This window comes from Hippopotamus amphibius, chromosome 11 (genome assembly GCF_030028045.1).
Source record: "Hippopotamus amphibius kiboko isolate mHipAmp2 chromosome 11, mHipAmp2.hap2, whole genome shotgun sequence".
Lineage (NCBI taxonomy): Eukaryota > Metazoa > Chordata > Mammalia > Artiodactyla > Hippopotamidae > Hippopotamus > Hippopotamus amphibius.
Genome location: NC_080196.1, coordinates 7732975 through 8014891, shown reverse-complemented (window position 1 = coordinate 8014891; position 281917 = coordinate 7732975). Strand labels below are relative to the sequence as shown.

General features: G+C 41.5%; 5 protein-coding genes across 13 annotated transcripts; 3 read left to right on the top strand and 2 right to left on the bottom strand.

Annotated features, from left to right (window-relative positions):
• Positions 1-30107: 30107 nt before the first annotated feature.
• SMIM13 (small integral membrane protein 13) lies at positions 30108-48700 on the bottom strand. The gene is made up of 2 exons (XM_057699386.1): positions 48394-48700; positions 30108-34377 (listed from the first exon to the last, which is right to left on the bottom strand). The coding sequence occupies exons 1-2, from the start codon at positions 48467-48469 to the stop codon at positions 34190-34192; spliced, it is 264 nt and encodes an 87-aa protein (XP_057555369.1). The 5' UTR covers positions 48470-48700; the 3' UTR covers positions 30108-34189.
• A 23957-nt stretch (positions 48701-72657) lies between these two features.
• Positions 72658-146327, top strand: ELOVL2 (ELOVL fatty acid elongase 2). Of its 4 annotated transcripts, none has more exons than XM_057699167.1 (9): positions 72658-72934; positions 109532-109595; positions 113996-114183; positions 118872-118949; positions 122948-123119; positions 125623-125747; positions 126147-126281; positions 128208-128340; positions 146229-146327. In XM_057699167.1, the coding sequence occupies exons 1-8, from the start codon at positions 72932-72934 to the stop codon at positions 128331-128333; spliced, it is 891 nt and encodes a 296-aa protein (XP_057555150.1). In that variant the 5' UTR covers positions 72658-72931; the 3' UTR covers positions 128334-128340; positions 146229-146327. The 4 variants fall into 4 exon arrangements, with proteins under 4 accessions (XP_057555150.1, XP_057555149.1, XP_057555148.1 ...); XM_057699166.1 differs by lacking the exon at positions 146229-146327 and adding an exon at positions 138798-139006; XM_057699165.1 differs by lacking the exon at positions 146229-146327 and adding an exon at positions 128806-128935.
• Positions 133295-185815, bottom strand: SYCP2L (synaptonemal complex protein 2 like). 4 transcript variants are annotated; one of them, XM_057699164.1, is made up of 29 exons: positions 185337-185399; positions 184872-184896; positions 183398-183474; positions 180098-180183; positions 179899-179987; positions 178147-178181; positions 176884-177026; positions 174835-174887; positions 174158-174203; positions 172108-172200; positions 171956-172016; positions 168217-168258; positions 167327-167469; positions 165842-165935; positions 165246-165343; positions 164331-164388; positions 164154-164235; positions 159562-159607; positions 158456-158609; positions 157833-157882; positions 155303-155432; positions 153844-153917; positions 153586-153655; positions 143156-143257; positions 142000-142103; positions 141024-141115; positions 140711-140810; positions 140547-140605; positions 133631-135929 (listed from the first exon to the last, which is right to left on the bottom strand). In XM_057699164.1, the coding sequence occupies exons 4-29, from the start codon at positions 180170-180172 to the stop codon at positions 135875-135877; spliced, it is 2148 nt and encodes a 715-aa protein (XP_057555147.1). In that variant the 5' UTR covers positions 180173-180183; positions 183398-183474; positions 184872-184896; positions 185337-185399; the 3' UTR covers positions 133631-135874. The 4 variants fall into 4 exon arrangements, 2 of the variants coding, with proteins under 2 accessions (XP_057555147.1, XP_057555144.1); XR_009048022.1 differs by lacking the exons at positions 168217-168258; positions 183398-183474 and adding an exon at positions 133295-133383 and having other exon boundaries at positions 134316-135929; positions 185337-185815; XR_009048023.1 differs by lacking the exons at positions 168217-168258; positions 183398-183474 and adding an exon at positions 133311-133383 and having other exon boundaries at positions 135780-135929; positions 185337-185815.
• Positions 185816-195905: 10090 nt separating this feature from the next.
• On the top strand, positions 195906-202670 carry GCM2 (glial cells missing transcription factor 2). The gene is made up of 5 exons (XM_057699711.1): positions 195906-195989; positions 199370-199622; positions 199833-199945; positions 200345-200470; positions 201732-202670. The coding sequence occupies exons 1-5, from the start codon at positions 195906-195908 to the stop codon at positions 202668-202670; spliced, it is 1515 nt and encodes a 504-aa protein (XP_057555694.1).
• Positions 202671-226611: 23941 nt separating this feature from the next.
• On the top strand, positions 226612-270566 carry MAK (male germ cell associated kinase). Of its 3 annotated transcripts, none has more exons than XM_057700369.1 (14): positions 226612-226768; positions 232188-232517; positions 239049-239103; positions 239849-239970; positions 241856-241935; positions 244883-245015; positions 248497-248668; positions 249653-249820; positions 251724-252035; positions 255718-255890; positions 257881-258029; positions 261699-261830; positions 266321-266440; positions 270156-270566. In XM_057700369.1, exons 2-14 carry the CDS (start codon positions 232417-232419, stop codon positions 270308-270310), a joined length of 1872 nt encoding a protein of 623 aa, XP_057556352.1. In that variant the 5' UTR covers positions 226612-226768; positions 232188-232416; the 3' UTR covers positions 270311-270566. The 3 variants fall into 3 exon arrangements, with proteins under 3 accessions (XP_057556352.1, XP_057556351.1, XP_057556353.1); XM_057700368.1 differs by lacking the exon at positions 226612-226768 and adding an exon at positions 263686-263760 and having other exon boundaries at positions 232417-232517; positions 270156-270310; XM_057700370.1 differs by lacking the exons at positions 226612-226768; positions 266321-266440 and having other exon boundaries at positions 232417-232517; positions 270156-270310.
• Positions 270567-281917: the final 11351 nt, after the last annotated feature.

The following is a 281917-nucleotide window of genomic DNA, read 5'->3' as shown; positions in this document are numbered from 1 at the left end:
TTTCATCATATGGATGTTACTACTCATGTGGTTTTAGAATCAAAGGGAATTGCTCCGTTCACTCTGGAATGGACATCCAGAAATATTTAAAAGAAAACTATATTTTATGAAAATAAGATTCTTAACCACATAAATTATTTTTAATGCTTGGCCCACTCTTTCAGTCTGGTGTCCTACTGAGAACTACAGATAAAGTATCTGGATATACCTTGAATATACCTTTTCCCCACACCTATAAATGTTTTCAAGGAAAGTGTCAAGGCACTTCTTGGGAAATGGAAAGTCTTTTGAAAAACTGGAGCTAGAACAACTAGATCTCTCCGTGGAAAAAAATGAGTATTTACCTTACAACCTACAGAAAAATTAATGCACGTGGATCATAGCCCTAAGTGTGAAACTGAAAACTCTCAAACTTCTAGAAGAAAACACAGGAGAAAAATCTTCGTCATCTTAGGCAAACAAGGGTTCGTTTGGTAGAACAAAAAAACATAAATCATAAAAAATTGATAAATTGGACTTTATCAAAATTTAAAACTTTTCTAAGAAGACCATTAAGAAAATAAGGAATTAACCAACAAACCAGGAGAAAATATTTCTACTACATACATCAGCCCAGGACATGTATCAGAATAAGGAGACAAATAACTAAATTTTTTACTGGGTAAAAATGTTGAACAGAAACCTCACAAAACAAGATGTGTGACTAGACGGTAAGTAAATGAAATACAAGCCACCAAATAGAATCATTAAACATAAGCCATACCAGTTGTTGATAAGAGGCGCAAACAGAGCTCTCATACACTGCTGGGCAGAAGGCAAAATAGTACAAGCACTTTGAAAATCAGGTTGGCAGTTTTTTTTAAAAATTATTAAATGTATGCCTACCATAGGACCTAGCAAATTCATCTCCTGCGTATTTACCCAAGAGAAATAAAAGCATATGTCCATACAAAGACTTGTATAGGAATGTTTATAGCAGCTCTATTTGTAATAGCCAAAAGCTAGAAACAACCCAAATGTCTGTCTATGTGAATGAATAACCATTGTTAACAAAAAGGAATAAAAAAGTGAAACAAAAAACATGAATGAACTTCAAAATCATGATGCGTACAAGAAGCTAGACGAAAAAGAGTGCATATAGTATGTTCCATTTATACAGAATTCTAGAAAATGCAAACTACAGTGACAAAAAGAAGACCAGCGGTTGCCAGGGAACAGGAGTGGGAGGAGGAGAGGGTTACCAAGGAGCTCAGGAAAACTGGGGGGGATGATGAAAATGCCCATTTTCTTGATTGTGGTGATGGCCTCACGGGTACATGCGTGTCAAAACTCACCAAAATGTACACTTGAAACGTGCACAGTTTATTCTGTATCAGTTATTATTTTCTTACCTAAATGGTCTAAACACATCAATCAAAAGTCAGAGGTTCTCAGATTGGATTTTTTTTTAAAAAGCAAAACTAAATTATATGCTATTTAAAATGTGCCCAATTTAAGTAAAAATACACAGATAAGTTAAAAGCAAAGAGAGAGAAATATACCATGCACATTCTAATTTTTAAACAGGAGGGACTTCCCTGGTGGCGCAGTGGTTAAGAATCTGCCTGCCAATGCAGAGGACACGGGTTCAAGCCCTGGTCTGGGAAGATCCCACATGCCGAGGAGCAACTAAAGCAACTAAGCCCACGCGCCACACACCTAGAGCCTGTGCTCCGCAACGAGAAGCCACCGCTCGCCACAGCTAGTGAAAGCCCATGCACAGGAATGAAGACCCAACACAGCCATAAATAAATAAATAAATAAATAATTTTTTTTTTTAAAAAGGAACTTTGGAGAGGCTACATCAGCAAACAAAGTAGAATTCAGTACTTGGGCAAAGAGGGACATGTCATCATGATAGGACCATTTCATAAAGAAGACAAGACATTCCTAAAGGCGAAGGTACCTAGTCACAAAGTTTCAAAATATAACAAAGCAAAAACTGATAGAACTGAAAGGAGAAACCAAAAATCTGTAATTACAGGTGGAGATTTAGTATGTACTAGAACAAGTAAACAAAAAGTGGTAATAATTGGTAATAATTGGAGTTCTCTGGGACTCCCCTACATTGCTGGTAGGAATGTAAAACGGCACAACCATTTTGGAAGAGTTTGGCAATCTCTTATAAAGTTAAGTATACACTTACCATCTAACCCAGCACTTCGAAAGGTATCTAGGCAAGAAAAATGAAAATATATGTCCATTAGCAACAAGGACCTACTGTAGAGCACAGGGAACTATATTCAATACCTTATAATAACCTGAACATAATCTGAAAAAGAATATATGTGCATACAAAGATATATATTTAAAACTGAATCACTTTGCTGGACACCTGAAACTAACACAACATTGTAAATCAACTATACTTTAATTAAAAAAAATTTTTTTAATAAAATATATGTCTACAAAACTAACTGATCTATTTAGTATAGTCCCAGAATGGAAACAATCCAAATGGCATTAACAGGTGAGGATAAAGAAATTGTGGTCTCTTCATACGGTGGAATCCTGCTCAGGATTAAAAAGGAGGGAACTAATCACATGTGTAACAGCATTACTGGATCAACCTTACATTATGCCGAGAAAAGGCCAGGTAAGTAAAGAGTACGTGTATAGGAAGCTCTAGAAAACACAACTCTAATGTGTAGTAACAAATCAAATCAATAGGACTTCCCTGCTGGTGCAGCGGTTTAGAATCCACCTGGCAATGCAGGGGACCTGAGTTCGATCCCTGGTTTGGGAAGATCCCACAGGCTGCGGAGCAACTAAGCCTGTGAGCCACAACTACTGAGCCCGATGCCACAACTACTGAAGCCCACGAATGTAGAGCCCAAGCTCTGCAACAAGAGAAGCCACCGCACTGAGAAGCCTGCTCATGGCAACAAAAGAATAACCCCTGCTCTCTGCAACTAGAGAAAGCCCACGTGCAGCAACAAAGACCCAACGCAGCCAAAAATAAATAAATTAAATAAATAAATTTAAAAATATCAAATCAGTGATTTCCTGAAGTCAGGGTTGGAAGTTGGGAATTATCTGGAAAAGAGCACAAAGGAACTTTTTGGTGTGATGAATATGTTTTATCTCAGTGCCGTGTGTGTGTGTGTGTGTGTGTGTGTGTGTGTGTGTGTGTGTTTGTAATTTTCACTGTCCAATACAGTATACAATCATCACATGTGGCTATTAAGCTTTTGAAATGTGATGAGTACAACTGAGGAACTGTTTTTAATTTTAGTTAATTTTAATTTAAGTAGCCACAAGTGGAGAGCAACCACTGTTTTTGGAGAGTACTGTATATCTTGATTCCTACGGTAATTATGTGAATGCAAATATTTGCATGATATACACTTAAAGTGGGAGCATTTTACTGTATGTGAGTCATACCTCAATAAAGTTGATCTTTAGAAGAGGTAAAAATATTTCCCAAATAACGCTAATGTTCCATTGTTTTCAAATCAATATTAATACCAATATTAATATTGATATTATTTCAAATCAATATTATCATCCACCAACTCATAGAAACCCTGGAAGGCCCAAAGAAAAAGGTCCAGTCAGAAAGTTCAGCTTTTTCTAAAGCATCCATCCTGGGCTAGTTCATGACCACCCGAGAGACAAACGTGGTTTCCTCCTTCCCTAGTCAGTAAACGTCGGTCTGGGTTTCAGATGCTTCCCCATAAACCACAGCTACGTTCTTCACAGTGTTCGAGGAATTATGACAAAAGAAACGTTGCCATTCATCAGAGGACATGAAAAACAAGGATTCGTTTATTCGTTGACGGTTTCCTGCCTGGCCGAACAGAGCCCTGTCCCTCACTAAGCAGCAGCTGTCCCAGCCCGAGCAGCCACCCAGCCTCACAGCCTGCGCCTCTGCTCAGCTCGCGCTGTGCCCCAAAGGGGCAGGAAAGAAGGGGAAGCCCTGCTCTCTGCTTTTCTTTGTTTGCGACCAAAAGTAAACATGCCTCTTAAACAGCTCAAGGCAGGTGATGGACGAATGCCCAACTGAAAGCTTCAGGCAAAGACTTAGGAGTACAGAGAGAGAGAAAATCCAAGGGATCTAGGATGGGTAGGAACCACACACCAAGGATAGGGGTGGGGCTGAAAAGACTGACGGCAAAGGAAGGACTGACTGGAGGATGGAGGGCGGAGGGAGCCTGGCAAAGGCTGGCAGTCGGGAAGGAGCAGGGCAGAGGTGGGTGGGGAGCGTGGGGGCCGGCTAGGGCTCCACACACAGCGACGGGGGGCTCTGCGCTGGGCACCTGCAGAGCACTGCTGAGCCCGGAATAGGCAGACACCACATCTACTCACACAAGAGAAAGGAGAACAAGCAGGAGAGGGGTCAAGAGGAGATAAAAGAGATGAGAAAGACCATTGAAGACTATGAAAGGATGGAAGGAGGAGGATGGAGACAGGAGGGGAGATGGGGGGCAGTAAGAAGGGAGGGGAGAGGTGAAGAATTGAGAAAGACTCTTCTCAACATTCTGTAATAACCTATATGGGAAAAGAATCTGAAAAAGCGTGGATACATGTACATGTATAAGTGAATCACTTTGCTGTACACCCGAAACTAACACAACATTGTAAACCAACCATATGCTCCCATATGAAATAAAAATTAAATTTAAAAAAAGGGTCAGCAGAACAAATATCAACTTCAAGAGATGGATATTCTGAAGTGAGATTTTAGGCTCTTCAATATTCTAGGTTCTCAAGGTATTTCGAGAAATATATTGTTAGTTGGAGGTGCTGTTGTCATGTTGGAAAATATCACAGAGAACGTGGTGATACACAGGAGCAGAGTAAAGGCTCGACGGAGTCTTGCATAGACAAACCCATCTTGTCGACTGTTTCCCCAAACTTTTTTGACCCTAAGATCTGTTTTCTCTCTTAACACTCACGAAAACCTGGTCGAGGATATTCAGCTAGTTCGTCTTTGTTTTCCTCCCCTCTCAAAAGGCGGAGGCCTGCTAATGAGACTCACAGAATCTCTGTTGGTCTCACCCCTACTTATCAAAGTCAAGACCTCTCCCGATGACAGCTCTTTAGAACCAGCAGGCTTAGAGGCAGCATCTTGACCTCTGGGACCCATACTCCAGAATCTACACAAGGCACCTACAGAAACACACAGACACACTTCAGTGCTTCCTCAATCCACTTCTCATCATCTGAATGTCCTAGAGTAAAGATGGGGAAAGCAAACCAATGATTCATTTGGATGAACTTCCCCCAGATAACCAACTCCTTTGGACACTTGTTTTCTTTGTGGGTTTTTGTTTTTGTTTTTTTGGTAGAAATGCTTTGGGAAGGTCAATCTCATATGAGGAATTTTTAAACAATGTAAAAATACTTTTCAGATGGGAAACGAAAAAAGGGAAAGGAAAATAAAATACGTATAGGTGGGAAGAGAAATCCAGACAGAGACAGAATAAGAGGTGCTTAATACGTGGGAAGGGTTCTTGAAAAGTGGCCAATAATGACACAGACGAACACATACTTTGTTCTGAAAACGGCACCCCAAAGCGTGGGAAGTGAGGAGGGGCCTTATGGAGCCTAACAGCTCAGTTTGGAAGCTCTTTTGTCAGTTCTGGGAGAAAGGGCAAAGGTAGCCTGGATTAAAGAGGAGGAGCGGAGGTAGAAGTGGATAAATCTAGGTACACAGGAAGGGAGTCAACAGGACCGGTGAAGAACTGCACGTGGTGTCTGATGGAGAGGGAGCCAGGCTTGAGGGTCCCTGGTGTGGGCACCTGGGTGGATGTGGATCCGTTCTGACCCCAAGGGAACACCCGGATCTCGACGTCTCTATGGACCCAGCCTGTGTGAACCCACGCTCACTGCACCATCCCCACCAGGCACTGAACGCGGCGCTGCTTAAAGAACCAGAGCAAGAGAGCAACGCCAGCCAAGACAGCCCAAACTGCCAAAAGGTACCGGGAGGAGCCACGTTAGCCCACCTGACTTCTCCCTAGGTCCCAGGCAAGTAAGCACAGGTTTATTTTGTGCTGAAAAAGGAAAGGAAAGGAACGGAACGGAACGGAACGGAACGGAACGGAAAGGAAAGGAAAGGAAAGGAAAGGAAAAACGAAACGAAAGGGATGGAAAAACGAAACGAAAAGAAAAAAAAAGAAAAGAAAAAGAAAAACAACTTTGAAAGGGTTTTCATGAGCAGAGGCCAACATGCAGGGGAGAAGCCTCTAAGAGGGGCAACTGAGAACCCTGGGCACTGACTGTTATCTCCGGGTTGACTGTTACAGGCCTCTCAAAGAGATTCCTCATACAGATTCTCAAACAGTGGGGGCGGAGGAGGGGCAGGGGCAGGGGCAAGAACCTGCACCTCCCACAACAGGAGCTCAGGCATCCCCCAGCAACTCTAATTAAGAAAACTGAGTCAACAGAAAGGGTACCTAACGTTGCCTCCTCACGGACAATTTTCCAGGGAGACGAGTCAGTGAGAAACAATGTTAAATGAAAACATACCCGTAATTTTCCCTGGCCCGCCCGGCAGTCAGGATACCATCAGACACCAGACACCACCCAGCACCCCCCCACACACACACAGCGTTTCATCCAAAAGCCCTTTACGAGTTTCCTTTACGACCCAAGGAGAAAAACGGGGTTTTTTTCAGAACTGCTTGGGCCCTTTGTGACCTAAATCCCTATTAAAGAAGCTGAATGCTCTAAGGCGGATGGTTGTAAATGGGACATTTTAAACATCGGTAAGAGAAGCTGTATGTTCCTGGGTCTTGCCCAAGGTCGCAACACCGAGACAAAGGACGATGCAGGTGTATTTTTAGGAGGACCTAAAAATGTAAATGGACAAGGTAGCTAAGGTTGTCCTCGCCCTTGGGCAATTATTCCCACCTATCTGTCTAGACATCCAACAAACCCTAGAAAAGGCCTAAGTTTTGACAAAAGAAGGCTTTCATTGAATAATGGGTACCACTATCCTGTTTGCAAAAGGAAAATCAATAAGCAAGGAAACAAAAGGAGTGCAAGGAGCGTTAAGAAGAGGGCCTGTCAGGGCCTGCTGTGCGGAGGAAAGTTTTCTAGAGAAAAGTTACCCAAAAGGAGTGGACGCGTAAGCATCCCAGGCCGCGGCCCTTGCTGGAAGGGGCCCCCCAAGAGTCCTTTATTTCCCCACCAGGGCAAATGGCCAGCAGGCTCTCGCTCCAGGTAACAATGTCCTCACCTGGGCATCCCCTAGGATGATTTTGAAGCTGTCAGTGTCCAGCAGTTTGTGGATCTAAAGCAGATTTCACTTGGGACCTCTCGGGGTGGCCTCACACAGCACCCCCCTTGTGGTCTGGTGGGGAAACAAAAGGTCTAGGAGGACAGTTAGGTTTTTCTGCCAGATTCCGCCAGCAACCTGCCTGTGAAATGGGGATACTAAGCAGACGTTGCTCAACGCTGTGAACGTAAGCTTTTAAAATAATTCCTACGTGCTCTACAAACACGTAGCTGTACTATGGTTTCCTTGCATATCTCCCCGTTCTGTTGTATATTTCAGACCTTAGGGCATCTTGAGTTCATCTTCTCCATCTCATGGCCTGGCTCACACAAGGAGCTCAATGCATGTTTGTTGACTGATGAACCCACCAAATAAATGAATCCACCCTCCAAATACCACCCCCTAATCCCACAGTGGAGTAGCCCTTTGAAACAAAAGGACTTTGCAGGATCCTTAAAGATAATAAACACTGAAATCTCTCCAAAGGGCAGGATTGGGAGTGTCTATAAGTTCCTGTTGTATTGTTTTGCATTATGTAAGTAATTTCCCATCATTTACTTTAGTGCCTTTTTTGCTACTGTTGGATGTCTGTGACGTCTCTGTTTCAAGTTCCTGCCGTTGGAATCTGTGTTTCACAGCTCCCTGTGGGCCCAGCTCTGCTGCACTCCCTTGCAAAGTTGGTGTCACCAGACCAAACCCTCAGCCCCTGAATTCAGAACCCATGCTTTTGGATAACTGTGATGTTACATCACCCTACGTGCTCTCTCAAAACGACTCAACATTTTTGTTACTTCCCCATCCTGATACCCAGATCTTTAGCACATCCCAGCATTTACGGACCTTTCAACCATGGCACCTATGGGTAAAAATCAATTACAGAGAAAACTGACAAAAGGCTAAATGGAAGAAGGGCTTTTATTACCAGTAAGCAAATTACAGGCAGGTGTATTCACATTTAAGCATTGGGAATGTTTTGTTTCTCCTGAGTAACAGACAAGCTTTTTCTCATGGAAATGAGGTTTTTGTTACTCAGTAATGTTTTTCTTTTTGCCTTTACTACCAAGAAGGTCAAAGACAAATGCAATACCCAGTGTCAGTACCTCTTTAGTAACCTAAGGCTTGAGTATCTGGGTATCTAACTTTTGTATCTAATTTGAATATCTAACTTTTCATTTAATCCTTTCTACCTAAATTATTCCCCATCCTCTCTTTTTACCCACTATCTCTAATATTACATATGTTCATGGGAAATATTTTGAGCGTATAAGAGCTTGGATGCTTATGGGGTGTGTACAAAAGCATAGATCCTGCTTCTCCTTCTGTGCGGTCAAGATGCTCCCCGCTAGGATGGACAGGGACAGTCCTACTGGGCTCGCAGCCAGTTCTCTCCTTTAGAAGGCTGCTGCTGGAGGCTGGGCTGGACAAGTTCTTCTATTGGCTATTTCTCACACCCCAAATCAATCTTTCATTGCAACTTCTCCCAGGCTTGGGCATGAAACCAGTCCAGATGTCCATTTCTCCTACTGTCAGTCTCCCCTCAGGGAACTAAAGCCCTTTCCTGAAATCTGGTCTTGGACAGTTATTAATGTATTTGACCCTTAAATGTCACATTAAGGGTTAGAATCCATTCATGCTTCTTTCAGGAGGCACTCCAGCCACTTTATCATTGCGTAGATGCAAGTCAAGTCATCAGTGCCTGGAAACATCCAAGCCCCCGTGCTCTACCTGAGAGCCTCAGCCCCAACGGATCACCTGTGATACCTACAGGCCTCACAGCTCCGAGGCGGGCAGAGTTTCCAGTTACAGGTGGACGGAGTGCAAATCCACGCTCCTCACACTCCCGCGGGAGGGAAGAACGTCCTTCCACCCTGTGACCAGTGCTTCCCAGAGGCAGAGAAGCATCCTTGAGCCTCCTCACAGACTGCACATTAGTTGCAAGGGAAAAATAAGTAATTCTATGGTGGAGAAATCAGACAACCCCTTGACGGGGTGGGGTAATCAGAAGCAACACCACTGGTGAGGAGCAGACGGATGGGGTGCCTCCAGCAGGGGGACCCCGAGCCGGTCGCCACGTCACCGAGGTAACGCTGACATCCCTCACGTGACCAGGACAAAGCATCAGCGAGCACAAAATGGAGACCGCTTGTCCCAGTTTTTAAAGGCAGGCGAAACCTATTCTGCAAAAGTGTCAGTGTTACACGAGACAAAAGACGGCTATGAAATGTTTTCAAGATTACAGGAGGCAAGAGAGACCCAACAGTTGATGGAATATTAGGCACTATTGGCCTGGACCCAATCCTGGAGGAAAGAATCAAGGATGTTATTGTTGGGTTAATTTTCGACATTGAAATACAGACAGTACTTTAAAGAGAAGTACCCAATCCATGCTAAACTGACCAAGGTTGATCCGTACTCTAGTTCTGTAAGAGAATATTCTCATTCTTAGCAAATACACACTGGAGTATTCTAGGCTAAAGGACCACAGTGTAGGCATTGTGTTTCAGAAAAAGAATTTTAAACATCTTAATAGCAAGTGAATCTCTGTAAAACGTGCCATCCTCATTCTTATAACTTTTCTGTAAATTCGGAATTATTTTCAAATAAAAAGTTTTTAAAACAACAACAACACTTCAATCTTACCTCTAAGAGCTTGGCCTCAGTTATTACTGAGGTAACCTGTGTTTAAATATCATCTCTGCCTCTTAGCTGTATGGTCTTGAGCTATTACTCTCTGCAAGCCTTGATTTCCCCATCAGTAAAATGGGTCTAATAGTAGCAGCTGTGTCACAGGCTCGTCACTAGGCTTAATATCACACATAAATGTTTGTGAAGCACTTAGAACACATCCCGGCCCAAAGTCGGCACCATACGACTGCTGGATAAATAAACTGCTGCAATTCCAAAATTAAAAACACAACAAACACACAAAACAACTTTCTCCAAAGCTAAAACTTCCTTCTTGGGATCCAAGGACTGACTCAATTAATGTGTCAACACTTCCATAGATTTAGCATGAACTGTGTTCATTGTTGGGCTACCAATCAGACGAGTATCCTTCATGGAGCAGGGTTAGAAACGTGGGGAGGCTTAAGCAACTTGTGTAACTGCTTTGGTAAAAGCAGCGGAATATACTACAAATCAGATGTTGACTGAAAACAGGAAATAAGAACTCATCACTCGTTTGAACACATCTCTGAATATTACATTGCATTTCTAAGAAATAATGGGGGACATATGCTAATTCCCTGAGTTGCCCAGCCTTGCTTTAGGACGCAACGGCATTAGGAAATCAGAAACCGTCTTCTCACAGCCGTGACTTGGTCACGCTTCACAGGAGAAAGCCTTATTACACACCAAAACCCCAATGAAAACAAGGTAAATTTGTCCCATTTGGAGCCACTGCTGTAATTTCTCCTGGAAGAGAGCAGAGTTGGGGCAACTCAGAGACTTATTTGTAAAGATCCTGAAGACCCTTGCCACGAAGGCCCTCCTGTCCGCAGGGCCCGAGGGAGTGCTGTCTCCAATCGTCCCAGGGCTGCAGGCTCCTCAGTGGGCCACCAGGTTGGTCCCCCAGGTGCCAGGAAAATGATCATCTATGGCATCCAGGGGGTGGCAGTGCCTCTGACCCAGCAGGTCAAGGTGACTGTAGCCAGGGGCAGTGATGAATATTCACTCTGGTGAAGTAACGCATGTTCACCTTGGGTTACCCCAGCGACACCTCCAACTGTGCTAAACGATATCCCCAACAAGTCAGTCCACATGCTCCTAGAACACACAGGCCCCTCTTATCTCACAGAACTACTGTTAGCCTCTGACTTGATATTGCAGTCCGGCCCTGATGGTCATGCTATGAGAAACAGCCTCGCTGCTCTGTTGAAGCAGTGATGGACTTTTTTATACTATTCTTTTAAAGAAGAAGTTCATTTAAATAACAAGACATTTGACTTGAAAGGAAATCTGCTTAGAATTCATTTCCTTTAGAGAAGTTTATCCTGATTTAAAAACAGATTGCCCTACAGGCAATGAGGATGATACAAAAAAATTATAAAATTTTGAAATTGCCCTTGGTTTTACAATGATAGATGAAATATACTGAAATTCTCCAATCAAATAAAGTAGGTGAAGGATTTTGTTCTGTTATTGTTTGTCAGGCAATGAGAGCAAAATAACAATGACATAGACAAATAAAAGTTGAATTGCTAGTGGGTCTTCTTACAGAAACAGTTTTTTCTCCACTCTGTTTCCTTTCGATGTCAATAGAACATATCACTGATCATTTAGTAAAAAGTAATAGTAATAGTATAATAAATAACATATAACACACACCAGTTACTTTATGTACAACAAAAGAAAGAGAAAGGGAAGTGACAGAGCAGAGAAAAACGGTAAATACAAGTCAGGATGTGCAGAATCAAACTGCACTTTTCTTAGCATATTTTCTTGCCTGTGAGTTCTGGGGTGAAGTAGCACATCCTTCACTTCCAACTGTGCAAGTGCATCTATTTTGTGGATTATCTGCCCATCACACTGGTATTTGATCTGCCTCAGTGACAAACCCTGTCATTCACACTCAGTTTTTATTTATTCACGGGTGCTGGATTCCTCTTCATCTTCAACAGAACGACCCACCCGACCTCCTTCAAGTTAATTTGCTCCCTGTCCCTGTTTTGACCCTTCCTTGGGTTCTGCATCAGCCACACGAGTACTGGAGACCCCTCAGCTGCCGCATCACTAAAGAGGGGCCAGGTCTGCACTAACAGACACCCCAGCTGCACAGGAGGGCAGGAGGCGGCAGGATGGTGGTGATGCTCTGGGGGAGTATTCTAAGGTCCACGAGGGTCCCTTCCTGAAGACCCCCTGAGGATGTCTCTGCGTCTCAGATCTAGAAAAGCTGAGCATTTCTGAATGGCTATTCTGGTTGTTGAGGGACCCGGGGCTTGGTCCCTGCCCCCTTCTCTTCTCACCAGGGGGTCTCACCAGGTCCCTTCAACCTCATCCAAGCTACAGTCGCCTCTCTCTGGACTGGCTCCCTGTTTCCACACCGGCTCATCTACCGTGCAGCGACCACACAGACAACCACCTTTTAAAAGCATGAATCACATCCCGGTACCCGCCCGCCCAGCGCCCTCCAGCCCTGCTCTCTGCTCCTTGACTTGCAAAGCCCGTAGTGATCACTGCTGACCTCTGACCTCAGCTCAGACCGTGCTTGCCCTGACCCTCCACGTTCCAACCACAGAGGCCTCTCTATTTTGTTTCTCAGATAAGCCGAAGTCATTCCTTTGCACCAGCTGCCCCCTGCCCTGAGGCTCCCGTCCCAGATGGTCAAGATCAGGCTCTCCATTGTCACCCAGACCTCAGAGCCTTAACCTCCCAATCTAAGGTCACCTCCCAGCCACCTCCTAGCACATTCACTTCTCTTAATCCTCTTAGGACCCTGATTATTAGCTCTTACACTTTCTGCCTTTTTTATTCTGTCTACTTCCACCTAAACTGTGATCCTGTGTGAGAAATCCTTTCTGTCTCATCCACTGTTGAGATCACAGAGGCAAAAACAGTGCCTGGAATAGCTATAAGCCACCAAGTATTTACTGAATGGGTCTTAAGAACTTCATAGAAGGACCTCCCTGGCGGTCCAGTGGTTAAGGCTTCACCTTCCAATGCATGGGGTGCAGGTTCGGTCCCTGGTTGGGGAAATAAGATCCCACGTGCCTCGCAGCCAAAAAACCAAAACACAAAATAGAAGCAATGTTGTAACAAGTTCAATAAAGACTTTAAAAATGGTCCACATCAAAAAAATCTTAAAAAAAAAACAAAAAACTTCGTAGACTTTGCAACCATGAGTGTTTCTCTCACTGCTGTGATCCCAGGACTTTCAGGGTCAAAGGTGAGACTCACTTCTACTCCCACCAGACCTCACAGCATGCATTTCAGGGAAGAATCCTTTACACTGGCCTTTCTTATGTTTCTCTCCTAATTTTCCTCTTCCACTGACTTGCTCATGTACATATATATCATAACTATTGACATATATATATCAACAGTTGAGATATAGATATAGATAAGTACATCAATAGTTATAAAGGGCTGAATGGACCACTAAGCTTTCCTCAACCCTTAATAACGTGGTGGTGTGTAAGTAAATTGTACAGGTGGCCTTTTGCTAAGTATTATGAGCTAGAGTTCTACAGGTAATGAGGAATCAGCCCCCTGTGTGAGTTACCAACCAGAGGTTGGTGAGAGCAAAACCCAAAGCCCTCCCCATGAGTCAGTGCTGAGGGGCGGGGGGGGCAACAGGAAAAATCAAACCCTCACATCACAGCCAATGTCAGTTACTGGGCGTCCGGAGAGCAGAGACCAGGCTGAGGGCCCCGGGACCAGCGAAGGAGAGCAAGGCAAGACGAAAGTGTGGGACAAGCTGGCTCAGCTGCACCAAATGGGACACCTTTTTGTAAACTTGTAAATCAAACTGAACATCTTATTGCGTATAGGATGTCTTTCTTTTTAACTGTGGTTTAAAGAAAACACACACAACATACAATTTACCATCTTGACCATTTTTAAGCGTTCAGTTCCGCAGTGTTAAGTATATTCTCATTGTTGTGTGACGGCTCTCCAGAACCTCCTCACCTCCCCTTACTGAGATTCTACACCCATTAAACAACGGCCCCATGGCCCCCACCCTGCCCTCGCAGCCCCCGGCCACCCCTGCTCTACTTCCTGTGTCTATTTGTTTGACCCCTTTAGATGCCTCATATAAATGGAATCACACCGTGCTTGTCCTTTTGTGACCGGCTTTTTTTCACTTAGCATAATGTCCCCAAGGTTCCTCCTGGTTGTCACACATGACAGGATGTGTTTCTTTTTAAAGGCTGAATAATATTCCGCTGTATGCATATACCGTGTGTTGTTTATGCACTCGTCCGCCGCTGGACCACTGTGTTACTTCCTCCTCTTGGCTATCGTCGGATGGAGCACTTTGCATCTATGTGCAGCTGCTCGGATGGAAGCGACAGCTGGCAAGCCCGGGCATCAGTCAGCATCGTCTCTCTTACAAGCGTCGTAAACACGTGAAAAATTAGAGTAAGAGCCTGTCAGAAATCCACATAGATTATTGAATCCTGACCCACATGTAACCAGGTGTTTTCACCTTGTTGATAATAAATTCTCTTGTTTACTGAAAAAAAAAAATCACTCAACCATGGAGAGTGTCCATTTGTGGTCCCCACCTTCAGTTGGATGCAAACACTGCTTAACAAGCCTCTGGTCAGCTGTCGCTCTTTTTCCATGTGGCTCTCAGGTGTCTCGCCTTTCCTCACACCTTCCAGAATGCATAAGCGCTCTGCTCGCATTTTGCAGACGACCTCGGAAGACGCGGTCTGTCTCAGCGAATGGTGTTACCAGCCACCTAGCTGATGAAGCCAGGTATGAAGAGTCATTCTATTCCTTCAGGCCCCATATTCAACCACTGAATGAGAGGCATAGAATTTCGCCTCTCATACCACCAATCTGTCCACTTTTCATTGCTCCCGTGGCTGGTCCCTTAACGCCAGTTACCATAGTGTCAGTGAGACCACTGCAAGGCCTCCTAATCGCTCCCCTGGCTCTTTCCCACCCATTTTCCATCCAACTCCCGTGTGACTGTGCCACTCCGGGGGCACTCCAGTGCCCTCCTGGGTGGCATTCAAGGCCGTCCTTGACGGGGAGCCTCACCCCCTGCATCCTGCCCACACCTGCTTCAGCCCTTGGTCTTCACCAAGCCCTTCTGCACACAGCAGCCACCTGGCACCCTCCCAGCTTTCTCACGCTGCCTTTCCTGCTGGCACACAATCACCATGTTTCTTCACTGGCCTAAGTCTTCGTCCTCACCCAGGAATCACCTCAAGCCTCTGTGCAATCCCTAAACCCAGGCTCTGTCCTCCCGCACATCCTCCCAGTACTGGAGCCCCCACCTCACACTCTTCACTCAGCGTCTGGAGGAATCATTCCCTTCCCCAGATTCTCACGGGTGTTCTGGGTTCCTCGGTCATGTTCTCAGGGCATCAGGTCATACTCTCCATCCCCTCACCGCCTCCTCTTCCATGCTAAGTAGACATTTCACAGTGAAATAGTACATAGGAACTTCTCAAAGCCCCAGTGTTAAGCCTGAGTAACATAATAAACAAATGCACTTAGAGGGATGTTTAAATTATGAATTATAGGTACAAAAGAAACTATAAACAATTTAAACTGGTGAAGAATTGCCCTGCTGTGTGCCTCTGTTTTATACAAGGATTCATGCATGAGGGCTGAGTCACAGAACAATAAAGAATGGCCGTTCAGTGCCGTGGCAGGAACCACAACGCTAAGGTCACAGACAGACATCCATTCTGTATCCCATTTGCAGTAGTTATGAAAAATTACCCTTTCTGTCTGAGGCTTTCTTTGTGTAAGCTCAAATTTCATTTCGGAAATTCTAAACAGGCGCTCTTCAATTAAAATGAATCACTTTTCCACATTATAAAAAATTTTAAATGTTTCTGAACAAAGTTGGTTGAACTTGGAGAACTGGTTGGTCAAAAAGGAATGAGACCTGTCCAATAATATTAACCATAAAGATTTTTGGTAAGTAGGGTGACATTTTTAAAGGAAAGATGTTTTCTTGTTCAAAAAGGAACAACAATTGTGTTCCTTTTTTGAATAGCAGCTTTAGGAAATGGGAATTTGGATAACCCTTGGCTCAAGTAGGAATATAAGAAGAGAAACATGGTCATTCACATTCCTTAATGTTCTCATAGAGAGACATCTTTTTAATTTACAAGACTAACTGTAATCTTCTCTTCTTTCTTGTATACCTTTGTATTTTCATGTGAAATCTCTGAGATCGATTCCTTAAACAAGAGATCACAATTCATTCAGTACCATAGAATTTGGAAATAATTTTTTCAGTTCTCTTGAGAAGGCATCTATCTTCAAATTCACATTTAAATAAAGAACAAGAAAATTGGAAATTAAGGAACTAAACTAAAAAAACTAATTTTCACTCAAAAATTAAAAATCAATCAATCAATCAAAATGAAGCAGGAAAAAGGCTCAGTAGAGATAAAAGCAAAAAGTAATAAACTGGAAAACAAACAAAAAGTAGAATTAATCAGTAAAATCAAGATTTTTGCTTCTAAAAGCCCAACAAAAAAGACAAATCCCTGGCAACTGTGTGCAGGAAAGAAAAGAAAAAACACTGAATCTTTAACGTGAGAAATGGAAAGAGAAATGATCACAGTGTAGAGAAAAGACTACTATATACAGTTCTGTTAATGTGTTTGAAAACCTGGATGAGGAAGACAGTTCCTAGAAAATTTAAATCATCACAGTAACATTAGGAAGAGGTAGAAACCTCCACGGGAAATAACCCTCAGGGGCGAAAACTGAAAAAGTTACAAAGAACTACCCTCAAAATATGACATGAGATTCAGATGAATTTTAAAGAGTCCTATCATGAAAGATATAAATAATCCTTATGTGAATTAAACTATTCTGGAATATAGAGAAACACGAAGAGTTTCTAATTCATCTTGCATACTCTTCACACCAAAACAAAAGAAAAAAAAAGACATATAGTCTAAACTAATGAAACAGATGCAAAGATTCTAAACAGGATATTAATAAATTAAAAGAATAACATACCTCAGTGCATTAAGAAAATTTACCACAATCATGACGCAAAACATGAAAACTCCATTTAATATTTCTTCTAATCTAAGTCTACTTGCAACATATGCGATCTATGGCCTCAGGCTTGTTTGTTTGTTTGTTTGTTTCCTGGAAATATCTTTATTTTGCCTCCACTTTAGAAGGCTATTTTCACTGGGTATAGAATTTTAAACTGTCTGTTATCTCCCTTCAGTCTTTGAAAGCTGTCATTTCATCACCTGGTTTCCATCATTTCTGCTGAGAAGTTAGCTTTTAGTCTTATTATTGCTCCTTTGAAAGTAATGCATCTTTTTTCTCTACTTGCTGTTATGATTTTCTCTCTTCATTTGATGATGATGTACCAAAGTGTACTGTTTGTTGCTTTTATCCTGCTTGGAGTTCTTAGTAATTTTTGATTCTGTGACTCAAAGTTCTTTATCTCTTTTGGAAAATCCTTGGTTATTATCTCTGGAAATATTGCTTCTGCGACATTCTCTCTCTTTCCTTCCTGGACCCCAATTACATTTGCTAGCATGTCTCATGTGACAGGCCATGTCACATGTCTCTGACACTTTTCTGTATTTTCCATTCTTTTTGTTCTTTGTACTTCAGTCAGGATATTTTCTACTGCTCCCTCTCCAGCACATCAGTGCTCTCTTCAGCTGTGTTCAACCTGCTGTTAAACCACATATTTGAGTTCAAATTTTGATTACTATATATTCTTCAGTACTAGAATTTCTCTTTGCTTTTCTTGAAAATATTGATTCCAGTTCTCTAGTAAAAGTCTTCATTTTTTTCATTTATTTTCTTGATCACATTAATTACAATTATTTTTAAATCTGCTAACTGCAATAATCTGGGACACCTGTGAGTATATTTCTATTCTGCTTTTTCCTCTCGGCTCTCTTTCTTGGATCCTAGTAATTCTGGATGGAATGCTCACCCCTGTGCCTGAAAGAGGGATTTGGATGAAGTTATTTTCCTCTGGAGAAGGTTCACTCTGTGGTCCGGCAGGCGGCTAGAGTAGCAACAGTTTGTCTCAATCCAATCAGGGATGCAGGTGACTCAAGGTTGAGCTGTAGTGAGGCTTGATCCACCCTGATGCCTGCCCCCCCCCCCCCCCCCCCCCCCCCCCCGCTTAAGGATCCCAACTGAAAGCCTACAGCATTTACGGAGGGCAGCCTCCTGGTCAGTTCCTGATTTCAACGTTTATCTCCACAACAACATAAGACTTGCAAAAATTGTGCTCTGTTTTCCAGCTGCTTTTCTTGGCTTCTTAGCCTTTCACTTTATGTGACTAAGCTTCACCAAGTACTTCAAAGAGAAAACCATCAAATGTCAGGCTCACTTCTCCGTACCTCCCTTTTCTTCTGGAGCCTTGGCTTCTGGAATCCTGGCTGATCTGGGAGTCCCACACTTCAAGTTTTATTTCCTCAGACCTATAAGGCTGCCGAGAGCTGGGATGCATTTCTGCTTCTATGAGTGTCTCAGCCTCTTTGTCAATGCCAAGAGTGACCAGATGCCAAGAGGAGAAAAGCAGCTTTCAGAATGTCAGGCTCACTTCAGTGAGATTCCCTTCTCTCTGGCTCCACCATGCAGCATGCGGGATCATAGTTCCCCCACCGGATATCAAACCCGTGCCCCCTGCAGTAGAAGCTCGGAGCCCTAACCACTGGACCACCAGGGAAGTCCTCGCTCTGGTATCTTGACCTTCAGCTCAGGCTGTTGCAATGGCTCTCTGAAAACTTCAACCAGATCAATTTTCATTGTATCCATTTTCAGTTGTTCACAGTGGAAGCAGCAGTTTTCTACTAAATACTCCATCATAGGACTTCCCTGGTGGCACAGTGGTTACAAATCCGCCTGCCAATGCAGGGGACACGGGTTCAAGCCCTGGTCCAGGAAGATCCCACATGCCACGGAGCAACTAAGCCTATGCGCCACAACTACTGAGCCCACGTGAGTGCCACAACTATTGAAGCCCGTGCACCTAGAGCCCGTGCTCCACAACAAGAAAAGCCACTGCAATGAGAAGCCCACGCACCACAACAAAAGAGTAGCCCCTGCTTGCCACAACTAGAGGAAGCCTGTGCGCAGCAACAAAGACCCAACGCAGCCAAAAATAAATAAATAAATAGAAAAATAAATAAATACATTTATTAAAAAAAAAAACTCCATCATAGGAAGTGGAAGTTGTCTCTTTGTTTCTTTTTACAACTTCATAGTACTTCACTTCCTAGATGTACTATAGCTTATTTAACTGACTCCCTACTGAGAAACATTTGGGTTGTTCCAGCCTGTTGCTACATATAACAAATTAGGTCATAGTGAATAGCCTTCCGCACATGTCTTCATATATTTGCAGTTGAATATGTGAGATAGAATCCTAGAAGTGTGATTGCTGGATCAAAGAGTGAATGTGTATGCAATTTTGCTAGCTATTGCCAATTTCACTTCATAGAAATTGTACCATTTTGGGCCCCCTGCAGTGTATAAAAGTGCCTATTTTCACATAGCCTTGCCAAAATTTAACTGTCAAACTTGGGCGTTTTTCGTTTTTCAGTCTCATTGATGAGGGACTGAGTCTCAGTAGCTTTGACATGCGTTGCTCTTACTGTGAGTGAGGGTTATTAGTGCACCTTTTCTGTGAACTATTCATACCTTTGCTTATTTTTAAAAAAATCAGGTTGTGGATCTTTTTCGATTTTTAGGAAATCCGTTTTACATTATGTGAGTACTTTGTGATATGTTGCAAAATTTTTCCCAATTTGTAATTATCCTGTGACTTTATTTTGTTGTTTGCAATGTTGTCAAATTTCTTTTATTGTCCAGATTTTTTTAGTTAGAAATTTCCACTTCGGGGTTATAAAAATAAGGTTTACCCATGTTTTCTTCTAGTATTGGTATGTTTTTCTGTTTTTGTTTAATTTTCATTTAGATCTCTAACACATTTATAATTTCTCCCGGAATACACTGTGAAAAAAAAGATCCAATTTTTTCTTTTTTCTTCACAGCTATCCATTTGGCCCTATTTAAAGTTAATTTGCCCCTCTGACTTCAATGCCTCTTTTGTCATATACTAAATATTCCTTATGTATATTTCTGGACCTTCTATTCTGATCCATTAGTTTTTAAGTCTTTTCCTGAGCCAATACTTCACTGCTTTAATTTAGAGGATGTTAAATGTTTTACTAACTCTGATAGGATTATCCATGCATTCAATATTCTTTCCAAATATTTCCTGGCTATTCTTGCTTGTTTATTCTTCCATATAAACTTTATAATCAACTTGTCTAGTTTCAGAAAAATACCTGAGGAAATTTTTATTGAGATTGCATTAAATTTATAAAACTAATTTATGGAGAAATAACATCTTTATGATGTTAAGTTTTCCTATTGAAGATTATGGTGGGTTTTTTTTTTTCAGTTTGTTCAAAGCTGTTTTTATATCTTTCTTGAGTGTTTTGCAGTTTTCCTATTATTTTTGCATAATTCTTACTACATTTCTGTCTAGGTATTTAAAATTTTGTTATTGTGTTCAGGGTCTTCTCTTCCATTATACCTTCAAATGACTTACAGCTTATATTTGCAAAGGCTAGTAATTTTACCATGCTGATTTTATGTCCTGCTACTTTATTAGCTTATGGTTTGTAGTACTTTTCCATTGATTCTTCTGGTTTTTCCAGATATGCAATTATATTGTAAACAAAGAATTTGCCACTTCCTTTCTAATTCTTACAAGTCTAATTGCTTTCTCTTGCTTAATTGCATTAGCTAACATTCCACTGCAATGTAAAATCATTGTAGAGGTAGCAGGCATCCTTGTCTTCCTCCTGACCTCACTCCTTAAAGGTGTTTGACATTTGACAGTCAAATAAGAAGCTGGCTTTTGGACAAATACACACATACACACACACTTTATTAGGTTTTATTACACACACACACTTTATTAGCATGTTTCCATGCTGTTTTTTTTGTGTATGCTAGACTTTTTTTTTTTTTTTTTAATTTTTTGGCTGCACCGTGTGGATTGCAGGATCCTAGTTCCCCAACCAGGGATTGAACCCAGGTCCCCTGTAGTGGAAGCGCAGAGTTCTAACCACTGGACCTCCAGGAATTCCCTAGACTTCCGTATTTGAAAATTTATTTGTAGAAATAGTTTGATGATATATCTTGCTCTGGGCCAAGAGCTGTCCCCAGTGCTAGGCTTACTCTCTTGATTTCTGTCTTCTTCCAGATCTTGGGCAGTAATTTCTTCTACCTTGTTAATTCTTTGATGATTTTAAAACTGCACTGTATATTTTTTCTAGCTTTACTTCACCTTCATGTTTAGCAAAAGGGTTGGTCTGAATCCCCTCATCCTCTGTTACCAAAAGCAGCACTCCTATTTGATGCCAACAAATTAAAAATAAATTTTAAAAGCAACAAAAAGGACGGACTTCCCTAGTGGTCCAGTGGGTAAGACTCCCAGCTCCCAGTGCAGGGGCCCAGGTTCCATCCCTGGTCAGAGAATTAGATCCCACATGCCACAGCTAAGACCCAGCACAGCCAAAATAAATAAATAAATACTAAAAAAAAAAAAAAAAAAAAAAAAAAAAAGCAATAAAGAGGAAAAAGAGAGGAAGCAGACTTTTTTTTTTTTTTACTTTTTTAAATTTTATTTATTTATTTATTATTTTTGGGGGGTACACCAAGTTCAATCTGCTGTTTTTATACACATATCCCCGTATTCCCTCCCTTCCTTGACTCGAAGCAGACTTTTTGAAATCACATTTTTCAATGTGTGAAAGATTTCCAGATGTGTCTGAACTACCATTTAGAAACAGATGCTTCTCCACAAAGAGATAAGGGGGCTTCCCTGGTGGTGCAGTGGTTAAGAATCCGTCTGCCAATGCAGGGGACACAGGTTCAATCCCTGGTCCAGGAAGATCCCACATGCCATGGAGCAACTAAACCTGTGTGCCACAACTACTGAAGCCCCACGTGCCTAGAGCCTGTGCTCCGCAACAGGAAAAGCCACCGCAATGAGGAGCCCTTGAACCGCAAGGAAGAGTAGCCCCTGCTCTCTGCAACTAGAGAAAGCCCACAAGCAGCAACGAAGACCCTATGCAGTCAAAAATAATTTTTAAAAAATGTAAAGAGATAAGAGCATAAACTTTTTATGACTAAAATGTAATAAAAATAATAAAATGTATTTCCATAACATCCCCGCCAAGTAGCATAACTTTATAGTCACGCCTTACATTTTACCCAATTTATGTCATCTAAGCTCTCCTAGGCTTGCCTTATGGTACAGGAGATGTTATTCTCTTCTGAGAAAACGCTAAGCTATTCCTTGATACTTATCTGCTGCCTACCCACATTTTTTCAGGGAAATCACTCTTCTTACCTATACAAGCAAAAAGATAAACAAGAGAAATACCCCCCCAAAAAAAAGAAAAAAAAAAAGCGTAAAGCATGAGGTGCTTCTACCTTTCATACAGGAAATGCTTGGTGCTCCGTCAAACAAAACATGATATGAGATCTCTTCACAGAACCATGCATTTTTTGGGACTCTGTCCCCAGCTTTCTCAATCTAATTTCTTGCATGCACATCCAGGCCATTCGAAAGCAGGCCTCATGGGTTTAACAACAATACTTAAGAATTTGAGCCAACTACTTTTGTTACAGCTTAAAAAGCAACTACCCAGATTTTGAGTACCTGGGCAGGAGGTTGGCTAACATGTTTGGAACAGGATCTGACCTTGCACGGGAATTGGCAGGGCTAAAGCAGCACCTGAAGGTGTCAACTGCAGGGGACTTCGGGAGTGATGGAGAGATGGACCCGTTTCATGCTGGGCCCAAAGTGCCCAGTATATGTGGTTCCCAATATTCACAAATACATACTGCTTAGGAGAAATCTCTTCCAGAAACACAACAGACTAAGATGATGCACACAGGCCTTCCTGTCTACTGCAAACACACAGAAGAGTTGGATGTGATAGTTTTTTTTTAATGCAGTATTTCATAATCCAACTGAAAAAGAAAACATAAGAGATGACCAGGGGCCAAGAACAAAGATAGAAATCAAAACTGAGCAGTAAGAGAGCTGAGGCAGCACCAGGTATGGTGGCCCACTAAGGATGGGGCCCTGACAAGGACCTAGTGCCTGGAGTTGGAACGTCCCACACGCACAGGAGATGTGGCCTCCCAACTCCAGGGGGCAGAGGAACTGGGGCCAAGCCCAGGCAAGAACCATTGAGCCGTGTTTACGAAACGGGGACTAGAAATTTCTGCACATCAGCACAAGAAAGAATCAAGGAATTTGGTCATCAATGCATCCACTGGACTGCTAAAAAAAATGTACACATGTGCACTGTAACAGGAAAATAATTTGAATGGGAAGTATAACTCCGGTAGAGAAAAAGGAGGAAATAAAAATAGCTTAAGACAATAGAAGGTAGACAAAAAGGGGAGGGGGGTATTTGTTTCCTCCGGCTGCAGGAACAAGGTTCCACAAACTCAGAGGCTGAAAACAGCAGAAACATAGTTATTCTCTCATGGTCTGGAGGCTAGAAGACGGAGGTCAAGGTGTCGGCTGGCCTGACTCCTTATTGGAGGCTCTGAGTGAGAATCGGTCTCTCTCCTGGCTCCTGGCAGTGGCTGGCAGTCCTTGGCGGTCCTCGGCCTGTAGACGCATCCCTCCAAACTCTGCCTCCACCTCCCTGGCCCTGCCTCTGTGTCTCCGTGAGTTTGAATCTCCCTCTTCTTACAAGGACACCAGCCACGGGATTAGGGACCAACCTAATCCAGATTGACCTCGCTTTAACCTGCAAGGATCCTATTTCCAAAGAAGGCTTTATTTACAGGTTCCAGGCAGACTTGAGTTTTGGAGGGACACTATTCAACCCAGTACTGGGGGTTTAAAAAAAAAAAAAAGGATTGTAATCACCTGGGGGAACATGTTAAAAACACAGATTCTTAGTTCTGACCAGCCTGAGATTCTGAGTCAAGTCGACCGAAATAAGGAAGGGCCCAAAATCCACATTTGGCACCCGGTGACTGCGTACATTGAGTTAGCAGGACAGATAACCGGAAGCGCTCTGCTGATGGGGGGTGGGGGGCTCTTGAGGGGGATTAAAGGTGAAAGGAGGTGACCAGGCAAGGTGCTCAGAGTTTGCAGCAGCACAGAGCCCGGAGCTCAGCTACACTGAAGGACCCAAGATGCAAGATGGGGAGGAAGATGGCGAGAAGGGCCAGGGCCTTGGGTTTCTTCCTGTGTTCCTGTTTTTGGTCTGGAGAGGAGCTCTAAGAGCTTGTTTTTACATGTGATCATTAGCGAGTGTGGATTAACTTGATAACATTCGGTGCAAGACTTGTTACGTGTTTTATTTTGCACTGTTTTGTCTAAACCAAATAAGCTGTGACTCTGAGCCTCCCCACCATGAGACACTCAGTCTTAGTCATTACAGGCCAACCCACCTCTCTGAGTGCCCGAAGGGTCCTACACAATCCAGGAACTTCAGCAAAAGCCTCTGCACTTCAGTCCATCAGGACTGCCTTTGAGATGCTCACCATTGAGCCCAGTAAGATCCACTCCCAGCATCACTCCCATTGTGGTCACAGAAAACCCGGCTGCACTTTCCAAAGCCAGAGATTAGCCTTCAGATCCCCAGGACCCACAGGTCACCCCCTTAAGAGGCCCGCCACCTTCTAGGGCTGCGTGAGAACAGGACGCATGGTTCTGCTTTCCGTCCTTGGGAATCCAACCGCATGCCCCACAGGCCACTGGGTCACTTTCCCCAAAAGTCCCTTCTCTCTCAATCGGTTGCAAGTCCTCCTCCCTGTTGGACAATCAGAACCCCAGGGAGCCCAACCTGCTGAGCCCTTCCTGGGGTGAGGAAGGGCCAGAGCTACAGGACACAGAGGCCGGCTGCTGTCAGGGGAGTGCAGAGGAAACAGAAGGAAAGAAACACCGTGACTTTCTCCATCAGTTTATGCTGCCATGTGTGCTCATATGAGTTTGGCACTAAAATGTCCATGGGCAAGTTGGGGTTTTTGTTTGTTTGTTATTTTTTGTTTCTGCTTGTTTGGGTTTGTTTTTTCATTTTTTGTTTGTTTTTGGCATTGCTGCGGGGCATGGCATGTGGGACCTCAGTTCCCCAACCAGGGATGGAACCTGTGCTCCCTGCAGTGGAAGCACGGAGTCCTAATCACTGAACCACCAGGCAATTCCCTGGCCAAGCTGCCTTACCCGCTTGAACCTCAATTTCTTTACCTGTAAAGGAAGGATAACATTTTCCTTGCCCTCCTCAGTCTCACAAAGCTTAGGAAGATAATATATGAAAAAGGGCTTTGCAAATCAAAGGCACTGTTTATCAACACAGAGCCGTAGGGTTCCACGCCATCCCACCCAAGGTAGGGATCCTGCCCCCACAAGTAAACACGCGGGCCCCTTTGGACCAACCATTCCTTCATCCCGCCGCTCCTGAAACTGACTAGTTCCTGGAGTCAAACACTGGGAGGTGGAGTTCAGAAGCTGTTTGTGAGCGCTCCTGCTTCTCTGACTTCAAGCCCTCATCGAAGGGACTGCAAATATTGTCGTCCAGCTTTCCTCAGCTTTAGACAGAGTGGAAAGACGTCCCTGGGTGGCCAGAACAGCCCTGCTTTATATCTGTCCTGGCCCAGTGATGAATAATCCCCCTCCCCTTCCAGTCTGATCAGCCATTTATACACTCACTTAACTGCTTTAGATAAAGAGGATTAGGCTAAAGATCTATGATGCAAAACAGGGTACCATATAATTACCAAACCCGTCAACATCCTTTAAAGGAACACACTCCTGACAGGAAGAGCAAGGAGACTCACTGGCTAATTCTTGAAATCTGTCGCCATCTTCTGGTCAAACGCTGCCATTCTGGCAGTTTTGACAGGCTCTTTGGACCTTTTCAGAAGAGATGGGAGAGTAATCGACACAGAATATACAGAAAGAATCAGGGGCTTGGGAAATAAGCATCTCATCTCTTTTGCGTTTGTTAATTAAAGAAAATGGTAATCGTTTTCAGGAGGTGCTGATAAAGCAGGAATTAAGCCTCTTAGATTACTCTCAGATTCCGACTAAAAGTGTGACTACGCAGCTTGCGGGTTGCCATGTTATCTTGATGTAAGTTCTACTTTATCCTGATATACTGATTAATCAGCAGAGGAGATGATGGCACTTAATCAAATAAATCCATCAGGAAGTGTTTAACTCTTGTCTGTGGGGGGAGGAGGATAATTCTTTATAACAAAGGAACTGCCTGGAAAGGGGTCAGGTGGTGTTCTAAGGCGCTTCCCTGAGAAAGAGATTTTGAGCTGAAATCTGACCCATGACTAGGCGATAAAGGGAGGGGAGGCGAGTGTCACGTCAGGGGAAGAGCCAGTGCAGGGATCCAGGGACAGGGGTGCAGGTGACCACCGCGTATCTGTGTAGCTGAGAGGAGGCTCACATGGCTGGAAGTGTGGGGGCGGGAGGGGGGTGCGGCGGTGCTAGATGCTTGAGAAGCTGGTAAACGAATCCTGCAGCGTGTCCCTGGGCGTGTTAAGGATTTTCCACCTTTTCTCTAGGAGTATGGGAAGCCATTCACACGGTATAAGCAAGTAGCTGACAGGGCCATACTGGAGTTTCAAAAAGATCTCTGGTGACAAGGAGGAGAGAAGGGTGGAGGGGGCCGTCACGGGTTTGAGACAGCCACTATCGCAGGGTCCAGGTGGACATCAGAGTGGTGGAACTCCTCTATATACTGGGCACTATTCTAAACACTGTGCACGTTCACTCATTCAGTCCTTACAGAAACCCTATGAGATAGGTACTGCTATTGCACCCATTTTGCAGATGAAAAGTGAGGCAGGTAGAGGCCTAATTCCAGAGGCCACCCTCATGACTACTACACTTCGTTGCCTACAGATGGTAATAAGAAAATGGAGAAAAGTAGAGAAGGTTTCAAAAAGCTACTTCAGAAGTAAAACCAACCAGACTTGGTGTTGAATGAGGGACCCGAATCACGGGTCAAGAGTGACACCTAGTTTGTTGACTTTACAACCCTTGCAGAGGCTGGGTGTGACCGGTGTTTAAGACAACCCAGAGGAGATACTGAGACGGTCACTGGCTCAAGAGACAGGAATGTGGCTCTACCGGTGAAGAGGTGGCCGCCGAAGTCACACAGGACGCCCGAGGAGACAGGAAGGAAAAGGGGGGGAGAACCCATCCCCGAGGAACTCGGACACTTCACTGCAGGATAAGCTGCAAATGCGAGGAAGGATTAAAACCAGTAAGGCCAGAACTGAGTATCATTAAAGCCAAAGGAGAAGAAGGTGTCAAGGCACAAGGAAAGGATGAACAGCCACAGGAGTGCTGTCGCGAAGTCAGGCAAAGCTGCGGGCTGGGAAATTTTTTGCCAGAGCCACGGAGACACCTACTTAGGGAAGTCTGGTGTGATGTGGCAAGAGAGGAGCCGCTGGCAGCTGAGGGGACAGATAGGTGGGGCCTCTCCTTCCTTTCAAGATAGAACGTGTATTGGATGCGTTTGGATGTTGGAGAGAATGATCCAGGTGACAGAGAGCGATTGAGTGTATAAAATAACTGACAGCGTTAATTTGATGAAAAGGTAGAACAGGATCCAAAGGGGGAGAAATTCATTTCAGACAGCGGAGGGGTGTGTCCTCTAATGTAGGAGGGAAGGAGGGCGTCGGAAGAGACAGACGTGAAGGCTCCGTGGAAGGGTAAGGAGATTGCAGGCTCCGTGGAAGGGTAAGGAGATTGCAGGCTGAGGCTTCGATTTGCTGTGACATGAGATGCATGGTCCCTGCCTGAGTGGGCACATGATTAAGAATAGAGGATTAGTATCTTGCATGCTCACATATTTTTCTCTCATCAGATGGCTTCTCTCTAACTCAAAGTGTTCCCAAACCTGCTTACTTCAATTGCCTCTGATATTGTAATTATGTAATTAAATATTACAACAAAATATGAGTGTGAGAAAAGGGTTGCTGTTTGTATGAAAACGTAGTTGAGTATTTTGGAAAAATTTGATAAAGACAAGATGCAAACAATCCTGTCCATCTAGGGACAAGCGAGGCAACTGTGAAAGACAGAAAAACACTATAGTAAAAATCTTTGCTCTACTAGGTTCTGTTCTTCTTCCAATGTTAAGAGAACAAAACTGGAGATCGCCAAATTATAAGTCTGGCTATTGCAAGAAAATGAGATTGAATGCTAATGGATCTATATTCAGTGAAAAAAGCCTTGGCCTTACCTCAAAACACTACAGGATGAATGTATGTGTTTTTGTTGACTCCCCATTTCAACTTTTTCCGGTGAACTGACAAACTCCTGGACCAAGCTGTCATTAGAAGTCTTCCTCAGTTACAAAGGTAAGAAGTAAGGAAAGAAGAGAGGGGCATGAAGTTACGGGTTGCTTACTGTATATCGAAGAGTGTGCTTAACAGGTATTTTTTAAAATTTACTCCTTACAACAACCCTACACATTCTCATTCTCATTCAGCAGACCAGGCAACAGAGAGGTTACATAAATTGCCAACTATCAAGTTATAGCATTCGGGTAGGAACTCAGTCCTGACCTGTATCCTCAGGGTGGCCATTTTCATTGGTCTTCCACACACCTGGACTTATCCCCTCAAACATGCTCCACCCATGTCCTGCATCAGCCCTCCACCAATGACTCAACCTTGCTCTTCACCTCACATGTCTAATCTATCACCAAACCCTGTCCAGTTGATTCCTCCCGTCAATATCTATTCCATTTGTCACTCTGTCACCTTGTAGAGATTCGCGTCTTCTTTTGCGCAGACTTCAGCAAGAATAAGGTTGCAACGATTTCTTAATAGATCTGAGCAGCACCATTCTTCAATATGTATCAGTTGCACCCCATAATCACTCTCCCTTTCGGGAATAATCAACTACAGTTCTCCAAACAAGGCATCATCCCTAACTCTGACTTTGCACCTGCCCTTTCTCCTGTCCAGAACCCTGGGAAACTCCTTTTCCTCCCCTAAGATTCTTAAGAAGCTTTTATTGTCCTCCCCTCCTATCTCCTCCCCCATCCCCAACAAAGTTCTCCATAAACAGCATCATTTTTATAACCAAAGTACTTAATCGTACGTAACAATCATGTCCTGGCTTGGAGAGCTGCTGGCACTTGGGGCGGGGAGTGGGGGGAGGTAGAAGGGTGAAGAGAAAGCATTCTCGCAGCTCCCCAAGAACATTCCTCTTTCACTTGCAGGAAACTCCTTCCTCCTTTTCAGGGCCACCTGACATCCCAGACCTTAAGATCAGTTTTCCAAGTCCCTGACCTGGTCCCCAGGGCACAGTCACCTCCTCCATCCCAAATCCAGTCATGATGCAGAACTGTTCAGTGGCCACGCTGACAGCCCACACGTCACAGTTCTGACTGCCCTTTTCTATGGTTGCTTCACCTCTAAAATCCTAGTCTCCACCCCAAACTTCCCATTCTATCCACTATCCACATACGTCACACATTTTATCATCTTCAGTCCTATCCATTCCCCTTCGCTGCATTTATCGGTGCCTTACTGATCTGACATCTCTCACGACCCAGCCCAAACCCCATGGGCAGTCTTCAGCAATCTCAAGTGACCATGCCCTTTAGACACTCCTACCTGACAAAGCCTGACCCGGGTATGTCCACTTTCTCCATTCTCGGTGGCTGAGCACTCTGGAGGAAAAATCAAACCCTGGCACCCAGCCACTGCAATTCATGGTTTCTTATCTCAAATGGATTTCAAAGGCATCCCTCCAACTTTGCACTCAGCTTTGGTCAAGCTCCCTCACTCAGTCTTCCTGGTGGCCAATACTAACAAAACGTGAGACATGATCTATGGTAACCAGATTTTCAAAACAACCTTGAGGGTTCTGGATAAAGCATGAGAAGAAAAAAGGCTAAACATGAAGTGTGAACTAGCTCTAACGCTTCATGTCCTCAGGTTCCAAGTCAACTACTTTCATAGCACTAGGAATACTACTATGTTGTCTTCACGCTTATGGATGTTTAGAGCTTGACAAATGAGGTGAAGGTGAACCACTGGTAAAAATGGCTGGTTTCAAATCCCTCACCGTCGAAGGTACCCATCACACTTCTTATACTTCTATCAATGAAACAAACACAACTTTTGTTTTCATTTTAATTTATTCTGTGCCATTTAAAGTGAAACATCATACAGACAAACCACAGAAGCTTTAGATATAGTGTTGACCAGTTTTAAAACAGTGAATAATCATTTACAGACTCCTCATCTCTAATTTTACATCTCGTTATACAAAGGTACTATTAACACACACAGTTCTAATTCCTTATAAGCCTATCTGTCAAGCAGCAAGGTGACAATACACCACAGCATAGCACAGAATGTTTCCTTTAAGAAACCGGAGCAGCAGCATTTGGTGAACGGTTCTGCATAGAACTGACTTAGAGGGTAAACACTGGTCATAAAACAGGCAACGCATCTGTATTAACAAATGGAAAATGTAACTTTTTAATTAATATAAGATAAAATGTTACTCTTTATGCTTTAAGTTAAAAACTATAGAATATTTTAAAAGCAGACAATACAAGGTGCTTTAATTCTAGACTCCATAACAAAATACTATTCCATTAATTGCTTAAGAATCCATAACCTTTGAGTACTGCTCATTGGCTTTTTAAAGTCAACCTGAAATATAAAAGCACTTGAAGTTTACCAGTCAAAAGCTGAAGTTACATTGGTTACATGTTACATTAAAACATACCTTTTAAGAAAAACTTTAAAAAATACTGCATTGTTGACTTAAAATAATTTCAAAAAATGTTGCTCAAGCATAAAAAAGCACAACTTTCAAATCTTTCAACAGAATTTGGTTTAAAATGCCCTATTTTGTGAAACTTACTTAATATATTCCCAACTTTCAGCAAAATAACAGTTTGAAGTTGTTTTTAAATCTGATAACATCTAAAGAAATGGGTCTGCATGTCTGTAAATTGGCTATCTACCACAAAATGACATGTTTATGTTTCCACCATGAAAACATCACTACAAAAATCCAATGGATGAATTCCATTTTTAGCTTTATGTAAATATTAAAAACCTTATTTAACAATGTCACACAAATACTTAGCGTTTTTTGGCCTTGAAATCAAAGCAATGCTACCAATAAATTTGATTACAGGCAATGTTCACAGAAGTATCAGAAGCAAAAGAAGAAAAAAATTTGGAAACGGTTGGTTGGGAAGGAAATGCACCCACCAGAGTCCTCGTCTTAGAATCAATCCTGGAATGATGGCATCCTTGTTCACCATCACTGTTTGCGAGGATCCAAACAAGACTAATATTTGTATTTTTAACGCTCAGGACCCTCTAAATTTTAAAGTTTACCACACGCTACTCCATCTCCTACTAAGAAACGGAAAATGCACTTATGAGTTAAGTTCAGCTACAAAAGCTCTAAAACAGGAAAAAGAACAAAATCACTCTATCACACAAATAATTCTGTTAACCACTATTTCCCTTGCCTCTCTTAGTGGCCTTAGAAAGATGTACTATGGTGAGTGTACTGGGGAAGAGGGGTGCAGGGAGAAAAACGTTTTAAATACAGGAATTAGCTTGTAGAATTTTCATACTGGCAGCAGTGATTTCTTTTTACTTTCTTAAAAGTTAAAACATGGTAGAGTGTGAGCTATTAATACGCTTTGGGTATATTTCCCAAGCAAGTTAAGCAGAACATTTCTTACAATTCTATTTAAAAAAAAAAAAAAAGACATCCATAATAGCATAAATATTAATAAATAATACCAACATGTACAACTTTCATGGATTAATTTGTGGATGACCCTGCAGATTTTAGGGGTTATGTCGGCCATCATTCTTAATACTGACACAATAGAAAGCTTACTAGCTACTTAAAGTTTGCCAGCAGCTGTTAACTAAACCTAAGATATCCACTACGAAGTGGAATCCACAGCTCCAAATACAGAAGATCTAATTCAAATACCCTCCCAGCACCAAGAAGCATGAAATTTTTTTCTAACTGATGAGCATTTTCATGTGATATTTAGCTAGCATGAAGCATTAACATTAATGCCTGAAACCTGTATCACTGTTTTGTTCATCAATATAGTCACATAAAAACAGAACTCTAATTGCATCCAATAAGGAAATAAAGACAAAGACTGTGCCCCACGCTCAGCTGCTGGGGACCTCCCCTTAGCAGACACTGAAAAGTGAAGTTATACTCTGTAAGTGCCCTTTCAGGACATCCAAAAGGCTACGACGACCGCAGAGGTGTGCATCAACCAACCTGGGGCAGAGCAGATGAACTGTTAATAAGCAAACCCATCAGCGTGGAGTGTGAGGTATCAAACAAAATTACACACCATCGTAAAATAGAGGTGACATACTCTGCAATAACTAGTTCTTGAGAAACAAAGGTTTAAAACGTAAAAAGACCTTGGATTAATGAAATAAGTTGGCTTTGCAGTTCATTCTTGTATAAAGCAGGCAACACTCAACGGGAAGGGTCTTTAAGTCATACCTCTCTTCCCCAGGAAACACGGAGTCCAAAGTTCAGTGAAGACAAACATGCAAACCTGGCAGGAATCATTTTACAGTAAAGCAGGCATTTTCATCCACTCTATTTTTCCTCAATACCCAGTTGCTCTGAGGTCTCGTCACTGAATTGCTGTTTGTGAAGAAGTACGTTCTCCACAACACATGCCTTGAATATGAAGTCCCCACACACAAAAGGAGTAACTAATCCTACACTTCCTAAGCTAGAGGATCGGGCCTGGATTCCCAAATTACTACTCTAAACTCTTGAATAGGGTACCCCAAATGCATCTCATAGAGGATAACTATTTTAACAACATAATAAGAGTCAGAATTAAGTTCCCCAATAAATAACTGCTATCCCAGAAAGAAAAATAAATTTACAGACTATTTTTTTCCTAACCTAAGACACCATCAATTGTAAGATGCACCGTATGTATCACTAAGAAAAAATATAGGCAATTAAACTATGACACAATGCTTTTGTATCCTGTAGAATGTCTACTTTTTTAATTTACTCAGAGCTTTTAGAGTTAAACAGATATTCACTGCATCAATCCTGTGCATACGTAAAGAAAGTGTATGATGAAATAAGTTGGTTAAGTTATAACTATGACTTCATAGCCTAACTCTTCTGAATCACTCAGATCACAGCCATTGGTGTCTGCGCTCTTCCAGACCTCAGCACCCTTGGCATCAACAAGAGCGCCGGCGATACAGCATCTCTTAAAACAGCGCTCCAGCACGGCCTGCTGTTTTCTGGCAGCAGGAAGCTTTGGACAACACGATGTTTGACGCCTTAACGCCAGTCCTGCTCGACGCGTGAATCGATCGCACCTGCCTCTTGTTGCTCTGAATTCTGTTTCATCTATTCCGAGGGTTTTGGCAATTTCTCCTGCCTTCAACTGCATTGCTTGGCGTGTGAGAGGCAGCCCTTTTGCATGTGTCTCACCGACAAAATGCAGTACAGCTTCGTCTACTTGTGGGTATCTTCCTTTCTTAGGGCCCGTAAAGCATTTTGTTGTTGCTTTACAAGAAAATATGGAATTTCAGTCATTCCTCCAGCAACGGGATCTTTGCTTCACTAATATCGAACGTACGCTCTGCTGCTCTGTTTCCATGCTTTTCTGCATACACGATCACTTCTCGTTTTAATGCTGAATCATAGTGTAATCTTTTTGAAGACATTTTTAAAAGCCAATTAAACCTGACACATTTGATACCAACAATACGTAATGATGCTGTGACGAGCCGCAAGTCCACACACGCACGGGCGAGGTTACACCATGCCTATTGCCTGGTCGACAGTGATCGTGAGGTGCATCCCAATTTCACACAGGGTATAATGTGAAAAAAAAAAAGTACAGCATAGAACTAATATTAATAAAATATGATTTTCAAGCCTGTAATATTTACTAGATTAATACCAGTGCAAGAAAATAAGCCCAAGAGTCAAAGAGTAAGTATATACGTATAAACAGAAATTATCTTTACGATGAAATCTGCAATGGTCCGATTTGGTTGTAATTTTCATATGGCTTACGTGTAAATCTTTTTTTGAATTGGACTTAAGATCCAGGAATGAGGGTTCTTCGATCTCTTAGCAAACTGCAAAGCCAAGTCATTACAGAGAGAGGCTCCCAGTGCCCTCCGTCACTCGCTCGCACAGGAGCACGGCCGCGGTCAGTGGCCTTCATCAGCAGCTGCCCTCCTCTGGCGAGCAGCTCTGATCCTGTGTGGGGATGCTGACGCGTCTTCTTCTGTTTCAGACCCTGAGGGTTCATGATCTCCCTCCTGGGATCCTGTGTCTCCCACCAGTTCCCGAAGGAACTTGAATTTTGACAAAAAAAGATGCCAAACAAAATACCAACCTAAAGAGAGATAAAAACATTACGAAAAATTATTACACACAGTATTATCAATTGAGCACATTTCAGTTAATAGTGTGTGGGAGGGGTATATAACAAAACGGTATGTATAATTTAAATATATATGTGATTACAATTTCTATTACAAACATTTATCAAGCATTTACTATGGACAAGGCAGAAAGATAAACTCTGGGATCGTACGGGATGGCAAAAACAGCTTCTGCCTTTATGGAATTTAGAATTTAAGCTTGGTCCATCCACATCAAAATTATAATGAAATTATGATACATAAGTGTTTATTATATTAAACTCAAATTTTTGAGAGCATTTTTCTGGGGAAGAAAGAATACACTTCGCTATTTACCTGGATATTTATACCTCATTGCCAGTACTTACTAAAAGCAAGTTTGCCTCCATCGGAATGCAAGACACTAAGCGGTAGGAATCAACTGCACTTTGCTAAAAACTTAAGACAAAACTATTCAATAAGTTTCTAGAAATAATAAATTTTCTTTAATTATGTGATGAAAGAAGAAAACCCAGAGCACCAGCATCTTAAATTCAAGATTTTAAAAAATACAGTATTTTCATGTCAAAGTCATTAAAAAGTCTGAATAACTCTCCTAAAAAACAAAAAAAATTACCAACCAAGTTTTGCTTGCTCTTGCAAAGAGTTTTAAGTTTTAGGCGTCTACTAATAAGGAACAGTCAATAAAGGAGTACACATGAGATAAAACTCCTGAACCCATGACTGGTTGCTCTGAAATGTTAAGAGTGTTTCATAAACAAAACTAACCACCGCTAACAGTTTTGCATGCTAGCGTGTTTTCTCTATGCCTTCTACTTTAACTCTCTGGTTTCATAGAAAAGCAATGGACCATAGCATATTCTGACAAGCAGCATTTTATGGAAAAATCCAACCAGCTCTTCTACCCCAGCATTACAAAGGCCGAGATGAACAGCCACTTAAGGAAGTTTCTAATTTTACTTGTTTCCTTCTTATAATCTCTGGGAGGAAAGATTAAGATAAACTCCTTAGGTGCCAAAAGACTAACTGGATTTAACCCATTTCTCAAGTTTTTGCCTTCCTTTAAGCTTGAATGCCGACTGCTAACTGAACCACACAACAAATATATTTTAGTCAACTGTGTGTTTGAGTAAAGCACCTGACTCCATAAAATAGTATTTTAAAGATACTCCAAATTAGCAAGCTCTCTCTTCACTCAAAATTCTTTGTAAAAATAGGCACAGCAAATTAGAGCAAAGAGCCCTGGAGAAGGAGTGGGGAGGCTCGGTCCTGATGGAAGGCTGAAGAAGCCACTGTGAGGAATAAGTAAATAAAGGGCTTGGGTGCCTGGCACCGCGTTCGCATTAGGTAAACTGCTCCATCGACAGGTGCTGCGTTGTCCCGGGGCAGTGGCATCTGAGGTGACTTCTGTTTTGTTGATTACCTATTTTTACTGAGATACAATTCACACAGCAGAAAATTCACCATTTTAAAATGTACAATTCAGTGCTTTTTAGCATATTAACAAGGTTGTGCAACCATCACCATTATCAAACTCCAAAACATCTTCATCAACCCTCAAAGAAACCCCATACCCATTAGCAGTCCCTTCCCCATGTCCTCCCTCCCCAGCCCCTGGCAACCATCAGTGTGCCCTTCCGTCTCTGGATTTGTGTACTCTGAGCACTGCACACAGACGGAGTCACAGTGTGTGGTCACATGTGTCTGGCTTCTTTCACTTTGCATATATTTTCAAGGCTCTCATCCATGTTGCCACATGTATCACATTATTCCTTTTTATTGTAGAATAATATTCCATTGTAAAGACACATCCCATTTAGCTTTAACCATTTACCAATTAACAGACACAGGTACTTTCCACGTTTTTGGCTGCAATGACCAAGTGCACACGTTTTTGCACTGACACATTTTCATTTCTCTTGGGTATACAGCCTGACCCTCGAACAAGGCAGGGGTTAGACCCTCGCCCCAGTCGAAAATCCACCTGCAACTTTACAACCTGCCCTCCGTATCCACGGTTCCACATCCAAGAATTCAACCTCAGATCACGTAGTGACTGCAGTGTGTATTTGGTGAAAGAAACCCACGTGTAAGTAGGCCTGCACAGTTCAAGCCCGTGTTGCTCAAGGGTCCACTGTATACCTAGGGGCAGAACTACCGGGTCATATGGTAACCTATGCGTAACCATCTGTGAAATTGCTGTCCAGAGCAGCTGTGCCGTTTTACACGTGCATCAACACTTTAAGAGGTTCTAAGTTTCTCTACGTTCTCACCAAGACGTTTTACTGTCCACCTTCTCATCACAGTCGTCCTAGTGGGTGTGAAGTCGTGTGTCACTGTGGCTTTTATTAGGGCATTCCTCCAATGACTAAATATGTTGAACATCATTTTCTTGTGTTTACTGGCCATTTGTAAATCTTCTTTGGAGAAATGTCTATTAAATTCCCCTGCCTACTTTTTAATCAGGTTGTCTGTCTTTTTTTTGAATTGTAAGAGTTCCTTATACATTCTTGATATCAGATGCTTACCAGATATATGATCTGCAAACATTTTTTTCCCATTCTGTGGGCTGTCTTTTCACTGTCTTGATAATGTTCTTTGAAGTATAGTAGTTTTTAATTATGATGGAGCCTAATTTATCATTTTTTCTTTGAGGAACTCCAATTTATCTTGTTTTTCTTTGGTTGCTTGTGCTTTTGGCATCATACCTAGGGAACCTCCGACTAACCCAAGGTCATGAAGGTTTATGCCCAGGCATTCTTCTGAGAGTTTTAGTTTTAGCTCTTACACTAGGTCTTTGATCAATTTTAGTTAACTTTAGTGGGAGAGAGAGATCCAAATTAATCCTTTTGCATGTGGGTACCAAGCTGTTCCAGATCTATTTGTTGAAAAGGCTGTTCTTCCCTCCATTAAATTGTCTTGGCACCTTTGTCAAAAATCAAATGATCATAAATGTTACCGTTTATTTCTATTCCATTGATCTATCCTCATGCCACACTACACCATCTTGATTACAGCAGCTTTGTATTAAGTTTTATAATCAACAGTATAAGTTCACCAACTTTGATCTTTTCAAGACTGTTTTGGCTATTCTGAGTCCCTTGCATTTCCATGTGCATTTTAGAATTATCTTGTCAGTTTCTGAAAAAAAGGGGGAAAAGGCAGCAAGAATTTTGATAGGGATTGAATTGAATCTGTAGGTCAATGTGGGGACCTACACTTTTTCATAATATTTCTCTGTATATATCAAAATTTCTCCACAGTGGACATACATGGTTTTGATAATCAGAAAAATCAGAAGAAAAGTCAGAAACTGGTAAGTAAATCATGACTACTCTGTAGACGTATATGTTTTAAATATCCCAATACCATTAATTGGCCTAAATTAATGAGACTGGTTGATTTTAAAGATACTAAGGAAAACCCCTCTTAGGTTAGTTTTGAGAATCCAACCTAAAAGTTAAAAAAACCTCTTTTTCCCAAGGTACTGTGCTAAATAGAGATTATGGATGTGAATTTACCATCAGGGAAATTATAAGTAAGCTCAATCAAAGATGATGATAGTCCTGACCTCATAAAGATCAAAGGTTCCAACAGTGGCTACTAGGTATAAAATGACTAAATTTAGAGAAGTATAGGGAGGTTACTGGAATTCTTCTGACTGAAAGGACTGTGATAAAGGTCTGTCACCACTTGGCTTCCCACCATAAAATACTCTTGCCCTGGGGATGGTGAAAAGAAAGTAAAGTCCCCCAGTACGGAAATCTACAAGAAGACTGTTTCAGCAGTCAGGTTGGGGAGATATAAACAAGAGCATTCAGTTAGATCACAAGCGCTTTCTCAATTTTAATAAAACAAATCCAAAAAAAGTTTTCCTTTGAATCACTGCCAGCAATCAAACAAGGTAGGGGACTCAATCTGAAGTCAAAATGCAGAATGTGGTGGCCAATCAGAGAAACTCCAGTCTGGAGCAGCAAGTTACAGCCATCACCTCCACGCTCACCACTGCCCTTCCCCACCACACCAGCTAAACCACTTGACTTCACACCTCTTTAATTTCTACCCCCAAATCTGCAGATAAGCAAACTTGAAAAGAAGCTTATTCTTCCCTATTCTGCCCGGGTGTAAGGTGTGTGAGGGCTGGGGGTGGAGATGCCTGTGGGTAGTGATACTGCTTCCCACAAAAAATCGTGAGCCAGAGAATTCCCCAACATACTCATAGATATGGAGCTCATCTGCTGAGCAGCCCAAAAGAAAAAACATCCGCTGTGCTGTGCTCAGTTGTTCACGATGGCTACTGTAATGACAGGGCGGGAGAGCAAAGCGAAGAGGGAAATTCTAGTGGTGATAAGAACTGCAGTCTTATTCACTAAATTCAGGGAAGTTCAGCAAGTTATTCTCCAAGTAAAATGACTAAGTTCTTACACAGCTGTAATTTGGGGGAGATGGGAGGAGGATGTGGGGGAGGGGGATTTCCATATCACAGTACTTCGAACTGGCAAGATCTCACGCTTCTTCTACAACAGACCATTCATCAAAGAGTGTTAATCGTCTGAACAAAGAATGATACTAAAAATGCCAGGCACTTGGAACAGAAAAACAACTACACACATTTATTTTGGAAAAAGAACCGTTATTAAAACCCCAATAGATGTATACCAGGAAGAGTGTGACTTAGCAAAGAAGAAACTAGGAGAGGAACTATAGTGCTGGATAAAACTGGTAATAGTCACTGGCTATATTAATCAGACATGGCAATAAAAATAGCTAACTTTTTTTTTAAATTTTGGGACAGGTACTATGAGGAAATGTTCTGCACAGATTTCATGGCCAAATTGTTATTCAACGCAAACTGTCTTTCCACATACATCTGGTTTTAATTCAAGTAACAAAAGTCCCGAGACTAAGCTTAACCAAAAGGGGGGATTTGTTATTAGTTCATAAGACTGTCTCACAGAGCCCGTGAAAGGGACTTACAGGGACTAGATGTAGGGGGAGGTGCTCACAAGCTGAGGTCAGCCTCTCAGCCTTATCTCTTCTCTCTACACCTTTGTCTCAGTCCTTCTAGGCCTCTCTTGCACGTGGCTGATTTTTTCCCAGCTTTCTATGATTTCTTGGCCATCCTCAAAAAACAGCCTAGAATCTCTCACCCAGTTTGGGTCAGCTGTCAGCCCAAGACCAGTATGCATTTCCCGAGACAGGTATTGTTAACAGGGCTGTATGGCCTACCCCTGAGAGTTCGCAGGTGCTTCTAGAGACTGGAGAGGAGTGGATAGGATAACTTGGAGAAAGAGCTCCTGTAAAGATGTCCCCTCTACATTTATTAGGCAACAGGCTCCTGGAGGACAGTCATTACTACAGAAGTCACCCTGCAAAAAAACATCCCTGAGCTGGGCAGGCACTTCTTTTGTTGGATAAAATCTAAACAAAACCTTTGATGTGCCTGGGATCTGCTTCAATTTCTTTAAAACTTCAACATAATCTGACCTCTGATGAATGTCCACAATGCAAGAGGTCTTCAACCCCTCGAGCAGAGGAAACTACTTGGGGGGCGGAGGTGTGGCAGGGAGGTAGGATCAGATTAGACTGGAAGTCACATTCTCCCTTTTAGGGAAAACAACACATGTAAACCTAAAGCTATTTCAATAGCATTTATTGTTCATTGGAATGACCCTAGTTAAAGATATGTGATCAGCACACTGCAGCCACTCACAAGACTCACTCAAACTGGCTACTCTTCACGCTCTGCTAGGGAGCTTTGAGAAGCTACAGATTCCCAACGACTCACCCCAGATACTCCAAATCAGTCTCCAGGATTGTGCTTCCTCATCTTTTTTAAGCTTCCTAGATGATGCTGATGCACATGTAGGTTTGGAAAAGAGAAGTGAAGTGAAGAAGAAACATGAGTGCTCTTGCAGAGCAACTACGGCAAGTGGCCAAGGAAAAGGAGGAAAGGGTAAGCCGTGCAGGAGCAGGGAAGAGGTGGATCAACGCCTGACCAGCGTGCCTGTCTGAGACGATCCCACTTGAGAAAAGGCAACAAAAGCTCACCAGTGTTTACTAATGGGACAAACGGAGTATGTGAGGGAGAGCTATAAAGACACTGCCCAGGCATCGCTGAGGAGGGAGCCATGCTGCAGGAGGACAACGGATGTGTGAGGAATGATGCAATGGAAGGTCAGAAGCTGGATGTAAAGAATGAGGCTATCTTTGCTCCAAGTAGTATTGAACTGTCTAGTTAACTGAATGGTTTAATATAACACGCATTCAGAGTTCATTCTCTAGTATACCATGAATGTAAGAGAAAACACATGGCAAGTTACATAATACAAAATGAAGCATCATCCTCTATCTACATGTTATTGGTTTTAAGAGAGCATCAAATAAAGAAGAGAGGAACGTGTGTAGAAGTGGGAGGGGGACAGAGGACACAAGGGAAAGAACCACCAGTTCAGATTTACAGCTGTGACTTACCCGAAGAATAGCCCAGCCTGATTTGGACTCTGGGCCCTAGTGACTAACTTCTCCCAGGTGGTGCTTGTATCTTTGGGGGAGAGCAGGATAGGAGGAAGAATAACCAATAAAACCCAGACTACCTTTTACTGAAAGGGACTTACCCCTTGTACTCTGCATGCCTACAGGACTTCTTATAAAGGTATAGCTCATACAATTCCTCCCACCCAAACCTGATATGCAGACACCAGAAACTCCTTACCTACTCTTATTCTGTGGAGCGTGGGTCTTGTACCTTGTCCTGGGATTGTAAGAGGAAAACAGGAGGGAGGGAAGGAGGGAGGGAGGGATAGCAGAAAGGGGCAGACTGGGACAGGAGGGAGAAGGACTGTCCACAATTGCATGTACTTACAGCCAAAAATTTACACTAATTGTTGAAACAAGTATTGTATTGCAGTTTTTCATAGTTTAAAAGGCAAGTCTGTGCGTCAGAAAAACTGGCTGACGACAGAGGGTGTGTATCCTGTGATAAGCAAAGAAACACTCAACTTGTGTGTGCCAGTAACTAAGCATTAGTTCACAGGATGGATGTCATGAAACACACTGTATATTGTTTTTCTATGCAAGATAAATGTGCTGGCAGCAGAAGGGTAGCAATGGCAGATGAACTTGAGTGATGAACCATCACCATCACCATGCCACAAACCCAGGGGACAGCTATAATCACAGAGTTCTCAGTTCACAAAGAGCTTTTACATTTGACATCTCATTTAATCCTCTCATTAGCCCTCTGAATTAGTGAGACTAGGAACCATTATCCCCATTTTCTAGATAAGAAAACAGAGGCTCAAAGTAACTCATCACCATTGAAGAGGGCTATATTTTCACAGTGAAAGTATGGCTAAAACACAAAACACTAATTAGGGAATAAGAACATGATTTCCTACCCAAGATCAAAAAGCCCAGGTGCAGTAGAACCAAAAATTCTTATCTCTGTGGAATCATTCTACCAATGGAGTTAACTTAATCCCACCTTCATGATGATATCTAAGTGGTTAACTGGCTAAATACCAATCTCGATTTGTATAAAGCTCTTTTCCACTTTCAATCCTATAACCTTATTTCTGTTACACAGAAGGCAGCTTAGGCTCACTTCTAAGGTAATATGTCCAAGGCCAAGACATAGGCAAAGTGAAAACAGAACCATGCTCTCCAACGCTTCCCACCAAGCCCCCTCTACCGCACATCCCCTCTGTAAAGACAAACTGGGCAGCGCCAGCAGACAAGCCCCCGAGAAACCATCACTGTCCTAACACAGCATGGAACCAATACCCCCACACCCCAAACCCTGTTATCCAGTAAATGGAAGACAGATTTAAAGTTCCCTTGAAAACCTCTCCTCTCTTTATTTTCCTTTCCAACACTCCCATAGATCCAAATATCACCCCTGTTACAGGCGATAACCAAATTTTTCACCCATACTTTCTACCTTTCTTAAACCCCAGGAAGGAATCTCTACCTCATCGGCTTGAAAACATCTTTACAAAGTATATATGTCCAACAGCTCCTCCTGATTTTCACATTTCTGTAACGGGTATTATATCCTTTCCCCATCTCAGGTGGGAAAGAGCCTATTTCAGCACACTAGCCCTCCCTACGTAACTTCAGTGCTATAGATTCTACCTTAATAAACCCTCTCCCATCTGTTTTCTTCGTTACAGTCCCAGTGCCATTCTCTATCCTACACCAAATTCTTATGATCTGTCAACTGGATTACCACCACAATTTCTTACGACTCAGAGGCATGCTGGAGCCACACTGCTTGGCCATGAATCCTAACTCAACAACTCACTTGAAATTTGGGCAAGTTAACCTCTACGTGCCTCAGTTTCCTCTCCTATAAAATGGAGACAACAGCCCCACTTTCAAAGAGTCAATGTGGTAATAAAGAGAATTAATGTGTAACATGCTAAAAAGAATACCCGTACACAATAAACATTCATTAAATGTTAGCCATTGTTAGTTTCTTAGGCTCCGGTCTCTTCTTCTCCAGGGCAAACTCCATAGACAAGAGGTTACTACCACTGCCACTGAGATTTTTAAGCATCATGAACACCTAATTTTTACATCTTTCTATTATACTATCTCTTCAATACAGTGCTCTCTGGGTGACTGCTTTAGCATTTCATGCTCACTTCCATCCTTCCTTGTGTTAATAACTGTCAGCCCCCGCAAGACACGAGTTTCTTAAGGAAAGAAAATGTATGGTTTATTGATGCTTTCCGTTATGTCCTCTATGTCTTAGAACAGTATCTGGCACAGAGTAGATACCCCAAACAAACCATTCAACTTCCATCCTCCAACCCCCACCCCCAACACACCAAAAGTACCATAAATTTAAGGGTTTAATGACTTTCACCAATTGATACATGTCAGAGCTCTTAAGATTCCTACTATGTAACAGAGTAGCTGATAAACAGAACTGCTGAACAATGTTATCAACCAAGTTGATATTGAACAATGCTATCAACCAAGTTGACCTGACATGTACAGAACATTCCACTCAATAATAGCAGAATAAACATTGTTTTCAAGTATATGTGGAACATTCACCAAAATAGACCATTATTTAGTTTCATTAAGTGTAAACCTTCTTAAATTTTATTATACAAGATAAATTTTTCTCACCATAACAAAATTAAACTAGAAAATGATAAAATGATATATGGGAGAAAAAAATGTCCTAAACAACACATGGTTCAAAGGAGAAATCACAAGTGAAACTAAAAAATATTTTGAACCAAATAAAGTTGTTGTTTTTTTTTTTTTTAAATCAGAAGTAATACTGGGAAAGAAATTTGTAACATTAAATACCTATTTTTTTTTAAATAAGAAGGGTCTAAAATCAGTAATCTAGGCTTCTACCATAAGAAACTAGACAAGTATAAATTTAAATCAAAATAAGTAGAAGAAACTAAATATATAAGCATAAATCACTGAAATAAAATATGGACAAGAAATAAAAAAAAAACAATAAAACCAAAAACCAGATTCTTTGAGATTAATAAAATTTATAAACCTCTAGCCAGACTGATCATAAACAAGAGAAAGAACACAAATAAACAATATCAAGAATGAAAAAGAAGACATCACCACAGATCCTACAGATATTAAATGATGAGAGAATATTAATTCAGATTAAATAGTCATAGTGCTTGAAAGACACAAACTACTACAAAAGCTCACTCAAGAAGGAAATGGAATAGCCCAATATTAATCCAAATGACAGATACTGAGATTGCAGTTAAAAGCTTTCCCCAAAAGTCCTGGCCTAAATTAATTCTATCAAACATTGAAGAAAGTACACTAGGGATTATGCTTTATTAATATTTGGACACTCACAACCTCCACCACAGCACCTGAGCATAAGAGTTCATTAAATGTATTTTATTGAGTAACACAAGGGTTATCCACCTGAGACAACCTTGGTTTGCACCACACTTAAGACTGTATCTGTAACAGAAATTTAATAATTTATATTGAGGAAACCTTCATTTCTTCTTCAAATATATGAGGGCCTTCTGCATGCTTCTACTCTCTAGGATCCAGGAACAGAGCAGCGAACAAGCCAAGGAAGGTCCCTGCCAGCACTGAGCTTACACTCTAATTGAGAGAAACAAACACATAAAATACAATCAACCTTCTGTACCCATGTGTTCCACATCTGCAGATTCAAACCACCACAGACAAAACTGACAAACACAGACTAAAAGTGAGGATATGGGAAAAAGGTATTCCATGCAAATGGAAATGCATAAAGATGATGAAGTATACGTATACAATGGAATATTACTCAGCCATAAAAAAGAATGAAATCTTGCCATCTGCAACAACCTGGATGGATCTAGAGGGTATTATGCTAGTGCAGGAAGTCAGACAGAGAAAGAAAAATACTCCATGATTTCATTTACATGTGAAATTTAAACAAACAAATGAACAAACATAACTAAACAGAAACAGTGTCACAGATACAGAAAACAAACAGGTGGCTGCCAGAGGAGAGGAGGTGGAAGGGGGATACGTGAGGGAGATGAAGAGGTACAAACTTCCGGTTGCAAAACAAGTCACGGGTATGAAATGCACAGTGTGGGGAATAATGTCAATAATTATGTAATACCTTCATATGGTGACAGATGTAACTAGACTTTCATGGTGATCACTTTGAACTGTATAGAAATATCAAATCACTATGTCCTGTGACAGGAACTAACAGTGTGGTAGGTCAATTATACTTAAAAACAAACAAACTCAGAAAAAGAGATCAGATTTGTGGTTGATGGAGGCGGGGTGGGATTGGATGAAGGTACAAACTTCCTTACAAGAAAAGTAAGTACTAGGGATGTAATGTACAACAAGATAAATCTAAGTAACACTGCTGTATGCTATATACGAAAGTTGTTAACCGAGTAAATCCTGAGAGTTCTCATAATTGGAAAAAAATTTTTTTTCTATTTCTTTAATTTTGTATTTATATGAGATGGATGTTCACTAAAGTTACTGTGATAATCATTTCATGATGTATGTAAATCAAATTGTTATGCTGTACACCTTAAATCTATACGGTGCTGTACGTCAATTATATCTCAAAAAAACTGGAAGAAAAGAAAGATAAAACTGACACGACTGCCAGATGGAGTTGATATTTGTAAGGAAAGAAAAGGGCAAAACCAAGGATGACACCGAAGTCCTTAGCTGCTGATAACGTGTGAGGGAGAAACAGGTGGTGGAAATCAAAAGTTCTGTTTTAGATGTGCTTAGTCTGAGGTGGTTATTAGATCTCCAAGTGCGGATATCAAGAATAAAAGTTTGATGCTTGAACCTGTGGTGCAGGAGAGGAGTGAGAGCTGGAGCTATCAATTTTAGTCATTCGTTACAGTTACTGTTTAAATCTTTAGAACTAGTTAAGATGAGGAAGAGAACAGAAGGCAGGCGAAAACAGACATACTATATATCTGTATTATAACATAAAGTATTATAAAAATACAATAGAAAATAGCATGCATCTCATGGAGTAATGGCAAGTACTGGTCTTTAAAATTTTTATTTCAGAGATGAGAGAGATGATGGGTAGACTGATGTAGATACAACTGATTCAAAGTATAGTGTACAAAAGCCAAGAGCAATGAATGTTTCATGGAAGGAATGCTCACCTGTACAGAATGAGTATGAGAGGTTAAGTACAATTAGAACTCACATGGACTTGGTAATACTGAGGCCATTTGTTACTGAAGTTGCCAAGGGCAGCTGCAGTGAATAGTGGGAGTGGAAAATATTTTTAGAATGAATGAGAGGCAAGAAAGTAGAACCAATAGAGACAGAAGGAAGACCTCCCTAAGGAACCTGAAATTTGAAAATTGGAATTCACTATGTGAAAGAGCCAGAGTTCTAAAATAAACTAGGCTATGAGTTTCCTTGGGCAGATCCGTGTCATCAATTTTTAATCCCCAATGTGACTGTATTTGGAGACAAGGCCTTTAAAAGGTTATTTAAGGTTAAATGAATTCATAAGGGTGGGGCCCTAATCCAACATGACTGGTGTTCTTATTACATAAGATTGGGACACAGACACACACAAATGAAAGTCCACGTGAAGACAGGAAGAAGACCTTCATCTATCTACAAGCCAAGGAGAAAGGCCTCAGAGGAAATCAACCCTGCTGGCACCACTATCTTGAACTTCTAGGCTCCAGACTGCAGGAAAACAAATTTCTGTTTAACGTCTGTCGTATATTGTTATGGCAGGCCCAGCAAACTAATACAACACCCTAGTTTCTCTCTCAATTCTGGTGGGATCCTTCCCTCCTCTCCCTAAGCCCCAGGCCCCTCCTAGTCAAAATAGGAAGCTACCCCATCATTCACTCTCCCAACAAAAAAGTGCTTGGATTACTTCTTAACAGCTATTAGTCTTGACCATTCCAATCAAAATAAGGCATTCTTTTACTTACCACACCTCTCATTCCATAATGTTTTCTGAAACCAAAGGCAGGGCACTTTTAGAAAAACCAGTAAAATTTAAGTCAAATAGCTATTGGGAACTGAGAGAGCAAGTCTGATGTATGTAACAATTAGATATTTTGAGGCCCCAAAGGCAAGTCTGGCAAATACGCTATCTAAGATGTTGTATGGTTTACCTGTTACATTCTCCAGGAGCTTGCATCTTCAAATTAGAAAAGAAAGCACATGCTTACCTCCTTCCCCACATCCATACAGATCACAAAGATCTGGTTTTCCTTATTTCCTCACTTCAAGGATCTTAAACATACACAATTAGCCCAAAATCCTGACATCACAAGCAGGAAATTGAGAAAGGCTTTCCAATTGTTATGTCATCAGAAAAGAAATGCTACAAATTAGAAGCTTTAATTCTAGTGCCTCAGTAAAAGCAAGAAAATTTAAAAACATATATACATGTATATAAATGCAAATATACATATACACATATATGCACATGTAAAAGCAAGAAAATTGAAAATATACATACTAGTATATAAATACAAATATATATGTGTATACATGTATATTGCACAAGTGTCTCCAAACACGGCTGATACTGAGCATTTAGTACATTAATCATGTAATGAATAAGCCCTATAGTATTTTGAATACTGACCAATTATTGCATCAACCAGAACCCATACTTCCATGCTGTAATTATGAAAAAATAAATTCACCGACATCTGGTTCTAAACACTTCCCAAATTTTCACAATTGCTCAGCTACTCTGCTAAGAGAGCTATGGTTGTCAGTTACTGTGCATTTTAAAAAAAAATCGACATCTGCCCTAATATTACTTTGAGAAAAAAGTTTCACATCCTCTCATTTCATCTAAGGGAAGAAAAAAAAAAATCACACCAAACAAAATAGCACCATTATTACAGAACTAAGAGTTAGCTCACCTGACCCTGGAAGTTTAATATAGCCGGTGTTTTTAAGTCCTGCCGCGTCTCCACATTTCTGTTTGGAATCTAGTTTAAGCCTGAACTCCAAGCAGACAAACAACCTCACGCGCGCTTCACACCCGGCTCTATCCCTGCCCCTGGTTGAACGCAAGTCATGAAACCTCGCTTTCCCAGCAGAGTCAGAACGTGTTTTAAAAAAAAAAAAGAAAGAAAAAAAAAGAGAGAAGAGAAAAAGGAGAGACCAAACACTTCACCTTCGAATACAGGCCAAGGTTAAAATCTGGGCAGTCTGGGGTGAGGATGGCAATGCAGACGCTGCCGGCGGAGCAGGATCTGGTTTAGCCCGAGTGAAGATGCCCAGCCCTGGACCCCTGCGCCTCCCTCTCCAGGACGGCAGCGGGCCAGTCGTGGGGCAGGGGCGCCTCTCTCGAGCGGTACGCGGGCGGCAGACGACGTGAAGGCACGTGCCCACCCAGACCGTCTTTTCTCCTTTCTCCTTTCCAACAGAACAGGACACAACGAGCCAGGCGGCCGGCCGGGCCGGCGTGTGACCACCCCGCGCGCCGCCCCACTCACCGCACACCATCAGCAGCAGCACGATCAGCAGCGTGGCCACGAACACCAGCAGGGTCAGCCCGACGCTGTGCCACATCTTGAGGGGCGAGGGGCGGGCGGCCGGCTCCGCGCGGCGGGCGGCGCGTCCCGGGCTTCAGCGGCCGGCGCCGGGCGCGGCAGGGCGCCGGGGCGGCATGAGCGGCGGGCGCCCCCCGGCAGCGCCCCCAGGAGGCGGGGCGGGGCGGGGCGGCGCGAGGGCGGCCCCGCGGTCGGCCGGCCGGCCGGCCCACGGTCCTTCGCGGTGCGGCCAACGGAGCGCGGGGCGCCCCTACCCCCTCGTCGCCCCGGGGAAGCGGGGACGCGGCGGCCGGAGACCCCCGGCGGCCCCCGGATGTGCTTCCATGGCGGACGCCGCGCGCTCGTGGAGGGGACAGAGGGCGAGCCCTGGAACGCGCGGCGGCCACCCGGCCCCTCTCGTCGCCCGCCCGAGGGTCCCTGGGCCCCCGTGGACCGCAGATAACGTCTCCCTACGGCGCCGGCTGCGCGTCTCCGCCCCGGGCCCCCTCCCCCTGCGGCAGCTCATCACCCAGCGCCCCCACCGCCCACCGCCTCTGCGGCGCGAGGGCTGCTGGGAGATGGAGTGCATAGCCGGGGGGAGCCTCGGGGAGGAGGCCCCGCGGGGACTACAACTCCCAGAACGCACTGCGCACTCAGCCGCTTTGCTTCCCCCTGCCTCTCGCCCCTCAGCCTTTGGTTTTTTCTCAAGCAGCCACTTCTGTCTACCGACTGAGGTTCTCGGAACCCGTGCCCTTCGCTGCCCCTCCTGCGCTGTGCCAAAGCGCCAGAGTGACTTCAAACACACAAAATCGTTTTGTCTAAAGCCGTGACCGACGAAGCATGAAAAGGGAAGAAAGGGGAGGCAGCTGCCTGGGAAACTGGTTGCCTGTGAACCCAGCTCTATTGCTGGGGGGCGAAGGCTGGATACTGGGGACTTTTGAGGAAATACCAACGCCCCTGCCAAAGAGAGGGGCCAGAGGCACGGAATCTCCCTTTTCCCCCTGTGATAGATGTTCTTCTATGTCTTCCTAGATAATTATTTTGGAAATGGCCCGCGAGAGGCTTAAGGACATCAGTTTTGCCCTTAATTCTCATGAATTGTACATTTAATTCAGCTGCTCCCTTGAGACCAAGTGACAGATGGCCCACAGGTGAAGGTGTTGTCGCACTGGCTTGAACAAACCCCTGTGAAAACAGGACGATGTAATCATCTCAAGTACTCTGAAATTAAAACTCCTCAGTTCTGCCAGATTACACTCATTCGTGAAAGAGGTGCCCCCAGAAGCAAAGAGGATAAATGTGGATCCCACTTTTAGAAGGAACCAGGTATAGCCTTCCTGTTTTCTGTGAGTCTGTTGCTCCCTGCCATACGTTTCCATTCTTCTACTGACTCCTTTCCCCCGTCCTCTGGTAAGCGGATAAGGTGGAGGGTCTTCAGAGAAAGAGAACATAAGAAGCCATTTTTGGCCTAAGCCATTTTGTGATCTAATCCGGGCCACAATGCTTGCCCTAGAACAGCAATAATCTTAAGGGAACAAAAGAACAAAAGACTGTTATCAGGCAGAAAAGTAACAATAGCAAAGATAATAAATCAGTTGTAAACTCCCAGTTTTGTTTCAATGGTAAAGATTAGCCTGAAGCACTTTCTTGAGCTGTTTTGCAGAATTTAAACCCCTCTCAGGCATTAAGGGAGGATGAGGTTGACCTTTTCTGACCCTCCTGATGTCAGTCAACTAAAGCTTGGACTCTGTTGACCTTCCACTCCCCTTCATGAATATGCATGTACCCTTAGTTTAAAACTTTCCCAATTTTGCTATTCCGGGAGACACTGTTTTGGGAAAGATCCCCAGTGTTCTTACTTGCCGCAAGTAATAAATCCTTCCTGCTTGCGTTCTTTGGCTTGACTGTGTCTTTTGGCTTTGACACCCACCAAGAGGCCAACCCAGTGTGAAATGAAATTCACAGTTTATGGCAAAACAGCAAATATTTAAACATTTTTTCTCTGCCCTTAATGCCCACTCAGCCATAAAGAACAGCATTCTCCTGCATCAGGACAATTCCTTTAAAAGATAACTTTCCTTCTTGATCTTGTTAGGAGTCAAATGACCCACCACATGCCGCTTGGAACTGGATTGTGGAAACTGTCAATAATGTCATTTAACGTACTGCCCTCTGTCTTCAAAAACAAGCAAACAAAATCTGAGCAGCAATCCTTTGGTTTAATAAATAGATCCTGGCCATACCCAGCTGTGAGCTGTATTCCCTAAGGAGCCGTATTATGGACAAATACTGTTTATCAAAATACATTAAGGGGTGATGACTTCGCAGAAGATTTAATACAGGGTTCCTATGAAGAGACAATGAATCTCGTGCTATTATAATATTTACCAAAAAATCCACTGATGCTTTTTTCAGAGATAGTTCAATTCTATTGCCTAACTAAATAAAGCACATTTTATTAAAATCCAGTTAAATAGTTCAAAAGAACACAGAACTGGAAGAATTTATTTTAAAGCTTTGTATCTTCTCTTTCATTCACATATATTGAATACCTAATAGTTGCTACGCACTGTTCTCAGTGCTGAGGATACAGCGGTGAGTAAGATGAAGGTGTTTACACTCAAGGTGTTTATGTTATAGCTGGAAGATACAGATAATAAACGTAATGGGTGTTATTTTAGATGGGGGGGGGGATCAGGAAAAGCCTACCTGAGAAAGTGACATTTAGTCTGAGACCTGAATAATGACAAGAAGTCTCCAGCCATGGAAAGATCTAGAGGAAGAGTGTACCAGGTAATGGAACAGCTAGTGCAGAAGCTGTTACCCGAACACTGGGTTCACCTTGTGGTGGGTGTCGAGCCAAAAGACACAACTGAACCAAAGGACAGGAGAAGGAAGGATTTATTAGTTGCAGCAATAAGGAGAACACTGGGGATCCTTCCCAAAGCAGTGTCTCCCGGAATAGCAAAATTGGGGAAGTTTCAAACTAAGGGTACATGAATATTCATGAAGGGGAGTTGTGGGAAGACATTCAGGAACCTTTTTGTAACCTTGAAAATGTTGAAATATGTGGGCCGAGCGATGGGATTCAGAATGTCCTGCTTGAGCAGTGGAGGAACTGAGGGTGCGGGGCTTGGAGACTAGTATCACCCTGTTTGGCCCTGGAGGATGACTGGTTAGCCAGAGACGGGTAAGATTCCTCAAGGGAGGAACAACCTAAGACAGGCACAGTCGCAGAGGGGCCAACACGGGTGGGGCACAGACCCCCAATATCTGAGAGAGGTCTCCTGCCCCCAGGGCTGTTTTGCTCTCCACCCCCAGCTCAAATCCACACCTGCTCAACTCGGACCCAGGAAGTAAACAAAGATAATTGCCTCAGTCATGTGAGGCCTTTGATTGTTTATGAGTGTAACCTGAGAATGTTAGCCCACGAACTCAATAAAAGCAGCCTGGGATGAGTCAGCGGGGCTCTTGATCCGAGAGGTCTTGAGCCCCCCGGTCCCACTTTTCTCTTCAGTCTGTGTCTGTGTCTTCTTCAAGCTTGCGGCACCCGTCACTCACCTCGAGTCGCCGAGCTGGTCTCGGCAGGGAGTGGAAGGTCAACAGAGTCCAAGCTTTAGTTGACTGACATTAGAGGGGGTCAGAAAAGGTCAACCTCATCCTCCCTTAGGTTCCAGTTGACCTGGGGTTTAAATTCTGCAAAACAGCTCAAGAAAGTGCTTCAGGCTAATCTTTACCAGTGAAACAGAACTGGGAGTTTACAACTGATTTATTATCTTTGCTATTGTTACTTTTCTGCCTGATAACAGTCGTTTGTTTCTGCATTCTTTTGTCCTTACAGAAGCCGCAAGGAGCAAACAAATTTAGCCATTCCTTTAAGACTTGGTAGTGTTTCTCAACCCTAGATGCACATTTTGAATCACCTAGTGTAAGCAGATAAAGTTGGGGATCCCTAGAGAAAGAAAACCAGGCATAGCTTTCTCGACAGAAGGGAAGCCATTTTTGGCCTAAGCCATTTGGTGATCTAAGCCTGGCCACAATGCTTGCCCTTGAACAGTTTTCAGTAATTAATGATCTTAAGGGAACAACGCAGTCAGTGAGAAGTGAAGAGATTTGGGATGTGTTTTGGAAGGCAATTCATCAGGGTGAGCCAATGGATTAGATGTGGGGACTGGTAAGGAAAAGAAATCAAAAAATGACTCCCAGGTTTGTAACCTGAGCTTGTAGGTGAGTGACAGTGCCATTTCCTGAAATGGAGAAGACTGTGTAACCAGCTCCCCAGAATGCTTTAAGAATTCCAGTCTTTATGTTGACCGAATCTGCCCGCCTTGGCCAGGCACGGTGATAACCTCCTGCCTGAGTTGTCCCACAACAGGATGTCCTGAGAAAGAATGATGTGCTGCTGCCCAAAACTAACCGAAAACAACTGGGAGAAATCGGGAGGGTCTAAGAGGAGGGAGGACACCCCAGCCCCTAGTATGTCTTGTAAAACTAACCTGGAAGGATTTGGGAGGGGCCGAAGGAGGAGGGAGGAGACATATGTCCTGCCAACCTCCCAGAAACCCTCATGATGAAACTCATCTTGGCTGAGCGATGCTCATGCCACCAAGAAGGACCCTGAGTCCAAATGATTGGCCAGAGACAACCCAGGAACTAACCCCGTTGCCATAAAACCTGAGACTGTGAGCCACATGGCAGAGCAGTTCTCCTGGGCTCCCTTACCCTGCTGCTCTCCGCCAGGGCGCCCCTTCCCAATAAAGCCTTTTGTTTTGTCAGCATGTGTGTCTCCTCGGACAATTCATTTCCAAGTGTTAGACAAGTGCCCACTCTTGGACCCTGGAAGGGCACCCCCTTCCTGCAACATCTACAAACGATCCTTAAATATCCGGGTGAAGGATGTTGTGACTGGGGCAAAGTTACACAGCCAGGAACCAACGTCTCCTAACTCAAAAGTCCAAGATCTTTTCCACTAAGCCATGCTGCGATATGTCTTGTCATTTGTTATATTAGCATAGATTGTTTTCCAGGGGTAAATTTTGTAAGGGTTTTCAAGAACAAGGTCTTGAGCCACAGTTATTTCTGGAGGCCTCTACTTACTGTTCTCCTCCCAGTACAGAGTGCTCTGCTTTTTCCTTTCTGACTACCTCAATCCTACTTACCCTGCAATGTCTGTCCAGTTTCCTCCTCAACAAGACCTCCCCCATTCCTGATCACTTGTCTAACTCCTCTAAGCCAGTGGTTCTCAGCCACACCTGCTACGAAATCACCCAGGAAGCTTTAAAATCAGATTCCTGGGTTTCCTGCCAACCATGCTGAAGGTAGGGAGCAGGTTAGAGAGGGTCTGTAATTACTCAATGTCCCTCAGGTTTTGATGAAAAATCAGACTTGAGAAACACTAGTGTAAACTACATTTAGCAAATAATTATGTATCTACTTTGTGATATTCCTTGGATTGTTTTATTATGTAGTATTTCATATACACAATACATACGGTGTATATGTACTTAGTCGATAATACTTCTGGTCTTTCAGTGCCCTTTTATCCCCTTCTGTTCCTGATCAGGGGAGGAGTGACTTTTCTAATCAGTGCTTTTAGGAAAAACAAACTGGCTTTGCTGACCCACATTCCCATGGGGTCTGAGCTGCCTTCTGCATAGGGAGGGCACTGCAATTCAGCATTGTCTCAACTTAGGGTTTAATGAACAGGCCAGACTGGCTCTCACATTATTATATGTTCTCTGACCTAGTCCTTATTATTAATAAGGGTGATATTTGGGCCTCCATATGTCTTATTTCTTTTTTCTTAATTAATTTTTATTGGCGTATAGTTGGTTTACAATGTCATGTTAGTTTTGAAACCAAGAGGGGCTCTGTGGGGCTCCTGGCAGAGAAGGCTTTGTGTCCCCCGTTTCTTGTAGGCAATACTCCAGCCTCCATGACCTTCCCTGAGTTCCAAAGGGCAGATTAGTTGCTAATCAAGAGAGGAGCAGCCAAGAAACCACCTGAGGTGAGATTAAAGGGACCAGAGAAGCTCATCAAGATTAGGAGACCACCTGAGATGAGATTAAAGGAGTGCAGGCCCTGCTTACACCCTAATCTTGTCAGCGACCCCACCCTTGACCTATTGCTATAAAACTCTTCACCAAATCCTCTGGGCTGGGACACAGCAGGCAGGAGTCTACTGTGTCCCTCTTTGCCTAGCAAAGCAATAAAGCTATTCTTTTCTACTTCACCCAAAACTCTGTCTCCGAGATTCGATTTGGCACTGGTGCACAGAGGCTGAGAGTTTGACATCGGTGTGGATTCTGACTTGACTGAATGACTTCATCTCTCTAAGAATTTAAGCCACTGTTACATTTGTTAGTGTTGTAATATTTGTAAACATTTGTAAAGCAGGCATAATAATAACATTTTGGACTCTAACTTAAGCATTTTCTTATTGATAAATATTTAGGTTGGAGTGTTTGGGGAATGTAATAAGATGCTATAAAGAGCTTACTTAGCATCCTGCCCTACACTTAGGAGGTCTTCAATAAATATTAATAATCTTAATAACCTAATATATTCTAATATATAATGGAAGGAACTGGGTAGCAGGATTGGCTTCACTCAACTCATTTTTACTTAATTTGGAAGAGCAAGGGCAAGAGCAAACTAGGACCAATGAAGACAACCATTGCCCAGAAAGACTAACTGGAACCCATGTTTGCCTTTCCCCACCTCCAGCCTCAATGCCGTATTTGTTGTGTAGGAGAAGCTGGTGCCTTTCACCACTGAGCCACACATGCACTTGGTCCAGGAGTTGGAGAAAATAGAGGAGGAGGTCTGCTAGGAGGTGGGGTGAGTTCATTTCCTGGGGCTGCCATGACAAAGCACCACAAATCAGGTGGCTCAAAACAACAGAAATGTATTCACTTGCAGTTGTGGAGGCTACAAGTCTGGCATCAAGGTGCTGGCAGGGCCACGCTTCCCCGAAGGCTCTAGGGGAGACTCCCTTCTGACTTCTGGTGGTGGCTCCAGTCCCTGCCTGTTTTCACATGACATTCTTTCTTATGTGTCTGTGCTTCTGTGTCTTCACATGATCTTCTTATAAGGACATCAGTCATTGGATTTAGCCCCGCCCCCCCACCTAGTAAGACCTCATCTTAATGTAACTAATAACATTTGCAAAGACCCTATTTCCAAATAAGGTTATATTCTGAGATTCTAGGCGGATGTGAATTGCGGGAGAAGGGAGGGGACAACACCCCAGTTACCCCCTAGTGGAGGAACGGTGGTCCAGCGCTTCCCATGACGATAGGTGGGCTCTACCTGTTACATCAGAGGCAACGAGCCTGGCATCTTCTACCAGCCATGAAAACATTAAAAAACAAACCAAAAAAATTGGCAGCTGCTTTATTTCTACCTCCCAAATAGCATCCAAAGTGTCTCTATTGGCCAGCGCTATCTCAGAACCATTCAGGAAAGGAAGTTCTGGGAAACTCCAGTCTAGCTAAGCTGACATTGAGGACTTTTTTTTTTTTTATTTTGAGCAGGGAAATGACTTGATGGAAATGTTGTTTTAAAAAATATTGATCTGAGAGCAGAGAGGAGAGACTGGGGAGGAAGGAAGATTGGAGATGTTAAGAAATCACTGGCATGGTCTAGGATAGTGGTCCCTAAACTTTCTTTGATTATTGATAGACTAGACAAATGGGGTCAACCCTCTGGCTGAATCCAACTGAAAGTCTGCATTAAAAAAAAAAATAAAATCTAAGTGTCAAAAAACTAAGAAGATAACGAGGAATCATAGCTCCAAGATAAGGGAGCAGACGGAAAAGGAAATCTAGAAATGCAGGCCAGGCATTTGAGGCTCTTTTACCTAGGTGGGGGGCAGGGTGCAGTGGCGGGGAGGCTGCAATGTCCTGAAGAGGATGCTGAGAAGAACCTTCCAAGCTCTGGGGGCTCCGGACTCAGGGCACTGGGAGACGACCGGCCATGTGGGGCTGAGACACCGAAAGTTTGCATCACAGGAGTAAGAGGGAACCTGAAATAAACCTGCAGCCTGGGTCAGCTTTGTCTGATCTGGCTGACCCAAAAACGCTCAAATCCTGAAATTGGATTAGGGGAATCCTGGATGACTTTAACCCGGAGGCCTGGCAGAAGGAAAATAAGCAGCTCGACATCCGAGGCCTGAAATCATTTCTACAACTAACTTTTCAGACTCAATTGCCAGCACACACTCAAACATTTTTTTTTAATTTGCCATTCTTATTTTTTAAAAAATCGATCACACACTGTTAATACATGTTTATTTTCTTTTTTTTTTTTTTTTTTTTTTTTTTGGCACACGGGCTTAGTTGCTCCATGGCATGTGGGATCTTCCTGGAGCAGGGATGGAACCCATGTCCTCTGCATTGGCAGGCGGATTCTTAACCACTGCGCCACCTAGGAAGCCCATGTTTATTTTCTTACAAAGATGAAAAAGTTTTAACAACACTGTTTAGTTTTTTAGGGCTGCTGTAACAAAGTACCACAAACTGGGTAGCTTGGAATGACCGAAACGTAATCTCCCACAGTTCTGGAGGTTAGAAGTGCAAAATCAAAGTGTTGGCAGGGCCATGGCCCCTCTGACGCATCAAGGGGAGGAGTCTCTTCCAGCTTTCATTTATGCAGCAGCATAAATCCTATCTCTGCCTTCTCTTCTCATAAGGATACCAGTCATTAATCTGACTAATTATATCTGCAACGACCCTATTTCCAGATGCAATTGTGTTGAGGTACTGGAGTTGAGGATTTCAGCTTTTCATGGGGCACAATTCAACCCACTGTAATTACCAAATAGTCTTCATTATTAAAAAAAAAACTTTTGAAAATGATGAATACTTTGAGAGTCAACAGCTCCAGGATCTGAATTTGGTTCATCTCAATAATTAATTTTACTTTATTTTTTTTGGCCGCGCTGCGTGGCATGCGGGATCTCAGTTCCCTGACCAGGGATTGAACCTGTGCCCCTTGCAGTGGAAGCACGGAGTCTTAACCACTGGACCGCCAGGGAAGTCCCAAGAATTAATTCTAGTGTTTGTCGTAATTGTAAAAGATGCCTCAAAAAGATCCAGAGGTCCAAATAAAAGCAGAGCATCTCCAACTGACTTCCTTAATTGTGAGGCACATTCTTTAATCCCGTCCACTTACTATACAAAGATTAGTGTTGATCTTTGTCTAACAAATTGCCATCTTTTTGATGTCAGTTTTTTTGGACACTAATTGGGAGATGTTGCATTTTTGTTATTTTTATGAATAGGTTAAAAATCCATGGGAACTCTTCGTGTGGGAAATTTTTAAACGAAGTAATTCTGGTTCCAAGTTTGTGTGCAGATAGGAGACACACTTGAGTAGTTTTGGACAATTAAGTCGTATAACAGTAGACATGTTTTCAAAATATTCTCTCTGTAGGATGTGTTTCTTTTAAAAGCAACAACTTTATTGTTTATTGTTAAGACATTTATTTTGAGGAAACAGATTAAATGTGGCTATTTTTCCAAACTGTCTGCTACGCACTATGCGACAGAGAGTCACTCCATCATTTTGCTGCCGAAAAGTCCAACAAACTTTGTATAGTTGTCCTCCAGGTGGACACTGTGGTCCACCGCCCATAAGCACCCCCCTGATGTTGGACTGTGGCTCGGCTGTAGGGAGAGCTGGTGGCACTTCAGGGATTGCTTTGCCCACGCCGCTTCCCGGGGCACCCCACATCCAGGGGACTGACCCACACAGGGATCTGGCTGTCTGAGCCCAACTCAGGACAACTCAGAAGGACTATTCCAGCCGAGGGGTCTTGGGCCTGCAATGCAGCTCAGCTTCGCCCTCTGCTCAGTCCTGCTTCCTTCTTTCCCTTCCTTCTACTCCGGTTGAAACCAACGGCTTGTGCTCCTAACCATCCCGCAGGCTGTGTCTCAGAATTTTCTTCCCAGGGATGCAAACTGCAACATCATTATTTAAGAGAAAAAAAAAAATCAATCTTTATAATCTTTGCCAAGAGAAAACCAGAAAACTCCTGCGTGGTACAAAGATTTGCCTGGCCATTGTAATGATGGCCTATCATTTTAAAGTCTTGCTTTTGCAAAATGAAGCCCATCGAGAACAACTCATAGCAAGGAAAGAGCAATGCAGAGAGACACTGGAAAACTGGGGCTTGGACTATATCCTCCAGATACTTCCTGCTATTCTATTTGATACTAGACCATGTAACAAAAGGACCAAGTGAGGGCCCCAGTGAATATTACGGAAGTTTATTCTCTTACGTTTTAATGTAAACACATACCCTTTCTCATATTGTCCTTTTATGTTCTCAATGTGTCAGATTGCACATTCTGCTCATCTGGGCCAAAAGCCACAAGAACGGAACCTAGGGTGTGACAAAGGAAGGGCAGACGGGAGAACACGATGGACACAGACCCATGAATTGTCTGTGCTGCTGAGGACCCGGAAAGAACCAGTGATAACTGCCGAGACCAGCTCGGCAACTCAAGGCAAGTGACGGGTGCCGCAAGCTTAAAGAAAACAGACACAGGTTTAAGAGAAAGATGGGACCCAGGGACTCAAGACCTCTAGGATCAAGAGCCTGGCTGATTGATCCCACGTTGCTTTTATTGCGGTCTCGGCATAGCCTAAGGGTCTAACACTCCCAGTTTCATCCCACAAACAAGGTTATCTTTGAAGTAAACAAACAAAGGCCTCACATGACTGGGGGCAATGATCTTTGTTTGCCTCCTGGGTCCGATTTGAGCAGGGTGTGGATTTGAGCAGGGTGTGGATTTGAGCTGGGTGTGGATTTGAGCTGGGGGTGGAGAGCAAAGCAGCCCTGAGGGCAGGAGACCTCTCTCAAAAGGATTAAGGGTCTGTGCCCTACCCCTGTTGGCCCCTCTCCGACTGTGCCTGTCTTAGGTTGTTCCTCCCCTGAGGAATCTTACCTGTCTCTGGCTAACCAGCCATCCTCTGGGGCCAAACAGGGTGATATGAGGTGTGCAAGTGAGAAAGGGGCTGCGCCCCCAGAGAGGGTCAATATTCTGTTTCCATGGTAGCCTATGCCCCCACGGTCTCCACGCCCAGCACCCTTAGTTCCTCCACTGCTCAAGCAGGACATTCTGCAAACAGTCGCTCGGCCCACATACTTTAATTACTTTTAGTAACATTTTCAAGGTTTCAGAAAGACTTCTGAATGTTTTCCCACAGATAACGTCCAAACGTTAGCCCCAGTGACTGAGTGAAAGTCTGGGCCCTGGACAGAAATCTTTGACTTGGGGGATAATTGAACGGCTGCCGCGCTGCTTTGGATGATGGCGGTTGGTCATCTGGATAAAGATGTCCAGCAGGAAGATTCTCAGTGGGTGTCCGGAGGTTGTTCAAGGGAGCCATCGGGACTCAAGTAGCCATCTGCAAATTTGGGAAAGTGAGAGCTAAAGGAGTGATGAATGCCTAAGAAGAAGGGATGATGAGATCAGAGAAGTATTTTTAAAAGATTGGGCTTGACCTTCAAATAATGACTCTTTATCTTCTGTTCTGATTTTGAGTGTGATACGCATTTGTTGAAAACAGTCTTCCTGACAAACTCATTCTTGAGAAGTCCATGAGTGTGCTGCTTCTGTGAAATCTTTGACTGTGCAAGGGTGATTTATCAACCTCTCTGTTATGGTGCACCTGGATCATGTATTCACATTGATTATGTATTCATCATTCGGTACTCTTGCAGTTTTTTTCTCTGTCTCCCCCACTAAATTGTGGTTTTTCACAATTTAGTGAAACTGTGAAGACAATTTCAATGTCAGGGACAAAGGCCTTGACATGTGTGTTCCCTTCATGTAGCTACTTACATGTTAGTCTCTCAGTAATTGTTTCCAGATGCATAAATTAATGAAAAAAAAAAAAAAAAGATTGGCCTTGAAAAGGAGAAAAAATTTTGGGGGGGAAGGAAAAAGGTTGGGCCTAGCAGTGGAGCTGAAGATATGTTGGAAAGACCTTAGATCTTATAGGGTTTCTGAGCACATCACCTCAAAAGATGCCACTTTGGCATATTGATAATTTGAGTTAAATGCACTTGAGAAACAGTATATGTAATAAAAAGGTCACTTAAACTTCCCTTTTCTTCCTGAAAGCAGGAGATAAAATTCTCCTGTGATAGGTGCCCTCACTGTACCAGGAGATAAAAAGCCATCTCATCACCAGAGAAGTCACGGCCGAGGGAAATCTGTGCAAACAAACCTTGTCAAAATAACCCCTATCTTCCCAGCCACTTCTCCAACGATTAACTGCCCTGGTTCAAACCCCTTTGTCTTGTTACATGTTCACAATTCACTACTCTTTGTCCAACCTAGTGTATAAGCTTGAACCCTAACTGCTTCTTTGGGTTTGTGTTCTTCTTGTGAAGGTTCCCGTGTACATGTAAAAATTACTAAATAAGATTTGTATGCTTTTCTCCTGTTCACCTGTCATACGTCTATTTAATTCTTAGGCCCAGCCAGAGACATAAGAGAGTAGAGGAGAAAAATTGCTTCACTTACAAGTCTCAAGGCGACCTAGAGGAGGCTGCAGGGATACAGATGTGGGCTAATGAAGTCCATAGGCCAGGGCACGGGGAGGGCAGATGGATGGATAGGAGAGGAGGGGTTCAAGGGATGCCACTCAGAAAGGCAAGCTTTGTGACTAACAAGAGTGAGAAATAAGGAAAGAGTTCAAATGTTCCTTTTGCAACTTATTTGGAAACATATCTTTTTTTTTTTTTTTTGCCACACCCTGCAGCATGCAGGATCTTAGCTCCCCGACCAGGGATAGAACCTGTGCCCCCTGCAGTGGAAGCTTGGAGTCTTAACCACTGGGCAGCCAGGGAAGTCCCTGGAAAAATATCTTTATTCCAAGTACACTGTCCCCTATTCTCATCCTGACCTCATGGAAATCCACATAAATATGGTGTAAGTCTTAGAAGTGGTTTAGTTAAATTATAGTTAAGCACTGAACACACACCAGTTTCCCTATGGCAACTTAAACAGCTAACTCTAGCAATATATTTTTATCCACACAGATAGTAACAGCTTGTCATGAGCAAGAAGGCACATATGGCTGATACTCATTTCCTTTCTTGGTTTAATTATTCCCATGACAGGTAGAATATTTGCTTTTAGACCATATGTATCAAAGTTTATGTTGTAGCTGTTCAGGCTAATTTGTTAGGTTTTTTTGTTTTTTTGTTTTAAAGAAAGGCTAAACAATTTGGAACAGTAAAAGACAGCAATACTATTATTTTTACAATTTAATAGGTTGAACATTTATAGTGGATGTATTCTTCATTTGTTTGGGCTGCTATGACACAAATACTGTAGACAGTGGCTTAAATGACAAGCATTTATTTCCCACAGTTCTAGAGGCTGGGAAGTCCAAGATCAAGGCACCAATAGATTCAGTGTCTGGTGAAGAAACACTTCCTGGTTCATTTCTTGCTCTGTCCTCACATAGCAGAAAAAGAAAGAGAGCTCTCTGGGGCCCCTTTTACAAGGGCACTCATCCCATTGAGGAGAGCTCTACTGTCACGACCTAGTTACCTTCCAAAGGGCCCATCTCCTAATATCATCATATTGGGAGTTAGGGCTTCAACATATGAAACGATCATTTAGTCCATAACAGATACCATGTTTCTTTCCTTTAACAGCTCAACCTATCTTTTTCTTCTTATTTTTATTTTTTTTAATTTATTTATTATTTTTTGGGGGGTACACCAAGTTCAATCATCTGTTTTTATACACATATCCCCGTATTCCCTCCCTTCCTTGACTCCCCGCCCCCTCGAGTCCCCCCCACCCTCCCCGCCCCAACCTATCTTATTTCTAAAGTACCATAACCACTTCTGCCTACCAAAAATTTGGGTAATGACAGAGAAGGGTGAAAAGGGCTCTAAGAGAAAAGAAATTCCTAAATCATGTCGTGTCTTCCTTGGTGATACACAGAATGAAGCCTACATCCTTCAGTTTGAACAATAAAGCCCTGATTCTTACATTTCCAGAGAAATGTGGTATTTTGCTGGATCTTTATTTTCTAGTGCAAAATTTTAACTTCTGTTAGAATCTTTTTTCCCCTGGTATAGTTTTCGGATGGTAATCAGTTGAATAACTAAGTTATTGCAGGTCTATCTGAATCAGGACTGGGGAAAATTGCATTGGGGGATTACTAAAAACACTTTTGTTGGACTTAATATTGGAGCTCAAGCCAGTACTTTAAAATCACTATTTTAAAAGTATTTATCAACACAGTACGTTTCTACGTTATCACGAAAATGTAAAGGTAGGCTCAAATGTCACATTGTCACTTAATTGAAGTCTGGCTAACAGTAGCTAATAACACTCCTGTTGTGTTTGCCTACTGTGTTAACTCATTTAATCTTCACCTCAATTCTATTAGCCAGGAACTATTATCATTCCCATTTTATAGATGATGAAGCTGAGGCACAAGAGGTTAGGTAACCAGACCAAAGTTACATAGCTAGTAAAGGGAGAACTAGGATGCAGACACAGTCAGCCCCAAGTCCACGCTCTCAACCACTATGCTTATTCTGCCTGCTTAAGTGAGAGTTACATGCTTACAGGGGAAAAAATACTTCCACTTGCCACCATAAAATTCCAAGAATCACTTGTGCAGTTATGCTGTAGATTAGGAGAAAAATATAGTACCTGGGACCTACAATATAAATTGCTCTGGAAGACACAGCAGGTCTTTTCTGCCATCCAGGCTACTGTGAACCTTACCTTCCAATAGTTCATCTCACACAATATGAAAGACATATGCATGCTGTAGGAGCCTAAATGCAACACAGTCTTATGACATTTGTTGATGAAGAGTGATGAAAAATAAAAAGATAGGAAAAAAGCTGAAAGGGTCCTCGAGTTCAGATTTTTCAAGCTTCAGGTCACCATGCATCATGAACTGTAAAAAGCATTATTTCCCAAATGCATTGCAAAAGAAAAAAAATATTAGAGTACATTTCCCAGAGTAAAGGTATTGTCTTATTTATAAACATTTTATTTATGGACAGGTTCATAACCTAAAATAGATTTCTCACTGTGGGTTGCAAGCAAAAAACTTTGATATCTATGGATCTAGTCTAAATCTCCCTTCCCGTGAGACTGGGACCAAGAGATCCAAATAGGATCAACCCAAAGGTGACCACACCAAGACACATTGTGATTTAAATGACAAAAATTAAATATTACAAATTTCTGATTTTCACAAAGTATCTTTTTACATTGTGAACGTGTAAATTATGCACGCATCAATCACTGCAGGTACATTTATATTTGCCCTTCTATGGGATCTGCAGGAGACAAATACCACTGGTAGCTGGATAGTTTGTCAGAGGCATTTGTTTAGAGGAGAAACTTCTTTTAGTACAGAGTATAAGTAATACACCCTCCAGAGCCTATATTTGAAAAGCACAAGTCATATATATAGCTGATTCACTTTGCTGTACAGTAGAAACTAACACAACATTGTAAAGCAACTATACTCCAATAAAAATTTTAAAAGAAAAGAAAAGCACAAGTCAAAAAGATCACATTGGCAGAAATCATCTATAGTTATCAGAGGTGCATGCAATTTCTCCAGCAGAGAGCGCTAAAATATAAATTCTGCAACAGGGAAGCTCAGCAAAAGTTTGCTTAGTGCAGTAACAGATTTGCCTATTCGGTCTTGATCGTCAGGTTCCTCGAGCAAATATATCTTAAAAGGGCTAGTCTTGTAGAATGTGGGCATAGGAAGTCTTAAGAACCAAAGTTTTTAAAATGTGAAAATTTCAATATTAAATCAAATACAAGAGTAATTTCCTCCATGTTGCCTTGTCAAAATAGAAATGAAAAACGTTGTGTTCAGCCATCCCTTTTTCTTTTTTTTTTTAAATTTTATTTATTTATTTATTATTTTTTGGGGGGTACACCAAGTTCAGTCATCTGTTTTTATACACATATCCCCGTATTCCCTCCCTCCCTTGACTCCCCCCCCACCCTCCCCCGAGGCCCCCCCACCCTCCCCGTCCCAGTCCTCTAAGGCCTCATCAAGCCAGAGACAGATTTCTCTAATAAAGACATAAAACGAAGTCGTCCTTCCAAGTCCTGGAAAGAAGAGCTTCCTTTCGTAATGGAACAGACCGAAAGGAATCTCAGGTAGACCTGCCACGAAGCACAGGGTCTGACCGCCTCCGGCAGGGATAGCTGTCATAGCTCACCAAGAACAATCCAGGGTTGTAATCAGGCTGTAATCAGAGAGGCGCAAAGCTGGTTATCTCAGGCACTGAGGCTGTCCTGCCAGCGTGCAGCTGGCAAGCTGCCTGACCTCAACAAAACCCAAGGATGCTTTGGGTCAGAGGCAGGCTGATGAAGTAAGTAAGTGGCAGCAAGGGTCACAGGGACCATGGCCACTAGTAATCCAAAGACAATCTGGGCTTCTTTAGGGGACCAGCAAAGAGAAAACATGGATGGTCGATACATCCCTACAATTGCCACCCCAATGTGGATCCTGCCTGGAGTCTGTCCCCTTCTGCCTGTGGTGCAAGGCGCTGAGTTGTGGAGAAGCTGGAGGAACGTTTTGTGTATCTCCATAAAACCAACAGGGCGGAACAGCAGCCCCGAATAAACATCATTAGAATGTGGTATTCTGCTGTACTGCTCATCATCCTCACGCCCCATGCGGCTAAACTTCATCCTAAACCTAATATCCTACTCTTCATTCAAGGGCCTTGCAGCTCCCGTGCTCTCCAAAAGCTTTTTCACATCAGAATTCTTTTTCTCTGTTCTGCATCATTTTTCATCAGTAGCTCTTTGAGAGCACACACCACAGTCCACGTTGCATTGCATCTGCTCGTGTATCTGTCTGCCTCCCATGAGAGCATTTGGAAGGCAGTGATCAAATGTTGTGTACCTGCTGACTCCACCTAGCTCCTACCCAGTTCTGTGTACACAGAAGGTGCTCAGTACATGTCTGTTGATTTAGATCAACTACATGGATACTTTTTTAAAGGTTATCTTTAAAAAATTTTTTTTTCTGTTTATTTATTTATTTATTGGCTGTATTGGATCTTCGTTGCTGTGCACGGGCTTTCTCTAGTTGCGAAGAGCAGGGGCTACTCTTCATTGCGGTGTGCAGGTTTCTCATTGCAGTGGCTTCTTTTGTTGTGGAGCACAGGCTCTAGGTGCGTGGGCTTCAGTAGTTGTGGCTCGTGGGCTCTAGAATGCAGGCTCAGTAGTTGTGGCGCACAGGCTTAGTTGCTCCACAGCATGTGGGATCTTCCCGGACCAGGGATTGAACCCGTGTCCTCTGCACTGGCAGGCGGATTGTTAACCACTGCGCCACCAGGGAAGTCCCCACTACAGGGCATTTTATGATGGTCAATTTCCTTTGTTAACCTAAGAAATCCAAGAATAATAAAGCCCACACTCAGAGTGACATTGGTTTCTCCTAATGCATTTAAAACCCCAGGCAGTATAGCCTAGAGGTTAAGAACATGGATGTAGGAATCAGAATAATGTCATTTGGGATCTCAGCTGTTTCTAATTAACTGTGTGTCCCCAGGCAAATTACTTTCTCCCTCTAATCCTCAGCTTTCCCTCTGTAAATTGGGGCAGATAATACCTAACTTGTTGGCTTGCTTTAAGGATTAAATGAGATAATACATGCAAAGCACTTGCCACAGTGCCTGGCTCAGAAAAAAGCTGTAAACAGCAGCCATTGTTGGTGTCATAAGCGTGACCACAAGCTCTTGTGACTCCAAGCATGGTAATCCTAAACGTCAAAAAGTATACTGTTTAAAAACTAATGAGGGTGAGAAAGAGAACCTATAGACCAAAGGAAGTTCAAAGGTGTATCAGTCAGTTATAACATAGGGGACCTTATATAGATTCTGATGGATGCTAATTGAACATGGCCTTTGTTGGTATTAAGGAATTACGGTTAATTTTTTAAGATGTGACAATGGTATTGCAGTTTTGGTTTTTAAAAAGAGGAGAGCTTATCTTTTAGAGATACATTCACAGATTACAGTTTACTATTTCTGGGATTTGCTAGGGTGGGATTGGGGGAAGCAAATGAGGGTTTAGATGAAATGAAATTGGCTGTTAGTTGATAATTGTTGAAGCTGGGTAGTGGGTACATGGGAGTTCCAATCATTTGAAAATTTGGAGTTTTCCATAAACATTCAGCTACCTGAATATATTTGTCATGGGTCAGATTTCCCGTGGGAAGCAGAAGATGGAGGAAATTTCCTGGGTGAGCTCTTGCGCTCAGCATCTGTGAGGGAGGGAAGGAAGCAGGGTGAGACTGCAGGGAAAGGACTCATTGGGTCCTATGGGAGCTCTGGGGGTGGGATAGCCCTTCAGAGTCATCCTGAATGAGGTCAAGGGAACTGGGCTTTTCTAGTCTCACGTGACCCGTCACTGGGCGTGGGCACAACCTGGGCAAAAGAGGGGGTGTAACTTTGAGCAAGGCAGCAAGGCTCTGCAGCCTAGAGTAAGCCCTGAAACACACTCACAGCAACTGGGGGAATAAGTGGACGTGCATAAGGATACATATTGGTCAGTAGCAAAACAAACAAAAAACCAAAACCCTTATTTATTCCATCCAAAGTACAATGACTGGGCCTTTCACAGCCTTAATCAAGATGGCCTGATAGCAGGTATTTCATTTTTGTGTGTATTTCAGGATGTCATCTTTCTCTTTGTGACTTTATCTACCAGCTATAGCTTGAGGAAGACATTTCCATTATTCTGTAGAAAGGATGCAGGAGCTTTCTCTTGAAACCTTGGGATGAAGCTAGAGAAAATAAATAGAAACAGTGAAAATTCCTAGATAGTAACATTCAAGAACACACTATCACAGCCAGTTTTGTTTTCTCCTGAGGCTGAAGGGCAGGTTTCTTTCTTTCTTTTTTTTTTTTTTTTTTGGCTGCACTGGATCTTCGTTGTGGCGTGTGGGCTTCTCCAGTTGCGGTGCTTGGGCTTCTCTAGTTGTGGTGTGCAGGCTTAATTGCCCCGCGACATGTGGGATCCTAGCTCCCCACCAGGGATTGAGCCCACACCCACTGCATTGGAAGGCGGATTCTCAACCACTGGACCACCAGAGAAGTCCCCAAAGGGCAGGTGTCTGATTCCACCTCAGGAAAGAGTCTCAGCTCACTGAGTCTAGACACAATGCTCGGGCCTCCTTGTGCACCAAGGCTTGCGGCCAAAGAGCAGGGACTCAGTTTCAACAAGGGCTAAAACAATCTTTCCTCTCTTCTGCCACAACACATTTTAACATTGGAATGAAGGAAAAAATGCAAGCTATTTTCCCCCAACTGAATAGCAGATCCTGAATATCTGAAGTCTTGGCAAGTGTAATTGAAGAGGAGGTGTAAACTATATTTAATGAAACTGCTAGTTGAATATACATAGATTACTGTTGCTGGTTCACGCAATCAGCTAGTGGACACCTAATCATCTGGAATTACCAGAAAGCAGGAGAACTAGGGCTATGCAATTTCAAGTTTTTTCACTCTTATTCAGTGGCATATCAGTGGAGGGAGAACAGTTCTATCTGGGTGCAAACAACAAGGGGGTCTATCCTCTGTTGGGAAAGTAAAAACATTTTTAAAATGGACTGAACCTCTGACTTGTTTTCACCATGCGATGGGGTTTGGCATCTGGGCAGGGATAAGGGAATTTGCTCTGTGTGGAATCAGCTGAGGTCACTCTCTCAGCGGCATTTAGCAGGTAGCTGGGCTGGGATGGAGGGTCCAGGAGGTCTTCACTTACACATCTGGCGCCTGGTGCTCCCCCGCGCGGCTTTTTCCTCTTCACATGGGGTCTCATAGTTCAGTAGTATGCTTCAGTTTCCTTATACCCAGGTGGCTGACTTCCTTAAGCAGAGGCAGAAGCTGCCAGTCCTCTTATAGGCTAGACTCAGAACGGGCACGTGATTCCTTCTGCCTTACTCACTGCTTCTGATTCCTTCATTCCGAGAGTCATAAGATGAGCCCCGGTTTAAGGCAAGTGGAATAGATTTCACCCCTTGATGTGCTTACAGGGAGAAAAAGAGATCACTAGCATTCATCTTTAGACACATATTTACCTCAGGCAAAGTATTTAAAATCTCACATACATATAAGACAAATAAAAACTGAGAGAATTTACCATCAGAAGACCTATTCCACAGAAAAGGCCAAGGAAATTCTACAGGCAGAGGGATGTGATGCTAGGCAGAAAGTAGGCTCCACACAAAGAAATGAAGCCCCCCCAGAAATGGTTAAACTGAAAGCAAGATATAAAAGACATATTTTTAAAAATTGAAATATGGTCGATGTACATTATATATGTTACAGGTGTACAATATAGCGATTCACAATTTTTAAAGGCTATACTCCACTTATAAAATATTGACCGTATTCCCCATGTTGTAAAATTTATCCTTGTAGCTTCTTTACTACATAATAGTTGGTACCTCTTAATCCCCTCCCCCATCTTGCCCCTCCCCCTTCCCTCTCCCTACTGGTAACCGCTAGTTTGTTCTCTGTATTTGTGAATGAGCTTCTTTGTTCTATTCACTAGTTTGTTGTATTTTTTAGATTCCACATATGTGATATCATACTGCATTTGTCTTTGACTTATTTCACTGAGCATAATGCCTTCCAAGTCCATTCATGTTGCTGAAAATGGCAAAATTTCATTCTTTTTTTTTAATGGCTGAGTAGCAGTCCATATTGTGTGTGTGTGTGTGTCTCTCTCTCTCTCACATATTCTTTACCCATACATCTGTTGATGGTCACTTAGGTTACTTTCATATCTTGGTAATTGTAAATAATGCTGCTCTGAACATTGGGGTGCATGTATCTTTTTGAATTAGTGTTTTTGTTTTTTTCAGATATATACCCAGGAGTGGAATTGCTGGGTCATATGGTAGTTCTAGTTTTAGCTTTTTGAGGAAGCTCCACACTGTTTTCTGCAGTAGCTGCACCAAGTTACATTCCCACCAACAGTATACAAGGGTTCCCTTTCCTCCACATCCTCACCAACGTTTGTTATTTGTGTTCTTTTTGATGATAGCCATTCTGACCAGTTTGAGGTGATATCTCATTGTGGCTTTAATTTGCATTTCTCTGATGATTAATGATACTGAACATCATTTCACATGCCTGTTGACCATCTGTATGTCTTCTTTCAAAAAATGTCTATTGAGTTCTTCTACCCATTTTTAAATGATATTGTTTTTTGATGTTGAGTTGTGTAAACTGTTTATATATGTTTGATATTAACTATCAGTCAAATCATTTGCAAATATTTTCTCCCATTCAGTTGATTGTCTTTTTGATTTTCAGTGGTTTCCTTTGCTGTGCAAAAGCTTTTAAGTTTACACAAAATAGAAGCAGACTCATAGGCATAGAAAACAAATTTATGGTTACCAGAGGGGAGAGGGAGGGACAAATTAGGAGTATGGGGTTAACAGATACAAACTACTGTACATAAAACAGGTAAGTAACAAGGATTTACTAGATAGCACAGGGACTTATATTCAATATCTTGTAATAACCTATAACGGAATATAATTTTTAAAAAAAATAACTGAATATCACTATGCTGTATACCTGAAACTAATACAGTATTGAAAATCAACTATACCTGAAAAAAAAATTAGGGAAACCTAAGTATATAAAAGATATAACTTGCCTTAGCTGACACTGGGCGAAACCAGTATTCTACCCAACAACAACAGAATGCACGTTCTTTTTAAGTACACATGGAACATTTACCAAGACAGGCCATCATCTGAGCTAAATGAATAGATGCATATTCTGAAATGCTTCCACAAATTTAAATGCACTGAAACCTTACAAAGTATGTTTTCAAACTTTAACAATTAAACTATAAATCCATAACAAAGGGATATCTGGAAAACCCCCCAAATCTTTGGAAATAAAAAATTACTAAGTAACACACGGGTAAAAGAGAAAATCACAGGGAGAGTAGAAAATATTTTGAGTTGAATATTTATTTTTCATTTCTAAATTTACAGTGTTGGGCTGCACCCCACAGGCCAGCACACCTTGTAGCTGCCCAGCCTCAAGACCAAAGAAAGAGCCCGGAAACAGCAACAGAGACATCAGTCTTATCGAATAGGGGATCTTTACAAATATGAAACAAAAGGTCCTGAAGCATGTACACCATGTATAGCAGACGGCAGGCAGGACACAGCATCAACCTTCACTACTCAGGGGAGAAAGAGGCTACCATTTAGGGGGAATTGATGTCAGATTGGCTCATCAGTTACCAGGGAAACCAGCAGCTGGGGCGGGGGCAAGCACATAGGCAGTTATTGACTGAGTTTTATAATTAAGAGGATTGGTTAGTCATGTGAGTGAAATGGGACTGGCCGAGCAGGGGAAGTACAAAAAGCAAGGGAACAGTCATCTTGAATGGCCTGACCATACACATAGGTACAGAGCTTTCTTTACACAAAGGCAGAGTATATGGCCAGGGAAAGAATGTGATTTCCAAGGCTGTTTCTATCATTAGCCTAAAAATACAAATACTCTAGAGAAAAGCAGATTACTTTAAACTCACAATAAATCATGTGAGTAATCCATACAAGAGAATAATAAAAGGAAGAAAAATCTTGTAAAAGCATATTGATGGCATATTAAGATATTTTTACTAAGTGGGAATTCATGTTATTTCTGGTCAGAATGTTAAGGTGTGATCCCAGTTCTGTGTTTATACAGGTAGAACCACTTCGTTTTTCTATTTACTGAATTAGTGGGAAAAAATACCCTCTGGCATTTGCCATCTCCTATGTTCCTTTATTGTAGCAACAAGAAAAGTCACAAAATAATATTTTAAGTAACAGATAATATATTGGTGACTTTTTGGACCTCCTTCTGGACCTGTGGGTTGATATGTTTTTGAATAATAAACATGAAATAACGATTATCAAGCTAAATGGTAGTGGGAAGTATATGAATAATTCAAAATTTAAGGGTTCCTTCCATGTGTGAACCTGGTATTCTTTGCGAGGTATAAGTGACCTCAGTGGCATAATTCCTACAAGCAAACAGCACAATGCTTAGAGGCTGGGTATCATACTTTTCCCCCTTAGTGTTGTTAGAAAAATAGACAAAAGCCTTCTCTAGATGATGGATAGACTTGTGTTCTCAAAACCTGGTCCATGGCCTACCTGCCTGCATCTGCATCACTTGTGATGCCTGTTAAAAATTTGTATTCCTGGTCTGCACCTGAGACCACCTTGATGTGTCCAAGTCGCTGTCGTTAAGTCCTCAGGTGCAATTTATAAACAATAATGTCTGAGAAGAGTTGAGAATTCACATTCTACTACATCAGATTAATGACACAGTGATTGAGATCCAGTATTTTTTCTAGTTCAATATCCAAAGAACGTGGAAGCTACTTTTGTGGATTGTAAAAATGTAAAATAATACATGTAAAAAACCTGGAAAATGAGGAGAAAATATAAAGAAAAATCATTTCCATAATACGGCTGTGGGGGAAAACACAATATCAATATTTGGTGAGTAGTTGGTGAATCTCCTTCCAGCACACATTCCTCATGCTTAAAATAGGAAAGATCGTGTAACACTCACAAGTCTACCTTTTCACATCTTTCACTCGACAACAAAATTTGTTTTTAATTAAATGCCTAGGATCTAAGATAAGATCCCTCACTTTCTGTTCACAATTAAGTGTTAAACCGACCATCAGCGGCCGCAGCCGAGAAGCGCATAGACTGAGATCATCCTCTTGGAGGCAGAGTCACGTGAGACAGGAATCGCCTGCTGAGACCGGACGCCCCCCGACCTCACGCCGAAAGGGACCGGACGGACCCCTGCATCCGAAACACCACCTCCAGCAAACCTACGTGAGCAGCAGCTGGTCTCCCTCTAACGTGTGCCTGAAAGCCACGGAGCCAAGTAAGAGAAGGAAGGCGCCCCGGCCCCCGGCAGCCCCCTCCTCCCCCAGCCCCGCGGCCTGCGCAGCTTCCGGGGGACGGCGGACAGCGGCGGCCGAGGAGCGGGGTCGTCGCCGAGGCCCCGCGAACGTTGAGCGGCCGAGCGCGGCTGGCGCCCGCCCGGCCTGCATATCGCCGCCCGCCCGGCAGGGGGCGCCGCGGCCGCGCGGGAGACGCGGGGCGCCGGGAGGGGGCGCGCGAGGCCGCCTGGGGCCGCAGCCTCGTCCGCCCGCCCGCGCGCCTCTCCCCCTCCCGCCGCCCCGCTCGCGCCGCGGCGGGCGAAGCCCCGGCGACGGGAGGGGGCGGGGAGCGGCGGGCGCCCGAAACGGCCCTGCGGCTCAGAGCGCCGCGCGGGAAGCGGCACGAGCCCGAGGGGGTGGGGAGGCGCGGGCGGGCGTGGGCGCGGCGGGAGTAAGACGAGCGGGCGCGGCGGGAGCGCGGGGCAGAGGGACGCCGGCCACCCTGGACAGCGCACCGCCGGCCGCCCGGGCCGCCGACCATGGTGAGTGGGCGCCGCCGGCCGCCCTTTCTTTCTCTCCGTCGCGGACGCGCCGGGCGGGAACGGGCCGAGGGAGCCGCGGCGCGGGAGCTGCGGGTTCGACCGCTGGAACCCGTCGCTGTCGGCGGGCCGGGCCGGGCCGCGCGGGCCTGGGGAGGGGGCGGTGAACGTCGGGGCGGGGGGCCCGCGGGTCTCGGGCGCTGGGTCCGGGCCCGCGGTCCCGCTCGGCCCCTCGAGGCGCCCGCCGCGCCCGGCCCCCGGTTGCATGCACGCGGCCGCCGGGACGCCCGCCGCACCGCCCCCTCCTCCCGCGGCCCGGTCCCCGCACTCGCGCCGGGCCGACCCCGCCGCGGGCAGCGCTGGCTGCGGGGCCCCAACGGCAGGACGCCTGCCTGCGCGGCGCCCGCGCCCCGGGGGTGTGTCTGCGCGCCGGCCCGGCCTCGCGCGGCGGGGTCGGGGCGTGGGTCTCCGTGCGCGGCCCGGGGCGGAGCGGCCTCCGCTTTCCGTGTGCTCTCCGACCGCTGCTCTCCGGCCCCACTCCCAGCGCTTTCCTGGGCATCGAGCTCCGTTCCTGAGAGAGACGGGGGCGTGCGTGTCCGTGTCCCCGCGTGTCCGTGTCCCCGCGTGTCCGTGTCCCCGCGTGTCCGTGTCCCGTGAACTGCCCGAGGGTGTTGGCGGCAGAGCGTGGTTGTGCGACTGCAGAAAAGGAAAGTGTGTGCCAAGCGCTAAGTTGGAGGCAAAATTATGTGAAGTCTGTCGTTTGTCCTCAATGGTCCCTATCCTGTCTTTGCTTCTCCCCTCCCTCCCCTATGGTCCCCTCCCCACTTCAGGGCTTGTTAAAATATGCGAATCGCCTTCCCCCCACTCCAGCTGGCACCGGTCAACCTTAGAGTGTGTCCTCTCCACCGCTTCGGGCACACGCTCTCTCCCTGATGATGGGGATGCCTTGTCTGGCCACTCTCCCTAAAATTCTAGTCTTTCCCACCCAGCCCACCGCAGTTCACATTACCCTGTCTGCTTCGTTTTTTTTTTTTTTTTTCTTTAGCATCTGTTATTTAACATACTAGCTATTTAGCCTATGGAGTGTGTTGAATATGTTCCCCGCCAGAATGTAAGTTTCAGTAGGGCAGAAATTTTTTTTGGTCCTGTCGTTCACTGCTGTATTACTAGTACCTCCAACAGTGCCTGGCACACCGCAGGTGCTCAGTAAATTAAAGCAATTAACCCAGTAAAGTGGCCTGCTGATGCTAATGTTAATGTACAAATGAGAAGCAGCAGTGCAGCTACAGGATTATCTGTCCAGTTAACAGTTGTGATGATGAGACTCACAGGTGAGGTTGAGCGGAGGGATGCTCTTGGACAAGAGGGACTCAGTTTGGTGGCCCTCAGTGATAAGAGTATAGGTGGCCTTGCTCTTGACACCTTGGTATCTGGGTGGACAAAGCATTTTTAGGGCTGTCGCCTTCAGGGCCTGAACCTTTCTTCCAAATTATTATGAGCTGTAATGAGTAAGGAAACAAGTCCAAGGGTATCTCCTTCACTGAGTGGAAGAGTCAAGGGAATTAACCTAAAAGAGCCAAAATAAAGGGCAAGCTATTACAAGCTGCTCTATACAATCATGATACTACCTTCAGAAAAGCATTTTTCAGAAACTTTGGGTCTTCAGAGGAGACTTTTTTTCTTTTCTTTTTTTTTTTTTTTTGGCACACGGGCTTAGTTGCTCCGTGGCATGTGGGATCTTCCTGGAGCAGGGATCGAACCCATGTCCTCTGCATTGGCAGGCGGATTCTTAACCACTGCGCCACCTGGGAAGCCCTTTTTTTTTTTTTCTCTTCTTTTTTTAGAGGAGAATTTTTTTTTTGAATAAATGTCCAAATCCAAGTCTTCTCACTTAAAAAAGATGCAGAGAGTGTGAAAGTTCAGGGGTTATAATCCATAAAAAAGTAGTGGTTCAGTTCAGAGACACCCCTCTGGATCCAAGTCTGATGTGAAGTCCCTCACGATGTCTCTGCTAATTAGTCTTATTCCAAAACATATTTCTCTTTCAAATTCCCTTCTGTTTTTCCACTTCCAAAGTGTAAATTTGTGGCAGTCCTTTTTTTTAAGCCTGGGGAAGTATTTTTGTAATCTGAGCCAAACTGCTTAATAAAATTTACCTGGGAAAGTTTCTGAAAATGATGTAATTATAGCCATCACTGTACAAGTTGTGCGGTTCTATGATTACTGTTTTGTCCAGGTATGTAGTAAAAATTAAAGGTAAAAAAGAAAGAAAAGTACGTTTGTCTTTGAAATTAAAAACAACTAACCAACCAAACACAAATGAAAGACACCGCATCCTTACCCAAGTTTATATTTGTGGGAGATTTTGCTGTGTTATGACTCTAGTCAGAATATCAAGTCATTTTTTTTTCTTCGAAAGCATAGCATTATCAAAGGAGTATAAAATCCATTTTTAATGTATCCACTTGGGTAAACTTGCTTTTCGGTTCTTCAACAAAAGGCTGGAACTTAATCTAGCTCCCTTCAAGACATGTTTTTTTAGTTGAGGTGTAATTGATCCCTTCAAGACATTTTAATCACGGTTGAGGTTCAGGTGCTTTCATAGTCTGAAAGAGTGTTGAAAATGTGTTAAGTGGATCACATCGTGTATCTAGTTATGTTCAGAAGGCAGGGCCTTCTGGTCAGGGCAGTGGCAAGGATCACCTCCCTTGGGCAGCCAGATGTGTACCATCCAAACCAGATGTGTCAGGTTTGGGTTTTAGGAGTAGATGTTGACCGAAGGCAAGAAGTTGCACTGGAAGCTCTTAATTAGGTTCAACCTGGCCAAAGTGTGTCAACATCAGTATGTCATAATTGTGAAGTTACAAATTTGCTCACTTGTGTTTTTTCTTAATGGAATTAGGACATTGCTGGTATTTCACGGACTCTGACAATGAACCATTATAGTAAATTGCTAGTTTAAGTATAGCCATTTAAAATTTAACAGTTTAATCATTGCAGAGTGTAAATTGTTCTGGGGCTGATGTGGCAATGTGGAGCTCGAGGTATGGAGTCAGTCTGGGTTTGAATCCTGGCACCAGAATTTACCTGTGATCTTGGGTGGATTACCTTCTTTAGGCCTCAGTTCTTCCTTCTGTGAAATGTTATTTCATAAGGTTGTTTGAGGAACAAATAAGATAATGCACTTAATGTATCTAGTGCTGCGAGTGTTCAGTAAGTATTAACTATTATAATGACGTGTTCTTCTTTCTCCCATATCTGTTTGCAGTTGAGACACCTCTAAATGATGTCTGTGAGTCTTCTCAGAGTTCTCTTCCCCATATGTGATCCTAAAACATATATAGTATCACTGTATCAGCGCTGTCCAGGAGAAATATAATGCAAGCCACATATGTAGTTTAAAATTTTCTAGTAGTCACATTAAAAAGGAAAAAGAGACAGGTGAAATTAATTTTAATGTTTTAATCCAATTCATGCAAATATTTTTCAACATGTAATAAATGTAAAAAAATTAGATATTTTATATATCTTTTCCATATGAAATCTTCAAAATCTGGTGTGTTTTATGCTTACGGCACGCTCAGTTCAAGCTAGCTGCAGTTTCTCCACAGCCACGTGTGGTTTGAGGCTACTACTGTATTAGACCAAACAGCTCTAGATGATGCACATCTTCCGAATGTACCTCTTATCTGCTAGAGCCTTTCCACTTGTGAGAACCTCACTGCCACCTTAAACCTAGCATGGCTGAAGGAAAGCTACTCACCTTTCAGGCTCGCCTCTTTTGCCTCTTGCTGTTAGTAATTCCACCAGCTCTGGAGTCTACTGTGTCAGAAATCTGATTCTTACTCTCTTTTTTCTTTATATTGTTGTCTAATATTCTCATATTTTTACTTGAAAATATCTTTCAGTCTCTTCTCTCCAGCCCCTTTTCCACTACTGCCTTTTCTACAGGTTTCCTCTTTTGTGGTCTATTTGTATTTTTACTTGAAGCTTGCTATTTCATCATTATTTTCACTTAGTAGCTTAATGCTGGGGGCTCTGGTCCTGATGTTCAGAGATCTTGTCCCCCCTCCTCCCCAGCCCTCTGTTCCCCCTTCTTCCTGCCCACCTCTCTCCTCCAAATCACCGCCCCCCACATTCTCTCCATTCTTTCAGCAGCTTTTTCATGTTAAATCGTAAATGCTTTCTATTTTATCACTTATTTCCATGTCAAACACCTTTCCTTTATCAAATGTCCAAAGAAATATACTTTCACTGATAATCTGATATTAAAATGACCCACCCAAGAAAAGCACAGGTAAAGGGAAGAGAAAAATAAACCATGGGAAGGGAAAATGAAATTATTTTTGAGCTTTATCTACCTTTCAAGAAATATCACTGGACCTGATTAGTAAGAATAACAGCAACCTCCACCACAGTGATGACACCCTGTGTTACTCTGTGCCTTGGAGGAGCAGGGCACTCTCCTCTGTGCCTGGTGAGCAAAGGCACAAAGCAGAAGGAAGGCTCTGGACCAAGAGCAAGAAGCCTGGCTTCTCGTCCTGGCTTTGTTGTGGACCAGCTCAATGCCCTTGATCAGGTCACTCTGGGGCACTGTTTACTCTTCAGCAAAATGCGTTACTCTCTCTTTCACAAAATTGTTTTGTCAGAATCAAACGGGGCCTTTACCCTGGCTGTTCCCTCTGGCTGGTTCTTTCCCCTGAGAGCTGTGTAGCTTCTTTCTAATACGTTCTTAATTAGACTTATGCTAACCTCTCTATTGAAAACTGGAACCTGCTCAGCCGTGTTCACACACATCTCCTTACGCTGCTCTGTTGTTGATTTTTCTTTTTTATGACACTGCAACCTTACAATTTCCTCGTTTACATAGTGCTCAGAACTTTCTAATAATTTACTTATTATGTTGTGTGATTTGTTGTCCTTCATACCTGAACGCAAGCTTTGTGAGGGCAGCTTTTGTTTGCGTTGCTCAGTGATGTTATCTCAGGCCCAGAGACTGGCCCCTGATGTACAGTAAGTGCTGAGCAATTGGCAGAGCGAAGGCAGTCCTGCCAGTTCCCCGTGCAGTGTACTCGTTTCTCGTCGCATCCCGTTTCCCACGTGCCAAGGATGAACTGGGAAATGAACTTTTCTGCTTTGCAGACATATCCACAGCGCAGACATATCCACAGCGCAGTCCCTTCAGCGAACAGTCTCTCTCAATGCGTTTAAAATCATTTATCACAATTCAGTTGAGGCGTGTTTCCGTCGTGTGCATGCTTCACCACTGCGCATGTGCCCGAATAACCTGTTAGTAAATGATAATGTGTGTGTATTCCTACAGCTGTATTTACACCTCACAATTGTTATATTTGTGAAAGGAGCCAGGTTAGGTCATTATTTTTAAATAACGAAATCTATGATTTCATAACTTCTTATTGAAATCAAAATGTGCATTTCTGTAATTATATTTGCATTTCATAATTTGTAGACTGGGCCAGGTTATGTTGTTTTTACATAATGAAATCTATAAAGCGTTAAGTTCTTACTGAAATTAAAAATGAATGTTTATTTAAATAATAATATAAACAAAGCTATGACTCATGAATTTACTGAGTAATTTTTACCTTACGTATGTTGCCTTTTGGCTTTGAGTTATCACTGCAGTACACTAACTATAGTAATATTTTAATCAGTAAAATGTTTTTTAATGCATTTTTACACACATTATCCCTTGAAGCCTCACAAAAGACTTTTGAGAGACAAGTCCTGTATCGCTACCAGTTTAGAGGTGAGAAAATTGAGTTTCAAAGGAGATAAATGATTTACCCAAGGTCACATACTAGGGGTAACAAAACCAGGCATAAACCTCTGACTCCAAAAATACCACCTCTTCCGCTAATCCATAAAGCCTTAACCTAGAACCAGTGCAGATATACTCTTCTCGTGCAAATATGATGAAAGAAGAGCACTTTTTCATTACTGTAGATGAGAATGGAAAAATCAGAATGACTTCCCCATGTAGTTTCTTTCCCATGAGTTATAAGAATAGGTAGATAGATGCATAGAGATGTATATATACACACATACATTTAAAAGTATTGAATACATATAAAACCTAAAGATCTGTTTCGTATACCTGGAAAATGGAGCATGTGAGGGAAAGTGGTTTTTTTTTTTTTTTTTAACATTTATTTATTTGGTTGCACCTGGTCTTTGTTGTGGCACTTGGGCTCCTTAGATGCAGCAGGCGGGCTCCTTAGTGTGGCATGCAAACTTTTAGTTGTGGCATGTAAACTCTTGGTTGCGGCATGCATGTGGGATCTAGTTCTCCGACCAGGGATGGAACCTAGGCCCCCTGCATAGGGAGCGTGGAGTCTTAACCACCAAGCCACCAGGGACGTGCCAGGAAAGTGTTATTTTAAATGGAGGTGACCATGAACAACATATGTACGTATCAGACTTAATCTCCGTACAGTGTAATAAGTAGGGAAACACCCATATAGCAGACAGTTAAGTAATTTACAAAGGAAATAGCCTGTTTTTGAGTAGAATGACTGCAGTATGAAGACATTGATCAGAGCTTTGCACGTGAATTTGTTTCATAATGAGAGTTCATCATTTGGGTTTGTTTCCAATACTTTAAAAATTTAAAGTATTGATTTTTCTGTAAGGCTAAGCAGAATTTGGTTTACTAGAATCTTTGAGGTTAACAGATACTATGGCAACCTGGGAGACCCTTAATTTTTTTTTTTTGGCAGGGTGAAAAAGTTTATTGACTAATGCACTGAAGAGTTAGATTAAAAATTAACTCAAGCCTTTAAAGAAGATATCAGAATGTGTCCATAATGCAGAAACCAGTTAGGCCATTTTCAGTTTTCCGGAGGGATCAGACCTGATCAGCTAACTCTCTCCTCTGCCTGCGGGAGGTCTGTGCAGGGTTCTCCACAGCACCGTGGGAAGAAAGAGGATGGCTGTTGTTTGACCTTCTCTGCTCCAATTCCAGAGGCTTTCCTTAAATTCTAACAGAGAAGACTCATTCTCTTGGAGCCAGCAGCTTCCTTGATTTTTGGAAATGCAGATTTCACGACTGTTTTAATGTCGGTGGTGCAGTTACACCTAAGAGGGAGGGTGCTTTGTGTTGTCGGAAAAAACCTCAGTTGTCAGAAATGCACTTGGAGGCTGTCTCACATCCCTTTTCTCCACAGGCTGGGGAGTTGTACTTTGCATTTTCAAGGAAAGCATTCTCTCACCTTTGGCCTCTTATCTATTCAGATTCCTAAAAAGAAAGGGCATGTGTCTCAAGTCCTTCTGGGATTTACTGCCTCAAGTGTGTTTCACGCGCAAACGTGGCTTCACTGTTGTGTAAGCCATGTTTCTTCTTTCAGCAATAGTGTGGTTATTACATTGACCCCTTAAAGGTCCTGCCACTACTACTAAAATGCTGCCCTGTTTTCTATTTTTTTTTTTTTTGTAAATTAGGTTTGCTATACCATAAATCTTTTTCTTTTTACAGTTTAAAAAGTAAGTGGAGGGACTTCCCTGATGGTCCAGTGGTTAAGACTTTGCCTTCCAATGCAGGAGGCGCAGGTTCGATCCCTAGTCAGGAAACTAAGATCCCATATTTGTTGGGATGTGGCCAAAAACTTAAAAAAAAAAAAAAAAAAAAGGAATTGTCCCTGGTGTAACAGATTTCTCAAAAGAACATTAATCTTTTCGGTGCTTGCTTTGTATAAAATAGAATAAGTATCTGTAGTAGTCTTAAGTCCTTGGTGCAAACTTTGGAATTGATAGTTTGCATTAATTCTTCTTTTGAAGGAAAGAGAAATGTTCTCTACATTTGAGTACCATGTTCTTTAAAATCGGTACCAAGGAGATGTGGAAATACATTGCCTCAGTAAACTTTTGATTAGGTATACCCATGGTTCGCTCATTCAGCATGTGATCAGTAACAGACAGTGTGCTCAGCACTGTCCATTTAAAGAGAAAAGACAGTTATGCTTCAAGAAGTCAGCAGTGCAGTGGGAGAATCTTTTGTGTCCTCGAGTGCAGCATATGAACAAGTCAGCTGAGGCTTCAAGTCACTCAGGCTAGTAAATGTGCTTTATGTCAATGTAACATTTTATCCATTAAGAAGACCTAGTATAATGTGACTAGTTGGTGTTGCTACCTAAAAAAATAACGTGCAGCATGGGTAACTTGCTTCTTTATCAGGCCAAGAATGTGGTCAGGACAGGTGGTGGCTGGTAATTGAGGGGCACAGTCATCAGGATAATGTTGAGATCATGGCTGACTCTTGCAACACCAGCGTTCTCGGAAGACGAGGCAATTCAGTGAGAGGAGAGAACATCAAAACAGTTGTCTGAGAGCGAGCGTGGGTAGAAGGAACATGAACTTAGGAGTCAGACGTGTATTTAAATTATATGCACACTCCCCGACTCAGTGAAGCCACACGTACTGACTCAGAATCTGAGTGAGGGCCTCTGGAATCTGCGCGCCAGGAATCGGGTGCACGCGAATTTGGAATCTAGTGCTCTAGGGACTCAAAGGAATTACGGGCCAGTTTGTAGCAAAAATGTTTAGTGTATTATCATTAAGGAGTTGGGATCAACACTGGATCCTGAATAGGTTGGATTTTGATATGTAGGAGAAAGGTAGACTCGAGCAGAACATTCCGTTTAGGGAAATAACTTGGTAAGGAACTAGAAAACAATAACAAATATATTTGAGGAAAAGCTACACTGCGAGCAGCTTATGGACAAGGCCATGTCTTCGCAGAGCCTAGCACAGAATAGGTGCTCAATAAAGTGCTGAGTTTGGGAACAGCAGGATTATGGGATGGATCAAGTCAGATTTTGAAGAGTCTTGAATCTGAGGCTAGAAAGTTTACTTCTAGGTTTTGTAAACCAGGTTTTGGAATGGGGAGTCAAGTGATGAAAGCATTATTTAGAAAGATTAATCTGATTTCCGTAATATCTGGGGCTGGAAGAGCCTGGATAAGGAAGTTATAAAGGGGCAGAACTAATATGTTCTCTTATTTTCATGTTGTCCACTTTTGAAAACTTCTCTTTCACCACATTCCTGGGTTCAGTTCTCTACTCCATTTATCTCACCTGTAAAATATGTATAATAACGCATAGTGAATATTGGGTCAAATAAGCTAATATTTAAAGCCCTTCATAATATACAAGCTAGCTGAGAGTAGATACTCAAAACTGGTGGCCATTACCCACAGAAACAATCATATTTACAAACCTAACTTTTTTCTCTGTGCCTGGGATAAGATCTTTAAAAATCTAACTTAATTGATCCACCTGTATTTACATTAAAATTTTTCCATATTCCTGAGACTTTAGTTTTAACATTCAGGACTGTTTCTGGAGAGAATAAGTGATAAAGACTTAATTCTCTGGTTTTTGGGTCCTTTCTTTAGGCTGCACGAGTTCTGTTAATTAGTGAAAAATGAAAAGCTAAACTGTGTGTTTGTTTCAGAACAGTTTCTCTTTTTGAATGGTTCTCACCTACAGATGCAGTCACAAAACAATGTATTTTGAAAATTGTTTCATGGATTTGAATCACAACTTTAGAAGATCCTAAGAGCTCCACGTAATCAGATTAAACTATAGCTGTTTGCCCAACTGCCCACATCAAATTGCCTATGTCTTGAGCTTCTTAATTGTGCTTAATCTAATGCCTTAACCCCTAAAAATGGACAAGAAAACAGATCTTCCACGGTCTGCCTTTGCCACTGGATCGTCATTACTTCGGGTACTAAAACCCTAAATATAGCAGATTTTGGATTTGTATGTTGTGTTGGAAGTAATGAGGAAAGAGTGTGTGTACACACACACACACACACACACACACTGCTTCTTTTCCTACTTTTTCCCTGTCAGTTTAGAAGTAGTGGAAATTGATTAGAAATTTAAGTGTATGTGTAAAACTGAAGTAAGTGGACAACATGGGGCTTACTCTTCATGATCTAGGAGAGGACAGTGTTAGAAGAGGCCAAGATTAGTGGGAAAAGTGGAAGATTCTTTGGCTGTGGACAGGGAGCAGAGCTGCCTGCCTGGCTGGTGTGAAGCTGTTGCTACAAGGGCTGGTCCAGGCAGAGCCAAGGGAGGGTTTTGAACCAAACGCGACAAAGTCTCCGGGTTTCTGGTCAAAGTCCACCATGCCCTCCAGCATAAAGCCCTTTCCTCCCTGGTAGAGTTATTTTGTCTTGTATGGCTTGATTCCCTATCAGTTCATTTTTCCAAAAATAGGATAATTACAGCTTCAATTTGTGCACCACTTTAGAACTTTCTAAAATGTCTCTCATGGTGATGATTATAATACCATATGTTTGCATAATGCTTTTCAATTTACAGAAGACATTCACAGCATCTTAGCTGTATGTTATTTAGTTAGTTGCTTAGTTCGTTATCTGTCTCCCTCACTGCCCTATAAGGTCTGTAAGGGCAAGAGCTTTGTACGTCATGTTTACCACTGCAATTTCCACAGGAGAGTGGGGCCAGTGTGTAATAGACACTTATCCAAAGAATACTTTTTGGATAAATGGATAGATGTGTAAAGTAGGAGGAAACGGAGGCTCAGATTGTTTTATTCAGAGTCCAGTAACTAGTAAATGGTGGATTGGGGATTCAAACCCACTTTATACCTGTTTCTCATGTCTTCTACCCCCATTCCTTGTTTCATTACACCAGTTGACTTTCCTGATACCCATGGTATTTTCAGCAAGACTGAAAAAACACAAACCATAAAAGTGACAGATTTGACCATATCAAAATGCTAAATTTTGAGATGATAGAAAATACCATAGGCAAAGATTTAAAAAACAAGCAACAGACTAGAAGGTATTTGCCATCTATATAACAATATAGATTGTTATATACACAAATGACTTTTATAAATCAATAAACAGACCATTAGCCCATTAGAAACATGGATGAGGGTTACTAAACGGAAGCTCCCTGTGAGGAAACCACGGTCAGTAAACACTGCAAGACACACCCAACAGTGGTAGTGATAAGGAGATGCAAATTAAAACCATCCTACACCCGTGAGCTTGGCAAAAACTGAAAATGCTGACAGTAGCAAGTCCTATAACTTTGCTTAGAGCAATATGGTAGCTTTTGCTAAAATTAGAAGTTGTAATAAACAACATAGCAGTTCCACAACTCGATTTATTCCCAAAGAAATTCTCACTTATGAACACAAGGAGATTTGTATAAAGCATCATTGTTTATAATAGCATAAAACTGAAGACAACCTGAAATCTCCATTAGTAATGAAATGGGTAAATAACATTGTAGAATATTCATATGATGGGTTACTATACAGCAGTTACAGTGAATGAACTAGATCGTCATGTATCAACATGAATAGATGAAGCTGCAGAAATCAAGTGTGATATAATTTACATACATTATGAAAATGTACAAAACTGCAATTTTTGTTTTACCTGTATATAAGTGTATAAAAACATGGCCAAGAAGACTTGACATGAAATTTATTGCAGTAGTTACATCTGAGGAAGGAATAAGGGACACAGGATTAGGGAGATATACAAAGGAAAGGACAGCTTTGGCAAATATATTTCTCAGTTCCCAGCACCAGCTAGGTATATTCAGTAAATATTTATTGAATTAATTTTAAAAGATTTGAAACAAATGATAGTTTTAACAAGTGATATATTTAACTTCTTTATTTTTTAATGCTTTTACATTTTTAGCTAAGTTAGTGGATTTGAATTTTGGATAGAGATCTGATATGAATAGCACATGTGGGACAGATGAGCCACAAGGAGGAGGACGGTCTGTTGTTTTCTTAGACCCTAGTCCGTCCTTCTTGGCTGACAGAACCAACTCTGAAAGGCTTGGCAGCCATGCAGTTTGAGAGAACTAAAGGACAAATTGTAGAGGGGCACGTTTGTCATTCTTGATGTTAATTAAAGGAATAAGGAGCTCTTCTCATGTGCGAAAGAGAGAGACTAGCCAAATACGGATGATAGCAACTGATCACATTTATTGAGTTCTTGATGATAGGACAGAGTTCCAGGTACTGTTACCGGAAGCTTTCCCACATCTACTCATCGTCACAGCAAGCCTGGGAGTTGGTACTGTGGTTTCCTTTTTACAGACAGGGAAACTGAGGCAGGCTGAGGAAAGAAGAGTAAGGAGCATTTTTACTCAAATTATACACGGTGATACTTGTGCGTTCTAGTAGGAGGACAGTCGTGAAGGGCTTTGAACCACTGACGTAGCATCCTCTCACTTTCCCTTCTCTAACAGCTGACTTACTGGTGTTGTCTTTGAGAATATTTATCTTGGGTCCTTTTCCAGGGTTAAAACTTAAACTGGAATTTTGTTACTCTGCTTTTTACATCACTGCATTTCCTCTTCTAATTTTTAAAAAAATTATTAAAAAAATTTTTTAAAATATCACTATTGAGACAAACCCTAATTAAAGAAGAGACATTTCTCCTTTGTGATGTCACTCCCTCTAATTATCCAAGGGTGATGGCGGTAGGATATTGAAGGATGTGACAGCATGCTGCTGAATTGGGATCTGAAAATGCAGAACAGGGAACGAATGTCTAATAAGCATCTACTTAGTGCACAGGCCCATCATAGATGCTTTTACAAATATGAAATCATCTAAGCTTCACTGTGAAGTTAGGATTACTTTTCTCATATTATAGATCACGAAGATGATACTCAGATACTACTTTGCCCAAGGTTATGCAGCTACTTAGTGTCAGAAGCAAGACTAGAAGCCTTGTAAAACTCGCATTCTTTCCAAGGAACCACCCTGAATGCCTTGCTACCTTTTTTTAACCATAACCCCACACACCAGACCCAGGATTGGCTAATATCACCACGTGAGTGAGTGGCGAGAAGACACAGCATTCCTCTGAATGGTGGCAGTTCATTGTCCACTAGCTCTGGGTAGGCAGGCTGCTTTTCCTCTCTAAGCCTCACTTTCCTGATCTGTCAGGTGAGGAGAACAAGCCTATTTTATAGAGTAGCTGAGAGAATTGAGATGATAATATGTAATATGCTCAGTAAATACAACGGCTGATACCTAATAAACATGTTCTAGTCTCATTTATTATTGCTATTATTATCACCTGTAGTTTCTATAATGAAGAAATCAGTGACATTGGGGGTAATTCTGAAATTAGGAATTTCTTGACATGTTGTTTTAAAGTGGGGGAAAAAAACCCAAAAGCATGCTTCATGACAGCTGTAGGTAACTGATGAAGGAGAGTGTAATGCTTTTCTTTATGAACCAATCAGTAAGTAAAAAAGGGAAAGAGAGCCTACGACCGTTATTACAACTTGTAGGCATTCTCTGTTGATAGAAATAGTTACTCTGGACTGAAGCCATCCAATCACAGGTCACTCTGTTCGTCCCCACCTGCTTCTAGCCAAGAATAAGATCTCTTACAAAAAGTGGCCAAACTGCAGAGTCAGGTAAGCTATTGCTTGATTTAACTTTATAGTTACCAGGGCAGCCACAACAAGGGAGGCGCACAATGTTCTAGGACAAGGACCTATTTTAATCTATTATGGAATTAAAATGCTACATCCAAATCTAAAGCAGAACCGAACTCCCAAAGAGAAAAAGACATCCTGTCAACAAAGCAACTCATGCACTCCCGTAAAGAAGCTCTCTAGCCATCATTTGGTTGATGGAAGAGAAAAATCTATGTGTCTGTAGATTCCCCCCAACAAATGTCCAAATTAGGCCCATTTGGAGGAATGATATTGGGGAAAGTTTTTAACTAGGCACAGGCAGAAGCGATTGGTTATATCAATGAAAATATGGCTTTCACAGCAAGAGAGGTAATAAGTTCTACCACATTCCAAAATTCACATCCAAAGGCTCTGTTTAAAAAAAAAAAAAGATATTGACAGTAACTGAAATAAATCCAGAAGAGAATGCTGAAGAAGGTGAGGGTCTAGATTGCAGGCCACATATGTGGGCGTGTGTGTAACACTTAGCATATTCAATTAATGCTTGTGGAAGGAGGAAGGAAGGGTCAGACGACAGAGTCAGGGAGGGAGAGGCACGTGGGAGAAGGTAAGCTTAACTGAGGCTTTTTAGGAAATATGAAGGCTCAGTGTGAAATGTCAAATATCTAAAGGGCTCTCATGCAAAACAAAAATGGCACTAGTTATATGTGATTTTAGAGGAAAGAACTAGGATTGATGGGTAACCGTTGAATGGAGAAACATTTTTAGCCCAAAATAAGGAATGATTTCCTGAAAACAAGAAACATTTAAAAAATAGTCTGTGCTACCTTGCAAAGTAGTGAAAAGTCTTTCTCTAGAGTTTTTCCAGTAAGGTGGGTGGATTTCTAACAGCATTATTGTGGAAAGCAATCATTTCCAGCTTTGGGTGGAAAGTTGAATTAGGTGTCTATGATTCTCTGATGTTATGAGAGCCAGTAAGCTGCTCCTTGATTCATCTGAGGTTTAAAGAATCATCCTGTGTGTTTCTATGTTTCTATTTATAACAAAGTCTGGACCATGCAGTGCTAATTCTTATGCCTTTGTAGTGCTATGTGGTAGGAAAGGAATCCTTATAAAGAAACACGTTAATCTTTAATATGTTCTTAAAGTTATTTTTCATAAAACACAGAAGGGTAAGCTTAAGAAATGGAGAAGTACTCACATCAAAACTTTTCAAATATTATTCTACCTAAAGATATTGCATCTCTGTATAAGGAAAGATAGTTACTCTGTAGAGTCAGATAGTTACTCTGTTAGATATAATCATGTTAATACTCCATATAGCTATATTAAAGTTCATATGAAGAAATCAGGCTACAGTTTATAAACTGGCAATAAGTCCTATTTCTGGGTTGAGTGTGGCCAGAGACAAAATTTCGTATCATTAATCCAGTGATCATATTGGACTTACTGCAAAGGTATACTTATTTTACTGATTCTAAAATGTATTTGGACATTTTAGATATATCCATGTTTCATGACTCCTTATAAAATCTTTGTTTCTAGGTAAATAATACTCAACAGCAGCTAATTCAGTCATCATAAGAAGGGAGTTTTTGTCCTGTATTATGTAACTGAGGTTCAAGGCCACAGTACTTATTGGCACCAGAGTCAAGGCAAGAACCTGAATCTCTTAATTCGTGTTCCAGTGCTTTCTGCCTCGTGATGGTGGTTATTGACTTACAGTGAAACAATAATCTTTACTAAGTGAGTTCATGTGTGGGCATCTCCTTTAAGAAATTCCATGGAATTGGGAAAGCCTGTTTTGGTTAAATAGGACCTTTAATAGGCATATAACATTGAGTTCATCCTGCATCTGACATCCTGCTAAGTGCATGCAAGTTATTACCCTTAAAAGTTTGACATGGGCTTCCTAGGTGGCACAGTGGTTAAGAATCCGCCTGCCAATGCAGAGGTCACGGGTTCAATCCCAGCTCCAGGAAGATCCCACATGCCGCGGAGCAATTAAGCCCATGTGCCAAAAAAAAAAAAAAAAAAAAAGTTTGACATGAATATCTTTTATTCTACAAGATTTTATCCTAATATAACTGTTGCTGTCATGGTATTAAATAGCCTTCTCTGTGAACATATTTGACTCTTCTATTAGGAAATTCTAGAGACTGAAGGAATAGCAGGCTAGAATGAACAATTAGGTGAAAGTTAGACTACTCCTCACTCGCGTCCTTCAAAGGGAAGAGAGAAAGTGGTGAATGTGTGTGTATGTGTATTATAAGGTTTTCCCTTTGATTGTTACCAGCGGCTACTTCATGATACATGTCTTGGTGGACTTGAGTTCTATAGCAATGAGACAATGGACATGAAGAAAATGCTAATAAGTGGCTTTCATTTCCCCACAATTTCTAGTTTGTCCAGTGAAACCAAGGAGGCTCGTTATTTAAGAATCAGCTTATTGGTGGCTGTCTCAGAGATCTGTAATATAACACTTAACCCAAGTCCAGGATTAACGTAGAAGAGTTGGCTGGTCCCTCCAGTTACAGCTGAGAAGGATCACAAAGGATTTCCTAACACGTGCTGTCCCGCTGAAGCTGGCAGCCCAGCCTGGCACTGTCTGACCTTTTTGCCTATCTTGCTGCTGGCTACGGTGGTCCTTTACACTTTCAGCCCTTGGTCTATTTAAAAGCTATGCAAATTAGTTGGCCAAACTTTCTTTTTAAAAAAACAAACTACTCGTAGTCTAACATCGCCTTCTTTAACTTTTCTAATTTATGTAAATCCAACACACATTTCACACAATCAGACCAGAGAACTTTTTTTTTTTGTCTTTAGGTCTCTAGAGACTAACTTGGGCCACAACTTGAGAAACAACTAGAACTACTAATTGAGATCACTAGTGAATGGGAGTGCTCTCATAACTGTCACACTGTCTTCTGAAAACAGGTCTGCATCAGATACCTTCTTAAATAAAACTCTGGAATGTTTCTCTCTCACCCCTTCCACTGCCCAGAGTTACTACCCATTAGTGTTGCTGAATTTATCCTTTCTGTTTTAGAGACGGGGCGGGAAAACACTAAAGATGCATTAGCTGTAGTAGTTAGCATTCACTATAATGATACTGTTCTAAAAAGCCACATATGAAAAGAAAAATCAAATAACCTTTGAGTACTGAAAGGCTAAAACTAGGTGAAGACTTCTGCCCAGAAACTTTTTTAAATCATAAGATCATGAAGATAACAATTAGTGTGCTTTGTGTGTGTTTTTTTATTTTATAGAATTCAACTAGTTTCTAACAGACAAAGGAATAGATTGACGCACACACTTTTAAAAGAAAATTTGGTAATCTCATGTGAGTTAAAATGGTTATACTTCTTTGACTCCATTTTAATTTTTATGGTACATTTATAATTGTTTCAAATAGGCATTTATTCACTTTGAAACATTTCTTCTATCCTGTTAAAAGTTACTCTGCAGGTAAGCATTCAAAAGATCTTGCTTACGTGAAGTTAAACTGAAAAATAGTTGAATGAAAATGAGTGAAGTCATGAGAAAATGCTCAACATCACTAGTCACTAGAGAAATGCAAATTAAAACCACAGTGAGGTATCACCTCATACCAGTCAGATTGGCTGTCATCAAAAAAGCTAGGAACAGTAAATGCTGGAGAGGCTGTGGAGAAAAGGGAACCCTCCTTCACTGTTGTTGGGAATGTAAATTGATACAGCCAGTATGGAAAACAGTATGGAGGTTCCTTAAAAAACTAAAAATAGAACTACCATATGACCCAGCGACCCCACTACTGGGCATATACCCAGAAAAAAACATAATTCAAAAAGATACATGTACCACAGTGTTCGTTTCATCAGTTTACAATAATCAGGTCATTGAAGCAACGTAAATGTCCATCGACAGGTGAATGGATAAAGATGTGGCACATATATACAATGGAATATCACTCAGCCATAAAAAGGAATGAAATTGAATTATTTGTAGTGAGGTGGATGGGCCTAGAGTGTCATACAGGGTGAAGTAAGTCAGAGAAGAACAAACACATATGTGTTTCGTAACACATATATATGGAATCTAAAAAAAATGGTATTGATGAACTCTGGTAGAGGAAGAATAAAGACACAGATGTAGAGAACAGACTTGAGGACATGGGGAGGTGGGGAAGGAGAAGCTGACACAAAGTGAAAGAGTAGTATTGACATATATACACGACCAAATGTAAAATAGATAGCTAATGGGAAGCAACTGCCTAACACAGGGAGATCAGCTCGATGACGGCTGATGACCTAGAGGGGTGGGATAGGGAGGGTGGGAGGGATGCTCAGGAGCGAGGCTCAAGAGGGAGGGGATATATGTACAAGTACAGCTGATTCGCTTTGTTGTACAGTGGAAACTGGCACAGTGTAAAGCTATTACACTCCAATAAAGATTGGAAAAAGAAAAAAGAGGAAAATGAGTGAAGTAACCCAGCTTACCAAATGGAAACTACTCATGGTTAATATGAAAGGCTGCAAATTTCAGTTTCACTGATTTCAGTCCCATTTGCCCAGTTCATTCCCAATTTACCTGCTGGGTTGACATACTTCAGACACTGGCACCATATATGAAGCTAAAAATATATTTAGTTATGTAATAAAGTAAATTAATATAATGTTTTATGTCTCTCTCCAGTAGTAGCTTCAAAATTCTTATATAGGCAAAGAATGGGATTATCTGATTGGAAGCAGAGATGGAAGGTGGCGACCACAGGCAAGGGCTTGAAGCATCTGTTATTTAGAAAACTGAGAAAATACGCTACAAAATGCTTTCTATTCTCCATTGACTAGGAACGATTCATCAATAAGCTTAAGGATAGTAATATTTCATAAAAGTGCTCATCTAGCAGGATTCAAAACAACAGTTCAGTAAGAACCGGGAGAGATGATTTGCGATACAGTGCTAATTAAAGAAAAAAACGGGGGTCAGAGACTTATATTTATGTAATATTCTATATTTTGACATAGGATCTTGGTAAAGGCAGTGGGCTTAGCCGCGTGTGGTGTATAATTGTAGCAGATCGTTTTGTCTTCTGCCTTATATCATCTGTCAAATAGATAATACTTGTCACCACTCTCTTCTCTCCATCCCCATCCCACCCATCGACCTGTCTGTCTTTATCAGCAGCTCAGTGTTTGGGAGACCATGTTGGGCTGATGATTGAATGTTGATCAATTAAGGTGAGACCCCAGAAGGTGCTCAAATTAACACAAGATATATAAAATTATTTTGTAAAACTCCCTAACCATCATAGATGTCAGGTGGCCATCAAAAAGGCCATTTTTTTTTTCCACACAGAGCTCAGGCTGCGTTTTGCCTTTCTATGACTTATTTTCCTCTTAGAGCCTGCTAACGATGCTCAGTTTGACTTGACATCTGGTTTAAAATGTTAAGGAAAAGGTATGATTTTCCTTTACCTCTTAGAAAAGGCTTTACACAGTGAAGTGTGGAGCAACTGTGACTATAATATTCTTCAAACAAAAAAGGATGTGGTAAGGATTTCATTCCTCAGGGGAAGAGCCTGGATTGCTCAGTAACTCCCAACTGGCTGGTTTTATAGCTTGAAAGAAGGAAAATATAATAGTCTATCCATGTGACTCACAGATTGTCTCTTAGTATTAGCAGTAAAATAACACATCTTTTGATGTTACCATGAATATACTGAAATACTGTAGATATTTTTAGAACATATAGAAATAGATTAGGATATAGGTGTATAAATAGGTGGAATAGATAGGTATGATTATTGCTTAAGAATTAGAAATAAAGGACTTCCTAGGTGGCGCAGTGGTAAAGAATCCGCCTGCCAATGCAGGGGACATGGGTTCGAGCCCTGCCCTGGGAAGATTCCACATGCCACGGAGCAACTAAGCCCGTGTGCCACAACTACTGAGCCTGTGCTCTAGAGCCCATGAGCCACAACTACTGAGCCCATGTGCTGCAACTATTGAAGCCCACGTGCCTAGAGCCCGTGCTCCACAACAAGAGAGGCCACTACAATGAGGAGCCTGCGCACCACAATGAAGTCTCCCCTGCAGAAACTAGAGAAAGCCCATGTGCAGCAACGAAGACCCAACGCAGCCAATAAATAAATAAAAATAGATTTATAAAAAAAAAAATTAGAAATAAAATCTGGCTCATGTCTTTTCCAAGAAACCATTAAAAGCTTTCCTTTGTTTTTACATTCAAAAGGACAGCACTTGTCCATGCAGAGTAGCCAACCTGCTTCCCCTCTGGTCAGTACTTGATAACCAGAGCACGTACAAACAGAATCTCCTTTCATTGCTGCTGTTAATTGTGAAAGAGCTTTATTCTTCCCCATGTCCCCAAATTCAGAAGCTGGTACAGTTCCAAGGTGTCCTGAATACAGCTATCTGGCCTTGGGTTAAATCTCCAAGGAGTTTGGTATTCACTCACAACTTCCTGGGGAAATAGAAGTTGTAATAATCATTACAGATATGTTGCGTCGCAACCTTAGCAGCTCTTTTGGTGCCTCACATATCCAGTATTGAATCACCAAATGACTTTATTTTCCATTTGTGAAATTGACTCTTTGTTTTTCTGTATAGCAGATTTCATTTTATACACTTGAAATTAAGGCAAGTTATTTAGTATCTTTTAATGAGACCAGAGTGTTACAAAAGAAATAATGTGTTTGGATTTTATTTCCATTTTCTTGGAGAGAAGGCCATGACTTGCAAAATGACTGCAGGGGGAAACTAATATACGAGGGTGAGTCAAAAATTACCCGCACGTTACAGTAAAACATATAACATTTTTCATTTATAGACCCATTACTTTCATCTGTAAACTGCTGTAATTGTACATTTATTTTCATTTTCTGCCTATACTAGCTCTTGAAATAAGCAATTCTTCAAGTTTTGAAATAAGAGCATTAAATATTAGCATTATCTTTCAGTAGTGGAATTATGGGCAATTTTATAATGTATTATATGATATTTAAAAAATAAATATGAAATGATTTTACAATCAGAAAAAAAAAAAAATTACCCGCACGCTGGCTGTAAAATTTATAGCTGTTTTAATATAACCGGAGTGCGGGTAGTTTTTTGACTCACCCTCGTAATTATATTCATTATTAAAAATTTGCATTTGTTTAGTCAAATTTCAGTTTCCTTAAACTTGGTGAATTTCTTTGTAACCAACGAATTAATTCATAAATTATTTAAGTTTTGTGAATATATTTTTAAAGTGTTTAAAATCTATTTTCGAGACTTTACAAATCCTATGTACTTACATCATATCTTTGTTAACCAGGAACCATTCTGTGCTCGAGAGATACATCTCTGAGCATAGCTCACAGTGCTTTGTGTGTATACGCTAATGTTTCACCAGGTCTTTCCCCAACTCCTCATAGTTCCCTGCACTTCGTCTGCCCTCGCCCTACACCCATAACCGAGCAGGTTTTTCCGTCTCTTCCTTTCTGTTCTGTGTGGGGGAGATCACAAAGCGTTCCTCTCTTGCAACCCCAATATTGTATGTAAATTTCAGCGCATCCTGTACTTTTTACACCACTGCATGCTTTCTCCCTGGGTCCCACAGGGCACTGAGCCGTGAAGAATCCCAAGTAACAGACTCTTCACTCACCCTTACTCCTGTCATGTCCAAAGCTTTGTTACTGAGATGCCTTGTCTATATTTGCCCACTCCCCTGATGTACCTCCTAGGGGTGAGTCCCCTCCCAGGATGGGTTGCCCAGGCTCTTGTGCAAAGAGGACTGACTGCCCCACCAGTTTGCGGAGAATTCTGAGCTGAGAGGTGAGCCAGCAGCACCACCTCACAGTGTGTCAGCATAGCAGGAGACTAAACATATACGCCCAATAGACACCAGAAAACTATCTAAAATACATTACAGGCCGACCTCAAGTTATTGCACTTCACAGGTCCTGCGTTTTTACGTATTGAGGGTTTATAGCAGCCCTGCATCAAGCAAGTCTATCTGTGCCATTTTTTCCAACAGTATTTGCTCACTTCACGTTTCTGTGTCACATTTGGCAATTCTCACAATATTTCAGACTTTTTCGTTATTTGCTATTGTGATCTGTGATCAGTGATCTTTGATATTATTGCTATGACTTGCCGAAGGCTCAGATGATGGCTAGCATTTTTTACCATAAAATATTATAATTAAGGAATATACATTATTTAGACATAATGCTGTTGCATACTTAATGTACTACAGTGAAGCATGAAGAACTTTTATATGCACTAGGAAACAAAAAAAATAGTGTGACTCCCTTTGTTGCAATACTTTTTTGTGGTGGTCTGGAACTGAACCCACAATGTCTCGGAGGTATGCCTGCATTGAAATTAGTAATTTTAAAACATTCATATTTATCTCTTAAATATTTTATTTGTTCTAGATTTTTAAGAGTCCTACTAGTTGGTTTCCACTGAGTCATGGGTCTTACAATTTTGGAATTACTGCTGTCTCGGTATCCCTCTGCTTTAAAAGACAGTGATACTTTGTGAAAGCTCTTTCGCTGTCTCTATTCTCTCTTCTCTCATCCTAATCCCCAGCACTCTTTACTTGCCATGTATATATTCACACACAATAACCCTGATAACTCTCTAAACCTGTCAAAGAAGAATGTTGTCAAAGGAAAAAGAGGTCAAAAGTAGACCCTGAGATTCCTTAAAAAACTAAAAATAGGACTACCATATGACCCAGTAATCCCACTACTGGGCATAGACCTTGAGAAAGCCATAATTTGAAAAGATACATGTACCACAATGTTCATTGTAGCACGATTTACAATAGCCAGGATATGGAAGCAACCTAAATGTCCATTGACAGAAAAATGGATAAAGATGTGGCACATATATACAATGCAATATTACTCAGCCATAAAAAGGAACGAAATTGAGTTATTTGTAGTGAGGTGGCTGGACCTAGAGTCTGTCATACAGAGTGAAGTCAGAAAAACAAATACTGTATGCTAACGCATAAATATGGAATCTGGAAAAATGGTACTGATGAACCTAGTGACAGGGCAGGAATAAAGACACAGATGTAGAGAACAGACTGGAGGACACGGGGGGAAGGGGAGGCTGGGATGTAGTGAGAGAGTAGCACTGACATATATACACTACCAAATGTAAAATAGATGGCTAGTGGGAAGCTGCTGCATAGCACAGGGAGATCAGCTTGGTGCTTTGTGATGACCTAGAGGGGAGGGTGGGAGGGAGGCTCAAGAGGGAGGGGATATGAGGATATATTTGTATACATATAGCTGATTCACTTTGTTGTACAGCAGAAACTAACACAACATTCTAAAGCAATTGTATTCCAATAAATATGTGTAAAAAATAAATGTTAAGAAAAGGGGACCCCTGAAGTTTGCAAGCCCCATTTCTACTATGATATTCATATATGTCTGTAATATATTTATATAATAAATACATTCCACAAATACTTATTGAGTGCCTAGTGTGTGCCAGTCACAGAGGACCTTGGCCAGTTTGGCAGAAGGCTAGTGGTCAGGAAAAACCCAAAGACAGGGGTCATCCAGGCAAAACAAAGAACACCTGCAGGGCGGTGGGGAGGGGGAAGGATGGATGGATAGATGTGATTGGAGGAACTTGAGATAATTAAATATGCCTGGGGCAGAGAGCGCACATGGGCATCTGGAAGGAGAGGGGGCTTAGAAAAGTGAATTTTGGTCAAGTTGGCTAAAGAACGTAATAAAAGTTATTTGATTTTTCAAAAATTCCTCAGATTTTATGGCAAACAATGCAAATTTTCCCTGCAACATCCAGTTGGATGTCAAGGAATCAAGGTTAAAATGTAGGTGTATGTGTCTCGGCTATCTTAGTGCAGGTCACTAATAGAGTGGACCTTCCTTCCCCTGAGTTCTGTACTGTGTTATTTGCACTGTATTAAAATAATGATGATAATAACATCGGTAATGATAAAAACACTGAGGTTGTCACTGGACTTGGCTTGCTTTGGGGCTTTGATGTGTGTGTGTGTGTGTGTGTAATTTTAACCTACAAGGGGTAAAATCCTGTTTTTACTTGTAACAAAATGGTAATCTGACCAGTGTTCTGAGGACAGATGGCTACAAACACATCAAAGGAAGCCCTAACAGGTTTATTTGTTTTGATTGAAGAAAAATCCTTCTCTTAATGTGGGAATTATCACTCTTGCCCTAGACACCTCTTCCTATGGTGTGTGTTAGTGGATGAAGTAGAGGGGAGTAACTGAAGAGTTGAAGGGCCGTCTTGTGCCCTTCTCTGAAGGCATCTCTGTAAGACCTATAGCGAAGTATTAAACAGCTACTGATCTTTCGAAGATAGTCGAATTTTGTTAGCCTAGAGCCTGTAATATAAGACTCGAGATTTAACCAAACACTGCCAATTACTGTTGAGAGTTGGGCTGATTACTATTTTTTCCAGCTTTATTGAGATATAATTGACATATAACATTGTGTAAGTTTAAGGTGTATAACATGATGATTTGACACATTACCAAAAAAGAAAAAAGAAAAAAAATATTATCGTAGCATTAGCTAGCTATCACTCCATCACATCACATAATTGCCATTTCTTTTTTGTAGTGAAAACATTTAAGATCCACGGTCTTAGCAGCTTTTGGTACTATATAACACAGTATTGTTAACAGTATTCACAATGCTGTGTGTTAGATCCTCAGAACTTAATCTTATAGGGGGAGGTTTGTACCCTTTGATCAATATCTCGCCAATTTCCCCCTACCTCCCAGCCCCTGGTGGCTACTACTCTACTCTGTTTCTATGATTTGGCTTTTTTATATTCAACATTTTTGTCTTTCTCTGCCTGACTTATTTCACTTAGGTTAACATCCTCAGTGTTTGTTTGAGCTGTAACAGTAGGATTTCCTTTTTTCTCATGGCTGATATTCCTGTGTGTGTGTGTGTGTGTATGTGTAATCTTCTTTATCTGGTCAGCCTTTGATAAATGCTTAGATTGTTTCCATATATTGGCCTTTGTAAATAATGCTGCAGTGAACATGGAGGCACAGATACTTCTTTGTGATCTTGTTTTCATTTTCTTTGGATATATATCCAGAAGTGCGATTATGGGATCATGTGGTAATTCTGTTTTTAATTTTTTGAGGACCTTCCATACTGTTTTCCATAGTGGCTGCAAACAATTTACATTCCCACCAACAGTGCACAGGGTTTCCTTTCTTTGTGTCCTTGCCAACACTTTCGTTAACTGTTGTGTTTTTGACAACAGCCATTCTAACAGGTGTGAGATGATAGTTCATTAGGGTTTCACATTTCTGATTTGTGATTTGCTCATCTTTTCATATACGTGTTGGCTATGTGTATGTCTTTTTTGGCAAAATGTCTGGTTCCTCTGCGCATGTTTTAATCAGGTTATTTTTTGCTTTTGAGTTGTATGAGTTCTTTATATATTTTGGATATTAACCCCTTACCAGATATATGATTTGCAAATATATTCATTTCTGTAAGCTGCCTTTTTATTTTGTTGATTTTCTTTTGCTGTGCAGAAGCTTTTTAGTTTCATGTAGTCCCACTTATTTTTGCTTTTTGCTTATGTTTTTGGTGTTACACCCAAAAAAATTATTGCTAAGGTAAATATCATGGAGTTTTTCCCCTGTGTTTTCTACCAGGAGTTTTGTGGTTTCAGGTCTTATATCTAAGTCTTTAATCCATTTTGAGTTAATTTTTGTGATTTGCATAAGACAGGGGTCCAATTTCACTCTCCAGCACCATTTATTGAAGACACTGTCTTTTCCCCATTGAGTATTCTTGGCTGCCTTGTCAGTTTTTGGTTGACTATATATATGAAGGTTTATTTCTGGGTTCTCAATTCTGTTCCATTGGTCTATGTGTCTATTTTTTTGCTGGTATCATACTGTTTTGATTACTGTAGCTTTGTAGCTATATTTTTGTTTGAAATCAGGACATGCGATGCCTCTAGTTTTCATCTTTTTCTCAGGATTGCTTTAGCCATTGAGGATCTTTTGTCATTCCATACAAATTGAAAGATTTTTTTTTTCTACTTTTGTGAAAAAAAAGTGATTGGAATTTTAATACAGATTGCATTGGATCTCTACATGGCTTTGGGGGAAGTATGGACATTTTAACAGTATTCTTGTCCATGAACATGGGGTATCTTTATTTATGTCTTCAGTTTCTTTCATCAAAGCCTTATGGTTTTCAGTATACAGATCTTTCATCTCTTTGGTCAAATTTATTCCTAAGTATGTTATTGTTTTTGATGCTATAATGAATGGGATTATTTTATTTCTTTTTCAGATGTTTAGTTATTACTGTAGAGAAAGGCAGCTATTTTCCATGTGTTGATTTTTCTATTCTTCAACTTTACTGAATTCATCGGTTAGTTCCAAGGTTTTTTGGTGGGTCTTTAGGATTTTCTGTATATAAGATCAGATCATTTGAAAACAAAGACTTCTTCCTCTTCAATTTGGCTGCCTTTTTATTTCATTTTTCTTGCCTTATTGCTCTGGCTAGGACTTACAGTACTACATTCAATAAGAGTGATGGGTGTGGGCACCCTTGTCTTGTTCCTGATTTTAGAGGAAAAACTTTTAACCCTTAACCATTGAATATGATGTTGGCTGTGAATCTGTCATATATGGCCTTTAAGTTATGTTGAGATATGTTTCTTCTATAGTCAATTTGTTGAGTGTTTTTATTATAAAAGGATGTTGTATTTTGTCAAATGCTTTTTCTGCATCGAGATTGTTTTATGGTTTTTATTGTTCATTCTAATATTAATGTGGTGTACCATGTTTATTGACTTGCATATGTTGAATCATCCTTTCATCTCAGGAATAATTCCCACTTGATCATGGTGTGTGATTATTTTAATGTGCTGTTGTATTCAGTTTGCTAACATTTTATTGAGAATTTCTACATCTATATTCATCAGGGGTATTGGTCTGTGATCTTCTTTTAGAGTCTTTATCAGGCTTTGGTATCAGGACAATGCCGGTCTCAAAATGAGTTTGGGAGTATTCTCTCCACTTTTTGGAAAAGTTTGAGAGCGATTGGCATTAATTCTTCTCTAAGTATTTGGTAGTATTCACCAGTGAAACCATCTGGTCCTGGGCTTTTCTGTATTTTGGGGATTTTGATTACTGATTCAAGCTCCTCACTCGTAACTGATCTGTTCAGATTTCTGTTATCTCATAATTCAGTATTGGTAGATTGTGTGTTTCTAGGAATGTGTCCATTTCCTTTAGGTTATTCTTGGTGTAAATTGTTCATAGGAGTTTTGCATGATCCTTTGGATTTCTGTGATAGCAGTTGTAATGTCTCCTCTTTGATTGCTGATTTTGAGTTCTCTTTTTTTTTCCTGAGTTAGTCTAGCTAAAGTCTTGCCAATTTTGTTTATCTTTGCAAAACCCATCCTTGGGCTGATTACAGTAATCACTATCTGTATCAGTACAAAATAATAAAATACATATTCGATGAAAATTAATTGTCATGTAGTTACACAAGAATTTCACAGTCACATTTTTAGTCATTTTATGTCATATCTATTTCACCTTTTATTTCAGATGAATAGGAAGAGACCCAACCGATTAAAAATTCTGATTTTTTTGTTTGTTTAGACTTATGGAGGAAATTGTACAACTTTCCTCTGTAATCATTCCATTAACGATGTTTCCCTTACTTTTTAATTGTAATATTTTAATTACACAATATATTGTTAATGATTTCTTATTAAAAACTAAGCCATACAGAGTAGAGAGTCTCTCCCCCACTTTTTCGATTACCCCTGTCGTTCTCCCTTTCCTCCCCAGAGATAATCATTCTTAAGTTTGTATGCCCTTGCAAAATTTTTCCTATATTTACCTTATATATACTTGTACCTATACATGCATAGGCAAATAGATTGAAGTTTGTTAAAGTATTTATTGAAACCAAATCAGATAATGTGAAGCTTATACTTTACATTATACTTTACTTTCAAGCCATGATTTTTTTTCCTCATAAAAAGTCATTCTTTAAGGCTTATAGAAAGGCATTCTTCAAGACTATTTTTTTTTTCTTTTACCCAGTGTCTTAGCTTAAGCTGTCATAACAAAATAGCATAGACTGGGTGGCTTCAAGAGTAGAAGTTTATTTTCTCAGTTCTGTCACCTGAAGTTGGAAGTCAGGGAGCTGGGTTCTGGTGAAGGCCCTCTTCCCGGCTTGCAGACAGCCGCCTTCTCCTTGTGCCTTCACAAGGGCTGGGGGAGAGAAAGAATAAATACTTTGGTGTCCCTTCTCCTAAGGGCACTGGTCCTATGATGAAGACCCACCCTCATGAGGTCATCAGAATCTAATTATCTCCCAGAGGCCCTGTCGACAAATATCATCACATTGGGGGTAAAGGCTTCAACATACAAACATGAGAGACACAAACATTCAGTCCATAAAACCCAGACTAGTAGTTTGAATACAGGTGCCAACATTTTAAAAATGACTAAACCAAAGGGAAAATAAATATTTATTTAGGAGCTTATATAATCTTATCAGAGTGCAAAGGTGGGGCTGAAAATGAAGATAAATTCAAAAGAGATAAAGGTCTAAAATTCCATTAAGTAAAAAAATCAGTTGTATAAGTATAGGATGGGTAAAGCTAGAATTTGACAGCAGTTAACATGAGAAGTACCTGGTGATGTTGACAATGACTAACGGACGTGATGTGTGAATGCAGTTTTCTGCTACATTAGTAGAAATGTAATATCCTGATCAAGAGTGGCCAGCAGTCTCTCTGCATTCTTCCCTCAGCAGGCCACTTTCAGAATACTGTACTCAGATATAGCAAATGTAAGGAAAAATACAACCAAACCAGTGATTTTGTTTCTGTTAGCGCAATGTGGATACTGTCTAATGGGTTTGTAGAGGCAGCTAATTACTGAAGTGCCTGCAAAATGCACAGTGACGTTACTAGTATACAGCGAGTTTGAATTTCATAGAGTAGAATAGGCAATAAAATACTTGGTAGCTTTGTAGAAAGTAAGAACTTGGTATTTTTATGATAAAGGCATATAAGAAAATTAATACCTTGATTATAATTGAAACAAATTTCAAGAGGACTTCCCTGGTGGCGCAGTGGTTAAGAATCCGCCTGCCAATGCGGGGGACACGGGTTCGATCCGTGATCTGGGAAGATTCCACATGCTGGGGAGCAACCAAGCCCGTGCACCACAACTACTGGGCCTGTGCTCTAGAGCCTGTGAGCCACAACTGCTGAAGCCCGCATGCCTAGAGCCCGTGCTCCACAGCAAAAGAAGCCACCGCAATGAGAAGTCCAGGCACCACAACGAAGAGTAGCCCCTGCTCGCCACAACTAGAGGAAGCCTGCACCGCCCAGCAATGAAGACCCAACGCAGCCCCCCCAAAAAAAAAAGAAAAAAAGAAATTTCAAGACACCGTGGTCTAAATCCTTCCAATCCAAGGATGGTCGTAGACACACCTGGGAGCTTGGGAGGAATGCAGACTCTCAGGCCCCATCCTGGGCCAACTGAGTGAAAACCGGCGCTTTCAGAAGATCTCCAGGTGATCCATGTAATCCTTAGAGCTTAAGAGCATGAAAAACTTCCAGTTATGTTCAATGAAAACTTTAAAAAGCTGTGAAGATATCTCCAAACTTTTTATACCCTCTCAAAGACTGATGCAACACTCCAGGTAGAGTGAAAGTGATGGATGATGTAATAGTGGTGGCTTATATAACTGTTGCTTTGTCCTTCTAGGCAATTCTATCATTCTTACATTTTCATATTTTTTTAGCACAGATTGAAATGATTGTATATTGGTGAGATAATTCCTAGGATGATTAGCAAATGTTTTAAGATACAGAAAAAATAAGATCACTAAGATCCCACAATGTACCTTAGATTTATGAGTACATTGAACTCGTATTTTAATTGCAAAATAGAATGAGTTTTATTTCTATTTTAAAAATAGACAATTTTTTTGTTTTTTTGGAAGAAAGAATCTTCTGGGGAAAAAAAAACTCAAAGAATAAAATTTGGTCCAGTAGACTGTGATGGTATACCAAGTGTTAAGAATCTTTCAAAATATACTGGAAACCAGAATGTATATATGAAAATATAGCTAAGAGTGTGAAGTGATGTGAAATAAGTATCAAGTGAGTACAGTGAAGGTTTAGAAGAATGAGAGCTTCGTCAACACATTCATTAAGTGCCCATGACGTGCCAGACATTGTACTTGGAATTGGGATAAAATGGTCTATTGAAGCTTATTTTGGTGCAGGACTCAGACAGTAAACAAAGTAACCAGCCAGTGAATGTTTGTATGATGCTAAGTGTTAGAAAGAAGCAATAAAGGGACTTCCCTGGTGGTCCAGCGGTTAAGATTCTGCACTCCCAGTGCAGGGGGCCCAGGTTCAATCCCTGGTCAGGGAACTAGATCCCACATGCATGCTGCAACTAAAGAGTTCACGTGCCGCAACTAAGACCCAGCACAGCCAAATAAATAAATGTATATATTTTTTTAAATGAAAGAAACAGTAGAGCTGTTGAGGGGATAGAGACAGACCAGGATTCCACAAAGCAGAGGCTCTCCTCCTCGTCAGTAATTAAGGGAACATGGGAGGAGTCGCCATTCGACCGGACACTGAATGAAAGGAGAAGGAGCCGAGTGGAGAAGTGGCACGTAAATAAAACTGCAGCAGGATTTTCTGTTCTAAAGACCATTCATCTCCTTAATTGAGTGAAACTGCCTACAGCCTCAGGGTTATTACCCAGGATGCAAACACCGTGAGGCCCTGGTTTCTTCACCAGCTTAGTGTCCAAGATGTGTCCTGGCACAGGAAGCAGCGTGAGCTCCGCAAAGAGCCTCTGCTCTGCGGTCCCAGCTCAGAAACCTTCCCCACCAGTCGTGTGAAAACACTGACCCGCTATTACCGAACTTAATTCTTAAGCACAACAGATCCACTCTTGAGCTCAGTCTGTTTCCACCTGTGTAAATTGGGGAAAATACCTAACTTGCATGGCTGTGGTGAAAATTTTAGCTCATATACATCAAATGCCTGGCATACATTAAGTGTGTGAAAAACAGGAGCTATTATTACTCACCGTTGTGGTTGTTAGTTCATTTATATCTACCTTAAGATGTAGCCAAATTACAAATGTTCCCCCAGATTCTTCATCACCTGACTTAGTTTCAGTCTCATTATTTGTCTTACAGAGTAATTTTTATAACAATTTAGAGTTCCCATAAGTGGATAAGAGTTCCCTACCTCGTGCCTCCCCTCAGCCTAATGGTAGTGGGGGTAGGTGTTGAGTGGGTGGGCCTCTCAAGAGCAGTTTGGGGTCATTGTAAAATAGGCATAAGTGACATTGTGGAACTCAGCTGCATGAAAGGCGAAAAATTTTATCATGTCTGATTTTAGCCATCCTCCAAACCTCCCAGAATCATTCACAAATGTGAACAGGTTTCCATTCTTCAAACACAGGGGTGATTGACTGGGAGCTGCAGGGGCCTGCAAGAGGGGGATCAGTGTTTGCCAGCCATCCTGAGCCCGGGAACAGCAGAGAGGCCTCACTGTGGGAGGGGGTGGTTCTCTAGCCTGTTCCTCACCCCAGAGGTTTCCAGAGTCCAGTCTGGTTAACCTGAGCTGTCAGATCCCATTTCCTGACCTGCTGTCACCGGACACTTCAGATTTAGTTTTCTCTGAAATATTTTTGAAAAAATAATGTAAAGATTAGGATACTGTATTTTCTTCCAACTTAACAGTCTGTTTCATAATCTTAATGGCTTTCACTCATTTTAAAAAGCCGTGAGGATAGATAGCTAGTGGGAAATTGCTGTATAACAAAGGGAGATCAACTTGATGATGGGTAATTCCTTAGAGGGCCAGGACGAGGGAGGGTGGGAGGGAGTCGCGGGAGGGAGGGGATATGGGGATATATGTATAAATACAGCTGATTCACTTTGGTGTACCTCAAAAGCTGGTACAAGAGTGTATAGAAATTATATTCCAATAAAGAGCTTAAAAAAAACAAAAGCAGTGAGGAAGGGGGTTGGTCATGGAAAATAATAGGTAACTATTCTGACTGAATAACTATCCTTAAAATGTCATGTAAAACTACATCAACAAAATAGGACCAACCCAAGAGCTCGGATCACTGGATCTTTATACAACATAATGCCCGTGTTGGATAAATACTGAAAACCATAAACTGCCTAAAACATAACTGAGGGAAGGAGGGAGGGAAGGGCTGGAAGCTGAGGAAGGGAATGATGAACGCAAAGGAAGAGGGAAAGGGTGGGGGTGGGGGAGGAAGAGAGAAGCCCGGCATCTGGTTTAGGGATCACTTAGAGATGAGAGCATGCACAGGCAGGGTTCTGGTGGCGGGGTTATCTCTGCTTTGCTTCCGGGCTCAGCTTCTGTAGCATGGCCCTGAATCATGGTGAGAGCGCTGCTCATCTGATTGCAAGACAGCCTTTGCTCAGGAAGGTCGGAGCCGTCAGGGGGTTCAGGGTGAGGCAGTTCCCCAGCCATCAGAGTTCACACCTTCAGGAACAGACCAGGAAGCGGCCTCCCGTTTGAGACGCCCCTGGTTCATATTGAGTCCCAGTCTTCATCGTGGTGGCCAAAAGTTCCGTGTGCCCTTCTCGGCTCGCCTGTGTCCCAGGTACTCTTAACAAATGGTAGCATGGTGATCCAGCTCACCTGCGCTGGGAGGTGCGTGTCATGTGGCTGGGAAGACCCTCTCACCTTTCCATGAGAAGTCAGCCCAGTGGATCTGCCTTGGATGGGTCCCCACTACCTCCACATGGTGGTCCTTATGGCAGTAGAACAAGGAGCGGGCGCAGGACATCACTTGTGTGATACACAACACTGCTCCTGGGGTGGGATGCGAGGGGTGTGGGAGGTAGTGATGGCAGGTGCAGTGGACGTGATGAAGTGGGTGGAGGTTAGCTTGCTCTGGGTTAGGGCTCTTTGATCAGATAGATACATTTCTGATGCTTTTTATTCTCTTCCATAAATGCTGCTTTCCATGTGGAACCACTTCCCTCTAGATTGTTCCCTAAAGAGCATATTTAGCATACCTTGTGGTGCAGCTGTGCTGGCTGCAGTCTCACTTATGTGTATATGAAAATGTCCTTATTTCACTCTTGTTTTTGAAGGATAGCCTGCTCCCCTCCCCTGCAGTCCCGCAACCACCGATTCTCTGTCACATAGATAACTTATTTTCTGGAATTTCACGTAAATGGAAACAGGCAGTGTGTATATATATATGTTTTTGGTCTAGCTTCTTTAACATAACATCATAATTTTGAGATTCATCCACGTTGTGCGTGCGTCAGTAGTTCATTCCTTTACGTTGCCGAGTAGTGTTTCATTGTATGGTTATATCACAGTTTGTTTATCCATCCACCTGCCATGAGTATTTGTGTATGAGTCTCTGCACGGATACCTGCTTTATGTTCTTTGGGGTGGCCTAGAAGTGGTATGCGGGATCATATGGTAGGTGAATATGTATGTTTTTATCGAACTGCTAAATTGTTTTCCACTGTGGTTGTACTATTTTGCATTCTCACCATCTGTGGTCGGCAGTCAGGAGGACACGTTTAAATAAGGCCCTCCTTGCTCCCACTCTTCCTGTGCTTCAGCTGTTGCTATACACAGGCACAGACTGAATTCGAAGTCATGAAACGTGGCTTTATTACGTGAGCAAGGAGAAATCACTAAAGTTGTTCTGGAAGTGAGCTCGGAGAATTGTTGTTTGGCAGAGAATTCTGTGGCCTGGCGAACTTGGAACCTAGTCAGGCGAGGGAAGCGGTGGCCATGGGCAGGCGTTTCCCTGGCCCAGAGGATTTTTTTCCCCGTGTGGAGGGCAATGGCCAAAGGATGACCAGAGTGGGGCCCTCTGACGTGGGGAGTGCAGGGCGGCCGCTGTCTTGCCCAGGTGTGAGGGCAGGACTAGTCCCCTCTCTTCTAATCCAAATTCTAACCACCTTTGAAAACTCACCTTCCGTTTTCACTCACGTGATATCTTCCATCACTGTGGCTGCTCCGTGTATCTCCTCCTCCTCCGTTGTTTGCCAGCTGCCTTTCTCTGTGTGTCTCACTTTCCCCAGTCTGTCTGTAAGCTCTTCAGGCGAGCACTCCATCCCTTTTTTCTTCCGATGTCTGACAAAATATTATGTACTTACTAGCTGTTCAGAAATATGGATTGAATGAATGAGGTGCTGCTGATGGTTGGTTTTTCTCAGCTCCTAGGGTCACCTGGGGAGTGTCCGGCACGCCTCTGTGTTTACATACGTAGGACCCAGTGCACACCTGAGAGCTCGTCCCCCACACTCTGCTCTCATTCTTGGTTGGCTAACACACCCCTGCTCTGTACTTACTCTTACCTTTTACTGACTCAGGGTGAGCTCTGATTTGTTCTTCAGATGTCCTCTCGTTGTCTCTTTAGCCTACATCCTCGCTAACTGGATGAAATAACCCGGAACCAGAGGTCATTGTTTGCAGGTTTCTGACCTTCCCAGCTTTGGCTTTGTTTCTGTCAGATGGGTCCCTAGAGACCCCGGCCATCGCATTTCCCAAGTGAGTCGTGTCTCGCTGTGCTTGCTGGTCCTCCTCCTTTCTCCACCTAGACGGTGTCCTGGGGTCTTTCAGAACTCAGCAAAGCAGCAGCTCTTCCTGGATGGCTTCTCTTTTTAAGAGATTTACATGAAATCTCCTACCTGGTTTTTCTTTTGTTTCAGGTGTACAGTATAATGACTGGGTATTTGTATGTATTGCAAACTGAGCACCACAGTAAGCCGAGTTAACACCCATCACCACACAGTTACAGTTTTTTTCTTGTGATAACTCTTTAAGATCTACTCTTAGCAACTTTCAGATATGCAGTACAGTATTATTAACCAGTCGCCATGCTGCACATTGCATCCCCCGACTTAAGTTTTTTTACAGCTGAAAGTTTGTGCCTCTTGACTCCCTTCACCCACGTCTGCTCTCCCCCAGCCCCTGTCTCTGGCAACCGCCAACCTGTTCTCTGTATCTGTGAGTCTGGGGGTTTTGTGTCTTGTTGTTTTAGATTTCTCACATACGTGAGATCATACAGGATTTGTTTTTCTGTCTGACTTATGTATTCACTTAGCGTAATGCCCTCAGGGTCCATCCATGTTGTCACAAATGGCAGGATTTCCTTGTTTTTATGGCTGAATAACATCTCCTTTTTCTTCAGTCTTACAGCATGTCCCCATAACCCCTCTCATCATGCTTAAGAAACGGGTCCGTAATGACTGATCACGTGCCTGTTATCCTGTGTGAAGATATGGGCCGTGCCCCACTGGACGTCATGTTTCAGCATCTAACGTGGTGCTGGCACGTCGTGTTGTCCAGATAATTGGTGAATGAATCAGTAGATTAACAGTGAAATGATGAAAGAATTCATTCATATTCACCTTTCATTCTCTATTTTCTCTTCATATCTTCCCCTCTTAACTTTTGTTTCTGTTTTTTTCTCCACTGTCACTAAATTTCTGCCATAGAAGTAATACGAGTGTTGTGACCTTTAGAGTTTTCTTAGATCTACAGGTGTTGGAAGATGGATTTTGAACCCTAGCAAACAAATTGGAAAAGTTTAAACGGTGTGGGCAGATGTCGCAGTGGAGATGGTTTCAGTGGTATCTGTCCCAAGGGCGGGTACCTCAGTGAGGTTAGCATTCTTGGCTCAGGAGTGAGAGGCCTCTGGACAGATCTGCCCTATTCTAACGCCATGCAAATACTATTCTGTCACACAGAGATGTTAGGTAACTGACCTTTCTCCAATCTGGAAGTCTGCCAAGGTGTCCATCGTGGAAACCAAAGATAAAAACACTGTTTAAAAACTTCCAAACTTGGTTTAGCCCTTATACTTTTCATAGAGATATTACGAAATAATAAAGATCCTAATACACTCGTCAGCAAGTCGTGGATGCTAATAAATGCTAGCCTTTCATTTTTATCCTCCTCCCCAAGCTTTCTAAGGTTCCCAGAGACCCAAGTTTCCTTGACATTTCTCTCTGAATCAGTGTCATGAATAAGGGACAGATGCAGACGGGATGTGCTGATCACCAACGTGCACATCTTCTTTTCAGATGCCAGGAACTTAATCCCCCTCTCTGGCCCTTACATGTTCATTGAGAATGAGATCTTTTGACTGCACTCCAACTGTTGATTATGGAGAATGTTCTGTACGGACTTAGGGCTGGCCAGGAAACTCACACGTAGCAGGGACCAGTCCCCTCGCCCAAAACCCTCGCCAAAGATCCCTTTCCTGAAACACTGTGCAGTGATCCATCTTTTCCTGCCTTTGCTTGAGGAGGTGCTCTAGACCTTTGTACAGAGGTAGGGAGCACCTGAGCAGGTATTTTGAGTGGTATAATGTCAGACGAGTGTGAAGAGGAGCCAAGTCAAGAGCCAGCTTATCAGCCTTAAGATTCCCAGCAGAAACTCTCCAGTCCCAACCCTAATCCCGCTAAAGTGGTAGCAGTTAATCTGGTGTATCCTAGTGACACTATCTACTGTAATATTAAATAGATGGTAATGTACTGAAAATGTTTTGAAAACAAAACATGAAGGTAATGGAAAAAAATAGCTGTAGTGCTTAATTTCCTTACTTGAAAAACTAGTCGTTTTTATGGCTTTACATTCAGCTTTGTAAAATACAGTTCAGCTGAATTTTCATCTAATAATTAAGTCCTGCAGGTGTAGACTTTCCCTATTGCTTGCACACAACCCGTTAACTGCAACAATAGAAGTTGCTTATGGAAAAGCTTATGCCTCTAAAAGCATTTTCAAGGCAAAGGGGATGGTCAGTAACCGTTCAGTGTTTAAAGGTACCAAGCCTGTCTCCAGGACTCCTCTTGCCTAAGAAAACGAAACAGGAGTTGTTTCCTTTCAAATCTTTACAAGCTTATGAAAGGTGAGGCTGCATTTACTGGTCCACTTTCCTCAAGTCTCTGCAGTCAAAAGTGCCTCAAGGCTAGGACACTTAAAGATTCGGTTAACCGCATGTTGTTGGTAGTGGTTCACTTTGAGAGATTTTTCAAAAAACACCCACTTAAATCATTTTTTCTTTGTCTTTTCAGGAGCATCTAAAGGCCTTTGATGATGAAATCAATGGATTTTTGGACAATATGTTTGGACCTCGGGGTGAGTTGCTTGAGAACTTAATGTGGAAGGAACACGGTTTAGTTAGAGAAGAGCATGGTACCCTTTCTGGTGTCTTGAAAATAGTATGTGGCATTGAGAGACTTACCCGCCCTCACCTTCGATGTCCTCCTCCCAGAACGTGCAGAGGCCCCCTGCCTCCTGCTCAGCCTCTCCTGGGATTCAGGCTCCGGGAGCAGGAGCAGAGCGCAGTGCCACCCTTGCCTCTGCTGCCTCTGGGGCCACCACGGTGGCGGTACCTTTCCTTCCAAGCCTGCTGCTTCCTGTCCTCCCCCACCCATCCCCTCCCACTTCCTCACACACACAGTCACGTGCAGTCTTTCTGCCCTTCCCTGTCCCGATAAACTCCTTGCAAAGATGTGTGGGCTTCCTCTGCCCAGGGCCACGAGGTCGGGCTCCTCAGCGCGCAGCCATTCGGAGTGTCCCGATCGCTCCTCCATCACCGGTCACTCAGAGCACAGCAGGGCCTCCTAACGCGCCTGCCCCTTCTCATCACCCATTAAGTGTCAGCTGCAGTGACCCCGTAAAAGCCGAAACCACATGATGTGGTGCTCTAGCTTGACTCACCAGCATCTTCCAGTGTCCTCAGGATGAAAACCCAGTTCCTCGTCATGGACCATGCAGCCCTGTGCTGTCCAAGCCCAGCTGCCTCTCCGATGACAGTGCTGCTCTCCCCACGCTCTAGACATCTCGTACTTCCTCAGTATGTAAAATTTGTTCATAAGCTGTTCCTCCTGCCTAGTCCTCTCCCTCCCCAGTGTAGTCAGCGTCTTATGCTGCCAGGTGTCAGCTATACGTTACCTTCTCATGTAGGCTTTCCCTGACCAGGACAGCAGAGATTTGCCCTCTAAGGCGGGCCTCTCATTATGCTGTATTTCAGCCTCTGTTTATTTCCTTCATACACTTTATTAATAGCTCTTTCTCCCAGGAGGGCAGGATCCAGGGCTGTTATCTCCAGGGTGTATTACAGTTCTAGGGACCAATTAGACACTATATTTTGCAGATATTGAATAAATGAATAAATTCTCAACAGCATGTTTTGTTTTCCTTGAGCCTTGCTGGTTTACAAAGCTGGAAAATCTACAAGTCATCTCCTCAGCATTATTGGGTGGGAGGAGGAGGGACATGAGGTTTTCCTGTTTCTCAAAATCTTTAAACAGAATCATGTAGAGATGATTTAGACCACTCTTCAGTTTGCACACAGGCTTCATAAACTATCCTTAGCAAATGACTATTTATATAGTTTTAGTGAAATAATACTGATTGTACAGAACTTTAAAATACATACATACGTATATACACACACACACACCCCTCTCTAATATGTCATCATCCGTGTGATGATCCTGTGGGGCAGTCAGGGTGGGATACTTGTAGCTTGTGACCTGCTTTACTTGACGTGTTCTCTGCCGTACGGTTGTAGTTGGCAGAGTCAAGGGCGTGATGCTCTCACAGGCATGTGGGGCTTCCGGGTGACTGGCTTTCTACATAACATTTGTACTGGAGGGTTAACCAGCAGTGTTTCTGAGCCAAGGTCACTGAACTTTGCCATTGTTAAGGTCACTGTGACCTGGAATTACGTGGATGGGGATTATTTAAGGATAGGATTACAGTTGTTTGTTTAGCTTTGGTCATTTTTGTGGGAGTTCCCTTTGTAGCAAGGAGATTGTGAGATAGACAGTTGACAACTGAATCAGGTGACCTTCATAGTGACAGGGTGTCTAGCCTCCAGGCCATCAAGCATCCTCTTCCCTTTTGAGAGGTGGCCAGAGCTGAAGTTGTCTGGCAGGCCACCTGGTAAACTTACAGGTGTCCCCAAGCCTTTTCTGACTTTACCTACGCCATGTAGGTGCCATCAGGGGAGGTTGTTCTGGACAAATACCTGACCCGGATGCAGAGCTAATGTCTCAAGTTCCAAAGATAATGTTATAAGTATTTGTTCCCATCTTTTGGTTGGAACAGTTATGATCTTCCCTAACAACTGTGGCAAACATTTACAGGACTGCGACAAAAGAAAATGATAGGCTTGGGCACTGTATTAGGTAACACGTGCTTGACCTGATCTGTCGATTGATATGCATTTAATGACTGTTTCCTTCAACTCCACACTAAGTGGCTATAAGTTATGAATGAAACAGAGTAGAAATATAAGATGTAGTCCCGTCTCACAGAGCACACACTGCGGCTGGAAGGTAAAACCAACACCTCTGAGATGGTCCGAAAGCAAGGAAATAAACCATGTGTGTTAGTTTCCTGGACTGTCATAGCAAAATCCCACAAACTGTATGGCTTAAAACAACAGTTTATTCTCCCACAGTCCTGGAAATCAAGGTGGCGGCAGGGCCTTGCTCCCTCTGCACGTCTAGAGAAATCTGTTCACGCCTTGCCTCTCACTGCTTTCTTGTCGTTGCCTTGTAGCTGCATCGCTCCATCTCTGCCCCTGTCTCCACATGGCCTTCTCCTCCTTGAGAGCCAGTCTGCCCTTCTTATAAGGACACCGGTCACTAAGCAGGGCCCACCTAATCCAGTATGACCTCATCTTAACTGGCTTATCTCTGCAAAGACCCTATTTCCAAATAAGGTTATATTCACAGATACTAGGAGTTCCAACTTGGACACATCTTTTTAGAGGACACGGTTCAACCCATAATACCATAACAAGAGGCAGGATAGCAGTTTAGTGCAAGTTGTTTAACTTTTTTTACCCAGTTTTTCTCAGTTATAAACTGCAGATAATACCACCTGTACAATGGATTTATCACCTCGACTGTGGTGGTGGCATCACAGGGGTTTGCATATGTGCAGACTCATCAAGTCATACACAGTAAATACGTGCAGGGCTTTATACATCAATCACACCTCCATAAAGCTGTTAAAAATAGTATTACCTGCATAATTAGCTTGTTTTGAGAATTTTAAGTAAGTTAATACACATAACAAGCTTCAGGACTGTGTATGGCACAAAATCAGTGCACAGTAAATGTTAACTATAACAGTATTATAGCCATGATAACATGTAAGTTGTAAAATAACTATTTTGTTATGCAGATGAGGAGCTGTAATTATGGAAGAGCAGTGGGAAACGTTTTCCTTCAGGAGCCAGGACCTTGACCTGGGGGTTGAAGGACATGTAGGCTTTAGGACACGTAGGATGTGGAGGTGGACGTTAGGACGTGGCACAGCGCACACACTTTATGACGGATAATTATGAGCCAGTTGTGCGGAAGGTAGTATCTGTTAGCCTCACGGATGCTCCTCTCTTACCTTTTTATCTCTGTCAGAACTAGGAGACATTTACAGAATAAGCAGTGGGCCAAGCTTGAGAAGCATAGAAACGGTCATCTGTAGGATGGGGGCTGTAGAGAGGCTGGAGGTGGACCGGGTGGCGGGGAGCAGAAAGGGAAACTGGGACTGCGGGGACCAGAGGGGTCAGGAAAAGGGAGAAACCAGCTCCTACAGGTCTATTTACAGACATCAAAAACAGCATGCAGTTTTCATAATTCTGGGCCAAATCATTTTCTCTATTTAAACAACAACAAAAAGGAGCAGAGAAGAAAAATCATTTCGTGTCTACAGTTATTTTCTAATGACTAGCTGTGTTATAGATCTATTATGTGTTTTATTTAGGTTTTAGAATTTTCACTTTGCAGAGTAAGGGACACCTCTGTCCAGGTTCTTGCCTCCTGGCTGTTTGTACTTTTGGTCCAAGATCAGGTTTGGGTCCTTGGTTTGATTTTCTGCTCTCGGTTCTGAATCCTCAGCTGCAAGGCTCAGCCTTTGCTGTCTCCAGCTTCTTGTGCTTGCCCTACTGTAATCCCACTCCTCCATTTGGACCAGCTGAACTCTGAACCATTCCTGGTTTATGCAGTGATCCTAAGCAAATTCCAGGGAGTGTGGGTTTTAGGAATTAGGACACAATATCAATGTGCCTTCTCTCCTGTCTACCCAAAGCTTCTCCATGGGAGGCAGCAGCAAGGCAAAATGGACTGGGAGTTGGGTGCGAGTTCACATCCTGGTCTGCCGACTGCCAGGTGGCCTTCTGCAAATGCTGACACCTTCTGAGCTGTTTTTACATCCACAAAATGGCATAATATACTTCATATTTATTGCGTTAGAGTAAATACAGTAACTGTTCCAAAGTTAGACATTCAAGAACTGTTACTTCCCACCTTTCTTACTTGTCCCTGTCACTTAGCGTTCGGCTTAAGCGCGGTTTGCTCCGTGGACCCTTCCTTAACTTTTCCAGCCCCCACTGGTTTCTTCCTCTGAACTATAACCCAAACCCAGCTGTCGTACTTGGTGTGAACAGATACAGCACATGTGCCGGTGTCTCCTGAGCATGCGGGATACCCTCGGGATTCTCACTGTGTGTTTCTTTTCAGATTCTCGAGTCAGAGGTTGGTTCATGTTGGACTCCTACCTTCCTACCTTTTCTCTCACTGTCTTATACCTCCTTTCGATATGGCTGGGCAACAAACACATGAGGAACAGACCTGCTCTTTCCCTCAGGGGCATCCTCACCTTGTATAATCTTGGAATCACACTTCTCTCCGCGTACATGCTGGCAGAGGTAAGTGTTTGCGTAGCTAAAGCCAGAGAACAGTGACCAAGTGATTTTTAGAAGCAATTATATCTGGCGTTCCAGAACTCTCCGTGGTTATCAATACTGTTCTTTAACATCTCAAGAACCTGTTCCAGCATCTGATATTACTCCTTCCAGAAGTCCTAGAAGTCTTTGTTTCTAACTTGAATTTTTCTTATCCCAGTTTAGACCTATTTCTTTAGTCCTTAGTCGTTCATTGTAGTTTAAAATCGCAATTCAGGTCTGAACGGGCCTTTAAAGATCATATGTTATAGTTTTCTCCTTTTATAGATTATGCTGAGGCTTAGAAAAGTTAACCTGATTTGCCTGAGAATAGACAGTTATTGAGTAATTGTTTTTTAAGTTAAATATCAAATACAGTTAGTTTGACTGAAATGCAGAAATACCATCCCTTAAAGCAGGGGTCCCCAACTTCTAGAATCTAATGCCTGATGATCTGAGGTGGAACTGATTAATAATAATAGAAATAAAGTGCACAATAAATGTAATGCACTTGAATCATCCTGAAACCATCCCTGCACAGCCCCCCCCCCCCCCACGCCCCGCCCTATCCTTGCAAAAATTGTCTTCCATGAAAACAGTCCCTGGTGCCGAAAAGGTTGGGGACCACTGCCTTAAAGGATACTCCTCCCATCTTTGGGTCACTGTGTGTCCTCAGGACTGACTTCTAAAGGCCTTGAGTGACATTCCAGCTTGGCTGTGGCTGCCCACATTACATCATGTCTTCCCTGCTCCTTTATAACGTGCCAAACCTAAGTAATTTCACAACAAAAGAACAAGTGGTGATTGCCCTGCCTATGCAATCAAAGGTTATTTTACTATAATACAAGAGAAAATCGAAAAGTCTTCAATAAACCTGCTTGAGAGAGAAAACTAAAACAGAGCAATCTTTTTGGGGAAAAGTTAGGATAAAGTTGTTCATATAAATTATAAATGGCTGACAGTGGCATAGGTATAGCTGCCCTCCTGGTGTCCTTGGCTTCTAAACAAAGATAAATTCTTGCGTAAACTGCAGGCCCTCTCACCCATACAGTTTACTCTGTGCATTAGGCTGACGTGCACCATCCTAATAATGCGAATAACCAGCACCTAAAACGACTGTCACAAAACTCTAATTAGGGAATTTTAGGTATCAGAGTGCAGGAGACAGAATTTGGGGTCAGGAAAGCCATGCTGACAGCTCTAAAATCAAGTCACGTAGGTGCTCCCTAATTTACCGGACTCTAAAAGGGGAATTTTTATTTTAGGTTCCCTCTGGGTAAATTTTAGTTCACTAGATGAGCTTGCAAGGTAGTGATGCATGGGGTCAGTTTCTCCCTGTGTAGCAGAGGGAAAGTTACTCTTCCTTGGGTGGTTCTCGGAAGTGGCAGCTGCATCAGGAGGGCCAGCCTGACCGTCTGTCTCCGTTGGAAGCTCTGATCCCTGGTGGAAGCATGGGTGCAGTGGAGGCAGAAGACCCAAATTCAAGTGTCAGGTCTTCACTTTCTCTGCAACTTTGGAGGAGTTACTTAGACTCTCTGAACCTCAGGCAGCTTAGCTTTAAAACGGAGATACGATGTCTGTCCCGCTTCACTTCCTTGTGAGCGTAAGGATGCATCAGCTCTGTCCAGCCTGCTTTTAGTGAGCACCTGCTCGGTGCAGCCCAGGGGCCACAAAGATGGTTAGACGTGGTTTCTGTACTCGAAGAGCTCACAGACTAGTGCAAGTACCAGTTGTCACCGTTCCAGTGAACATCAGTCACCGTCAGCGGGAGCAAGAACAGTAGTTCAGTGTCTGAACAGCCAGGTACAAGGTTTGTCCTCTTCAGGGAGAACCTCTGCACGAAGCTCATTCTCCACTATGAGCTTTAGCTCTGGCTCATCCACTGTTTCTCTTCTCACACTTTTCCATCTCTTGGTTCAGAATCACTACTTTTGGTCAATCACCTCCTACTCTCCTGACTGTAACTTCTTTCAGGGTATAAGGTCTTCTCTTAGACAGGAGTCAAGGGATAGCTTACCTTAACCATGCTAACTTGTTACACCTAGGCCAGATGTTAGCTTAGGCCAGGAAGATACACTAAAACTACTAACCTTCTTCCAACAAGTATGTTTTGAGTCCCTGCACTGTGTCAGAGTGTGTTCGAGGCTCTGGAGCACAGCCTCTGCCCTAGTGCGAGAGGGAGTGATGGGCTGGGCGGGGGTGGGGAAGCCTCTCTGAGGAGGTGATGTCTGAGCTGAGGCTGGGTGATGAGAACAGCCCAGGCGTACAAAGACCTGGGGAGGCACTGGCGCAGGAGGAGTGGCAAGTGGGGGGCCTTGAGGCCGCAGCAAGCTTGGGGTGTCCGAGGACCGTGAGAAGCATCAGTGTGATGAGGAGCTGGGACAGTGGACAGAGGCCCAATTTGAGATGAGGGGGAGGGGTGGCAGGTTACTTCGGTCTTGTCAGGAACTTGGCTGTTGTTCTAAGTATAATGCAAAGCCGTTGGAGGATTTTAATGGGGGAGTGATAGGATCTCCCTTTTTATTTATTAATTAATTTATTGGCTACATTGGGTCTTCATTGCTGCATGTGGGCTTTCTCTAGTTGTGCAAGCTACTCATCGTTGTGGTGCACGGGCATCTCACTGTGGTGGCTTCTCTTGGTGCAGAGCACGGGCTCTAGAGTGCAGGCTCAGTAGTTGGACACACGGGCTTAGTTGCTCTGCAGCATGAGGGATCTTCCCAAACCAGGGCTCGAACCCATGTGCCCTGCATTGGCAGGCGGATTCTTAACCTCTGTGCCACCAGGGAAGTCTCTCCCTTTTTAAACAGACCATTCTGTCTTCTACATGGAAAACAGACTCTGAGAGTGAGTTGGGGGAAGAAAGGAAGCAGGGGTCTGTTTAGGAGATGATTGCTGTGCTATGGTCAACAGATGCCAGTGGTATGGATTCAGGTGGTGGAGATGGGGAGTGGATTCTAGACATATTTTGGAGCGAGTTAGCCCACACCTCCTTCAGGCTAACCCTGTTTGCCAGCCTGGTTTCCATCTCTTCAACGCGTAGGTTGGGTGTTTCCTGCAAGCCAGCCCTGCTAGGGCGTTAGGAAGGGTCCAGGGGAGGCAGATAGAGCCGCTAGAGCAGAGGCTGCTGACTTCTGCTGTGTAATTTGTCAGATAGCCCTGCAGAGGTGCCGCGGGAGGGAGACAGCTTGGGTAGAGCTGACTAAAGCAGAGTATGGCCTCTCCTTTCCTGCTACTTGGTCATTCCTGCTCAAAGTAGATACTAGAGCCCCTGACTGCGGAACTACAGCCTGACCACAGAGGTTTTTAATTAATCTTTCTGGACAAAGTTAAGTAACTTTATCTTGAAAAAGGTACACAAAAAACTTACATGCACTTCTAGGTATTCCTAGATCCCCTGTGGCCTGTTACTGGTTCCCACTTGAGAACCAGCATGTAAAGCTGTGGGGGACCTGGGGAGTGACTTGCTCTCTAATAGACCCCATCAGGGAAGGTCAGTCTCCTTTACTTTCACTGGATTCACTTATCCTGATGGTCTGTACTTACCATGATGATAACTGAAAGGTGTTTTTGCTAGAAGAATAGAGAAGTAAATAAGAATAGTGGAGAGAGGACTCGCAGGCTAAAACATTCTCAATGTTCTTAGTAGTTCATCTCTTCTTAATGTTCAGTTCATTCACATCTGTCCCTCCCTGCTCTGTTTCTATATTTTAACAGTTCTGTACCTTTACATATTGCTGGTAAGCCACGGAAGATTATAGGCTTTCAGATATAATATCTTATGGAAATCAAAGCCAAAGGCCTTATATTCTAGAACTTTAAGTTTCCTAGTAATAATGGGGAAGAATGGAGAAAACTTCTTTTGTAGAATTTTCCACAAAGAAAGTTCATTTTCTTATGATGTTGTAGAAAGAATACTAGACAAGGAATTAGGAGACCAATCATTGTTCTACCACTTTCTAGCATGTGATCGTGAGCAGATAATCCACTCATCACATAGCCACTGAGCACCTTCTCCATGCCAGGCATCGGGCGAGGAACTGCAGACACAAGAGGAGCAAAGAAGGGGGCGTAGACTTGTTGGAGTGTTTGGTTTTCGAGCATAATGGGGAGAACACATGTCAATCAGCTGCAATTGCACAAATGGCTGATTACCACATAGCATAGACACAACGTAGAAAGTGATTTAAGAATGTTTCTGAGCCCTGGTTTTCACATCTGTGAAATGGTAATAAACACATAATTCATAAAATTACTGAGATGATCAAATAAGATAAATATTTACATCTAAGCCAATGTACAGTATTAACATTTTAGTGTAGTTTCTCCTTACATTTGTTTACATTTACTTCCACATTTTATTTGTAGAACATGATTAGATAAATTCCTTACATAAAATATTTTGTTACTCAAATAATAAGCTAAGTTCTGTTTTTGGTGGATACGAAGGTTAGAAGTAAATTATACTAAGGATTGTAACCACTGATGTCAGTTCAACAGCAAGAATTAGATCCTTTGATAACGTGTGTTTGGGGACAGGATCTAGTCAGACTCTTTCTGGGAAGAACTCAAATCTTGAATAGACGCCAATCAGAAATACGAATGGGAAAGTCAGTTTTCGTCCACATTCTTGCGTTGATTTTTTTCCCTTCCCTTTCATGTTCCTTTGGCAGCTTCTTCTCTCCAGCTGGGAAGGAGGCTACAATTTGCAGTGTCAGGATCTTAGCAGCGCAGGGGAAGCCGATATCCGGGTGAGTCAGCCGTCTGCACCGTTTCTCCTTCCAGACACGCGGATAGAGGCCGGGGTGGGGTAAGAAGGGGTCTCTGTCCCAACAGAATTGCTTACTTGGGGGACAGACTGAGGGAGCCACAGTGCATCCGTGCAGTGGGTCCCTTTGCAGAGTGGAACGAGGATGACTGCTGTCCTGTTGCAGGATGATCTCCAGTTGTAGCGCAGTGGAGTTACAGTGCAGGGCCTTGTGTGCAAGAAACGATAGGAACATGTGTGTATTTGCTTGTACGATGGCAGAATCAACCAGAAGCTAACAAAATGGTTTCCTTTTGGGGGAGGGAACAGGGCAGACGGGATAGGGATGGAAGCTAGACTTCTCTGAACGTACCTTGTCTTCTATTTGCTTTCAGGACCATTAGCTGTTTTACATAATTATAAAACAAATTTAAAAAGAATTCAAGGCAGGCTTTCCCCCCAAATCTTGGAAATAAACTAAAATAAATATACCCATATATTAAGTTGTTGACATAACCACCCAAAGAAGAATTATTTCAGGTGCCTTTATTTATGTTTTATTTATTTTTGGCTGTGTTGGGTCTTCGTTGCTGTGTGCAGGCTTTCTCTAGTTGTGGTGCATGGGCTTCTCAGTGCGGTGGCTTCTCTTGTTGCGGAGCATGGACTCTAGGCTCGTGGGCTCAGTAGCTGTGGCACATGGGCTTAGCTGCTCCGCAGCATGTGGGATCTTCCTGGACCAGGGATCGAAACTGTGTCCCCTGTACTGGCAGATTGTTAACCACTGCGCCACCAGGGAAGTCCCTCAAGTGCCTTTAAAACACAGTGTTTTGACTGTATATCCCGAGTGAGATGATCTTAAAAGCATTCAGTAATTTTAGGGGGCTGCTATTATTAATAAAAATATTGGTATTGCTTTTAGTGAGACTATTATAGGTATACTTAGGATAAAGTATATAATATTGTTAATATCATTACAACTAATATTTGAAACATAGGGGAAAAGAGAAACTAAAACTCAGTAATCATAGATCCAAATTGGAAATATCAAAATTAACTTTATTCTTTCTAAAAACAAATGTATTTTTTAGCTTTGTCTACAGGAAAGGCCTAGTTAGTCTCTGACAACCCAGCAATGATATCAAGATTGTGCTCTCTGAATGTAATCCCCCAGAAGGGTTTAGGGTTCCTAGAGAGTTGGCCGGTTCCTGTCTGGGTGGGAAATATATTTGAGAAGAATCCAGGACATCTTGTGACAGAGCAAGGAGGCTAGAGTCATAACAAGATGTAGAGCCAACTTGAAGGGACTCCCACAGCTAAAGGCAGGACAGTTTGAGTATCAAAAGGAATACTGACATATTAAATGTATTTTAAAAAGAGTTTAAAATGATACTTAAAAAAACCTCTGAAGGTTACTAGAACACCAAAGTCATTCTAGAAAAAAAAGTTAAAGGAAAAGAATCAAACATTTATCTTGCCTTTCATAATTAAGTTTCCAAATAGCTAAAGACTGTTGGGTGAAAGTTCAGTGGAAACTTCATAATTAGATCAGGCTGTTAACACCCAAACTCACTGTTGATTTGTTTTTTTTTTTTTTTTTTTTGGGTGGGGGGGGCGCTGCATTGGGTTTTCATTGCTGCACACAGGCTTTCTCTTGTAACAAGTGGGGGCTACTTTTCATTGTGGTGCACGGGCTTCTTATTGCGGTGGCTTCTCTCGTGGAGCACAGGCTCTAGGCATGTGAGCTTCAGTAGTTGTAGCACACAGGCTTCAGTAGTTGTGGCTCACAGGCTCTAGAGCACAGCATCAGTAGTTGTGGTGCATGGGCTCAGTAGTTGTGGCACATGGGCTTAGTTGCTCCATGGCATGTGGGATCTTCCCGGCCCAGGGATCGAACTTGTGTCCCCTGCATTGGCAGGCAGATTCTTAACTACTGCGCCACCAGGGAAGTCTCCTCACTGTTGACTTTAATATCAGTGGGATAGCCAGAAATCAGGTAGCTGTTGATGTGCTTCCATAGGAGGTGCACAGAACCACATCTGAAGTGCAGTTGACTATTGAACTACGTGGATTTGAATCATGCGGATCCACTTACATGCAGACTTTTTTCAGTACTAAATACTATACAGCCCACAGACGCAGGATCCGAGGTTTGGAGGGCTGGTGGTAAGTTATGCACAGATTTTCGACTGTGCAGAAGGTCAGTGCTCTGACCCCCGTGTTGTTCAAGGGTCAACTGTATTCTTGCCCCAAACCTTAAACTTGAATCCAGTTAAGCCTCCAACTCTTCCTGCTGTTTACAGGAAATGTGGGGGGTAGAGAAACAACCCCAGGAAGAAACAGTCCTCCAAATCCGTAGTGTTAGGAGAGTCTGTACAGCTGACCTAGTTTAAGAAATAAAAGACATGAAAGAAAACAGGGGAGCAAGGAAAGGGAACTGTCACTGATTAGAAGAAACTTAAGAGCCACGTCAAACCAGTGCAAGCTGGACCCTCTTTGGATCCTGATTTAAACAAACCAATTATAAAAAGACATTTTTGAGAAAATCAGGTGGATGTGAATGTGGACAGGGCTATTAAAGAATCATTTATTAGATATTAGATTAGATGGTATCTCGGTGGTCATGTTACAGTCTCCTTATCTACTAGATGTTCTTATAGATAAGATGACACTTTGTATTTGCTTATGTTACTCTCGTCCACCACCCCAAAAAAGTGGTGGGAAATAGAATTGATTCCACAAATTGGAATCATACTGAAAATTTCAGTTCAGTGACAGATACCAGAGGGTTTGTATTACTTACTCTTCCTGAATTTGTGAATATTTGAAAATTTCCATAATGAAAAACATGGGTTATTAATAAGAGGTGGTAGAAACCTTTTAATTAAAGTTTTAAGGTGTGCATTTTTAAATGTTTAAAGCTGTAATACAAAAAAGTAAGGTATATAGATCTCTCTACACCTATTTCCTTTTTTAATGTACCATCACAGACTAGTACACTTTGGGATACCATACAGTTCTCTGAAAGCCATTGTTGTATGTGTTTATTTATGGTTTAATATTTTTGAAGGTTCATGATTCCCTCAAACATTAAGATGGGTACCAGCACACCTTATGATTTTCTTGGGAAGTAAATAGTAGCACACTAAATTGCAACTTCAAAGTTCTTCTTATACAGTGTCTCCTCTTCTGTTCAGCTCTTAGTGCTGAGAACTCAGTGCCTTTAATGAAGGTGCCTCCCTGTGACGGGACTGTGTGCGGGACTGGAGAGGGAAGGGAAGCCGGCGTCATGCCCTACTTGGGCGGTGGCTGGGGCGGGGTCTGACAGGCGGAGGAGAACCTGGACTTTTCATCTTTTCTTCTGGGGAAGAGACATGAAAGAGTTCATCATAGTCTGCTTTTGAGGATCATGATGTTTACGGGACACAACATGACCGTTAAAGGAGTAAAGTTAAAATCAGTGGACCAGCAGTAGTGACCTGCTGAGTGCTAGGCCCTGAGCAGAGGGCAAGGAGGCCGTCTCCGCCTCGCAGTGACTTCCAGCCTCCTGGGAGAGGCCCCTTCCCATCACAGTTGCTGATGACAGAGGCGTAAAGTAATCTGGGACTGCAGGTGAAGGAGGGGATGCTTCAGCCCCAGAAAGGAGGGTTAGCTCGTGTTCCAGAGCAAGGCGCCATTTGAGAGGAGTGATAATAGGATGACAGGACCATGCCAGACGTGGGGTAGGGGAGGCGTGCTGGACGCAGGCAGAACGAGAAGATGGTGGACACAGCAGCCCCCCAGGCCAGGGGAGGTTCTGTAGGTGCAGCGGAGCAACTTGATCAGATAGTACTGTCTTTGGAAAGATCATTCCTTTCACTAGAAGCGGGTGGATTGCTGGGATTAAGGAAAAGCTAGAGGCAAAGACACCAGGTGAGATGCTTCCTCAGTAGTCTGGAGAGGTGGGCAGTGCTGGGGCATCGTCACGGCTCACTTTTTCTTTTTCCCGTGTTACCTTTCGTACAGGTAGCCAAGGTGTTATGGTGGTACTACTTCTCCAAATTAATAGAGTTCCTGGACACAATTTTTTTTGTGTTGCGGAAAAAAACCAGTCAGATTACGTTTCTTCACGTATACCATCATGCCTCTATGTTTAACATCTGGTGGTGCGTTTTGAACTGGATACCTTGTGGGCAAAGTAAGTAATGTTGTCAGTTCTCCAGCTCTATGTGACCAGTCTCCCGTATAGAACACATGCATCAGGAGCTGTGGGCCCGGCACGGCCTGCCTGTCACATGGGGAAGCACGCGTTTGCCAGTGGCCGTTTCATTTCTGCTCTTTGGTCCTGGCAAAATCTTTGAGTATTATGATGAATTTTTAAAATGTTTCCTTTTCCATGCACCAGATGCCTGATGGCCTGAAGCACGTACCCCAGCTGGGGCAGCTTTGCTCCATTACCTGGAGCTGTAGAAAATATACTATAGCACCTTCCACAGTCACCACTTGGCTGTGATACAGGTTGAGTCATTTCAATTTTGAGGGCTTGTTTTCCATTCTGAAAAATTAAAGTCACATTGCTGTGACCCACCAGAGCAGTGACTTTCAATTTTTTTTTTTTTACCGAGACCTCAGTAAGTAATACATTTTATATCACAACCCAATGCACTCATTCACATGTATACATTTTGTATGAAACAAAAATTTCATGAAATATTATTTAGTCTGGCTCTGTGTGATGCACTTAGAAAAAGAAATCAATCTCACTTTTTTCAAAAAGCTAATAACAACTCTCACTACACCGATTTCACAGTTGACTAATTTGTAAGTTATGACCTGCAGTTTGAGAAACACTGAGCTTGGGAGAATGGCATTTGATATTTATTGTCTTTTCTATTTGATATTGTCTTGTACCCAAGAATTTAAAAGTATTCCATGAAAAATCAAAACAGGTAAAACTTAAGTCAAAATGATTTTGTCCTAAGATTTAGGAGCTTATAGAGATGATATTTTAAAAAACCCCAGGGGTTTTTGGAATACATCAGTGACTGTGAAGTTGCAAACTGAAACTCCAGTGAAAAGAAAAATTGCTGGCAGTGCAGTGGACAGAAGGATGCTTTTACACCTCTCCTAGACTGACATACTCTGGTTTGAGTTTAGTTATTAAGATTATAATAGACTTATAGTGTAATCAATATATAGACTATAATCAGTATCAAAGGACTGTTGTCAAAGTTATTTTCTGTGATTATCAAGTTTCACTTATAAATCACTAAAGCATCTGCAAGTGGGTCTTAAATGATCACTGTGTAAAGATATCATATTTCATTCACAGGAATTCTGTGTGTATGATGATTTCTGTTCAGTCTAGAATATTATAAAAATAAGCATCAACTACTGTTTTTAATTGATGGGAATGAAAACTCAGGTTGGTAAAGAAACATCACTAATATTGTGCTGCCTGGTACTGTGAAACTATATTTGTGTTTTCATATAAATTCACTGCCCTGACAAGTTACCCAGTCAATGTTTAAGGACTTGCTAGATTCCTGGTGTTGCTCTTGTTTCTTATTCATTGATTTGCATTGGTCTATCCAGATCGCTAACCCAGGATTGGGAACCAGGCAGGAGAATTTAAATTGATCAATTAACCAATATATGTGCAGTGCCTTTTAGTTTACATAGTATTATCTCATTTAACCCCATCACAACCTTAAGAGGTAATTACTATACCCATTTTCCAGATAAGAAACAGAATTTACCAAGTAATATATCCAAGGGGCCAGAGCTATTAGGTGGTCCTCTGGCTCCACAGGGCTGACAGTGCACAGACCCAGCACGTTCACCGTTCACTGTGCTGGTACCGGTCCCAGCCCCTTACCTGCATGGATTGATGTCATCCTCACAGCAGCGAGTTCCCTGTTTCCATCTCTGGCACCTCGTCTCTCGCAGCTTGATCCTTTTGACTCTTAGTTGACCCAGCCTAGAACTTAGCCCTTGCTTCTTAATTCCCTGAAACACGATTCACCCACGTTGATGGCAGAATATTTCATGAAGGTGACAGCTGGGGATGGGGGAATTCAGTGGCACAACCCAGGACAGCAAATACCCTAAAACAATTTTAGACATTCCTTGTCCCAGAAGTCCATGTGAGGTGGTCCAGCTACCAGGACAGTACCACAGGCCTGCCTCTCCCCCGCCCCAGCCTCTTCTCATCCTGCTGGACCTTCTCTCTCTCCTGTATCCTCTCACCTTCCGCAGCATCTCCTGGTTCTGGGTCCCTTTCAGGTAGACTTTATTTACTTCACTACAAAGAGCGATACATTTTCCTTGCCTCTTTAGCACCCTGTTCAGCCACGTACACAGGTTGTTTCTACAACTCAGATGGCTCAAAGGTTTAGCTAAAGCAAAGACACCTCAAATTCTGCCACCTGATTAATGACAGTAATGACAGACAGCAAAGCCTTTTGCACGTCAGGAGTTACCTGTTTGGTGGGCACCGACTGAAACCTGCCCCAGCTTAGTCCCTCTGTCTGTGTGACATCGGCTGAGTCCTGGGACAGTGGCACAGGTATCAGGGTGAACTTTGTGAGTGCTGCATTGTCGTTAGTCTTCAGTTACAACGTACAGGAAGAACACTACTTGACAAAGAATGAACAGTCCTACTTTCTGGAAGAACAGTAATCTATACTGTACTTTTCTAGGTTTCTTTGGACCCACCCTGAACAGTTTCATCCACATCCTCATGTACTCCTACTATGGCCTTTCTGTGTTTCCATCTATGCACAAGTATCTCTGGTGGAAGAAGTATCTCACGCAGGCTCAGCTGGTATGTCTTCCCTCTGTCAGCTCTTCTCCACATGAAGCATCTGCACACCCTCAGTCCCAGCCCTGGAGGTCAGGGGCTTTTCTGCGTGTGAGAAGGTTGCCTATTTTCCTCTAAAAACTGACTTTTAAGAGTGAAACCTTATGTGTTAAAACGTGCTTATGGATACTTTTTAAATTAATATCTGTTAAAGCATTTTTATCTAAATGATTTCAACTGATTTTTCCAGGAGGAAATTAATCAGGCCAATTTTATACACTTCCTGATTTCAAACAAAACTTCTGGATAGGACAGTGGGCTGCTTCGGCGTTTTCTTGTTTAACTCCTGCAAGAGTAGGGAGTGCGAGTGGCTGGTTTCTGCCCGCCCCTGCAGCGTGGCCCCCCACCTTGCCGCCCCTACAGGTGCAGTTCGTGCTCACCATCACCCACACCCTGAGCGCCGTCGTGAGGCCCTGCGGCTTCCCCCTGGGCTGCCTCATCTTCCAGTCCTCGTACATGCTGACGCTGGTCATCCTGTTCTTAAACTTCTACGTGCAGGTAAGTTACCTGTAAATATTCAGCGGGAAAAGTCGACTCTGCACTTATGCATTATGTATTTAATTTTACCAGTTAAATATTGTGGTAGCACAGGCTTGTTGATAAATTCAAATAACACAGGTGCGCACAGTACAGAGTGAAACGTGCATTCCTCCCTGAGCCCTCCTCCTCCTCAAAGGATAACTGCTGTTAAGGGTCTGGTGGGCATTTTGTTAGACGTTGTTCAGTGCATGCATATAGTTTTATTATCAAAGAAATGCATTGCAATCATGTATTTGCATCATGCTACCAAAGTCGGACCTCTGAAAGTTACTATACACAGTGTTTAACACAGATCCAGGAATTCTGTATGAATGGAGGAAGACATGGACCAAATGAACTTAATATTTTAAAAAAACTGTTTCCATATCAGCTACTGCAATGTTGTCGACTCTCTGTTTATTTCAAAAAAAAAAAAAAAAAAAAAATTCTTCTAAGGAGAACCAGTATGGAAAGGTCACACTGACTTTTTCTTAAGTGTCATTTTCTTTTTAACTAACAATTTCAATGGACGAGATTTTTAAAATGCAGTTTCACAGCGACTGTTTCTAAGAACTGATGGCAGCGATAACAGCACAGGCCTCAGGTGGTTGTAGATTTTAAATTGCTCTTTGTGGGCTGCGGAAATAGAAAGCTTCATAAGAAAAAGGAGAACATATAGTTTATTCAAAACAGTACTTTTGAAATTGTAGTCAATTGTATTTTCTCCTGCAGACAAACAAGTGCTTGCTGATTTTTTAGTTTGGGTTGACTTTCAGCAAATGCATGGGTTTTTTATACAGAGTCCAACTGTGGGAACTGAACTTTTGACAGCTTTTCAGCGCTTGTCTTTCTGAAATTGGACTGGCAAGGCTTTGTCTTTTGTAAGAGATAAAAGTTTCCTTTGAGAATTTCTAAAGAAATAACCATTGATAGAACCAAACAAAGCCACCACCACCCCACCCCTCCACCCCCTGCCAGAAAAACCCAAAAAAACAAAGCTGCTGAATGTTGCAGGAAGGCTAAGGGAGTCATCTTGGTGTTGAAACTTGAAGGCAAGCGGTAGCCCAGCAGGGGGGCCGATGGCACTCAAAGCCCCACCTGTTGGCTCAAGCAGAGTCTTTAGTCCTTTAAAGTTGAGCATATGCTTTTCGCTCTTGAACCCTGTTGATACTATTACTTTTTTAAAAAAAAAGTGAGATCGAGTATCTTGTTAGAATAGGAAGGCGGGGCCAAAACGCAAATCAAGCCAAAATCCCAGGTGCTGGTACTTTTAACATAACAGCACTTTTTCACTTGAATTGTATTTTTTTAAAAATTATATCCTTAAGTCATGGGGATGTAATGTACAGCATGGTGACTTTAGTTAAAAATAATATTGTACTACATATTTGAAAATTGCTAAGAGATGAGATGTTAAAAGTTCTCATCACAAAAAAATTCTGTACCTATATGTGGTGATGGTAAACTAGACTCTGTGACCATTTCACAATATATACAGATACCAAATCATGTTGTACTCCTGAACGAACGTAATGTTGTATGTCACTTATTCCTTGATTTTTAAAAAACTTCAAAAAAAATCATTCTTTCCAAGTAAGTAACTAATGCTAAATAATTTGAATGATAATCCCATAAAACTTAATATATAAATACTAATCTGATGTGGATAAGGTGAAAGAAACAACTTTTCATTGTTGGAATTCATGCATTTGTCTTGTTTTTACCCTATTTTTATTTTTAACCAGAAGCTTAAAAATAGTCATATTACAAACAAGAATTCTTACTAGAAAGTTCAGTACCCAGTGAAAATCATGCATTGTCTTAGGCAGCATGTCATGTTATAGACAAGGTCTTTTTTAAAAAATTATTTTCTCTTTTTCTCTTCAACATGTACACATCCAACAGACATACCGGAAAAAGCCAATGAAGAAAGATACGGAAGAGCCACCTGCAGGGAAAGAAGTTAAGAATGGTTTTTCCAAAGCCTACTTCACTGCAACGAATGGAGTAATAAACAAGAAAGCACAATAAATGTCAAGTAAGACAAAGCATATATAATAGCCTAACAGATTGGCTTGTTTTAAAGCAAAGACTGAATTGAAAGTTATATATGTTTTAGCATAAACTAATTTCTTTTGAGTTTGTACATCATTTGCACCTGGAATGTATTCCTATATTGCTATAAGGTTAATCTGTTAACTGAATGCTTCCATCAGCAGTGAGGTGACAGCTCTGCAGACCTCAGAACTGGTGCAACTCCTCTCCTTCCCCCACAGACCTAACCCCACACCAGACACTTTCTTGATAACGCCTTATGTACCTACAAAGCCAGGACACGGGGAGCATTGCTTCTCACAGCAAGTCTGCAAATAAGTTAGAGTTTTGTTCAGATTAAAATGGTTAAAACAAAATGTTAATTATCTTCTAAATACAGGGTATGCTCTAATCTATTTTCAGCAATAATTGTCAGTACAGGAAGTAATCAGTCCATTTGTTCCTTTAGGAATCAACCCCAGAAAATACTAAAATGATCACATGAAAGGAAAACCCAACAAAACTTTTCTCTCTCAAGTCTGTCCGTCTCTGGAGTCTCACATTCCCACAGCTACTCCTAATTCTCAACTTAGTGTCATGGTAATAAAGTTTGTATTTTTTTTTTACTTTGAAGAAGAATCTTCTGCCCAACCCTCACAGCTCAGGGGCTTGGACAGGAAGTAGTTCCTCAGTTCTCACTGGGTTTTTAGATATTCCTGTTTTCACATCTACCTCCGCTGCTACAGGGCTTCGGGGTAGGAGGCAGATGCAATGCTCAGCTTTAAAAGCAGGATCTGGCTTTCCTGCCCACTTCCTCTCTGAACAAGGATGTGAGTCCACTGGGCCCTCTTCCTTAGAACACTGTGTCACTGGACTATTTCTAAGTCAGAACTGAGCACTGGGGGCAAAGCAGACATTGAACTTGTCCACGATTCCTTGTGAGCCTCCTTGTGAATATTATCTCCAAATACCTACTGTCACTCTTTGCAGGTTAAGTTTTTGAAAACAGGAAGAGAGAAGGGGCTAGGGGAAGGTTCCGACCCTGAGCCCTGGGCTTAGGAATGGGCCGCAGTGGAAAGCGCCAGTCTGACAAACTCGGCGCAGCCTTTTCCTGCTCAGGTAACACGCGCTCCACAAGGAAGCACAAGGGCAGAGGAGGGTGAGAGGGACCATCTCCCTTCTCCCGAGGGTGGGACTGTTATTTGCTATTAAACGGTCCCAAGAAAGGAAACTGAAGATGTTTCCTCAAGATTTCATGAAGATTTATACCCCTAAAATTTTTATACCCCATAAAACAAGATTTGCCAACTTTGACTCTTTACCTTCTTTCCTACCTTATTTTAAGAAGTTTTTAGGTCATAACATTAACATCGGAGGCATAGGTGCCACAAAGGCGTTGTCACCATTGCCCCACCACACTGCAGGCTGTTTGGGAGCAGCTTTGTCCTTTTGGGGGCATTTCTTTTTTTCTGAGCTTTAGTTTAAAAAAATTTTTTTTTAGCTACAGGAAAACAAAAACACACTGACTTTGGTACTGACATGTACACTGACCAAATGGACTCTTCTAACTTCGGTTTCCTGTAAACACCCCTTGGGATTCCGGTGCTCTGAAAGGCCACTAACCTTAGTCCAGTCATCACAGCAAGGGCGTTGCGCTCTGCAGCCCCTTCTCTGCCAGTTGACCCATTTCCACCAAACAGACATCTTCTGTCTGATGCCCACTTACTCTTGGATTCTATCTTTCCAAATAGTTTTCTAAAACCAACTTGCTCTAGGGTGCTTAACTCTCACTTCATCACGTCATACCTGCACAGTTGTAAGTATCGTTCTCTCCCAGAAACTCATGTTACAACAAGGGCTCGCTTGGAGCATGACTCTTACTGCTCCTCTGTGACAAAACCCACAATGGACTGAGGAGGAAGCGCCTCGGAGCAGCTGGGCTCTAGTTCAGTTTTAGGTCTTGACGTGAGCTAAAATCTGTTATCAAAGCACACTCACCGCAGGTAAGAAGACAGACAGCACTGGTCAGTCACCGTCTCCGGCTTACTCTTAATCATCAGTGAGGCCCTAGGCTCACCACCTGACATCACCCCTGCAGCTCTGGATGCTTTGATGGGCTTCATATCCACACAGCAAGGAGGGAAGAAGCATCCTTCAGCCAAAGGAGAAAGCCCAGACAGCTGGAAACCTCTCTGATCAAAGGAAAAACTTGATTAGTTTACACTTTCAAGCTCAGTTTGGTTAGAGGTTTCAGGATGCTTATTTCCAGCTTGGTCTTTAATTCTAGAGAAGCTTAATGAAACACCTATAGCCTTAAACCATTCAAGAGCTGGTAAAAATACAGAGCTATGAAGTCTTAGTCACAAAAATTGAATCAGGTAAATATCTTCACCTGTTAAGTGTTACAAGTTTAAACAGAATGTTTACTTTTAATGTGATTTTCCTAAAGCAAAGCTTAAAAAAAAAAATGTGTCATTTGTTAAGAAAAAAGGCAAAGGTTTTTTCCCCCAGATAAATTTCCTTACTCATAGGTATGAAAACACTTAAATGAGTATTATAAGCATGTATGTTGTTAAATCCAATTTTTTAAACTAACAAGATGAAATATTTACTTCATGGAGTTAAATACAGAAATTTCAACCCATCAAAATTATATACTGAACTATTTAGGTGTATTGTGGGGGAAAGTCCTCCCCATTAGAGAAGTATTTTTAAGGCAAGATGCTATTTACTGTGATGAACAAACAGTACTTTGTAAGAGACCAATATTTCATATCATTTTATGTTTCTGGAGACTTTATTTGGAAAATAAGGATTTTTTTTGTTTTTCCTTTGAAAATACTTGTATCTTAAGAACATGGTATCATGATGGGGGCAGCTAGGGAGGCAGGAGAAGCCATTTTTCTTTGTAGATAAAAAGCATTCTGTATAATTGTTGTATAATACATTGATTTTACACTAAAGTATGTGGTGATTCTTTTTATTTGGTTCAAAGAAGTTAAAATGTGTTCTGCATGTTATTTGAAATGACCTATTACTCAGGCATTTTTTTAACAAGGTGATGTTTTAGCAATTAATTTTAGATGTTTAATTCATTTCAATAAGCAGTGGGCTTTTCTCTTACAGACCAATTAAATAAGCACAGGATGTAAAGGTTATAACAAAAACTGCTATACAGCATAACCCAGGGCGGAGCACTGGATTGGTTGAAGAGACTTGGGCACAAACAACACGGTACCATGCTCTGCAGCCCTGGACTCTCCCGTTGCAGAGACGGGCAGACAGGAGGCCGCTGCAGCTCAGGTGTGGGCATGTGAGCCCAGACTTGACCACAGTGAACCCTGGGAGAGACTTAAGGTCATAGAGCAGATCACAGATTGGCACAGTGTCGCTGTAGAGAGTAGAGATTTAATGTGATGTTGAGAATAAAACACAGAATGGTACAAAAGAGGACTCAAAGTCTGCGTATGAAGTAGCTGAAATTCCTGGGCAGGAAGAAGGATGGGGCAGAATATACTGAAAAGCAGGAGGGGAAGAGGGAGTGGGAGGTGCCCTGAAGCGGGGAAACTTCATCTTGCCTCTCTGAATGGGGATTAAAGAGCCTCCCCTTAACCAACTGGGATTTCATCATTTTAAACAATGGGTGGAAGCAATTCATTAAAGCCTAATAACTGTTGTTGTAAATTAAAAGCTGCTTATACATGATTAAGGTCACCTAAATAAGTTTTAGTTTCTCTGTATAAAGGAAAATTCAATGTGTTTTTATTATTACATTTACTATTACTACTTAAATTTATTATTTAGGCTTTCTTCAAAATCAAATTACATTCACATTAAAGGAGAATTCTACTCCAGGGCAGGTAAAAAAAAAAAAAAAATCACTCTTACAACACCTAAACTACACTCACCTAAACTATCCCTTGACCTTCAGTAACACATGACTTTTAGTCACCGGGGAAAAAAAAAAAAACAGTAAAAGCTATTGATTTGTAGGTCGTTCTTCTGTCTGGAGAGGCTGCGCTGAGGGCACACTGGGATGGCACGCAGAGGACAAATACATCTCAAAGCCACACCCTCACGGAGCACTTTGGGAAGGCAGCCAGCATGGCTCTACTACGAGCAACCCCCCCCCCCCCCCGGGAGCCCACTGTGACACCCCCGGAGGCCAAGTCCTGTTCCGCAGCCCCGCCGGGGTGAGGCAGGGCGCGGCCACCCCCAGCGCCCTCCAGTCTCCCGCACGCACCTCGGCACCTGCGCGCGACACGGCCTGTGACCTTGAGGTGGGGGCTGGGCTCCCATGTTTGCCCGTTACCGCCGCTGTCCTTTTACACTCGGCCGGTGAGTCTGTCTGACCCCTGAAGGCATCTGAGTTTGTGACAGCTGAGCACTGAGAAACGAAAGGGAAAATTCTGCACAGTTTTGCCTGGACTGATGTCATATATTTTGAGGGAAATGAACTTTCCTGTTGACTGTGACTCCCCTGATAAATGTTACAAGTTGCAAATTTCTCGGAAAGATGTCAGCCCTTCACCAAAGACAGTCCCTGTAGAATGAGCCTTTACTTTTTTAAGGCTAATTTAATCCTATGGGTGTTGATAAACTCTAGAAATAGTAATGTTCAATTGCAAAATTTATCAGATCTACCTTCCCAGTGCTGTATGTTACACTCTCTACACAGAAGTGACCCCGATGAAATGTCTGCCCTTAGAGTTCATAGTCTGGTAAAGTAGATGGAGAAACAATTATTAATTAATAGAAGTATTGAAAACAGCTTACCAAGAAAACTTTCCCAAAGGAGACAGTGCCTGAGCTTAGTCCTGATGAGTGAGGAATTCTCCAAATAGACGAGGAAACTTTGTCCAAGGAAATTCCAGAGGTTAAACACCCAGGATTCTAACGAGAGTCACCATCCCCTCCGCAACGGTGAGGCTCTTCCTCAGGGCCCCCCCCCCGCCCCCGGGCCAGGCATCACACCACGGTTTTTAATAAAAGACTTAAGAGATCAGACAAGGTCGCTGGTCAGAGAGCTCACGTCCGTGGGCAGCCCCTAGAGGGAAAACGGGTTTGTCACAAATGGTGAGAATGTACTGTTTATACTACTAAACATGTCAGGATTCAGTCTCCCCTCATTCACGTGGGGGAACTGAAGATGAACGCTGAGACCACTGTTTATGCCACACTGTTCTACTACTCCTGGCTCGAGAAAAAGACCAACACGCCTGAAACGCCACCACCGAGTGTGAATAAGCACACTTTGGAAGTCTGAAGTTTTTTCTCCTGATAACAACAGCAACAAACTATTGCACTATGTGTTTGGGTGCAATTCGGGTGCAAGCTGAGAAGCAGGACCTCTAGGAGATACCCACACACTTCCCTACAGAACTTGATCTTACACAGCTGTGGGAGTGATTAAGCAGCCTCTGTAAGGCTGTTGACATTGGGTCTGATGTTGGAGCTTGAAGTTCACACAGCAGACAGGAAGAGGGGATGGATACGAAGTGGGGAAGACCGAGAGCAAGCCCTGAGCTGGAGCCCCCAAGGGCAGACTGCCAGCCTAGCTGCCTCTGACCTTCGTGATGAGGGTGTCCTGCAGAAGCCAGGGCCTGTGTCACAGAGCTCTGCACACACCTGGCCCCTGTCACACACACACACACCTGGCCCAGGAGAAGGAGCTGACAGAGGATCAGGAGAAGGCAGAGCAGCTGCAGGCCTGGCACTGAGGTGAGTCAGCAGACAGGCCTGTGCACACAAAATGGCAAGCCCGTTCCTCTGCCCCGCAAGCCTCCCACTGGACTCTCTCTGTGGCCCACTCTCACCAGGAAGGGACAGGAGCAGGGATTCTGGGACATTCAGGTCACCTAGCCAAGTCGACACATTGCAGAGGCACCGTGTGCTGCTATAAACCATCAAACGTCCCTGTGCCACACGAAGAAATCCAGTGACCCAGTGGAAAGACTGAAAGGCGAGCCCCTAGCTTACCTGAATTCCCAGTAAAAGGGGTTTCAGCCAACGGTGCCCAGTCCTCTGGAATCCAGACGGCATTTGTTTCTCTATTATCTGGCCAGTAATAATGACCATATCATAAACGGGACAATCAAACCATAAAATGACCGGGAAAGTAGGAGCCTGACCAAGTACACTGGGCCTCCTATAAACCAGATCCTAGCCCATGTAGAAACAAGTTTTTCGAGCTTTCATTGACCCAAGGCAAAGCTGAGTTTTTTCATCTTGGAGATTTATTGCTTAACATAGTTTTCTAAAAAGCATCAAAGTTCTGAACTGACACATTGTCCATATATTCTAACCACTCTGACCCCCCTGCCCACCTTCACTCACACACACACACACACACACACACACACACACTTCATTCCCTAGGCTCCTGGCAGAGGTCTCAGCTACGCTGGCTTTGAGACACCCTGTATTAGTCAGGATTCTCCAGAGAAAGAGAACCAGTAGGATATACATATAGATACCTTGATATACAAAATACACATATATGTAAATTATATATAAAGGGAGGGAGATATTTTTCAGCATTGGCTCCCAAAATCTGCAGGGCTGGCCAATGGGCTGGAAACTCAGGCAGGGTTTCTATGCTGCCATCTTAAAACAGAACTGCTTCTTCCAGCAACTTCAGTCTTTGCTCTTAAGGCCTTCAACTGATTGGATGAGGCCCACCCACATCATGAAGGGCGATCTGCTTTACCCAAAATCTATTGATTTAAATGTGAATCACATCTGAAAACAAAGTTAATTCAATAAACGCTCTTATACTCTATAAAGCTTACAACAATATACTAAAACATAGCTCATTAAAAAATTCTCAAAAGATGACAGATGGGTTGTAAAGATTGCTTTAGGCAGATTAAACTATAAATAAGCTATATTATATAACTTAATTATATAATGTATAAGCTGGTTTTCAGTCTACAGTCTCTAATTGTACGTATCCAATCATAAGCAAAGTTCCTTTGTAGATGGCCTTAACTTACCTAGGTTTCATTTTTCTAAAATAAATTCACTCAACTGATATATACAACTTCATGTACCAGACTTTATTAGAGCATTTAGTAATTATCAAAACATGAATATTTCTCCTCTGCTAATGCTGGTAGTTTTGTTAAAGTTCTAGAGAAACTAGAACATCTGCAGATCTAACAAAAGAGTAACTATTTCAAAATATAACACCATTTTCATCTGAGCTATTTTCATCCCATTCAAAGTAAACTCTCCCTTAAAGAGATATACTAAGTAGTATATATACAGATGCCAAGCTTTCTCTGCCCCCAAATAACTTGAACACACTTCTCAAACAAAAATCAATTTTACTTTTAAAAATCATTAAAAAAAAAAAAAAAAAACACCCAACATCACTCCAAGTTGGCAAACATCCCAAACTTCCTATTTTCTGACCAAATTTTAATACAAAAGGTTAACAACCTTTGTAAACAAATGGACAAACTACCAACATAGTACAGGCTATTCCAACTTGGCAGGCCTCAGGAATTCCGTTTGGAGTGAATGAACCCAGAGCACTAAGGCACCGCTGGTGTGACTGGAGGCAGCTTTCTCTCCTTCCCATGGCTCAGACTGGTGGAAAAGGAACAGGAAAAGAGTAGTTAGTGGAGCCCGAACTCTCCCCTCCCTGGTCCCTAGAACTCAGTGAGCCAACATGAATGTCACTGCTTGTCATTGGCTACATCCCTAAGTCAGATATTTAGTGAAGTTGCATCTTACATGGACACTGGGAGGTAAGGTCAGTGCACTCAGGGGAACTGCCTGGGGTCAAAATCCACTCTCAGAAATCTCTTAAACACATTACTGCTTTCGAGACACGTGCCATCTCTCAACAATCTAATGCACTAGGTTATTTTTTCCTCTGGTGTTGGGGGAAAGACAGCTATTTCTTGGGGAGAGGACCAGATAAAGTGGCTAGGCTAGCTTTTGGGGCCACCTTGTATGAAAAATGCATGTTGTTAATAACCAGGTTGTCATTGAGCCCAGTTAGATGCTCACAAAACAAGAGGTAGTAGGGGCTGATGTCAACAGAGGGAACAGAGTCTCCCATCCTACTGCAAACACTAGGGCGCATGTTCATTGAGCAGACCGCAGACAGGATCACCTGTGTGATTTATTTCTCCACTTTTTCCTGTGTTCAGCACATATAATTTAATTCAGGCATCATGGACCTTACTGGCTACCTACCCAACATCTATTCTCCCCTTCTTCCTTATTAACAGAACCCCGCTTTATGGGAGGATGGCAACATGCAGGAAGTTAGACTCTTCCCACCCCAGGTTCACTTGTAACTAGGGAGGTTCACGTGACTCAGTTCTGGCCAGTAAGATGGAGATGAAAGTCTATTGGTTTGGCTTCCACGAAACTGTTTCCCTAGTTTGAAGAAAAGGGGTGAGGGACTTCCCTGGCGGTCCAGTTGTTAAGACTCTGTGTGTCCACTGCAGAGGGAGTGTGTTGGATCCCTGGTCGGGGAACTAGAATCCACATGCTGTGAAACACGATCCAAAAAAAAAAGGGAGGTGGGGGAGAATAGATTCTACTGGCACACATATTTTACCAAATCCTTCACACCTGTTCCCTTCTCCTTGCCTGGAGTACAGAAAACACGCTTAGAGGCAGAGCTGCCATCCTGTGACCACGAAGCCAAAGCCACACAAAGGATGGCAGAGCAGGAAGCTAAAAGAACCTGGGTCCCTAACGACCACGGAAAGCTGCCGTACCAGCTCTGGATAAACACCCACTGGGCTGCTGCTTCCAAGGTTAAAACAAAACCCCTGTTTGGTTTAGCCGCTGGAGTCTGATTTCTCTTACATATGACCGACAGTAACACGTACATTTAATTTGCATTTGATCCAATTCCCCACTAGGGCTGGGAATTCTAATATTCTTAGCCCAGATTAGGCTTTTACCCATATCCTCTTTTAGTACTATTTTGATTTGGAGATTTGTTATTTTTGTTCCCCCAAATAAAATAGTAATGTTTTCCTGGTGATGAAAGTCATTCAAGATATAGGTAATAAGGGTATTCACTACAGATTTATTTGTAATAATAATTTAAAACAATCTGAATGTTCATCAATAGGAAATCTAATGTATAAGTTACAGCAGGCTCATAAGCTAGAATATTTTACAGTTATTTAAAAAATTAAATCATTATTAACTTGGAAAGGAATCCTACTTCTGTTACTGAGAGAACAATGGAAGAACACACATAATATTTAGTGTACCATTTACGTTACTTAAGACATATATATTTAAACTTATAAAGAGATTTGTATATATTCTTACACAAACAGAAAAAAATATCTAGAAGAATATATACTAAACAGTAAGGAGATAGTTCTCTCTGGATGATAGAGAAAAGCAAGGGTTAGGGAGAGGGGGAAAAGCTCACTCCTACTTTATAAATGTTATGCTCTTTGAGTTTATTACACACAAGCAATTTATATCCTGAACTAAATTCTAAAAATACAGAACAGCCTAAGATAGAAAGTAAAGTCACCTAAAATGTCACCACACAGAAGTAACCACAGAGGACATTTTGGTGACCATCTTATAGAATCTAGACCTCTTACTGCCTGTGCTGCACGTACACACACGTGCTCATCCCCTCAACACTGCCCCCTCTGTGGACAATTCTTTTTTTTTTTTTTTTTTTAAGCTCTGTATTGGAGTAAAATTGCTTTACACTGTTGTGCCAGTTTCTGCTGTACGACAAAGTGAATCAACTGTATTTATATATGAATCCCATATCCTCTCCCTCCCACGACTGCTTCCCACCTTCCCTATCCCACCCCGCTAAGTCATCACCCATCATCGAGTTGATCTCCCTGTGTTATGCAGCAGCTTCCCACTAGCCATCTATTTTACATTTGGTGGTGTATATATGTCAATGCTACTCTCTCACTTCGTTCCAGCTTCCCACCCCCTCCCCCCGCCCCCCGTACTGTGTCCTCAAGTCCGTTCTCTACATCTGCATCTCCTTGGACAATTCTTTCTCACCCTCTTCTGCTGGCTTCCTCTCCCTTATCAAACTTCAACACACTGGAGCAGCCTGAGAACTCTGTCCTGGAACAACTTCTGTCTCTAACTGGTCCCTAAGTCAGTTCGTCCAGTCTCTTGCTCAGCCCCTCTGCCATGAATTTCAGTCTTGAATATCCAGTTACCCATTGACAACTCCATCCCGATGCTGAAATCACAAACTGAATGTACATCTCAAGTCAAGCCTTCAATATCTATCCACATTCTCCTTCTCCCCCTACCAATAAAACTGCACCTTGCCCAATCTTCACACACACGTATACACACAAACCACGATCAGCAGTTCCCAAAGTATGAACTAAACATCCAAAGGATCTGTGAGGTCAAAACTACTGTGGTAATAACGTTGTTACTAAGATAAAATTTGCTTTTTTCACCCTTACGATCTCACAAATGTAGAGTTTCCCAGAGGCTACCTGATGTGTGGTGTCACGATGGATTGAAATCAGAAGCAGATATAAAGTCTTCTATGAAAGAGATTTGAAAAAACATAAAACAATACTACTCTTCTCATAGTTCTTGATTTGAAAAGTCCGGTTATTTTTCATAAAAATTGTTATTTACATCAAGATGTAAAGATTTATTACTGTTCTTTTTAAATAAATACATTAAAAAAAACTCAGTCTCAATTTTCAATGTGGAGCATATTCACAGATATAACCCACAAAGCCAAAGCTCTCTGGGGGTCCTCAATAAACTTTAGAAGTGTGAAGAGGTCTTGGTTCCAACCAGTATGAGAACCATTCATAACCAACCACGGGCATTCAGTGAAGAGATTTTAAATGGACACCCACTTTCATCATGTATAATGGTACCTGGAGGGCGATGGTGTGTGCGACAGAACTTTGAAAATCTATAGACTACACTGTCATTATCATTCATCATGTTAACTGGAGCAGACAGGAGCATGGATAACTCAAATTTTGACAGTTTTTGTTGTTCTGGTTTGAAATACATGATGGGATCAGAATCATATCCTTTTGGGGACTTCCCTGGTGGTCCAGCGGTTAAGACGCCTCGCTTCCAATGCAGGGGGCGTGGGTTCAATCCCTGGTCAGGGAACTAAGATCCCACATGCCACACGGTGCAGCCAAAAATAAATAGAAATTTTTTTAAAGAATAATATCATTTTTGAAACCATGTGACTTAGACTTCTGTGATAAAAGCTGATTCTTAACTGGCAGAGGAAGCTTTAGCCATTATAAATTTATGTAGGGATCCCTTTGGATTCAAGCAGGACGAAAACACTAGAATTTCTCCCAGGGCACAGGCACTGGAGGGAAAATCTTCACTCTCCATTCCCCAACTCCCTACGTTCTAAAAAAAGGAACAGGGCTTCCCTGGTGGCGCAGTGGTTAAGAATCCGCCTGCCAATGCAGGGGACACAGGTTTGATCCCTGGGCCGGGAAGATCCCACATGCCGCAGAGCAACTAAACCCATGGGCCACAACTAATGAGCCCACGTGCCGCAGCTACTGAAGCCCGCTTGCCTAGAGCCTGTGCTCCGCAACAAGAGAAGCCATCGCGGTAAGAAGCCTATGCACTGCAGCAAAGAGTAGCCCCCACTCGCTGCAACTAGAGAAAGCCTGCACACGCAATGAAGACCCAACACAGCCAATAAATAAAAATAACTAAATAAAATTAAAAAAATAAAAAAGGGACAATATTCCAAACGGATAGAAGCAGCAGCTTCAGAATGTAGCTGACTAATCACAGTGAAAGGAACGTGCAGCAAGATAAATCAATGTGTCGTTTTAAAATATATACATGTTTAAAGTATATACACATATATATAAGGTATACAGAATATATTCTATCAAGAACACAATTCAGTTTAACTGAAAATCAACTGTTCACTCAAAAGCTTGATGTTTTTCTCAAAATCTATTTTAATTTTTAAATTACTGCTTAAAAAGATAACAATTTGTATCAAAAACACTGGCTTTTGGATGATCCTGTTTATACTTTTCAAAATGTATACTTCCTGGTCTATATCCCAAGCCACACTCTACACCCAGGAAGCTCCAGAGAAAAGATGTGGCTACTTAGCTAATTATGTAAGGTTTTACCAACATCAACCACTCAGGCTCTAGCTAATACCTCAACTTCTAGAAAGAATACTTGTAAAAAAAAAAAAGAAAAAAATACCTCAGCAGTTGCCGTTCACAGAATGATTTCAGATCATCAGACTGCTTCCCCCAAAATCCCTAAAATTGAACAAAAGTTTGGTTGGTTGAAGTGGTTGACAGTTATTCTACCAGGGAACGGATCCTCTCAAGTCACAGAGAATGTTCCAGATGAAAACACCTCACCAGAACATCCTCCTCCAGGCATTCCAGACCCTGAAGATCCTTCTCGAGCTTGCTCAGTTCTTGAAGAACAAAACTGTGAAACTGTTCTAGTTTATCCAGCCTGATGAAAACAAAAGCAAGAAATTTTACCAAGACTGCTTGGATGTGACAAAAGACATTCTTACTTAATCTTCTTATTGCAAAGATACCTCATATTTTTCTCTAGATGTTTCTTATCTTAAAAATATATGTCCCCTTTCAACATTTCCCCCTTGGAAATGTTGTTTGTGAGGGATCATGATTTCATAACCTTGTTTTGAAACCCAACACTTACCTGCACAGATGTATCTGGTTTAGAAGTTTCATTAGGCAATCTGGTGCTTGCTTCTCAGTTTTTGAATAAAGTGGGCTCCCTCTGTACCTAAGCTAAACCATAACAATAACAAAATGAGCACATTTTGAGTTAAACATAACTACATAAATTGCGTGTGGGCTTTGTATTAAAAACATTGTGAGCACATAATAGGCACAGCAAAATTATCACTAAAGAATTATAATAAGACACCATGTCACACACTTCATGCATTACCTCCGGTTAGATACCAATAAAGGACAAGAAGCTAAAATAGGAAAACATATGCACGCAATTGATACACCTATTGAATATCATCAACAAACTTCCATTATAAATTAGCTTACATTGATATCGCAGAAAATAAGACTGGAGATCTTCCAAGTTAGTTCCATGCAAGCATGTTAGGGGAAGATGCTTTTCTCAAATGTGCTAGCTAACTCAGTAGGGATTTACAAACAGGACATAATGGAGGGGACAGAAATGGTTTCCAAGCTCACCTTGGAGACAAGGTTTTGTGACAGCCTGTATGTGTGGTGGCTCGACTGGCCACCACTCAGCTGACCACCCACCCGAGCTCACCTCCATCTTAGTCCCAGACACCTCTCTCATCCATACGGTCCCCCCACCCCCACTTGTCTATCACTGTGACCAAATCATTGCTTCCTGGTTGTCCAGTTTTCTGAGAGTGCCATCGACAAAATCAAACCAGGACTCACCTTTCCAAACAGGACCATCTGGTCCCACGGTAGCAAATGGACTTGGAATAGCTGTCTTATAAATACAAACCAAAATTCACAAAGGCACTAAATTCAGGGACCACAGCTAAGACCAACCTACCTCCCCAGAGACTCAGGGACACCTTCACAAAGGAAGGATAGCAACAGTATTAATGAATATGAACCTGTTACTTTAAACGCATAACGAGCTAGCATTTCATTTTTCAGGGGACCATTACCTCGTATTTTCTTTTCAGTTCTTTAGCGAGGTTTTCAAAGGTGGTGATCATTGAAGAACCTGTCAAGTTCTCTGGCATAACTTTTAAGGATGAGGTAGAAATGCCTTCGGAACAAGAAGAACAGAACATTAAACAAAACTACCAAAGGTGTGCTCAGTCCACCCGCTGCCCAGAGCGTGGACAGTCATTTGGAAGCACAGCCAGATGCAGAAGCCCCACTGGCTGCCTGGCTATGACGGCAGCAGGACTGACTCCGGCCGTGACCCACCAGGCCAGCCTGCGCCAAGAGTCCTCAGAGGATGCTCCACGCTGCTTCCCACCAAAACTCACCCTCTGGCATACGCTCATTTCATCCAAACTTTCCCAGCACTGTAAACCAGAGCAGCTGATAATACGTCTAAGAAACAGGCTGAGGTGTTGCAAGAGGTCGGCTTTTAGGAGGCCGCGATGGGTAGGGCATTTCTAGGGGCAATGCTGGCATAACAGCTTCTAGGTGCCAAGGAATGTTACGAGGGCTCGTGAGGGGTCTGGCACTGTTCTAAAAGATTTGGATGTATCAGCTCATTTAATTTTCACCAGGTCCAAGAGAAACAGGCACTCTTAGTGACCACTTTGAACACAGATATCATATAACTGGTGCAAGCTCACACCGACAGCTCCAGGATTGGAACCCAGGCTGCCTGGCTCTTAACCACCGCCCTCTAGTACCTCGGGGCTTCCAAATTTGCCTTCTTGGAGCCTTTTGTTTCAAAGTATGGTAGTATCACTCATCCAGGAAGTCAACGCCACAGATGCAGACCTTTCAGATCATTCTCCTTCACTTGTACAGAGTGGATATTTCTAACTCAAAAATTTAGCTAATAACCAGCAACGAAAGCAGAGACCTGTAAATTGAAGAACACCTGGGCCCTGAAAATTGCCACAAAGAGTTAAGAGGCAGAAATTAAAACGCCAGGAGGAGATAGTGAGTGCTTGCTTTTATCTACAACTTGTGCAGCAATGTGCTTGTCTCTGAAAGGACAACGTGCTTAGTTTTTAGGGTGCTGCAGCTACTATGATCATAAAACTGTAACTGCCTTGTAATTCACATTGGGACATTCTGTTTCTCACGCACTTGCCACAATCTTGCTTGACCGGCTGCCTGGGTGCACGTTACCTGCCAAGTCTGCTTCTTCTGCCACTGAGGAAAGGGGTCCTGGTTTATCACCTTCTTCCAGTCGTGACTGTTTCCACTCAGTGAACTGACCAGCTGCTCCGCCTGAAGGCAAGCACAGCACATGGATAACCACACACACGTTTCTTGGGTCCCAAATTGATATCGCTCTCTTTTCGCCAGTTAACATCTAGCCTTGATGTGTAGCAAGGGAAATCCGTTCCCTACTTGTTACAAATAGCTTATCACTTGGCATGTTGACTAAGAACAACAGAAGTCTCAAAGCACTAAGTCTACTGATGCCCTGGAAGAGGACCCATGGGAACAGGCATCCCTTTGATGAGCTCAGTACCATTTAGGAACCCTGTTCAGCAGCACACAGGCTGACTGAAACGAAAGGCAGTACTGGCTGGCATCAGAAACGTTTCCACGGCTCTGGGCTAAAGGTGAGGTGGCGGAGTGTCCAGGCCGACCGGCCCTCGGAAGCTCATGGGATCACCCCCCTCGGACGGTGCCACCTGCTGGTGACACTGGAGCCTCAGCACCGAACTGAGGGCCGCCTCTCAAAGGTCCTTGTGGTCCCTCAACGAGCTCAAGCGACTGAGAGCCTCCGCTGATGAGATTTACATACAGATTCTCTCTTCAATTCAGCATTCACTAAATATTTTCTTTTTGTTTTAATTTAAGCATAGTTGCCCTACGATGTTATATAAGTTACAGGTGCACAATACAGTGATTCACAATTTTTAAAGGTTATGCTCCATTTACAGTTATTATAAAATATCAGCTATACTCCCCGCATTGTAGAATATATCCTTGCAGCTTGTTTTACACCTCATAATTTGTACTCTTACAGACTCACAGATACAGAGAACTGGTGGTTACCAGTGGGGAGGGGGAAGGGGAAGGGCTTGGTGGGGGAGGGGAATAAGCGGTATAAACATTTTCTATTTTGATGTTCAGTTTCATCAGTGGCCTCTGACGCGGTCAATAGCACGCTAGCACCAGACCCAACTCCTGCTCTTTACCGTCCTCTTCTCTCCCACCATCTAGGCCTGAGGCTCTGCCTACAGAAGGCATCCATACCTCTCTGCATCCCCACACCGTGACCCTGTCCAAGGCCAGCTCCCTGGGGGGTCTCATCCGTCCCATCCCCTCAACTGTCATCTCCCAGATCCCTCTCTTGCCCGAGCTCTCTCAAGCAGCAAAGCTGTGTTTCCAACTGCCTATCCAACGTCTCCACTGAAAACTCACTCTTTTCCATTCCTCCCCACCCAAACCACTCTTTCTTCCCCACCATACACTCAGCCCCGCCACACACACTTAGCTGGGAAGACATCTGCTCCTCCCCCTCTCCTCCCACATCCAGCTAGTTATTAGAGATTTCCCCCCCTGCAAGTTCTGGAATTTAATTTCATGAATTTGCTCAATGAATATTTGAGTGTCACTACGTGCAGGGAGCTGGGCAGATGGTGAAGATGCAAAGAGGCAAGGTTCCCCTCCTGCACTCCACTGTTCTTCCCTGGTCTCCTTCCAGCTCCTCAGACCCTGGGCCATTCTCACATCAGGGCCTTTGCACTTGCTGCTCTTCTGATTTGCATCTTTCCTCCTTGACGCCATAACTACAGTAAGGTTTCCTCTGGCTGCCCAAACTAAAATTTCAACATAACCCCCAGTTCTTAAATCCCCTTCCCTGCTTAATTTTCCCTTAGCCTTTATCACAATATAATATACTACACATTTCACTGTTCTTGTGTCTTATGTCTCCCCCACTAGAAGGTAAGGTCCAGTGAGGGAGAGCATATTGTCTGTTTTGTTCACTGGAATACCTAACGTAGAAAAATGGCTGGTGCATAGCGGACATCAGTAGACCTTCACAGAATGAATGAATGAGTAAATGCTATAGAATATCCAAGATTCTATAAAATAAGATGTATTTTATATCCTAAAAAAGGATCTTAGTAAAATAAGACTTTATTCTAATTATCTTATACACTACCAGTGAGGGTAGAGATACAGGAATATCAAAAACCTTAGAGACCCAAATACCTACTACAAAAATAACAAATTGATATTAATAAAATTTAGCATTTTAAGATCTGCTAAAACTACCTTTTGGGAGGAAACGTAAAATACTAGTTTTTAGAAATAGCACCACAGTAGGAAATACCAGTCATAAACATCAAGGTGACAAAAGGAAAAGAAAAAGAATTTTGCTGTTAAAATTACACAAGATAGAGAATAGTCAGTGTTAAAATAGTTCATGCCCTGTGGTAAAATAGAAGATACATTTTTAAGAAAAATGAATAACTTAGTTTTAAATGTCAACTTACATTATTTTCTGTTAACGAAAAAAAAGGAAATGGCAAAACAAAAGAGGTAAGACAAGAGGTAATAAATATCTAATTGAGAAAAGGATGATCAAATGCAGAAAGAACTAAATAATACCAGATATATAGACAAAATAATCATATATGAATGATGACTTTCACGGGATACCTTAGTTGCTTTGCTATAACAGAATTTTCATAAACTGAAAACTTTGGTAGAGATCACATGTTCACTTGGAACTTGGAAAAGAAAGAGCCCACAACCAGCCTCTCTAATAAAAATAAAATAAACTGAAAAACGTAAGAATTACTCTCAGCTTCGAGAGGTGCCACTATCTCTTCTCACTGCTCTTAGATTAGATGTGTTCATTTGTTTGAAAAGTATGGATGGATATTTTCTAGGGAGTTTCTCTGCTTCAAGGCTAAATGATTTTTAAAAATCAAAGAAAGAATCCAGACACAGCACTGTCCTCTTCCAGCCTCAAAACAAACAGCACTCATGCTTGAATCTCACCCGGTGTCTACACCCCAGTCAGGGCCCAAAGAAACCACTTAGAAAGGATTGCAGCTAGCCCCAATCAGGCACCAATGAACAACTACTACGTTTCATTCCATTTCTTTCCTTGCTGCCTGTTCTGCCCCTTATGTTTTTTGTTGTTGTTGTTGTTGTTGTTGTTGTTTTTCTGACAACGTATTTGTAGCAACAGCTCAAAGCATGGCCTTGAATTTTGATTTATCATGTTCAGGCACCACCCGTGGAAAAGCAGAGTATCTGTTGGCACAGACAACATGACCTTCAATGGAGAGGGGAGCCCAGGAACACTGTGTAAATAATCTGGCTGTCCCCTGAATGAGCTGCTTGGAATTTGTGAACTTACTAAACAGGGATCATCCAGATGGACCACTTCAGGGACATGGAAATAATTTGGCATAGAAAACCCTTTTTGAAGGGGCAGTCATGGTAAGCACTTTACCTGAAACAAAGGAATGGCTCTCCAGAGAGAACAGGCTCCTCTAGGGAAACCAGTGCACTCATTAAAGGATGCAGGTCCTAAGTGATGCAGTTGATGCAGCTTTGTTTCCATGGTAACTACATGCCTCTTTTAACCGGGACTTTTTGACATTCTTATAAAGGGGTTAACACTATGTACACAGAGCACTTCAAAACTGAACACAAGCAGTAAACACACTGTGGCTAAAACTAAAGTGATCTCGAATGCTAACTCTCGAATGTTTGTTTGGTGGCTGGTAGAAGGAGTGTGTACTCTTGCTTTTGAACACAGCTGTCTTCATTTCCGTGAAAATCAAAGACTTCTACAGTCTGAGAAGCTTCTGAACTTATTCTGGGCACAGGTTGTAGTGAATAATTTGGTGTCCATATTGCATTTATTTACTCACACTTCTGAGTAAATAAAACTAACAGTTTTTAGTGCTACACAGAATCAACCCTATGATTAATAGCCAAGTTCTCCCAAGTTGAGGCATTTTAAAAAATCTTACTCTAAAGTGACACCTCATGGCCTAAAATGATAAAGGTCAACAGCTGTCAGTGAGGCAAGAATAGTCTTCTTTACCAAAATATCCTTCCTGTGGAGGCACTTTCCTAGTGCCAAAACCTTTATCTACCAACGTGTACTATGCTGACAATATGAAAAATTAAAGACACTCTTTATTATTGAATTTTTCAGTCTGACGGGGACTACTGAAATCTTTTGTCTAGACTAATGCATTTTAAAAATCAGTAAATCAATTAATAAATATTTATTTGTGACTATTTATTAATGACTACTCAAATTTGCAATTAGGCAGAGATTCATCACTAAATGACAGCATTTTCTAAGTTTCTTATTCTGGTCCCTTGGCAAATATTTACTGAATACCTCTATATGCCAGGCACCGAACTAGGCCTTCATAGCACCACTGGAACAAAGAAGCTGTCCTCCTGACTCCTTCCCAATTCTGGAGGCCTCGCCAAGAAGGTACATGCCGGCAAAAGGCAAAATCATAAATAATCATCCTGTTTGCTTACAGCTCTGGGAGCACGACACATGCAAAGCTCCAGGGTAAACATTAAAACAACGGTCAATGAGCAAAATAGCAGAATAGGAGTTTTCTACTGTCTTCCCCCAAAGGACACCAATTTTGAAAATCATCTACTGACATAAGGGCCTCTGTGGAAGTCTGAGAGTCCAGTGGGGAAGATCTAGCACATTGTTGGAGGAAGAAAAAAATCCAAGACTGGATGCACTGAAGAGGGTAACAGGGACAGTTTCACTTGAACCACATCACCACTTGCTCAAGGCAGCACAGCTCAGGGCCAAGAGAGCTCATGATTTAACTCATGATTTCTCCAATGGGGGAAGGTGAGGGTGTGTGAGTAAGCACTCAGTTTCCCCAGCTGTGCGGGACCCTGCCAAAAAAGACCACTGCTTTCTTGCCCCATCCAGAATACTGAGGTATACTACACAGCTCGGGGGTAGGGAGGGGCTGGGAGAACAGCATCCAGGGTTCTCAGCATCAAAGGGACACAGATCCTCCTAACTACTTCATGGACTCCATTAGGGAGCCTACTCACGAGCTTCTGGGGATACCTCACCTATGTCCGCCCCCTCAACTGGCCCATGGACACACAAGACAATCCATATGCCTCACCTACACACAACCCCACGCTGTGTGGTTGGCTCACTTTGCACCCCACCCCATCCCCCCGCCAAGGGCATTAACTGTGAGCAGTTGCAGATAGCCAGTCCTATTCAGCAGGATTGGGAGTAAGCACACAAGCTTGAGCATCCACCACTACCCCAGGGAAAGCTGTCAGCACCTGGTCTGGTTGTGCAGATTCCAGAGAAAGTGCAATCTACAGCGGTCCCCCAGAGAAGGAAAAGCGTGGAGCAGGCATATCCACAGAAAAGGTCTCAGAAAGCTTCAGAATCCCTAGTAGACAAAAGGTATTTCTCTCCTGAAGCCAGTCAGTAAAGATTAAAGGAGGCAACTGATTCTTCAAATATGAAGACAACAATGCAAAACTTCAAGAAACTACAGATTCAATGCAATCCCTATCAAATTACCAATGGCATTTTTTTTTTTTTTTTTACTGAACTAGAAGAAAAAATACCAAAATTTGTATGGAGACAAAAAAGACCCTGATAGCCAAAGCAATCTTGAGAGAAAAAAAAAAAATAGAGCTGAAGGAATCAGACTCCCTGACTTTAGACTACACTACAAAGCTACAGTAATCAAGACAATATGGTACTGGCACAAAAACAGAAATACAGATCAATGGAACAGGACAGAAAGCCCAGAGGTAAACCCACAAGCCTATGATCAACTAATCTATGACAAAGGAGGCAAGGACATACAGTGGAGAAAAGACAGTCTCTTCAATAAGTGGTGCTGGGAAAACTGGACAGCTACATGTAAAAGAATAAAATAACACTCCCTCACACCATACAGAAAAATAAACTCAAAATGGATTAAAGACCTAAATGTAAGGCCAGACACTATAAAACTCTCAGAGGAAAACACAGAAAGAACACTCTTTGACATAAATCACAGAAAGATCTTTTTGACCCACCTCCTAGAGTAATGGAAATAAAAACAAAAATAAACAAGTGGGACCTAATGAAACTTAAAAGTTTTTGCACAGCAAAGGAAACTATAAACAAGACAAAAAGACAACCCTCAGAATAGGAGAAAATATTTGCAAACAAATCAACAAAGGATTAAACTCCAAAATACATAAACAGTTCATGAAGCTCTATATCAAAAAAAAAAAACAATCAAAAATGGGAAGAAGACCTAAAAAGGCATTTCTCCAAAGAAGACATACAGATGGCCAAGAGGCACATGAAAAGCTGCTCAATATCACTAATTATTAGAGAAATGAAAGTCAAAACTACAATGAGGTATCACCTCACATCGGTTAGAATGGGCATCATCAGAAAATCTACTAACAATAAATGCTGGAGAGGATGTGAAGAAAAGGAACCCTCTTGCACTGTTGGTGGGAATGTAAACTGATACATCCACTATGGAGAACAGTATGGAGATTCCTTAAAAGACTAAAAACAGAATTACCATATGATCCAGCAATCCCACTATTGGGCATATACCCAGAGAAAATCATAATTCAAAAAGACACACACACCCCAATGTTCATTGCAGCACTATTTATAATAGCCAGGTCATGGAAGCAACCTAAATGTCCAACAACAGATGAATAAAGAAGATGTGGTACATCTATACAATGGAATATTAGCCATAAAAAGGAATGAAATTGGGACATCTGTAGAGACAAGGATGGACCTAGAGACTGTCATACTGAGTGAAGTGAGTCAGAAAGAGAAAAACAAATATTGTATATTAACACATATATGTGGAATCTAGAAAAATGGTACAAATCAACTGGTTTGCAAGGCAGAAATAGAGACACAGATGAGAGAACAAACATATGGACACCAAATGGGTAAGCGTGGTGGGGGGTTGGGGTGGGATGAATTGGGAGATTGAGATTGCCATATATACGTTAATATGTATAAAATAGATGACTAATAAGAAAAAATATCAAATTGTACACTTTAAATACATGCAGTATATATGTCAACTATATCTCAACAAAACTTTTTAAAAAGGAAAAAAAAATTTCAAGGAACATGAAAACTTAAGGAAACATGGCACCTCCAAAAAACACAATAATATACAGCAACTGACCCCACAAAAAAATGGAGCTCTGCAATTTGCCTAGTAAAGACTTCAAAATAGTTGCTTTAAGGAAGCTCGGTTAGCTATAAGAACACACAAAGACAATTCAACAAAATCAGGCAAACAATAAGCAAACAAAGTTAAAAGTTTAATAGAGAAATAGAAATCATAAAAAAAAAAAAAAGAACCAAACAGAAATTTTGGAGCTAAAGAATACAAAAGTGAAATGAAAAATGCAGTAACAGAGAATATCAACAGCAGACCTGATCCAGCAGAAGAAAGAATCTATCTTAAAGACAGATCATTTATCCAAATTATCCAGTCAGAGGAGAGCAAAGAAAAAAAAATAGTAAAAAAGCCTATATGAATTATGTGATAGCACTAATACAAACAAACTATACCACTAATAGAAACAACTCACAGAAACAGAAGAAACAATCCTAAAATTTGTATGGAACCACAAAAGACCTCAAATAGCCAAAGCAATCTTGAGAAAGAAGAACAAAGCTGGAAGCATCATGTTTCCTGATGTCAAACTACACTACAAAATTGTAATAAAACAGGAGGGTATAGGCATAAAAATAGACCCACAGATCAATGGAGTAGAAGAGAGAGCCAAGACATAAACTCATGAATATATGATCCATTAATTTACAACGAAGAAGCCAAGAGTATACAATGGAGAAATGATGATCTCTTCAATAGATGATCTTAGGAAAACATGACAGTCACATGTAGAAGAATGAAATTGGACCATGATGTTACACCATACACAAAAGTTAACTCAAAATGGATTAAAGACTTACATGTAAGACTTGAAACCACAAAATTCCTAGAAGAAAATACAAGCAGTAAGCTCCTGGACATCCATCTTGGTGATCAGTTTTTGGATTTGGCACCAAAAGCAAAGGCAACAACAACAAAATAAACAGATGGGACTACATCAAACTAAAAAGCTTCTGCACAGAAAACCATCAACACAATGAAAAATCAAACTACAAAAGCAAAGAAAAATTTGCAAATTGTACATCTGATAAGGGGTTAATATCCAAAATATATAAAGCATATAACTCAATAGCAAAAAATACAAATAATTAATTAAAAAGAGGGCAGAGAATCTGAATAGACATTTTTCCAAAGACATACAGATGGCCAAGAGATACATGAAAAGATGCTCAATATCACTGATTATATTGTACGACATCAACTGATTATATTGTAACCTGACGTTAATACACTGCATGTCACTGATACCCCAATTTTTAAGAAAGGAAACAACCTACACATTATTGGAGTCCCAGAAGGATAAAAGGGAAAAGGGGCAGAAAGTTATTTTAAAAAATAATGGCCGATGGGGGGAGAATGGATACTTGTATATGTATGGCTGAGTTGCTTTGTTGTGCACCTGAAACTATCACAACATTGTTAATTGGCTATACGCCAATATAAAATAAAAAGATTTTAAAAAATGGCTGAAAACTTCCAAAATCTGGGGAGAAATTTGAACATCCAAGTTTATGAAGCACATAAACCCCCAAAATATTCACCCACAAAGATCTTTTGTGAGACAAATTATAACAAAACTGTCCAAAATGAAACACAAAGAGAATTTTAGAAGGAGCAAAAGAAAAAAAATTCCTCACATACAAGGGGACCCCATAACACTATTAGCAGATTTCTCTGCAGAAATGTTACAGGCCAGAAAAGAGTGGGATGATATACAAAAAGTGCTGAAAGAAAAAACTGCCAACCAAGAATACTTTGCCTGGCAAAGTTGTCCTTCATAAATGAAGAAAAGATTAAAACTTTCCCCAAAAAATAAAAGCTGAGAGAGTTCATCACCACTAGATTTGCCTTACAAATAATGTAGAAGACAGTTTGTCAAAAGAAAGGGGAAAAAAAGCTAATTAGTAACATGAAAAGAAAATATATAAAAAATATATAAAACACACCAGTAAAGGTAAGTATATATTTAAATTCAGAATACTGTAATATTGTAATACAGTGGTATGTTAATTAACTCTAGAATAAAGATTAAAGGATGGAAATATTTAAAATAATTATAGCTATAATTTCTAGTAGGTATACAATATAAAAAGAGATAAATTATAACACCTAAAACATAAAACGTGGGTGGGGAGAGGAAAACAGTAGAGTTTTACATGCAATAGAAGTTATCAGCTTAAACTATATCTCAAAAATGTTTTCTGTAAGCCTCATGGTAACCACAAAGTAGAAATTTATAGTAGACACACAAAAGATAAAGAAAAGGGAATCAAAGCATACTACTGCAGAAAATCATCAACCACAAAAGAAAACAAGAGAGGAAGCAATGAAAAGGAACTACAAAATAGCCAGAAAACAATCAATACAAAGGCATTAATAAGTCCTTACAAATCAATGATTACTTTAAATGTAAATGGAGGGACTCCCCTAGTGGTGCAGTGGTTAAGCATCCACCTGCCAATGCAGGGGACACGGGTTCTGAACCCTGGTCCAGGAAGAGCCCACATGCTGTGGAGCAACTAAGCCTGTGAGCCACAACTACTGAGCCCATGTGCCACAACTACTGAAGCCCGAGCACCTAGAACCCATGCTCCGCAAGAAGAGAAGCCACTGCAATGAGAAGTCTGTGCACCGCAACAAAGAGTAGCCCCCGCTCACTGCAACTAGAGAAAGCCTGCACACAGCAACAAAGACCAAACACAGTCACAATAAATAAATGTATGTATGTATGTATGCATGTATGTAAATGGATTAAAATCTCCAATCAAATGGCACAGAGTGGCTAAATGGATAAAATCACAAGATTCAGTTATATGCTGCATACAGGAGACTCAACTCAGCTTTAAGGCTGCACATAGACTCAAAGTGAAAGAATGGAAAAGATTTTCCATGCAAGTGGAAACCAAAAGAAAGCAGTAATAGCTATGTTTATATGAGACAAAATAGATTTTAAGTCGAAAAATGTAACAAGAGACAAAGAAGGTCATAACACGATGATAAAGGGATCAATTCATCAAGAGAAGGTAACAGTTGTAAACATATATTCACCCAGTATCAGAGCACCTAAATATTTTAAGCACACACTAACAGATCTGAAGGGAGAAAGTGACAACACTATACCTTCTGCGGGGTGGGAGAGGAGGTGTGCTGGTTGACAGGACTCAGGTCCCAGGTATATGCTTCCTGACACAGACATTCTTGTTCCTGCGTGAAACCCCTGCTCCTCCCCTTGACCTTCAGGCACACTTGGTAAGTAGACGACACTGCCCTCTCCAAGGCCTGGCAATTGTCCCTCTGTACAGTGATTGTATCTGCCTCAATCTGAATACCAGCCTAGTCTGCCAAAATCAGATTTTGCTTTATTCTGCAAAAAAAAAAATTTTAGAATTCTCTCACCTCTGTCTTCCAAGTTTTGCAGTTTATGTTTGAAGCTAGTACTTTCCAGCAATGACTCTTGGGTCACAGTCTTCAAAAAAAAAAAAAAAAAAAAAAGGAAGAAAAGGCCACAAATACATGTATTTATGTCAAAATAAGGAAAACAGGGTGCTACATTATCCCTTAAGAAGGAATAAGCCTGTACATTAAGCAAACAGAACATTAATCCTGGAAAACCAGATGAGCAACCAGCAATCCAGCAATTAAATAGTACAATACCTCAGATATGTTTTCCTCAGCATCTGAGTGCTCCAAGGAAGAGAGGTCGCTCAGTGGGTGGGGACTTTGAAGCTCTGAGTATTAGAGAGAATCAATAGTTTTAAGGAAATAAACACACTAAGAAGCAGTGGAGGCAATACCATTTCACCATCAGTCTATACATTAAATTTCACCATACCCCACCCCCCCAAAAGGCACACCGTTCTAAAAAAAAAAAAAAAACCCCAAACCAAAAACCACTTTATATCTTTCAGGGCACTCATGGGTATTAAGTTTACAGGTCTATAAGATAAAATGAATAGCCAGTTACCCCCACTAGGTCAGCACCTTTAGTAGCTGCCCATCTGGCCCCAAATCCATGACAAGGATTCCATCACCTCAGTGTGGTCCTTCTCTTTCCTCTCTTAGATCCACTTGCTTATCCCTCTTACTCTCTGCTATATTTCCCTCTCTCCTATTTTCCTTTCCCTGCTTCTATGCTTCTAGTGGCAGCCAAACTAACAGGCTGGCAGGCATGTGCTTGCTAATACGCTAAGCTGCAGAATGACAGAGGTGAAGAAAACAAAATCCCCACTCTCACAAATCTAAAAGATGTGAATTGTTTCCATAGAATACAGTGGGGGTTGAGATAAACCTTATTGGTCCAGGGTTGGCACACTCTGGCTCCTCAGGCCAAATCCAGCCTGCCACCTGGTTTAATCAAGTTTATGGAAACACAGCCTTGAGCACTGGTTTACATCTTGTCTGGGGCTGATCTGGAACTACAAATGCAGAGTTGAATAGCTGCAACAGAAACTCTAGGGACCGAAAAGCAAAATATAATTACTATCTGGTCCTCTACAGAAAAAGTTTCCCAACCCCTGCAATAAATCATCATTTGAGCTTCTTGCTGTTTTAAGAGAGGAAGAGCGCCAGCAAGTTTTATGCACAAGCTGATTCCAAATGTTAAAACAGAATTAAAACACAACGTCCTTGGGCTTCCCTGGTGGTTAAGAATCTGCCTGCCAATGTAGGGGACGTGGGGTTCGATCCCTGGGCTGGGAAATCCCACATGCCAAGGAGCAACTAAGCCCGTGCACCGCAACTACTGAGCCTGTGCTCTAGACCCTGCAAGCCACAACTACTGAAGCCTGAGCGCCTAGTGCCCGTGCTTCACAAGAGAAGCCACCACAATGAGGAGCCCACGCACCACAATGAAGAGTAGCCCCTGCTCTCCACAACTAGAGAAACCCCATGTGCAGCAATGAAGACCCAAAGCAGCCAATAAATTAATTAATTAAAACAACAACAACAAAACACAATGTCCTCTGTCTTTTGTTAATGAGGACATAAAAGAGAAGATTAATCATACCTTCACACTTTCTTCAACAGATACTAAAATAAACATGTTTTGCTTTTACAGACTACCTTTCCCAACATATAATTGTTTTTCTATGTAAATCGAAAGAAAATCACATACCTGTTTTCTGGGCAGAATCTTCAGGAGTTAAAAAGGCAGAACTACTCTGAAATTTTGTTCCAGAAACTTTTGGAGGTGTGACATTATTTTGCCTGGAGGTATCTTTCCATAATGGTGTTAGAATTTTAGCCTAAAATATAGTACTTTTTAAAAAGTGTTAACATTCACAACCACTCAAAGCAAATTAACAAAACATTCCAAGACACTTCCAATATCCTTTAAAAATGTTTAAGCATTGGATATGCTCCATTTGAAAAAAAAAACAGTAAGGCCATAAGATTCCAGGGTTTGGAAGCACATTAGGTCACGTATCAACTGATAACTCCAACTCAAAGATGACTCTAAGTCATGTTCTCAGAGTGCGGTCTCAGAGCACAGCATCAGCAACACCTGAGAACTTGATGGCAATGCAAATTCTCAAGCCCAACTGACAATGTACTCAGTCAAAAACTCTGGGACAGGAGACCCAGCAACCTGCAGTTCAGCGAGCCATCTCGGTCATTCTGGTGATTACTATAGTCTGAGAACCACTGCCCTAAGTCAGGAGTCAGCAAACTACAGCTCATTATAAATAAAGTTCTTGTAAATAAAGTTTTATTGGAACACAACACATCCATTCATTTGAGTATTGTCCACGGCTGCCTTCACACTACAATGGCAGAGTTGAATAGTTGCTAGAAACCATAAGCCCGAAAAGATGAAAATATTTACTCATCTGGCCCTTCACAGAAAAGGTTTGCCACCCCCTGCTCTAAGTTATTCTCATAAACTCCAGCACAGAGAATTGAGTTTTAGATAGCAGTGTCTATATAAAGTCAGCAATGCCCTCACAGAAAATCAGCAGACTTGTCAGTTGCGTACCTTAAATTTATAGATTCTCAAAGCTTTGATACCTATTATTTGGTATCAAATAATTTCTTGGTACCTATTATTTTTAAAGCTATACAGTGCTACAAAACTCTTCTTTTGGCCTATTTCTTACTGATAACTCCTTATCTCAGGTTGAACTATTCAACAAATATTTAGGCACTTGCTCTGGCTCACAGGTTTGAGCTATAAAATCTCTGTCATTACAGAACATGAAGAGTCCCTTAGACTCACAGAGGGTAACACTGTCCCCCCCAGGCTGATGGAGGAAGGCAGGTCAGACAGGGAGAGCACATAACAAGGCACAATTAGAGCAGTAACAACCCTGTATTTCTGTACAGGCAAGCAGGGTGCTGTTGATGCCATCAGAATCCCAGCAGCTGCCCTTAGAAAATTCTTAAACACTTCACACTATACTCCGTAGTATGTGTGTGTGTATATAGATACACATATATATATAAAATATATGTACATACATATTTTATATATAAGTATATATATTTTATGCATATAAAATGTGCACAATTATTATATACTATGTATCATATATACATGATTATATATTGCATTATATATAAAATATATCATATATACTATATATATACACACACTATACTATATACACTATCTATCTATCTAATTTCATTTGACTAAGAAAAAAAGCCAGCTGCTGAGAGAGGTAATTCAACTAAAAACATGATAAATTAAGCTTTGATTTGATCTGGAGGACACTCATGTCCATGTTCTTAACTACTTTGGTATAAAACAAGGATAACTGAAGGGATTTAAGAAACTTTCAGGGTTTATTCAATATTTATATAAGCCTGAAGATATTTCAACTGCCTCCAAAATAAAGATTTAAATGTTTAAATCATTAAAATCTTTGGGAGTATCATGTCAACAAATTGAAAACTAAAGGAAGGGGACTTCCCTGGTGGCACAGTGGTTAAGAATCTGCCTGCCAATGTAGCGGACACAGGTTCAATCCCTGTTCCAGGAAGACCCCACATGCTGCGGAGCAACTAAGCCCGTGCACCACAACTATTGAGCCTGCACTCTAGAGTCCGTGAGCCACAACTATTGAGCCCATCTGCCGCAACTACTGAAGCCCACATGCCTAGAGCCCATGCTCCACAACAAGAGAAGCCACAGCAATGAGAAGCCCACACACCACAACAAAGAGTAGCCCCTGCTCACCACAACTAGAGAAAGCCGGTGTGCAGCAACGAAGACCCAACACAGCCAATAGATAGATAGATAAATAAATAAATTTATAAAAAAGAAAGAAAACTAAAGGAAGATTTAAACCAAGGAGTTTATTTTAAAGTATAAATTCAAAGGAGCATACATTTGCAGAAACTCAGAATAGCCCAGATTTCATGCATAGTTCATAACAAACATCTTGCAACAAACCTGCAATCAATGAAAAAAGATCCTAAACTTTTACCCAAGATTCATATAAAAGTTTAGAAGTCCTCGAAGTTTCTGTTGAAAGTGCTTTACATACTAGCAAACCACTGGATGGTTATTCTTATATTCCAGAATGGAGGGGTTTTTTTGTTTTTGTTTTTTGAGAAGTAAAGGTAGTTTAACCCTAAACAGACCAATTTGTTTCAAGCTTACACCATAAGGGCACACGGCAGCCCAGACAAAACGTACTTACTTGGTCTTTCTCAAGGTCTCTGCTACTCCTGGGAGGGAAACGTGGCAAGACTAGAATGTAAAGGGAATAAGAATACAATGGGTAAGTTTACTGATGAGAAATACCAAAATACACACCAGAGGCAACTCCCACTTCCTGCAGCCTGCGGAAATGTCTAGCTCTTTAGATCTAATTATTCAACTTTATTCCCCACGACCCAGATGAATTCTCGGCTCCAGGTACTGTTCCTGAACGCTGGTCTCACATCCTTCTAGTTTTACCTAATTAGAATGCTTCCCTTTTTCCACACCTCTTCAAATCCTATCCTTCTCCCAAGGATTAGCCAAGGTCCCACCCAGCTCTTCCTTGAAGCTTTTCCTGATGATTTCAGCTTACGTCAGATTCCTCTCATCTGAACTCCTTACTCCATTATCTACAGCTCATAGTAACAATTATTAGTCAATTCCATGTTCTTTCATACGTTTCATGCATGAACATTTTCCTTTTCTTGTCTAATTATAGCAGGGAAGGAGGATCACATGATCATATATCTCTTTGGTACCGACTCCCATCCCATACTGAAAAATGAATACCTGCTGATTTATTTGAAAAGTAACTGGAAAGAAAACACATACCAAACTTACCTTTTAAGCTACTTCTGGTTCTTGTCTTTTTTCTGCTAGGATATGACTTTAGGGATTTCCGTTTTTGGTTACTGGTACTGGTCCAAGATAGTTCACTGGCACTAGTACTTGAATCCTGACTACTCTCCGAGAAGAGATGTTTCCTATAATTAAACTTTTACAAACACAGGTGACAATGAGAATTATTAAAAGGGCATTAGTACCATTTATATACATTTAAACATATGACTACAAAGTTAGGCAAAAGAAAAGTAACTCCTTCTTCTAGAAGACTGGGCTCTCTTACATAATAAAAGGGCACAGAAGTAAGGAGAAGAAAAAGAAGATTATTTTATTAGTCAGTTCTCCACCAAGCTGCTGTTGTAAAAGATGACAAAATCCTCTCTAACCAAATACTTGTAACTGTAGAGGTTCCAAAAGCTGATGCACCTGATTATAGGGCCAACACTACTTTCAAAATACTAACCCACAGGACTGAGAACCACCACTAAAAGAAAGCCAGAAGGAGCTTTAACTTGTTTGTTTGAAGCCCACGATCTCTTATTTTAGAGAAAGAAAATTTCATTTACTATTCATATAGAGATTTTTTTTTTTAATGCACTGACTGCAGACTTAAAGCACTGTGCTTCCCAAAGCAAGAAAAACAATGTAGAGATGGAAACCGGTGCACACAGGAAGGAAACCACATCACTGCCTCAGAGCAAAAAGTTTCTTTTCAATTTGTTAATACTTCTGATTCTATCCAGAGTAAATCTCAGCTGCTAGTAGGTCTTTAACACTTCTACTTCATAATCTTTTTTTTTTTTTTTTTTTTTTTTTTAAGGAAGCAAGAACAGGCTTTTTGCTCAAAGCCTAATACAAGGAAAAGTACAATTTGATACAACTTTGTTATTCTCTGTTGTATTTACTTGGGGGTTTACCAACTATTTGTTACAACTAATGCTGACTTTCCATTTGAAAGTGAAATGCTTTCTTTTAAAATAAGCTTAAGATAAATTTAACAGAGAAACATAAAGAGCAGACCAATGGCAAAGTGTGAAGATAGTATGCAAAGAACTGACACATGGGAAGGACTGCCCCCAAAACAATGAAAATGATTCCATTACCGACGTCTTTGTTTCTTGCTTTCTGTCACCCTCAAAAGATTCTTCCCTAAAAGGCAAAATACGGTGAATTAACAGAATTGTACCACCAACACCTTCTCCTTTGCCAACTTCAGAGCACTTTTTTTCCCCCTTCACGTGCCCTTTGATTGTGAGCCCAGTGTATAGGAAGTACCCCATTCTGCGACAAACTTTTTATCTTGCAATCCATTTCCATACATCTTTGGCTAACTGGCTATTTAATACAAAACAAACCTTTGTTGAGCCCCTCTCTGTTGGCCATACAAAGAACAGGATGGCAGGGTGACAGCAGCAAGGAAGCAGAGAGTGTGGCCATGCTACAGAGCAGTATCCTGCCTGGCTCTGCCTTAGAATCAACTGGGTGCTCAAAAAGCAAGCTTTTCCTGATGACTAGTGATGTTGAGCATCTTTTCATCCACTTACTGGCCATTTGTACATCTTCTCTGGAGAAATATCTATTCAAATCCTTTCCCCATTTTTTTAATTGGGTGCTTTTTTTGCTATTGAATTGTAGGAGGTCTTTATATATTTTGGATTTTAACCCCTTATCAGATACATGGTTTGCTATTATCAAAAAACCAAAAGACAAGTATTTCTATTTGCTACCATATAGAAAGAAACTTGATTTTTTTTGTATATTAATCTCGTATCCTTCAATTTTGTTAAACTGGGGAGTTGTTTGGGGCAGCACTTCAGACAGGGAAGATGAAAAAGCTCAGGAGATGGATGGAGGTGATGGCTGCACAACAATGTGAGTGTTCCTAATGCCACTGAACAGTACACTTAAAATGGTTAAGATGGGGACTTCCCTGGTGGTCCAGTGGTAAAGAATCCGTCCTGCAATGCAGAGGACAAGGGTTCATTGCCTGGTTGAGGAGCTAAGACCCCACATGCCACAGGGCAACTAAACCCGCATGCCACAACTAAAGAAGAGAAAACCCGCACACCACAACTAGAGAGAAGCCCACGTGCCACAACAAAAGATCCCGGGTGCTACAACTAAGACCCAAAGCAGCCAAAAAATAATAAACAAACAAATAAAATCTGCATCCTCCAAAAAATTGGTTAAGATGGTAAATTTTACATGATGTATATTTTATCACAATTTAAAAAAATTCGTCTTATACTGTTAGTTTGTATGTGTATAGTTTTGGTAGGGGTAGAGTAGGATAATCAAATAGCTAGTTAAAAATCCCACTAGGGGATTATAAATAGAGAGGGACCTTTAGGGAGACCCCTGTAAGTTAATGATCACTCAGGGAAGCAATTGGAAAATCAAGAAGCAAAGCAGGCTTGCTTAACAACGAAACTAACAGCAAAAATATACATCAAGTCAATGACGTCTGCATCTTGCTGGCTGAGGTCAGTAAGTTAATGATCCCTAGGACACACTCCTCTGCACACACTAAAAACAAAATTATAGGGCAAAGGTGACATTCCAAAGTAGAAGACCTTCATTATACTGACACCTGAGATGATTTACCGTATTTTAGCACATGCTACCATCCTTCTGCTGATTTGACTAGCTCTCTGACAGTCCTGGTTTGGCCGTGTAGGGACAAGAAAACTCCCCCACCTGACATGGAGGAGGAGCTGATGATGGAAGCTTGATGTCTACTCAAGAGTGAGGAAGAAGGTGGTCTTCTCCCCTCCCCACTTTTCCTTTGATTATAAAATTGTAACCCATTAAATGTTCGGGGCAGAGTCCTCTCGCCTGCCCACTTGCACCTCTCACAAGCATCCTATACTAACAAACTCTCTTTACCTATTACTCTGCCTCTTGCTGAATTCTTTTTGTGCTGAGACAGAAGAACCTATGTTCTACTGAGTTCCAAAACGTGTTTTGCAGTTTCAGTCTGAATTTAAAAGCTGTTGCAGGTGCTGTTTTATTCCAACATAAAAGAGCTAAAGAGCTCTAAACAGTACCCAAGATTTCTTTGCAATAATGGCACGTGAATGTCCCATTTAATGGAAGTACGCATTTGCAGACAAAGAAACAGAGACCCAGAGATGAACAGATTACTGTGGTCTGGAATTCTTACCTCAGAGTCTGTGGTGTTATTGTTAGATGGTTCTAGGGGAATTATGCACCCTGCCGAAGTCCAAGACCTACCCTTCTGCTCTACGTGGAAATATTCTATAGGATGACAAGCATGCAGCCCCTTCCCAAAGACGAATCTGGACTTCAAGGAGCAGCAGCAGCAATGATCCACACTTCCCAGGATGAAAAGAAGGATTCTCAGATTCCGGCTGGGCTGAGGAATTCCCTCACTGTGGAACGGAGGAGCTGAGAGGCACAGAGAGTGGCAGCAGGTTGCTGGGAAGAGCAGAGCCCTGGCAGGACGGCTGCAGGGTTGCCTCACAGCGGCACACTTCCGGCTGCATAGCCCCAGCCAGCTCCCCACTTCTGGGGCAGATCTGAGAGGAAGAGGTGAAGCCAGAAGAAAGCTGGATGGCTCCAATGATCTTAAAGAATGAGACACATGCCTGGGCAAGAAAGTGTGATGAGAAGAAAGCAGAGGGATAGAGCAGGTTTCTACCCTCTTCTAGTCGATAGTGATCTTTGAACAATAGGTAGCTATAGCGATGGTATAAAAACACTACTTTTTATTTCCTGGCTCATGGCCTGACAGCAATGTAGGCTCTATTCCTGGCTTAGAACTGTCATTTTTTAAGGTCAAGAAAGAACAAATTTCACAGCGTGACAGAGAGTGCTTTACACTAACATTATAAAAGGAGAAACTGAGCCGTTCATATATAAATTGTAAACTCTTAAAGCCCCAAAACAATATATGCTGACATGGAAAAACAATAGGAAAGATACCTAGTAATTCAAAGAAGAAGATTGGTATTGGGGAGGTGGAGCCACAATAATATGTAGCAATGAACGAAGTGAATAAAGGAAATGATAACCCACTGAGGACCCTTTGGGGGATTGTGTGGTTCTGGCAGAGGAGTGAAGAAATAGCCCACGTCAGTACTGCATCTGTTCATTCATTCATCAGTCCGTCCATCAATGAAATTAGATTACTGAATCTATTGATGAGAATGTCTAGCAACTAGAAGCCTCAAAGATCTGCACTTCCAATGCAGGGGGCGTGGGTTCAATCGCTGGTTGGGGAACTAGGATCCCACATGCTGTGTGGCGCAGCCAAAAAGAAAAAAAAATCAAATAGAACCCTCAAAGACTGCTGGTGGGAATGCAAAATGCTGCAAAGACTTTGGAAAACATTTTGGCAGTTTTTTAAAAAGTTGAACATATACCAATTATGATCCAGCTATCCCATTCCTATATTTTTACCCAAAAGAAAAGAAATCACATTTCCATACAAAGACTTACACATGAATCCTAAGGGCTTCACTTGTAACAACAAAAAACTGGAAACTCAAATGTCCATCAACAGGAGAATGGATAAACAAGTTGTGATATAGTCATACAGTGGATCCACTAGTCTCCACTACTTGGTGATATAAAAGAATGAAGTGTTGATAAAACAGGCTGAATCTCAAAATTATTACACTGAATGAAAGAAGCTAGGAAAAAGAGTGCCTACTCTTCAATTCCATTTAAATTAGATTTTTAAAACTACAAACTCATCTATAGTGACAGAAAGCAGATCAGTGATTGCCAAAGGTGGGGGTGGGAATGGAGAAAGACAGGAGGGAGGGATTTCAAAGGGGCAGGAAGAAATTCTTGGAGATGACGGATATGGTCCTTATCTTGATTGTGGTGATGGTTCCTGGGTATAAACATATGTCAAAACTGTATGTCAAAAGTCTGATGTTGGGACTGCCCTAGCGGTGCAGTGGTTCAGAATCCGCCTGCCAATGCAGGGGACACGGGTTTGAGCCCTGGTCCGGGAAGATCCCACAAGCTGCAGAGCAACTAAGCCCATGCACCACAACTACTGAGCCTACGTTCTAGAGCCCACGAGCCGCAACTACTGAGCCAGTGTGCTGCAACCACTGAAGCCTGTGTGCCTATAGCCTGTGCTCCACAACAAGAGAAGCCACCACCCGTGCACCACAATGAAGAGTAGCCCCTGCTCATCACAACTAGAGAAAGCATGTGCGCAGCAATGAAGGCCCAATGCAGCCAAAAATAAATAAAATAAACTCATAGGACTGTATGTGAAAGTTTAAAAAACTTGATGTTGAAGTGTACATCAAATTGTACACTTTAAATGTGTACAGTTTATTTTATTTCAATTATATCTCAATAAAGCTGTAAAAAAAAATCAAACGCATGACCCATTCTTCAGAGGCCTACGTGGAAAAGTGACAAATAAAATAATGCCAAGGAATCCATGTTTTCTGGCGAGGGATATTCAGTGTCCTGCTACAGGAAACTACATCACCAAAGATAACATTAGGGCTACAATGGTAGACACTTGTAGGTCAAGAGAATGTTCCAGCCCTGCTCAGATCATTCTACAGAAAAATGCACACAACACTCTCTCTTTGTGTGGAGCACGGCCTGATGCAGGAGAGGGGGAAACCCAGAGAGTCAAATTGTAATTAACAAGTCACGTTAATAGCAATCTACGTGGTTTGAGTTTTGAAAAACCACTTACCTAGGTGTATCATTTAATTTAGCCACCTGCATTTTTGCTGATGGTTCTTGTAAATCTAAAGAATACTCGAGCTTTGAAGTAACTTCCAAGCATGCAAATGAAAAACAAAAGTTATTGAGCATCTCAGGTGAACATTTAAATATACCAGTCAAGTCTTATGATAGAAAAATATCTGACCTTTTCGTGTATCATCCAATTCCGATTTTTCAAGTGAATTATCAGCTGTATTTGTTTGCTGCAGGAAAAATAGAAATATATGTTTAATTATGATGTCTTTGAGAATTTTCAGAGCCACTTTACATCTCCAAAGAAAAGTATTTGAACACTAAGATATCAGGCTCTTTGGTCATTAGATTTAGCTCCAAATGACTGTTGGCTATTCCAAAACATCAATACCCACCCTCAGGAGAAGATTTGCCACCAAAGACAATCAGAGTGTCTCAAAGTTACTAAGGGAAACATCAAAGGAAGACTTACAAAAATGTCTTCAACAGCATCATAATTGTTGAGATATGTACAAGTTCCCCAAAAGACAATCTATCTGGAGGAATAATCTTTGGTGTATTTGTTTTTTTAAAAAAAAATCATAACTGTTATCACACTTCTGTATATGTCCACATAAAGAAACATAAGAAAATGGACTGAACACCTATACATGCCAAGCAGCATGTTCGGTACTTTATATATATTAGGTTTTTAATCCTAAGAGGGCCACACTGTAAACCAGCTGTTACCTTTGTTTTATAGATGAGAAGCCTCCGCCTCAATGATGTTAAGTAACTTTCCCAAGTTCCCACAATCAGTAAGTGAAAACCAGGTCTGATTCCAAACATTAGACTGCTTTTCCAGATCCCAAACGAGGGAATGAGGCAAAGCCAGCCAAGTCACACATTCCACAGGAGAACCAAGTTGAGTGAAAGGCGAGAAAAAAAAAACACGGCAGGCAAGAGTAACTTTATAAAGGAGGGCACAGTCAAAAAAGAGAGATGTTTGGCCAAGAGAAAATGGACAACAAGCCAGGAAGTCAGCTTCCACCTGCCAGCATCCTGGTGGATACGGTTCAGAATCTTGTCCCCGGCTCCCTGTACTCACAGCAGGCTCAGACTGGTTATTTAAGGGGAGAGCTGTTAGGCAGTGGTCATCTCCAGCACTGGTTAACTCCGCCAGCTGGGTGGATTCCCTTGCTTGGTCTATGCACAGTAAGAAAAGAGCAATGAAAAAGGGTAACGATAACCACACATAATGCTGTGTACACCCTGCAAATGCTGTTCGTGAGATTCACATGCTAGTACATCGCCATCTTGCGGTCAGAGCTGGGAATTAGGACCTGCCTCAAACACATCAAAAATCTGCCAGCCCCTTGGAAAACCGCTTTTGGGTCTAACTCATAAGATTCATGTAATCTGTGCAGGGCCAGCTTTGTGGCGAGACAGGGCCCTCCACACCCCCATCACTTGCCTCCTGCTACCCCGTTATTATTTCTCCTTTGTCATTTCCAGTTGACCCCAAGAGAGACTGTATCAGGGGGAGGAAATAAGGTTGAATTAGCAACTTTTCTTTCTCTAAAGGTATAACAACACATTACTTACTCTTATGACCACAGGTTTTCCGTGATCTCTTTCAAGTAATATTTTATCACTGCTTCTATAGGGGACCCAGGTAAGAAATTTTGTTATTTCCCAACATACCCGTCTCTTTTTCGTGGCTGCTGGGAATCTCAGTGTCTTCTTTCTCAAACTCACCAAAAAGGTCGGAGGAAGTTTTTGTCCGGTCAGGCATCACCTGAAATGCAAACCAAAAGCCACATGATTTTTAAAAGCAGCAATTCTTTTAAAAATTTAACAGTAACAGACCTAAAGAGAAGTAGACAGCAATACAATAACAGTAAGGGACTTTAATACCCCACTTACATCAATGGATACATCACTTAGATGGAAAATCAGTAGGGAGATATCAGTCCATCTAATCTAAATGACATTAGATCAGATGGACTTGAAATATGCATAACATTCTACCCCAAAGCAAAAGAATACACATTCTTCTCAAAAACACATGGAATGCAGGATAGATCATATAAAACAGGCCACAAAGTCTTAATACATTTAAGAAGACTAAAATCATATCGAGCATCTTTACCAACCACAATGGTGTGAAACTAGAAATCAATTACAAGAAGAAAACTGGAAAATTCACAAATAAAAAGTGGAGATTACATAACACACTTCAGAAAAATCAATGGGTCAATGAAATAATCAAAAAAAGAGATAAAAAATAGCTTTTGGCAAATGAAAATGGAAATACAACATACCAAAACTTATGAGATGCAGCAAACGCAGTTCTAAGAGGGACGTTCATAGTGATAAAAGCCCACATTAAAAAAAAAAAAAAGATCTCAAACAACATAACTTTACACCTCAAGGAACTAGAAAAGAAAAATAAATGAACCCAAAGTTAGTAGAAGGAAGAGAATAACAAAGAACATAATGGAAATAAAATAGAGAATTAAAAAAACAGAAAAGATCAATGAAACGAAGAGCTGGTTCTTTGAAATATAAACACAACTGACAAACATTTAGCAGGATTCACATTTAAAACAGGACACTATTTAGCCATAAAAAAGAAGCAAATCCTGCCATTTACAACCATATGGATGGACCTCGAGGGCATTATGAAAAGTGAAATAAGTCACAGAAAGACAACACTGTATAATCTCACTTATGGGTAGGATCTTAAAAACAACAACAAAACAAAACCAAGCTCATAGATACAGGGAGCAGACTGGTTTCAGAGGCGGGTGTTGAGGATGAAATGGGTGGAGGGGGTCGAAAGGTACAAACTTCCTGCTTTAGAATGACTATGTCGTGGGGATGCAGTGTATACAGCATGGTGTCTATAGTTAATACTACCACATTGCATATCTGAAAGCTGCTAAAAGAGTAAAAGTTCTCAGAAGAAAAAAAAAAACCTCTAACAATGTCGATGGCTGTCAAGCAGTCTCGTTGTGGCAATTATCGCACAATATGTACAAAAATGGACTCATTATGATTTACACCGGAAACTAACACAACGTTTTACGTCAATTATATCTCAGTTTTCAAAACCCCAACATGGAAATGTAAGAGACATGAAACACACTAAAACAGACTCAGATAATTAAGCATTAAACATGGCACCTCTGTGTCTTCTCCTAAAGCTTTAATGGAGGCTTGTGATATGTTGAACTGCGATTCAAAATGGATTTCTATTTTCGTCACTTCTTTGTTTCTGATATTAACAGGCTTCTTCAGGTAAATTTTGAGCATCTTCATCTCAGTTTCTAGCAAAAAATAAACCAATATAGATCCACATACTGAAAGGTTATTGTTTTAAATTTTAAAATTTAAAATAAAGGCACAGATATTTGTTCACTGTCCAGATTCTTCTGTAATGAGAAGTTGAAATTATTTTAATAAAGTTACTCTGAATTTATTTTTATTAGATGCACGTGTATTTTTATACACACACACACACACAATATGTCTAAGTAGTTAATCTTGCAGAAATAGAAGTAACTTAGCAGCATAGCAATTGAGAGAGTTTTGCCTTCTAAAGTTCGCTCCATTTTTTAAAGAACATTTGTGAATACAAAGCTATCATCTGTAACAGGTATTTTACTTCTTAATACAGTAACCACAACCTTCATTCTTATTCTTTCTCCCTTAGATCCCACTCATTTCTAAAATCAAAATAAAACCCACTGTTCCAGATATACAAACTGGAATAATCCACACTCATCTCAACAGATTCCACTTAAAGAAATGGAAATATTCTCGAAAGAGGCCTAATTCTCAGACAACAGTCTCCTTGAGGGCCTCCTACCAGGACATCAGCCCTTTACTGACAAACAGTAATGGGTTTTAGAAGAGAGGAGAGTTTAGACAATTCATAGCAAGCCCAAGAAGAAGCCACTAAGTACAAGCTGTGTTGGAAGCAGCAGGGGCGAAAGGAGTAAAACCCATGGAAGAGCAGGCAAACCTCAGGGTCACAAATCGATGAGAGTGGAAAGAGGGAAAAAGAGACACACCTGGGTCTAGCTGTCCTTGAAATGTGGCTGGTACAACATGGGCTGCATTATAAGCATAAAATACACACTAGTTTGTGAAGACATAGTACTAAAAAAGGTAAGATATCTCATTAATTGTTCATACTGATTACATGTTAAAATGTTAATATTTTGGACATATTGGGTGAAATATATATTACTAAAATTAATCCACTTGAAAAAAAAACTTTTTAATGAGGATACTAGAAAGTTTTTAACTAAATATATGGTTCAGATCATATTTCCACAGGACAGTGCTGGCCTCTAGTAAAGTTCAACAATCCCCCAAATGCTGATCTTACTGCAGGGAACGTCTCTAAAACCCTGCGCCAAAAGTAATTATAAACAATGTCTGAAAAAGTAAATAGCTAGTTGGGCTGTGGGGCTCAACGCAAAGGCACAAGGGCAAGAAGAAACAGCCCAAAGGCTGCCCTCAACAGGCTCCTAAAACACTGCCAACCCCTTAGCAGAATGCGCTCTGCCTGCAAAAGGCAAGTCTTGTACCCACTGCTTGCTACACAAGCCTCAGGTTCCTCGGCTATAAAACTAAAAAGTCACACCTATTTCCTTCAGCTACTGTGAGGCACTTTATGAATTTTAGAGTCTCCCTGAAACGTGACATATTTATGAAGTGTAGAATATTAACTTTGACAAGCTGGTTACTGCAAACCACCTCAGCAACGAAGTTCGGGGTTCAGAAACTTAAAGTATGCAAAGTAATGTTAGGGGTACCACAATCAGAAAATCCATGGAAGTCTTTATAAAATATTGACTTCAGAGTAAACACCAATGATGTTTTGCATATCTTAAGTGAATAGTAACAGGAAATGACTATATAAATTGTTACTCTTAATTCATACTTATGATTGTATTTAATTTACATTTCCAGTGAGATGTTTATAAACCCCTTTCCTTCACTACAGATAGGAGACACCTCCAGCTCAACATATATCATCTTTCCAAATCTGTGACTACAACTGCTGGCTTCTGCTTCTTCCTGTCTGACTCCGCAAGAAATATATATTTGATCTTGGCCTTGATTCCTGATACAGAGCTCCTAAAGCCCATTTTAAGTGATGGGGTGTTAGGAGCATCTTTTGTTCTAACATTTGGTCTTTGACCCTGGTTCCTGACACCTGAGCTTCTAAGGCCCGTGGAATCCTTGGAGTGATGAGTGTTTTGTGAGATAATGAGGTGACTAGGGGCTAGAGGACCCTAGACAACGTCAGGATGCCGACTAGTCACCAGAAAGACCAAGGTGTGGTTAGAGGGTTGGAACTTCCAACTCCCCAACCTTCGGGGGAGAGGAGAAGGACCAAAGATTGAGTTAATATTTGATTATGCCTACATGATAAAGCTTCCATAAAAATCCCCAAACTACAGGGTTCAGAGAGCTTCCAGGTTGGTGAACACAAACATTTCAAAGGGTGATGCACCCCAGCTCCTCAAAAACAGAAACCCCTGCACTTGGGACCCTGCTGGATCTTGCCCTGGCTATCTCTTCACCTGCCTGTTCATCTGTATCTTTTATTATATCCTTTATAATAAACTAGTAAATGTAAATGCGGGTTTCCCTGAGTTCTGTGAACCATTATAGCAAATTATCAAACCCAAGGAGGAATGTGTGGGAACCTCGGATTGGTACCCAGTTGGTCTGAAGTACAGGTGTCAGCCTGAGACCTGCAAGTATCATCCGAAGTGCGGGCAGTCTTCAACATCCCTTCCTTCTCCCAGAGCTTCACGGTGAAAGGCTTTCCTCCTCTCTGCCACTTCCTTTACTGCCTAATCTAGCCCCAATTTCCCTCTTTTTCTAATATTTAATAGGAGAAATTAAAAATAATAATGCAAGTGATTCTTGTTCAAAGAAATTCAAATTGTGTCTGTGGAATGCAACTGTCTAGTCTTACATCTGTTTGTAAACTAATTTCAGCATTGCTTATACTTGTGTGATTCTTGGTATTCTCCTGGTTATTACGTCTACTAATTTCCTCATTAATTGATGAAATCTTTAACCCACATGTATATATGTATGAGGGCCATGATTTTACCTTTTCAAAAATTATCCTTTGTATGCATACGTACGGCTAATTCACTTTGCTGTGCAACAGAAGCTAACACAACATTGTAAAGCAACTATATGCCAATAAAAGATTAATTAAAAAAATACCCTTTAACAAAACACTGAAGTTAACTTACGTACACAAGAAATTCCAGCAAGGAACACTCAGGGCCAAGGAAGGATTCCCTTATCCTAAGTAATCCCATGGGAGAACCGTCAGAATTCAAGGCTAGGAAGGGTGGGTTTGTTCTTTCCAGGACTCGTATGATGAGAGTCACGTTCTTCATTACGTTTCACTTTTCACCCTGGCTTTCAGAAAGCTAAGCACCAAATCTGAATCCCCATGGTGGCCAATTTAGATCAGCCTTCATGACAGACATTTTTATTCTTATCTGTGGTTCCAATTTTCCATTTCTATTATTTTGGTATAAATATGCAAGCTACCCTAAATCCCTTGTGAAAAGAAGTGAAGTATAAAATCCATATAATTAAATATTAAACAGTATTTAGTTTTAATTCATTAGTAAACCCAATTACTTTAAAAATATTATGTATGCTGAGTTACTTTCAAAACATCCCTTTATGTTTTGGAGACCCAATTCAGGAATCCTGGTCAAGTGTGATTATATCTGAATGGCTGAACTGGACCAACAACTTACTTCTACCTACCCAGAAAAGGATCACTCCTGATTCCACGCCCCTCAGCTCTATCTACCAGGCAGAGCAGAAAGGTGAGTGACGGAGATTTATGAAGAGGGGGTCAGAGGGCTGATATTTAAATACAGGTTGCACATACCTACATAACTCATCCATTACCATTGTAAGTATGTGGGAAACAGAGGGCAGGTACTATAACCATTTTTAAAAATTATGGTACAAAACATAAAAATGGTTAACAAGGTAAATATCCAGTGTAGAGTTCAGCACTCTATTCACATTGGTGTGCAACAGATCTGCAGAACTTTTTCATCTTGCAAATCTGAAATTCTGTACCCATTAAACAACTCCCCATTTCCCCTTCCCCACAACCCCTGGTAATCAGCATTCTACTTTCTGTCTCTATCAATCTGACTACTTCAGATACCTCAATCAAGTGGAATCATACAGTATTTGTCTTTTTATGACTAGCTTTTTCCACTTAGCACGATGTCCTCAAGATTCATCTATGTTGTAGCATGTGTGTGTCAGAATGTCCTTTCTTTTTAAAGCTAAATAATAGTCCACTGTAGGTATAGATCACATTTCGTTTATCCATTCATCCGTCAATGGACACTTGGGTCGCTTCCACCTCTTAACTCTTGTGAATAGGCTGCAATGAACACTGGTGTGCAAATCTCTTCAAGTCCTGCTTTCAACTCTTCTGGATATATATCCAGAAGTGAAATTGCCAGATCATATGGTGATTCTACTTTCAATTTGTTGAGGAACTATAACCATTTTTACAATGAGCAAACCAGGCAAGTAACTGAAGCCTAAAGTTACAGAGTGGAGGAGTCACCCATCTTTGCCCTGGGCACAGCCCTCCCTCCACTACACTCACCACCTCCCTCTACCTCAAGTGCAGGCAAAGTTCTCTCTGGGATTAACTAAACATATACTGTAGCTGTAAGCAGAAACAGTACTCAGGACTAAATGTGGGGTAGTTTAGACTTAACATCTTACCTATTACGCTGAAATTAATCACTGCTTCCTTCAAAAGTCTTACTGCATCCCACAGAGCACTCTTGGAAAAAATAAGTGAAATTCATGAGCCCATGCTTGGATATGAACACTCTCTAAGCGCTGAGATCTAAACAGGAATCGAACATGATTACCTCAGGATTGTTTATATAAAAAGTTACACTCTGAGTTCCTAGGTTGAAATCAATCCAAAATTTCTCTAATTTTTCATCTGCAGGTTTTCTCATCTGTAAGATATAATTTCAGCATTAATAGCATGTGAAAGGGTCAAATGAAAATGATTCCATTAAACACAGAGCTGCTTTTCCTAGAACAACCCTACTTACTTTAAGATTACAGTGCCTCCCTTTATTGCCTTACTCGTTTATGCAAAAGAGGAGGAAGGTTTCAATTTTATATAACTAGCCAATTTCTGGAAAAACCCTACTATACTTAGCACTTTAACAGATGTTTAAACGTATCAGGTAACTTTTTTTTTTCTGGTATGAATCAGAGAAAACAGTTCTATGTTAAAGCAGTAACATTCCACATTGCGTATGCATAGAAACTTCTAGCAAAGGATATACGATGATCAAATATAAGTGATGATTTGCCATCTAACTTACTATCTGTTAGAATAAGGCTAAGACATAAAGATTTCAAATTACTTTCATTTTAATTGATTACAATAAGCCCTCTGTATCCATGGGTTCCAAATCCGGGGATTCAACCACATGTGGATTGAAAATAGTCAGAAAAAAGAATTCCAGAAAGCTCTAAAAAGCAAACCTTGACTTTGCCACACACTGGCAATTATTTACATAGCATTTACATTGTATGTAAAATTTACAGCTATTTGCATAGCATTTATACTGTGTGAAGAATTATAATCTAGAGATAATTTAAAGTATGTGGAAGGATGTGTGTACATTATATGCAAATACTAAGCCATTTTATATAAGAGACTTGAGTATCTGCAGAGTTTGATATCCACGAGGGGTCCCAGAACTGGTCCCCCATGGGTACCAAGAAATGACTGTAATATAAAATAAACATATGCCCTCAAAGAAAGAAGGAAAGATGGAAAGAAAAAAAGAGAAAGATTCAAACAATAAAATGCTTATGAAAAGAGTAAATATCTCCTCCACCCCTCAACTTCCCATGGGCACCTTTCCATGGGAACTATTAAGAATGCCTTTGCTTCTTCCCAGATGTGTGGTAGACAGACTCAAGAAATATATACAAGGCTTTTATTCCTCCACAGTGGGACAAACACTAGACTTAACTATTCTCCCACTTGCTTTCCCCAAAAATAGCATTTCTTGGCCATTGTTCCATCATACATGCCTACTTTTTAACAGCTACTGAGGTGAACAAAGGTTTTAACACGTCTACGTCACAGGAAGCCAGTGTAAGGAATGAAGCTGATGGAAATTTAGAAGTCCTAAAAAGCAGCGGCAAGCAGAGATTGGGATCCTCAGATAACCGGAAGGAAAAACAGACTTGAGATACAGGAATCAGGCTACCAAATCGGTTCTAGAGAGAGAAAATGTATAATGTAGTCACGCGCTAACAGCTCAGCTCACAGAGGCCAAGAAGCGGGCTCTCAACCCCAAACAAAGAAATGGTTAACTAGGACATTCTGGAGACACGACCCAGGAAACCTCAGTAGAGTCCAGGTCCAGGGACCTTTGAAAAATTTACCTGAAAAAATTGAGATGCTGCAGGTTGGGGCACTTTTACGTGAAGGACCTTGTTCCTCTAGAAACCAAAGAATGGGGGGAAAAGAGACTGTCCAATTTTGGACCATAAAGTACAAGACAGAATGATTTAGAGAAAGGAGAGCGGCCCCAACTGCTGGGGATAGAGTATGAAGCATTACTGGGTGGAAAGAAGCAATGGACTTGCCCTGCTCCCTCCCATCCAGGCGTGAAAAATGTTACCCATCAAAAGGATCAAATAAGGCAAGGCTCCCGTAACTGACCTCACGGATGCAGGTTAAACCATAAAATCCCTTTATCTAGTAGTAACAGTAGGGCTCTTAAATAATAAGCTTCAGAGTTGAGGCCTGAGAGGAGAAGCAAGTTTCCTTTTTAAAAAAAGTCCTTCTGTGTAACGAGAGCAGTTTGGCCTGATGTAAACCTACCTGTGGGTTTCACTATACACCACCCACCCTCACAGCCCCTGAAAGAGAGACAAACATACCTCATGCTCGTCAGCAAAAGCAGCAATGCATGGAAACGAATAGACCCTGCAAAACACCTCACAATTAACTACCAAAATAAAACATGGATGGACCACACACACGACCTACAGATGTTCTGCAAACAAGCATGTATAACTAGGTATGCCATTACGTCCCTTTATACAAAGTATGGAAGGGGCTCTCAAACTCGTAAATGGAGATCTACCATGGGCAGAATTCAAATCTCCATCTGGCAGTTTACAACCCAGGTTTGCTGGTACTATATATACCTCAACCCAGCTGCTTGGCAAGAGTCCTGATGAAAGGAGTGAATCTGGCCAATATTTTCTCATCAAGGACTTAACCATCCATCACATATCTTTCCTAGTAACCTCAGACCTATAAGAATCGTTCTTCATAAAATCTCCCTGAAGGATACATTACAACTGTTTCAAATCAGAAATAAATATGTTAAAGACTGATAGAAATCATTTTTAAACACACATGAATGAATCACTAGGGAGAACGTGTCTAATCTTCTGAGGTTTCTACTCAACGGATAACTCAGTAATGCTCTGTAAATTCTGTGTCCTACATTCTCTCCTAAAATGAATCCTAGACTTTTTTTTTTTTTTTAAATATTGACTTTTCAGAATAGAACTAGTCAATAAAGTAAAGCTCAGAGGAAACATCTTACCTTCTTTGGTCACCAAGTCTGTCATTTAGGTGATTGAGAAATCGTCTACAATCCTTAAAGTAAATAATGCAAACATTTTTGTTAAAAAAAAAAAGTCAAGATGTTTAATTTAAATACTACCCTTTTCAGCATGTAGAGGCCCGTGTTTGCTACTACATTTCCAGGATCCAGTGACATCGCTGAGGCTTCACAAGGATTCCTTATTAACTATGATAATTAAAACGATACTTTGTGTCACAAAGAGAGGCTCCAGACTCATGTTCTGAACCCCCAGCCATGGGATTTGCAGCTAAGGAATGTGTAGGTCTCCAAAAGTTTTACGTGCAATTATGTTTCACTGGGTTAGAAGAGGAAGCAAGCCAAATATCTCCTACTGATGACCCAGCTTGTAATTATTTGACTAACCTATGGGCATCCATCTCCCTACCATCTCCCCAGCACAAGCCAACCACAAACCCATAAAACTTATCAATTTGGGGTTTATCCTGGTGTATTTATCCACTGTAGACTTTCCTTATCAGGAGTTCTCTATCCAGCTCCTTCCTGGAATCTTTCTCCCACTATAGGTTCTAAGAATAAAGAGTATGTTTAGAGTTCTCCTAACCAACAGCTACTTGGGAGGCAAACTTACCCCTAAAACTCTAAAACCAAAGAGATACTGATCCAAGCTTTTGTCAGCAAGGACTGTCTGTTGTAGTCAAACAGTCCCCACATTTCATGTCTAGTTTCAGCACCCAATGGACATTAATGTGAGCTTTCATCTAAAAGCAGTTGTGCTAAGAAGCTGATGGCTCTAGAGGATAATTACTTTTGTCCCATGTCCCCCCAGTGTCCCTGCAGATGAGAGAATGACACAGAAGAGGAAGGAAACTAACATGGGAGTGTCTACAACATCCCAGGCAACTTTAGTTTCTCTCATTTAATCCTCACAATTCTGAAGTTGGTTTCATTCCCATTTTACAGATGAGAACACTCAGGCTTCATGAGTCAGTTATCAGCTCCAAGGACATATTGTACAACACAGAGAATATAGCCAGTATTTTATAATAACTATAAATGGAGTATAACCTTTAAAAACTGTGAATCACTATACTGCACACCTATAACATATAACATTGTACATCAACTATATTTCAATTAAAAATTAAAAACAAAAAGCAAAAGTCAAGTATTTTGCCAAAATGTATACATCACATCAGGTGGTACCCAAACCCAACTCCTGGTCTTCCCATTTATATCAAACTGCATCCTGGCTAAACAACTACCGCAGATCTGGCAACAGGCTCAAAGTCAAATTTAATATATTTGATACTATATTTGAAGGTTTGGGTTGAATGAAATCCCAAGTGCTCAGCAGTTTTGACCAGAAAGACTTTGTTCAACATGTTGAGCACTGTCACTAAGAATTTTACCTTTTCCTACGGAGTCACCCTCATTTTAAGAACTTTTTTAAAGGAGAGGGAAAACATTTCAGCTATTTTAGAAGAAAGGTGAGTATACTGGAAAGCCATAAACTACATCTGTGCTACTTGAGGACACAACCACAGGGAGCCTGGGTTGCAGGGAAGACACCGAAAATTACTGCTCCACCAAACTGTGGGGGCTGGAGGGTCACAACAGAAGCACCCCATAACACCCCTCTGCCACCAGAGCACCCATGCCAGCTTCAGCCCCCTGTCATCACCCCAGCTGCTCTCTGCAAGGCTGAAATGCACATTCTTTTCTCCTCCGACTCTCCCCACCCTTCAAGTTTTGTTGAAAATCACTTCCCGCTCCATGGCATTGTCTCTGACGGAATCCATCACATTCACACAGTTCTGCCTCCGGGCTCAGTTTCCTTTAAAGATGTCCTAACTGTATGCTGGTATCTGGTCCACAAATATTCTGTTTCTATTATCCTCAAGTTATTTCACATACGTGGGAAATGGGAAGTTTAAGAATGGCAACGTAATCATATTTAAGGAAAAAACCCTCCCCTGAGCCCCACGAGTGCTGAGAGAATGCTTCATAAATATTGATAAATGGAATTTTCATGCCCAAGAATCTCACCGTCTCAAATTCTCGATCCTTAATTTCTTTGAAAGCCTCAGCTATGGTATCATCTTCAAACCACTGATGGACAAAGTCTTTCCTTGAGTTTTTCGTGGTCAGTCTACACAACGCTTCACTAAGAGACACCTGCTGGTCATAATCTAGAGATTAAAAACACGGCAGACATGGATAATTCTGGGCACAAAACAAAAGAAAAAAATGAGTTCCACAGATTAGCATTTGCTCCAAGAAGTTCCATGTTAGAAGACTGGCATTGTGTCTTATAGTTATAAGCAGCAAGACATATCCTGGAGCAATTATAATTGTTCAAATTCATCTCTAAGAAAGAGTAGGAAAAAATCCAAATGATAGGTCAGTGTACAACAAATTTTTAAAAAATAAGGGATATTTCTGCATTTTATATTTTAGATATATATTAAAACATTCATCAAAAGCAACTTTATCCAAGATTCACAGATACAGAGAACAAACTAGTTGTTACCAGAGGGGGGAGGGGCAAGATAGGAGTAGAGGACTAAAAGGTACAAAGTATTAGGTATAAAATAAGCTACAAGGATATATTATTTTATACAACATGGAGAATACAGCAAATATTTTATAATAATTATAAATTGAGTACAACCTTTAAAAATTGTGAATCACTATGGTACACCTGTAACTTATATTATACATCAACCATGCCTCAATTTTTTAAAAAGCAGCTTTATCCAGCCTTAAACGCTTCTACTATAAAAGCAATCCTAAGATAAACTGTAGTATTTCACAGCAGATAAACAAAACTACACATATCAATGTATTTAGATTTCAAACAATTTTAAAGGTAAAATGCACAATGCAGCTGGATGGGCAAACTTAAATTTGCAGAACAATAACGCATGCTGCTTGTGAATACATAGAATAAGGGTATAAAATACTCTTGAAAACGAAAAATGAATCCAAGTCCAAGGATCACCTCTACAAACGGACAGGGGAATGGGATGGGGATCTGGACACAGCGGCTTTACCTGTAACTCTGATTGATTTAAAAAAGGATTTGAAGCAAATATGGAAAAGTGATCAAATTTGACGAAGTTCACGGGTGAGTGAAGGGATAGTCATTAATTATTCTTTACAGTTTCAGCATGCTTAACTCTTTCATCATAAATTAAATATTAAATTCTAGCTTCTATTTTCAAGTTGACCATAATTACAAGATGCTCATCAAACCCCCACTGTCCAATGTTTAGCATTCTAATATTTAAAATTCTAAATACTTCTTACCACCCACAGTCAAGATTGTCCTTGCAAGGTCTTTCCTGAAACATTTAGATAAATTTCATTTTACTGAGATGAACATAAGTAAGTAAAACTCTACTATATTGGCATTAAAATTTTAAACCAAGATGCATATTTTTGAAAGTATTTAAAACTCATCAAAATTTCCTCAATGTCACAAATACATTTTTATGCACAAATTCTCAAGTTTCTATATTAATGACTTACATATACTTTTTAAAAAGAAGCTAGAGCTACCAATCATCCTGAGGTTCTATTTCTCTTTCTGTAAAGTGAATTTAATTTGATGATCTCTGAGGAGTCATCAAATGCTAGGATCCTGGAATTTTACAATCACCTCACCAGCCTGTGAGGATGCATAGCCGTTCCTTTTTTTTTTTAAACATAGTTTGACACCTGGAAAAAATGATACAGTAGGTGCTGTAGGTCTTTCCAATAAGCTTTTGGAACTGATTTTAAAAACTGGTCACTTAATCCCATTACATCTGTAACTTAAATTTATCACATTATTATAACTAACACAAACTCCCATATTGCATATTCACTTCAGAATTTCAGTTAAATACTAACAAGTGTGACGTTAATCTCTTTTTTTAATGTCTGAAATCTGTTTTTTAACATGAGAGTTAAGAAATCGTGTAGTAGTTCGTTTCTCATAATAAATGGATTGATTTGCCACAATTAAATAGCCTGAGAACAGCACCACTGAGAGTTCTACTTAATTTTATGTTTGCAGATTTTACATTTAACCTGAAGTGCAGAACATTCCAGACTAGAACACTCAAACAGTAAGGCAGGACCATTGCATTAGTTTGAAAACTTAGGAGAAAACATCAGGTCGGCGTCTCTCCAGATCTAAGTACACCACTAAGGGTAATGATTAAACTAATGTATTCAGTGAATACTTTGCAGGAAAAATTCAGGGAGAACACTGCATCCTGCAAAGACCAGTTAGATGGACAAACATGATGAGTTCCTTGCTCACCAATCACCTCTTTCGGGTCTACACTCTGATAAACTGGATCACCCTGCCTCTTGCTAGTCATGGCTGCACATCACGCAAATGATGGTGTGCCCCAACGATGTCACCAATGCTGGCTGGTGGTCAGTGTGCCCACAGTCACAGGTTTAGCTTCAAGTTTCAAAACAGGGTGCCGGTGTTGCTCTTCCCATGGTCACACGTCACAACCTTACCTCCAAATTTCAATGTCCCATGAACTATGTAATTGTGAGTGGGTCACCAAAACCCCCCACATCCATCGCTTGAAAAGCAATACATGCTGTATTGGTACAGCTAATAGCTGGTAACCTTTGAGCATTTGCTCTCTACCAGGTAATGTGCTATCACTTTCAATGAATTGCCTGATTCAACCTTACGATAACTCTATTGATCAGGTATTAAAGGTGGCTCCATTTTACAGGCGGGCAGACTGAGGTGTGGTGAGTTAAGACTGTGCTCTAGAGGAGCAACCAGCTTAAGTGGCCAAACCAGGATTTGAAGCCTGAGGTCTCGCCCCACTGTCTATACTCCTAACATTCTCCCATGAGTCACTAATACAGTTCATATTCACAACAAAAAATAGTCTATAGCCTGAGAGAGCATTTCACCTCACAAATCTGATGGAAAAAACAACAACAACAAAACCCCAAACACCCGAGGAGAAAAAAGATTGAGGTGGTGCAATCCCGAGAGATTTTGCCCTTATATCACCACCTAATCAGGTCAAGGTCACGTACATAAGACGACACGGGCCTTCTGACATGATGAGTTGTCTTCTCTCTTCCCGAGGTACAGCCTGCAGAATGCGGTTCAAGGTCCTCAATGCCTGTTGGGAGTTGGGGAAGATTTTCAAGACGAAGAAACAAAACAGAGGCCTGGGCACAAGCTTTCCCACGGGGTCCAGGGCAACTGCTATCAGCGCTGTCTGCAACTCACCTCCTGCTGGATCAAATGATTTACACTCTCTTCTGTCACCAGAAATCCTAAGGCAAATATGAAGGAATCCAACATCTGACTTTTCCCTGAAAGCAGAAATTTCAAAGAATCAAACTGATGTTAAAAAAGAATGAGGAAATGATTCCTACATTTCTACAGGAAGAGGCAAAGACTGAAAAGTCATGGGCAGTAAATAGTTCAGAAATGATACAGGCTGGGCAACAGACAAATTACAGCCTGCTTCAAGTTCTAGAAGCCCCCAGGCCACAATCCATTCACCCACGGGGGTGAACAGCAGCAGTAAATGCAAAGTCCGTGATCATCACATTGCAGGCGAAGCTACTTTTTTGTCCAGAGTGAACACTGTGCAAGGGCAGCTCCTGCACACACTTTCTAGGCATTTCTTACATTTGTGTATTTTATGAAAATAAAAATTTTACAAAGGTGTCATGCTAACAGAAGCAAGAATTTTCAAGCAAAGCATTGGCCTTTATTAAATAACTTAATCACAGAAACTTCAATGGCTACCTAGGTCAGTACACAGTAACAAAACAAGGTATGTGGTAATGCTTTATGCTCATTAAACAATAAATTTATTTATTTCATTTTTGCACATTATGTTTAGATATGACAGTAGAAGCGTACACTGCAAAAACTCATGGTAAGGTCCTAACATTACTCTGATAGGTGCAGAGGTGCTATTTGGATATGTGAATTTTTTTTTAAACCACTTATTACAGACTTTCTAATCCCCACACAGCTAATGAAGTTGTGGGAATGCAAATTAGGAAGCAGAAGTTTTAAAAAGATCTCTCTTCAGTCCAAAAAAGCCACATGGTACTGGATGATCTCTGGAAACCAGAAATGTGGCCAGGGGCTGAGCCAACAACCTGCCTGCCAGCTTAAAACTTGAGAGAGAGATTCTAACAGAGCCCAGGTGTCCCAGGTGGACAGCAGGGAACCCTAGAGACATTTAATCAGCATGTATCAGATGTCATTCACCTTTTCACTCAAATAATAGTAAAGAAAAACGAACACATATAGCCCTGTGGAAAAGGAAGGAGAATAGTAAGTCAAGAGGTAGAAGAAAAGTGATTTTTGAGAAATGCTTACTTCAGGAAACAAAAGAAGATAGAAAGGCTGGGAGGCCAAATTGGAAGCATCTGATTCATCATCTCAAAACAAGAGAACATGAATTCTATGTAACAAAAAATTAGATTTTTAAGAGAAGGCAACAGTCTAAGATGAACACAGAAGTAAATGAGAAAGAAATCTGTAATATGAAAATCTTAGCCATTCTAGATATTTCAATGTGAAGGAATTTAATACGGGGAATTAGTTACATAGACATAGGTAGCCACTACCACCCCCCTACACACCCCTAGAAAGCCACAGGGAGGAAGTGCTATTACCAGATCCCAGGAATGAAGGTCACCTAACAAATGCTGTAACCACAAATGAGCCAGAGCCACAGGAACTGTGCAGTCACTCCCAGAGATGGCACCTCAGCAGAAGGGAGGGGAAGAAATGTCCCTCCTACCTCCAATTTCTTGCCATTGGCTAAACCTTGCAAGCAGCCAGTTGGTTAAAAAGCCTAGGAAAATAGTTCTCTGCAAAGTAGAAAGAGAGAGAGAGAAATGAATCTGAGAAAAGAGGCAGATCACCACCACCTATGAGTTTCAAGGAAGCAAAGATGTGATAGCAGAACTGAAGTCTATCCTGGAAGCAATGAGAGCAGAATTAGTTAAAGTGACGGCTTCCCAAAAAACGTAGCAATTGTTCTCAAAATATGCAGGAAAAATGAATGAGAAAAAGATACATGCAAAGACAAAAAAAAGATGCAGTAGATGAAAAAGAGATAATCTTACAAAGAGAACAGAGTAGAAAGAGTAACTGCAATGGACCTTTTGGTGCCTTCCCTTCATCCTTTCCCACCTCCTCTCATGTAACAGGTATGCTCTTGGGTGGGACTAACTAGCTCCAGGGGTGGATCCTGATTGGCTTACACTATGCAGGGGCATCCCATTCATCTTTTCACAGTGATTGGTTCATTAAGGCAGGTGGGGGGACCCAAGCAGAGGCAAGTTAGGGCTTTCTTTCCATGGTTGAGGAAAGTGAATCTTTTTGCCCCAGATTTGAACCAGGAAGCACAGCTCTGGTTGCTGGCAGCCATCTCACAACCACCAAGGGAGACCAACTTGAGTTCAAAGACAAGACTCGGAGGAGGTAGAATTGAAAGAACTGCAGGGAACAGAGCATAGCTACAACCAAGCCACTCCTGACTTTTTAGTTGCTTGAGCCAATAAATCATCTTTACCACTTAAACCTGTTTGAACTAGAGATCCTGTTACACATACTGAAAGCATTTTAACTCAGCGGGTTTTCAACCAGAGGTGACTTTTGCTCCCCTAGGGCACTCTTAGCAATATTTGGAGATGTTGTCACAACTGGGGGAGTAGGAGGGACTGCTATTGGCATCTAGCGGGTCAAGGCCAAGGATGCTGCTCAACATTCTATAACTTATTGGCCAGCCCCCCCAAACAAAGACGTATCCAACCTGACCCAAATGCCCATAGTGCCAAAGTTGAGAAGCCCTGCTCTAACTGATAAAATTAAAGAATAAAATTTCCCAAGCTAAAGTAAGATTTGATTTCAAAATAACTCATGAAGAACCACATTAAAAAAAACACATGTGCCCAGGGGCTCACAACACTTAATATTGGAAGACAGAAAAACAGTTCTGAGGTGGAGACTCTGGACTCTGCAAAGCAAGAGTTATATTGCATAAAAGCCACAGGGACACTCTTAAATGACAAAAATGATAAAACGCGCTGACCATATTCCCCCACACACCCTAATAACCTCTTCAAGATATATTACAGCTGATGGCAACAAAGCAGAGTAAAGACTCAAAGAAGAACACCAGGCCATAAACAAGCTGGTACTGAGCCCTAAAAAGCTATTGTAAATAAGACTGAAATACACGGCAAAGAGCAAATACTACTTACAAAGATATATACATTTTACAGGACTAAAACCCCAGATTAAATTAAGTAAATCTGGGTAGAAAATGGAGGAGGAATGAAAACATGTTGAATTCCTTGCCATACATAAAGAAGAAACAAGGTGCTATCATTTTGATGTTGATAATTAAGAGTAACAACCAGAAGAATAAAACTAGGACAGAAGCCATTCAAATCACTAAGAGAGGAGCAAATAGTAAAAGAAAATATAATCTATATAGCAAAGCACAAAACAAAGGAATCACAAAAATGAAACACATACAGTAAGATGACAGACCTTAGAATTACTCCTTCCTTTTTGTTCCATCAGTGGCAGGAGGAGGTGAGAAGGAGGTCAGTGAAAACATCTTTGTACTTCAGAGAGAGAGATCAGACATCAGCTGTGTAGAGGCTAGGCATAACCCCCTGCCCCGTGCAAGGTGACACATGAAAATCTGACCCTTGCAGAGAGGTCAGCACCCCCTGAGGTGGCCACCATGGGCTCCAAACATAATCTGTCATTGCTATGGACTGAACCGTTTCCCCCAAAATTGATATGCTCAAGCCCTAACCTCAATGTGATGGTTGTGATGGGCTCCTTTGGGAAAGTAATTCGAGTTGGATGAGGCCATGAGGGTGGGGTTCCCATAATGAGATTAGTGCCTTTATAGGATGCCAAGAGTTGGCTTACTCTGTACTGTGTGAGGACATGGCAAGAAGGTGGCTGTTTGCAAGCCAGAAACTGTGAGAAAATAAGTTTCTGTTGTTTAAGTCACTCAGCGCAGGGTATTTTGTTGTGGTGGAGTGAGCTGACTAATACAGTCACCTAGAGCAGTGTTTCCTCCGTTTCAGACAACAGAGGGTTTTCAGGAATTATATGAACCTACTAAGTGGTTCAAGTAACAGCTATAGACTGAATAGATCTCTCCTATGTATTTTTTTTCAAATATGCAGTGTACATACACTGTTATATAACAAAAGTTTCTTTTTAAAAGTTACAAAATTCAAAGTAGTTTTTACCTCTGTGTATTTTATCAACCAACTTTATAGACAGGAACTGTCACTTATGAAGTTCAGAAAAAACTGACTTGTAAGTATCTGGATCTCCTGACTTAGATTATGGGGACCTCTTTTTAAAGTCAATCAAGCACCATGCATACTTAAATTTCTAGTACTAAAATGTCCTCAATTTACAAGATACCATCCACTGTAGAATGTAATGTCAATTTAATAACAGCTTTTCAAAAGAAAAATAAAAAGATGGACAACAGGGAGAGGACATATGCATTTTAAGATGGCCCCGATTTCTGTGCATCTTTGAATCCATGGTTTCATAATTCAGAATGTTGGGTTACCTTTAATGTGGGCTAAATGGAACAACTTCATCGCCCTAACCTCCAAATTATCTACCTTTGGCACTCTTGAAAGACAGAGAAAGACATCAGAATCGGCTGCAAGTTAAATCAGTAATAGTTAACTTTTGCTGGTTTGGAAGGACAAAAGTGGCTCTCCATCCCTGATTGGAGCTAAATGGCCAAATGGTGGCAGGAGCAGCTAAATAAAGATGCACCACAGGCAAATGAGACACACTTTCCAACAAACTTCATTTCATAATCACAATCTGACCACTGTAAGATGGTCAATTAATCCAAATATAATAGGTAAACCCACTTCACTTTTATATATCATTTAGATAAAGATTCTTTTTTCTAAACAAGAATATTCTATTAATGAAAGGTAAACAACTAATTAGTAGTAAATAATACACTTACCTTTACTACTACTTCTTGAAATAATCTAATAAAAAGAAAAAAGTGAAGCTCATATTATTTTTAAAAAACATTATAAACATTAGTGTATTAATGCTGATAATTCTCTAACAGGCAGGAGTTGACTTTAGCTACAGTAGAAAAAAAATTTAGCAAAATCCTATTTGACCTTCAATCACTTTATTAAAATCAGCCTATCACCTCCAATCAGGTGAATAGTATATTTGAAAATAAATCATCTCATTTATTAATGAAATAAATAAAATGAATAAGTGAAAATAAATCATCTCATTTATATAACATTTGTTATATATTGTTTGTTCCTATTTCATATAATATTTCTGATAATAAAACGAATCTTTTAGTAAAACCCATATCTTAGAAAAACACAGGCTTTATAAACAACTTGAAGATTCCTATCAATGACCAATGGTATCTGCTCAGTTAAGCACCCACCCTCATCCTTACCAAGGCTGTGTCAAAAAAATCTTCTGTTACATTAATCAGAGATGTGTCCGAGGCTAGGTCTGCCATGGTCAGAAATCCTGTTGTTCTTTCAAACCAGGAAACCATGTACACAAGAGAAGAAACACTGATGCAACTTCTGACTGAATAACTACTGCCATTCAGCAAAATTTCACAACAGACCCTTTCCCGTCCCCTGTCATTTCGATTAGGCCTGGTTCGGAGGCCTCCATCTAGAACACTCCAGAGGGAATCAGGCCACTACAGTGTGGCAATAAGTTAAGTTCTCAGAAACCAGCAAGAACTGGAGACTCATCAACTCTCTGAAAGGCTTATAAAGGGGCTAGTGAATGGTTCAGAGATAAATAAGCCTTGTCAACAGAGGAGAAGTTCCTGTCACCTGGGAGGCTGCAGAAAACAAGTCATTGAGTATCAAAGGACATGCAGATTTACATGCTGCAGGCCTGGCCACCTTTCTTTTGTCAAAAGATTCCAGCTATTTGGAGATTTTTTCTCCCATAAGAACACATATCCAAGTTCATATGACGTTGCTAGAATTGGTGTGATTTAAAATTAACTTGTATAAACCTTCCTAGAACATATTTATTCAACAGAGCAAAGGCCATTTTGGACCATTTTTTCACTAAGGCTAGTCACTCTTAAAAAGAAAAAATCCTGCATGCTAAGTTAGAAATCATCAGTTGAACAGGAAGTTAGTGACATGAGTCTGTGATAAGTAACTCTTATAGCAGCAGGGCCTTGGGAACTTTGTCCATTTTAAAGCCAGGAACCCAAAGTACCAGCTGAAGACCAGGGACAAACCCATCAGCTCTCCATCCTGGCTGCACATTAGGAAATCCAATGCCCTGATGCGTGGGACCCATCTTGGACCCAGTAAATCAGAATCTCCAGTGATGGGACTTGCGCAGTGCATCTTGTTAAAGCTCTCCAGGTGATTCTAAAGGTACAGCAAGGTTTGGAAGTCACTAGGTGATGTTTCTTTTATCTTGAATCAGACAAATATTTGCATTTGATTGAATTATCCACCTCCTAAAGCAAACGTTTCTCCAACAGCCCGAGGGAAGAAGTGTCCCTCTACACAGAAAAACTCACCTCAAAGGCGATATTTTCTCCCTCCCTATGTTCAGGTTCAAAATTCTATGCTTTCAAATACATTTTTGTCACTCTTCTATATTTACACCCCCAAATCCTGTCCCCCTCCCAGGTCACCAAAATACACTGGCTGAGTGTTTATTTAAAGAAGTGAGGAAATTCTACATTACTTGATCAAGACTTGGACTAGGAGGTCACTCTGAAGCCTTTTACATGCCATGATCATACATGGTAACCAACATATCAGCTGCCCCCACAGCTGTGTCATTACCAGAAACCAGATGAATAATTATTGATAGATACAATAGCTGTTACTCATTAAGCACATGGCAAAGGACAAGTTACTCAGTCCTCCTGGATCTTCAAGTACAGGGCCAAATACGTTCCTTTCTTTAGGAAATTCTTATTCTATGGAGAACAACTTCCCAGCACACTTTATGTTGAGCCTGCGAACCTAGTGAGCTTTAGAAGTATAAAATCTAGTATCCTATCCACTTTGATAATATCAATCTAGTCTCCTTGGCCAACCCAATACATGAATTAATAGTACATGCTTTAGAATGTGTTTAAATTACATCAATGGCATTTCCATCACCAACTAAGATTCCGATGGGATGTGGAAATTCCTATTTGGTTTCAAAACTCCATTGGAGACTTGATGGGACACTTTCAAGTTTGGGAGGGCATTCTTAAGTCTAAATAGGAATTTCAGTTTGGAGCAGATCCCGACTCATCCCCCTAAAATAAGCTTAAGGTTCCAAGGCATCCCGGGACATCCCTGCTCCATTTCCTTTGGAGTTTTCGTAGTTTTAACTCTTTTTCCCTGCTTCCTGTTTCTGCATGAGTAAGTGTATCAGGGAGTTAGGTGGGGCTAAATTCAAAATGAAATATACAGTTTACATAAATACAGCCCTTAGATTTCCACTCCCAACCACCCCCCACTCTAGATGCAAACACTTTTAATTTTAAAGTCCCTGAGAGAAGTTAGGAAAGCCTGGAGTTTACTCTCTCCCCCATGGAGGGGCAGCCCCATAATTAGAGGCATTTTAAAGTGAAAAAGGACAGAGACATCTCCTTGGCCCAACCTGATGGTTCCCCCCCACCCCCGGCACACGGGTTTAGTTGCTCCGCGGCATGTGGGATCTTCCTGGAGCAGGGATCGAACTCATGTCCTCCGCATTGGCAGGCAGACTCCCAACCACTGCGCCACCTAGGAAGCCCCCAACCTGATCCTGATAAACTTCAGGTACTAGAGTCCAGGGGGTAAATCACGAGATTTTATTGCCAGCCAGATCATCCTTCCGTCCCCCTTTACCTGCCCCCACGTTCTCACCAATAATCAATCTCAGGGCTGCAAACCTTATCATGAACAAAAGAGAACTATAGCAAGAGATTTTTGCAAACTCTGCTTTGCTTCCAGATGCTATGATAAAGGCCTGCTTGATGTTACCTTCTGATTAATTAAAAACAGGACAGAACTGCATAACTGGGGTGACTTAGAATAAGCAAAAGATACTTTCGGCATTTTTTTTTTTCAGATTCAACTAGGATTTTGGAAAGTTGGAAAAGTGGGCTGTGTTATATTCGATAATTTATCTAGGTCCAATCTGTTAATAAAGTTTATTAAAATAGCTATGGAGCCTTTGGTGGGGCTGGGGGCGGGGTGGAGTGTGTAATAGTCTGATCTCTTCATCCTATATTTCCAAGTTGAATTCACTCAAATAAAAAACATACTATTACTGCATTAACTTGTTGAGGGGAGGAGGGGGCTGTGTCCACCTCATTCCTGTACACTCCCAAGGCGCCCTGCCCACCCCATACATCAGGAAACATATGTGGAACTTAATTTTTGATTGGATATAGGCGACAAGCACTTGTACCCATTCCTTTTCACATTTGAGTTCAAAGGAGCATAAAACACAAAGCTAGGCAACTGAATCCTCTCCAGTTCTTTAAGTTATACAAAATACAAATCCATACAAAATTAAAAGATGACACTTATCTTTAGGATCAATCCCTGCTGAATTAGCAAAGGCTCATCTTCTTTGAGGCCATCGATGAAGAATCGCTGAATACATTTCAGCAAGAGTGAAACGCACTGAAATTCATTTTTATCCAGTTCCTTGGGATTAGACCACACTAAGTTAAAAACTGTACATATAGTTACACATTGGTATTCTGGTTACAAAACAAAAAGACAAAACTCACTTGCCTTATTTATTGATTTGTCAAGATGGTGTAATAAAAGATTATTATATTTTTGAGGAACATGGCGCTCTCTCTGTTGAAAATATTCTTCTATTTTCTGAAATCCTTCATCATGCAATGCATTTATAATCAGTGATTGAAGCTGGAAAGTTGATAGTTTGAAAATTACTATTTCCCCCCAAGGACATTTATTTCATAGTAAGATTTCTAACTATTATTATCAATAATAATTCAGTGCAGAAATAGAGGGTAAATAGAGTTATATCTTGAACAGTAATTATGTGGACAATGAAATTGCTGGTTTAAGATTTGCAAAATGTGGTTCCTGGGGACTTCCCTGGTGGTGCAGTGGTTAACAATCTGCCTGCCAATGGAGGGGACACAGGTTTGATCCCTGGGCTGGGAAGATCCCACATGCCTCGGAGCAATTGAGCCCGAGCACTGCAACTACTGAGCCTGTGCTCCAGAGCCCATGAACCACAACTACTAAGCCACGTGCTGCAACTACTGAAGCCCACGTGCCTAGAGCCCGTGCTCCACAAGAGAAGCCATGGCAATGAGAAGCCCGAGGCGTACCACAACGAGGAGCAGCCCCCGCTAGTCGCAGCTAGAGAAAGCCCTCGCGCAGACCTAACGCAGCCATAAATAAAATAGATACGTTTAAAAAAACGTGGTTCCTGGACCACTAGCAGCACAGGCATCACCTGGGGGCCTTGTTAGGAGCCAGAAACTCCAGAAGCAGGGCCCTTCAGGTGATTCTCATCATGCTAAAGTCTGAGAACCTCTGACTTAAGGAAATCTACACCTGAATTACAGGGATCTGTGGGTAAAAAAGACTTTATCCTCAGTAATGTCAGACATTCTAAAACATTATAAAATTCAAGCCTATTATCACTCATTAAGTTACATAAATGTTCATAACAGAAGCAAATGAATTCAACGCTAATAATTACAGTTAAAGGAAATTGGTAAATATGCAAATTGCCATGATGAATGAAACTGAACTTTTCTGCCTGAAAGTTAGTCAAGACCTATTTCTAAGTTTGTGTGTGTATATATATATATATTTGAATAACAGATACATCCTTAAATATCTGCACTATAAAGGATATAATTCTTTTATTTAAAAAACTCAGTCCAATTCTACAGGCTAAATTACAATATTATTTTAATAAGGAATCATTTTACTACATACAGCCTGAAATTCTACTTATGCTTAGTATTGATTTAAATGAGGAGACAGCATTTGAAGTTAAACATTTAAACAATTTTAAGTTATCATACAGTAAGCTTTTTTGAGCCAAGTAGGTTAAGTGTTCTACAGATGTTCTCATTTAATCCTCACCACCAACCCAGCTGTTAGACTCTCTATCTGGGGATAATAATAGCAAGGCCAGGAAAGTTTAAGAATGTGTATGGGAGCACCCCGCTGAGACTCAGGTTCAGATTCTGATGCAACAGTTCAGGCTTCTTGCTACTTAAAACTTTGCCAGGCTTCCCTATACTCAGAACAAAGCCAAACCCTTGGCCTTGGTTTGCAGGGCTCTCTGCATGCTTTGATCTGTTAACCTCCTGCCTGACTTCTCTGCTGAGTCCTAGAATAAGTCAAGCTCTTCCTTGCCTCAGGGCCTTTGCACTGGCTGTTTTACTCCTGGACCGCTTCTCCCCACCACTTACCATTCTGGCTCCTCCTCACCTCTCAGATCTCAGCTTTTCAGGCAGGTCTTCCAGGACCTCATGTAAAGTTAGTCAAGTGCCTCCCTCCTCCCACCACCTCAATTATTCTCCATCACAAAACCCCATGCCTTTTCTTCTTCCCAGCTTATTTTTGTTCCCAATCTATCTCTTTGGCTTTCTGCCAGACAAGAATTGTATCTGTTTTATTCAATACTGTCTATCTCCACCTAGAATAGTGCTAGGTACAAAATAGCTTAGATTAGGATATTAGTGGGGTAGTCGAAGGTAAAATTGACAAGACATGGTGATAAACTGGATATGGGAGATTAGGGAAGCAAGAGAAGAGGATTTCTCTGCCTCTGCTTGAGCAACTGAAAGAAAAATTATGCTGATAGCCCAGGAAACAAAGAACTAGAGAGCACACACACACAAAGAACACAAATCTGATCTTTACATAGAAAGCATCCTGGGTGGTTCCACTCCCATCCTTTTCCTGAACAGACTGCACGGGACCTTCCTTTCCCTGTGTACGATAAAAAGATATTTAAAATTTTTTTTCAAAGAAATGCATTTCAAGGTTCATATTGTTTTCCTGAACAAAACTTTTTGTTCGTTCATGCCACTGATTAGAGTTCTAAGAAAGACACTACTTAAAAAAAAAAGCTTTATCCAACCTTCTTTATCACTGTCTATGACAAACACAAACCACAAGAAGCAAAGCAAACACCACTGCAATAAATAATCACATAAAATAAATTTACACTTTATAGTGGCAACTATAATTTTTAAAAAGGCTTTGAATTAATGAACCGTTTTTAGAATGAGAGCTTGTAAAATAAGGTATTTCAAGCCCAGTCATGAGTTTAAGCTTTATGTTTCTGACTTATATGAATTTTAAATGTGACTTGAGGACTTAAACTTCAAGGATCAAACAGCAACAATAAAAAATTTTACAAAACACTGAGTAATGGGTTGTTAGACATTTTCTTCAAGAAGTGATCTCTGGATATACCAACCTTGTTTTCATAAACATCCTAAATAATAGCATGTCATCTGCTCGCTTCATCCCCCAAAATTAAAGAATAATTTTTAAAAATGTTTTAAAATCTCTTCCAAAGAGGTCTTTTCAACAATCTAGCTGGGGCTAACAGTCCTACGTGTACTTGACCAAAATCCTTAAATGTCAGCGTATTTTACAATAATATTATTTATAAATAGAAGAAATGGGGTGAATTCAGAAACAAAGCCAGACTTGTTTTTTCCACCAGCAGTGTATTCAATAAAATGAATGCGGTAAAGTAGGAGCACTAAGGGTACCAATCCACTTCCCAGCCCCCCACACCATCCCCCAACCACCAGGCGGCAGGCGCCTTGGGGATTATCGGGTGCATCACGGCAAACAGAAGGCCCAGCTTTGGGGACCCTAGGTCTGGGGCCCGGCTGGGTTAACGTCATTGCACTCTCTACGCAGCAAGGCAGAAAACGGGCTGGGAAAACATGAAAACTTGAAAAGAACCATCTCATTGCCTTCAAACATTAGTTCTTCAGTTCCCCCTTCCCGAACGCTTTACTAGCGAGGGACCAGAGGTTTCTACCCAGCCTCAAGGTCTCACTGAAAGCTACCAATAAACTCCAAGCAAATCTAAGGACGCTGAAGCGCCCCGAGGGCCCCGCGAAAGGCTCTTGCCTCGACGGCCGGGGATGGTAGCAGACGCCGGCACTCTGGGCGAGCACACGAGGCTCGGAGCCTGGAGCCCGATGGACGCGCGCCCTCGCTCCCCACTGGAACAGTGGCGAGGAGGCCGGGGTTCCACGGGTGCCCGGCTCCCCCCGAGGTCACTCACCTCCCGCAGTCACTCACCTCCGGCATCCCGAGGCTCCCGGCAGGACGCCGCGCACCCGCACCAGGGCGCACACCCGGACCCGGGCGCGCCACGCAGCTGCGCCGCGCTCAGCCTCCGCGGTTCCGCCCCCGAGGCCCGGGCTGGCTGGGATGCCCTGCGGCGGGGGCCCGGGTAGCCCACGGCTCCCGGTTGCCAAGCTTTGCCTGGAACGCTAATTAATAAACCCGCGCCTGAAGACGTACTAGAGTCCCGTGTTTGAGAAGCAAGAAACGCTTGCATGTTAACTAGCAATCCAAGTCAGGCCACCTGGGCGCACGCATACGCACCGTAAGAAAAAGCGATTACTCAAAGGATGTAAACATGCCAATTAAAGTCTTTGCAGGCGAAATTCTAAACTGATAGGCGTCCCCTGTGCAGAAGGCAGCAGTTTTCTCTCCACCTTTAGCAGCTGCTAGAGCTGGTTTCTATCCATTGATATTGGTATAGACTGAAACCGAGCTTTCCCCATAGGAACAAGATTTGTATCCGAAATTGTGAGTTTATTCCTCACATCACAAAAGAAGGGGTTTATATATATATATATATATATATATACACACACACACACACAAACCTTGGTGTGCTCAGTCAAAATAAAATTAAAAAACAATTTTTAAAATCCAGTCTGCTTGTTTTCTGCTCACTTCCTTAACCCGACAAGAATGTGTACTTTTGGCCAGGTTTAGCCTGATAGGTTTAGGCTGATATTGTCCTTTCAAAACAATACATACTTATTTCAAAGCTCATCATATCCATTTCCTGGCAAATATGGCATAAGTATACTTACATTAATTTACCTATTTTAATCTAAAGCAAGTAAATTCAAAGCCCTCTTCCTTTGCTTTTGAATTAATGGACCTATACTATTTCAAAATACTAGCCAAGGAAGAGCCAGCTGTGAATATAAAGCGTTCTGAATCAATGCAAATATTAGTGCAGGAAAAACTGAAGGATAATTACAAATAATCAAAATACAGTTTAAATGCACTTTATTTCAGGGAATGAAATAGGTAATACAATAAGAATATAATATATAAAACAAAATTAAAGTTTTCTTAATATTAGTTTAAAAGTTTTAATGATTATTTTCAGACTTTGGGGGAAACATATTTCAGAACTACATGGTTGTTTAACACATTCAAAAGTTCGGGAGAAATTAAAGATAACATCACAGACAGCACCATTTATTTCTCTTATTTTGTATTATTTTCACTTTGATTAGTTTCTTTTACTAACATGTTTTACCCAGACATAATTTTAGGGCAACTTGGAAAATATATTCTAATTCTGCTCAAACTGAATATGGTGGAGACAATGACATTTCTTTGGACACCAGAATCCATTTTTTTAAAGTATTTGATTAATTGATTTGGTGTTAACCTTAAAAATTGTACTTATATTTTTGAAGGGTAAGGACTCTCTAGGAATATTCCAAAATAACAGAGACAAGAAATAGTCTAACAATGGTTACAATAAGACCAGAAATTAGTTTCTATGCATTCTCAGAAGTGATTTTCAGTTAGTTTTTGAAGTTATATTAAAAACATTTAAAAATACATTCTCTTAAACTTCACAAAGAAATGTCTATTTGTTAAATGAATGAATGAATGAATGTGTCAGTAATTTTAACCTTTGAAAAACAACACAAAAAGCATCTGAATGACAGGAGGTGCCGGGACCTTCGGTGGGCGGTTAATATGCTGAAAGTCTGTGTACGAAACAAGTGGGTGAAGCGTGAACACGTTTCTCCGTTTTCTCCCAAACCTTTGCGGCAACTCTGAGAGTGATTTTACCCGGAAACGCTGACAGACACGACCAAAGAGAACTTCGCGGCGGGAGGAAGCTGAGGCATGACCTAGTCACTTACTTCTTCGAGAACTTTGCGCCTCTGCTTGCGGGGAGGAATCCCAGCTTGAAACCAGAGGAAGAAAAAAATTCGTGTAATTATCCAAATCTGGCTTTTCCCGTCTCGGGAGTTCTCTGGCGGTTGGCTGCCAATGGTGGCGGCTCTGAATTGAACTTCACTATTGGATTGACTTTTCTAACAAGCCTGCTTGTGCCCCCGACCAGGGAGGTGAAGAGGACCGGGAGCGTGGACGAGGTTTGCTTCCTGAGGTTGTAAGGAAGCATCTGCTTTTCCCGCCTTTGCCAAAGGAAGAGGCTGTAATCCTGCAAGTGGCGCTGACCCGGGCGCCCTCCCTGCCGGGTCGCTCGTAGCATCAGTCCGCGCGCCTAGTGCGCGCCCGGCGATGCCAAGCCTAGGTCTCGGGATTTGGCGGGATACAGGTTCTGAGCACCCTCCTTTAGAGGGGGGCTTCTCTCTGGCTATGGCTGGGAACTGGAGCGTGTAGCCCGCAGAACAAAGACGCAGGGGATAAACTCCGGAGACCCACCTTCCCTGTCTGCCCAGAGCGGCCAAAGAGCGGCTTAGGTCACTTCAATCGGTTTCTTCCTTTGGGCTCTTCCAATCACCCTAATGAAGCGGATGTACAGGTGAAGAAGGTTTGGTCTCAGCCCTGGGGAGCCCACAGGGCCCTATGCTCTCACCTGGTTCCTCCAGTCTCCAGAAATCCTCCGAAGATGGAATGGGTGTAAGTAGGACAGTACCAATACAGACTATTTTTTAAAAGGGTCGTTTCAGGTGGATGGCGACTGAGAACTCACAGAGCCTCAAATCCTCTTTCAAAAAGATAAGGAAACAGGCTCAGAAGTAGCCGAGGCCGGCAGCGAGAGCTACGGGTTTGGGGGCGCTTGAGGCCGCAGAGATCACCCCTCCCTTCCCCTCCGCCTCCCCCTAACTCATCTCCCCCACCTTCTCCATGTTCGCTTTCCATTCCAGGACTCTCGTCTCGCTGGGCCTGGTCCCTCTGCAGCCCCCGGGAGCAGGCGCGCTCCTTAGGCCTGCCAGCACGCGGGGACCTTTGGCACTTCCTCGGACATCCCTCCCCCCTCCGTCCCAAGATGAGCACGGATTCCACCACAGCTGCAACAAAATCCCCGAAGAGCACCGGCCCCAAAGCTAGTTGGCTTGGGCGCATCTATCCAGACGAGGGTGCCGAGGCTCTTACAGGTGCTTCCCGGGCGGCCAGGCAATGGAGTGTTGTCCCTCGGGACACTTTGCTGGAAAGGCTCTGTCTCAAAAGCCTCCCTCTAGATCCAATCCGAAACCCCAGAGGCAGGGTGAGTTAGAAAAAAAAAAATGATTTTTCAACTTAACGGTGACATTCCAACCTCCCCTCACCCTGGCCCGTCTTTGCTTCAGTTTCCCGTCACCCCAGTGGCTCAGGTCAACCTCCCTGTCCATCCCTAGTTCTGCCCGGGAGGGGTGACGGGCCCTGCTGGGGCCCGGAGCGTGGGAGCTGGCGGGCGAGCGAGGAAAGGCGGAGCGGGGCGGGGTGGGGAGTGGGGGGGGGGCGGGGGGGGTCGTCTCTTTATAAATGTGCGGGCAGCTGTTGGGCGCCAGCGCTGCGCTCTGGTGGAGACCTTTCAGCACCGCGGCCAAGAATAGGGCTCCGCCGAGTCCTTAACCCTTGTCCGCCGCTTCTGGATTTCTAAATCAGTCTCTGTGTCTCTGTCTCTCTCCACTTTCTTTTAAAACAGGGGGGTAAATCACCGTGGGCACCTCTAGGTTGGTTTGTTTTTCTTCTGTTTTTCAGGATCCTTGGCGGAGAGCGCCAGAGAGCAGGGCTAGATGCCGGCAGAGGCGGGGCAACAGGTGGGATGCTCCTATGGGATGAAGCTCAGCTGGGACATCAACGACCCGCAGATGCCTCGGGTGCGTGAAACCCCCAGCGCTTGCGGCGCTGTCCATCCAAGAAGAGGGATGTCCTGGCAGACTTCCCTAGCTCCCAAAACACATCGCTGAGAGCCCTCCAGTGCACAGGGACTCCACAGATGGCAGAGTTGGATTGAGAGATGCATCTTCTCCCACTGTTTCCTTGCGCTCTTTTGAAAACAACCGAAAGCAGCGGGAATTGTCAATCAGGCTCCAAGTTCCAGGTCGTCTGGCAGGAGCCGGACACCTCGTCCCTCATTTTCTTTTAACAAAGGTAGAAATCCGCTGATTCTCTCTTTATCCAGTCTTTGAAATCCACGAGAAAGGTAGGGGAGAATCTCAGCGAATGTAGGTATCACTGTTTCTCACAGTGGTAGTAGGACCGTAAATCGCGGTGACCCGAATATTAAACAGCAGGACTTGGGCCGTTTACCCAGACGCCCGCCCGCGGCTGCCGGAGTGCAGCGCGGTTCCTGGGGGGGCTCTATAGTCACGCTAACCAGGGGACAGGCGCCCAGAAAGCCCCTGGAATCCGGCTTTTGGACGCAACTGCTGCGATTACTGCTCTAATGACAAGGAAATCGCCATTATCCGTTTAGGGTGAACTTGTTTTATTTTGTTTTAAAGGAATGAAGGGGTTTGGAGCCTAGTCCAGGGAATGAGCTGGGCAGTTATGCTTGGTCATACTTGGTTTGGGGTAAAAACTGAAAAGTAACTTTAAACTCCCGGGTGTGCACATGGAGGGAGAGTTAGGAGCGACCAGGGAAGCATTTGCAAAGGTGAACTTCTGGCAGTACCGTGGTACAGCAGTAAGGGACTGGCCTTTATTCAGCATCTACTACATTCAGCAGATAGCAGTTCATTTGCAAGGTTGTGTAGCCTCTCAGAGATTGGTACTTTTGAGGATGTACCTATTTGTGGTAAGTTTATTTATTTTAAAGTCTGCCTACTTTGGGGTCACACTGTACCATTTTTGGTGAAAGTGGACCACAGTACAGCAAGGGCATCTCATTCTCACTGACTTTTGTTTACATACATCTTCATAGGAAAATAAAATCTAATCTTGCATTTTAGAAAAGAGTCATATCGAAATAAGGGAAGGATGGCTTCTCTCACAAGCATTTTCTAGACTTCCCATGTAGATGTGAATTATTTTTCCTATGGGAGATTAGTTCTTAAAAAGAAAGTGTGCGTGACATCTCAAAAGCGGCCGGTGCACTGGGCTATAGAAATAGAACTGGAGAAAGAAGATCCTGGCCCTGCTTTGGCTAACTGAGGGAGGAAGAGCTAAACTAGCTGTATGACCTTGAGACGGTTCCTGAATTTGCCTTAGTCTGAGGTCTCTCACCTGTCATCAAGTGGTGGAATTAGATAACAATCTTAAACTCTCGTCCAGATCTACTGTCTTGTTCGGTGTGTGTACTCTTGTCTGTGTGTGCGTGCAACACATTAGAGCAGGTGAAACCCAATCTAGGAGTCCTCCGTTCTCGTTCTGATTTAAAAATGCAGTTTCCGTGCCTTCATTTTCAGTGTCACTACTTTGATAACAGCAGTCTAGCCTATACCCTTACAGGGGCATGCTAATGAGATACTCTTTTCTGGAAAACTGTCTATTTCTTACTAAGGTCCTTAAACTGAAATATTCACTTTAAAAACAAAGATATAGCAATTAGCATAAACTTAAGCGTTGATAGCACGTCATTATACATGTCATTTGTGACGTACCTTAAGTCAATGTATCAATTTATGTCAATTATAACATTTCCGAGAAAAGATAAATAATGCTGCTAGTAATGATAAAGATATCAACAACATCTCTGCAGTTTTTAAGACAAATTGCCCATTTACCTATTACTGTTAGAAGGTACAGTACTAATGTGCTACACAAGTCTCAATTGTCCAACTGAGAATACTTTTGCTTTGCAAATGTGATCTAATTTTCCTGGCAGTAGCAGGAGGGAGAGAAGGTGTAAATAGCTTACTACTGCGATAATACTCTTCTGAAAGTCAGAGGGGCCTGGCTGCCACAGATCTTCTGCTTAAACCCCAGCTATGACACTGGAGAGGCCATCCATGTAACTTCCACTTCCTCATCTATTAAGTAAGAGGAAGGTTGTTGTGAGGATTATAGATACTGCATACTGTGGCTTTATGAGTCTCTGTCCCAAATACTTGACTCTGAACTGTAGCGTGAAAACAGCCGCAGGCCATACGTAGATGAATGTACATGGCCATGTCCCAACACAAGTTTACTTATGGGTACTAAAATTTGAATTTCATACAATTTTCATGTATCACAAAATATAATTCTTTTGATTTTCCCCTCAACCATTAAAAAATACAAAAATCCTTCTTAGCCTGTGGGCTGTACCAAAACAAGTGGCAGGTTGGATTTGGCCCACGGTCCCTCGTTTGCAGACCCCTGCTCTAGAAAGTACCCAGTAAACAGCAAGTGTTCAGTAAAGGATAATTTTATATAAAGCTTATATACAAGAAAGACATTGCAGGATAAATAATGCATAATATGGACAAGGACCACGAAACATGAATAGTAAAGCAGTGCTTAGTATTTTAGATATCGCATTATCTTAGCCACGCAGCTCTTTGTGAGGGAGAATGACAATCCCCATTGCTCTGGAGTGAGGTCCAGGGCTTGGCAGCCTCCACCGAATGCTCGGGTTTACCTTAATGGTTAGAGTCTTATCCTAATGCCCTTGTAAACCCAGAGGGCTACGTTGGGAAGCTGTTCTTGTCTCCCTGATGTTGCACTGGGTATCAGTGCTGATGTGGCTCACAGGTTTGGGACAGAGCCAAGAAAAAGCACTGGCTGGAAGTAAAGATGTTTACAGGCTCAACTGCATGTCAGTTATAAAACTTTCCAATCACTTTTTGTCCTGATGCTTTAATACTTAGTTTGAAAATGTTTTCAACATTTAAACACACTAAGAAGTGGTAGGACATGGTGGTGAAGACAACAGCCTCTGGAGTCAAGCTGTGAGGGCTCAAATCCTAGAGCCAGGTCTTACTAGCTGTGTGACCTTGGGCAAGTCAATGAACCTCTCTGGTCTCTGTTTACTATCAGATTAAATGGGGATCATAGTAGTACCTATTGTCCCTTTGCAGTATGAAAGCTAGATGCACTAATACACATACAGCTTCTAGAAGATAAGCACCATATAAACATCAGTTTATAGCCAGTTGTCAGAGGGCACATACAGGATGAGTGACATTTTGCAGGAGCAGTCTCTGGGTTTTACAACATTCCTGGAATTAAAAAGACTCAGTTTTTATCCTGATGCGCATGGGGAAGATTAAAAGCGTGCTCTCTCGGGTTTGGGCTTGATACACTTGACTCCCTGCCCTTGTGGGCGCCTTTCCAGGAGCCAGCCCACTTCGACCGCTTCTGTGAGTGGCCGGACGGCTACGTGCGCTTCATCTACCGCAGCGACGAGAAGAAGGCGCAGCGGCACCTGAGCGGCTGGGCCATGCGTAACACCAACAACCACAACGGCCACATCCTCAAGAAGTCGTGCCTGGGCGTGGTGCTGTGCGCACGGGACTGCGTCCTGCCTGACGGCTCGCGCCTGCAGCTGCGGCCGGCCATCTGCGACAAGGCCAGGCTGAAGCAGCAAAGTGAGCCTCGGGACTGGTGGGGGGCGGCCGTGCAGTGGTGGGTTCCCTATTCCCAAGGGACTTCCCCTTCCTTCCTTCCTTCCTTCTTCCTTCCTTCCATCCTTCCTTCCTTCCTTCCTTCCTCCCTCCCTTCCTTTCTTCCATCCTTCCTTCCTTCCAAAGGGTCTGGGGTCGGGTTCTTGTTAGTATTTCTCGCCTCTGGCTTTGCAGAGAAGACGTGCCCTAACTGTCACGCTGCTTTGGAACTGATCCCCTGTCGAGGGCACAGCGGGTACCCTGTAACCAACTTCTGGCGGCTTGATGGCAATGCGATATTTTTTCAGGTAGGTTGCAGGGGAGGGGCAGGGACACCACAGTTTGTGATGGACATTCCCATCATATCACGGGGACCGAGCCCCCCGCTATGTGTCTTAGGAAACCTGGACCAAACCAAACACAGCTCCGGTGGCCAGAAATAGGTGCTGGGCTCCTAGGGCCTTACCGGGCTCCTAGGAATGAGTCCACCTACTGTGTGCTCTCTAGGGGCGGGAGAGTGAACCTAGTTATAATTGTTCTCTTATGGTAAAAGGATGGTTAGGTCATCTTTTAAGATGTCTATTATTGGTGCCATTTTATTTGTTCAAGAACTTTTCCCTGTCATTTTGAGAAAACAAACAACATGGGATGTTCGGAAAGGCAGCCTCCCTCAGAGGAACACGTGATTCATCCGCTTATTAATGCAGGCCAAGGGGGTTCACGATCACCCAAGACCAGAGAGCAAATCAGAAACGGAAGCTAGGAGAAGTGCCATCAAGAGACAGATGGCTTCTTTCTACCAACCCCAGAGAAGGAGAGCTCGAGAGTCCGAGGTAACGGGGAGCCGACATTACACCTGTGCTCTGTGTTCACTGTTAGCACAAAATACACTGAGGATTATGTAAAATATGAGTGTTGTACCTTCATTTAAAAGGTTTGATTTTATGTGAAAATTATATGTCTCTAACAATGTCATTGAGTCAACATTTTGAATAGAGTTTCTAATCCCTTCTTTTTTTTAAGATTTATTTTATTATTTATTTATTTATTGGCTGCGTTGGGTCTTCATTGTTGGGTGTGGGCTTTCTCTACTTGTGGAGAGCGGGGGCTACTCTTCATTGCGGTGGGTTCTCTTGCTGTGGAGCATGGGCTCTAGGTGCATGGGCTTCAGTAGCTGCGGCATGTGGGCTCAGTAGTTGCGGCATGTGGGCTCAGTAGTTGCAGATCACGGGCTCATTAGTTGCTCCATGGCATGTGGGATCTTCCCGGACCAGGGATTGAACCCATGTCCCTGCATTGGCAGGTGGATTTTTAACCACTGAAGCCCCTCTAATCCCTTCTTCTTGAAAAAAATAAAGCAGAATATCTCTACAGTTAATGACAGAGTGAGGATGGGAGCTGATGTCTTAACACAAGGGCAATGATCCAGGGGTCACATGGAAAGAAACAGGTGCATACCAACAAGTTAACGGTGCATCTCTGAGAGGGCCCTTTACATTTTTTATATAGAGTGATAGCATTTCTTTGGGCAACTTGATCCAGTTTGGCTGTTCAAACAATGTATGCCAAGGAGGCAGAATATTGTCTGAGGGTAAGAGACACTGGCCTTGTTTGAGCATTTTCTATGTACCAGGCGCCTAGGGTCTAAGAGTTTTACACATGAATTGGTCACAAGAGCCTTAAGAAGAAATGACCGTTACTGAGCCCCATTTTTAAGTGAGGAAGCTGAGGCTCAGGGAGGTTAAGGAACTTGTTCAATTCATGAGGGACGGTCAGGATTTGAACCCAGGTCTGTGTCAGGCTCCTGGGCCCCTGCTATTATGCACTTAGTGGAGGGAGAACAGACCACCTGCCACTCAGACCCACCTGCCTGGCCACCATGGACCCTCCTCGTTCAGCAGCGTGGAATTCAAGCCTGAGCTCAAACTGTGAAATTCCTGGACCGCATGCCCAGATCACGTGTCTGAGCTCACAGCGCAGAGCCCACCAACTGGAAGTTTGTTATGTGGTTGGTTGGCAACTATTATGGGTGAAGGTATCCATGTGATTTACGTCTCTATTGACAAATAAAAATTTGTGTCTTTTTTTTTTTAGGCAGGAGAGAATCAAGATATCAGCGGACATTTGAACAACATACCTTCCCTGGAAAACTCAGAGGAGTTTGATATAATTGCTGACACAGGCTTCCCTGTTCCAGGGCAGCCTTGCTTTTCCTTTCCAAACTCGGATGCTTACCTACCTACCTGTGACCTAGCTGCCTTTCAGGGAGACACAGTACCACCCTTTCAGAAATACCCAAACCCAAGAGTCTATGTGCCAAGACCACCCTGCACCTATGAATTGGCAGGTCCTTGTTACACAAATTCAAGCCCGTATCCCACCCTTTATAAAGATTCCAGCAATATCCCTAATGACACAGACTGGGTTCACCTGAATGCACTACAATACAATGTCAACTCCTATAGCAGCTTTGAGAGAAGCTTTGATTTCACCAGTAAACAGCATGGCTGGAAACCAGCTCTCGGAAAAGCTGGCCTTGGGGAGAGGACTGACCATGGACAGTTCCAGGCTATGGCCACTGGCCCTTATTACAACCCAGAGCTTCCCTGCAGGTACCTCACAACCGCCCCGCCAACTGCTCCAGCCCTACAGACAGTGATCACCACTGCCACCACAGTGTCCTATCAGGCCCACCAGCCCCCTGCTGTGAAATGCTGTGACAGTGTGCGGGAAGTTAAGAGCCTTTCTGGCTGTAACTATGCTTCTGAAAACATCCAAGTGTCCATCTACTCGGAGGCCTTGGACCTTCCAGCTACAGTCACCATGGCAGCCTCTCCAACAGCATCACTTCCTTTGAAAATTCCCGGAGATGGCCAGGCCATCAGACACACTTTGCCTTTTCCTCAAGAGTCAGCGCCCTCCCGGACAGACGGAGCAGAGACCTGGGAAGTGTGTCCATCTGGATTGGGGTCTACAGTTGGTTATTCAGATAGAGTCAGTCCGTTCTTTAGCTATGACAACAAGGACTTTTGAACAAGAGTCCTGGGCACAACATGATACTGGTCACCATGCAGGCAGTGAAATATGACACGGCAACTCTCTCTTAAATTGGGTGATTCATTTAGCATGAAAAAACATATATATATGTAATAATATATATGTATACACACACACACACACACACACACACAAGGGTGAGTCAAAAATTATCTGCACTCTGGTTATATTAAAACTTCTGTTGGCTGCTCTGTCTTACCAGCGCTTTTGGTTCAAGGCTACTGTCTCCCCAGTCACGGCTGTGCAGGTGTGAACGTGTTACATCAGTTCATTTGTAACTGTGGTGTGAGCAAAAATGGATGCCCACTTGTGATTTGCACGAAAGAGGAGCAGTGTGCCGTGATTCATTTTTTGTGATCTGAGGGTGTACCTGGTGCCGTTATTTATTGAAGACTTTGTGCACAGTATGGAGAAAGTGTTTTGTCGTGAAAAAGTGTGTATGATGGATAGAGATGTTCAAGGAAGGTCGCACAATGTTAGCCGTCAAACAGGAGGTGGATGCCCATCCACGCGAAGATGTCAAGACAGCGGCGCATTTGTGGCTCACAGCTCAGCCTAAAACATTTTTTAATGAGGAAACGCGAAAACTTGTTGACCAATGGACAAAGCATATTGAAAAGCAAGGAGATTATGTTGAAAAATGATGTATTTGTCTTTTCTAAAAGTAATTAAACTCTACAGCCAGAGTGCAGATAATTTTTGACTTACCCACGTATATATAATAGTAAAACCAATGATCAGTTGAGTAAGTTATAGGTTAGAAATGTTTAGATAATACAGGGAAATTTTGCATAACATTTTAAAATCCACTACAGTACATAGAATTAGGTCTGAAAAGTGTTCCAAATGAACAAATAAGCATGAAAGTTAGCGAGCTAAGTTCATTTAGTTTGTTAGCTGGAGTAGAAATCAAGAATGCTGGTTCTCACTCTAAGCCTTTCGCCATTGGATCATATTAGGGAATTTCATAAATCTTTCTTTGGCCCTTAGGGGTTGTCAAAATACCTTTGGGAAGAAATCTTTACAATCTTATCTCCTGAGTCATTTCATAAGCATTTACAACCTGTTAAAATAACTTCAGGAAGTAATTTAGACCATTTTATCTCCAAAATATGTTATCTATAGCTTTTTAAGAAATCTACCATGTTGCAATGATAAAGTGCAGTTGTTTTTGAGAGAATTTTGTTTTCCAGTATCACCTGAATATCTTTTCTTAACATTGATGAATATTCTCCTAACAGAGTCAGCCTAACACTAATGATGTGTATTTAATGGATTTTTAATGTACTAAAATATATATTTTTTCCAAGTAGGTTTCAAAATTAGAACTGAGATGTTTTATTCAAATTCAGCTTTACCTTTGTTACTCCTCATAAATGTAATTGGTAATGGTATTCAATTAAACAAAATAAAGACATTTTAAAATAATGTAGATGTTATTTCAAAACAAAAGTAGGAAAAATTGTGCATATCATGACCTGGGAAACATTTATAATAGATTAAACATAGTTTCTTTAAGTTTTGTACTTTATTTTAGAAAAAACTATTGGCTATGCTGATAACAGAAATCTTCTTCAAATCAGTGGCATACATGTACACACGCACGCACGCACGCATGCACACACACACACTTTTGCACAGCTCCCAATGCTTAGTGAAAATATTCAGTTCCCAAATAAAAACAAACCACATCAATAAATTTGAGAATGGGGGGGGGGGAGGATTATCCTCAAATTTGCACGGAATACCCAATTTGCTTAACTAAATTGCAGTAAATCAGATGCCGTTTTAAATCACTGAGTGTTATACGCTGCTCACCTGAGTGCTAAAGCCCTCATACCCTGATGTAATAAATACATGCATTACTGGCCACCAGGTTAAAGAAATATCAGTACACTCCTATTCCCCAGCCAACTTTTTCTCAAAGGAAAAGATGCCTAGTACACCGTGGACTCCTTTTTTTCTTTAGACTTCCGTTGCCAAAACTCACAGCTTCTAATCGTACCTAACATTTATATAGTGCTTATGTGGGCCAGACACTGTTCTAAGCCCTGAACACGTATTAATGTATTCAATCTTCATCACAGTCCTCTGAGCCACCTCAGAGAAGCCAAGTGATTTTCACAGCAAGTAGCAGAGCTGGAATTTGAGTGCAAGCCACCTCCAGAGTCCCTGCTCTTAACCACCATGTTACATTAGCTTTGATTATAGTTAATTATCAGTGAACTTGCACTTGTACTTAGCAACTGTTGTACTTGGCATGGAGTAGCGAGTTTTATTACTTCTAAGTATTTATGTCCTCACATTGGACACAAGGGATTCATGCAGGGTGGGTAAGGGCGGGGATGGGAATGAACAGATTCTGGGCAAAGCCCTGAGGTGACATTTCCCAAAGTGTGGTACAAGGGTGCTCTGGGTGACAGAGTGATTCTAGAAGGTCCACAAATATTTTATGTTAATAGTTATGGATTTATTTTAATGTGTAATAGGGAAAGATATAAATAACACATCAAACCTATGATTTCAAGATATTTTTGCCTAGACAAAGCAAAACAACTTTTGTATTTGTTTTGAGGCAAGGCAATTTAAGGAAAAATATGAAGCAAATAATAGCACAGATGTTACAAGAAAATGCAAAAAATCATCAAAATGGTGGAGAGCTACTGAGTAACGCAACACACTGTAACAGAGAAGGACAAACCTGACTCCATATTAGACCTTTTCCTTTATCTCTAACCCTTGAGCTCTGCTGCCTGTGCTTAGTCACGCTGGCTCTGCACCCTTGTTGCCTATGGCCTTAAATATACATATTAGCCCATTCTCAAGGCTCTTCCCCCCAGGCTTGATCTTTAAAGGTATAACACTTTTCATTCACACAGAGATAAAAAGTTGCAGAACAGAGAATAATATGTCTTGTTGGATGTTTACAGTTGGACCTACCTGGACAGCTGCTAGAACAAAGGACTATCACATCCCCTCCAGGGTCTGGCCAACACCAAGAAGTCTGCAACAGTCAGCTACACCTCCTCCTCTTTTAGCATAAAAGAAGCCTGAATTCTAACTTGGATAAGATTCTTTAGGACACTAGACTGCCATCTTCTCCGTCTGCTGGCTTTCTGAATACAGTCACTATTTCTTGCCCCAATACCTGTCTCTTGACTTATTGGTCTGTCATTCAGCAAGCTGTACGAGCTTGGACTCGGTAACAATACCTTCCTAGAGCAAGGGGTCAAGGGGCTGAAAATAGGTGACTCAGCTGAAAATGGGAAATGGTGATGACAACGAGATTGTGTAAAGCAGGAGCTTGTGGGGCAAACAAGCCCAGGTGTGACTTTGGATGTCTGCAGTTTTCACCCCAGTATTGAGGAGTCCAGACAGTGGGCCACACTCAGGAGCCATGCTGTGGGAGTTGATCCTGGGGGAGGCGGTGAAGGCAGAACATACCTCAAGTGTTGGCCGGGCCCCCAGCCACGCCATCCCCCCAGGAGCCAGGTTCCAGGGCAGAGTGGCTGTGTAGCACAGGTGAGTTCTTGCAAACTGAGCTGCCTGAAGAAGGCGCAGGAAGGTTTAGAGTCTGGGTCATAGCTATGGCTCTAAAGAACTGACCTATTAGGTAGCAAAAGGTTTATTTTGTTTTTTAACATTTTAGGCAGGACGCTTTTCTTTTTTTCTTTTCCTTTTTAAGATTTATTTATTTATTTTTATTTATTGGCTGTGTTGGGTCTTCATTACTACACGCGGGCTTTCGCTCTAGTTGTGGCAAGTGGGGGCCACTCTTCATTGCGGTGCGTGGGCTTCTTGGTGCAGTGGCTTCTCTTGTTGCAGAGCATGGGTTCTAGGTGTGCAGGCTTCAGTAGTTGCAGCACATGGGCTCATTAGTTGTGGCTCATGGGCTCTAGAGCACATGCTCAGTAGTTGTGGCGCACAAGCTTAGTTGCTCTGTGGCATGTGGGATCTTCCCGGACCAGGGCTCGAACCAATGTCCCCTGCACTGGCAGGTGGATTCTTAACCACTGTGTCACCCGGGAAGCCAGGTAGCAAAAGAGTTTTGTGGAAAATGAAAGGAAGTAGGAAACTTGCAAGGGCCTAGGTGTTATATTACTAATATGTAATAGTAATTATGACTATGAATTATGAATAATAACTATTTGATTTCTAATTTAAAGCTTTCAAATGTGGACAGTGTAAATTAGAGCAGCCAAAGCCTCTGACATATTTATTCTGATCAGCTCATGACGAGTGAGCCCAAGCCTTCAACCAGACCCCTGACTATATCAGTGACTGAGAGCAGAGGAGGGCAACGCAAAGGAGGTGAGGCCAGGCTGAGAGCAGACACCTGTGATCACCTGTCCCCAGTTAGACTTAACCAGTGCCACGGGACACTGAACAGAAACACAAGGTATCCACTTGCTAACCATTCTTCCCTCTCCATGCACAGCGTGTAGTCTTGGTGTAGACTTGATATACTTACCTGGAAGAACTTCAAAGTATTGAATCTAACCTCTGACACGTAGTTTCAATGGAACATCTGTTGGAGAAGCGAGTGCAATTCTTTTCATAATTTAGGATCTTACAGAATAACTTTAACTAATATTCTGTGAGATGTGCAAAGAAAACCATTGCAAATATAATTTACAAAAAAAAAATAGATTGATAAATGGTCTCTCACTGCCTCACTCCTTCCAGGGTTCACAATGTCCCACTACACATTAGAATCACCTGCGGAGCCTTAACAATCCTAGTATCAAGGCTGCATCTCAGACCAATTAAGTAAGAATCTCCCGGGGACCTCCTCGGCAGTCCCGTGGTTAAGACTCCGCAATTCCACTGCAGAGTGCACCGGTTTAATCCCTGATTGGGGAACTAAGATCCCACATGCTGTGTGGTGCAACCAAAAAAAAAAAAATCTCCAGGAGTGAGCACTCAGAATATTGTAAAGCTTCTCAGGTGATTCTAAACTGCAACTAATGCCTATAGTTTGCCAGGATAGTTCCAGAAACCTCTTTAGTCCCAGGAAGCTGAGAGCAATATGGTTTTGTGGAGGCTCACATGAAAGAGTATTCGCAGTGTAATTAATCTCTGTTATCTCTAACTTTCTCTTGGATGCCATTGTTTTTTTCACTTAATGAAAAAGGAAGAAAGCTGGCAGAAGCCAAGTCATCTATTTGTTGCTATTTAAAGTACAAATTAAAAATTGGATTTTGAAAGCCACAAAATTAGATAAAATACCCTGCTTGTAAGTCAAATCATGAAGTCCTTCATTCATTCAACAAATATTTGATTGACCTTCACTATAAATCAATGACATGCTAGCATTAGATACACAGAGGTGAGCTAACTGGAAGTCTCTGCCCTCTTGGCGGGCTGGTAGCCTGCACAGATGATAAAGATAGAAGCAAACACTGCAGTTACAGATAGAAAGAGCCATAAAGGAGAAAGCAGGTGCCAAAATAGAGGAAATGAAAGTGAACCCGTTTGGATACAGTGGTTAGGGAAGAGCTCCCTGCAGTACTGAAAGAGTACTGAAACTGAAATGCAAAAAAGCTAGGAAGGTGAACAGCCAGGGAGGACACTGCAGATTAAGGCACAGCAGGTGCAAAGGCCCTGAGGCAGCAGAGTACATGTAGTCCTAGAAGCCGTTTCTATAGTATGACGGTCTCTATGGGCTGAGGGCCAGATAAAAGCATTTGGCGACAGCTTGATTACTCTATGGAAAATGTTAAGTTGATTTAAAACTATAAAGGAAAGTCTATGTGCTTGATTAAAAACTATATTAAGACCTTCAAATTTCTTCCAATGAAATCTGCTTTGGTGATAGGGTTGCCAGAGTTAGCAAATAATATACAGGGTTTCCTGTTAAATTTGAACTAAGATAAACAACAAGCACTTTTTGAGTGTAAATATATCCCAAATATTCCACGGACGTACAAAAATTATTCATTGTTTATTTGAAATTCAAATTTAACTGGGTGTCCTGTATTTTATCTGGCATGCCTGCGTTGGGGGGAATATTGTAATTTAATTTCATTCCTGGTCAAAACATGGTAAATGACATTTGATAAACTAAGAGGCTACAAATGTCGTTACCTAAAACAATTTGGCTGCTGAACATTTGTGAGGAAATATTTATTTTCACTGTGTAGTCTACTTAATGGGAGAGACTATATTTTTTATCATTCTTTAAAGTATAAAAATCATAGCTACCTTAATACAGATTTTAAAAAGCCAAGCATCACCCTTTAACATTTCTACTTACCAATCATGCTGGTCGGACAAACAGAGTTCTACCACAGACCTCTTCAGCTGATGGTCACCCTGTTTATTCCTATTTCTATTCCACTTGGTTAAAGCAAAAAGCGTTCTTCACCAGTAATGGATTTTCCATTAATCAGCCCATTAGAACTGGGTCTTCTGATCCTCTCTCAGGCAGCTGAGCTACCCACATAACATTGTGTTTTACGGCTTGTCTGGCAAATCCTTTTACCATTCCAGGCCATGGTGTGGGGAGGAGAGGTGGGATAAGCCTTTCTATGCTCTCAGCCACCTGTGTCTCTCCCCACTGATGTACCAGAAGGGCACTGCTGAGTAAAAGTGCCACCTGGCTGCTCACGGAGGCCTCCGCTTGTGCAAAACAAATATTCTCTTTTCTAATCCCTCTTAAGGGCGAGATTTTAAAAACCCCAACAGGAAAAAGCCTTCTGCCTGGAGATGGCCTCTCCAATAAACTATATTATTTCCACGGTTTCCATAAACCACCTGAACTTCTTCTCTTAACCACCCTAAGCACTATGGTTTTAAAGACCTTTTCTGACAGTTGCCAAGATGTAGCGAAAAGAACCACCTTAATTTAAGTGCACCCAGAACTGTGGTCCCAGCGGGGGATGTGCAGACGTCCTCTACTCCCGTCTCCGTGTTCAGGCAAGAGAAGCCCCTCCATTTCTGCTTTGGGTGTTGCTATCCTTACTGCAAGCACAGGATGGTCATTGTGGAACTCTAATGGGGCCAAAAAAAAACTTTATATTTTGGTTTTGTGGTTTTTAAAGAAGAAAAATCCAGGTTCACCTCAGAGAATATGTCTGCAAGAATGACTGAAAAACTCACGCCCTGTTCAACAGAATCTACTCATTCCCTAACTTGATGCTAAGTGCTCCCTATAGGAATTTCACAGAGAAGCATAAAACGTGGTGTCTGCCTTCAAGAAATTTCTAGTAAGCAGGAGAAATAAGACATGCGTGTTAAATAGCAGTGAAGGCTACATTATCACATGCATTACAATATTTTATAAATAAAAAAATATAACCATGTTGCTAAGAATCTTGCCTTGCTCATTTTAGTTAAAAACATTAAAGCTGTGAATGTTGGATTTGTCTCCGCAGCTGGAGGATCTGGGCAGAGGAAACTTCTGCAAAGGAAAAGATGAAGGTGGAGTCAGAGGGGCCAAGATGAGTAACTGAGTAATGTTCTTGTGAATATTTTCGTCACCAGTAATCTTTCCTTATTAAGATAGTTTCCTCATTAGTATCTTTTTTTTTTTTAAGGCCAGGTGGTGCGGCATGCAGGATCTTAGTTCCCTGAGGAGGGTCAAACCTGTGCCCCCTGTACTGGGAGCGTGGAACCTTAGCCCCTAGACCGCCAGGGAAGCCCCCAGTATCTTCTTCTTCTTCTTTCTTTTTTATTACTGTTGTTATTTATTTATTTATTGGCTGCATTGGGTCTTCGTTGCTGCACACGTTGCTGCGAGCAGGGGCTACTGTTTGTTGTGGTATGTGGACTTCTCATTGTAGTGGCTTCTCTTGCTGCAGAGCACGGGCTCTAGGAGCATGGGCTTCAGTAGTTGTGGCACATGGGCTCAACAGTTGCGGTGCATGGGCTTAGTTGCTCCGCGGCATGTGGGATCTTCCTGGATTGGGGATCAAACCCATGTCCCCTGCACTGGCAGGCAGATTCTTAAGCACTGCGCCGCCTGGGAAGTCCCCCCTGTCTCTTCTTATTAAGATGTTCTTCTCCCAAAACTCTTCAGGTACACATTTTTCAAATTACTTCTTAAATAATTTTCTCATGAAATATTCTTTATGGAAACATTCTTCATGACTGTGGATATATGCAACAGCTATACCATTGATATATTCTTCTTGATTATATTTTAATACATTCATAAGAATCTACTTAAAACAATAAGTATGACATTGTTCCTATTCTTAAAAATCTAAAAACAAGGTCCTACTGTATAGCACAGGGAACTATATTCAATACCCTGTGATAAATCATAATGGAAATATATATATATTTATAAAACAGTGTCACTGCTGTACAGCAGAAATTTACACAACATTGTAAATCAAATATACTTCAAAAGATGTTTTAAAAATAATCTATTTTTGAAGATAAACATTATATAGGTTCGTATTCATGATGCACATGTTTATGATCATTTATTCAAGCAAATATTTGGGTACCTGCAAGGCACTGGGCATTGTTCTATGTCCTGATGAGGAAGTGATGGGCAACTGGCACGGCCCTCGTCCCCATGGAGCTTCTGTCCTTTGTGAAGGATATGTTCTCAAGAAAGGGGGAGATGGTATATATATTCTTATAACTAAGAAATATAAGTTAGAGTGAATATAATTTAATGCCCTAATTTTCCCCATCTCTGCTGGTCAATGCTCCCTGTCTTTCCCTTCAACAAAAGGTCTCCTCACAGAATGGACAGCAAGGGAAGAACAGATAGAGACGGGATGATTAAAAGAAGAATACGCAGCAGTCTTCACAGGCACGTAGATCATCACTAGTGTCAGCCACCCCGGGACAGAGAAATCACAAGGATGACAAGGAGAAGACACAGTGAGAGGCAAAAAAGGAATGAAGGCTATGGGTTTATGAATGGGAAAAAGGAAGATTCTGGAGTTCGGAAAATTCCAGAAAGAATTAAATTCAGAAATGTGAAACCTTGAAATAAAACAAAAAAAGATCTCCTTTCTGCCCAACTCTATCACAGCAGTAGTAATTTAAGGCAGAGACAAACTGAATATTCCTCAAGATGCTGTTATGAACATAAAATGAATACTGGCCTATCAAAATTTTGCAGAAATCCTCATGAGTTAAAATAAAACAAAATAAAACAAACCAACAGTCCATCACATCCCATAGTAATTGCTGTAAACTTTATAAATTGTTTTAAATAAAAGCAAATTCAGAATACTGACTGGGACATTAGCTTCCAATGAATGTCCTTTCTGAAGGAATTTGGTACCCATCATTCTACTGGGTACCACATGCCAGCTGGTCACCACCACCTCCTGTTGAAGCTGAGAGACTTGAGACCTTGTGTTGCAAAAAGGAGAAGGGGAGAGAGAGGGAGAACACTAAGGGCTGCCAGTGCCCAGCCTGGAAGCAGAGAGCCTCTCCACCATCCTGTGTTGGGCTCGGTTAAAGGGTAAAGCATCCTCTCAGTAAAGCAGCTGTCCTCTTCTTCCAAGTGAAACAAGATGAGCCTGGAGCATGCTGTAATGCCATAAAGTAAGGCAGTGCTGAACAAACAAACAAGCAAACCAGAAACAACAAAACCCTACAATGACGGAGTCAGGTCAAAAGGATACAGGAGTCAACGGCCAAAGCTGGAACAACTTAAGAAACAAATTAGTATTAGATTACAACAGAAAGTATTTTTAAAAATCCATGAGTCCATTCTGATGCAAATACCTGATTAAATAAATAAACAAACCAACAAATGGGGGAGAACAGAAACATGTTCCATGCAGAATAATTCCAAATAATTGATGTAGATAGTCCACCCTCAAGGAGATGGAGCAAAACCCCTGCTCCTTAAGAGTAGGCTGTGCATGATGACTTCCTTCCAAAGAGGGAGGGAAGGTAAATTTACAGTGGAAACGTCTGACAGCCAGGTGCTCAAGGTCAACCTCAACAGTGATGTCAGGTTGACAGCATTATAGAATGTGATGAAAAGGGTACATCACCTCTGTGGTTTTCCTCCCCCAAAACAGAATTCCACTCTAATCATGAGAGACGCAACCGATGAACCCCAGTTGAGGGACATTCTACAGAACGCCTGACCAGGACACCTCAAGATCATCAAAACAAGGGAAGTCTGAGAAGCTCACAGTCTAGAAGAGTCTAAAGAGATGTGACAGCTTAATGTAACCTGGTATCCTGGATGGAATCCTAGAAAAGAAGAAGGACTCTAGGAAAAAAATAAGGAAGACTAAATAAAGTAGAAACTTTTAGTTAAAAATGTATCAATTTGGGACTTCCCTGGTGGTCCAGGGGTTAAGATTCCAGGCTTCCACTGCAGGGAGCATCCCTGGTCAGGGAACTAAGATCCTGCAGGCTGCTAGTGCGGCCCGCCCCCCCAAAAAAAGTATCAATTAATTATAGCAAATATAATGTTAGATGTTAATAACAGGGGAAACTGAGTGCAGGACACATGTGAAATCTTTACTGTTTTCTCCATGATTTTGTAAATGTAAAACTCTTCTAAAAAATAAGGTCTATTTAAAGTAAAGAACAAATATTCCACCTCCTGGGTCCCACCTTTGACAGCAAAATCCCAGGCACAAAGGAATGTTAGAGCAGAGCCTTCCACTAGAAGGACAAAAATGTCCTTATCTATGTCTCAAAAACCTTATGTCCTCCTTATGTCTTATTTAAAGGCATTTTTTCTTGTATAGGATTTTGATCAGATGAGTGTGTGTGTGTGTATATATATATATATGGAGAGAAGGAGAGACAGAGAGAGAGATTGGTATTTTAAAACCGGCTCACAATTGCAGGGTCTGACCAGTCAGAAACCTGTAAGGCAAGCCCACAGGCTGGAAATTCTGGCAAGAGTTGGTGTTACAGTCTTGAGTCCAAATTCCACAGGGCAGCAGGCTGGAACCTCAGGCAGGGTTTCTAGTTCCAATCTTGAGGCAAAATTGCTTCTTCTTCAGGCAACCTCTGTCTTTCCTCTTAAGACCGTCAACTGATTGGATGCCCAGGCACAAGATGAAGGGCAAGCTGCTTTTCCTGCAAGTCTACCAATCTAAATGTGAATCACATCTGTGAATACCTTCACAGAAACATCTAGAATAATGTTTGACCAAACAACTTAGCCTAGCCAATAACCTCATAAAATTAACCATCCTCCTTGATAAAGGTGGATCAAAGGAACCAGGGATATTTAGCTTAGAAGAAAAGACTCAGATGGGACATGATAAAATCTAGAAATATTTGCAGTCACCTTGAGCAGAGGTGGCATTGTAGTATAGTGTGTCATTTAGGGATGTGGGCTTCAGACATAACTGAAAATTGTGAGCAGAGAAAGGATTCTGCCAGGGCTCCCACAGCTGTTTAGTGGGAGCTGGGATTTGGACTCAGCTCTGCTGTACACTGTGAACATGGGGAAGGCAGTTCCTTTTGTGGGAAGACTTGAGGGCTGCAGTTCCTTACCCGCAGGAGAACTGAAATCTCTCCTCCTTATGCAGGGGCAGAAGTTCTAAATTATTTGGCGGATTTGTACAGAAACATGGGGAACGTGTGCTTTACACATGTGCTTTACAATCTGAAATAACTGAGTGAAAGTGAGCCAGAAGAAAAGGATGTGGTCTAGAAGTTTGCTTAGAAGCAACCCACCTAAGATACAGAGGAAAAGACTGGAGAAAAACACATCAGATTAAGCGTAAGCAGTTTGTCATAGAGACCTTGGAATCCATGAATGAAGCTCAGCCCCCTGAGAATGGGACTCAGTACATCCTCAGAAGGAAGACAGATGGTAAGACTCCAACATTTCAATGTCAATTCCATCACACATCTCCTGTGTTGTATTCTTTTATGATTCACTCTGGACAAAAGTTCAGGTCAGACTTACAAACTGCCTATACGTAAAACACAGTTTAGAATACTTACACTTTAAAGGCTTGGTTTGTTTTGACAAAATTTAATTAGCATAATTTAAGATTAGACAAGATTACTCATTAAAAAACTAAAATGTGTTTTATGTAGAGAAGAAAGAACTAATAACATAAAATTAATGTATGTAAGACTTTGTCTACTGGTCAGCTTGGTAAATTTACCATAGTAATCTGTAACTCTTACTTTGCTACTATTTGGTAGCTAATGATATTCTTCTATACTCTGCACTGCTGGTGGAAAATATTGAAGAGATACCCATGATTATCATGAGACCCTGTCATGAGATTCATTTCTTTAATGAGGACAAGTTGCCTTGAGTCTGTGAAATGTTATACCAAGCATTTGCTGAACTTGAAGGGTGTAGCAAGTGGTGACAGAATAACAGATGTTATCAGTGACCTGTATCAGTTGTGCGAATGTCAGGAAAATAATTTCAAGGTGATTTCTCAGGTATTTGTAATAGATCGTAAATCAAAAATGGCTGCTGTCTAGTAACATCAGGCATTCCAAAAGCTTGAGTTTCTAGAGTATTCCTTGGACCATAAATATAAAAGTTGTTCTCAAAAATACAAATATGTCTACTTTAAATAATCCAGCAAAGAATGGAGAAATATAATTTGACTTCCCACAATTACCTCTTACTCTTCAAGTGTTCTCCAAGGGAAATTCTAAACTAAGTAAGAAATCAATTCTAAAATGTAGAAATGGGGAATCCCCTGGCAGTCCAGTGGTTAGGACTCCATGTTTCCACTGCAGGGAGCACGGGTTCAATCCTTGGTCGGGGAACTAAGATAAGCCACACAGTGTAGCCAAAAAATTAAAAAAGTAGAAATGGAGCAAGAGATGATATATGTATATACTGTGATGGGGACGGCTGAAGGGGGAGCACTTTGGGGAAGTGGGCAAGGAGCGAGTATTAAGAGGTGAGTTTGAACACGTTAAGTTCAAACTACTAGATTTCTAAGTGAAGTGCTGAGTAAGCTGTTGTGTATAAGAGTCTAGAGTTCAGGATGGAGGCATAGATTTGGAGATACAAGTTTGGGAATCATCAGCATACAATCAGACTTGGCATTGGTAGGTTGTAAAATGCTATTCAAACATAAAGTATCATTACCTCACAAATATAACACAGCAGCCATCACTGACCCACTAACCCTTCTGTTTGGAACACCAAAGATAAGTTTTGAAGAATGAAATAGTGCCATCTGTAGCAACGTGGATGGACCTAAAGATCATCATATTAAGTGAAGCAAGTCAGACAAAGACAAATATGTGATATCCCTTATATTTGTATCGCTAATAAAAAAAGATACAAATGGACATTTCAAAACAGAAACAGACTCACAGACATAGAAAACAAACTTAAGGTTACAAAAAAGGAAAGGAGGGGAGGGATAAATCAGGAGTTTGGGATAACAGATATACACTACTATGTATAAAATAGATAAACAATGAGGTCCTACTGTATAGCACATGGAACTATATTCAATATCTTATAATAAAATATAATGGGGGCGTCAAGGAAGGGAGGGAATATGGGGATATGTGTATAAAAACAGTTGATTGAACCTGGTGTACCCCCAAAAAAATAAAAAAAAAAAAGAATATGAAAAAGAATATATATATACACACACATATATATATCTGAACCACTGTGTTGTACACCAGAAACTAACAGAACATTGTAAATCAACTATACTTCAATGTTTTAAAAAGTTACTTTTTGAAAGATATTTTTAATAGAACACTTTTTTTTGAAAATAGGACATATAAAGTGTGAAGTTTTTCTGTTCTCTCAACTATTTTGTTGCTGATCTTAAGTACTAAGAAGTTCAGAGATTCTCTATTGATTTTAGGCTTACAGAATATTATCAGTTGGAAATTCTGAGAAGGCTATGTAATGACATCTTCAAGAAAGCTTATCTTCCTAGGAAAGGAAAAGCTCAAATGTGAAATGCAGTCTTAGAGAACCATGAAGCTGCTAGGTCAGCCATTGCCTTGATAGGAATCAAGTACTGAAATATGCTGCTAGTCTTTGATAAGGAATATGCTGGTAGTTTAAAAATATACACACTTTTCAGCATTCCATCCTGTAAGGAGAATTGGAAGAAACATCCATTGAGGTTTAACTGTGGTGGGAGCTCCCCCAGAACAAAGTAACAGAGGCCACAACTCAACTAGAAAGCAATGCAGTTGGATCCTGCCATTATCTTTATGTGCCCATTAACTCTAAAGCCCCTCTCCATGGTTCCTGCATAATTCTGTTACTATGTAACTCCTGCCTAACTCTGTAACTTAGCAACAGTCCAAAGGCCATAGAAGGGGAAGTACCCAACTAAGTTACAGGCTCCTTTGCTTGTTACCTTATTTGGGAGACAAAAAAATTCCAATGTATAGGAGTTTAACAAAAGTATATAAGGTGATGCCCTGCTGTGTTCGGGGCTCAGCCTTTGGACATGAATCCGCTGAGGCTGTGCTAGTGCAATAAACATTGCTTCCTGCTTATAGCATCACTGTCCTGTCTGCCACTGACAATTCCTGCTACATAACCACTGAAAAATTGATTATATGAGGATGAAACAATTTACAGAAAGCACAAGGATGAGGGTGTATAGGAGGGACTCCCCCAAATAATGATTACATTAAGTCACTGTCAATCTTGATGTTATACTGAGACTCAGAATATACATTTTGCCATTTTGCTGTTACACATCTACATGTCAGTCAATCAAAATACAAATAGGAATATTAAGGCCATGGAATCCAATATTGCTCTGGAATATCTGAAGTATCAGCATTCAAAAGTAAATTGTTGAATTTCTAGTTCTGGAAATGGTGGAGTGGCTTGTATTGAACTAACTCTCCTTCAGGTAACAGTTACAAACTCTGGACAAATATAAAGCTTAGCTATTTGAAGGTCCTGGAAAAATCACCAAAGTCAAGAAGAAATTGGAGGGGACTGGACCCCAGAGGAAAGGGAACCATGATGGCTGTGGTCCACGTCTACACAGCTTCTCTCCTCAGGGCATGTCCCAGTCCACATGACACATGGCAGCTAGAACCGGAACAGAACCACTGTGGCATTTCTGGCTTGTCAGAGGATGGAGTCTGAGGCTGCCAGAGCAGCTGGAAATTGAGAGGGGGAACCTTGGAAAGGAAAAGCCACAGAGAAGAAGCCCCTAAATCTGGGTACAAACTCATTTTAAATCCTTGGCTGACCCCTGACCTGTGCTTGTGTAGATGAGGCTCCAAGGAGAATATTAAAGCAACAGCTGGAGAAGCTGCAGAAACACAACAACCATCTCGTCTGTCAGCTGCAAAGGGAGATGGAACATGGAGTTTAGTCTCACCAAGTCAGAAGGGCCTGGCAAACACTGTAAGCTTTCCATCGAAACCCTAGAAGGGCCATAGGGAGTAATGGTTATATCCTAGGTCCAAAGAATGTACCCTAAAACTAATGACAAAACCAAAACAAACCCATCTTTAGAAGTGCAATACCAGGGAATTCCCTGGCAGTCCAGCAGTTAGGACTTGGTGCTTTCACTGCCAGGGCCTGGGTTCAGTCCCTGGTGGGGGAATTAAGATCCCACAAGCCAAGTGGCCAACCCCCCCCCAAAAAAAAACCAGTGCAATACCAGGCATCCACAAATTAGTAATATAATTGACTACTTAAAACAAAAATTAGCACTGTATTAAATTTCCCAAAACTGGTGGAAAAACATCAACAGACAGATTCGAAAAGCTCAGTGCCTGCCCAAAATGTAAATACAAAGAGAGTCACACGTGGGCTCATCACGGTCAGATGGCTGACAGATCAACAATAAAGAGAAAATCTTAACATCTTTGGACAAAAGAAGGGAGACACGATAAGTATAACTTCTGACTTATCATCAGAAATAATGGAGGACAGAATCACATCTTCAAATTTCCAAAAGAAAAACAAAATAAAGCAAAACACGTCAGCCCAGGATTCTATACACAGCAGAAATGTGTTTCAAGAGTGTAGGCACAACAAAGACACATACTATAGGCGCCCAAAGGATGAAAGGAACAATTATGACAACTGGAAGGCAACACAGTAGACAACTTCGATGAAACGAGAAAATTCCTTGAAAGAAACTTACCAAAACTGATGCAAAATGACATAAAAATTATGAACCACCCTATAATTATTTTAAAAGATGAATTTGTAATTAAAAACTTTCCACAAAGAAAATTCTAGGCCTAGATAATCAAACTGTTGAAGGCTATCAAACGTTAGAAAAAAAATAGTATCAGTCTACCCAAATTCCCTCAGGAAATAAGAGGAGGGAACACTTCCTTACTGTTTTCCCAAGTCTAGCACAGCCCTAATATGAAAATTTGACAAAACACTGCAAGAAAAAAAATTTTAGATCAATATCCCTCATGGATATAATTGAAAAATTCTTATGAAAATGTTATTAAATTGAATCCAACAGTATATAAAAAGGATAATACATCATTTTCAATTGGGGTTTATTACTTTGACTTAACATTTAAAAAATGAATGTAATCCTGGGTGGACCTAGAGATTATCATACTAAGTGAAGTAAGTCAGACAGAGAAAGACAAATATCATATGGTATCACTTATATGTGGAATCTAAGAAAAATGATACAAATGAACTTCTTTACAGAACAGAAATAGACCCACAGACACAGAAAACAAACTTATGGTTACCAAAGGGGAAAGGCAGGGGAGAGAGAAATTCGGAGTTTGGGATTAACAGATACAACCATATATAAAATAGATAAACAACAAGGACCTACTGTATGGCACAGGGAACTATATTCAATATCTTGTAATAACCTATAAGGAAAAGAATCTGAAAAAGAAGAGATGTATGTTTATATATATACATATACATATATGTATAACTGAATCAGTACACCTGAAAATAACACAACTTTGTAAATCAATTATACGTCAATTAAAAAAAAGAAAAAAAACCTTTCAAACTCATTAAAAAAATGATCCAGTTACCTAGAATGTAATATGTTAAATAGTTGTTGTATATAATCTGTTATATTAACATATTAGCATATGTTAATAATGAACATTAAATATTAATACTGATCATTATAATTGTGCCAATAAATATTAATATTAACATATTTTAAATTAATGTAATTCATTATATATCCACCTGGAGGGAAAATAAACCTCAACTCCTACATCTGCACAAAAAAATTAATTTATGATGAATAATAGACCTATGTGTAAAAGCTAAAACTATAGAGCTTCAAGAAGAAAAAGCAGAAGAATATCTTTGTGACCCTGTGGTAGGTAAAGACTTTTTAGGACATGAAAAGCACTAGCTGTTAAAGAAAAAAGCTTATAAAGAGGACATCAATCAGTATCTAAAACTTCTGCTCATCAAATGACATCATTAAGAAAATGAAAAAGCAAGCCACAAAGGGAAAATATTTGGAAAACGCATCTCTGACAAAGAACTTGTATACAAAATATATAAAGAACTCAAGTGAATCAGTAACAAGACAAACAACCTAGTAAAAAATTCCCAAAAAACTTGAATAGGCATTTCAAAAAGGAAAACGTTATGGATGGCTAATGTATACGTGAAAAGAAGCCCAAAATAATTAGTCATCAGGAAAATGTAAATTAAAACTAAATGAGAACTTTTGCAATCTGTGGAATGGCTAGCTTTTTTTTTTTTTAATGGACAGTGCCAAATGTTAACCAGGAAGTGGAGCAAACTTAAATTCTCCTACATTGCTGGTAGAATAATTAAATGCTACAACTACTTTGGAAAACCATCTGGTAGTTCGTTTAAAGCTTAACATATGCCTCCCTTATGATCCTACCATTTCACTCAAAAGAAATGAAAACATATTTTCATTTAAAAGATTTGAACGGGAACTATCATAGCAGCTTTATTTATATTAACCAATGTCAATAGGAAGATGAATGAATAAATGATGGCAAATGCACGTGGTGGACTACTAGTCCACGTAACTTTGAAAATCAACTACGGATAAACACAACAACACAGACGAATTTCAAAACATTAGGTTGAGCAAAAGCAGCAGGGCACCAGAGACTAAATCCTCTATGATTCCAATCACATGAAGTTCGAGAACAGGCAAAACTAATATATGATAATAAAAACCAGATGAAGTTTGTCTGCGGGGAAAGGGTATAGGGACTGGCTGTTCAGGGACACAAGAGCTTTCTGGGGTGATGAGAGTGTTCTATATCTTGATCCAGGTGGTAATAACATAGGTGTGCACATTTATAAATACCCAATTAATTTTACACTTAAGGCCTGGCATTTCAATGTATGTAAAGTTTGCCTCAAATTTTTAGAAAGTAAATTCCTTGCATTTCCTAGAATAAAATAGTAGCCTCTCTATGGATACTTCTCTAGAAATGAAATAACTTCGGAGAGAGGCAAATAGTCTAAAAAGAAGTCCTTTAAACCTAATGGAAAGTGTTTGGTGAGAATGCTATATTCTTGAAGATGGATATCCATTTGAGGGTCACGCCAAGGCACTTAAAGAAAAAAAGAGGGACTTCCCTGGTGGTGCAGTGGTTAAGAATCTGCCTGCCAAGAAATAGAGACACAGATGTAGAAAACAAACATACAGACACCAAGTGGGGAAAGCAGGGGCCAGGGGTGGGGGGGTGGGGGTGGGATGAATTGGGAGATTGGGATTGCCATATATACATTACTAACAAGAAAAAAATATCAAATTGTACACTTTAAATATATGCAGTTTATTGTACGTCAATTATATCTCAATAAAATCCTCAAATAAAAAAAAAAAAAAAGAATCCGCCTGCCAATGCAGGGGACACGGCTTCGAGCCCTGGTCCGGGAAGATCCCGTGTGCCACAGAGCAACTAAGCCCATGTGCCATAACTACTGAAGCCTGCATGTCCAGAGCCCGTGCTCCGCAACAAGAGAAGCCACTGCAATGAGAAGCCCGCACACCACAACGAAGAGTAGCCCCCCCCCCCCACAGCTAGAGAAAGCCCAGGTGCAGCAACGAAGACCCAGCACAGACAAAAACAAAAATAAATAAATAAATAAATAAACTTTTTAAAAAAGAAAGGAAAACCCCTTCAGGTTTATGGAAGGACTGTGAACCAAGGTGGGTTATTAATGGCCCACCCCTTGCTGGTAATGCAGACAGCAGAGAAATACATAGTGACCCTGCACATTTTGATGTTACAGCTTTCTCCTAAAATGAGCCGGCAAGAGTGATACCCACTGATCAAATCCAATGATAACCCTCTTCTAGCATTTATCATTTGGTTTCCAGCCTATCTACAAAGTGATTGTGAAAATTGAAGAAACTGTCAATACAATGCAGGTTGCTCCAAAGTTAGAAATTTGGAATTGTGTTTGCTGAGGTGTGGAAATGGGCACCTATTTAATTTACTGTCTCTTCATTTCTAATAGTTTTTTGTTTGCTTGGATATTTTCCCAATTTCCAGCATCATTTACCACTGTGATTCCTAATCACGTGTGTGTGACTTGTTTTTTCTTTTTGGAAGATTTTAGAATCTTCTATTTATCAATAATTTTTTGAAATTCCACAGTGATGTGTGGGTTTTCCTCCTATTCTTTTACTGGGCGTTTGGTGGGCTCTTTGAATCTGGAAACAAGAATCCTTCAATTCTGTACTATTCTTGTATTAGCTTTTTGATTTTTGATTCCACTTCCTCTTTCTTCCACACATTCATTAGTTAGAGGAAAGACTTGATCTTCTTATTTTCTAACCTTTTCTCTCATTTATTTTTTAAAAAGCTACATGTTGTTTTGTCCTAATTTCCAGGAGTTTTCCTTAAATTTATCTTCAACTAGTCTATTAATCTATTCTAGATTTCTGCTACTCTAGTTTTATTTTCTAAGAGCTCTTTATTATTCCCTGAATATTAGTTCCTTTTATAGGATCCTCTTTCTGTTACAGCCACGGATACAATATTTTCTCTTTATGTCTTGGAGAATACTAATGATAATTTTGGTTTGTATTGCCTTTTAAAAAAAAGTTCCCTGTATTGTTTTTGTTTCCTCTGAGTCACAGAATCCTCTTAAGTGTCTCACAGTCCTTATTTGGCTTTTTTTGTTGGTTTAAATATTTTTTTGTTCTAAAATATACATAAAACTTATCATTTTAACCATTTTTAAGTGTACAATTCAGTGGCATTAAGAACATTCACAATGTTGTACAACCATCACACTATCCATTTCTAGCAGTTTTTCATCATCCCAAACTGAAATGCTATACTCATTAAACAGTAACTGCTCAGGCACCCTTCTCCCAGTCCCTGGTAAGCTCTATTCCACTCTTCATCTCTATGAATTTGACTATTCTAGGAATTTCATATAAGTGGAATCATGAAGTATCTGGCTTATTTCACTCAGCATGATGTTTTCAGGGTCCGTGCATATTGTAGCATCTATCGGAATTTCATTCCTTTTTTTGGCTGTGTCGGGTCTTCATTGCTGTGCGCTGGCTTTATCTAGTTGTGGTGAGCGCGGGGCTACTCTTTGTGCGGTGCTTGGGTGTGGTGGCTTCTCTTGTTTGGAAGTGAGGGCTCTAGGTGAGCGGGCTTCAGTAGCTGTGGCGCATGGGCTTAGCTGCTCTGAGGCATGTGGGATCTTCCCAGACCAGGGATTGAATCCATGCCCCCTGCATTGGCAGGCAGATTCTCAACCACTGTGCCACCAGGGAAGTCCCAGAATTTAATTTCTTTATAAGGCTGAATAATATTCCAGTGTATAATATGTATAGACCACATTTTGCTTATCCATTCACATCCATCAATGGTATTGGGTTGTTTCCATTTTTGGCTCTTGTGAATAATGCTGCTATGAACACTGGTGTACACGGTGGCATATTTTACTAGTAGGTTATACTAACCTATTTAACCAGACTTTGTGCAGAGTGAAAGGTATGTTTAAAGTCTTCCCTAAACTAATGGTTTTAAAACTTGGCCAAACACCTGGGGTGTGTTTAAAACCTTGCAAAGCCCATGCTGTACCCCAGACCTGTTACATCAGATTACTTAGGAGTGGGACACAGGCATGAGCACTTTCTGTAAAACTTACCAGTTGATTCCAATGTGCAGCCAGTATGAAAACCAGTGCCCTAAACAGTGGTCACAGTCCTTATTTGGATGGGAATTGTCAATCCAGGGGACTCAACTGTCAGTACCTGCAGGATTTTTTCTTATTCCAACCCATTTTCCCAGAGAGTACTGTTCTACTCCATGACCTCTAGCACAAGCCAGTTGCCATCCTTCTGGAAGCCATACAGAGAAAGTGGCCTAGGGTCTCACCATTCAGAGTGCACATTCTCTCTTGACCTTCCTATTTTCAGCAGCTGTCTCATCCAGCCTTCTACTGTGCTAGCCAGGGGCGTCACCTGGTTGGACAGCATAGAGGGTAGGACCTGGGGTCTGCTCCTTTCACAGACTTTCAGAAAAGCCTCTTTTCTTCAGCCATACCCCAGCCACTCTCTGGGGTCCCTGAGAAACATTCAACTGCTGGACTTCATCTGGGTTTGGAGCGTGAATCAGCTTCCTTCTGCATTGCCACTTAGTCTTTGCAGTTATGCTTTTACTTTGAAAGGGTGAGCATGTATCCTCAGGGAAAAGTACTTTACCTGTCCTAATTCACCTAAGACTTAGGCTTTCTGAGACTGCGCACAAGTAAAAAACATGAGCATGAATTGTTGTTAAAACATCTAGTGAACTGGACTAATTTTAATTTATAACTGGTAAACTTAAGAGAACAAACTCTTTTCTATTTAAAAAAACTGTAAATCTTGACATTTAAATAAAAACATATCTGGGACGTCCCTGGCGGTCCAGGGGTTAGGACTCTGCACTTCCACTGCCGGGGACCCAGGTCCAATCCCTGGTCAGGGAAATAAGATCCTGCAAGTCGCAGTAGATATGGCCAAAAATAAATAAATAAATAAATAAATTTAAAAAAACATATCTAAATAAATACCTCTAATGTCTCCATTTGTAATGAAGCTAATTAAAAATTATGCTTATCAAAGACTTGTGTGCTGTCTAAAAATGTGAAGCTTACATTTACCTCTGTGCTTTAAAAAGCTGCATTGATTTCCAGAGTTTTTAAACTTAACCTCCCCCAAATGTCCCATTGTGACCCAAATCAAAAAGCATGCATTTTAAGAAATGAAAAAAGCTGGGAATGAAAATTGGAATTTTGATAGCCACTTGTCTTTATGATGTCCCGCTAGTATTTAAAAATGTTTATTTCAGGGCTTTTGAACTTCATTTTGGGCAGGAATTTGATGATATATCACATTACAGCAGAATCTTACAACTCAGTGAATAAAAGATATAAACAAAGTTGCTGGGCCTAGAAACATATCGATAAAGATCAGCTCCAGGAATTCATTTGACAGAAGCAAACACACTTGAGGTGATATAATTTATGACTTCCTCTGAAGCAGGACAGACTCTAGACTTACTTGCAAAAGGAACCAAATGAACTGAATAGTCTGTTTAAACATAATGCAGTGAAGTAGCTGCTTCTTGACAGACAGGCCAGATCTCATATTCCCAACCTTGCCCCATGGCCCTTTAAGATGGTCAAAGTCATCTGTAGGGATGCTTCATGGCTGAAGTTCCAATCCATGTTCAATGTATTTTGATCTCCTAGGTATGAGCCTTCCCTGGCTTCTGCCTGAAACTTCAATGTATTTTGATCTCCTAGGTATGAGCCTTCCCTGGCTTCTGCCTGAAACTTCTGGGACCACCCTGAGGCAGGTGCCTAGGGTCCCAGCCCTGGGATGGCACCATGCATCTAAGCCACATGGTCCTGTCAATTTTAACTCCTAAATATGCCTTGGATTCTCTCCCTCTGTGGCCTATTTCCATCCTCACTTCCATAGTTGGATCCTCATCATTTCTTCCTGATCAATTGCCATAGACTCCTTTTTATTCTTTTGCCTCTAAACCCACTGGTGAAATCTACCTTACACACCGCTGCTTTTGTGATCTTTCTGAAATGCAAACGTGAACGTATCTCTCCTCTGTAGAAAATTCTTCATTGGTTCCCGGGGTTGCTGCCTGGTTAGGCTTCATAACCGGGCATAAAAGACCTCCATGATCTAACTTATGCTTCCTACTTTCCCTGCCTTTTTGGCTCTAAGCTGCGAGAGGACCATTAACATGTCTGTCCTGCTACCCTGGCATGATGCACAGTGCCAAGTCCAGAGCCTGATACCTAACGGGTAACTACTAGTAGGTACATCAGTACCCCATGGCTCACGCTTCTGACTTATGGGCCGTTTTTCCTGGGCACTTGAGCTCCCCCCGCCCCGTCCCCGGTAATAACACAAGTGTGCCCTTCTCTCACAAGTCTAGGCTAGTGACTATTTACTCATGGATGCACACCTTCACTCATTTATCTCGGGATCACCTCGATCTAACGCCATGGCTGGCACTAAGGTCTTTGCACGAATAAGGAAAATGAACTTGTAAGTGTGGCCCACGAGTTCACACACACCCGAGGAGTTGACCGGTATAAGGAACTGCAGTCCAGAGAGTTCTTCCCCGGGCTGTACATGTATAAACAAATACAAGGACCAGGAGGCAAACGTTGCCTTCCTCTTGCTCTTCACAAGTCTGGGAACCAGGTTCAGCAAATCAAGACTTTGTAGAATGAATCGGAACAAACGAAAACAAAATAAAGGGCGAACAAATCACCTGCCTATAAAGAACTGCGAAGGTAATCAGGACTCCCCCAAGCCCCAAAGTGAAAGGCAAGGCAGAGCGCGAAGGCCGTGGACCCGCAGGTGTTCCCGGAAGCCCCGCCCCTCGGAAGGCGGGGCGTGCGTGCACGGGGCGGGGCCTTTCCGCTCGACCACGCCCCGTGGGCGGGGTGTAAGCGGCCGGCTGCTCTGGAGCGTGGGCATCCCCGCGGTTTCCTAGGAGATGAAACACACAAGGCGCCAGAGCTTCACTGGGGAGCGAACAAGGTAAGAGGCCGGCGCGGGCAGGTAATCCCGAGCGGGCAGCGGGGCCGCCACCCTCCGTCCGACCCAGCCGAGCCTGTCCTGCGAGGCGGCCCGGCATGTCCCCTCGGCGCCGTGTCCTAGCTGGGTCAACCTCCGCCGAGAGAAGGGGCCTGGACACTGGTAGGGGAAGGAACTGGAGGGAGGAGGATTCGAGGAGGGGAGGGGACAGAGGGGACAACCTGCTCTTACTGTGGGCGGTTCGCTCCGAGGACCCCCGGACCGTTTCCTGCGCTCCTAGATCGCGGGGTCAGTCCTGGTTTGAAGGATGACCGCGGGCATCCATCAGTCTGAAGGACCCGCACCGCCGAATCTCTACCCCAGGGTCTCCCGACGCACCTCCCGCCGTGCCCCGCTCCCTTTGGTGCTTGGACTGGAGGGGACACTACTTTTAGGAGTGAGAGGAGGGATCGGGTCTCGAGAAGGCAGTGTAATTGAGTTCAGGACTGTTACAGAATTGAACAGGAAAAGAAGAAGGAGAAACTGAGTCCAAATTCAGCCTTCATTCGAGCATCCCAAGTGACTCCCAGGTAGAAGCGGAATCCCCGCACACGGTGGACCAGCGGGCGCCCCCAGTCCCCACGCCGAGCCAGGGGCGGGGGTCAGCGGATCACCTGCCCGCCGCGGCCGGACACGCTGGGCCCCTGGGACCACCCCTTCCCGCAAACCGGAGGGGCTCCGCCCCAGGAATCTTTTAAAGGTCCTGGTTTGCGGGAAAAGCTCAGCGATCAGAGCGTCTGGGAGCGAAAACTGTTTCTTTATTGCAAATGCGACGGGGACATTGTCAACTTAAACACAGGGAAAGAAATTTACGTACATGGGTTTAGATAATCTTTTAAAATGACCAGGCATTTGTTCTAACTGTAACGGAATACTTTAGAGAAAAATCAAAGTTATCGGAGTTACTCTAACCAGAAAAGTAACTCCTAGAGTCGAAATAGTGGTGGAGACAAAAGTTATTTTTTAGCCTTTTGGCCTATTTTTCATCGCCTCCACCCCTGAGTTCACCGGAAAAGAGAAAACCCTCATCTCCCTTTAAAGCGGCAACTTTGTGCCTACTGAAAGCTGGCCTTGGGCAAGGGTGTTTGATCTCTTCGTTGCGGTGGTTTTTCTTTTTTTTTGGTTTGGTTTTCTGTCGTTTCAAAACAATCTGTGAATATTAGCACAAAGCACCATGCTTTTATTTGTTTTTTAACACAGAATCTTTGTTTTCCCATTGTAAAAGCTCCCCTTTTAATTTATGTAAATATATGACTTGGTTAGTTTGAAATCTTTTTTCTGTTTGCTTTTTAAACAACTTAATGATTTTTATGGCGTCACTTTTTTTTTTAAACAAACGTAAATGCCAGCCTTGGAGTAATAACATTATAGCAGATTCTACAAGTTGAAGACGTGCAAACGTTATTGGCTCAGTGACTGGGCAGACACACATTTTACCCTCCATTTGCCCTCTCTGTTAATCTTCTTTAATCCTATCTAAATCCCTTATTAGCTGGCAGAAGCTGTTGAGAATAAAGCTCAAGTTTACAGTAATTGTGCACCTAGGTAAAAATAAGACAACTAAAATGGGAGAGAAATAGTAAGGATATTTATCTAATGTAGATCTATAATTGAGCCTGAAGGTAAATATCTTTTTCCTTAACCAGAATATAAGGTTTTTATAACTCATAAGAAAGTCAGTAAGTATTGTAGCTTGATTGTAGAAAACTCCAAGTTCCTAACAGTTCTATTAAATTAATTGAGGATCATAGTTATATTACACTTAGTTGTGTTTTGCCTTGTTGCATACATGTTGAAATATATGTATGGAAGTATTCATGTGCATAAGACATCATGTTAATACACCCTTATTTTGCAGAATTAGCTTTCCAAAGTTCCACAGATAAGAATATATGTACCTTGCAGAGAAATATTACTGGGTGTGAACTGGGGACCCACAGGCAGTCTGTCTTTTAAGTTACCTTTACTGCTCTTTGACTAGCAATCTGTTTAGGACCTTCCTTTGCTACACTGATAAAAATAGTTATGTGCTAGCAAGTAAGTACATGGGAATGAGAAACGCTTTACCTTTATATATCTATACGTCTTTACATTAGGCCACTATCCTTATATTTTCAGTGACATAAGGGGACAGATGAAATGACCAGCTTCTCACCCTAGAGAGCTGTTTATTTTGTAATTAACATGACTCAAAAGAGGCCTTTCTAAAGTTTCGTTTGGAAGCATAGTATGTAAACTTGTGTTACTTAAAGGTTAGTAAACTGGCCCAATTCTCTCAGAGCCACAAATCAGAGCTGCTTATAATCTATGTCACATCCATAATCTTCACCCCTCAAAGAAAAGAAGCTGGGAAATGGCTATGTCCCTTATTTATTTTTCCCTGAATATAAGTATGTCCTAGCTATAGTCATCCTCACTTGAAGCAAACTTGGTGTTCGCAGTGTTTACTTGGAAGATGATTGGTTAGGCTTGCAGTGAAGTTTCTACAATAGGCACTCCAAAAATGGTTGGGCTTCCAGGTCAATGCAGAAAGGCTTCCATGGCTGAATGGTCTGTTGTGCTCATTGTACTGCTGATGGCAGGGCTGATGGTCTTAATAGTGGAAGAGAAAGAGGCAGCTAATTTCACTTTTGCAGGTTGTTGAGCCACTGCAAGGTAAAGTTTCAGTGTTTATGGCACCTCTTTCCTCTGAATGTCTCTCCCCACCTGGGCAGTTCCCTCTTTCATGCCCTTCTCAAGCCATTTGTCCTTTTCCAGAAGTGCCTACACAACTGTCTACCTGTCAGACTCTCAATGCTTGTCCTCAGTTAGGTGTTAACATGAAAATAATCTGTTGCATATGCAGCAGATTTGCAAAGAAAAGATGATGCTATTTATCCCATTAAAATTCTTAATTAAATAATTTGGAGGATGGGGTAAAAATAATAACTTCATAAGGAACTCCAGGTAGACTTCCTTCTCCCCCATTCACACTCTTTCCCTTCACTGTTTCTGGCCTATAATTTTTCACAATGTCCTTCCAGGTATCAGGATGAGCCAGATGTAGCCCCAGGGTGTAGCTGGGGTGAGGAGCACCCTGTGCACTTTCTATGTTGTTTACAGCATCTTGATGTTTTAGGGTGGAGTTAGGAATCTTTAGGTGGTGGACGGGGTGGGCAGCTTTCATTGTGAGTTAGATTCTACACAGTTTGGGAGTGAAAAGGGGTGATTCCTTTAGTTGCATCAGTGATTATAAAAGGTGGCAAGAATGGGTTGTTTAGAAGTCTGGGACTGCACTAAAAAACCAAACAGCTTCAGGCTAACGCAGCCATTAGACTGATTCCATCATTGAATCTCTGATTGATCATAGGTCATTTAATCCTTCTGTGTTTTTCTTGCACAGTTGTACTGATATGATGAACACCGTGGCCTTTTGGACAGATATATTCTCTGTATTGTTACTTAACCAGAAAGAATCAATAAACCTTTAGAAAAGAGATATGTGTACGTCGCCTTAAATAGAGAAGCCAGAAAAAAATGTCAAGGAATTTAGGGAATTCCCTGGCAGTCCAGTGGTTAGGACTTGGCACTTTTACTACAGTGGCCTGGGTTCACTGGGTTCAATCCCTGGTTAGGGACACACAAGCTGTACAAAAAAAAAAAAAAAAAAAGGATGTCAAGCAATTTCACATGCTTTAATAAACCACAAAATACTGATTTAAATTCTAAATGATCAGAAGAAATACACTTTATAGTCCATGTTTTGTTTAATCGTAGCACAGGGTACAAAACAAACTCCCAAAGAGCTTTCAGAATTATATTTCTTTACCCAGATAAAGGAAAAATTACAAAAAGCAAATACACATTTTGGTTAGGAACCATGCGGGGGGTGTTGCTTTTCTCTATATTAATGCCTTAGTATTTAGAATCAGTGTCTACGTATAATGTAAAGACCACTTACAAAAGAACTTCATTTTCAGGAAAATGGGGAACCATTTGCTGGCATCTGTTAAGACCATTTGCTCAGATGTAAGCTGAGAAAAATGAAGGAACCACTAAACAGAAATGTAATTTACTATCGTTGTCTCTTTGTTAAGATCCTGGCCACAGAGTTAGCATGGCCTAAGTTACTTCTCAGAAGTGCCTCTGAAGGGTTATTATCTATATGAAGTAAAATAAATGACAAATTAACACACACTCCCTGTTATTTAAAAGCCCCACAGGTTCTTCCAAAGTTTCCTGTGGATGAATGTTTTCCTGTATAAAGGAAACAACATAGTTTCTGTGCACTTCTAGGCCGTGTTTCTGCAGAAAGCCTACATGTGGAAGCCTTAGGTACTCTGACGACTACAGCATATTCTTGTTGTTCCTGAATTTCTGCATCTAATAGAGAAGCAATTTCTATGATTTTATTTTCTGGAAATAGTGCTACAGTGAAAGAAAAATAATCTTTGAATGAAGCACCAGATTATAAAAGGCATCTTATTTATTTATTTTTTGGCTGCACCGCATGGCTTGTGGGATCTTAGTTCTCCAACCACGGATCAAACCCTGGCCCTCGGCAGTGAAAGTGCATACTCCTAACCACGGGACTGCCAGGGAACTCCCCATAAAAGGCACTTTAAAACAAACTATTTACTTTAATATAGTGCCAAACATGTTGTTACCCTCTGTAACTAAGCATGAAGCTTTGTGACAGAATGATAGAGACTTTTAAAAGCAGCATAAGAATGATAAACAGGTATGAAATGAGAAATCATTCCTTAAATGCAGAACTAAGAACAGTGGGAGGAAACTGTTAAATGCTGTTGTAATGAGGTAGACATTAAGGCTTTATGTGCCTTGTGTGTTTTTTTTTACCCACAGCAATAAAATCAGAACCTATAGGAATCTGTAGCCTTCAAATATATACAGCTCCACAGCCCCTTTTCTGTAGTTTTGAAATCCACAAAGCTCTTAAAAATGAATTTTTAAATGTTAATTTGTGCAAATTCATTTGCAACAAAACAGGACCCGAATGGCGTGAGGCTATATATAGTCTTCATTTACTTTCCTTCGTGTACTCTTCATACATTCTTCTACAGGCACATTAAGATGCTGCTTGCGAGGTGTTACATACCATGTTACTTTTCTAAAATATGCAAATTCCTGGATTCCAAACACATCTGGCCCAGGAGTTTCACATAAGGGATTGCGGTCCAAATTAAATATGATGCAAAAATTGATTCAAAGGATGGATATAGCAGAGAGTCTGACTTCCCAAAGTCTGATTTGGACTAATGTAGATTATATAGTCAGTAAAAAAGGAATCATGCAAATCATTAAGCCAATATTTACTGAACATTCATGGGATAAGTAACACAGTACCATGTCAATGAAGCATTCACCAGGGAGTATCATCAGCCTATTACATGTGAATGTCATTCCACATCACAACTGATTTACTGACACATGCTTAAGATGTTGGTATTTATATTAAAATTTTCCTAGGTTACCAGTAAATTTTTGGAATAGATTCTTTAATGAAAATTCCTTTTACTCTTGTTTTTGTTTGTTTTTACAGGGTGTTCATAAGAATGGAAGCACTGTTTCTTTGCCAGATTCCTTATTGCTACATCTTATGAACCCACATAATCTTGGGGAAGAGCCTGTGTTTAATGATGACAAACCTGTCACCAGTGTAGCAACAGCGGTCTAAGGGCAAAAACGAATAAAAATAAAGAAGCATTTATATTTATATTCAACAAAGAAGTCATTTCAGTCAACACCTTCTGCTGCATCATTTTTCCACGATGAACCGATACACAACCATGAGACAGCTGGGGGACGGCACCTACGGGAGTGTCCTGATGGGCAAGAGTAACGAATCAGGGGAGCTGGTGGCCATCAAAAGGTACCGCGGGCAACAATGCCGAGCTTGCCAATCTTTCTTTTCCTTTGTTTGCTTGAGAATATATACAGGTATAGAGAGAAGTCTGGTTCAGACCCCGTGCTTCTTAGGGAATGGGGGGAGTGCCATTCTGGAGAAAATACTGCCAAAAGGAGTTCTGCTGATCCCCACGTATATTTATTTTCTGGTTTGTCCAGCTACACGGAAACATCAAAAAACCCAAGGGATCTGCTTTTTATGCATGATAAATTTGAACTGAAACTGAAGGTAATGTTTGGAACTATTTTTAGAACTTAAAGTTGACTACAGAGTAGAGCTTATTACTTCCTTAAAACAATAGGCCTCAAAATCAAATGATATTCATAATATCAAATTGAGTTCTGAATGGCATATCGTATTTTCCCGAGCCTACCAATTAAATAGAATGATTAACTTGTTTCTTTAATCTACTGTATTTGTTATGTATTATATGTAAAACAATTACCCCAAAGCTTAGCGATTTAAGACAAGAACAAACATTTATTAATTCACAGTTTCTGTGGGTCAGGAATTTAGGAGTATCTCAGCTGTGGTTCTGGATCCAGATCTCTGGTGAGGGGGCAATCAGAGGTCAGCCAAGATCACAGTCACCTGCAGGCAGGACCAGGGCTGGAGCATCTGCTTCCAAGGTGGTTCACTGTATCTGTCTGCTGGGCTGCTATAACAAAAGTACCACAGACTGGGTGATTTAAACAGCGTATTTATTTCCTCACAGTTCTGGAGGCTAGAAGTCTGAGCTCAAGGTGTCAGCAGGGTTGGTTCATGTTAGAACTCTCCTTGGCTTGTAGACAGCTCTCTTCTCCCCGAGCTCTCTTTACATACACGTCTCTGTGTATGTCTCTGTCCTAATCTCTTCTTCTTACAAAGACAGAAGTAATATCAGATTAGGACCCACCCTAAAGACCTCATTTAACTTTTTTTTAAATAAATTTATTTATTTACTTATTTATTTAATTTATTTATTGGCTGTGTTGGGTCTTCGCTGCTGCACACGGGCTTTCTCTAGTTGCTGCGAGTGGGGGCTACTCTTCATTGTGGTGCGCAGGCTCCTCATTGTAGTGGCTTCTCTTGCTGTGGAGCACGGGCTCTAGGCACTTGGGCTTCAGCAGTTGTGGCTCATGGGCTCTAGAGCACAGGCTCAATAGTTGTGGTGCATGGGTCCACAGCATGTGGGATCTTCCCAGAGCAGGGATCAAACCCGTGTCCCCTGCATTGGCAGGCAGATTCTTTACCACTGCGCCACCTAGGAAGTCCCAAGACCTCATTTAACTTTAATTACCTGTTTAAGGTCTACCTCCAAATACAGTCATACTCTGAGGTACTGGGAGGTCAGGACTTCTACGTGTGAATTTGAAGGGAACACATTTGGCTCATACTTGGCTTGTGTAACAAAGTTTAAGCCACAGACTGGGGGGCTGAAACAGCAGAGATTTATTGAGACAGTTTTGGAGCCTAGACATCTAAAATCAAGGTGTCAGCAGGGTTGATTCCTTCTTGTTTTTTACTTTTTTTAATTTTTTTTTGTTTTTGGGTTGCTTCCTTCTGAGGGCTGGGAGGAGAGGATCTTTTCTAGGCCTTTCTCCGTGGCTTACTGATGGCATTTTCTCTCTGTACCTCTCCCACGTCAACTTCCCTGGATGTGTATCTCTGCGTCCAAATTTCCTTTTTTTATAAGAGCAAGAAGAGGCCTCAATCTCTCTTTATATGGGGCTCTACAAACTGTCACTTGAGTGTCCCCATGACATGGCAGTTGGCTTCCACCAGAACAAGTCTTAGAAACTGATTACAACATCAACCAAATGATGAGCATCTAAAATTTAAATGCTTTAACAAATGTTTATCAAATGTTAAAAACTTTGCAATATCATGATCTGAAACATCACATATATAAGAAAATACTTTTATAAAATATTGTCAAATAGCCATTATTATCATAGAAGTAAATGTACAATGTACAATAACTGAAATGAAAAATAGGAATAAGAAGAAACTTCCCTGACCTGAAAGGTAAAATGTTACAGGTACTTCCTATAAAGTTGGTTTTAAGACCAGTGTGCCTGCCATATCCCCTACGGATCAAGATGGAACTGGAGGCCCTAACTAAGGCAATAAGAGAAAGTAAATAAATAAATGAGGTATAAATATTAGCCAAAATGAGATGAAATCATCCTTATTTGTAGCTTACGTGATTATATAAATTCACACAAATAAATACTTCATTACACAGAAATAAATTTATGTGTAAAAATATCTTTAAAAGGACTGGAAACATTTACATAAAATTCATGAAAGCTGTGGCTTCTGGGGAGAAGGGGGTAAGAAAATGAGAACGGTTTGTTTTCTATAACAAAATATTCGTTATTCCTTCTGGGTGGCAAGATCATGTGTTTGTTTCAGTCTTCAATTTCATAAAATGGGGAGCTGGACTTCGCCTGTATAGAGCTGGCTAAGACCTTGAGAGAACCGAGAGGTGGTCAAATACTTTAAGAAGTCCAATAGACTGAGCACTGAGAAGAGGCCATATATGTATAATTTGGAATGCCTTTGGTGTATGAAGGAAAAAAAAAAACTAACCAAAAGTAAATTAAGCAGGGATTTATTTGTCTCACATTGTAAAAAGTTTTGAGGTAGGCAGCCAGGGCTCATATCTTGTCTCAATGCAGTTATCACAGACCTAAGTTCTTTTGTCTTCAAAAAATAGGTGCAGCAGGTGAAGGTGTGGAGAAAAGGGACCCTCCTACACTGTTGATGGGAATGTAAATTGGTGCAGCCACTATGCAAAACAGTGTGGAGGTTCCTCAGAAAACTAAAAATAGAGCTACCATATGATCCAGCAATCCCACTCCTGGGCATATACCCAGACAAAACTATAATTGAAAAAGATCCATGCACCCTGTGTTCATAGCAGCACTATATACAATAGCCAAGACATGGAAGCAACCTAAGTGTCCATCGACAGATGATTAGATAGAGAAGATGTGGTGTATATATACAATGGAATACTACTCAGCCATAAAAAAAAAAAGAATGAAAGAATGAAATGATGCCATTTGTAGTAACATGGATGGACCTAGAGATTATCATACTAAGTGAAATAAGTCAGAAAGAGAAACACAAATGATATCACTTAAATGTGGAATCTAAAGTATGACACAAATGGACTTATCTGTGAAACAGAAACAGACTCACACAGGTAGAAAACAGACTTCTAGTTGCCAAGGGGGAGGGAGGGAGGGAGGGCATTGGCAGAGGGATGAACTTGGAGTTTGGGGTTAGCAGATGAAAACATACAGAATGGATAAACAACAAGGTGCTACTGTATAGCACAGGGAACTATATTCAATATCCTATAATAAATCATAATGGAAAAGAATATGAAAAGAATATATATAGATATAGAACTGAATCATTTCGCTGTACAGCAAAAATTAACATTGTAAATCAACCATACTTCAGTAAAATAAATTTTAAAAAAGAGCTGTAGCAGTCCAGGCCTTGAGTATGAGTTCCAAGTAAGAAGAGAGAAGGAAGAGTTGAAAGAGTCAGTTCTTACTGTCAGCCAGTTACTGTACTTTCTTCTAATTAGGAAAGCTTTTGCTTTCCCACCACCTCTCCAGAAGACTCCTGGTTACTTCTCACTGGCAGGAGTGTGTCACGTGGCATGCGTAGCAATAAGAGAAGCCGGGAAACTGAGTACTTAGCTGGGCATTTTGTATCCCTGGGTTAAAGCCGATCTATGTTAATAAAGCAGAGAAGAAGAGTGGCTCTTGGATAGACAGCTCATAGTGTCTGCCACATTCAGTATCTACTATGTGCCAGACAGCGTTCCTGCCCTAAGTAAAGGCAGAGCAAAAATGAATGAGGGGAATTCCCTGGTGGCACAGTGGTTAAGAACCCACCTGCCAATGCAGGGGACACGGGTTCGAGCCCTGGTCCAGGAGGATCCCACATGCGCCACAGCTGCTGAGCCTGCGCTCTGGAGCCTGCAAGCCACAACTGTTGATCCCACGTGCCACAACTACTGAAACCCACGTGCCTGGAGCCTGTGCTCCACAACAAGAGAGGACACCACGGTGGGAAGCCCGCGCACCGCAACAAAGGGTAGCCCCCACTTGCCGCAACTAGAGAAAGCCTGCGTACAGCAACGAAGACCCAACTCAGCCAATAAATAAATTAAATAAATAAATAAATTTACATTAAAAAAATGAATGAGAATAGGAGTCATGGGGAAGGCTTGCAGAAAGTTTAAAAGTTCATTCAACATGTAATTGTTAAGCTCCTATTATACTTGATGCTCAGGACAAATGAGGATGGGATACATGAGTTATAACAGACCAACACACTAGAAAAATTACAACACAGAGCATGAAAACTCCTATGATGGGGGATACCGGGGCCTGTGGGAGCACAGAGAAGCAATGCTGGAGAGGTATCTTGGAAGGCTTCCCACATAAAATGAGATCCCGAGAATGAGAAAAAATTATTAAGAAAAAGAGGAGGGGGAAGAATATTCCAAGCTGCAGTAATACTATGTATGAAGGCCTGGAAGCAGGAGAGTTTTTCCTTTGGGAAATTTAACTTAGGTCACTGATAAGAAGCCTTGTGCTCTCTGCTGCCATCTCAAAACAAAGCTATCACACAGTTCACCCCAGGCGGCGGTGGCAAGACCCCCACACCTTATTATATGCACAGGTATTTATCAAGGTCTCTGCCCTTTAAGGACCTGAGCGGCAATTCCATTCCTGAGGGTCTCCTGTTTGTGGGACAGCTCCTCAGGAGCCCACCTGTGGGTATCAAAACCCATCCAATCATTTAGTCAATATTTATTGAGCACTTACTATGTGCCAGAAACTGATCCCGCAGGTGGGAGTGTCCTCAGAGAGCTTGCCGGTGAGGAGAGGGGAGAAGGACTAAACATAATTAATAAATAAGTAAACTATCTGTCAGGTAAGAAGGTGATAAGGGCTACAGGAGAATGAGCAGAGAAGGAAAGGTGACCTCACAGCCATGAAAATCAGCGCTGGGCGTTTAAAGACATAAGGATGGGCCTGCGGTGGCCTCTCCTTTTCTTTAACCAGCCCAGCTCTTTCTAGCTGTTTCTGTCTTGCTGAATCTTCTTTTTTTCAGCCTTTACAAGCTGGCACCTTTGGTCTTTCAAGTCTCATCTGAAATACTGCCTCATCAGAAAGGGCTGAGGCCTCGCCAACTTATCTCATGATCCTTAAAGCTCACTTGTATATCTGTTTTGTGTTAACTCGTCTAAGGTCTATTTCCCGTGAGAGGGGGAGCACCATGGTAACCATCTCTGATTTCATCTCCCTGGCATGTAGCAGGTGTTGGGTGAATGAATAAATGAAAGAGAAGATGGCAGGGAATCTAAAAGGAATTCTAACAAATTGGTTTAATTTTTTTTATAGTTACTTTCTTTAAATTGGTCTAAGAAACTGCAATAGTGTTTCATAAGGAAACTTCTGTGCTTGTTGCATTATAGATACATGCATTACCTTAGGGTAGTATTGATAGCTAGTAATTGCTGAAAAGAAAGTAGCATATTAGTATATGTGGATGCAGCTAGCACAGATTTTTAAGAAGAATAAGTTTCAACTTGTCATACATTCTGAAAAGGAACTTTGAGGGACTTCCCTGGCAGTCCAGCAGCTAAGACTCTGCACTCCCAAGGGGCACGGGTTCTATCCCTGATCAGGGAACTAAGATCCTACATGCTGCATGGTGTGGCCAAAAAATATAAATTAAAAAATTAAAAAAAAAAAAAGTAATAAAAGGAACTTGAATATATTAACTAGCCTCTAAACATTGGATTAAGAATTCTATAATTACTTTTTAAGAATCACAGAGATTGTATGTACAGTTTTGGATAGATTTGATCACTTTTTTATTAAAATACTCATACTATATTTGAATTGACATTTATTTTGAATCGAGAATTGTGCTAGATTTACTTTTATCATTTTGGCAAGACATTTATAAATCTATAGTACTGAAAAGTAACTTTTGGTAAGTCAGTAAGCCCTCAGTTTCTTCAAGCTCCTTCATAAATTTCTAGCACCTGAATGAGTATAAATGAAACTCTAATTCACTAAGGATATTTTAGAAATAACAGCAGTGATGCCCCTCCTAGCTTATGGTAGCTGACCACAGATACCAGTAAAAATAAGAACATGCACTATTTACTGAGTGCTGAACTAAGCCGTTTACAATAAGCTTTTCTTTTGCAGTAGTTTCTACTTTATAGCTAAGGAATTTGCAGCACAGAGAAGTCTTAGGTAAATTGTCCACAAAGTGACACAGCCATGAACCTGCACCAAATGGCCTTGAGATATACAGAAAGGAGAGGATCTCCTTTTAAGGAGGAGGGAAAACAGATATCACAGCTTGCCCAAAATGAACTAATAATAGAGTAAGAAAGCCCACGGTATAATCTGTGTCTTCAAATCCTCGGTCCCCATACAATAAACTTTTCTTCCTTTATTTCAGAATGAAGAGAAAGTTCTATTCTTGGGATGAATGTATGAACTTGAGAGAAGTTAAGGTAAAATCCAGGACATGAAAAGAACCTGAGAAGGCCTCAGCTCTACCTCACACATGTCTCATTTCTGAGAACGGTAGCTAAGGAGATCGTTCTGTTCTCTGTGGGAAGCAGACCAAAGATAGTTACATTTCTTATGTTTTTCTTTATCTTCCTAAACTAATTTCCCATTTCTCATCAGAATGTCAGTGGAGTACAGAAAATAACCATACCCTCATATTTAAAAGTATACTCTCACTTGGTGTACCCCCCCCAAAATAATAAATAAATGGCAAAAAGTGAAAAAAAAAAGTATACTCACTTGTAAAAGAACATTTTAATTCATATTACCAAAGCAAAGATAATTTTTTAAATTACCACATACCATTTCTTTATATTTTACACTGTATAATGTGGATAAATTTTTGGAGACTTTTGCATGGAATTTCACATGGTTAAGTCAGGAAAGAGTTAAACCTATTTCATGACCAAAAGAAAAAAGTGACAGACGGAAATGTTTTGAGCTATTGTTGACCTGGTTTATTTTTGCACTTATATTCATGACTTGAACGATTATTGCTTATTTTAAATAGATGTTCTAAGATGTGTTTAGACATGTAAATTTTTATAGCTATTAAAACAATACATTAGTGAATTTAGAAGAAATGGAAAATCACTTAAGGTAATTAGCATACCTAGCACTGATGAGATTTTGCCAACTTCTGTACCTTTGCTTGAAGAATTTTAATGCTTATTTCCTCTATTGCAGTCTCTGAAGAAACTTAATCATGCCAATGTGATTAAACTCAAAGAAGTTATCAGAGAAAATGACCATCTTTATTTTATATTTGAATATATGAAAGAAAACCTCTATCAATTAATGAAAGACAGGTATGTCTTTATGAAAAACTAATGTTTTCCTTATCTCCTCCACGCATCCCTTGGATCCCACACTCTGCAATACACAGATTTATTGGTCCCTGAGGTAGCTTTAAATCAGTTATCTTTATCAAAGGACGCTGAAGAAGAACCATCATTTCTCTGTTGTAATATCTTAAAAGTCAAGATAAATATTTCACACAAACACTATCTATCTATACTTTTTGAAACAAAAATCTATCTATAGTTCAATACTCAATAATAAAGCTGGCCTTGGGCAAAGTTGAGAAAAGTGTCTTCCTTGCTCTCCCAAGCATCTTGTGAAAGGTTAATGAAGGAATGGAGAAAAGAATGAAGTTGCTTTTAAGAAAGGATCTAATACACTCATTCATCAGAATGCTTAAGTGAATGATAAAAATGTGTTATCAATCCCAAGGAAATTCCCATCTTAATTTTTAAGCATCTGAACAGAATCTCTAAAGGAGGGTTTCAGTCATCTGCCATGAGCTTGGAGAGGATCACATTTTGGTGGTAACTGCTGGTCACATCTGGGAGATTAATGTCCATTTTGCCTGTTTTTAAAGCCAGAGCTGTTCAGCAAAAGAGCCTAAAATATGAAAAGAGTTTCCCAGTGGAATGATGTTGATTTCTCTCTCTGTATTTCCTACACACACACACACACACACACACACACACACACACACACACACACTCTCTCTCTCTCTCTCTCCACCCCCCCTGCCCTCATCTAAGGATGCTCAGTGAATTTTTCTTTAATCATATCTTTCCTTCTTTCAAAAAATACTTACTGTATTGAATGCCTGTCATGTTTCAGGCTGATATCATTATGACATTAATAGCAGTTAAAATAAAAGGATATTTTACCTCTCAAACCAGTGTTTATTTTTCTAGAGTTCTTTCTAGACCCTGCCTACAGGCATGCGTGCTTTTCTGCAGCTGTAATTTTAGTGGGGATACATTTTTCTATTTGATTTATTCACTTACAGGCATTTTTTAATGCTGATACACAATCTCCACAGTTACCATAGCTAGTGTGTTCCGTTAAATACCAAGCTTCATTTATCTCTTTGAACTATTTAAAATATATAACTATCAGTGAGAGAATGGGTTGATAATTAATGTATAATACTGATGTAATTATTTTGTAGCCATTAAAAGTGAAAATTATGAAGATTATAAAAGTGCTTGTAAGTGAATAAAAAACAGAAACCAAAGTTGTATTTATGTAACATTGACATCTAATATAAAAGCTATGCACACAGATTAGGGCTGGATTAGAATACTGCAAAATCAAAATAATTTCCTTATCAGGTGGTGGGATTATGGGTGATCTTCTTGGCTTGTAATAATAATTTATGCTCTTTAAAATATACGAACTGATAAACATATGCATGATATGCTGAGATACAGTTTTGAAGAAAAAACTAAGTACATGAACTATTACACTTTCACATGATTTTAAATATATATATAAGGGGAAGTGGTTAATGCAATTGCAAATGAACATTAAATAGACTCAACTTTGGAATTTCATGATTCAATTCTGGATTTCTAAATTAAAAGGAAATTAAAGTGATATTGTTTAGAATATTATTCAATCTCAAAAGTATAAATGAAACTATTAACAACCGTACATGGTAAAGGGCTATTTGAGGTTAAGTGGAATTTTCACACTTTGTTTTTGGTAGCTTAACTTCCCGAAATATTGTTTTGGAAGGTTAATTCACAAGCCTTTTTTATTCAAGTGAACTTTTCCATTTCAACTGAAGACCAATATGCAAAACCTTTGCTCTGATACTGTAACTGTACCTTTACTATACAGCATTATTCTTACAAATTGAATTACATCACTGTTTATTTGTTCATTTCTTCACAGAAACAAGTTGTTCCCTGAGTCGGTCGTCAGAAATATTATGTATCAAATATTGCAAGGACTGGCATTTATCCATAAACACGGTAGGTTTCACTGCCTTCTAGATTACTGCCACAGTCATGCACAGGAATTGTATATACACTGTTAAACAGCATTACATCGGATAACTACAAGTTTGGAGTATGTGCCGACTAACTAACTGGCAGTTTTATTTTCAAAATTTAGTATTTCTACAATTCTATATAAAATAGAATTTCTATAATTTATAACTATCTTCCTCTAGAGCAGAATTTTTTACAGTTTGGTCGTCAGCCTTTAGTCTCAGTCATCATAAACTCATGCTGCTTCCACCTAATTTTACCATGGAAATTAAAAAAAAAGAATAAGGTCCCTCTTTTGGAAAAGACTGAATGCTTTGATCTATCATGACCAATTATTAACATTTAAATAGTTTAAAGCACCTGTGCTATGACATTTTCTAGTTTTCCTTAAAGTTAACATTAAGTTGTTTCTATACTTGGAGAAGTTATTTTTGTGCGTTTCTTATTTCCGTAATCTTAATTTATACAATTTTTTTGCATATCTATCAAACCAAAATAATTAAAAGTTAATATGATTATGAAAAATTTTAGTGATTTAATGATCATTAAATTTTTAATGATTCTAGTTTAGAATCACTAGATGTTTAGATATTAAATTAGGATGGTGTATACCATACCATTGCTGTGTTATGAGCACAGGCATTCAAATATCACCATTATTAGTCTCCTTTCATGTTTCAGCCTATATTTTATATTTTCTTTTCTCCTTTCTCTTTTAACTGCTACAGGAAATAATTTTCTAAAAATGCTATGCAGAATTCCATATAAACACTGTAAGAACATTCCTGAAACCCCAGTTTTTCTTGTCTTATATAAAGTATTAAGGTCTTTAAAAGCCTAAAAGCCATGATAATATATTACAATCCATTGATGAAAGTCAGTCATTATTAATTATATGGAATGTAAAGAATATATGCTGTTTTAATCGTCCATAATGGAGCCCTGATCGTCACCTCCTTTTTAACTCTGGTCGGCATGGTTGGTAGCTCTTGGTGTTCGCCTGTGTTAATTGAAGCTAATGGAAGCAAGTGTGATGTGGAAAATCAAAAGCCTCATGAATTCTTTGATTTTTGGAAAGAGTTTTGTGTTTTATTGGTATTTTTTAGACTAGTAATAAAATTGGTTTAGATTCCTTGGATATATATCAACTACCAGCAACTTCAGAGCATAAGGGATTGAAGGAAGAAACCAGCTTGGAATTTAAAAATTGTTGCTAAAAGTAAATAACATGAGTTAATCTAGAACTGGCTTTATAAGGGTCTGCACAGGACTTGGGAAAACAGACTCCAAGAGCAACAGACATTTTTACAAAAGCTAAATTATTCTTGCCATAGTTCATAAACATCTCAGATGTAACCCTCTGAGAAAACAGATATTTTAAAAATAGTAGCTGTCAAAACAATGGACTCATATTTTAGTTAAAGTTAGGACCAAGTGACCAATATATTTATCTTAGTGAGGATGGGGAAAACCTCAACTGTGGTTTAATTCCCTTAGAGTTTAGGATCAATGTCACTTTACCATCACCTGTGCTCCCTTTCCTGTCTTCATATTATGAAAGTGCAGTGCAAGTTAGTGAAATGGATCTCAATAGCTATTTTGAGTAAGGAGTACCATATAAACGGAGTACAAAACTGTTGCAGACATCACAGAGAGCCCACACTGGCTTTGAAGGGCTTAAAACAGTTTCGGCTTAGAAAAATCTTCCTAGCTCAAGCCCTCTCGAGATGGTGATGCTCACCTACAACTGATGACCCGGCCTGTACTTAATTCCGCACCCTGCAGGGTTATTAGGATACCAGTCACGTGTATACAACCAGTGTGCTTTACAGACTCCTTAGACGTCTGCAAGCAGCCCACTTTCACTGAGCTGCCAGGCAGCTTCAGTAACTAGCCATTTATTTTATATATTAAACTGGTAAATGAGCATTATAATTATTGGGTTTTTCAATACGGCAGCTACCAGGGGAGAACTGAGCTGTTAAACAAAATAACTTTAAATGAAGGAACTGGTTCAAATGTGTGGCATTCCATTTTTGTTTCATGGACTTCTCAAGTAAGTGATTGTACGCAAGGAAGCACGGGTTAAACTGCAATGTGAGAGAGCAGTAGTAAGACCAGCTGCACTGACCTAAGTGTGACATGCAGCCCTCCTTGAGCGTCCACTAGGCTCCTTCTCCCCAGGCCTCAACCGCCTCACCTGCTGCACACTCGCGGGCATAGTGCCTCCTTAAGGCTTTTGTGCGAAGCAACGGGACAATCATAATGGTGGCAGAGGTGGCAGCACCTAACCCAGTGCCTGACTCGCTGGGTCCACAAACAGGAATCCATGTGGATATGTATTTTAATAAATTTATGTATTTATGTATTTATTTATTGGCTGTGTTGGGTCTTCGTTGCTGTGCACAGGCTTTCTCTAGTTGTGGCAAGCAGGGGCTACTCTTTGTTGCTGTGTGTGGGCTTCTCATTGCGGTGGCCTCTCTTGTTGCAGAGCATGGGCTCTAGGCGCATGGGCTTCAGTAGTTGTGGCCCATGGGCTCCGTAGTTGTGGCTCACGGGCTCTAGAGCACAGACTCAGTAGTTGTGGTGCACAGGCTTAGTTGCTCTGCGGCATGTGGGATCTTCCTGGACCAGGGATCAAACCCATGTCCCCTGCATTGGCAGGAGGATTCTCAACTACTGCACCAGCAGGGAAGTCCCTGGATGTTTATTTTTAATGACCATATATACTGTATGAACTTGCTTGCCAAATTATTTTGAAAGAAGGGTCCCCACCTCCCATCACTCTGTAGACAATAAATATGGTTTATTTTTTTTCCTAAGTTCACATTGCTAATTAGAACAGAGAGGCTCAGCTATATCATGTTAATAAATCAAACATGTCTACATATAATGATTTATTATTGTTTTTCCTCTCTATATTACCAAGGTTTTTTTCATAGGGATATGAAACCAGAAAACTTGCTTTGTATGGGCCCAGAACTTGTGAAAATTGCTGACTTTGGACTTGCAAGAGAATTAAGGTCACAGCCACCGTACACTGATTATGTATCCACCAGATGGTGAGTAGTTTTATGCAACTGTCCACAGAGGCATATGTCTCTGTTGAAGTTTTCCTACAGTAGATTGTTACATAGCTTTCTGGAGGTTCCATATTAAGTATTTAAAACAAAACGTAGAACTGATTTTTTTTTGTATTCTTTGGAGAGAGAGAAGGATTGGCCCATGACTATTCTGATTAATGAAAAGAGAAGGAAAAAGGGTTTCACTCATCCATCCATTCATTCATTCAGCAAATATTTATTGAACACCTATTACGTGCTGGATACGGCTGTAGGCCCTGGGAACACAGAGGTGAACTAAACAGAAAAGAATCACTGCCTCGTGCTGCTTACATGACAGCCAATACACAAACAAATTACAAATGTCCTGACTTACCAACAGAGGCACACATTCCTCATACACACATTCATCAGAAGGCATGTAACCGTCCCAGCCTGCAAACTACCCAAATGTCCGTCACCGGAGGCACAGGTACTCACCCAGTGGACTGCTTTACTGCAATGAGAATGAAAGACCGACAACAATATGATAACTCTCACAGATACAGTGCCGTGAGCAAGAGACCGAACAGAAAAAGAGCACATATTATGTGATCCCATTTATGTAAAGTACAAAAATAGAACTAATCTGTTAAATGTCACGGTAGCGGCTCCTCGGGGGTGGGGGTGGGGATAGCAGCGACTGGAAGAGTGCGGGGGGGCGGGGGGGGGCGGGTGCTGTCCGGGGTGCTGATGACATCCAGTTCCTCGATCTGGGGGCTGGGTCCACGGGTAGGGTACGTTCCAGTTGTGAAAATTCAGCAAGCTGTCCTCATAGGACATGTGCTTTTTTTCTGTATGTATACTATATTCAAATAAAAACAATTAAGAATATTTGAATATCAGATGGTGGTACATTATTATGGAGAAAAAGTCTGGAAAGGGACAGGGCTGGGGGGGGGGGTTGGAGGAGACAGGACAGGGTATGTTGCTGTTTTAAACAGAGGGTCTCGCTGATGCCGGGGAGGCAGGAGGTCTGCAGGCAGAGAAAATGCTGAGTGTGAAGGCCTGGAGACAGGAGCGCCACCGGTGACTTCTGCAAAGAGCGGCATGAATACAGAAGGTGGTAGTGGGAAATGAGGTTAGAGAATTTGTGGGGCGACCAGATGTCAGAGGTCATTGTAAGGACTGGGGTGTTGTGCTAATCTGAGTGAACCAGGGAGCCCCTGGGGGGATCTGCGCTGCCGTATCGAAGACAGGGTCTGGAGAAGCAAAGGCAGAAGCAGGGAGACCAGGGAGGTCTTAGGCAGAAAATGACAGTGACTCGGATCTGGTGGCCGTGGAGGTGGGGAGAGGTGTGGGATGCTGCATATGTTGTTAAAGTAGAGCAGACGTGATTTCCTGGGGAGTCAGATGTGGGGAGTTAGAAGAAGGAGTCAGAGACTTCAAGGTGTTTTCTGAGAGCAGCCAGAAGGCTCGAGTCGGCCCTGATGGAGAGGGGGCTGCTGTGGAGCTCGGCGAAGGGGGAGGCATGGGTGAGTTCTGGATTGAGGGATGCCCCTGAGACAACCATGGGGAGACCTATGACCTGGGGTTCAGGGGGTAGGGCTGGGCCGGAGCCCTCAGTGTTACAATCCCAGGGTTGGATGAGGTCACTAAGGGAGTGAGTGTGGTTAGAGAAGAAGTCTGAGGATGGAGACTGGAAAGAGTGACGATATGTCCTGGCCGATGCCTGTTATCAATAGTTTGGAAACGAGCTGGGACAGGTCTGACTGACCTCCACTGTAGGCTTTCTTCTTCCTCCCTGGTCTGATCTGGTAACATGAGAGACCGTCAACCAAGTTTGCACTTTAACACATGGCTAATTAACAATGTCAGTTTTAAATGAGTGTCTGCAAGCTGGATTTGAAGAGAAAAATCAGTCACCTTATTTCTAATAATGGTTTGATTTTTTTTCATCACAATTCATTGAATCAAAGTGAAGCTTCTGGAAGGTCATTCTTTGAAACGTGAAATGTCTGATATTACTATGAATGCTATTTAATTTCAGTTAAAAACTTTTTTGCATTGAAAATAAAATTCTTTTTGCAGTGATAATACAAGTTTTAGTGAAGCCTAGCATCATAAAAACAGTATTTTTACTAAATTAAGAAACATAGAAAGCAGAAATGTATTTGGATTGGTTAAGATACATATCTATTTAACTACATCCAAATAAGCTGCTAAATTTGCATTCTACCAAGCAAAATAACAAGTTGCATTTGGCAGAATTTACACATTACAGATACACGCAGACAGAAGTCAACAACTACAAAATTTTTGTGATGACATTGATGTTGACCACAAAACCTGCTGCAGCATGGTTCTGTGTGCTTTCTCTCTCTGCCATCTGTCATTCGAATTTTAGAATTGTTTGAACCTCTGAAGAACTACTTTGTAAGTCAACTTAAATGATTTACAGTGGTGTCTAGCTTTTTTGTAAATAATCCCTTCATATTTTGGTTGCATTTTGTTTCAAATCACTTGGAAATCTTCAATCAGAATTTTTGATAAATTGAGCGCCAAAAACCCAAAGCTTTTGAAGGTTATAGCAAACTGCAATTTTTGAAAATGAAGTTTGCAAAACAAGATAATGACATGTATCCCCACGAAAGCAAAGGAGGAACTGAACAAATTAAATAACGGCTCCAAGTTGTATCTTTTTAAATGTGTAGTTAGAATTGGAAAATCTCCTCTTGAAGGGAAGAATCTTTTAAAGGAACTTCTGTTTTTGACTGGGTAAATACAGATTCTATACTGAAATGGAATGAAATTGAGAATACTTATTTTCAGTATCTAAATTTGGCAAAACATTCAAAACAATTTTGTCTCACAAAAATATCAAAACATAATAAAAAGTGTTGGCAAGGATGTAGAGGAACTGGAACCCTGACACATTGCTTGTGAGAAGAGTGTAAAATGGTACATAACCGTCCGGCAGTTCCTCAGTGGTTAAACATAGTTACCAAGTGAACCAGAAAATTCCATGCCTAGGTATATACCCAAGAGAAATGAAAACATATGTCCACACAAAACCTGTACGTGACTATTCATAACAACATTGTGCATAATAACCAGAAAGTGGAAACAGCCTAAATGTCCATCAACTGGTGAATGGATAAATGAACGTAGTATAGCCATACAATGGATTATGCAGCAATAAAAAGAAAGAAGTACTGATACACGCTACATCATGGATAAACCTTGAAAACATGTTCAGTGAAAGAAGCCAGTCACAAAGGACCAGACAGTGTATGGTTCCATCGATATCAAGTGACAGAATAGGCAGATCTGTAGACAGATAGGAGATTAGAGAAATGGGGGTGTAGGGCTGTTGGAGAGATGCGGGGTTTCTTTTGGGGGTGATGAAAATGTTCTGAAGTTGACTGGGATGATGGATGCACAACTCTGTGAATCTACTACAATCAAAATGGCCAAAATGTTTTGTTTTCTATTTTCACAGGTATCGTGCTCCTGAAGTTTTATTAAGATCTTCAGCTTATAGCTCTCCCATTGACGTGTGGGCTGTTGGGAGTATAATGGCTGAACTATATACGTTAAGACCACTTTTCCCAGGGACAAGTGAGGTTGATGAAATCTTTAAGATTTGCCAAGTTTTAGGGACTCCCAAAAAAGTAAGTACTCTTGTCCTTCAGTTGTTATAACTTTTGATTATTTGTAACTTTTGGCCAGCTAGCTTGATATTTTCATTTTCAAATAGGCTTATACTTTAATGGTTAATTTTCTTATAATCAGTATTTTTTTTTAACTGGGATGGAATGAGGATGGCTAGAAGCCAGAATCCCACCAGACTGTAGAAAAAAGGTGCTTACCTTTAAGAATTTAAGGGAAAACTCTCTATGTTTAGAATTCTATACATTTAACTTTGGGCTGATGACCAGCTGACGACTACATGCTTAGCCTCTTTCCTGCTTGTTCTGTGAATGTCCACTGGGATGAACTCATTACTGCCAGGTGTCCTGCATTTTATTTTCTCTTACCCTTTTCTTGTCTATATTTATAAACCTCTGCCGTGGATATTTAATGTCTTGAACTGAGTACTTTTCAGTTAACTATTGCACTCAGCTAGACTTCACTTCCTGAGATGTACTTATAATAAGTATGTATAGTGACACCTTGATTAAATGAGCCTGTGCCTCGTGGCTGACATTAGTCAAGTTAACACAGCTATTAACGCTTTAATGTAACTCATTCCCCAGCTGTGTGCAGTTTTTGACATTGGCTGCAATGTATAACCTATAATGAGGATCTTTGTTTTAATCAGACCCATTGTAAATCGCTTGTCCTTAACTGTTCAGAGTCACCTGGGTACCATCAGCATCATCAGGATCCAAAAGACCAGAGTTTAACATTTTGAAATTTATAAAAGTGCGTTCTCATTTTTTTCCTACTTCTCAATTCAGTGTTCTTTCTATACTGTTTATAGCACTGAACTGTGTATGTGTGGACTGGTATTTCATTGGCACATATATTTATATGAGTCAACATTAAAATTTTCATACACAAGTAATTTTTATATTATTACTATGCTTTAAATTGATTGCGAAAAACAAACTTCTTATTGCCTCCCCTCCCCCACTTATATATTCCTTAAACAGAGTGACTGGCCAGAAGGGTACCAGCTTGCGTCCTCTATGAACTTCCGCTTTCCCCAGTGTGTTCCTATAAACTTAAAAACTCTTATTCCCAATGCCAGTAATGAAGCCATCCAACTTATGACTGAAATGTTGAGTTGGGATCCAAAGAAACGACCAACAGCAAGCCAGGTAAGTCAGATCTCCCTGGTATAATTTTTTATTTTTTTTAATTTGAGATTTTACAATATCAGGGATATTTTTCCTTTACAAAGACAGGTCTATTTTCAACCAGAGTTTTATCAAGAAAATTAAGCCCTAAAGCTTAAGGCATCCAGCGTTATGCAATGATTTAACTTCTAGGCATGTAAGATTCTTGGGAGAATTGCAAAAATAGCCACTCCAATGATCTTTGGTGTTTTGTGGTTCAAATAAGGAATCCTATGGAGGTTGAGGCTGAAAGGAATCAATCTCTAATAATAAAAATTCAAGCATGTGACAAGCTGATTAGGAAGAAACCTGTCACAGGTAGTAAAAGAGCATCTCTTCAGTTATACAACCTAGCAGACCTTCCGATGCTCTCCTGCAGTGTAGAGGACTAGTGTTCCTGTACACAGCAGTACCATCCCTCCACAGGACTGGAGTGATGCTCTCTCTCCAGCTCCCACAAGAGGGCAGCACATCGCACCCACGCTTGGCTCCTTTGTGCCTGTATCTTCAACACCTACAGATGAATCTTGTCTCATGGTCTTAAAAACGCCATGGTTTTATCTGCAGAGGGCTTAAATTAAGAAGTCATAATAGGCTTTATGGTATTCTTATTATTTAAATATAAACTGAATATTGAAATAGGCCAAATAATTATTTGGCTTTTAAAAAATTTAATTTGAAAAGATATTTTCTAAAGGTCAACTGGAAGAACAATAGGAAAGAATAGCCAAGACAGGTTTGAACAAGAATAAGTAACCGGAGGACGGTGGTAGGGGTAGACAGCTTGCCCTACCAAACCTTAAAATAATCTGTAAAGTGACAGTAATTACAGCAGTAAAGGTACTGGCATGAGGTGCTCACAGCTGCAGAAGCTGTAAGTCTGTATCAGGTAAAATGTATATATAAATGTGTACGTATATGGAAGACAATGTATATGAAAGACTAGAAAGAAATACTGAAAAGAAAAACATCAAAATGTTGGCAGTAGTTTTCTCTTGGTGTTGGCTTTAGAGATGATTTTGATTTCTTCTTGAGAACCTGCTGTACATTTCTTATTCCATGCAATCAATATTCCCTCAACAAACATGAAAAAATAAGTTATTTTTTAAAGATCCTCTCTTTAAAGATGGTAGCTGGTACCTCAAAGAGGAGAGGTTACAGACGAAGCCTTGAAATTACAAAACATTCATAAAGGTTCTAGCTCCAAAATGTACATTACTGACTTAGGAATAATGACATACTAACCAATGGGGCCACAATGCAGAACCTGAGTGCTTTCTACGTGTCAGGTGTATTTAAATCGTCTAGTTGTTGACTTCCACTTAGCAATGTCCCTGGAATTAACACACGCAGCAGGTGTGCTAGGAGACACAATGACGTTTCTAAGGGGAAACTTAGAAGAAAACCTTTTTCTCCCTCTGCCAAAATATACCTCCCTGCCCTTAACCTCTTTCTTGTTCACTATTTCATTGCCCTGCTTTTTAGTGGAAGCAGGGAGACAGGGAGAGGTTAAGTAACAGGCGCTGCCGCTGTCCCTCTAAAACCTGCCCTTCCACACCTGAGAAGTTAGCTGCGGGTCAGGGCTGTGCCTCTGTGTCGGTGGCTACTGGCTCAGGGCAGGGGTGCAGGGGGACGGGACTTGGTTATCTTAAGGCGCAGCACCCCCACCCCCATACACACACACAAAACAGCAGCACTGGGAAGTTTCTGCCCATCCAGACCTGTGATATGATGAAAGGTGATCTGTATCCACAGCTGAGCTGCAGAGAGCCCTCCAGACCCTCTCCCGACTGATTTTCACTATGCTTAGCCCAGTGCCAGACAAGAGTTTATATGCAATACATTTAGGTGAAACTGTTTTCTGTTTATTTCCCTGCTTCTGTAGGCATTGAAACACCCATATTTTCAAGTTGGTCAAGTATTAGGCCCTTCCTCACATCATCTGGAATCAAAACAGCCTTTAAATAAGCACGTGCAACCACTAGAATCAAAGCCATCTGTAGTCGATCTAGAAGCTAAACCTCTGCCAGACATAAGTGACCAGACTGCCAGACAGCTCCAGCCGAAAACCAGCCACCAGCCGCTGCAGTCCATCCAGCCGCCACAGAACCCGGATGTCCAGCACGCGCCCAAGCAGCAGAGCCAACAGAAACAGCCGCCAACACTGTTTCCAAGTATCATCAAAAACATGCCAACCGTAAGTAGCCCAAAACGACACTTTAGATGTGATGGTTTGGTTCCATTAGGATTTCATTTCTAGGCATTCCTAAAAATGTTGGGGAAGATATAAAAGATGTTCGTCTGTTTCGTTTATCAGTACAGACCCAGAATCGAAAATGGTGTCTGGCACATGGTAAATTCTCAACAAACATCTGTTGAATGAATAATTGTCCACGCTGTTTTTGAACCACCTCCAGGGTCCTGAGGAATTCACATTATCTTTGGGGCAATTCTGACTATTAGAAAGTTCTTCCTTATACTGAGCTGAAATCTGATTTCTGTAGCTTCTGATAAAAGTTAATCACTTCCAGAAAGGCAGCCTTTCAGATACTTTCATCGCCCTTACATGATCTGCCCCTTTCTCTGAGAGAAACACCCCCCAGTTCCTTCACGTGCTCCACTGTTATGTTATACTTCATTCACTGATGACTGAGTGACCCTCGGTTCCTGTGTTGAAGGAGCCTTTGAATCTCCTCTCCCTCCTGCTTCCCCTGCCAGAACTGGAGGCAGGCAGTAGGTAGGGGATATGAAACAGGGTGAATCACCGCCAACATTCCAGAACCCTGGTTCACTCATGCCATCAAGGGTTACTTTTTTTTTTTTTCTTGGAAGGCACATGAAATGTGGACTCATACTGGGAGGGAAGGAAAGGAAGTTCACGTTACTAAATAGCTCCTAAGTGCTACGCAGTATACAACACCTGCCCGCCTCGTATGCTTTCACTTAGTTCAAGGACCCAGTAACCTAACCTGAAATTTTTAGATGGCTGATAAGTTCCAGAGCTGGGACTGAACATTCTGTTACCTAAAACTCCTAAGTCTGTTTTTCACAAGTGCTTCTGCTCAATTTAATCTCTAGGATTCAAAAAATTGGAAGACCTTACTTTTACCTCTCACATTTCTAATAAGTATTTTTGAACCCTTATTTTGTCTTCTCAGCCTAGCTATTCTGCCCAGCTTGTCACCAGCTATGGAATGGTTTGGTTGTTCATTTTTTCCTCCTGTACCTTCACAGTGAACAGAATAGCAATGAGGCCTTGGAAAGGATTCTAGAATCTTCCTCTAGATGGACACTGACCCAGTAATCGGTACTCCTGGTCAGATTATTGACCTATGTACTTGTCTTAGTCTGCTCAGGCTGCCATAATAAAATACCATACACTGGGTGGCTTAAATCACAAAAATTTACTTTCTCACACTTCTGGAGGCTGGGAAGTCCAAGATCAAGGTGCCAGACAACTTGATTCCTGGTGGGACCTTCCTCCTGGTTTGTAGTAGCATCTTCTCACTTTGTCCACATGGTGGAGAGAAAGCAGCTCCCTGGAGTTTCTTATTCTAAGGGCTCTAATCCCACCATGAGGGCCTCACCCTCATGACTTCATCGAATCCCCAGTTATCTCCCAAAGGCCCATCTCCAAATACCCACCCACTGGAGTTGGGGTATAACTTTTGGTGGGACAGAAACACTTAGCCCGTGACAGTACCGAAGCTCCTTTGTTGTTCTCTCATTACTTTATTTCTTTGATGGCATGAAAGACCCTGTCACCTCCTTTGCTGAAGTCCAGATGGACTACATGCATTCACTGTCTGCTTTTTATGAAAAATGGTGGCCTGTGTGATCTACCACCTTTTTTCCTTAGTGCTCAAAAACTTTCTCTTTAATAACTGATGTTAGAATCTTTGCCCTCAACCAGTATCAAACTTAGTAATGTGAAGTTTGCAAAAATCCAGTCTACTTTATAAAGATGATTTGCTCCTTTCTGATCTTCTCCGATGTGAGACTACTTGACCTTCCTGGCATTGTCCAGCAGCACCTAAAACACAATGCAGCTGAGATAAGAGTCCCAGACTCAGCCAGGTATAACCTTTCATCAACCCTACTCACCTGGGGCTTTAGATCTTCCTATGCTCCTTAGCCTGCAGCTCATTCTCTCTGACAAAGAAACAACAGTAGAAGAGAAGCTGGCAGATACCACTTTCTGTTTATGGTCCATCACTACGGCACCATCAGCTTCAAGCAGTGGCATATCCATTCTTTAAGCATCTTCTTGCTTCAAACGCCGCTGTTTCTGCTGACCTTGCTTCCAAATTCCCCAATTTTCAACTGCCTTTTGGATTTTTCAGTTTACATGCCCCCAAGCCATCCCGTGTAAATGTGAAGAAAACCACCCCATACCCGGTCTTCTCGCTCATTCCTTATTTCTGTTAACGCAGCTACAATTCTGGGACAATCAAGCTGACATTTTTAAAGTCATCCCCACCTTTCCTTCTCTGTGTCCGAAAGGATTACATTCAGTGACTTACGACAGAAACCTGACCACTGTGGCTTAAACCAGGAGGGGTTGTTTTTCTCTCATAGCAAGAAGGCAGGTGGTGGGCCAGCCAGGGCTGGTGCAGCTTGCAAAAGGAGCCAGCCTGCCCCGTCTTGCTGTCCCACCGCCCTCCTCGGCAGGCGGCTCTCGGTCCCATGGCGACAGATGGCTGCTGCTCCTTTGGGGTTGCATCTCCTTCCAGAAGGGGGAAGAGTGCAAGACACTGGCACGTGTCGGCAGAGCCTGAACTGGTTCTCCTGGAAGCCCCTCCCAACAGACCTGCGCTTACAACCCACTGGCTAGATCGTGTCCTGTGGCTACACAGAGCTGCAAGGGAGGCTGACATTTCAGATATTTTATGCGGGCATAGTGCCGCCCTGAACCAAATCTTAGTAAGGAGGTGAGGGAGGCTGGCTGTTGAGTGGGCAGCCAGCAGCGTCTGGCACACTCTCCTTGACCTCTGTTCAGAGGGACACCAAGTCCACATCTTTTATTCCTTGTCAACAGCCACTGTGCTCTCTTCCTGAGCGTTCCACCCACTATGAACACGTCGCCCTTGTCACTGCACGCTGTTGCACCTGCAGAGGCCTCCTGGCTGAGAGCCTCACCTCTCTCCATTGCTGCCTTTATCACATCCCTCTTTTAGCTCAAAAACATCCCGTGTTCTCCACTGCCCACAGGACAGCTGCGATGTCTTAGGCCGGCAACGAAGGCCATTCCTCATGTAGCGTGGGTCTGTCTTTACAATCCTGTCCTCCATCCAGCACAAACCATCTGCTTCAGTAAACTTAGTCTGCCCTTTCTCCCTGGAACACACTCTGGCCCTCTCCTGTTAAAAAGCCATACTTTAAGCATTTCCTTTTCCAAACTCTAGAATAACAACAACAATACCTAACCTATAGTAATGCTTATGTGCTAGGCCCTATCCTAAAAACTTTTGACGTATTTTACTGTCAAATCCAAAAACACTAAGTTAGATAAATACTGTATGTCCCCACTTAAGGAGAAGGAAACTAATGCTTTGAAAAGCTAAATCATTTGCCCAAAGAGACGCAGCCACACGTGGCAGTTTTCCAGATTACACACATCCGTGAAGAGTCAATTCTGATCCTAAGTATTGAAGTCTCCCCCAACTCGAGTTCACAGAGATCTTTCTCAATTTCCTGTCATATTTTTAGCATGTGCTACCTACCTTTGTTAATACTTTTTAATTATGTATCTATGTTATCTCCTCAACTGTATGGAAAGCTCCTTGAGAACGGGGACTCTTAGCATCAAATATAATAGCTTGCACATAAAGGGCATTTGGCACCTGATTAAAGATGATGATACTGGTTTCCCTCCATAGAAGCCAAATGGCAGCCTGGGCCATAAAAGTGCCAGGAGGCGCTGGGGTCAGGCTGTGTTCAAGGCTGCAGACAGCTGGGACGAGTTTGAGGACTGTGATTTCGGAGCCTCCCATTCCAAGAAGCCAAGCATGGGTGTTTTCCAAGCAACGAGGAAAAGAGATTCTCCATTTCGGTAAGATTTCACATTTCTCAGGAAAATATATATTTATTATGCATCAACTTTAGTCATCAAGTGTAAATGAATGTAGATATTAAAAGATAAGAAGTAGCTCAATATTGTTTTCTTCCACAAAATCCAGATCTCGGTGCTCACCGCTGAAAAAGTAAAACTCCCGACTCCTCACAGTAATGATTCTCAGTGTCAGTGGCTGAGTGTGTGTGGAGGGAGGGGTTCTGGTTCAGCGTTAGTGTCCCCTGTTGGATTATGATAACTGTAATGCCCATCTGAAATCCACAGGCCTCTTTGCAGAAAGCAAAGCACAAGCTACAAAAGTAAGGTTTTCCTCTGGTGGTCACAGAGTTCATTATTTATTTGCCTGCTGATCACTTTCTGGACTTTTCCTGGACGTCTAATGTCTCTAGCAATCCCTTTTAAGCTGGCATCATCATTAGGGCATTATTCACCTTCGAGGTGACGATGCATTAGATTTTGGTGAATATTTTGGGAAACTATTTTCCTTGCCCGGCCCTGCCCCCTTCCCCCCGCCCCCCGGACAAAAGAAGAATAGGGAGCACAGCTGGGGGATGCGACAGGGCATCTGGCGCGTGGCTGGCTGGCACCGTGCAGTGTGGAAGTCTTCACCTGGGAGTACACACACCTCTGAAGGCAGATGGAGACTCCCTGGGGTACCTAATGCTCAGTCAGTCAGTTTCCAGATCCTCAAGTTCCACAGGTGCTCTTCCCTGAAACCCACAACCTTGAGAACACACAGAACAAACCTGCTTAATCCCCCTCCCACTTTACGCCAGGAAGGCACACCTCTCACGACTTCCGATCTTGCCCCACACAAGGGCGTCACCAGCGCTGAGAGGCTAACCAGACGGAGCAATCGGAAGAGCGGCCCTGCAGCTCAGAGGCTTTCTGCCCTTCCTTGTCCTATACACATTTCTCTGAGGCGGGAAACCAGGCCTTTAGAAATAGGGTATTTTAGCCTGTGCTGGGAAGCAGGGTATAAACACAGAGGTCAGAAGCGGGTGGGGTTGTTTCTAATGAAGGGGTCTCCCTGTGTCCAGGGCCAAAGCGGTGGCCAGCAGTTTACAGGGCCAATCACGTCAGTGTCCGTCCCTAAGGGGGTCGACCTGGTGAGCAGGAATTTCCCAGGGGTAACCACGGAGGCCTGGGGTCAGACAGGTGACAAAGAGCTGGCCCGTATGGCCGGCCTCAGCACAGGAAGAGGCCCGGTCGCAGGCTGGGGAGAGGGCCGAGGTGAGGGCCGCACACAGAGCAACAGGGAGAAAAGCAAATCACAGCCCCGTCCTCCGACAGCGAAGGCTGCTGCTCCGGTAAATGGCCTCAGGAACCCAGACAGAGCTAAGCCTGGATGCCGGAAGGCTCCGTTCCCACACAGGATCGGGGCTGTGCGAGGCAGGCACCGAGGGGCAGAGGCACCCCACCAAAGAGCCAGCCAGGCGCTCGCCCCTGCCCGCGTGGGTTCTGCCTTCTGGGGAACAGGCACATCTCAACAAACGCGTAATTTCTCTGTGTGTCCTTAGGCTCACCGGAAATTTTGTTTGGGAACTTCCCGAGTGCTTCCTTCCCCACTTCAGTTCTCTTGGCCCAGCCCGCACTGTGTTCTAACACCCTTAGTGCTTACACATCGCTGGAGGAGACAGGTGGAGGTGGCTGTGATTCTATTCCCTTTCCACACGCCACCTTCCCACATCCTAAGTCCACAGCCGCAGCAGCTGCAGGAAAAATGCAAACACAGTGGACACAGGCAAAGCTTTCTGCCGCATACTGTCCAGTATTGGGAGTGATTCTATGCACTGCCCGATATCTACTCGGGGTGTGGGAGGGTGTCATTTAGTCCTCCTATCGGCAAAAGGACCCTGATGGAAACCACTGACTGGTTTGAAAAGACGTGCAGAGGGTGGGTGAGAGCACAGCAGCCATCATCTTCCTGTCCTTCATCCGGTGACGCTATTTTATGTTGACTTTCAAGGCTTCCAGAGTCGGTACCCACAGGCTCCAGCCACTCCACAGGGGAAAACAAGAGCTTACCTGCCGCTATCTCCCTAAAATCTGATTCTGAATTGTCAACTGCTTCAACAGCTAAACAGTACTATTTGAAACAATCAAGATACCTTCCAGGTAAGTAGAGAAAATTAAATGTTTCCTGGTAACTAGAATAGTATGAGGTCATGCTCAGGTGTGTCTGAATCTTTGAAGAAAGGGCACCAGTGCAATACAGTCGCATGCTCTGTGCTGGTGCAGGCTGTTAGCAGGTACTTTCCTGGACCTCCTGCCTCTGTGACGTCTGCTCAGGAAATGCCTGTCAGCCACAAATCAAGACGACATGTATGCTTCATACCACCCTCCCCCACCACAGCTATGCCCTCCGTAAGTGCTAAGTTGTAGTCAAACAATTCTGCACTCCCAAGTTTTTATAAGAGGTAGAATTTTATACTATCTCCCAGATGATGTGATTTATATCTTTAAAAGATCATTCTGGCTGCTAGGTAGGCCATGCTAGGGGCTCAAAAGTCAAGGGGCCCAAGGAGACTGGTCGAGAGGCCAGTGAACACATCTGGATAGAGAGGGTGATGACTCGTTCCAGGACTGAAGTCCTTAGGACGGTGAGAGGAATGGGAATTAAGACGGTACGAGAGGGCGCACTTTTGAAAGGTGCAAAGACACCAGTAGGTTAGTAAGTTTTGGTGTTGAAACCATGACGAAGTTTCTGATCTGACTGCAAAAGCAGAGGTGTAATAAAGTTTCAAGAACACAGCTTTGTGGGGGACACTTTTCCCTGTTTGGGGAAGAAAAAAAAAGAAAGAAAAAGAATCCATTTCACTGAAATAAAATCAGTGCTTTATCTTACCTATAGAAGGGGGCCCTCTAGTGGTGGGAAAAGCTGTTGTAAATTTTGGTCAGAGGATAAAGGATCCCAAACACTTGTTTTCCCAGCTCCGCTTGCTTCCTAACGTAGTTTTCAGGAACATATTCCAGGGTATCTGAGACCTGTCTGATCATTTCCTTTTTAACCAGAAAGATCTAACAAATTCTGCTAATTACTTTGGGTCAGAAGCATGACTGTAATTGAAGCCTAAGAAACAGACTCAAAATTAGAACGAATTGTTTGAAACCTAAACCTGAGCCTATTTTGGCACGCGCTGTCTCGAAGACGGCCTCTCTAGAGCTGGGTGAGATTTGAAACTAGCATTGCGTTCAGTTCAGTCACTTGGACAAACATTTATTGAGCACCTATCCAGCAACTGCGGAGGCCAGAAATGCAGAGAAGTGATTCTTGACATTCATTTATCGTCTCTAGTTATTCATTGGATATCTTCAGGAATAACAAAGAATGTTATCTTTGGAGGCATTTTTTTTTTTTTTTTTTTTACCATAAAGCCAAGTATTAAGGTCTTACTAAGCATCAACCTTGAGGATCACGGGAGCTCTAGAAATGTGCCATATAATTTCAGGGCAGCAGGACATTATACTACAAGGACTGGCAGATCTGTGACACTGGCCTTCAGGGAGAGAGACGCAAGAGTCGTAGTTACTGACCTGCTACTGACCGGCTGCGTACTGGAGCACGACTCTGAGATTCTGTGTTCTGTTACTTACAGTGGGACTGCAGTCATCTATCAGCTCGCCCTGTAAGCCTTAGGTACTTAATTATCACAAGGTAGCTGTTGCAAATAGAGTATACAGTGGAAGTGCTAACCTCTCAGCGGTGCCCTCTGCTCCCACTCCTGATCCCACTCCTGGTCCCAGCACTTTGAAACCCTGCTCTGTGGGTCCTTCTCAAGTCCCATTATCACTTACGGACCTTCCTGCCATCCCCTGTAGCCAACGTCCTGTGTCATTTCTACATGTGCCTCTCCTACTGCATTTTAAATTTCTTAGCAAGACACAAACTCCCCCCTGATCTGCTGCCTGCTCCCTCCTCCAGCCTAACTGTGGGCCATGCCCCGTTCCTGCTGCATCCTTGCCAGACCTAGCTCTTTCCCTTCTGAGGTCCACTGCCTGCTCTGTCGCCTCTCCCAGAAACACACCTCCATACCCCCTACCATGTCCTCATCATGATTCACATTTCAGCTTAAAACTACCTTTTTAGAAGACAGACTGGCTTCATTGCTTCTGTTTTTTGCCCTCTTTGACACCAGATTCTTCTATATAATTTGTACACTGCTAATTACTTACCTAATTATCTATAACTGTTAATGTCTCCCTTCTCACTAGAGTAGACTGTAAGAGGCACAGGGGCAGAACCTGGTCTATTTTGTTCACTGCTCTTTCTCCAGTGCCACACACACTGCTTGGCACGTGGTAGGTGCTCAGTAAATATTTGCTAACTGACTTTTTAATTTCCTTTGAGGGGAGGGATGATGGTACATTAATCTCTGCTTCTCTTTAAGTGTTTGTTATAAAGGTGTCCCAGAAAAGCCTGTAAACTAATACATGTTTTAAAATTCTTGATTTTGTCTATTTCCAAGAAAATTGAAATCTTTAAAAAGACAAAGAATTAAAGCAATTATTCTTAACAGTGTACTATGTATTTACTGAAAGGAATAAAAAAGCTAGGGCTATCGCAAGGCTAATTGTATTTAAATAATTTAAGTATTCAGGGCCCATTTTTTGTTGAACTGTATTTATAAAAAATGTTCACCTAAAGAGATTTGTAGTTCTCTCTCCTGACCTTGTACCTTCTTTGAAGATAAACATCTTTTTGTGTGTGTATGAAGATGTTTTTAACCTGAGTAACTGCTACCTAGTGCATCTTCATTGTCAGGTAACTGCCTATTACAACTCTGTGTGTGGGTATTTTCTTAGAAAACGAAATACACAGGAGCAATATGCTATAATAAAGGGAAATGATTTACCTGATGGAGTGTTTCCTTAGAGAACTGATGACGGGAAACCTTGAGGCTCAGTTCAGAACAACCAGGCTGGTTTCTGGCTTTAAAACAAGGGATATTACTGTATGTAAAACCCTGGCAAGGAGTTCACTTTGTGAAAAGCCAGAGCTCCCTTGAAACAGTTGCTGACCCTCTACATTAATGGTGGTCCTTGGTGAGGATGTTTCCTGCACTAAAGAGACTCCTACATGTATGGCCCAGAGGCTGACAGTGTGATGTCTCTGGCGTCTGCTAAACTGAACCCAATTTAATTAGCCAAAAGAAAGCAAGTTCAGGAAGTTTTCAAATCTCTCAAAACTAGGTTAAAACAGCACCCTCTGACCACTGGTACCAAAGTCCAAGGCTGAATCCACATTTCACAGATTTCTGAAAACCATAAATAATTACCTGATTAGATTTTATAATCAACTACATCTGGTATGTAAATAAGCCTCACAGATGGATCTTTACATGCACTTCCGAACTTCTCGGTTCTGCTGGGTTCTTGGCCACAGGTCTGTTCTCCCAGCCACACCAAGTGTTCCTCAGGGGTCTGGCGCAGAGCACACGCTCAAACTAAGTGAGTGACGCGGAAATATCTTTTGGAAGAAAATTTTTGTGCCACCTCAATTTTTACAAGACAAATTTAGCAAGAAATGTTCAATGTTTATTATTACTTGCATTGTAGAAAATAATCTGTTTCTAAAAGACACTGTGAGGATTCCAGGGCATTGTGCTCTGGGCTTAGGATCACATTAGGGTTCATCAAAAAGTATTTGTTACACTGTAGCCAAAATTTATTTCCATTCTCCCCCCCTGCCCCCCAGTTATTTCTAGTCTTAGTTTGAATGTATATTTTTCCTCCAAGATCATGATCGCACTCTGACCTTTGAAATGACTGTTCTGTTCTTCTAAGGTGTAAACCCCAAGAACGTGTCCTTGCTAGCCAGTGGGAAGGATGTAAACCCACACACCTGGAATAACCAGTTGTTTCCTAAGTCACTGGGGCCCATGGGGGCAGAACTTGCTTTCAAAAGGAGTAACGCAGGTAAAGCACTACGTTTAAAGTACGAATTAACACTTTTCTCTCTGCAGCTTTTTACTTAAATAGACCTCGGCTGCCTTCTTCCAACCAAAATACCCTTGGGGTACAAAAGGTTTTCCATCTGGTACTTAGCGCAGATAGTTTTAAGGAAATTATCTGCTAGATCTCAACTTCCATGGGGATTCTTTCCTAAAACGGATCTAACTGCTGAGCAAGGTGTATCTGTTCTACTTTACAGAAGAAAACTTCTCACTGTTCACTACCGTGTGTTTCCTTTTTCCCCAAAGTGTAAAAATATCTGGGGTGCTGGTCAAAGGGCTAGTTTGATATCTTAGTGTCAGTGTTGAGAAAGGGAGTTAACTGATGATTGTGGAACAAATCTTTTTTAAGTCAAGTGGTTTCCAGTTCTTTTAAAAAATTGGAGAACCTGAGTTATAGCTGACATATCATTAAAAATCATTTTTGAAACACACTGTAAATCTACTCCAGTATAAAAAAAAAATTTAATCATTTTTTAAGAGATCACTATGTGATATTTGGTCTATAACTCTGAATAGTGTTCAAAGACTATAGTAACAAAGCTGTAACAAAACACCTTTCATTCCCTACTATGTGTTTACAAGATTTCTCATTGCTTCCCATCTTAAAAAGAAATTGAAGCTGAATCCTGAGTGATTTTAGCAATAGGTAATATTTATTTATGGATACATGAACCACTTGAAAAAGGTCCCATCTTTCTCATTAAGAGATGATTTCCAAAGAAACCTGACTTTTCATTTTTAATAATCAAATTTTATAATATTCATCTTTTTCGATGGATTGCACACAACGAATCATTCTAACTAACTTAATCCAGAAAAAAGTATTTTAATATACTTATGGTTGGTTATAAGAAATTTTTTTGGTTTCGATCTATACATATTTTTGACTGGTTAAAGACTTTTAAGTCTAAAATTATATTTGGATAAAATTTGGGAGTTGACGTATGAATGAAAATAAAATCTTAGAGAGAAAAGGGATTCATGTGAAATTTATACCTATTAAAAAGGATTGTGGTCATGTATTTCTTTTTTATTCTGGCTGAGCTGTGCCACATGTGGGATCTTAGTTCCCCGACCAGGGATTGAACCCATGCTCCCTGCAGTGGGAGCTCAGAGTCTTAACCATCGGACCACCAGGGAAGTCCCATGTGGTCATGTATTTCTGAAATCAGTACTGGTGAGCATAAAATCACTGTGGCATTTAGATTCCACTGATTATATTTAAAAGAGAGATGTAATAGTTTTATTTTTAAATGTCTGTAATTACAAATGCCAGAAGTTAAATCCTTTGGAACTGTAAAACTTATGAGGAAACATTTTAGATATCAGCTTAAAGTGTGTGAAGAGGTAGAGAGTTCTTTTTTAAAAAATATGTAGGTGGTATTGGATCAGAAGAGTTTGAGGATCACTGTGTAGCAACTGAGGAATCTCCTGAGGTGTTCTGATGTGACATCAAACACTGAATATTTCACAAGTGTTCTACATGCTTTGAAGACTCAATGTATCCATTTAATAGTGCTGAGATGTCAAACACTGCAGCACTGCAATTTGCTTATTTTCTTCTCAGTTATTTAAAAATAATATTCACTGAACCAGCTGGTTAAATACAATCAGTTACAATGACAGCCCCACAACTTTGCGTCTCAGGGAAATATACGATTGACAACAATGAAAGCTGTGACAGCACAGAGAACGTCTTCTCATTTTAAGGTTTCTTTCTGCATCTTTTCATTAATCATGGAATCCATTTTTTCTCTGCTCTTCCTATAACATTCTCTTTATTGTTCATTCTTTCTTTCCACCTGCCTTCTCTTTAGAGGAAAGCATAATTAAACCAATTGAAAAACTATCATGCAATGAAAGTTTTCCTGAAAAATTAGAGGACCCACAAGGTAATTTCTGGGCATTGCAGAAGAGTAAAACTTGCTCTTTGAATCTCCTGTCCAATCTTCTTCTCAACATCTACCCCAAATCTTGTCATAAAAGGCCACTATGAAGGCCTAGGTCACCTGCTTTTAGGGGTCAGAGCAGGACTAGGAGAGAGAGACGCGTCCACATCACTGAGAACCTCTCTCTTCAGTAGCTGGAATTCTACGAGTGATTCGTTCTCAAAAAGCTCTATGCTTGTCCTCTTAAATTAATTATGACAATTTATATGTCAAGAAAATCTACTAAAAATAAAAGAATATTTTCTAATTTTATAATCAATATTTCTGGATTTTTTTTAAAGTTCTGAGACTCAATTCTAAGCATGAACTATCATTTAAAAGAAAAAGTTAACTAGGTTAATAGAGATGGTGGATTTCCTAGAATTTCGCTGTTGGTGGTTTAAATAGTGCTAACTATTGGCTCCAACCTAAAAATTTGCAGCTCACAAGGTACTTCAAATAATAAGCCAAAATAATTTAAGAAGACAATTTTCCATGCCTTTTCCTTTAGCAGCTTCTTCCTCCAATAGGAAGAAGCATCCTGTAGCCGCTCCGTGCATGGGTTTTAGACCCTGACATGTCCCTGTTCTGTCACTCATTAGCCTTGTGATCTTGGACAAGTTACTTGTGCGCTTTAAGTCAGTTTCCCTGCCTGTAAGGTAGTGGAAGTAATACTGACCTAGGCATTATTATATGACCACCCCTAGGACTTCTGTCACACAGTAAGCATTTAATAAGTGTTTGCTCTGATGATGGGGATGAGAGCAGGAGGTATGTTTCTTTGTTTTCGGGCGCGCCACGTGGCATGTGGGATCTTAGTTCCCCGACCAGGGATGGAACCCGCGCCCCTGCACAGGAAGAGCAGTCTTAACCACTGGGCCGCCAGGGAAGTCCCAGGAGATATGTTCTGAGGCTGCTGCTGAATGGGATTACGGCCTTGAACTTCCCTTTCCAAAAGTCTCTTGAAGTAAAGGGCTGACACGTGATTTAGAATGAGTACTCGAGGCAAAAAGAAAGATCAAATGAGGCAGCTTATGTGAAATTCAGCTGTTAAGAACTGTATAAACTGATAACATGTTTACGGTGCAACATCCTTGAGGGTCTGATGAATAATATTGCCATGTGACGTTTGTCGGTTCAGGAGCAAACACTCATTAAGCACCTGCTGTGCACAGCACGTGACAGACGTCAGGGACACGGGAGGCAGAGGCCAGCCCTGTGGTCAGATAACACCACGTACAAATAAGCTTCAGTCATAGCTGCCAAATGAGTGGTTCTTCAAAACCACCAAGGCGGTCAGAGCCCTGATTCACTTTCTCACCAACAAATCCATCTCCTTTCTGGCACAGCCAGGCTCCTTAAAAGAGACGTCATATTCATTTTCCCTCTTACTTCTAGTTCACCCCTTGGCTCACCACCGTCTGTCCTCCGCTTGCCTCGGGCCACTGCCACCGCTCCTGCCGGGGCCCGCTCTGCCAGCGGCCAAATCCAGGGCAGTGCCAAGCCCCCAGGCCTCGCCTTCCTTCCTACTCCTCTCGTCACACGCTGTCTTCTCTGGAGTTTCCAGACCCTGCACCCACCATCTACCTCTCCACTCTCTCCCCAGCAGGGTCCTTTCCTTTTCTCCTTGGTTCTATTCCATCCCGAGTCTTTGCACATCCCTCAGCCCCTCTGAGCCGGCCCCTCCAGCCCACAGCGCCATCACCGCTGCACCCAGATTGTTCCACATCTCCAGGCCTGCTTGACCTCTGTGACCCGAATCTCCCATGGGCACCATGTCTTTACCCCACACCTGATTCTTCCCCTGTATCCTGTTCTCAGTCACCTACGCTACAGACTTGGGGGTTTATATCCCTCTCTTTCCCGCTCCTCCCACTCTGTAAACCTGCTAGTTCCCTCCTCCATCCCCCATGACGGCCTTAGTTCAGACTCTCTTACTGTCTCGTTTCAGCAATAGCAGTGACCTCCTGATTGGTCTCCTGCTTTAAAATGTTTCCTCTTCAACCCGTCCCCGTATCGCCCCCAGATTGATCACCCACTAATAGCGATGAGGATGACGACAGCTGACACATGTTGGACAGCAGATTGCATGCTAAGCGCTTTGCGTCCGTCTCATTCAATCCCTACAGCAACCCCTATGAGAACAGGTGCACTTATCAGTGTGATTTTACAAGATGAAGAAGTGCTCAGAGAGCACCGCAGGGATGGAGGCTTCCTGGCAGCAAATATACTCTGTTAAGAACTGGAGTCATAAAAACCCGTACATTCAGGGTGACGCCTTGGGTTCATGTTCTAACTTGGTCACTTACTGTGAGAACGTAGCCAAGTCAGGTGTGGATAACAACACGCATCTAAGAGGGTTGTTATAAGGACTGAATGGGAACATCTGGAAAACCGTAGAGCTGTGCATGAAATATAGAAGATGCCCCCCAAAATAGAATTTTTAGTGGTTATAATCAAAGTCACTCTCCGGTGCTTTAAAATATTAACCTTCTGACTCTGAAACTTTATGATACGTCACTAGGAAATCTTGGAAGTTATGCTACATACAATCAGCCAGGATATATTCCTTCCTTTCTCAAAAAAGAAGTGGGGTCCGCTGGCCAGAGGATACACTTAGCACCGCTCGGTGCAACAGCTTCAGGTAAGAACAACTTCTGATACAGTTTTTGAGAATTCTGATCAGAAAGGAGCTTTTTACAGTTTATAGTCACTTTTCCTAAGTGAAGACTTTTAAATTAGCCTCACCTGTTAACTACAGTTTTAATAAAATGTCCCGTTTTTCTTCCAAAGATGTGGTTTGAGAGTCTAATAAAAGGAGCTATCTCTAATTCAGGGGTTGCTCTTGGTCAGACACACATTGTGCAGCTGAATCGTCCCAACGACCTGATGAGGTAGATCTTTTACAGATGAGGAAAGTGACGTGGAGTAATTTACCTGGGCTCCCACAGCCTGTAAACAGTGGAACTAGGATAGAAATGAATTCCAAAGAGTGTGCTATGCTACATGATGGGATGTGAGAGGATGCACTTTTCAGAGCTCCCTGCCCATTACCCGGCACGGAGCAGAAGTGTAACAGGTGCTGAGACTGTGATGCATCAGCGAACGGGTGGTTCTTCTGCAGTTCCATCTTAGGCTTTAGAACTAAACTGCGGCAGAACTTTGCCTTTTGCTTTGCAGTACGTTAGGTGATGAAGTTCTATTCCCCACCCTCTGGCGTTATGACTAATTAGGTCACCTGCTCTGCAGTGGTGTGGCATGTGACAGCCACATTCAGGGGGACACTTGAAAGTGAGGTGAGGATTCTGTACTTGAGTTGAGCAGACCTGATTATGAATGTTCTCTAAATTGTTTCAATCTAAAAATAAACATCCCAATTAAAGCACCTAAAATAAACATTGAGGCAGATAATTACAAGTTTGATAAGATACCTAGTTATAGCTAATTTAAAAGTTGACTTCAAAAGTCTTCTCCCATTCACTCCCAGCCAGGATCCTGTATCATAGAACTTCTGATTAGAGTTACCAGTCTTTTAACGTTCATGCTCTTGAAGCTAAAACTGTAAAAAGCACCGGGCTTCTGTAATTTTTTATTTCTTACCACAGTAGAAGTTCTTAATCAGTACTCAGTTACCTTACCTGTGAAAAGAGTTGGTTCACTATCTCTCTGCTGAAACAAAATATATTAGTAAACATTTTATGTAGAGCAACAATTTTTATAAAGCCTCAGATATTTTAAGCCAGCCTTACCATGAGTCATTAGCCATGGCTTGGTAGCAATTTTTAATGTGAAGGCAGAAAATCAGAATGTCTCAAATTATTTGGAATACCTGTTATTAGAAAGTGAAAGTGGGTGTTTTTGAACATATTTTTATAATGCTTGGAGGCCTTTATATATTAATTATTCTATCAGATTAGCATGCATATTCCTGTTTTCATTTTTTTAAGTAAAATGCTTTCTCATAACTTTTCATCTCTTCATTTACTCTGCTTATCAGATTTTCCTACAGATCGTGATAGGAGGAAAGGTAAAAAAAAAAAAAGAAGCAAATATTAATCATTCTCAAGTGGTCAATGCAAATCCTCAGGAAAACACTGTTCTGTAAGAGATGTGTCCTCCATCCCTCCCACTGGTGTGACAGTTTCCCACATGAGAATAAAACCAGGTCATTACCGTATTTACTCAACTACTTCCCCGTCTCTCAGCCTCCCTTTCTGCTCTTCTTCCTCACCCTCAAGTTTGGAGAAGCTGAAACCAAGTTAAAAAACCAAGCTGAAAACCAAGTTAATTTCTTCCTCCCTCCCCATGTCAAACCCTGTCGTACCTCCTCGTCCCCCTGCTCTGACAGTAACAAGGACTGAGAGGAGTGGCTTCTTTTGGACACAGCTGCCCTCTAGAAGCACAGGGCCCTGTTCCAAGTGCTTTATGTGCATTAACTCACTGACAGAAGGTACCATCGTGATATCCATTCTACAGAAGTTTTCTGTCTTGCTAAAAGTTATACAGTAGTGGCATGGATTACATTCTTAACTAGAGGCAAACAGCTTTTCCTTAGCAAACATTTTCTACAAGAAGTTACATGCCCTTGATAGGACACAGGCAGGTTTTAAAACAAATGCACAGCGAGTGTTAGAGGGCTGACAGCTGTGCTCTGGGAGTGGTGGGGTGTGGGCTACTAAGTTCTTCACCAAGGGTGCTGCAATCCTAAAACTCTGTTATTTCTCAGAAAGGAATCCTAAATGTCAACACTACCACCTTACTGGCAAAATGATTCCCTTTTCGAAAAAGGTTTTACAAATATTGGCATGGACAGTTTCCTTCAAATGCATTCAGGACTCGACTTAAACTATGTCGTGATCTGGAAAAAAGCTTCTCTGGATGCTGCTCCTCAGACCCCCTACTCCTCACCCACTGTTAACGCTCCCCTTCTCAGAAGCATGGGGGCTTACTGCCTCCTCCCCCCCACCCCCCATCCTCCCATGCCCTCTCCTCCACCCATGGTACCACTCTGATCCGTGGACTTCAGATGTGAGTGTCCTAACTTATCAGACTGATGCTGGTCTATATTCCAGTGGGTTATAACTAAAGGGCTATTCCTAGAAAACACGGTGCACTTAAGTGGCCCATCTAGACACTGTCTCTGTCTTTGTTAGGGAGCTTTTTATTGGCCTTGAGAACTTTAAATCCAGCAAGAGTGGAATGAAATGACCTGTCAAACCAAGGAAAAGCTCTTGGCCTCCCTGTCCCAACCAAACCACAAAGCAGTCAGGGTGACTGTCACCAGGGTGGTTCCTCACTCAAGGCTTTGTTCCCTTTAAGCTGAGGTCTGCATCACATCAGCACCCACATGCTCCCACAGTTTCCTCCTACACTCCCAATTCTACAGTAAAAATGTTAGAAAAAAAACTGGGAAAACCATGCAAATAAATATAGTATAGCTAGCGTTAGGTGTACAGAATGGTCAGAGTCATTTCAACATTGACTCCTACAGAGTATATAATCCAAGAATGACAGCTACCACATAGTGTGAAAAGGTATTTAAATCCCAAACAGAAAGATGGAACATCAGAGACAAGAGCTATGATACCTAACTCCCAGTTTAAAGTGAGGAAGGGGTGAAGGAGGGACTGAGGATATTAAAGTTCTCTGTAAAATGATTTATTGCTTCGTCATTTGAGATGTTCAAGCAATCTGAGCTTATAAATGGTTCAGGTAACAGATGTCTAACACATTAAAATTTTCACAAAATTTTAATCAGCCAAATATATGTATGAATAAAACAAACCTTGTGGTGAAAGGTTTGGGATCCTAAGAATGGCTCACCTTTCAAAGGGATTCTGTTATCATCCATCAGTTTCCCAATAAAACATGTAGTTTCTTGACTCTAAAAACCACAATTTCATGTGGGTTAAAGAGAAACCCCACCCGTGTGGCTCCAGGAAGCCAGAGCTTTACAGGAGTCACAATTCTGAATACATTTCCTGTAGTGATACTGGGTTCAAATATTATTTAGATGTCAGCACAGTGTGATTCTAAATAGTCACTAACACTGTGGGTATTGCCCACTGAACTTAAACCAAGGAGTTGCTCTTGGTCATCCGGGTTGGTACCGCCTATCTAAACAGGATGCAGTGTCAGAACTATAAACCAGAAGTAATGGCTCTTAAGCTGCTGAGAATGCTAACTGGCGTCAGCATAAAACTACACTACAATTTTTGGTTTATTTATTTTTTTAAAAAAATCTTAGAGACCACTGAAATAATCTTTTAAAGATAAATTTTCCCCCATAAAATGAACTGCTTTATTTCAAATTTAATAATCTGAATAAAATTCTAATTTCTGATTCTGCTTTCTTTCAGAATATCCCTGGAACACAAAAACTGGTTGGGGGCAGTTTTCAGGACCTACTTATAATCCTACAGCCAAGACTCTAAATATTGTGAACCACGCACAGCCAGTCTCCTCCGTGCACGGGAGGACAGACTGGGTGGCCAAGTACGGAGGCCACCGGTAGGAGTCTGGTGTGAAGCTGCACAGCATCGCTCCACAGAGTCCGTGCAAGTCCCCTGGCCCTGGGAAATGTCTACAGATGTCTATTTCTACTGCGTTCTGGGAGAAATGTGTAATAGTGGGTACTCTGAAGAGCAAAAATCATCTATTTTCTTTCTTTCCTAGAAATGAAATGCATTTTCTTAGCATCTTTGCCCACAGTGCTGATATATGGGTAGGACTTTACAAAGTATTGAATAAACTATTTGCCAAAGTATCAAGTATTTGATCTACAAATTAATAGATACTAAGTTCAATAAGAAGCTTTTTTAAAAAATGCCTGCAGAAATAAGTGTTTAGAGTGTTTTCTATTTACCCAAACTATTTAATATTTCATTGTTTGGCCTCAGAGGTTTGTTTTGTTTTGTTTTGATAGCAATTACATAGATGTCTGTGGGCTGTCAGTTATGGTTCTTACTTGGCCAAGGTTCTATTCTACCATTCTGGCAAAGGCAGAAAGATGGTAATTTATCATTTTTCTACTTTGGAATTATGGAAGCAGTGATAATTCCAATCTAGAGCAGGATGTCTTTCTTAGAGACAAATATTGAACATAAAGATTTCAAAATTACATCACCTGATTTTTGTGGAGAAAGAGTTGATTGATTTTGACCAATACAACTGCTGTGAATTCATGGTGACTATCAAAGTCAATGGCTTGATGACTTTCAGATGAACCAAGCCAAGGTTCTGTCGTCTTCATGAGGCTTTCAAAACACACTGTTTTGGTGTTCCCACCAGGCACAAAGGTGAAGTATGCCTGCTCGTTCCCCAAAGCAAACTCTTGCTGCTGCAGACAGATCACTGGCTCAGCTCTGACCTTCACATTTACTCTGAAGAGCAAATGCATCATTCAGTTGCTATAGCACTGATCTCACTCACTACATATTTTCTTAGTTTTATTTCTAAATTGGTATTTAAAATAGACACTTTGAACTCAGGACTACTCTATTTAAGCCTGTCATTTTATGACTGGATATTCTTTTTAAAGAATAATGTTATCAAGCTGCTGATATTTTATGTATTTTATGACTTCGTAACAAATGCTAATGTAATTGGTACCATCTTGCAGACACTGTACAAAGGCACATTATAAAATAATAAGAACATGGTATTTCTGTACAGAAGATTCAGCTCACCTTCTTGAAAAATGTTAAAATCTAAAGAATAATTTATGTTACTGGTAATGGTTATATATATATATATATATATTTGTACAGTTTTAATTAATGTCTCAAAGCAAAAATATTCTTTTGTGTTGCTGGGAAACTTTTAAACTCTGAATAGATATTAAAATTAATATGGTTAACTAGTGTGTCTTCCTTACATTTTTTAAGTTTATACTTATACTATGAGGCCTATTTTTTGTTGTTAATTAGTCAACTTTTTTTTTTCCCAAGCAGTTTTAGGTTTATGGAAAATCTGACTGGAAAGTGCAGAGAGCTTCCATATACCCCCCCCATCCCCCTTCCTCAGCTTTCCCTGTTATCAGTATCTTGCATTATCAGTATTTGTGACAACTGATGAACCAATGTTGATTCATTGTTATTAAAGCCCATGGTTTCACAGCGAAAGAAACCATAAACAAGACTAAAAGGCAACCCTCAGAATGGGAAAAAATAATTGCCTATGAAACAACGGACAAAGGATTAACCTCCAAAATATACAAGCAGCTCATGCAGCTTCATACCAAAAAAACAAATAACCCAATCCACAAATGGGCAGAAGACCTAAATAGACATTTCTCCAAAGAAGACATACAGATGGCCAACAAACACATGAAAAGATGCTCAACATCACTAATCATCAGAGAAATGCAAGTCAAAGCCACAATGAGGTATCACCTCACACCGATCAGAATGGCCATCATCACAAAATCTGGAAACAACAAATGTTGGAGAGGGTGTGGAGAAAAGGGAACTCTCCTGCACTGTTGTTGGAACTTTAAGTTGGTACAGCCACTATGGAAAACAATTTGGAGGTTCCTTAAAAAACTACAAATAGAACTACCATATGATCCAGTAATCCCACTACTGGGCATATACCCAAAGAAAACCATAATCCCAAAAGAAACTTGTACCATCATGTTTATTGCAGCACTGTTTACAATAGCCAGGACATGGAAGCAACCTAAATGCCCATCAACAAATGAATGGATACAGAAGATGTGGCATATATATACAATGGAATATTACTCAGCTATAAAAAGGGATGAGATGGAGCTATATGTAATGAGGTGGATAGAACTACAATCTGTCATACAGAGTGAAGTAAGTCAGAAAGAGAAGGACAAATATTGTATGCTAACTCACATATACAGAATCTAAAAATGGTACTGATGAACTCAGTGACAAGAACAAGGATGCAGGTGCAGAGAATGGACTGGAGAACTCGAGGTATGGGAGGGGGTGGGGGGTGAAGGGGAAACTGAGAAGAAGCGAGAGAGGAGCACAGACATATATATACTACCAACTGTAAAATAGTCAGTGGGAAGTTGTTGTATAACAAAGGGAGTCCAACTCGAGGATAGAAGATGACTTAGAGGACTGGGGTGGGGAGGGTGGGGGGGACTCGAGGGGGCGGGGCGTCAAGGAAGGGAGGGAATACGGGGATATGTGTATAAAAACAGATGATTGAACCTGGTGTACCCCCAAAAAAATAATTAAAAAAAAAAAAAAAGATGTTAGCTGTACATTGTTTTTGTTTTTTTTCATCGATTTTCATCAAGTTGAAGACATTCCTCCCTATTTTGTTGAAAGTTTTTATTATGAATGAGTGTTAGATTCTGTCAAATACTTTTTCTGCACCTACTGACAATGATCATTGATGATATGATTTTTGTTTTTTAACCTGTTGATGTGATGGACTACATTAATTCTAGGTACAAAGCTGAACCAGCTTTGTACCTAGAATAAATCCCACTTGATCATATTATATAATTCTCTGTATACATTGTTGGATTTGATTTGCTAATATTTTGTTGACGATTTCTGCATCTATGTTCATCTATATCTACAGCTATAGCTATATGTATCTATATGCACATAGACAGAGAGGGAGGGAGACAAACTTTTCTATAAATTTGAAAATTTTCAAAATCAAACATTAAAACAACATAAATATGTGAAGCAAAGATTAACCATAAATACAAGAAGAAATTGATATAACCAGAGTGGGAGGTTTTTCTTAGAAAACAGATCTAGAGGCCTTAAAATAAGTACATGAGTAACACAGTAAACACAATTTACCCTATATATATATATATATATATATATATATATATATATATATGTGTGTGTGTGTACCATACAGACCTTTGACCAATAAGGCAACATACTGTAGATGTAACATGCACAAAAAAACTGACCTTGTATTAGGCCAAAAAGAAAATCTCAAATGTAGACATATGTAAGCCACAACTTCCTTCCACAGTTTAAAAAAAAGTAGAGTAAAAATGTATGTCTCCAAAATCTATCCACTTAAAAATTCAAAAACATTGTTCTAAACACTTAAAAGTCAAAAGGGAAAATCAAAAATGAAATAAACACCCTTTAGAAATGGACAATGACAGACCTCTGTATTAAAACTTGTAAAATTCAGTCAAAACAGATCTCAAAGAAAAAAGTATACACTTATTCCACTTATGAGAAAAACAAAAACACTGAAGACATGGTAGATTTAAGCATTTTGCTTAAGAAACTAGAAAAAGGAATAACAACTTTAAAAAGTAAAAAAGGAATTAAGAGAAAAGCAGAAAATAATGTCCCAGTAGCAACAAGCATTACTCAGCACCAGGGTTTGGTTTCTAATATCAATGTCCAATAAAAGAAACCAGAGCTCCTTGGAGACATGGCTGATTCTAATACTGGACCAAGAAATATACAAGATGAGCCTGGAGGCTCTTACAATGCCAGAAAGTAGGGAAGTTCTATAAAAATAAAAACAAGCAAGGAAAAAAAAAAAGCCTACAGTGATTGGCTATGTCAAAGGACCCATGCGCCAACTGAAAGAGCTTGCAATGGTCAAAACTGCAACAATTGGAGCAAGAAAATTAATGGAGAAGTATTAGATTATAACCCAAACCAGAAAATAAATATACATGAGTCTGTACTGAAAGAGTGGATGGTTGGAAGGACAGATAGATAGATAGGGAAGAGGAGACATCTTCCATGCAGCAGAATTGCAAATAATTTATGTAGATACTCTGCTCTCTAGGAGGTAGAGCAACTCCCCATTTCTTAAGTGTGGAATATGCATAGTGACTTCCTTTTAAAGAGTACAGTATGGGAAAGGGGGGAAAGGAAGAACTTCACAATGGAGAAGCCTGAGGAACACTACCTTAGCCAGATGATCAAGGTCAATATCAACAGTAACATCATGTTCATATATGTAACCTTAATATGATGTGATGAGAAGACACTTCACCTCTGCGGTCTTCCTCCTAACAACCCATAATCCCAGTCTAACCATGAGGAAAACAAATTCCAATGGAAGTGCATTCTACAAAATATGTGATCCCTACTCCTCAAAACTCAGTCACCAAAACCAAGGCAGATCTAAGAAACAAGTCACAGCTAAGAGGAGCCTAAGAAAACATGACAACCAAATGTAATATGGTATCCTGGATAAGATCCTGGAATAGAAAAACGACATTGGTTAAAAAATAAGAATAACTGCATGAAATATGGACTTTAGTTAGTGATAATGTATCAGTATTGGTTCATTAGTGGTAACAAATGTATCATGCTAATATAAGATGTTACCAATAGGGGAAACTGAAACTAGGTGTAATGTGTGTGGGAACTCTGTAGTCTCTCAAAACTATTCTAAAAAATAGTCTATTTTTAGGAAATAGATTTGATCAATCCATCCACTCAGCAATATCTACTAAGTACCTACTATGTACTAAGTGTAGTGTATATGGTATCATATGGTAGAAATGAAAAGGTCGTTTTCTGTGAAACACACATTCTGGAGCCAGATATTAAATAAACACACACACACAAAAACCCCTGTATATTTGCAAATTATTATAAGTGCTATTAAGAAACAAAACAAAACAAAACGTTCTAGAGCCTAAAGAAGGGATATAAATGTAGTGAGAGATGACTGAATAATTTTAAGACTAGGAGTCTAATCATACTTTATATATGCCTCTGCCTGTTGGGTAGAGAATTAATTGTTGGGCCAAAGCATGAAAACAGGGAGTCCTGTTAGAAGATTAAACAATGGTGAGGCTTGGACTTGGGTCCAAGTATGGAAGAGAACTGATGATGGCTGCTGATAGAAAGTTATTGGGTTGGGGCTTCCTAGGTGGCGCAGTGGTTAAGAATCCACCTGCCAATGCAGGGGACACAGGTTCGATCCCTGCTCCAGGAAGATCCCACATGCCTCGGAGCAACTAAGCCCGTGTGCCCAAAAAAAAAAAGAAAGCTATTGGGTTTTGGTGCTGATCTTGTTTCTTACAGCTTCACAGAACTTCCTCGTTAGTTATAATAGGTCTTTAGTTGTTTGTCGTGGACTTTCTAGATAGACAATTACATTAGCTATTTAAAATCTTTGATTTCTTTCCTCTTCCACTACTACTTTATACCTCATTTATTTCTCTTATTTTATTACTTTCTCTAGTGTCTCTAGAACAATGTTGAATCATCAGTGATAGCAAATATTCTATTATTTCTAACTTTAACATAAAGCCATAGCACTAGATAAAAGGTAGTTGCCAAAAACGTAGGCAAGTAATGTGCTTGAGTCAACAGAAGCATTTATATTAATATCAGAAATTCATTGCTCATGTTGATACCTAATTAGAAAATACATATAAAAAAGTTCCATTCATAATAATAACAAAGCTATAAAATATCCTGCAACAATCTTAATAGAACTGCAAAGAACTAAGTGAATAAAACTCTAAAATGTCTTAAGACGTTAAAAAAAACTGAATTAAATGAAGAGATATACAATGTCCTGGATTGAAGAGTAAATATGTTATATACAAACAGCTCATATACCTCAATATCAAAAAAACAAACAACCCAGACTTCCCTGGTGGCACAGTGGTTGAGAATTCACCTGCCAATGCAGGGGACATGGGTTTGAGCCCTGGTCCCAGAAGATCCCACATGCTGCAGAGCAACTAAGCCCGTGCGCCACAACTACTGAGCCTGTGCTCCAGAGCCTGCGAGCCACAACTACTGAGTCCATATGCCACAACCACTGAAGCCCATGAGCCTAGAGCCCGTGCTCCGCAACAAAAGAAGCCACTGGACTGAGAAGCCCACGCAGAGCAAAGAGTAGATCCTGCTCACCGCAACTAGAGAAAGCCTGCGTGCAACAACAAAGACCCAATACAGCCAATAAATAAACAAATAAATAAACGAATGAATAATAATTTTAAAAAAATCCAAAACGGGCAGAAGATCTAAATAAACATTTCTACACAGACATACAGATGGCCAATAGGCGCATGAAAAGATGTTCATCATCGATAATTACTACAGAAATGCACATCAAAACTACAACGAGGTATCACCTCATACCACTTAGAATGGCCATCATCAAGAAGTCTACAAATAATAAATGCTGGAGCGGGTATGGAGAAATGGGAACCCTCCTACACTGCTGCTGACCATTGTTCCAACCCCTGGTCTATGCCATTGTTTTACATATTTAGTTATGATTTATTAAGCATCTTTTCGTATATTTATTGACCAGTGATATTTATTTTTTCTGTGAACTGCCCTTTTTTGGGTTTTATTTTTCTAATTGGTCTGTGACTCTGATCACTGTAGATTGTACTATATTTTGATATTTGGTAAGGCAAGTCTGTTGTTACTTTTCTGATTTTTCTTTACAGATAAAAATATAGTACAATCTACAGTGATCATAGAGTCACAGACCAATTAGAAAAACAAAAACCAAAAAAGGGCAGTTCACAGAAAAAATAAATATCACTGGTCAATAAATATATGAAAAGATGCTTAATAAATCATAACTAAATATATAAAACAATGGCTTAGACCAGGGGTTGGAACAACGGTCAGCAAGCTAAATCTAGTCCATTGTCTGTTTCTGTATAGCTGGCAAGCTAAGAATGTCTTTTATTAAAAAAATCAAAATTAACATGGTTGAAACGAATATCAAAATTAGATTATTATTTTGTAATATGTGAAAATGATATGAAACTCAAATTTCAGCGTCCATAAGCAGAGCTTTGTTGGAACATAGCCACGCTCGCTCGTTTATGTACTGTTTATGGTGGCTTTGGCATTACAAGGCAGAATTGAGTAGCTGAAGAGAGACAGCATGGCCCACAAAGCCTAAAATATTTACTATCTGGCCACTTAACAGTTTGCACACCCCTAACTTAACGTGTCAAAGATAAAAAGTCTAATAATATGCAATGTTAGCAAAGGTGGGGAAACAAAATCTCTCAACCGCTATTGGTGGGAGTGTAAATCGGTAAAACTCTTCTGCAAACAATTAAAATTTTAAATGCTCATCTGCTTTGACTCAGCTTTGAAGGACACAACCTAAAGATTCATTTGCACATGCACACTGGGACTTAGATAGTGATGTTCCTTGGTACCGCGTTTTTTGTAACAGCAAAAGGCTTTAAACAAGGCACAGTACCTTTCTGTCAGGAGGGGAATGGTAAGCTAGACAGCCACACCATACAATTAAAAAGCCATTCAGGCACCATAATGTTCACTGCAGCACTATTTACAACAGCCAGGACATGGAAGCAACCTAAATGCACCAACAACAAATGAATGGATAAAGATGTGGCACATATATACAATGGAATATTACTCAGCCATAAAAAGGAATGAAATTGAGCTATATGTAATGAGGTGGATAGACCTAGAGACTGTCATACACAGCAAAGTAAGCCAGAAAGAGAAAAACAAATACCATATGCTAACTCATATATATGGAATCTAAAAAAATGGTACTGATGAACCCAGTGACAGGGCAAGAATAAAGATGTAGATGTAGACAATGGACTTGAGGACACGGGGATGGGGTGGGGGGGAGGTGAAGGGGAAGCTGGGACGAAGTCAGAGAGTAGCATAGACATAGATACATTACCAAATGTAAAATAGATAGCTAGTGGGAAGTTGCTGTATAACAAAGGGAGATCAACTCGATGATGGGTGATGCTTTGGAGGGCTAGGACAGGGAGGGTGGGAGGGAGTGGCGGGAGGGAGGGGATATGGGGATATATGTCTAAATACAGCTGATTCACGTTGGTGTATCTCAAAAAAGGGTACAAGAGTGTAAAGCAGTTATATTCTAATAAAGAGCTAAAAAAAAAAAATGAGGTAGGTCTCCACGCCCAGATAAGGAAAAGGTGGTGTGATCAGTGTAGCAAGGTGTAACAAAGTGTTAATCCTGTGCCCCCACTTGTGTTAACAGTAACCAAAAAAGGATATATGTCTTTTACTCACAGAAAATTTCTGGGACAATAAATAACGGTTACCTCTTAAGTTGAGAGACCAAGGGTCTGGGATAGGAATGAAAATTTGCTGTATACCCTTCTATCTTACATGCATTCTTTATCACAAGCATATTTTGTCTCAATTTTAAACAACTTTGTTAACTGAGTATTTTTATAATTTTGGAATAAGAACTTTATAAAGCAATGAAGTAATAGATCTATGTAAAGATGTACAGAAACTATAAGCAAAGTTAAAAGACACAATAGGCTGGGATAAAATGTAATATATAATAAAGGATCTGTACCCATTATAAACAAACAGCTTCCACAAATCTTTACAAAACAAAAACCAACAAAAATGATGAAACAAAATACAATAAAAATGAGGGGGTAAATGGATTAAACTTGAACTCTTTAGCTGGGGATGCCAAGGTCATCTAGATTTGACCTTGCCTTTCAATCTCATCTCCTGTTGTTGGCACCCTCACCCCCTCTGCTATTCACACCAGACAACTTAGGTACCCAACTGCACCAGACAGTGTCATGGCTCAGAGGCGTGGCACAGACTTTCCCTCTGCCTGCAATGTCTGTCCTTGCTTATGAATTCCTCACCCTTCAAGGCTCAGCTCAACCATCATCTCCTCTGTGAAGCCCTCCTAGATTTCCTGAAGAGAACTGACCACTCCTTTTGCGCCCCTGGGGTAATGTCTACCTGCCTCTATTAGGCATGTATTTCTGTATTGCCTTTGTGTCTAGATGTCAGTGTTCTCCACTAGACTCCACGATGGCAGGCCATGCTTTGTTTTCCTTTTCCTTCTGGGACCCAGCACAACTTAGGACTGTACTCAGGAAACTTTGCTGGCGAGAGGAAGGAGTTCTTAAGCAAGGACATCGTCAAGGCTGCTGGGCAATAAAGACACCCCCTCTCCCCGCCGCTTAGGACTGTAGGCAGCCTTAGAACTCTCAGAGGTGACCACGGGACCAAACAGTCACACAGGGATCTACCCTGGACCTAAACTCCAGGGATCCTTGTCAGAGTCCGAGGCTAGCGCCCTAACCCTAGAACTGAAGGTGGCCAAGACTGGTGTCCTTCAGAAGTACTTCATGACAGAAGGAAAACCAGGGCCTCCCATCATGATTTGAAATCCCTCCTGGAAGGATGGGCGCTTTGGACAGTCTGCGGCTGCCTGATACCTACACCATCACCACACAAGTCCCTTAATCATCAACAGCCAAGGGTTAGCTTGTGCTGTGCGCGTGCGCGCGCACACACGTCACATGCACAGATGGAGAAGATAGAAAATAGTGACAAGGACTACTGAATACATTTAACCCTAACACCTGAAGTAGCTGTTTATCATGGTCATCAGTAAAGGGCAAGCTTAGAACCCAAATTGTGTTTTTATGATGAACACAATGGCTATCTTTTGTTTAGAACAACCTTTTTCTGTGCCCCTGTGCCTACAATTCATGTACGATTCAAATGTCCGTGGAGCGACTCGTCATAACTGATGTTCGCGTCCAGCTGGCCTGCACACAGTAGCAGGGCTCAGGGAAGCCAGCTTGGAGATGAAGCTCTATGAACACAAACAAGACACAGGCAGTTTCTCTCTGCTCAAGAGAACACCCAGCCTATCTGTGGGTGTCCAGACCTTCATAACACTAACTACAACCAGCTGTTTCTTTCCTCTCAAACACATTTCTATAAAAATCAACTTTTAAAATCTCAAAAAGACAAGAAAACATTCTGCTTGCTTGATTTCCTTTGTCCATTTTCCTTTAGACTGTCCAGGACAAATGTTTGAGAAGATCGCAATCATCTGATCTACCAGGTCATGAAATCATACCAGATACCAATGAACTGTTTGTAAATGGATGTCTTTATTATCTATACTATAAATTTGGTATATGATAAAAGGCAATTACTGACTATGCCACCAACTATGGAACATTTTTTTGTTTTAATTTTTTTCTTTTTTTTTTGGCTGTGCTGGGTCTTAGTTGTGGCATGTGGGATCTTCAGTTGTGGCATACAGGATCTAGTTCCCTAACCAGGGATCGAACCTGGCCCCCCTGCATTGGGAGGGTGGAGTCTTAATCACTGGACCTCCAGGGAAGTCCCAGAAAAATTTTTTATTTAATCAAAATATCTGCAAGTATGTGACATCAAACACCAACCCTTTCCTATCTGTGCGTAGTTATTCATGGCAGCATGTGAGATAAAGCACTGGGATCTCAGTAAACTAAAAGCTTAATGAGTCACTGCTGTGATGGGGCTGCCCAAAAATCTTATTTTGATTCTGGTTGTAGTAACAGAAATGTGTGGTCTAGAATCCAGCATCCCGGTCACACCCCATCTGTGTAGAGCTCTAGGCATTATGCTTTAAGAATGGGCCCTGTTCATTTACAAAATATACAAACAGCTCATATACAACTCAATAACAAAATAAAAAACAACCCAATCAAAAACTGGGCAGAAGACCTAAATAGACATTTCTCCAAAGAAGACATATAGATGGCCAAGAGGCACATGAAAATGATGCTTAGCATCGCTAATTATTAAAGAAATACAAATCAAAACTATAATGACGTATCATCTCACACCATTCAGAATGGCCATCATTAAGAAGTCTACAAATAACAAATGCTAGAGAGGGTGTGGAGAAAAGGGAACCCTCCTACACTGTTGGTGGGAATGTAAGCTGGTGCAACCATTGTGAAAAACAATATGGAGGTTCCTCAAAAAACTAAAAATAGAGTTGCCTTATGATCCTACCATCCCATTCCTGGACATTTATCTGGAGAAAACTGTAATTTGAAAAGATAAATGCACCCCAATGTTCACTGCAGCACTATTTACAATAGCCAAGACATGGAAGCAACCTAAATGCCTATTGAGAGATAAATGAATAAAGAATATGTGGTACATATATACAATGGAATACTGCTCAGCCATAAAAAACAATGAAATAATGCCATTTGCAGCAATATGGATGGACCTAGAGATTATTATACTACGTGAAGTCAGAAAGAAAAAGACAAATATGATACCACTTCTATGTGGAATCTAAAATATGACACAAATGCACTCATCTATGAAATACAGACACAGATAACAGACTTGTTGGTTGC

Excerpts from the sequence above, each read along its gene's own strand:
- ELOVL2 (XM_057699167.1), top strand. Across the intron at positions 123,120-125,622 it reads CTGGATACCTTGTGGGCAAA|GTTTCTTTGGACCCACCCTG; the intron begins GTAAGTAATGTT and ends GTACTTTTCTAG. Across the intron at positions 125,748-126,146 it reads ATCTCACGCAGGCTCAGCTG|GTGCAGTTCGTGCTCACCAT; the intron begins GTATGTCTTCCC and ends CCGCCCCTACAG.
- GCM2 (XM_057699711.1), top strand. The coding sequence starts at position 195,906 with ATGCCGGCAGAGGCGGGGCAACAGGTGGGATGCTCCTATGGGATGAAG. Across the intron at positions 199,623-199,832 it reads GGCCAGGCTGAAGCAGCAAA|AGAAGACGTGCCCTAACTGT; the intron begins GTGAGCCTCGGG and ends CTGGCTTTGCAG. Across the intron at positions 200,471-201,731 it reads GGAGAGCTCGAGAGTCCGAG|GCAGGAGAGAATCAAGATAT; the intron begins GTAACGGGGAGC and ends TTTTTTTTTTAG.
- SMIM13 (XM_057699386.1), bottom strand. The coding sequence starts at position 48,469 with ATGTGGCACAGCGTCGGGCTGACCCTGCTGGTGTTCGTGGCCACGCTG. Across the intron at positions 34,378-48,393 it reads GCTGCTGCTGATGGTGTGCG|GTTGGTATTTTGTTTGGCAT; the intron begins GTGAGTGGGGCG and ends ATCTCTCTTTAG.
- SYCP2L (XM_057699161.1), bottom strand. The coding sequence starts at position 185,441 with ATGGTTTCCTGGTTTGAAAGAACAACAGGATTTCTGACCATGGCAGAC. Across the intron at positions 184,897-185,336 it reads ATTTTTTTGACACAGCCTTG|ATTATTTCAAGAAGTAGTAG; the intron begins GTAAGGATGAGG and ends TCTTTTTATTAG. Across the intron at positions 174,204-174,834 it reads AGACTTGGTGACCAAAGAAG|GGTCTATTCGTTTCCATGCA; the intron begins GTAAGATGTTTC and ends GGTGTTTTGCAG.
- MAK (XM_057700368.1), top strand. The coding sequence starts at position 232,417 with ATGAACCGATACACAACCATGAGACAGCTGGGGGACGGCACCTACGGG. Across the intron at positions 232,518-239,048 it reads GAGCTGGTGGCCATCAAAAG|AATGAAGAGAAAGTTCTATT; the intron begins GTACCGCGGGCA and ends CCTTTATTTCAG. Across the intron at positions 263,761-266,320 it reads AAAATTAGAGGACCCACAAG|GAAATCTTGGAAGTTATGCT; the intron begins GTAATTTCTGGG and ends ATACGTCACTAG.